At 32.8% G+C, this 245,685-nt stretch overlaps 42 protein-coding genes and 1 long non-coding RNA gene across 49 annotated transcripts; 20 read left to right on the top strand and 23 right to left on the bottom strand.

The window, feature by feature from the left end:
- Positions 1-4,666: 4,666 nt before the first annotated feature.
- On the bottom strand, positions 4,667-25,058 carry crc (bZIP transcription factor crc). Its single transcript, XM_085188672.1, has 5 exons — positions 24,899-25,058; positions 22,021-22,117; positions 21,473-21,603; positions 12,819-12,986; positions 4,667-5,850 (listed from the first exon to the last, which is right to left on the bottom strand). Exons 3-5 carry the CDS (start codon positions 21,576-21,578, stop codon positions 5,123-5,125), a joined length of 1,002 nt encoding a protein of 333 aa, XP_085044798.1. The 5' UTR covers positions 21,579-21,603; positions 22,021-22,117; positions 24,899-25,058; the 3' UTR covers positions 4,667-5,122.
- A 1,043-nt stretch (positions 25,059-26,101) lies between these two features.
- Positions 26,102-29,320, bottom strand: PolD2 (DNA polymerase delta subunit 2). The gene is made up of 8 exons (XM_085188670.1): positions 28,814-29,320; positions 28,619-28,740; positions 28,448-28,541; positions 27,603-27,754; positions 27,290-27,466; positions 26,895-26,966; positions 26,556-26,792; positions 26,102-26,329 (listed from the first exon to the last, which is right to left on the bottom strand). The coding sequence occupies exons 1-8, from the start codon at positions 29,170-29,172 to the stop codon at positions 26,217-26,219; spliced, it is 1,326 nt and encodes a 441-aa protein (XP_085044796.1). The 5' UTR covers positions 29,173-29,320; the 3' UTR covers positions 26,102-26,216.
- A 430-nt stretch (positions 29,321-29,750) lies between these two features.
- Positions 29,751-34,001, top strand: hdm (meiosis specific with OB domains hold'em). Its single transcript, XM_085188671.1, has 9 exons — positions 29,751-30,203; positions 30,291-30,352; positions 30,500-30,653; positions 30,946-31,026; positions 31,106-31,199; positions 31,681-31,853; positions 32,420-32,576; positions 32,959-33,061; positions 33,634-34,001. Exons 1-9 carry the CDS (start codon positions 29,957-29,959, stop codon positions 33,790-33,792), a joined length of 1,230 nt encoding a protein of 409 aa, XP_085044797.1. The 5' UTR covers positions 29,751-29,956; the 3' UTR covers positions 33,793-34,001.
- Positions 34,002-34,662: 661 nt separating this feature from the next.
- On the top strand, positions 34,663-39,665 carry Dnai2 (dynein, axonemal, intermediate chain 2). Its single transcript, XM_085188674.1, has 11 exons — positions 34,663-34,877; positions 34,979-35,126; positions 35,217-35,472; positions 35,695-35,804; positions 35,888-36,039; positions 36,492-36,626; positions 36,997-37,078; positions 37,455-37,633; positions 38,280-38,412; positions 38,871-38,975; positions 39,163-39,665. Exons 1-11 carry the CDS (start codon positions 34,663-34,665, stop codon positions 39,370-39,372), a joined length of 1,725 nt encoding a protein of 574 aa, XP_085044800.1. The 3' UTR covers positions 39,373-39,665.
- A 337-nt stretch (positions 39,666-40,002) lies between these two features.
- LOC146537783 (ecto-NOX disulfide-thiol exchanger 2-like) lies at positions 40,003-46,431 on the top strand. Of its 2 annotated transcripts, XM_085188374.1 has the most exons (11): positions 40,003-40,196; positions 40,384-40,429; positions 40,495-40,632; positions 40,740-41,350; positions 41,586-41,810; positions 42,295-42,478; positions 43,344-43,450; positions 44,024-44,146; positions 44,283-44,426; positions 44,503-44,649; positions 44,723-46,431. In XM_085188374.1, the coding sequence occupies exons 3-11, from the start codon at positions 40,521-40,523 to the stop codon at positions 44,912-44,914; spliced, it is 1,845 nt and encodes a 614-aa protein (XP_085044500.1). In that variant the 5' UTR covers positions 40,003-40,196; positions 40,384-40,429; positions 40,495-40,520; the 3' UTR covers positions 44,915-46,431. The 2 variants fall into 2 exon arrangements, with proteins under 2 accessions (XP_085044500.1, XP_085044499.1); XM_085188373.1 differs by lacking the exon at positions 40,384-40,429.
- Positions 46,432-46,732: 301 nt separating this feature from the next.
- On the top strand, positions 46,733-48,407 carry Polr3H (RNA polymerase III subunit H). The gene is made up of 4 exons (XM_085188375.1): positions 46,733-47,361; positions 47,587-47,770; positions 47,859-47,999; positions 48,184-48,407. Exons 1-4 carry the CDS (start codon positions 47,251-47,253, stop codon positions 48,387-48,389), a joined length of 642 nt encoding a protein of 213 aa, XP_085044501.1. The 5' UTR covers positions 46,733-47,250; the 3' UTR covers positions 48,390-48,407.
- A 594-nt stretch (positions 48,408-49,001) lies between these two features.
- On the bottom strand, positions 49,002-51,236 carry LOC146537781 (uncharacterized). The gene is made up of 2 exons (XR_014878138.1): positions 51,127-51,236; positions 49,002-51,058 (listed from the first exon to the last, which is right to left on the bottom strand). It is a non-coding gene; the product is annotated as an uncharacterized LOC146537781 (long non-coding RNA).
- On the bottom strand, positions 49,002-62,285 carry anchor (integral membrane protein GPR155 homolog anchor). Of its 3 annotated transcripts, XM_085188370.1 has the most exons (16): positions 62,089-62,285; positions 61,782-61,883; positions 61,409-61,698; positions 61,026-61,318; positions 60,374-60,495; positions 59,756-59,921; positions 58,000-58,227; positions 57,623-57,775; positions 56,888-57,056; positions 56,449-56,610; positions 55,877-55,891; positions 54,970-55,090; positions 54,226-54,412; positions 53,556-53,731; positions 53,130-53,255; positions 49,002-52,552 (listed from the first exon to the last, which is right to left on the bottom strand). In XM_085188370.1, the coding sequence occupies exons 2-16, from the start codon at positions 61,865-61,867 to the stop codon at positions 52,360-52,362; spliced, it is 2,487 nt and encodes an 828-aa protein (XP_085044496.1). In that variant the 5' UTR covers positions 61,868-61,883; positions 62,089-62,285; the 3' UTR covers positions 49,002-52,359. The 3 variants fall into 3 exon arrangements, with proteins under 3 accessions (XP_085044496.1, XP_085044497.1, XP_085044498.1); XM_085188371.1 differs by lacking the exon at positions 55,877-55,891; XM_085188372.1 differs by lacking the exon at positions 61,782-61,883 and having other exon boundaries at positions 62,089-62,284.
- Positions 62,286-63,236: 951 nt separating this feature from the next.
- On the top strand, positions 63,237-70,896 carry LOC146537779 (uncharacterized). 2 transcript variants are annotated; one of them, XM_085188369.1, is made up of 7 exons: positions 63,237-63,370; positions 63,459-63,559; positions 65,017-66,463; positions 66,544-66,772; positions 66,849-67,349; positions 67,437-67,592; positions 67,681-70,896. In XM_085188369.1, exons 2-7 carry the CDS (start codon positions 63,525-63,527, stop codon positions 67,797-67,799), a joined length of 2,487 nt encoding a protein of 828 aa, XP_085044495.1. In that variant the 5' UTR covers positions 63,237-63,370; positions 63,459-63,524; the 3' UTR covers positions 67,800-70,896. The 2 variants fall into 2 exon arrangements, with proteins under 2 accessions (XP_085044495.1, XP_085044494.1); XM_085188368.1 differs by having other exon boundaries at positions 66,849-67,355.
- A 1,574-nt stretch (positions 70,897-72,470) lies between these two features.
- Pdk1 (Phosphoinositide-dependent kinase 1) lies at positions 72,471-116,045 on the top strand. 2 transcript variants are annotated; one of them, XM_085187545.1, is made up of 6 exons: positions 72,471-72,693; positions 73,210-73,301; positions 111,945-112,203; positions 112,312-113,238; positions 113,959-114,236; positions 114,515-116,045. In XM_085187545.1, exons 3-6 carry the CDS (start codon positions 112,020-112,022, stop codon positions 114,617-114,619), a joined length of 1,494 nt encoding a protein of 497 aa, XP_085043671.1. In that variant the 5' UTR covers positions 72,471-72,693; positions 73,210-73,301; positions 111,945-112,019; the 3' UTR covers positions 114,620-116,045. The 2 variants fall into 2 exon arrangements, with proteins under 2 accessions (XP_085043671.1, XP_085043670.1); XM_085187544.1 differs by lacking the exons at positions 72,471-72,693; positions 73,210-73,301 and adding an exon at positions 108,855-109,368.
- Positions 116,046-119,589: 3,544 nt separating this feature from the next.
- Positions 119,590-121,292, top strand: mRpS34 (mitochondrial ribosomal protein S34). The gene is made up of 3 exons (XM_085187743.1): positions 119,590-119,931; positions 120,194-120,442; positions 121,054-121,292. The coding sequence occupies exons 1-3, from the start codon at positions 119,749-119,751 to the stop codon at positions 121,204-121,206; spliced, it is 585 nt and encodes a 194-aa protein (XP_085043869.1). The 5' UTR covers positions 119,590-119,748; the 3' UTR covers positions 121,207-121,292.
- On the bottom strand, positions 121,285-124,370 carry LOC146537776 (IQ domain-containing protein K-like). The gene is made up of 5 exons (XM_085187742.1): positions 123,928-124,370; positions 123,607-123,746; positions 123,079-123,173; positions 122,330-122,459; positions 121,285-121,405 (listed from the first exon to the last, which is right to left on the bottom strand). Exons 1-5 carry the CDS (start codon positions 124,181-124,183, stop codon positions 121,316-121,318), a joined length of 711 nt encoding a protein of 236 aa, XP_085043868.1. The 5' UTR covers positions 124,184-124,370; the 3' UTR covers positions 121,285-121,315.
- A 981-nt stretch (positions 124,371-125,351) lies between these two features.
- LOC146537775 (uncharacterized) lies at positions 125,352-130,804 on the bottom strand. Of its 2 annotated transcripts, XM_085187740.1 has the most exons (6): positions 130,670-130,804; positions 129,093-129,446; positions 127,837-128,994; positions 126,669-127,538; positions 126,268-126,563; positions 125,352-126,151 (listed from the first exon to the last, which is right to left on the bottom strand). In XM_085187740.1, the coding sequence occupies exons 1-6, from the start codon at positions 130,763-130,765 to the stop codon at positions 125,542-125,544; spliced, it is 3,384 nt and encodes a 1,127-aa protein (XP_085043866.1). In that variant the 5' UTR covers positions 130,766-130,804; the 3' UTR covers positions 125,352-125,541. The 2 variants fall into 2 exon arrangements, with proteins under 2 accessions (XP_085043866.1, XP_085043867.1); XM_085187741.1 differs by lacking the exon at positions 126,669-127,538 and having other exon boundaries at positions 130,670-130,803.
- A 7,300-nt stretch (positions 130,805-138,104) lies between these two features.
- LOC146537774 (uncharacterized) lies at positions 138,105-139,052 on the top strand. Its single transcript, XM_085188109.1, has one exon. The coding sequence runs from the start codon at positions 138,273-138,275 to the stop codon at positions 138,990-138,992; it is 720 nt and encodes a 239-aa protein (XP_085044235.1). The 5' UTR covers positions 138,105-138,272; the 3' UTR covers positions 138,993-139,052.
- A 2,373-nt stretch (positions 139,053-141,425) lies between these two features.
- Positions 141,426-142,364, bottom strand: LOC146537773 (uncharacterized). Its single transcript, XM_085187924.1, has one exon. It carries the CDS (start codon positions 142,311-142,313, stop codon positions 141,504-141,506), a length of 810 nt encoding a protein of 269 aa, XP_085044050.1. The 5' UTR covers positions 142,314-142,364; the 3' UTR covers positions 141,426-141,503.
- Positions 142,365-146,110: 3,746 nt separating this feature from the next.
- Positions 146,111-147,088, bottom strand: LOC146537772 (uncharacterized). Its single transcript, XM_085187923.1, has one exon. The coding sequence runs from the start codon at positions 147,005-147,007 to the stop codon at positions 146,198-146,200; it is 810 nt and encodes a 269-aa protein (XP_085044049.1). The 5' UTR covers positions 147,008-147,088; the 3' UTR covers positions 146,111-146,197.
- Positions 147,089-154,307: 7,219 nt separating this feature from the next.
- On the bottom strand, positions 154,308-155,444 carry LOC146537771 (uncharacterized). The gene is made up of 4 exons (XM_085187933.1): positions 155,361-155,444; positions 154,990-155,145; positions 154,699-154,854; positions 154,308-154,508 (listed from the first exon to the last, which is right to left on the bottom strand). The coding sequence occupies exons 1-4, from the start codon at positions 155,364-155,366 to the stop codon at positions 154,338-154,340; spliced, it is 489 nt and encodes a 162-aa protein (XP_085044059.1). The 5' UTR covers positions 155,367-155,444; the 3' UTR covers positions 154,308-154,337.
- Positions 155,445-169,472: 14,028 nt separating this feature from the next.
- On the top strand, positions 169,473-170,039 carry LOC146537770 (uncharacterized). Its single transcript, XM_085187931.1, has one exon. The coding sequence runs from the start codon at positions 169,480-169,482 to the stop codon at positions 169,975-169,977; it is 498 nt and encodes a 165-aa protein (XP_085044057.1). The 5' UTR covers positions 169,473-169,479; the 3' UTR covers positions 169,978-170,039.
- A 2,425-nt stretch (positions 170,040-172,464) lies between these two features.
- On the top strand, positions 172,465-173,060 carry LOC146537769 (uncharacterized). Its single transcript, XM_085187932.1, has one exon. It carries the CDS (start codon positions 172,507-172,509, stop codon positions 172,996-172,998), a length of 492 nt encoding a protein of 163 aa, XP_085044058.1. The 5' UTR covers positions 172,465-172,506; the 3' UTR covers positions 172,999-173,060.
- Positions 173,061-175,114: 2,054 nt separating this feature from the next.
- LOC146537768 (uncharacterized) lies at positions 175,115-175,660 on the bottom strand. The gene has a single exon (XM_085187935.1). It carries the CDS (start codon positions 175,612-175,614, stop codon positions 175,183-175,185), a length of 432 nt encoding a protein of 143 aa, XP_085044061.1. The 5' UTR covers positions 175,615-175,660; the 3' UTR covers positions 175,115-175,182.
- Positions 175,661-176,308: 648 nt separating this feature from the next.
- LOC146537767 (prefoldin subunit 1-like) lies at positions 176,309-176,887 on the top strand. Its single transcript, XM_085187936.1, has one exon. The coding sequence runs from the start codon at positions 176,444-176,446 to the stop codon at positions 176,822-176,824; it is 381 nt and encodes a 126-aa protein (XP_085044062.1). The 5' UTR covers positions 176,309-176,443; the 3' UTR covers positions 176,825-176,887.
- A 6,807-nt stretch (positions 176,888-183,694) lies between these two features.
- On the top strand, positions 183,695-184,334 carry LOC146537766 (uncharacterized). Its single transcript, XM_085187938.1, has one exon. It carries the CDS (start codon positions 183,741-183,743, stop codon positions 184,266-184,268), a length of 528 nt encoding a protein of 175 aa, XP_085044064.1. The 5' UTR covers positions 183,695-183,740; the 3' UTR covers positions 184,269-184,334.
- A 1,195-nt stretch (positions 184,335-185,529) lies between these two features.
- Positions 185,530-186,329, bottom strand: LOC146537765 (uncharacterized). Its single transcript, XM_085187926.1, has one exon. It carries the CDS (start codon positions 186,299-186,301, stop codon positions 185,588-185,590), a length of 714 nt encoding a protein of 237 aa, XP_085044052.1. The 5' UTR covers positions 186,302-186,329; the 3' UTR covers positions 185,530-185,587.
- Positions 186,330-188,811: 2,482 nt separating this feature from the next.
- LOC146537764 (uncharacterized) lies at positions 188,812-189,640 on the bottom strand. The gene has a single exon (XM_085187927.1). The coding sequence runs from the start codon at positions 189,611-189,613 to the stop codon at positions 188,900-188,902; it is 714 nt and encodes a 237-aa protein (XP_085044053.1). The 5' UTR covers positions 189,614-189,640; the 3' UTR covers positions 188,812-188,899.
- A 1,712-nt stretch (positions 189,641-191,352) lies between these two features.
- LOC146537763 (uncharacterized) lies at positions 191,353-191,949 on the bottom strand. The gene has a single exon (XM_085188227.1). It carries the CDS (start codon positions 191,947-191,949, stop codon positions 191,353-191,355), a length of 597 nt encoding a protein of 198 aa, XP_085044353.1.
- Positions 191,950-194,018: 2,069 nt separating this feature from the next.
- LOC146537762 (uncharacterized) lies at positions 194,019-194,759 on the top strand. Its single transcript, XM_085187928.1, has one exon. It carries the CDS (start codon positions 194,050-194,052, stop codon positions 194,737-194,739), a length of 690 nt encoding a protein of 229 aa, XP_085044054.1. The 5' UTR covers positions 194,019-194,049; the 3' UTR covers positions 194,740-194,759.
- Positions 194,760-197,191: 2,432 nt separating this feature from the next.
- Positions 197,192-197,979, top strand: LOC146537761 (uncharacterized). The gene has a single exon (XM_085187925.1). It carries the CDS (start codon positions 197,194-197,196, stop codon positions 197,935-197,937), a length of 744 nt encoding a protein of 247 aa, XP_085044051.1. The 5' UTR covers positions 197,192-197,193; the 3' UTR covers positions 197,938-197,979.
- A 2,080-nt stretch (positions 197,980-200,059) lies between these two features.
- Positions 200,060-200,623, top strand: LOC146537760 (uncharacterized). Its single transcript, XM_085187934.1, has one exon. The coding sequence runs from the start codon at positions 200,079-200,081 to the stop codon at positions 200,520-200,522; it is 444 nt and encodes a 147-aa protein (XP_085044060.1). The 5' UTR covers positions 200,060-200,078; the 3' UTR covers positions 200,523-200,623.
- Positions 200,624-201,025: 402 nt separating this feature from the next.
- Positions 201,026-201,682, bottom strand: LOC146537759 (uncharacterized). The gene has a single exon (XM_085187930.1). It carries the CDS (start codon positions 201,654-201,656, stop codon positions 201,078-201,080), a length of 579 nt encoding a protein of 192 aa, XP_085044056.1. The 5' UTR covers positions 201,657-201,682; the 3' UTR covers positions 201,026-201,077.
- Positions 201,683-204,488: 2,806 nt separating this feature from the next.
- Positions 204,489-205,480, bottom strand: LOC146537758 (uncharacterized). The gene has a single exon (XM_085187937.1). The coding sequence runs from the start codon at positions 205,463-205,465 to the stop codon at positions 204,575-204,577; it is 891 nt and encodes a 296-aa protein (XP_085044063.1). The 5' UTR covers positions 205,466-205,480; the 3' UTR covers positions 204,489-204,574.
- A 1,874-nt stretch (positions 205,481-207,354) lies between these two features.
- Positions 207,355-209,758, bottom strand: LOC146537757 (uncharacterized). Its single transcript, XM_085187966.1, has 3 exons — positions 209,640-209,758; positions 207,841-208,026; positions 207,355-207,591 (listed from the first exon to the last, which is right to left on the bottom strand). The coding sequence occupies exons 1-3, from the start codon at positions 209,649-209,651 to the stop codon at positions 207,490-207,492; spliced, it is 300 nt and encodes a 99-aa protein (XP_085044092.1). The 5' UTR covers positions 209,652-209,758; the 3' UTR covers positions 207,355-207,489.
- Positions 209,759-212,729: 2,971 nt separating this feature from the next.
- On the bottom strand, positions 212,730-213,407 carry LOC146537756 (uncharacterized). Its single transcript, XM_085188146.1, has 2 exons — positions 213,257-213,407; positions 212,730-213,168 (listed from the first exon to the last, which is right to left on the bottom strand). The coding sequence occupies exons 1-2, from the start codon at positions 213,272-213,274 to the stop codon at positions 212,845-212,847; spliced, it is 342 nt and encodes a 113-aa protein (XP_085044272.1). The 5' UTR covers positions 213,275-213,407; the 3' UTR covers positions 212,730-212,844.
- A 1,085-nt stretch (positions 213,408-214,492) lies between these two features.
- LOC146537755 (uncharacterized) lies at positions 214,493-215,274 on the top strand. Its single transcript, XM_085188102.1, has 2 exons — positions 214,493-214,576; positions 214,661-215,274. Exons 1-2 carry the CDS (start codon positions 214,559-214,561, stop codon positions 215,186-215,188), a joined length of 546 nt encoding a protein of 181 aa, XP_085044228.1. The 5' UTR covers positions 214,493-214,558; the 3' UTR covers positions 215,189-215,274.
- Positions 215,275-216,675: 1,401 nt separating this feature from the next.
- On the bottom strand, positions 216,676-217,619 carry LOC146537754 (uncharacterized). Its single transcript, XM_085188270.1, has 2 exons — positions 217,548-217,619; positions 216,676-217,456 (listed from the first exon to the last, which is right to left on the bottom strand). The coding sequence occupies exons 1-2, from the start codon at positions 217,563-217,565 to the stop codon at positions 216,797-216,799; spliced, it is 678 nt and encodes a 225-aa protein (XP_085044396.1). The 5' UTR covers positions 217,566-217,619; the 3' UTR covers positions 216,676-216,796.
- Positions 217,620-219,093: 1,474 nt separating this feature from the next.
- On the bottom strand, positions 219,094-219,690 carry LOC146537753 (uncharacterized). Its single transcript, XM_085188312.1, has 2 exons — positions 219,648-219,690; positions 219,094-219,558 (listed from the first exon to the last, which is right to left on the bottom strand). Exons 1-2 carry the CDS (start codon positions 219,657-219,659, stop codon positions 219,166-219,168), a joined length of 405 nt encoding a protein of 134 aa, XP_085044438.1. The 5' UTR covers positions 219,660-219,690; the 3' UTR covers positions 219,094-219,165.
- Positions 219,691-223,670: 3,980 nt separating this feature from the next.
- LOC146537752 (uncharacterized) lies at positions 223,671-224,131 on the bottom strand. The gene is made up of 2 exons (XM_085188226.1): positions 224,120-224,131; positions 223,671-224,046 (listed from the first exon to the last, which is right to left on the bottom strand). The coding sequence occupies exons 1-2, from the start codon at positions 224,129-224,131 to the stop codon at positions 223,696-223,698; spliced, it is 363 nt and encodes a 120-aa protein (XP_085044352.1). The 3' UTR covers positions 223,671-223,695.
- A 1,768-nt stretch (positions 224,132-225,899) lies between these two features.
- On the bottom strand, positions 225,900-229,068 carry LOC146537751 (uncharacterized). The gene is made up of 2 exons (XM_085188225.1): positions 229,009-229,068; positions 225,900-226,972 (listed from the first exon to the last, which is right to left on the bottom strand). The coding sequence occupies exons 1-2, from the start codon at positions 229,066-229,068 to the stop codon at positions 225,941-225,943; spliced, it is 1,092 nt and encodes a 363-aa protein (XP_085044351.1). The 3' UTR covers positions 225,900-225,940.
- Positions 229,069-230,248: 1,180 nt separating this feature from the next.
- On the bottom strand, positions 230,249-230,955 carry LOC146537750 (uncharacterized). The gene is made up of 2 exons (XM_085187941.1): positions 230,815-230,955; positions 230,249-230,641 (listed from the first exon to the last, which is right to left on the bottom strand). The coding sequence occupies exons 1-2, from the start codon at positions 230,824-230,826 to the stop codon at positions 230,285-230,287; spliced, it is 369 nt and encodes a 122-aa protein (XP_085044067.1). The 5' UTR covers positions 230,827-230,955; the 3' UTR covers positions 230,249-230,284.
- A 2,710-nt stretch (positions 230,956-233,665) lies between these two features.
- LOC146537749 (uncharacterized) lies at positions 233,666-234,343 on the bottom strand. Its single transcript, XM_085188918.1, has 2 exons — positions 234,263-234,343; positions 233,666-233,910 (listed from the first exon to the last, which is right to left on the bottom strand). The coding sequence occupies exons 1-2, from the start codon at positions 234,332-234,334 to the stop codon at positions 233,716-233,718; spliced, it is 267 nt and encodes an 88-aa protein (XP_085045044.1). The 5' UTR covers positions 234,335-234,343; the 3' UTR covers positions 233,666-233,715.
- Positions 234,344-235,565: 1,222 nt separating this feature from the next.
- Positions 235,566-236,035, top strand: LOC146537748 (uncharacterized). Its single transcript, XM_085188262.1, has 2 exons — positions 235,566-235,649; positions 235,759-236,035. Exons 1-2 carry the CDS (start codon positions 235,638-235,640, stop codon positions 235,966-235,968), a joined length of 222 nt encoding a protein of 73 aa, XP_085044388.1. The 5' UTR covers positions 235,566-235,637; the 3' UTR covers positions 235,969-236,035.
- A 2,265-nt stretch (positions 236,036-238,300) lies between these two features.
- Positions 238,301-238,910, top strand: LOC146537747 (uncharacterized). Its single transcript, XM_085188186.1, has 2 exons — positions 238,301-238,441; positions 238,608-238,910. The coding sequence occupies exons 1-2, from the start codon at positions 238,430-238,432 to the stop codon at positions 238,815-238,817; spliced, it is 222 nt and encodes a 73-aa protein (XP_085044312.1). The 5' UTR covers positions 238,301-238,429; the 3' UTR covers positions 238,818-238,910.
- A 2,340-nt stretch (positions 238,911-241,250) lies between these two features.
- Positions 241,251-241,744, top strand: LOC146537746 (uncharacterized). The gene is made up of 2 exons (XM_085188294.1): positions 241,251-241,316; positions 241,482-241,744. The coding sequence occupies exons 1-2, from the start codon at positions 241,305-241,307 to the stop codon at positions 241,671-241,673; spliced, it is 204 nt and encodes a 67-aa protein (XP_085044420.1). The 5' UTR covers positions 241,251-241,304; the 3' UTR covers positions 241,674-241,744.
- A 2,021-nt stretch (positions 241,745-243,765) lies between these two features.
- Positions 243,766-244,292, top strand: LOC146537745 (uncharacterized). Its single transcript, XM_085188183.1, has 2 exons — positions 243,766-243,844; positions 244,022-244,292. Exons 1-2 carry the CDS (start codon positions 243,833-243,835, stop codon positions 244,229-244,231), a joined length of 222 nt encoding a protein of 73 aa, XP_085044309.1. The 5' UTR covers positions 243,766-243,832; the 3' UTR covers positions 244,232-244,292.
- The last annotated feature ends 1,393 nt before the right edge of the window (positions 244,293-245,685 follow it).

Genomic DNA, 245,685 nt, shown 5'->3' with positions numbered 1-245,685 from the left:
TTCATGGATTTTATTTAATATTGAAATGAGGACAAATAAGGTAGATAACTTAACTTACATGAAAGTTTTTATATACACTTCTTTTTTAATACTACTACTACTTTTTTTTAATTTTTATATAGAATATCAACAAAACCTTAATTTAAGTTTACTTACTATATTATGTATTACTAAAGAATTTAATGGTAAATAAGTGTCCTTATGGGAATAGGTTGTGTTCCCTCTGCCTCTGCCTTTTATGTGCAGGATAGAGCGTGAAGCCAAAAAACTCTATTGGTATAAAGATAGCAGGTCCTACCCTGAAAGTTAAGCCCCAGTTAGACGTTGTTAACACGATGTAATTAGCATCTAAAAAAAATATTGAAATGATATTTGAAGTCAGAACCTTCCTTGTATATACTGAAGCACCACTGCGCTAATGTGGTAGCATGTTCTTACTAAGGTATAAACAATGCATATAATTTTGCGCATATTATGTTGACAAATAAGATATATAACAATATAAAGATTTCCCCTTTGAACAGTCAAACGAGTTATGTTAACTATAGACTGTTATTATTATTCATTTATTTTACCTTGACTAAAGCATAATTTAAGAAAAACAAATAGAGTCAATTATGTTTTGAATAGCGCGAGCAAAATTAAACAGAATAAGTTACTTCCTTTATGGTATGAACAACGCCCGTTTCATGGCTTTTGTACTGAAATCATATTTGCATTTCAACTTCAATATTGATTTAGTGACTTTTTTATTATGTGTAGCGAACTTTTTTTAGTTTTATTACCTTTTTTAAGCTTCACGCTGTATTCCGCATGTAACAGGGTAGTCAGAGGGAACATGGGAACCTAATGATAAGACACTCTGTTCCGATCAAGACACTTACGTTTCCCATTGTCCATCGAATTCTAGAGTAAACGATATAGTAATATTTTTATGTAAAATACACATTACAGTTAAGCATTTAACGTAGTATTAATTAAATCAACATACATATTTACGCATATATTAATATAGATAAATATGTTTTCATTAAATGTTATTTTCCTCAATCGTTGTAAGTACTTAGATGAAAATTTTAATTAAGCTTCTGACGTAAGCTTAAAATAACCAATAATACGTATATAAAACATTTTTTGTAGTTTCACGCTATGTCCCGCTCTTAGCAGGGTAAGCAGAGAGAATCTAGTGTTAGACACTACGTTCCCCATTTTATGCCAAACCCATTCCTTCCTCCGAACCCATTTCCTCAACACGCAATTCCCCCAGGGAATACGTTGTGGGTGAGGTGTTTTTCTGTGGAAAAATATTTTTATTATAAGACCTCCCCCTCCCCCTTATATTTAGAACTTTGGACTCATATCCCTATATATCATACTATCTGTCGCAAATAAGCGTATGTACTTTTGTCATTTATGATATTCTTATATAAGTAAAATTCATATTTGTTTAACGATATTTTTAGTAGATTAGATACAGGAGCTTGTGGAAAATTTTGTGTTTTCATTTTCTAGAATTATGAATAGTCAAGTCTGTGTGACATACAAATAATTAACAACCAAAACCTTAGAATTCCGAGGTAACGAGGTAACGAAGTTACGATGTACCATCAGCCAATAATTTAATTGCGAATATATATACACTAGTTATAATAGATTTTGTACGTCGTCCGTATCATCACAATCATATTTCCTTCAGGACACATAAAAATAAAATAATATTTTACTACTTCCTCGAAAATAGGGCAAATAGGGAAAAGGTGTACGAGACGATCGCGTTAAGGGAGAGTGCTTGTAGTTTACACGATATTGAAATTACAATGCATTTGAAAATGCTCAATTATAGCAAGCTTATTTCACCATCTGTTACCATATCTGAATGATTTTTTAGTTTAAAGATGTGATGTTATAATATTTTACTCGTATAAGAAAAGTGGAGAATGGAGTATAACAAATATCACTGGGTTCTCTTAACCCTCAGGGTAGATACCGAAAAAAACTCTTTTTTTTTTTTAATTTTATCTCAAATAATAAAAGAAAGTATACATTAAGCAAATACGAATATAATAAATATAATTTAGGGCGACATAGAAAAATATAAGTAGACTATTCCACATAATTAATTAACATTTAAATTCACCAGTAACCGCTCCACTAGCAGTTTACTCCATTGGAAAAATAAAATCTCAACATTTTCCGTGAACGCCGGAACCGCCGTAACGTAAGAGCGGCTTTATTAAATCCGAACAATACGGACGGCGAATTTATGTAGCTTGGTATCTACTATTTTTGAATTCCCTTGGAGAATAGGGTACCTACAGTATTAGTACTTTGTTTAGGTATTTCTGTATGTAGAAAATTTCATTTAAATCAAAATAATTTAATTAGCTTTTGCAATGTGTTCATTTTTTTCCAGCTTCACGAGGTATCCCCCATGAAACAGCTCGGGCAGAGGGAGTGTCTTGAGTAGTTGAATTCAAAGCCGCGCTTTGCTCTCTATACTAGAGTGAAGAAATGAAAATGTGAAATATTTCCTCGAGTGGTAATCGAATCCACAACCCTGCGCCACGACTGGCCTCAACAGAATTTACTAAGCTTTTATTAGTTTATTGAATTTAATTATATAAATGGTCGTGTAGCTATAGTTTGCACAGCATTGTAAACTACAAACAATTAAATATAAGCAGGTAGTCTGATAATATGAGTTGCTATGTACATAAATTATCGCGACAAACTCGGATCAACAATTCAGAGTCATACAGCCAACAAAGTTATCTTCTAAAGCGCAGGTGACCTTAACAAATGCAACAGATAAATATTAACATATTATATTTTAATTTAATTTATTACTTTATATTGATTATTAATAATAAATGTTATTTTTTAGTTTTATAATTTTTTTGTATATCTGATTTTGTTCATAAGACAACCTCAATATATATATTTTTTTTTAATTTAAAAAACAATGCGTATTAGGGAGTGCATGCAGACGCCCTACGTTGTATTCCAAAAATGAAAAGAATACGAAATTGTCTAGAGTGAAAATCGAACTCAGTCATCGTGATCGCTAATTACACATGAGTCACGATAATGTCAACATGCTTAATATACCTTCTAAAATTTTTATTTCTTATCTAAAGATCAGCCATCTGGTCTTTTAGGGTTTCGTACTTCAAAAGGAATACGGAAGCCTTCGGAAGGTGGATTTGTGTGTTATTTTTCCGGACATTTTTTCCAGAAATCGCTTTAAATGAAAATTTATAAATATATCACAGAAAAAAAATTAGTTCATTTCAAACCAATTTGGCGTATGCACTTACACTCTTAACGTAACTTTTACAAATTATACTTCCCGGCAATATACAAATATAAAATTGGTACAGAGCCCACAGTCGGCAAGATCGACTCGCACTTGACTGGTTGTTCTAGTAATTAAAATACATTAAATATTACGCAAACAATAAAATTTGCTGTTGGATTAACGTCAAAATTTAAATGTAAATAGGTGTATTTACAAAGAGCATGCTTAGACATTAACTAGTGATAAAATTATAGCTCTTTGCTTTATATCTTCATTTAAATAGTAGTATCAAACGTATTTTATTTGTCCTATTATAATTCAAAGGTACAGATTGCGGCATTTTTTTTAGCTTCACGCTTTCAAATATTTATTTAAATTTATATTTCCATTTCTTCGCTCTGGTATCCAGGCAAAGCGCGGCGTTCAGTTCCGCCACTCAACACGCAATGCCTCCAGAATTCGGCGGAAAAATAATCTTTTACAGAATATGCTTCTTAAGATACTTCTGAATGTATATGATGGTATTCAAATTAAATTCATTATTAAATTTGAAAATGAAAAAAATATTTTAAATAAAAGTATTATAAAAACATATGTATACTTTTCTTCAGTGTATTTAAAAAGCTGTTAATTATATTATATAATTTATTAAGATTATAAAAACTGTTATAACATTTATTTCTTTTTAGTTTCTTTATCATTTCAAAATTTTGAAATTTTTGTGTATATTTAAAGAATGAGCACAGATTTCATTAAAAAACCGTAGAATATGAACTGCCTAAACCATTTCAAGTATACGTGTATATGCTACTTAGTCCCAAAAAGAATTTGTTTATATTTAACTATAAATATTTATAATCCAAAATTTCAACATAAAATATAAATATTATACGGTTGAGAAAGCACTTTTATCGCATAAAGCAATCTGAACAGCACATTCTTGAGTAATAATAAAATAACTAATTATCTCAATTACAAGGGTAACAAGCAACTTTCGCTTTTGCTGCCATACTACAATCGAAATTAATATAAGTATAGCTGCATATACTATATCATAATAAACCTTACATTTTATTTGCTTTTATAAAGTTAAGTAAGTAGAATGCAGTTTCAATTGTTGTTTCTTATAAATCATGTCAACAGCAATATAAAATTACCATTGTTAATTAATGACGTTTCTCTACGTGATTGTATGCATATTTGAGCACGTTCTATAGTAATCTCTTTTATGCTGGATTGATAATAGATTATAGATATATTAAAATAGTTAAAACAATCAAAATTCAATACTTAAGTTGAATATTTTTGCTCTTCTATTTATGTGGTAAAAAGTCAGAATTAGGGAAAAATTAAAAATAAAACAAAAGGTTTTCCGCCGTCACATTCCATATATTGTATGAAAACAGAACAGTAAAATTTATGAAACATCAAATTTTAAAACTATAGTGTGCCAGATAATATAGTAAATCTTTGAAATATAATAAAATATAACGCTGCTGTAATTTTACATAAAATATACGTTCACGATTTCATAACAGCGAATGCAACCTATCCTCTAAATGTAAATAAAATGAATGGTGAAATTAGCGCCATCTATGATATTATTAAGAAGTTACATATTAAAATAGCCCTCGACAAATGGCATGAGTGACAATGCTGCTCGACATTAGACTTAATGCAAACGACTTATCTAGCTTAACTAGAAATTAAATGAATAATTATGTCATCAAAATTTAGTTAACTCCATTACGTCCCGCGAGGAACATTCGATAGACCGCGGCGAGTGCCGGTGCGTATTCTCTTGGTATTGGCGGTGTGAGGGAATTATTTTATGAGGCCTTTCGCCTTGAACAGGTCGCGCATGAGCCCCTTGATGTAGCGTATCTCGCGCTGTACGTCGGAGCACTTCTCGCCGAGGTCCGCGTGCCGCTTGCGCAGCTCCGCCTCCTCGTTGAGCAGCACCTCGACCTCCGCCTTCTTCTTCTGGCGGTAGCGCGTGGCGGCGTTCTTGTTCTGCTCCTTTTTGCGCGAGCGCCGGTCGTCACCACGCGCGTAGGGCTTGCCACGGGCGGGCGCGCCCCACTCCTCGTCGGTGCTGGAGCGCGGCGAGCACGACGGCGACGAGCGCGACGACGCGCACGGCGACGGCGAGCCCAGCTGCGCGGCGCCCTGCCGGATGAGCTCCTCGAGCGACGCCGCCGCCTCGTAGTCGTAGGGAGCGGCGGGCACGGGAGAGGACGCGGGGGCGGCGGCGAGGGGGGCGGGCCAGTGGTCGACGGGCGCACACTGCGCCTGCTGCGCGTAGGTGAGCAGCAACTGCGTAGCGGGGCCGGGCGGGCTTTGAGGCGGCGTGAGGTGCGTGAGCTCGACCGCGTCGTACACGTTCTCGAACTCCCGCAGGAGCTCCTCCTCGGTCGGCTGCGCCGTCTGCGGAGGGTAGGCCGCCGGCGGCAGGGGCACCAGTGGCACCTCTACGCGCTCGGGCACTTGGGGTATGTTCTCGAATATAGAAAGTTCCACTTTCTCTTCTAACCAGTTAGGAAATATGTTTTCTGTTAACAAGAAAAAATAAATCATTATATATATGTAATATCATATTCAAATGTCGGGTAAATTAAATTTAGAACTATAATTAATATGTTATAGTTGTTCATTGAATTTATTTTGATACAGATAACATGTACCAGTATAACATAATATATGTTTAAAGGGGAATATGTAGATGATAAACAACAATAAAAGGGAGTTTTGAGTTTCTTATCTAACTGTAAACTTACTTAATCTCAATCAATTAAATACGTAAACAAGAAACCTATATGAAACAAACAATACGCAACCAATCAATTTTATAAAATTTTTGGTCGAGTGATACTCCTTAACAATCGGGAATGCGTGGTTGTTATATTCTATATATTCATATGAATTAATTTAATATCAAAATCTGGTAGCTTTTGTTCCATTCTAATAACTATTCGAAAGCTTACATTATGAATTAATTATAATGTTTATAAAGAGTTTAAAGTATTTAGAAATGTAGCAAAACCATCTAGCCAAAGAAAAAGACAAACAGGTCTGATATGTGATTACGTTATGATAAACACATGAACCACAATAGACATAAAAATTTAATACCATATCTAAGAAAGACAAATATTAAGTACATAGAATACTGATAAACATTTATTTTATATTAAAATATTTCAAATATATGTTTTATTAATACGCGAAACGATATTGTCATTCTAAGTAGACAACAGTCCTATTTGACGTAAATGTAACTGTACATTTTGTATAACCACGTAACTCCAGACTGTAAACTCTAACAAATATCTTATTTAACTGAGATTTAAAAAAAGTAAAAACTAAGGGAATTAATCCTTGGTTTTTATATTTAGGAAAAAACCAAGACTAGGCCTATAAACTATTGAAGTATCCTATTTGCACAGAGAAATTTATTATTAACTTAAAGACAACAAAAGTATACACAAATAAATAATTGCTGACTAAGCACCTTCTCATATTACATGTACTGACTATAGCGACGACTATAGTTAATAAAATTGATTTCTTTAGAAACAGCTTTCATTGTCTGTCTTCTTATTATAATCCAATAAATAACAACAAGGCGAATTCAACAATTAAGATTAAAATCATTTATTAATTATTCTTTAAATAGAACACAATAATATTTAATAGGAAAATATTTTTTAATTTCATCGTTACAAATCAGTAAATTCCCTTAAGCTATTGTTTTCTTATAACTTGAACGGTAATGTCATGTTTTTCCTTATGACATTTCAAAAGCGTTAAATCAGATAAACTCTAGAAGTATGTTTATAATAACCGATAGGGTATTTTTATTAGCCACGTTGACGATCTCGTACACACTCGTACTATCAATTGATCGCAATTGACAATGTCTGGGTTCATGAATCTGATTTCTTTTTACGATGAACGACAGCATGCGTCCATTATACAGCTTGAAAGTTATTTGAAAAAGTATATTTTGGAAAATATTCGCGTATGTTTTCAAAGATCGTGGTACAGTTAGCGACAAAGATAACGAAGATGAGTGCGCCAACTGCTGACCCCTCGATAAACTTGCACAATCTCGTACAGTTCACCGTGGTGCCCTCGACTTGGAAACTCTAGATAAATAGGAATTTACGTCGCGAAACTGTTGCTTTGTGTTCAATTTTTTAAGGCTAATGTGTATAACGGTGTATGCTAGAAACTATCCTCGCTGATTCTAATAAATAATTCATTTTTTATAATGAGCTATTATTTAAAATATTGTATTTATCAGATAATAAATAACGCAAGAAATTTTAATGGCACAACAAAAGATACTTTAAATTAACATACAACAATGAAAGAAAAAGTGAATATTCATTACATTGCCTCTCATTGAAAGAAATTTCAATTGTATAAATTTGTTTAAAAAAAACTAATGGATTCTGTACATCATTTTAATTCACACAAAAAAAATATGATGAACAAAGTATGTCTGTTGTGACTATACGCCATACAATATACAGTAATCAATTCCTCACTGACCGACCAGAATCTATATCAATAATGCGTAGGAATGGAAACAAGTAGCCAATAAGTCGCTTTAATTATTGGGCGAGCAGCGAACGAGGTCGCCTTGGAAGCTAACTGGTTTATCAGTCGGTCGTGGCACAAGCGTGGAAAAATTTCGCTCAACGTATTAATTGCTTCTAGACATACTGTACGAACTGCAACTGAGCCTTGTAGAAAAATAGTATAATCTAAGAAATATAGAAACACAAACTCGCTCTATAGTGAACTTGTACCATACACGAGTTAAGCGCCACGTGAATAAACGAGGCAAATTACGCGTATCGATAAACAACCTTTATGCAATGCTAAGTAAGTTGAAGTTATGTGGGTGCATTAAATCTACATCATAATTTGTTTTTTTTTATTATTTATGTTGATCATTTATTCATGTTTTCTAATAACGTACAAATGACGAAAAAAAATATGTTGTCAACAGATCGAATGAACATAATAAATAAATGGCTTGTTGTATATTTGACAGGAAAACTGGTTTATATATATATATATATATCAGCATACTTCGTAGACAAAACGCAACAGCGCGCGCAAGTAGCGCTGCATAACCTTACAAAATATGCAGAAGGTAAAGCGTTTAATATTAAATGCCGTGATAAGCAATAATTTAGTTTTATTGAGAAATGACAACAAGAATTGGAGCGTGAAGACCTTGAGATCAGATCTCAGTCACCGACTCCGAAAGGACACGATCAAAACAAACAATCTAACATTGACACATTTCAATAAACAACGTACCAGCATACAGATCTGCAAGTGCCATCACGAATTCCAAAATATATTAACAATATAATTGTCCTCTATAAATGTTCTTACTGCTACAATACAGTTCTAACTATACTTCTAGACGTTAAAATAGGCAGTGGTATTGCAGAAACTGGAATCCTCGTGGTGCGAGCTATAGTCGTCGGTGAGAGTCAGGAATCGGGCACAGGAACCTAACGTCTCTTTACAAGTTTTTGTGAGTTGAACACTATCTCCTTATTCCAGATGCAGCGATAGTGGTACTTCATTCTAACGGCGTCCGAGAGGAGCATGGACGTTGGCAGGCATAGGTCGCGAGCCGAGCGCGAGCGCCCGTGGAGTGCTTCTCGAATTGAAATTATTGTCACGGGTTAAGACCAACAAGCGCGGCGCGAGACCCGGTACTACTGAGTGCGCGCGCGCATACGCCGACACCGGACCGTCGCGCCTTTCCCCTCCATACCTCAGCGCCACTCAAACCTACTGAATATTACTTTGTGCCACTAAGAAATGTTATATTAAACGACATTCTCCATTCAAAGAAATTATTTTTATGTATCTTAAGAATTTGAAGGAAATTTGTTAATTTTAATTATATATCATAAGTCTGAGAAAAATATATGTAATCACTTAGTTGTAAAAAAAGAAAAGAGTTTCGTATTTATTATTTTAAATTTTATATTATTCTTTGTAACATCTATGATTTTATTTTATATAAAAGCACTTGTACTTTTACTTCAGTTAATCGAAGCCAATAATTAATACTTCACATCTCTCATTAAAAAAACAAAGGCCATGATTTTTATTTTTTCTTTCTACTTTCAAGACTTTTTTATATTAATTATATATATAACAATATGTAAACATCATATTATAATATGAAAAAAACATAAAAAAAACTAACACCAACTAAACATTTCCTATAACATAAATAAATTGTCAACGATAAGACATTTTATATTCCACACAGTAAATTCTATTCTGAATGCCAATTAGCCTATAATATCATAATACAATAAATTCGTAAAACATTTAAAATATAAACAAACTACCAATATATCAGAAAATTATCATCGCAATATTTTAGTAACAAGTAATTAATTAGTAGAGAAACGATAAACTAAGCAAACCACGCGGAATGTTCGTGACATGACATAAGACAGATCAGGGGTGTGTCCTTTTAATCTGTTCACGTAAATAGGCACATGTTCAATAACGATTGTTTGTATTGTTTATTGAAATAATTTATAAATTTCATAATTTTTCGCAGCTATTAAATTAAAAATCCTCAATAATTTTCCTTAATGCTCAGCTCAGCTCAAACAATGTACTCAAAAATGCTTAGGAAAAACAGTTTTTCTTTATTGAGTGCAGGAATAGAGTGGGGAGGGGTCCGTGCCCACCTCTGAATAGTCTTGCACCCTTGGAATATTGGCATATATCTGTTCAATGCTAAAGTGACCCCCAGAAAATAGATGTTTCTGTTCTTTTTACTATTATTAGTTATATAATTATAGCAACCTTTCAAAATAAATTCACCGAGTATAGATTTAATATAATAAGATGACTAGTATATATTTGGAAGTTATAAATTGATGAAGGTATTAACGTCGCAAAATTCGAATTTCGATAGATTGAGTACGCATGAGTAAATTGTTATAAAAAAAACTTTACATGGCATGTTTCTCCGCAACGAAAATTTTAATTAAGCTTTTTTAATAATAATTTAATAAGTAAATGTTTGTTTAATATAAAATTTCAATGCATAAATCTGCCAAACTCCGAAAATGCGACATTTCACCATTATTCATATTTTCAATTATCCTACGCACACAATTAACCACATAATTTAAATATGAACACTGCCACTAAATCAAATTAGTTATAAATATTAAAAATAAATGGCATTTCTATCTTAAAGTTGCAACAGTGCAAACTGCAAATATAAACTGAGTCACACCTACATGTTTTCGCATTAGTGGTGAATAGAATCTACCCACATTTTACAAATTTCGAAACAATACAATTCTTTGCCTCTATATTGCACATATCTAAAATAATATGGAAGAAGATGTAAAAACACTTATAGAATGAAATACACATGGTTTTTTAAATTCTTGCCTGTTTTTGTCCCTTTCTAAACGCACGTCTTCTGATAAACTCGACGGATTGAAATTAAACTTTTTTATTGTATATATATGAGACCTACGCAGGATCTAGACTATTTTTGATTTTAAATAATAGCCGAACTAAACTACAAGAAACAATGAAATGCCTCCTGCAAAAGTTATTCAGCGTGATATACACTTTCACAAATAAAAATTATTGAAAAGTCAGACAGCTACGTCGAAGCGGCGGCAGCGTGCAAACGGGGATGGTTATAAGTTCGATTCTGCTCAATACCAACCTTTAAATTTCTGGATCAGAGATTATAAACAAATTATACAACGTTGTTTAATCGTGTCACTTTTTTGCTCATAATCTCGAAATTTATTATATGTTGATTAATTTTTTTCATCACGAAAACGATATTATAATATATTTTTTTTTATGTTTTTCCTTTTATTTTTTTACCTGAGCCACATCGCTCGGTTATTGTGTTAATGATGGATATAGTAATCAATATGGAATTTTAATATATTCATAATTAATACAACCAGTAATAATGTAGTATGGTTATATTTTAATATATTTCAGTTCAATCTGTATCACAACTTTAACAAGGAAATGGGTTAAAAATTATTATATTCTCCTACAAATGAAATTAGACAAAATAATTGCACACAAAAAATGCAAATTGCAAGTAGAACTATGAGACATAAATATGCAGCGTAGTTTAAGCAATGCATGATTTAAAATTTTTTTTTTGCGTCACGGTGTATCCGCATACAGCCGGGTGGGCAGAGGGAGCCCAGTGTCAAGACATTCCATTCCCTATTTTTAGCCGAATTCTGAAGGGATTACGTGTTGAGCGGCGGAACTGAAAGCCGCGCTTTGCCTCGAAACCAGAGCGAACATATTAAATATTTAATTTCTTCGAAAGGGAATCGAACTCACAACCTGTCGCTTTTACAGTCACACGCTTTTGCCCCTGCGCCACGACTGGCCTCAAATTTTAAAATTTGATATTTCAAAACCTACGTAGGACGAGTCATTTCTTTTTCTTTAAAAATTCTTGCTCTTATTATTACGAATTTAGGGAAAAAATTACAAATATATGTTTTATTATGTCCAAGACTTACTTTCTTAGTAAATTTTCACAGTACTACACAAATAAAATGTATAAACCTGTAAATGTACTTCATATATAATAATTATTTCTTACAAACTGAAACAAATAACATAATAATGACCTATTTGTTGGAATTGTCAGATTGTAAATTTATTAAAATTTAATCATCAAATTAGAGCACTATGTGTATATTCTATATAAGCTAAACTTAAATATAATTTAGATAAATATAATTATTGAAAAAATAGTTTAAAATAATAGCTTGAAAATAATTATTAAAAAATAGGAAAATTCCTTTTGTATTTGATACTCCATTGATCGAGGAAAGATTAAAGGAGCCAAGTTACAACGCAAAATGTTGCAAAAACGGAAGAACTTCAGAGCTCCCGAGGGTATGATGTCTCCGAGGCCTTTATAAATTGCTCTCAAGTCTCAGATCGATCTTGAGATGCCGTTTTCATTCATAGATATGTATTTTCAATGCAGGCCTTAGTTATTTTAGTCATTTGGATAAGCAGCCAAGGCCGCAGGTAAAAGCATTGGCATTACAATATGACAAAAAAATAGCAACAGAAGAAATTTCATCTAAACGTTTTACTTAGTTTAATACTTCACCCGCACATAGCCGCGCATGCAGACCATTTACAATACGATTTATCAAGTAAATGAAGAGCATATTATTATGTTAAGTAGTAGTACTAAATCTATAAGGATTGGTAATTAGATTTAAATATAGATGATATTTTTTAATTATCCTTAATTCTCTATAAGTCCTTTATACAAAAGCTATGTCTCATACCATCTCTAACTTCACTCAATTAATACATTGGGTGACCGATTTATTGAAACAATCCGCAAACGAGATGTGAACTACCAATGTTCAATAAAGTTTAAATGTACATATGTACATTTCAATATAACGTATATACGTTTCAATATAATTACCTCGTTTGCATTGCGTCTCCAGCTGCTGCAGAAGATCGTTGGCGAGCTCAGCTGGGCTGGGCTTGATCTCGGGCGGAGATGGTGGATATAGGGTGTTTGATATGTCATCTTGTAAAAATTTGCCCGATTCTATCTTCGGTGCAGCGCCGGAGAACGACTTGAATAGATCTGTTGACATAAAAATTTCATGATAAGCCTAAATATTTCACACACTTAAAAATGTAGGCTAATATTATAAAGTATTTTATGAAAGGAATAAAAATAAATTCATCATAATTATTTTGGATATTTTCTTTCAATCGTGCAGCAGTTATAATAACGTCTTTGTAATTAAATTTCCACAAAAAAATATTTATGATACAATCAATTCTTAATGTTTCACTTTCCTAGCTCACCATCATAAAAAATATTATGGAAAATATCTGACCAAAAATAACAATGCTTACTTTGTAAAAGAGAAAACTGGAATTCTCTACACAGATCACACATTCCGTTGTTTTTGTAACAACACATTTTTGAATTAAAATTATATATTTTATGATAAAAAAAAATTAAAGCACACGAGTGTCGTTACGCTGATACGAATTGTAATGAGAATAATGTCTGCAATTCGCGTTATTAAATTGAAGAAGCTTCAAGGTAAAGAGCTTAGATAAGTGATGTACAAAATACGAAGAGGGGCCGAAGACGTCAATATATATATGAGCGGTATCTTACAAGATATTACGTCAAAGAAACGCCCAGATGTCGTGATGCTTTAAATCTCATTTGATAATGTCCGGACAATAAGTTATGTTTTAAAAACATGTTAATAACACGATCACTTCCAACTGGAATGTAAACTAATTTATATATTTCCATTGTTTCTTATAAGCCTAGCTTAAAGTCAGGGAATGAAAATGTCATGTAAATATGTAATTACAAAAATTCTAAATATTTAGAATTTCGACACACGCGTGTCGACGCGGTGAGGGATAATATTTTTAGTAAAATGAGGAAAAAATAAAAGCAAGCAATAGCAAGATCTGCTATTAGCATAAATAAAAATCCCTCTTTTTAAGGCATGACGAACGAAAAAAATTTATTAATATATCATATTTTATAAAAGAAATCTATAGATTTCATATAAAGTTTGTATGAAAATTAACTTTTACTGTTCTCTTGATGGTATTTTGCCAAAATTACAAATATGATTATATACAACCGACTTTACAATAAATACGAAAGTTACAGATTATGTAGTATATACAGACACGCCTATCTATCTTTTAAGCACACTCTCTCTTTATCTCCATATATACCTACAGACTACTGTTTACCTACTGAGGCGACAAAGTTCTCTCTATTGATATTTCGACACACCTCCTTCACTATATATATATATATATATATATATATATATATATATATATATTTATGTGATTACCTTGTAAAAAAAATCAAGTTAATTTTCTTGCGAATTGTATTAATATTGTAAGGTATATCTTGTAAATTGTAAATAGATTTCTGCATTTCTATAACAAAACTGTAATGTACCCTATTATAATTTAGTACTAATATATATTATAACTGTTTCTTTTTATAAATCTGACTGTATATTTTTTATATAATGTCAAGTGCTAAGTCGGGTGTTTTACTAGTATTGAACGACAATTTTATCATCTATTTGGGTGATAAAATGTTTAATGCTTCATATAATATTAAAATTGCTCGTCATCTTTATTTCTACAACCAGTCATTGTTTGACTATATACAATAATTTTTTCCCCCAAAAGTTGAATAAAAGAGCTAAAATGTTGTCTTTTTGCCTTTTAAGGAGTAGTTCAGCTCTTGTTTGAAGCTCTTATTTATCTGGATTTTTTTTTACTTTCTTATTTGTTTAAGGGCATAACCTAAAATGAAGAGTAGAGTAAAATAAACGGATACACATAGTATATTATAGTATAAGCTATATTCAAAGCAATTGAATAGATTGTCAGTTTATATAGGGGGCCGCGGTGGTGAAGTTTTTGAATTATTTCCCACTAGGGAGCTGCTTATCCATATTTAATATTTTCATTTCCACCTCGAGCTGAGTTCCACAACTCAACGCCTCAAGAATTCTGCGGAAAGTGAGCAATTGCCAACAAGTGCCTTAATGGGAAACGGGAAGGGTTTTAGGTTCCTTCTGCCTACCTTGCTATATTCGGAATACGGTGTCACATTAAAAAATATAATAATATAAATGGTAAAACGTCGAACCATGTATTTTGTTTTAAGGCTTAGGAAATCTAATACAAACGTACTTTACAATGAAATCAATCGAGTGTAGCTAAATTATGAAATTAAAATACCAACCTGCGTTAAGTTAATCAAAGGAACATAATTTGTAAAATTTAAAAACAATTCTTACATCATAGTAAGTTCAATATGAGAATAACAGGTTATTTTTAATTAGAAACAAGTTAATATAATGGAAACAGTTTTCTCTAAGATATATAGATATACCGTTGAAAACATGCTAGAGAGACATTGCTCAAAACAAATATGTTTTTGAATACGTTGACGTCAGTCATTTCTTAAATGTAAACTATATTGGACCAATCACACTGTAAGCAAATGATTATCAAGACACACCCACGTTTTCAGCATGGCAACCAATAGAGAGCATTTAAGTTTAAATAAAGACTGGCGTGATAGTGATAGTGGAAGTTTATCATGTATGAACGGAATATTGTCATACAAATAGATTTCTGCTATGGAATATTTTAGGATCTTATTATAAAAAAAACAACGGTTCGAGTGAGCAAATAATATTATCATTTCTTCAATTATATATAACAGAAAGCCAATGTAAAGACATTCACGTTAAGTACGTGTACACTTCATCTTGCTTAAGATCATTGTTTTTCAGAATAAGGGCTTACGACATAATTAGATAGGAAAGGCTAATAAGATTTTAGAAACATTAAAAATAGAATATTTTTTTGTATAAGCTATAACAAGACAAAGAGAAAAATATTCATAAGTAAACACAGGCAGATAAGCAATATTTGCGAAGTGAAAATTAAATAAATTAATACCTTTCAAGGTAGTTATGTAGAATATAACAATTTCAGTTCAGTCTTAGTGATTTTATAATAATGTGATGAAAATAGTATCAAAAATGTATTAATTTGAACGTTGACCAGTGTTATGTGCTAATGAGTTTTAAAGGGATATAAATGGTTTATATAAATTATACTTCAAAGCAGGTACGTGTGTTATTTTCTAATAGGTACATATATGACAAAAATTACTAAGTCAAGAAACCAGAAGACCAGCCAGAACCAACACACAGAAGGCTGATATGATGTCGATACTCACAGATGTTATAGGACTTTTCTGAAATTCAACAAATATGTTCGATTTCCATGATGTCAACATTCATCTGAAAACAACTAACCGGCACCCACCAGTATGAGCCGCCTTAACTATGCATTAGGTAAGAACATCACAATAACAAATATAAGAACAACACAAATATAGAAATAGGGGTTTTTGCTGGATGCTCTTGTTGACAACTACTAAAATCATTTAATTTAAGCTGATTTTGTTTCATTTCCAAGCATCTCTGGAAAAACCTGGTGATACGTAAAATACCGCTGATTCCGTTCAAAATACCGCCCTTCACATCATATTATATCTCAAGTAAAAGAATCTAATATCTCATTGTGTGTAAATATACAATAATTAACATATATTTGGTGTTCACTTTCAATACAAATATTACTTAAAAAATTAAAATCTGTGACACTTTTCATTTTGTTTCGAAAATGCAGGATAATGTGATAAAAATAACTTAAGTTGTAGAAAATTATATCTTTATAATAATAATATACAAGTACCAGCACTGTTATACAACTCACAGAGATGGAAATATACATGATTTTGTAAGATAATATACAGATAGTTGACCCGGGCATCTTATCGCGTGCATGAGGTGAGTCTGTGGGGGGGCTACCGTCGCCACTGTCGATTGCCTAACGAATTATACAATAATAATGATAACACAATAATGATAAATTAAATGTTAATAAATATTTAGAACTAAATGAAAAGAATATTTTTACTATCCTTTCTTCGTCTACAAAGTTTTAAATGATAAAACTATATTTAGGAATTCTATAGTCATAACAAAAAGTTATAAAATAAGATAATATTGACAAATAGAATAAGCAAAATATGTTATAACGCCGAATGGAATTTTACTGATTTAATGATACAATTTATAATAAATGTAATAATAAAATAAATTAGGAACATAAAATGCGGAAAGACCTAGAAGCAAGGAATACGTGAAATGAAAAGTTTATCAATGCCAAGGTACATAATATGATCGTTTGATAACAGCGTCAAACAATTTAAAAATTAAATAAAAGAAAACTAAGTAAATTTTCCATGCCTTCATCAGACTTATGTAAAATTTATTTACTTTTGGCATAGACGTTCTAGTAGACTGTATGGCAAATGTACTAGTTTGTATATTAGTAATTATTTCGTAACATCCGCAATAACTACAAAACATGAATGTACAAGAAACTAGAGTACTAGTGTATTGCCATGACCTCCTTATTAAGCTTCAATATTATTTCAAGAGCTAGCCGTAACATTCGCTTCAAATTCCACTTAGCTACTTTCCAAATTTAAATAATACATTATTAGTGCCCTTGTCAAGGTTTTCTTAGTCTTGTTTTCTTATAAATGTTTCACCCTGCTTTATATTAATTTAATATATAGTATGCGTTTAATAAATAATTTAAATGTATAGATTGCAAATCTTCACATAATATAATAAAATTAATCTATTTCATATTATAATATAATAAGAAATAATACTAAATCAAAAAAAAAAAATTGTTGAATTTAATCTATCTATCTTAATCCAGATTTAAAATATAATTCATTCATCATTTATTAAAGAAAAATAAAACAAAAACAACTAGACAAAAAAAATATAGCAGTAGAGGACCACATGAAATATCTAGTAGATACTTGGTCTCATTAATGTAAACAAAATTACTGATGCAATAGTGTTTTTAAATTACAAAGTTTAAAAAAATAGTTTTCTTTATTTAAAATATGATACAAGTATTTGCATAAACAAATCTTTATGAACATAGATTCAGTCTTCCAAGTATTTACTACAATAAGTATAAGAGAAATATAAATAAAGCGCAAAATATCTAAATTGCTCTATAAAATACGCAGGAGCAGAACATTGAGGTTACTTTAAGACTAGAAAAAAAACTAAACTTGAACTTCTTCTACAAACTATAAAAAAGATTGTGAACACTAGTTTGTTCTTCGTAAAATTTATTTTTTGGAAATAGTTACAATTTTATTTTATAAAAAGAATAATAGAATATATTATATACATCAGAAACAGTTTTGGCAAATATCAATTTTATGCTTTCTTCTGTGCAATTACTTCTATGCAAATGGCTTTTTCGCATTTATTTTTTATAATGAGTATATTTTTTCGTTGCTAACCTCTACGGTTTTGTCTTGTGATGTACAACGCATTAGAAATCATCCCACTCATTGCACATATATGTCTTCAAAGTCGAACGTTTTTAAACGCTTGATCATAAATACTGATGACAGTTTCATGCTATGCATTTCCACAATTTTTTTGGAACTCTTTGGCTTTTTGCTTTAGCATAAAGTAATATAAAGACGGTAATCTATTAAGAAGATGCTTTAATAAGAAGGCGTTAAGCACGGCGGTACTCAACGCCGTCCCTTTAGAAGATGAACCCAGTCCTCGCATTTACAACAAGACGCTGCGCCAGGATACCATAAATATACTTAATCCTATTTAACATAATGTCTATACTGTTGAATCTATTTAACAGAGTACCTATTTATATCGTAATTTAACAATTGTTATTTTGTTGTAATTTAACATAGTAAAAATATTTTAGCACCATTGTTGCTCAGTTGAATATGCGTACCATAACAGCAGTTCGATTCCTTTTTCATTGATTCCTAATCTATCTATTTTATTCTTAAGATATGAGAGATAGGTGGAACCCATTAAAATTTTACAGGGCTGCTTGGGAACCTTTAATGGGTTAATAATAAGCCCCGCTGTTTATCATAATTATATTGGGTTTGTTGTTTCATTTTACATTTTACGCAGTAGTTTTTATTTATTTTTTATATCATATTTTTTTTGTTAATATTTATGAGTTTGGTTATTAGTATTATAAGACGAAAATCGCAATCTTATTATTTCATTGATAGAGGAAATAATTAAAAAATAAGCCACGATATTCCGTTTGATTCAAATAAATAGTGGGGAAATCAGAATTTAAGGATGAAATTGAAGGCAAAGCATTCCTTACTAAATTGCATTAATACACTTTAGCAAAATATTTGATAATTTTTCTAGCTGCATTCATATCCACATTTGTGTTGTTTATAAAATAATTTCTTTTACAATACTGTATTTACAATATTTGTATAATACACTTACATATTACGAAACACATATACGACATTATCAAGGAAGCATTGTATTAATAGTACGTAATAAACTTACTTAATATTATCTATAGCCTTTAACCCTTAAAAAACCAGGAAAACAAAGGAGATTGATAAAATACGTCGTGAGATGAAAAATATTAATAATTAAGATTAATAATGAAGATAAAACATAAAAAATATAATAGCTATATTTAAATATAGCATAGAACAAAATTTATTTATTATTTTATTAATTAAAGGACTCATTGGTCATTAAACAATTCTAATCATTTTATATAGCAATCCCCACTAGTTTATGCTCTGGTTTTTACGGCAAAAAGATATTGTGAATAAAGATTATTACAAAAAAAAAGAAAAGTACATTAATATAAATACTCAGGAATTTAGTTAATACAAAGGAATTTAGTAAAACATACAATTATGTAGAGAATTTGTATAATTTGTTATTTTTAAAGAATTGGGTTAAAAATATGAAGTTATAATTAAGTACATGTATTTTTTAGTTAGCGCATACGCATTTAACTAATATGGCGCCAGTAACTCCCCTTCACCTATATAGTGACATCACAGACGTCTGTGTATAGAATATTAAAATGCATATTATTTGGCCGTTTCTATGTGTTGTCATGATATACTTGCACAATCATCAAAATATATAATAAAATAATAAAAATATAATATAAATATTTAATTTCGTCAATCATTGAAAATTGAGAATTCTGTACACTAGAACAATTCAATTAAGCATAAAAATATCGCATTGTTATAGATAAATTATTCATTATCACACTTTAATTCTTCAAAATTGAAACGTAATATAAAACAATGGGTTATCTATTTAAACAAATATTTTTAATTAAATAAAGTTACATAAATATAGGCCTACTTAATTATAATGAGCTGTAATCTGTATAGCTCATTGATATTTAAAGATTTCGAGAAACATATTCGGAGAATCCTACTATCATAAATGTAAGTATGTCAGGATGGTTGTTTATTACACTTTAACGCAAAAACTCCTAAACTGAAAACGTCAGAATAACGCATAGACTACAATTTATGTAAAGATTTTGGTATAATTTAGCTATAATATACCAATAAGTTTAAGAGGGCAAAGCTGCGCGCGTGTCGCTAGTTTACCTAAAAATGTTAAGTATAAAGCAAATAGTGGATACAAACATTGTATTCGTTATTTAAATTGAACGAATCATAATTTAAAAAATATAGTTAACGAATACAGAACCTCCTCCTTTTAGAAAATAGAAGTCGGTTAAAAGCAACATTATTTTTAAGGTTTAATGTCAACTGAAAATCGAATGTGAAATAAAGCAGTTTTTGATGCCTTTCAAATGATATTCATCGCGTTATTAAAACCTATAAGGTAGATATTATATTATTATTGTAGATAGTATATTTCATATATAATGAGTGCAAACGCCAGCAAACATAAGTTTGTCAACTTAAATGAGACTGACTCGCGCTTGGCCGGCATTTTTACATAGTACATTAATATGTTTATTTGTTGAACAAGGAAAATTGTTCATAAAGTGTCTGATAAAAGCTTCAATCATAGAAAATATAGTTCACGGCCGTCTAGTAAGTCGCAAGCCAATTGACGTGATTGGGCTTAATTATCTATATAATTTCTCGTTATCGTTTAACTAACGGCTTATGTAAGCGTTCATTCAATTCAAATGGTAGTACTTTTCCAATATAGAGATCTGATATTATTATTATTTCTTTCTTTTTTCCTAATAATTTCGGCAGCAAAATGTCATATCTAAATGAAAATTTTATTATCTATATATATAAAAGGACAATATGTTCCTACCGGGGTAAGACGCACGCACAGCTGTAACCGCTGTGCGTAGAAACGTGAAATTTGGACATATATTTATTTTCGTAATCTGGACACCCACTAAGAACGGATTTTGAAAAATTATAGCCCTAAAGGGATAAAATAGGGCTTTGAAAGTTTGTATGGATTTATTTTTAAATCGGCACCGATTTTTAAAAGATTTGAAATTCAGACTGTTAAAAATTTATTTAATTGAACACGTTTCATGGTTTTTTAGAATTCACCAGTTTTATATAAAATGTATGTTAGTATATAAATCAGTAGATAGTTATAAAGTTAATATTACCTTCATCGGTGTTAAAGAAGTCGGCGTCGAGCAGCATAGAGCATTCTTTTTCAGTTAAGAGGCCCGCGGCCGAAGCCGGAGCCAAATTCCACTGGTTCGCGCTCATGTTTGATGTCAGTTATAATTTCACTCTGAAAAATTTTAATTTATTCAAAATCAATATTTAAAAGAAAAATATAAGTAAATTGTATAATTTACGACACTTTTTAAAATTTTGCAAGTTTTCCTATTTATAATACTGGCGACTCAAACGCGACTTCGCCCGTTTAGACTTCTTAATATATTTTAGCCAAATTTTACAAAATATTCGTATAAATTATAGCCATATAGGTATATTATTTTGAAGTATAAGCCATAAAGCCTGTAAAGTTTCACGTAAGCCTATTCAGTAGTTTTTGCGTAAATCTGGGGCAAAAATTCATCCTCACAAACTTTCACCTTCTACTAATATTAAATTAGTAAGTAAAAGTTATAAGATTAGAAGGATTAAATAAATAAATTCAATTCAACTTCAACTTTAACTTTATAAAATTAGAAATGTTACTTACCAAAGGAATAATTAGGAATCGGTATTGATCGAGATCCGTTAATGCTGATGATAGTGGTCGAGGGACGAAGGTATCCGTTGAAGGCGCCATGGTGGCACTGTAAATTGAAATATTTATTAAATATTAATTTTAAGTACTTACATATAATTATACAAAAATAGGATGACTGTAAACGCGATAGGTTGTGGGTTCGATTCTCAGTCGAGGAAATGAAATATTTAATACATAATTTCATTTCTTTAATCGGCGTTTAATTCCGTCATTTAAAATGTTCATGTTCACATGTTTTAATGTAAACAGAAAGACTTAACACTAGGTTCCTCTGCCTACCCTGCTATGTGCGTGCAATGCACTAGCTTAAGTACGTAACATATGGGACAGATGCAACATAATATATTGAATTCATCACAATCAATTAACACAAACAACAAAACCCCACAATGCTTAGAGACATTGTTGCAGTGGGTATGCCACAACAAAGCTTATCCTTCATTAAAATTTAAGTACATCATCATCATCATGTCTGTCTTTCGACGCCCACTGGTGGCTTTAGGCCTTCCTCAAGGATCTCCACAGGATCACTTACATATGTTTTTATTGAAAAAAATGCTTGAAATAATAAAAAATATATTTAAATTTTCTTAATTTAGTAAAACCATTTGTTTTGTTATTTTTGATTTATTGAAGTTTCAACTTATGGTGAAAAATTGGTGAATACTATTCAAAGTTCAATATGTTGACAGTAAACTATCTAAAATATTAAATAACTAGGCTATCTCTTTGTGCTAAATGTGAAAAATTCAAGATGGCAAAAAATACATAATCCTAAAATTGAAATAATAATGGGACATTGATTACAGGAATTGTAAATAATTAAACACAAAACAGAAATATAATATAGCAGTTATCAATTTCTATCAAAGGTCAGACTTAGGGTATCAAAAAAAGTTTACAGTCCTTAATTTAAAAAAATATTTTGATAAGTGGACATTTTAGAAGTTATGATTTTCTATTATATATTTATTAACAAAGGAGACTGGATTTTCTGGCCCTCAATTCAACTTGGTACATGTGGACATTTGATTAAAAGACAAATTTTGAAAAATCAGAACTAACATAACTAAATATTTAATACAAAATTTGAGACTCCTAGCATTTGTAGTAACAAAGTTCCATACAAACTTTCAACCCCAAAAACAACCCCTTAGAAGTTGAATATTGCAAATTCCCGTCTTAGCGAGCACCTACGTCCTATAACTCCTATGCAAAATTTCAGATTCCTAGCACTTGTAGCTTCCGAGATTTCGTGATGAGTGAATGACCTTTCGATTTTATATATATAGATGTATATGGACATAAATATTAACTATATTTAACCACATATATTTATTTAATGAGTTAAACCTAGCACTTTTACCAACTTGTTCTTACATATTCATATTCATTCTTATACATATTCATTCATTTTGAAAGTGTGCTTCAAGCACAACAATTAAACTTCCCAATATCTTCTTTTCTTCTTTTCCAATTTATTGTATTTAAAACCTAAACATTTTTATTATTGTCAATTCATGCATGTAATTTCAATTGAAATTTTAAATATATTAATTCAATTTAATATCTTCCCTTTATAGCCATAGAATGAGTCAAAATCAAAGTATGTTTCCCTTAGAAAAATTAAAACCCAAACATAGAATAAGCAGGAAAATAAACAATACAATAATTGCATGTAATTTTCCCTCTCAATAAGAGTTAGGACTAAGCTAAGCTAATGGTGATGGAATTGGTTTTTTATACAAAAATATTAGAGATGCTTTAATAACCAAAATGAAATTTTGATATCATTTTACAATAAATGCTTACTTTACAGGTAAGCTATGCAATTTATTCATGTACATGTGTTAAAGTTGCCATATGGTAATTTTTTTCTTGGTCTATCACTCCACTGCTATTATCGACCACAAAAGTTATTATTTACTAACATAAAATTATTTTCTGAGCTTTGATACTGTTATGATATTTGTTTTATAATTGTTTATAGCCTGTTAAAAATTTATTTAAATAAAAAGTATTGTGGAGTAGAGATATTTTTAAAACTAATTAAGTGTTCAGATTTAAGGCAGTTGTAATTTATTCTACTATCCACTCTGGATTATATTTAGAATTTTTAGTTATATTTTTCCAATCAAATTGTACAAATACACAAGTATTAGTTCAAGTAACTCAAGTAATCTGTAAGTGATGAAAATCCTATGTTAATCTATTAATTATAAAAATATCCCATCATTAAAATACAAAATTAGTGATATCAACATTCTAATGTTACATAGAGCCTTTTAAGCCTAAATGTGTTGAAATCTAAGTAACAAGTGCACATTACAAAACATTTCACAACATTGTAAAGGTTACAAAGTTGTAATAAACCAATACTCAATTTTAATAGCTTTCACTTTTATAACTATAACCCCTTATTTAGTGGCAAAATATTATCTATAACCATTTAACATTTCATTATATTATATTAAGAATTGAATATTATATTAAAATTAAATATATGTATTCCTTAAAACAAAAATCAAGTATGTTATGATTATTTTTAAATATATATTTATATATCAACTATAACTAAAGAGGAAATTTCTGAGTCAATAAATGTAAAACATAATAGGAATTCATCCATTTCATTAGAATAGTGAATAAATGCATTACAATTTGCTTTCCAAGTACCTGTAATATGAAGATCTAAGTGCGCACGAATATGACTCAAGCAGTTTGTGAAAGCTGCATTCATGGCGTAATAACATCCGACGCTATGGAATTACCACTAACAATTATATCATTTTATTTTAGAAAAAAAATAATAAATTTTAGTACTTACAGCATTTTTATTATTTTGTGAAGGCACACGCAGGTGTGCAAAACGTTTGAAAATCTAGAAACCCATCTTAACGCAATATATAGCACGAAAGGAAACAAATAACACGTCTTTCTACTTTTGAGCCATGATGAGTAATAGACATAGACAGAGTTCAGAGTTACCCTATACAAATTGACAAAGACAAGTGTCAAGTATGTCCAAAGTCAAGACATGTTCAGTTTGCTAGTTCAATTTAAATTTTATCGCTATTTTATCTTTATGATAATTACAATGAGTCGTACACAAAAATATTCACAGGCTTAACTATGTCTGTAACTTCTAAGTAACAATTACATTTATAAATACGGACTTATTATTCATTAATTTAACTTATAATAGTATACTAAATAATAAAATACATAAAATAAATAAATAAATTATTATTTGTTCAAAAAACATTCTATAGTAATGTTTTTCTTGTCTAATATGGAATATCACATTAAATAGTACGTCAAAAAAAATGTTACTTTTAATGCATTGCTTACACGTTTGCCGAAGCTTGCCAAGAGTCCACAAATACAAGTGTGTACACAGGGCTTTCAACGACTTGGGAGAACTTATCACCGATCCCAATCTCTGTCCGTTGATCAAATATGTTCTGTGCCATTGATGGTGTTCACGCCTTGGCATATTATTTTCTTGTTAATTCAAAATAAATAAATACTCATAGGGTTTATTTTTTCATTTCACGATTTATGTCCATACTGTATTACACGTGACATAGTTATAAATACATACCTACTACTATAAAAATACTACCAAAATTTAATTCTTAAATTACATACCAGAACGAGAAAGACATATCTCTCGTTCTATTTAACCAATTACTTATTTTCTATAATTAACCTAAACTACGTTCAACTTCACCGCCAATACTTATGACTCTATTTCGGCACTGACGAGGTGGAAAAAAAGTAAAAAGTTAAAACTGCTGTTCCATTTATAGTGTGCGTGTGTTTTTGTCAAAACACTCTGTATAATGTTCAGAAGAAAAGTTATTATCTATGGAAATTTTGAAAAGAAATCTCAATTCTTAGAAATGATATTTATTGTATAGAATAAATTAAATTTAATAAGCATGATGATTCAGGAATTATAGACGGATAACAGATTTATTTACATTGTTTTGAATACGTTCACGATAAATAAAATGAGATACCTATATTGTTGCTAAAAATTAGTTTATTTTTTATAATGACATTTTCCCAACTGTTTACTTAAATGATTTTTTTTTATTTTATCACCTTCAACAGCATAATTTATTGTATTTATTTATGATTCAATTAAATTTCATACTGTAACATTCCAAATTAACAAGATTTACTAAAGCTACTGTTTTACTGCTGAAAAAATCTGGAACACAAACTATTCTGACTGATTGACCATCTCCCCCTGCAAAACAAATGTTTTTTTATAATAACTGAAAAATATATTTCTTTATTAAAAACTGAACATATAGTTGTTAAATGGCAGAGTTAAAGTTAACATTTGCATCTTACTAAAACAAAAAAAATAAAATAATTTATTCCCTAGAGTGGGATTAAACCCACAAACATTGTATTTACAACCACTGCACCAGGATGTCCATGATAGAATTAACACAATAAACATAACATGCCTTTATACACATCTGTTGCATATTCATCACAATTCCCACAGAAATAAATTGCTGGACAAGTAAACATTGTAAAAGGATCTGTCTCTAAGCATGGAGTACAAGGCACATTGTCAGGGCAAGTAGGTGCGAGATGGCGCCATTGCAAAGTTTTTTTCATCACTTCTATGGGTTTGTCTATCTTGCTGTATTGCATTATATCTTTAACAGACTCCCCAGAAGTTCCTAGACATGTAAAACCTGAAAGCAATTTTTATTTTAGGAGGTTTTTTAAATAGAAGCTGTCCTTAAATTTTATTAATTTAAAATTAGTTGAAACTTTATGACATTAAATAACACTACCTCCAATATCACATTCATATGGATTTGAAACACGGTTAAATGATTTGTACTCTATAGCCTTTGGGAATAGACCTAAAAATAAAAATAATTAATCAATATTAGTAACAAAATAAGATATTTCTGTTGGAAGTGCCAGAGGCCAGACACACGACAAACCTCCAAAATTCGGCGAAAAATGGCAAATGGACTGTCTTAACACAAGATTCCCTCTTCTTTACCTACCGTACAAGGGATGCAGTGTGAAGCTAAAAAAATGTTTGAAGTGACACTGACACAGTGTTAATTGAAATTACTTTATTTAATTATTAAAACCCACATGCAGAATGACTCAAGGTAAATTTCAGCCCACTTCTAACACACACATGTGAACAAATGAAAAGTGATAAGTTACTTACAATAGTGGAAAGGTTTCTGCGGCAGCATTATACCAGTAGGATCTTTGCAGCCAGGCATAAGATCTAATGGAGCAACAGAACTAACTGCAGCAGAGAAGGAGTCCACAATTTCAGAAGCAGCTATCACATCAGATTCAGAAAGAACCTCATGAGCATTCTGATTTGCGTAAATACCACCTGTGTAATAGATATTTGGATAGCTTTTAAATTTAAGATAAATTAATAGTAAATCAAAATATGTTCTAAAACACAAACTTTTGATGAGAATAAATTATATTTCAATCCAAAGAGAATAAAATTAAAATTTTAATACCTGCTATTATGACTCTGACAACTTTAGACACTTCTTCTTGATATTGTGATGTACCACAAAATCCTGATAACCACTCTAAGAAAAGATTTAGTGAAAATAATTGGCTTCCAGATTTTGATGCTAAATTCAGTCCTGAGATTAAAACCACATACCTACAACATGGTGCTATTGTAAATTTCATTATACCTTTTCCACCACATATGGCTTTCTGTTTACCAGAGCAAGAAATAGAAAGTCATTTAATAAATTATTACTCAGTAAACCTTTTCAGGTAAGATCTTTGGATGTAATCTTTATGTAAATTGTAGCCTATGTGATATTCTGATGTATAAAGTGTATTACTGTAAGTGTAAGTTTAATCAAATTCCATTAGTTTCTGCATAAAAGTGAGACAAACATCCATCCTCATATACTTTCACTATTATAACATAAAGACAAAATAATAAATAAATTATTATATATCAATTAATGAATTAATGTAATATAAAATAGTGGGATAGGATTAAAATATATCTATATATATAAAATCGAAAGGTCACTCACTCATCACGAAATCTCAGAAACTACAAGTGCTAGGAATCTGAAATTTTGCATAGGAGTTACTTATAGGACATAGGTGCTCGCTAAGACGGGAATTTGCAATATTCGATTTCTAAGGGGTTGTTTTTGGGGTTGAAAGTTTGTATGAAACTTCGTTACTACAAATGCTAGGAGTCTCAAATTTTGCATAGACGTCACTAGGACGTAGTCATGGAGACAGAAATTAATAATAACATAGTTCACGCGGGTGAAACCGCGAGCGGGCCGCTAGTTCACTATATTTATCTATTATGTCTGAATTTTACCTATCACTATCTAATTTTGGCATTGGTTTTTGTATATTACAGCCAGCCCAACATGCATCTTTTACTGAAAATATTCCATCTTCATCTTCGCTTCCTGAAAAATTAACAAACATTTAAGAATGAAAATAAGTTTCATTACACTCATAATTTTTATAGTTACATTTACAGTACCAAGTAAAGCGACAACTACGCCAGTTACGACTTCGTTTACATTTAAACAGTCACCGGTCAACTTTATTCTTTGCAACTCATCTTCCAGGACCAAACTATCTGTATCATGAACAAAGTGAGTTCTGGAAATAAATATTAATATACAAAATATCATATAAGTATTTCTGGTTTAGACATTTATTATAATTTATTAACCTGGCTGGCTGAGGTAATATTTCCAGTTGATCAGATAGCTCTTTTAATACACTTGGTTTTAGTTCTTGTATTTTAAAAATAGTCCCAATAATAATACACATCGATCCTTTATCATGTAAATCGCATAATTTTAAAATTTTATATTTATTAGACCATCTTTTATGTATCACAGGCTTTAAAATATCTCTAAACGTATTCAATCTAGCTGAATAAATATGAGCATATTGCTTTGAAAAGTCTCGAGATACTTGATAGAAACGATTAGACGAATCTTTATAGCTTAAACTATGTCTATCTACGTCTAAGGACTTAAATTTTTTAATATTTTCAGTTTCTTCACACTCTTTTTTAAACAGCATCTTTAATGTTAACTTAAAGTCTAGTAATATTTTCAGTTCAGTTGAGTGATATAATAATATTTTCAACAACTAAGTTTATATAAAGCGGCAAAATGGTAATTGATAAATTCACCAACTCTGTTGTCACTGTCAAATCTTACTTAGTGGACTTGACACTTGACAGAGAAGTAAACTTCAGTTTCAAGCCTTGCGATACGAACAATAATCCATCAATATTATAAAAATACTTTAATATTAAGACATAACTTATAAAATAGAATATGACAATTTTCAATCTGATTTATTATCTACCCTTACAACATTGGCGTAATGAATTGTGCTCAACTGGCACACTCGAAACGCCATATATCAAGAATTCAATTTAATAACATTGATGTGACATTAAAAATAAATGCTTGAAGACATAATCACATAAATAAATAATAAAATGCGGTGATCTTAATTTATACATCTTTTAACGAAATTATTATTTGCTAATAAATTATAATGAAGAATGTTAAAAATAATGATTCCCATTTTGTGGATAATCAAATTGTTTAGGTAAAAAATAAGGATTGCCAGTAATTTTTGAGTGTATCGTAATAAGTAATTAATATTTAAAGCACATACAAAATACTGCCTTGAATGTTATAATATTGATAAATGTAATGATTTGTTAATATCGATATTTTATCGATCAATATTGACAGCACTAACATAATAACTATTAACAGTAAATAAAAAAATAACCTCACTTCACTTCAGAGTTCATATATTAAAAAAAGCGGGAAAAGAAAAAATAAAAATGTCTGGAGTCCAAAAGCTTTGTTTAAATAATTTAAATATTAATATTAAAAATGCTCTCATTATTGGAATTATAATAGCAAAAAGCAGCCCACGTACTTTTTACTCAAAAAAGAAGAGCGGTGAATCAAGGGGTGTTATGTCTTTTACATTACGTGATTCTCAAGTCGACACTATTAATTTAGATACTTGGGGATCAGAATATTTTATTTTAACATTTTATGAAAGATTTCTTGTTGGTGATGTCGGTAATAACATTTTTTGTTTTTCAATTACATGATTGACATTATTTTTTCCTTTTGTATATATATTTTAACATTTTCTTCATTTTATAGTTGAAATTTCATCACCGAAAATTTGTGTAAAAACTGCTGACAATGAAACTTTCCGGCCCCAGGTTATAATTTTGTAATGAAAAATTATTATACAAAATAAAGAAAGTCTTTTTTTCCTTTTTTTAGTATAGTTGGGAAGTTCTGGAATATCAAAGAAATCTTTAAATGAAATATCTATTAATATATTGATGCTTATAGCTAAATTTCAGGTGACTTCCCCTTTTTACTTATCACTTAATGAAGGTCAATCTGAAGTAAGTATATTGAAAGGAGACACTTACGGAATGTATTTACCTCTCCTTCATATTCCTACTAAGCCTTGTGCTGCTTACTGTGGATTATCGGAAGTTCTAAAATTCAAAGGTGAGTAGTTGAATAGACACGATCCATATTTAGTTATAGTATAGGTATTATATTTTTATATTTTCAGTAAGTTGAGGGGACCTAATGTTAAGTGTTGAGTGACCAAGACATTGTGTTTAGAGTGGCGGAACTCAACGTCATACTTTGTGTTTACGTACCAGAGTGTCGAAATGAAAATACCTCATTTCCCCGAAATAGAATCGAACTTACAACCATCGCACTTACATTCAGACTATTCCGCTGGGCCACAACAGTCATCATTATTACACTTACAAATAATTTTGTTTTCCAGAACAAAGTAGTAGCCTCTACGTAGACTTGCTGGTTGTCGTAAAATCAGTTAACCCCGCAAAATCTATAAAAACTAAAGCTGGTAATAGAAATAATAGTAATTTAAATGTTTTTTAAAAGGTGTTCATTTTTTTATAAAGAAAATGTCAAATGTAATGCAGGTGCAGATATGACGGTACGAGCAGTAGAAATTGTGGACAATACTACACCGGCGTCTATAACTCTGGATATTTTCGATATAGATACAATTCAAAGGTAAGATTAGGATTTGAGTACTTAAGACGGAATTTTAAAAACGGAAATAAATAAAAAGAACTGTTTTTATTTTTCTGATGACCATTTAGCGATAGCTAGGTGGTTAGTAGATTTTAATGTGTAAGTAATGTTAATGAAAGCTATGGTGATATTTTTATAATTAATACGTATTAAATGATGATTTTATCAGCATCTCACTTTGTTTAGCTTAGATTGATATCCATGAGTACCTGCCTCAAAATATTCCATTCGCGATTTAATTAAACCTACAGCCACTGCGCTTACAGTAAGACTCTCTCACTGCAGCACAACAGAAGACGAATTTTCTCGCTCTGGTAAGAGGACAAAGCGCGGCATTGTGTTTCGCCAATGAACATACATCCCTAAAATTGGGTAGTGCATGAGAAACGAAATACCCTTCCCTCTACCTATCCTGCTATATTCAGGATAAAGCGTGAAATTACAAAAAACTAAAAAATAGAGCAGAAGAATGGCGGCCCCTAGACAGCGTGGTGTTCGTGGCGGACGCTCGTGTGTCGTGGCGCGCGTTGACAGTGCACGTGCAAGTTTGCTCCCGGACTGTGATTACACACCAGCCGCATACACCCGAAGCTGAGGCCCTGAGATTGTATGTTAAGAACCAGGGGCATACATGTTAGTATTATTTTTATATACTTATATACTGACTAGCGGCCCGCCCGCGGCTTCGCCTGCGTGAACTACGTTATTATTAATTTCTGTCTCCATGAGTACCTATCCTATAAGTGACGTCCATGCAAAATTTGAGACTCCTAGCATTTGTAGTAACGAAGTTTCATACAAACTTTCAACCCCAAAAACAACCCTTAGAAGTCGAATATTGCAAATTCCCGTCTTAGCGAGCACCTACGTAAGTAACTCCTATAAGTAACTCCCATGCAAAGTTTCAGATTCTTAGCACATGTAGTTTCTGAGATTTCGCGATGAGTGAGTGACCTTTCGATTTTATATATATATATATATATAGATGTAAGAAAAGCAAGCGTAGGTACAAGAATTTCGTGGTTTGATCAGAACGTATGGCTATTGGCTTAGATGCGGCGCAGATTCAAATCCAGTTTTTATAGGTACATTTCTAAAAAGTATTTTTCATAAAGTCCAGCTCTTAAAGTGCTTACTCTATAAAGTATATACTGGTCAGTGCTCGTCATGCTCTATGAAGTACAAAGTTGGTTGTCCAGGCGGCGGCGAGGCGGCCGCGTGGACGGCGTGGAGCGGCGAGCGCGCGAGTGCGGCGTCGGTCTCGCAAATACAAGATAGAATCAAATCCGGTATGCCGTTCTGCGCGGCGTTACACGCTATGCTCACACATTTGGATCTGGATGAACTTTTTACTAAGTTAGTTTTTTAATTGTTTTTCTCTTTGGATGATGAGATCTGAGAGAGAAATGAGATTTTTTAATAAAATATTTTTTCTCATTTCCTCGCTCTGGTGACGATGGAAAGCGCGGCGTTAAGTTCCGACACTCAAAACCCAACACCTCCAGAATTCGGCGGAAAGTGAGGAACAGTGTCGTAACACTAGGTTCCCTCTGCCTACTCTGCTATGTGCAGGATACAGCGTGAAGCGAATCTTATGAAGCCATACTTTAGCTTTATACAATCCTAATAATAATATCTAATTTAAATTAAATAGTCATTGTCTATTAGTGTCTATTTGTTTTTTTTGTGTTAAAAATTTAGAAAAAGATATTTAAAAAACTTTAACATTATCTAATAGAGATGGAAATCCAGAAGATGTAAAAGTGCGATTCGCCGATCATACGGGCGAGCTAAGCGCAAGACTGCCTATTAACGTACTAGAAGAAGCATTTGGATATAAAGTAACAAATATTCTACTTTTTATTATATTTTATTCCATTAAACATTTTGTTTACTTTTAAATTTATTTATATGAACTTGGCATTAGCAGTGTACTTTTAAAAGTAAAAAAATGTTATATAATACTATTCATCTATTTTGAAATCAATGGTTACTTATTGGGTGAAATGTAATAAGTAGTCATTGTAAAATCTAAAACCACAGCCGTCGCATTTAAAACACTGACAATGACGAGTAAATATTATTTATTTAGATATTTCTTTTGAAGAAATAAATAACTACATTTAATGGTAATTTTATCCAAACTAAAAATAATATACCTACCTAATATGTAAGCAACTATTGTGAGTTCGATCATCATTCTTAGGAATGATTTATTTTTAATTTTCTTACGTTGAGTTTTGTCGCTCGACGCACAATGCCCTTGAACATTCGGAGGAAAGAAGAGAACGGATATTCCTTAGTTCACTCTGCCTAGGTTCGCTCTGCCTACCTTGTTATATGCGGCATACACCGTGAACAGAAAAAAACATTAAATTATGAATTTATTTATATCACTACATCCCTACACTAGATGCAGCAATTAAAGGCGGTGTCACCAGACGACAGAGGCGCGATACGCTGGAGTTTCTTACTGGAGCAGTGCAGTGTGAAGCTGGCCGTAAGCGGGCCTCGCCTCATCGTACTCACGCTGCGCCGCGCCTCGCCCGCTGACCCTATACCCTTGTATTGAAAAATAAATATTATTTATTCGATATTAAATTTGATTAATTCAATGTTTCTCCATTTTTAGAGTGCCGTCCGGCGTAGAGCCAGCACGAGTGTTGGCTGCTCGTGCTGGCTCTACGCCGCCCTCTGACTTATTCTTTAATTTAATGATTTTTTTTATGTTAAGAAAATTAATAGAAATAATAAATTAGTAACGATTTGATTAAATAAATATTTCACCTTTATTGTTTTTTATTTGTCCGCAATAAAAGATACATATTTCTATATACAGGGTGGAAGAGGCAGTGCTTCTTTTATTGAAACTGCACATAGGGTAATATATTTCAAACCCACACCTAAGAAATTAATCAAGGTACCTCAACAGTTTGGACGTAGGATTTTTTTTTCATTTCACGATTTTTATCCGTTCTGTATTTCGTGTGACGCACACATACGTGTGCGACGTTTCCGATTTGACAGCTGTGTGCGTGCCTATGTTATACTTTACATTTGTAAAGTTAAAGCGTTTTATTTTAAAACTATAATTTTATTATTTATTTTGTTTGAAAAAATAACTTTTTCATTTTTGGGAATTATTTGTTTTCCGAATTATATTAGGGTTTTATAGAGTAGTTAAAACTGTGGTTTCATTTAAAGTGGTGCTGACAATTCCACCCTGTATAGGTAAATATAGAATGTACCTAAGTTATGTGAGTAAATATACTCGTTTAAAAGTAAGTATTATATAAAATGTAATCATCAAAATTGTATGTATGTAATATACGTAAGTATATATAATGTACGTAAGTAACGTACCAAGTAGGGGACTCTGTTATCGATCAAACTAATATCAGAGTAACGTAAACAAGGCGAAAGGTTTCGCAAGAACGTGAAAATGGAAAAGCCGGATAGAACTGAATTGATTTATGAATATACTAAGAAACGGAAACAATTCGGTAGGCAGCCTCTTTTTGAAAATCATGGTCCAGAGTTAACTGTTAACATACCGCCCAACCCAGCTATGTATAAAAATTATATTCTAAGAAATCCCGTAAATGTTGGAATACAGAATTCAGGTACTATGTCCGAGCATTGGGTGAATTCTGTAAGGTAAGTCTTTTTTATTACAATATTGATAAATAAACTTGGTATAGTTTATGTATTGTTGTATTACTTAGTATAGTTTAGTAACAATTGTAATATTATTGTAGAGCTGAGTATACCTGTTCCGGAGTAAATCACGTAGAAGGTGGTTGGCCAAAGGACATAAATACAAATGATCCAGAAGCCACACAAAGATATCGACGAAAGATTGAAAAAGATGATGCTTATATACATGCAGTTATGCACTTGGGACATGTGAGAGACTCTTATTGTAAATAATATTTTATATTATACCCAATTGATATATCTATCATTTAATTACAATATCTTCATTAAAACATACAGGGTATGGAACATAATATTCTACAAAACAACGCAGTGGATATGTACCAAATTTATTATTCTGAATTGTCGTCAATCCCACCCGTAGAAAAAAGTAGTTGCCACACAGTCAATGTCTACAGAGAGCCCGGTTCAGGGAGACGTCCTATCCGTTCCCTGTCGTGGCAAGCAGATGGGGCGAGACTAGCTTGCGCTCACGCTGATGTAAATTATATGAGAAATACTAGAAGTATTCAGCCTTCATATATTTGGGATATTGGTAAAGTATTGTGTAAAGAATTATGGCATTGAGCCGCAGTAGAGATTTGACTGATCGATTCCAATTGCTATGAATTCTAATCCTTGTTAGCAAAACAAGTGTAGGTTCTCTCTGCCTATCTTTTAAGCCTAAACCCTCCCAAATGAAATAATTAGTACTAAACTATTGGCTATCTCTATAAAAATATTAAATTACTATAGAAACGCACTTTAAAAATTTCAGAAAATGCTAATGCACCAGAATTAACGATATCTCCTCCACAACCGTTACTTGACTTACAATATAATCCTAGAGATCAACATATTTTGGTTGGAGGTTTAATGAACGGACAAGTAAGATATAAATATGATCTTAGAGACTTAAAAACAATATAATTTTACATAAACATACGCAGTAAAAATATATTTATTTCAAGGTAGGATGTTGGGATATGCGCAAAGGTGGAGACGCGGTAGCATTGTCGCCTCCACACGTGGCGCACAGAGATCTCGTACGAAATGTTATGTTTATAAATTCAAAAACTGGCACTGAATTCTTTTCATCTTCACCTGATGGTGTTGTTAAATGGTACAAGTAGTCATATAAAGTACATACTTTGTCACTGATAAAATCTGATTATTTTTCTTACTTGCTATTTGCTAGGCAAAGGCCATTATAAATAAACTAGCGACCCGCTCGCGGTTGCACCCGCGTGAACTATGTTATTATTAATTTTTGTCTCCATGACTACGTCCTAGTGACGTCTATGCAAAATTTGAGACTTAGCATTTGTAGTAATGAAGTTTCATACAAACTTTCCTCCCCAAAAACAACCCCTTAGAAGTCGAATATTGCAAATTCCCGTCTTAGCGAGCACCTACGTCCTATAAGTAACTCCTATGCAAAATTTTAGATTCCTAGCACATGTAGTTTCAGAGATTTCGTGATGAGTGAGTGACCTTTCGATTTTATATATATAGATTAAAGGCATTTTGCCACTTTTAATGATAACAATAAAAATTAGTTATTAACTTTTATAGGTGGGATGTAAGAAATATGAACGAACCAAGTGACATGATGATAATAGATCCGGTAAAATCTAACAACGATACTCAAAGTGTTGAGAATGCTCTAGGTATATCTGCTCTTGAATATGAACCAACGATACCTACAAGGTAAATTGTGATAAATTGTTAAATATATGTGTAATATAGTTAAATTAAAAATGAAGGACAGGTTGTAGGTTCGATTCTCACTCGAGGAAATTAATTTATTAATATTTTCATCCTCGCTCTGCTAACGAGATGAAACGTGGCGTTGAGTTCCGCCGCGTGAATCTCCAAAATTATATGGGATTGGAAGTGTCTTAGTACTAGGATCCCAGATTCCCTCTGCCTACCCTGATATGTGAGGGTTACAGCGTGAAGCGTTACACTTAAACGAATTATTCGATTTTTAATTTAGTTCCTAATAATGCTAAAATATCGATTTAAAAATATATAGGTAGATATATCTAAATATCATACATACAATTTTGTCTTCTAGATTCATGGTTGGTACAGAGACAGGTTTAGTGATAGGAGGAAATCGAAAGGGCAAAACTCCTTTAGAAAAATTACCTTCAAGAGTGAGTACCTAAAGCAACTATTAATATTATATATTATGCATACATATCGACAAAAAATATTTTGACATTACCTTGTAATTTATTCACTTTGTATGTAGTTAATTAATTAGGACATTTATAGTAGGTTCTTGTATTTATAGTCTCAAAAGGAGTATTACGTAGAAGTGGTCATTGTGACCAAAATCGACCGGAATAATGTAAAAAATAATATTCAGGAAAACCCCTATTTAATCAATTTTATATTATGCTATATCTACTATGTAGATGTATATAACTTAATTAAGGGGTTTACACCAAATATGAAAAAAAAAATCAACTGTAACAAACAAATAAATACTAGATGCTTATTTTTTGGGATATTTTTCTTCTCTTTTAGTACGAAGCACATTTAGGTCCAGTGTACGCTTTGCAAAGGAATCCAACATTTCTGAAAAACTTCTTGACAGTCGGAGATTGGACAGCTCGAGTGTGGAGTGAAGATTGCCGAGAATCCTCCATACTTTGGACGTATCCACACCGAACTAAGCTTACTGACGGTGCCTGGAATCCTATTAGGTCTGTATATGTATCTATCTAATTATAATCTATCCTAGTAATGGTAATATTTTAAATGTGAAAGTTTGTGAGAATGAACGTTTCTTCCACTTTTATGCAAAAACTACTTAACAGATTTAGATGCTACTTTACAAGCCTTTTAACCTATAGCTTAAACATCAGAATGAAATAACTCTAATATAATCACAATAATCATATTATAATCTAGAATTGATGCAAAGCTTTTGTATAATTTGGCTACAACAAGTTTAAGCCGGCGAAGCCGCGTATGGGTTGCTAGTATCTAAAATTATAAAAATATATGTTATATATTTATAATTTACATAGATACTAGTACTCTATTTTATCCCAAAATTATCCTCTAATAATAAATACGTCGTTTATTGTACAAAATAGGTAAATTTAGAAATTGACGATAAATCAATTACATTGTTTATTGCAAGTTCTATAAACGTGACGCAATCAATTCTAACAATCAACACTCGTGACTTTTATTCTCGTACTTTATTAATAGAAGGAATCAGTAACAATTTTATCATTGATCGATCGCTTACTAATATTTCTACATACATTACCTACTTTATCATTTAATATAATAACTAATATAATCATATACTATTAACAATTTTTATCACCATGCAACCAGGTTCTCTCTTATGCTAGTAACTCAGTGGGACGGCTGTCTTTCTTGCTGGGACTTATTAAGAAGACGCAGCGCGCCCATAGTTACTGCTCAGCTATGCGACGAACCGCTACTACGATTACGACCACATGAAGCGGTATGATATTGCCATACGAATGAAAAAATAATAAATATTAGTAATACAAAAATTCCATATAAAAATTTTAACATAACAAGATTCGAATTCGGTCCTGCCGTCTTTTCGAAAGCTCTTATAAAAAATTATGCATAGCTCGATAAAAGTATATTTTCGAAGCGGATACCTTTAAATCTTTCCATTGTTAAAATATTTATCCAACATTATAAATTAATTATAATATAATGTAATTTAAAAAGTAAGAAGATCATTAAAATTACATCCATTTTTTATCTTCTCTCTCTACTAATTTCTCTACTTATTTCTGTCAGATATGCCACTTCATTCACTTATTCTAATATGTTTCGATTGCATCTTGCATTCTGTCGTTTCTTTGTTTCGTTTAAATACTATGCTTGAATTAATTATAAAAAATATAAATATCAAAGAGTAGTAAAGTTTAATCACTTTTTCGTAAGGGCCTGTTGGTGGCATGCGGAAGCAGCAAAGGCACTATATACTTGGCGGAGTTGTCGCAAAACCTTGGGACTGCAGATAAAAACGATAAGCAACTTTTGACTCATGTAAATACAAAAAAAATAATGATAATTATAAAATATATATAAGATTTTTTTTATTGTAGTTACTTGACATTTACTCTGGCTTCGGTACTGAATAAAGTTGAAAAGTAGCTAACAACTTTTTAAAATTTTATGTTTGATTGATGAATTTAAAATAGTAATATTATACTAAAGAATGTATATTGATTAGATACTAGAACGAGAGAACAAACGGGAACGCATTCTAGAAGCGCGAATGCGGGAACTCAGGCTGAAGATGCGACAAGACCGCGACGGAGGCACGCAACCCACTGAAGGAGAAGCGATACTCAGCGATAAAGACTTGGAAGAAGCCACTGCCGAGTATTTGCAAACAGTCCGAGATTTACAAGCGCTGCAGAAAAGCCAACAAACGCAATAAATATCTAAAGATGTTATTTGGACTATTATAGTATTTAAAAATTATAATTGTCCAAATAACATCAGTGATGCTACTTAATTTTTAAATATCAAATAATTTTATAATGCTAATAAAAATTTGATCTGACAATATATTATGAGAGCTACAGCGGTAGATTAAGACTATTAATAACAATAGTCATTAATCAGAGACGAATTTTCAATAAAAATAAATTGAAAAATCCTAATGATATGTACTGTACAAGACACCACGTTATGTTTATATTAAGCTAGATATACTTTAATAAAAAAACTACATGCTTTCATTTGCGTACTTCAATCTTGAATACTTTATAACCCAAGATCCCAGGGCTACTATCCGTCTCCGACCGTCCAGGGTCCTACGTCATTTTCGCAAAGCTGAAATTTCGAGGTAGCACCAACTAAAGGCGCAAACTACTTATATGTTAGACTATTAATCCCCAAAATTTCAGCTTTGTTACAATTATATAGGACTAGGTCTAGGACCCTGGGCTCTCACTCGATTACATCATATGTTAATATTCAATTGTAAGTAACGAATCAGTACTACCTTATCGACTTAGCAAATCGATTCTTGTAAACTCAAAAATCCATTCTTCGATTAATCGATTTCAAATCGGCATCCCTAGTACGAGCAATCTAAATATCTAAAACTACAATCATAATTTTACTTTTATAATAATTAAAGCGGTGTTTTTATTTTTAGATTGTTAACAAAATATGTTTTTGTACATGCTATAAATAAATTCAGTTCTTTGATTTTTCGTTGGTTTCTGACTGTGTTAGTTTATGAAAGCATGACAGGTATAAATTTCCACTTTTATATGTTTACATTTAATATAATTTCATTCTAAAATTATTCAATATTTATGCTTATGAATGTATAAGAAGTTTATATTTTTACATTAATAAAATTTTTAATTAGAATTAATGTGTAATTATACATCAGGGTTTAATTTTCAACAAAGGCTTGTCATTTTAAACTTTGTAGGAATGGCACTATTGCCTTGACTTTAGAAGCAAACGGAGCTGATATTGTATGTATAATGAAATACTTTTTATTATTGTTGGACAAATATATATATTTTTTGCAAATAACTAGGTAGAAAAGATAGATCCAGGTCACCCATGAGAGGAGATAATGGCCGTAGAAGAGATAGCAAAAATGTTGAACAAAAAACTCCTAGCAACATCCAAAATGTAATAAATCCTATGATGATGCCAAATATTTATCCTCAAGGTGCAGTATATACAGTGAAGCCCTTTTATAATGAATAATTAACCTGTTAGTAAATAACATCTATCATCTAAGTACTTGTTGTAGTTATCATAGTCATTATTTTATAGGAAACATGATGATGCCAGGAATGTTTAACATGATGATGCCAAATCATATAATGGGAGGAGGTATAATGCAACCAGCGGGAATAGATATGATGCCAGGCCCAGGAATGGAAATGATGCCTCAGCCACCCATGGATATGGCATCTATGGCTCAACCAATGGCACCTGCAGGCCCACCCATGGACATGGGAATGATGGGAGGTGTTATGATGGAGCCCATGATGGGAATCTTTCCAAATATTGGAAGTGAATCACAACAAGACAAAAAAGAAATCATATTGAAACACAGTAAACTTTTCCCACCACCACCAGGAACTCCTTCACCACCATGCAGAGCAAGGCCTCCAGGTTGCCGAACTATTTTTGTGGGAGGGTTACCAGATAAGATAAGAGAGAGTACAGTTAGGGAAATTTTTGAGCGATATGGAAGAATTCAAATTTTAAGACTCTCAAAGAAAAACTTCTGTCATATAAGATTTGACAGAGAAAGTTGTGTAGATGCTGCCATGTCCATTTCTGGATACAGGATCAAGATCACAGTTAAAGATAAAGAGGACAAAGACAATGAAGATGATGCTGAAACCAATGGCTGGCTTCATGTTGACTATGCATTGGTAATATTGATTTTATTTAACTTTGTTGTTACTTGCTAAAATGTTAAATACTTGCTTAAATGTTTCAAAATTCTATATAACTATTTATAAATTTCTGTATTCTACTATTAGCAATGCTTGATAAGTAATTGAGTCAGTTTACTAGAACACTTAATAAACTGACTTGTTCAGATTATGTTCTAACCGATATGCTAACATTGTTTCTTTCTACAGAGAGTTGTTTGGTTTTTTCCAGAGTCGCGATGATCAAAATGAGTATGAAAGACGGCAACGACAAGCATTACGAGTTCAACAGCAGCAAATGCAACAATTATCAGCGCAACAAGAGGCCATGGCAACCCATAATACAAACTTCCGCAGATCACCCTCACCTCTTCGTGTACAGCCGTTCTCCAACGCAGCTATAGTCCAACTAGCTGAGAAAATTAAAAGTGAAGAACATTTCCCGACCACACTTCCTGTATGTATTTTGTTTTCCATGTTTTAAACACTATTTTTTTTTTCGTTTATTTATGTAACACACAAGAAAGAAAGTATAGAAAACTAAAAAAACTTCCAAGCACTCCATGGAAATATTTGGAATACTCGATGAAACGGAGCTCCAATCTTGAAGTATCCAAAATTTATGCAAGTTAAGCAATTACATGGACTCTTAAATATATCTATGGTAACTACTGGAAATAACCACAAAAACACCTTTAAAATCATCCCAACAAGTTGCTTCAACAACATACTGTACCAATGATTATAAAGTGACTAAAAATGAAACCTATACCAGATGCGGTAAACTCAGTATCCTGATACACTTTTACTGTACAAGAAGACTTTCACAATGGGGAATGTATTGATAACCCCTTACTTAACTGATTGCACTATACTAATTACTATCTAATAACAAAATAATGTCTGTATCTAACAAAAAATGTACATATTTTTTCCTACAGACATTAATTTCGTGGCTAGAGAGAGGAGATTGCTCAAAAAAGAACTCCAATCAATTTTATTCAATGATACAAGCGACGAACTCACACATTCGTCGACTTTTTAATGAGAAGATGCAATCTGAGGAAGAATTGCAGGAATGCAAGGAGAAAGTCAAAACACACATCCAGAGCATAATTGAACAACGTAAGTACTAGAGTTAGTGTTTATAAATATTAAATTATATCCAACTTTCACAAAGAGTGAAAATTGGGCTGGTCAGTCAAGTTTCAGTCTAAATTGGAACAGCTATAATGACTTTGTGTTGTATTAATAAACTCCAAGGTAAGAAGTTATCTCAAACTGACTTTTGTCATATAATGGAAGTCGGGACGGTCTTTTATGGTTCTAACTTCCATTACTTCAAAATTTGTGTGTTATCAAAATTTGATACAAAACTTACAGAAAAAAATACAAGAGCGATAATATTGAATAAGACACTGTTAAAACAAATGTAAAATATTTTGGAGTAATTATTGTAACAGTGACAGAAAATTATACGCTTCCATTAACAACTATTTGTCTAATAAGTAACAGGCATTTGCTTATTTGTTGACACATATGTTCTCCAACATTTGCATTCTCTAATAGTAATCTACGTCTAGCAGTCTTCGTGTCTGGTTTAGTTCATGACGTCCCCATTTGGTAACACTGGGAGGAACTTGTAAGTTGTAATGCTCTGACAAGTATTTATTAGTGGCCTTCATATTGATTATTATTTAATTTATTTTCATTGTATATTGTACTTGTCGTTGCATTAAGGGACATCTCTGGGTGTGATGACACACTGGCATTCACTTTCGTAAACATTTCTTGTGTACAAATTGGTTCTTTCGTTTGATACATTAAGTGTGTCTTAATAAATGTTTACGAGAGCAATGCACCTCGACGTAGCTCGGATCGTGGCTCGGCAGTCCACAGTGTCGTACCCCCTAGAAGCTGGGCAGCCACGTTGTACGACGGTATGTCCGGGCTCGGCCTGACCTCTAAACGTAATCTTTGTGAACCTCAGTCGAACAGGTGGCGAAAGTGTTTAACGCGGCTACCCACCAGCGTGTGTGGGACCACTTTACTAAGCCGCAGCGCAAGAACATCGAGACCTGGCAGAAAATGACGCAGGTGACTAGCCTTGGCACTATAGGATCACGACCCGCGAGGATGCTGACTTGTTAACTGTGCACCGCGCTTGACTCGTACTCTATCTCTGACAGTAGTCAGAACCCATTCTTCCACTCTGGCAGGACCTACACTGAGCATTGTTAACAACTTATCATTCTCCATCTGTCTGACTGTAAAGAAACAAGGTGCTTTATGTCGTTTTTATTATTATTTCTGGCACGTAATTATTTTTTATGTGTTTTCTTTAATAATAAAAAAAAATACATATTAGGTAAATGAAGGTAAATAAATAGTTAACAAGCCACAACAGTTAAGTATATTTCAGAAATAGCTTAGAAGGCAGCCATTGCAGGTAAAAGTTGGTAATAGTTTTATATGGACATACATACTGTTTGTATATTTATATTTTAGTAAATTTAACTGATGCAAGTATTTTACTTACTATATCATAAAGATTAGAAAATTCATATAAGAATGAAATGATGTATGCCTAATAATTATTTCATTTTAATATTTACATTTAAGTCTGCATATTGTGTTAAAAAATATCCTATAATATTATTTCTTTTTTAGGAGTTTAACACTTTGAAAGAGGAATTTAATGAAAAATTCTTTGGAGATGACATGGACTTGAATGGTTTCAATAATCGCACTAGTACTGTTGACAATAATAATGAAGACATGCAAGAGTTGAAGGTTAGTTTCATAGTTACCTAAAAAGACCATTCTACAATTTCATTTCGTCTTCTTTATTTTTCTCTTTATTTATTTCCATTGACAATATTGTATTGTATAATAAATTAATTCATTCAATCGCTTTTAACATATTTAGAGAGAAAATGAAAGTCTGAGGTTCCAATTAGAGGCTTACAAGAACGAAGTGGACGTCATAAAGGCGGACGCCCAGAAGGACATGGACAAGTTCAAAGCTCAGTTCATAGCGCGGCAAGCCCTGCAGGGAGCTATGGAGAAGAACGTGAGTGTACTTGCATTGGGACAGGTAACAGGTGTTGGGACATAATTACTTTAATGAGTATCAATCGTTATTGCAGCCACCCCTCCCCTCGCCGCTGATGAAGCCGCCACCGCCGCCGCCTCTGCCCGACGACGTGGATTCCACGGCAGACCCCCTTCAGGAGCAGGTCGACGCCAAATGCGGGGAGGCCAAGCTCATCGGTGTCATGGCCGCGTTTCTGCAGGTACGCAGTGGCCCATTCCATGTCGATAGAGTCGCAATAGTACGTTATAGTAACGTTAACACGTTCCCCGCAGGTGCACCCGCAGGGCGCGAGCCTTGACTATGTGGTGTCGTACGTGCGAGCTCTGTTCCCCTCCACGTCGCAGGCCTCCATACACCACGTGCTCCAGAAGCACGAGGACGTGTTCCAGCGCTCCACCAGTGGTGTTGGTGCCAACATAGAAACGCGCTGGACATTCGCTGCCTTCCAGGGTTGCTCCAAATAAATTAGATTCAGAAGATAATATTCAAGAATTTGTATTATCATGAGAAGTTTACAGTGCAAGATGTTTGTGACTGTGTTGTTATTTAGATACAAAAGAAGTAAAAATAGCAAGGGCTATGTTTTGGCAAACTTCAAATCTGTAATGGCGTACTAATAGTAATGGGACAAACCATAATTTTACCGAATTTTTCAAATTTACTTTCTCACGCCGAGGAAGTCGCAAGCATAACTAACGTTATTAAAACAATTAAAAAATTACTTTGAGTTTTAACTCATAAGTAACATTGTCCACACTTATGTATATTAAATATAAAAGCTATTTATTTATAACTAGTATGTAATAAAAATAATTTAAACTTTAGTATATATTATATTTATACTCCATATTATGTTAACTTATGAGATTTTAATCGTTATAAACTTCGACATATAATATACTGTCACATAATATGTCTTACCAATTAATAATTTTTATATAATTGCATAAGTATTTAAGACACTAAGAGGTAGAGAGAGCCTAAAGTCACATAATATTATCGAATGAGCGGTATGCTGTTGGCCCTAATTTAAACTGCCGCGTCACCGGGCTTTGCTCTGACCTTGGCTTGGTTACCGTGGAAGGTACCAACAAAAGAGAACACGGTGTCGCAAGGGCGTCTCCTGTTAGACTCTGACCGCGGCATGCTTACACTGTTTGTAACGAAGGACTGCTTTGCTGGGTTCGGTCTAGGCCTATTGACTAGGGCTCTTGATGGCCCTTTCTATATACACAGCCCTTTGTCAAATATGGTAGGCGAAACATTAATACTAACGCACGTTTATCCAAATTTCAAATATGATCTGTTGAGTATACAGTCCAAGGGCTATGTACGATATAACCATGCAAATACTTATTTCTTTATTTAATATTTGTAAATTGCAGAGCTAAGTATATAGGTTATATTTTGTTGAGAAAGTAATTTAATAAGACCATTTTCATTAATATTGTCGATTCTAAGGAAACTTGATACACTATAGTATTAGGATAAGAAAAGCAATAATACATTTGGTGTTAATCTCATGTGGGGGTATGACCATTTTTGTTGTAGTCAATTAGAGATTAGCATATCCGAAATAGATTGTAAGATACTATCTATAAGTGAAATTATTGTAACAACTGACTATATCGTAGGGCTATAGATATTTATCTTAGTTTTTAGTTTTTTTTGTGTCTTTCGCCCTCACGGGTCTTGGTGCGAGACCCTCGGTGGGTGAATCCCACTTGCACTTGACCGTTTTAAGACACTCCGTTCTTTTTCGGAGCATTTTGTCTTTGTCATGAAACATAATTTATTACCTCAAGTCGGGATAGGATGTTTATCTTTATTTTATGTTAGAAAAGAATTTAATAACTGTAATAGGCAAGGGCATTAGTGAATTACAGGATATAAATACTTTTCTGATAATGTCGTTTACTAGAATATTCTACGGTATTATTGGCATACGTGATATGATAGAATAAATTATATGCAATAGACGTATCCCTTCATTTATGTCCTTTAGTCTTGGCAATGATGCTATTCCTACTCCAACGTAATAACGTAATATATAATAATATCCTACGTAATTGAAGTCTGATATATTAAAATAAAAAGTAGACATTCATAAGCATTAATATTAAATGATTTTAGATAAGAATAGTATCAAATGTAAACAATTAACATATAAAAGTAAAGTCGATATTTAATGTTTTATACCTGTCATGCCTACAAATAACACAAACAAAAGAAATATCTAATAAAATAATTTATTTGCAGCATGTATAATTTTTGTCAATATAAAACATCAGTAAATTAAAACTATTATTTTAGAATTTAAATTGTACTTTATAATTCGTTTAGATGCTTGTCAAACCTGAACAGAATACAGATATATCATGCCAGCCTACTGTCTAAATAGGAATTACATATATTTTTGCATTTTATAATATATAATGAGTATAAACTCACAACTGGCTATGTGCTTGTGTACAACCTCTATTAACTCATATTTTAAAATAGATAGTTTTAAATTTAACGTCGGGAGCATTGTAAAAATGCAACTTTAATCTTAAAACCATTTCTATCTACCCCATTTAATTTTACAGTACATTGCATCATACATTTTATGCATTAACTATTTGTCTTTGTCTGTCACGTTTGTCCATGTCAACTGTCAAATACTACCGAGTACGAATTGAATAGTGAAATTGACAATTGAATACTGATACAAGGGAAATGGAATCTTGAATGGAGAGTGATAACAAACGCGGCAATGTAGTTTTATTTTGAAAATTTACTATATTTGATTTTATTAAAAATGTTTGTATTATCAGAAATGAAAGATGTGATAAGAGTTACACCTGAATATTTCCACCAAAGTTTAACTGATTCTATTACAACATTATTAAATAGAAAACTTGCTAACAAGGTATTCAGTATAAAAATAACCTAATTTTAATACATAATATAAACAACATACTATGCCATACGTTGTTTACTAGTTTTATATTAGCGTTATATTTTAAATAATAATAGTTAACATTTGTATTCATTAAAAAATTGGTAATAATGAACAATAAATGTTGTTTTTTTTCTCCTTTAACTTTTGTAGTTGTGTTTTATATTATAATAATTTTAACTAACTCTGTTTTAGGTAGTCTTAAATGTAGGTTTATGTATAGCTCTATTTGACATTACTCACATAGGCCACTCATATATATTTCCTGGCGATGGCTCTTCACATACAGAAGTAAAATTTAGGTATATAGTTTTCAGACCACTAGTAGAAGAAATTCTCATAGGAAAAATTAGAAGTTGCAGTAGAGAAGGAGTGCATGGTAAGAATAATATATACTTTAAATATTATCTTGAACAACAAACTAGATTTGTTTTTGATGAGGTTTTTTTTCGATAAATTTATTTTAGTGACAATGGGTTTCTTTGATGATGTTTTGATACCAGTCAATGCACTACAGCATCCTTCTAGATTTGATGAAACAGATCAAGCTTGGGTTTGGGAGTATCCTAAAGAAGATGGAGAAAAGCATGACTTGTTTATGGACTCAGGTAATTAACTGTCACAGTGCCACAACATATAACTAAACAATTGTGTTGTTTACTTTCCTTCCTTCTGGTAAGAAGACATAGCTAGAAATTTTACTTTAATTTGGTTGTTTTTTTAGTTGTATTCTAGTATAATGGTGAAACAGTTTTTATTATTAGATTTTTGAATATGTTTTTGTATTTTAAGGTGAATCAATAAGATTTCGAGTTACAAGTGAAACATTTGAAGAAAGTTTACCTAGTGGGCCTCCTGGAACTGATTGCCCAGTACAAACTATTGCACCATACAGACTTATCGGCGGTATTAATGAACCTGGCCTTGGTCTTTTAACTTGGTGGGAAACTCCTGATCAAGAAGAGGATGGAGAAAATGATGAAGATAATAATGAATAAAATTTAAAACAACCAAAACACATTTTATTTGGCTTAATAATCTGTCAAAAGTATGCTAACTTCAGAAATAAGTTGTAAAAGTTTATCAGAAATTTCATGTACCATAATAAGGACATATAGCAGAATTGGCTAGAGCATTTGCATGTGTAAGGCACAGAACTAATGTTTCTAACTGTGAATTCATTGGCAGAGTATAGGCCACATTCATATCTACTAATTTCATTTGAATATGCCTGCTCTGTAATATTAAGAATTTAAATTAAATATAATAAATACAATGCCAGGCAAAGCTTATGAAAATAAGCGAGACTGGGAAACATTATTATACACACATAATAGAGTTCAAAATACATTCCAAGTGCACCACACTTGCACACTTAATTTAATGGTTTGTAACTTTTGTGTATTATATTTTTAAAAAATATTTACTATATGAAAAATATTTTCCTATTACTTTTATAAAATACAAAAGTAACGATATTCCTGTTAAATCTATAATGGTTCACAAACTCAATGATTCATTTAATAAATACTTATATATGGAATAATATGTACGATAAAGATTTTCATATAAGTAACATAAATAAAACAAAAGAGATAAATAACACCAAATTTTACTTTGCAACAATTATATATTATTTGATTGGTTATATGGTAACAATAATTTTGCCGATGCCAATACACATAGCAATCAAATTTTAAATAAAAAAAAAATACAAAAACAGCCATTTCATATCACATAGAATAACAAAAAGCAGTAACCCACGAAAAATATAATTTACAAATTTTAATTATTTATACTTTGAATCATATGATTCAGAAAATTAATTACCAATGTGTGTATATTGAATGCTTTAAGAGAAAGACAAGCACTTCTAAAAAAAAACAAAATTCATGGCCTTTTCAATATATATAATTTAAAATGCCATGAATCATGCTATTGTAATGCTGGTTGCGATAATATGTGTACTAGAAATAAATTGCTATTGCACAATGCACTGCAAAAGTATAACTGGACCTGCCTCCGGAAAATCCGATAGAAAATAACAAAGAAAATTAAATCAGCTTCACGCTGTATCCCGCACACAGCAGGCTAGGCAGAGGGAAATATTTCATTTCCCCGAGTGGGTACCCACTACCACTCACGTTCATAGTCAGACTTTGTGCCCCGGCACCACGACTTTCCTCCTAAACTTACGTAAAAATATTAAATAGAGACATTAGACACCACAAATGAGATCTTCGTTGATCACTAACAAAGCTAAGCTTTTAAGCTATTTAAAATGTCATTAATTCTCATTAAAAAGTATTTCATAAGCCTAAAATTTTATTTTACAAAGCACCTTAAACCGCTGTACCAGATGTCGCTATATACCTTTACTGTTTTAGCTTAACGTTGTATCCCGCACATAGAAGGGTCGGCATAGGAAACCTAGTAGCGAAAGTGTACTCTATTCTCATTAAGACACTTTCGTATCCCACTATCCGCCGAATTTCGGAGACATTGCGTTTGTGCTCGTTACCAGAGCGAGAAAATGAAAAATATTTGATTTCTGTGAAAGGGACTCGAACCCACACCTGTCGCATTTACAATCACACGCATGTACCACTGCGCCATGTATGATTATAATATAGGTATGATTTCATCGATACAGTTGGTCATTTCAGAAAGATATGTTTTGACAACTATATACTAATCAGTTCTAATAAACATTCTACACAGTATAAGTACATAATGATGACGGTGAATAATGATGTATAAAAAATATTTTTCCTCAGTGAGTAGAATTGTTTTTCTATATTTTTGTATCAATATTTAGAATTTCTTTGTGCAGTGACAAAAGCAATATCTTATGTGGCACATGATATTATAGTTCTTACAATGTTTTAGTTAAATTCAATGCATCTACCATTACCTATTTTGAATATTCATATAAAACAAACAAAACAATACAAACAAACAAAATATATTACTTCTACAATAATTAATAAAGGAGAGGGGCAACTTAAGTATAGGTACACAGCACTAAAAGTTACTATCAAAACATGAAAGTTAAAAGAGAAACAGCAGAAACAATCCACTCTAACTTAACCCATCGTTTTATACTTAAAGAAATTATAATACATTTTTTTCTCGATTTATTTCTACTGTCCAAGAGCCACAAGCGGCGGCCTACGATATAATCGAGATGCCTTCAATGGCGTGATAACTTAAGCCATAGCTATTTACGTAAATGCAGAACTAGTAAAGTAACTAGGGGGTCATCAATAGAGCGAGACGGTACTTCACGCCAAAACACCGATTGGCCCTATATAGGGCCCAGGTTCGGCCACACATGGAGTACTGTTCTCATCTCTGGGCTGGTGCACCCCAGTATCAGCTTGACCCATTTGATCGCATACAACGTAGAGCTGTTCGAATCATTAAGGACCCAGTAAGCTGTGAAAGGCTTGACACTTTGGCTCTGCGTAGAGACGTCTCCTCGCTGTGCGTTCTCTATCGCATTTATCATGGTGAGTGTTCTGAAGAACTGTTTGAACTGTTACCTGCCGCCGAATTTTCTAACCGCACAGCACGTCACAAACTTAAATATCATCCACACCATCTGGATACGTGGCACTCCACTACTGTGCGGTTTCGTAGAAATTTCCTTCCACGCGCCAACGAACTGTGGAATGTAAAAAAAAAAGCGTTTAAAAAGCGCGTCTATCTCCACCTCAAAGGCCGGCAACGCACCTGTAGCTCCTCTGGTGCTGCACGGGGTTGTGGGCGGCGGTGATCACCATCAGGTGACCCTAACGCTCGTTTGCCTTGTCCTTTTACCATAAAAAAAAAAATAGTAAATTGTAAACATTAACAGCCATCAAAGATGTAGGTAATTCTAAATGAAATTAATATTAATAAAACAATATATGCTATAAAATAATGAAAAAAGATTTTAGTAAGATATGTAATTGCGCACGACATTAATTATTATTAATAAAATTTGGTAAATAGATAAAATTGGTGCTATTATCTGTGCACGTACATTAAATTAATTATGGGACGATGATAACTTTCTAGTACTACTTACTTCATCTAATAAAGCTCGAGTATTATATAAGCACATATAATAATACATATAAGTAGTATGTACCTACATTTAAAACTTACGCTTAGCTTACGTAGGTTTTAATTAATAATGTAGATATAATAAAATATACTAACTTATTTTAGTTTTTGCTAATACAAAATATTGTTAAAATTTTTATATTAATCTAAAATAAATAAAATAATATACATGTTACCGGCAATCTGTGTAATTTCGTTATTTTATACATACCGAAATATTGCATTATAACATAACGCCTTTTCAAAAAGCAGAACTGTAAGTAATGTAACATGGAGGCACAATTTACAAATCTAAGTTTAACACATAGATAGGATGATTGTAGAATATTTTAGAATTACTTATAATACAATGATTAAACTAGTTAAATTAGATTTTTCAGGTAACTTGGATGTATATATAAGAAATATATAATATTAAAAGAAATATTTACCATATAACTAAAACGTCAAGTAGGTCAATTAAATTTGTTGATATAAAAAAAAACATGGTACGATGAAATCGACGTTAAGTATGATGCACTTTACGAACTAACAAGGTCAGCGAATCGTAAATAAATATTCGTGTAATTGCAACTACTTATATAATTGTTAAAAGAATTACTTACTTATTAATATGAGGAATAATACTTACGCCATTGTTTATACTAAAATGGCTTATTGTATGAAAATAGTTCGATCTACATAATGTATAATCAACAGATTTTTTTAAATATTTCATCGTGTAACATCACTATTATTATTTTTTTTTAAAAAATTAACTTGCATATTATCTTTACAAATTATACTCAAATAACCGTTGCCATTTCGATTCTAAATTCGAATTCAAAACAACAACCGTCTCCAGGTTTCAACTCCAGACTATTTAAAGGTATACAGTAGCGGAGAGTTGCTGAAGTGGTGGGCCTCGTTGACGTGCGCGATGAGGCGGCCGTCGAGGAGGTGTCGCGCGTACAGCACGGCGTGGTGGTCGTCAGCCGCGAGCCCCACCGCCACCAGCCAGCACACCAGCCGCGAGCCGCGGAACACGCCGCGGTACGTGCGCATGCGCCATCTTGTAGACACACATGTGTATGTATATTAATGATGTAACGCATTTAATGTTCCAAAATAGAGATTTTATTTTTTATACGCTGCGTTGAGTTCTGCCACTCAACACAATTCTATGAGAATTAGGCGAAGTGTTTTAATGGGAAAGGAGTGTCTTACTGTCTTAACACTAGGATTAAAGTTCAGCTTACCCTGTTACGTCTGGGATACAGCGTGAACTAAAATAAATTAAAAAAATATCTTACAACAACTTGGCACCTGTTCTCGTTCAGCAGCGTAGGTAGGGAGAACTTCTTACTAGGCGAAAATTCAATTTCCATCACAATATGAATTATTAAGTAGGGAAGTCTTTTGGGTTACCGCCACGTTTTGTCTAATTGGACCCCAGTCTCTTAAGTTATATCTCAGATAGTGAAAAAATAATGAAGATAATTACAATATTAAGCGAATAATTATTATCTCACAACCGAACTCATAACTATCGCTCTAAGACGTATATCACAACACAACTATGATTGTTTTATCATTGAAACTATACACTTAGAATTTTACAATATATACATTTTAAAAGGTAAAAATACCTGGTATCCTCAGCAATGGCCTCCTTGCATCGTTCAAGATGGTGCGTAATAAACTGTTCACACACGTGCTTAGTTTCAAAACTTAAATCTTCTATTGGCGGTAGAACTAATGTATCCGATCCATACCTAGAAAAAAGTATATTTGTAAATAAAGGTTATATATATTATTAAGTATTAAACGTAATTTTAGACTTGTACTTAACTGGTTTTATAAGTATTTTAATATTTCGTAATTATCTCTTAAATTTTAATTAAAAAATAAGAGCGTCAACACAAAAGCGAAGAAATGAAAATACACAATCAAATAAGTATTTCATTTCCTCTGGTGGGGATCCCTACCCAGAACCAGTCACGTTTACAGTCCACGACTGGCCTCAAATTAATTTTAAATTATAATGAGTAAGTAATATTGATAAGTGTCCATACCATTTCTTTTTAAAATATCGGATTAGAGGTATAATTATTTCCTCAGAGTCCAGTCCAAACAGAACAAACATTATCAAAGCCTGACCGTTACTGGCGGCCATGTTCAAAAATTCTATTTCTATAAACACTCCTGCTTGATCTTTGCGCAATATTTTCCAAGCTGTATAAGTGAGATCCTGTTTAAAAATATATTTAATTACTATAGTATACCTAATATTCCAGAGTACCACATATATTTTATATAAGAAACAGCAGACCATTTAGTACACCAAAAAGTAAATATAAAAATTAAATCTCGACTATTGAATAATCTTTTATACTCCAAATATATTTTTTTAGCTTCACACTGTATCTTGTACGTGTATGTAACAGGGTAGGCAGAAGGAGCATGGCTCAGGGCATGAGAACGGTAGGTACATATTATAATAAATGCTTGATCAGCATTACCAGAATGTTAAATCGAATGCCATGTTGCAAACATTCTTTATGTATTTTATTACTATTTTTTGTTTTTATAATTTAAATGCACTTGTGCTCACTCTTTCCATTAGTAATAATTTATTTTGAAATTATTAATGTAAAAATTAATGTAATCTTTTACACTAAAAAAAATAAAATAAATGAATATTCCCGTAAACTTGTCTAAAAACGAACTATTTACAAAACTCACCAAAAACATAGCAAGATTGTACCCTATAATCAACACAGTGTGCTTCAACATTTGTCCCCCTCTCCCTCGGCTCTGTTCCGGCGGCAACAAGCCCAGGTCACTTGCCGCTTGCTCCAAGTCGTTTAAATATGGGCATGTACCTTGCGGGTCGCATTTGATCTTTCTGGATGGTGGACATGCACAATCTCTGTTGATAATATCAAAAAGAAGATATGTACTAGGTATAAGCATAATTGTCGTCGTGGCATAGCGACGGTTGTAGAGCCAACTATGGCGGGGAAACTATCAAAATGTTTAATTAGTGACTTATTACGCCTTAGTTTATTAAAAAAAATTGCAACAGTACTTTTTGAAAACGCCAATGATAACATAAAGAAACTACTTTAGTCTACAGTACGGTCGCCGAGTGCGCGTTCTATAGTGGAGACCATGCCTCGGCTAGCGTAGTGCAGGACGTCCTCCAGCTAAATAGGGTTACGATATTCGCAAAGTGGCGGGCAACGACTGGATGCGAAGAGCTGAAGATCGAGCTCAGTACCGTGCCATTGGAGAGGCCTATGTCCAGCAGTGGACGAGGACAGGCTGATGATGATGATGACTGCCGCCGAGTCGGGGCTGCCCCGAAGTTTGCTATAGACGGTTGCGCAATTTTGATTTTAGGATATTTTTTTAACCCCAATGAGCAGTGCGGAGAGCCAACTACAGGGAGGCTACGACCGCCGACCCTACTGAACAAAGCAATACCTTTCGTTGCTGGCAATGTGGCCATTGTTGGCGGCGAGCCCGCAGTTATAGTTCATGTCACTGGAGGCGCCGTTACCATTTCTGTTAGGCGACGGCGACGCTGTTATAGCGCCGTAGCACCCTGTTCGTGGTCATGACTTCATAAAATTTCTATATAACACTAAATTTTTAATTGTGAAAATTGAAATTCCTTAATAAAATTTTTAACTAAGGGCCAGTTTCACCAATGGCCGATAAAGTCTCGGACCGCCTTATCTGCCAGATAAGCTATAATTTTTGGTTTCACAGGTCTAGAATAGAAGTATCTAGTAGACACACATTTGACACATGCATTTCATTTTTACATACTAATTTATAATTTAAAAATGTTACAAATCGTATGAATTATTACCTACAATTATCGTTATTTAATGAGAAAATTATTCTCGAAAATATAAGAAACAGCTATATTGTATTTTCATAGTATTAATTATTAGATTACTATCTGAAACTTTAGTAGTACCCGGTGAAACTGGTCCTAAGTATTTTAAAAGTAGCATGAAACATAAGTGTATGGACAATACAGCGATAAACAGATGAATAAAATACAACAGTTAAAGCTATTACTCGTATATAACTAATAGGTACACTAATGCATATGCGTACGAGATTCATAGTGATAGCTTTTATTTGGTTACTCGAGGTGATGGCAATTTTATGGACGGAGTGTTAAAACTAGGTTCCTTTTGCCTACCCTGCTCTGTGCAGGATACATCGTGAAGCTGATTAAAATTATTATGGTAATTTTATTCCTTGCAAAAATCTAGATTGATGATGATGTGTAGATTCACATTAATAATGTTATGAATATATGAATTCTAAGCCATTTCAGTGCACGTGACCATCTATTTATTTGATTTTAACTTACCTGGGTCTTCTAAACCTATGAGACAAAAAATCAATTTTAAATATATATATACGTAAATAAACATATAAATATACATATGAAAGGAATAATTTACATTTTTTTGAATGACCTAGACATTGGTATAATCTTCATTCTAGATTTGCAATTATGTAAAGGCTCTAACTAATCTAGTCATTGTTGTCACGTCGGCTTTATTTGAATTTATAATGATATAAAAAAAATACTATATTTTGACAACTATAATTTCAGATATATTTTATATGTATTTTCTCGAAACTTCAGTATAAAAATAGTAATGACTAATAAGTCAAGATGAGTCTTTACATTTACAAAACAAACGAGATATCTCGGTTTTGCATCCGTGCGTAATTTTTAGGCTTCCATAGGATCAAAACAAACGAAACCCTTATCACTTTGTCGTCCGTTCGTCCGTCTGTCCGTATTACTAATACATTATATAATAAAAAAAATGAATACAGAAAAAAAACAAACTTCTAATTCAAAGTACCGCTAACGCCTTTTGCGTTTGGGGTCTTATATTTGAGATTTATTACACTTAATATATAACTTACCAAAATTGGATAAGCTTTGTGTCTGTGAAGTAGGTTCAGGATTTTCTACGAGGCTGGACGACTCGTCTTGAGGAGACACGTTGGCCACTTCGTCAGAAAGTTGAGCGAATTGAGTCCTACGTCTTCTAAATCTTATGTACAGAATGAGACATCCTGTAGTCACTGTTGAGAAATAAATACCACTATATAGTTAATGTAAGAAAAAAATATATTTTTTCGTGAATAAAGTTTTAATCTTGATCTCTATAAAAATCTGTTGATAAGCATGTAAATGAAGAACTACCCACAAAGTAAGCAATAAATAGAGAATCTACGAAAATAATAATCAATATTTAGAAAGAAAACTTTTTCTGAAGATCTAAGCAACAAACAGTATTTTGTAATCTAAGCAACAAATAAAAAAATAAAAAACAACAATACAATAATAAAAAAAACTTACACGTAATACAGAAGAACAGCACGCTGAGTCGTATAGCATCGGAGGCGTCAGTGTTAATCTCTCCCGCCGTCCTAGTTGCAAGCAGCACGACCACCATGACAGCGGGGGCGCCCCACGCCACGAAACAAAGCACCGGGAACAACGTCGTCACGAAACATGGCCCACGAGTCTGTTATTAAATTAATTTTATTATTAATAACCACATGACAATTTATTATACAACTGTAGGTATGATCGATACGTTTGATCGCTTCTAGAGATTTTTTTTATTTAGTCATTATTTTTTAACATAACGCTGTATCTCGCATATGGTAGGTTAGGCAGAGTGTTTAGGCAATGTTAAATCATCACACTATTTCCTTCTTTCAACCCAATTTTCGGCACATTGTATGTCGAGTGAAAGAACTCAACGTCGGGCTAAAGCCCGTTATTTCCTTTCCTTACTTTGGTACGAATCTTCGTACCAAAGTAAGGAAATCAAAATACTGAATAGGAAAAGCTGTGCCTCCCTGAAGAAGGAATCGAATGCAGAATTAATTTTTGCAACTTGATATAAAAGCAACAAAATAAAAGTGGAGAACATAGTAACAAAGAAATAGATTTTCTTCATTGAAAAAAATACCAAACATCAAATCGTATGTCGAATACACTATTACTTAAATCCTGAGCACTTATTTATTTAAGTATATACAAAAAATATTCACAAAACTAATGTTAATTATTAAAGTAACTCACTTCCAACATTAGTAAGCCAACTGTCAACATGGAGGTCCAAAGCAAACAGGAGTAGGTGCTAAATATTTGAAAAGCTTGTTGGAGTGTTAATGCTAGCGACGCTGGATAGTTATTCATCGGCCCACCCCATATTACACTAGAAGCTAATAAAATCTGTAAAGATAATACATATATTATGCCTAGTGGAAAATAAACGCAAAACTAAACTTATGAATTCAAAAATAAGGACAGCATATTTTGTTTTCGTTGAGTATGTTGTCTTTTAATATAAAAAAAAAAAGAAAAATCTATATGAAAGCAACAATAAGACAATTATTGCATATTGTAAATTATACAGAATATTTTTTTTTTATAGTCTCTAAACTAATATTACATACCTGAGAAATGTTCAGGCATAAGGTTAACTTATGCGGTACTCTCTTATATTTTTTAGTTATTGTAAACACTAGGAGTACCCATAAAGCTGCCAGGATAGCAACTATCGAAAGATTGAAACCTAACTTTTTGATTTGATCCGCAAAATCCTGGTTTATGAAAATGACTTCAGCTGACAAGAATGTTATGGGTGCTGATAAGAAAGTGCATATTACCATCGATGAGGCCATCTAAAAAGAAATATTATCAAAATTTATAATACATTAGTCTGAAGTTGTCTTCCTGCTATAACATAGAGCATACTAAAATATAGCGTCAGTAGTGTGTAGATTATCGTTAAGAAATTAAATAAATCAGGCTTACGCTGTATGCCGCACACAGCAGGGTAGGCAGAGGGTGTTAAAACACTCCGTTCTTTCGCCTCGACTCCAGAGCGTAGAAATGAAAATATAAATGTGAGAGACCTCGAGGAGATTAAATATTTATTAAAACCCTCAACCAGTCGGTTTTTATTCACACTTTGTGTCCCTACGCCACGACTGGCCTCAATCAAAGATTATCGTTATAATTCAAAATAGGTTTTGTTTTTTTCATTGACTATGAAACATTGAAAGTAGTCCATCTCGCGAAAGTTACTAAAAGACTCGTTGCTACCGTTCCTAAAGTAAATTGCGAAATTTTTGCAATGAACGTCTGTGCGAATTTATAGATAATTGAAATTGCGGATTCAAAATCATTGTAGCTGTTGACTATCGATAAACATATATAATTACAAATTTGGACATAATACATATATGTATTATATCCATGTAAGTAATATAATATGTGGACAGTTAAATATTTATTAATAATCTAATATGTTTAGCAGCGTCGTCGTTAACCGAAATATAACATTTCAATAGCACTTGTTTTATATTTTGAAGCGAACAAATATTCAATAGATTATATTATATTATATAAGTATATAGAAGTATATAATGGAATTTGAATAATAAATAAATAACTCATTAACTTCTCCAAATTCTAGACATTTAAAATTGTTGTAATAAATTTACCAACAATGCAAAATGTAGAAGACCTGTTCCTTGGTAATAATATGTTTTTACTAACTGGTTTTGAGTTTCTTTTATTATTAAAAGGCTGGAAAGAAATATTATCTGCTTCGTATGAGTTAGGTTTAAAGTAAGGTTTCTTTTTTTATGAAACAAGCTCTAGTCAGCGACTTTTTATATTCTTATTATTTCTTAAGAATACGTCGAATAATAAGAGAAGTTTTACTGTATAGTATTTTGGTTTATTTAATCCTTGTAACATTATTATTAGACTTTGAAATATATATAATAATTAACGAAAAAGTATGAAAATATCTTGACTGGCTATCTTTTATTTAATAAATAATATAGGTACAGATTAATTTTTAAAGAATTTCAAGTATGTATGATTAATAATTATGTAACTTTTGCGCTTGTTTATTCATATTATTATACTATTTTTACACCAAGAAGCCAAAAACAATTTTTTATCTTCTGTTCTAGAAAACTAGATTCACAATAATACATGTTAGCCGAAAGAAAGAACAAACAAATACGTTAATGTTTCAATGGTAGCGATATAAATATCTAGTTGCGCCTAAAAAGTTATATATATTATAGGCTATATCTATATTTTTGTTGCAAATAAACGATGTGTGTTTTAAATTACAAAAAAAATAAGGTAATTTATTGCTTACGGAATTTCAATATATATTAGGACACTTACCAAATCTATCTCAAGGTTATAAAGATTAGAGAACACAAATACAGCAGGTGCAGTTGGTATGGTTCCATACAAAAATGCATATGTAGACAAAGACTGAGTTTCTGATAGATTGCCTCCAGAATCCAATGCGCTTACACATTCTCTCATCACAACTGGTAAAATAATTCTAAAAAAAATAAAAGATGTGAGTTAATAAAATATTTATATATTCAATTCAATTTATCAGTTAAAATTAAATCAATAACAGTTACATGAAACTTTTTCAGAAAAAGTTTAAAAAAGTGATGGGACAAGGGGAATGATGCATTTTCTCATTCTGATAAGGAGGCAAGCAGTTCTGTCACTCAACAAGCAATGACTAAAAATTCGGCGGAAAGTGGGGAACGGAAGTGTTTTAATGAAGACAGAGCTCTAAACACTAAAAAATAAGCTTCAGCTCCACTCCTAAGTGGCTTCTTCCCACTCACAAGTTCCCTCTGCCTACCCTGCTATGTGCGGTATATAGTGTGAAGAGATTTAAAAAAAAAAAGGAACAAACATGACAAAAACATTTTAGACTTGGGCTTTCAAAAAAAAGAATAAGATTATTTGTAATGACAATGAAAAAAATATACTTACAATTTGACCATAATTAATACACATGGAAGTAATAGTGCAGGACCTTTAAGCCTTGTGAATTGGCCAACCATATGGAGGCCTAACAAAAATAATGCTGCAGCTGAGAAAGATTGACCAAACACCTGAAATATTTTGTCTATTGTGATATACTAATATTTATGTATTATAGGTAAGTATAACTATAAGACACCGGAATTAATGTTTGGAATACTCTGACATCTATTTGTCATTAATGAGGCCACTACTTACTTCTGGCCATCATGAGTATAACCGTCATTATATAGTTAATTTACGGTGACTGACAATACTTCACTTTGCATGTTGAGTGATGAAACTCAATGCCGCCCTTTGCCTCATTACCTGAGTGAGCAACTGAAAATATTAAATATTTCATTCTCCCTAGTAGGAATCAAATCCACAACCATTGTGTTTACAATTGCATGCTTGTGCCTGTAATTCAAAAAACAAATCACAGACCTTATTAGGCCAGTAAATTTTTTATAGTATAAAAGTATGTGAAAAAAGTAAAAAAAATATGTAACGTAATCTCAAATTTTCAATCAGTGTGTTTTGACTTTAAGTCCTTTCTGTTTTCCCTGTTTTAGATATTTAGGATAAAGCCTGAAGAAAAAAGAAAAACTTAATCACTTACTTCCAATAGGCCTTCAATATAAATGGAGAGTTGATGTTTAAATATGATATTACCCAATATTCCCAAGACTGTCATGACTAATATTGGATTAAAGACAATGCCTTTAAATAATTGTAAAATCATCTTCAACTTTTGAAGATAAGGCAAGCTGATAACTGTTTGTGGATTTTCTCTTTGTTTATTGATTTCCATTAACACAAATGCAACTGGGTTAAGTATGGCAAGAGAAATAGGGGCCATTAAATAGAGATAAAGTGCATATTCTGGATGATTCTTTTCATATATAGCATTTACTAAAAAAAATATATATATTAAAAGCAAAATAGAAATTTAATTAAATATACAAAATGAAGAAGCTGAATTAAACTTAATTTATTACTTACTTATAGGAAATCCTAATGCAAAATCATTACTTTGTGTGCAAAATATGGCAAATATGCCTGCCTGACCAAGGTGCATTGGCCTGGAAACTATCAGTGTTACTATAATAACGGCAAAAAATACAATGCCTTTTGCTAATAATATTGCACACAAAAATGTCCAGTTGACCATGGTGAAGTCTAAGCGAGCCAATGATAAAAATATGAGAGATGGTAAGGCAAATGTACCAACAAATGTTGATATACCCTTTGACTCAGACTTGGAGACAACATTGAGACGTCCAGCTACATATCTAAAATAAATGTGAAATAATCTCATTATTCACTTTTCAAAAATCAATTTGTAAATTTAAATACATGTATGTGTTATACTTACCCACATAAAATAATAGTAAAGCATTGAAACAGTGCTGGATATAAATTATCGGATACAGTATCCTTAATAACAGTATTTGTATCCATTTTGATACAATTTATACTGGAAAAAATAATTATTTAATTATTTGCATACATCATTTATATAATTATTTCTCTACTTTTAATCTCGAAAATTGTATAAATCTCATGTGTGTATATTGTTTGAGTAATTGAAACACAATATTATTAATAATGTTCATTTTATATGTGATATTTCAAAATTATTCAAACTACCGGAATCTGTGTAGAATTTTGATTGTACTCACTTTAATTAGTACAATATAATGTAACTTTTGCTGTGTCACATATTATTGTTGGAATCAACACATAATACACATAGTTTTCAACGTTAAAGATAATTCGGTAAAAATCAATAAAACAATATTGTATATTATTATAGTGTATAACTACACCACAAAACAGACGACCTTAACTCCAGAAGTCAGGACTGTACTGACAGTGACAAGTGATAACTCTTTAGTCTTTACCTCGACTGACAAGTGATAAGTGACAAATGGCATGCACAGACCACATTTGCGCAAGACAGATTGACAATAATCTACAAATCGTAAATAGGCAAAGATAGTACAACATAAGGTACCGTACGATTATTATGATTACGACGTTTTCAAGATTTCGTTATAATATTTTTTCGTAACTATTATAAATACAACTGGTAAAGACTTACTTGATTTTTTTAAAACTTTTATTAATATAAAATTTTAAAAGTGCACTTTGATGCTTTATGCAGGTACTGCAGGTGCTACTATTATGTACCAACTTAGGTAGATAAAATATAGTGTTAAGATATTCCGATTTCTACTTTGTTCTTAGAGACTACCATAGTTCCACGGGCTACATGTTAACTGTTAATTAGTAGTGCAACAAATGACGTCACAGCGTCGAGTAGGAATCAAATTGCAAAGCAAAGGTTGCTTGTCAATAGTCAGATTTACACAAAAACGACCCGGCGTAACTTTTAATCCACGTCGGGTCGCTAGCATTAAAATCGTGTTTGAGGAACATGAAAGTGGACGGATATGAGAATTAATTTAGATATGTTTTATATAGGCAAGAGAAAATAAATATCCATCATGACTTTCAATCACTAGAAGAAGAGGCTCTATAAAAATAATAAGAATATTATGAACTTCGACACAAGATGACATTTTAGTTACCGCATAACCGTGCTTCTCATATGCAACAACGATGGTGTCGGACTATACTTGCGTGGTAAATTTTCCATTGATTAGTCGTATAAAAACGAATGATTTTTTAAAGAGTTGATCCCTTTAGGACGTAATTCGCAATTCATTGGATTAGCTTTCATATTTCATAGTCCACGCAAAAGGTTGCTTATGTTGGATCGACCGTTGAATTTCTAAGAATTTTTAGATATTTTCTAATGGCTACACTGTATATATATATTGGCTTCCGTTTCCGTCGGCCATAATACTTTCATTATCGAGTTGTTCGTTCGCCGGGTCTGAGAGGTCGATTCTAGTGGATGAAGAATTAGTAAAATTTTCAAATTCTCTCATAAGAGAGGTGAGTTAACAATATTTTTATTGAAGATACATAAAGATTTTTATTTTAAACTAGTATATGTTTACATTTGTGTAATTACGCGTTCCAGATACTTATTCAAGCGTTTACGACCACGTAGGTACTACCTACAAAGGAACGAACATAAAACAGCACTATGCAGTTTAACGCCTTTCAAAATCATCATCCAATGTAAGTTTTAGTCCTTTTCTACGTAATAATTCCACTTTGTAATAACATATTAAGAACCGCATGAGCAATAAATCTATAAGTTGGCGGCCATTTTGTGTAATGCATTTTGCACAGCTGATAATGGACGCGATTCCGCCATAGTTCCTTGGAGAAGAAAAATCGATAATGTCCTTAAGCTTTGTGTTTAAGATATAGTTAAAATTCAAAATTGATGCGATTTTTAATCTTATTTACAAAATATTTTAACATACTTTGTAACCAATAATGCAATCAGAGGCCTAAAAATAAAAAACATGAGAAACAAGAAATCCTAGCAGTAAAATATTTCTGTAACTACATTTAGTACCACTTGAATATTTCTAAGTACATACACGCCTTAATTGTCGAGGGTAATTGAATATAACTGATTTTTATAAACTTTAAATAATTTATGCTAACTAATCCTAGTTTATATATACATATCCATGCTTTAATACGAATAAAAAATAATAATACTATACTAACTTTATGAATAAAATGTTTTTAATGTTGTTTTCTTATGTATATTTTAGTACAATAAAAAATATTACTATATATACTATTCTGAAGTATTGATTTTTGGATAGTGTGAATATTTTGGTGATGGTACATGAAACAAACACTATGGTTCTTCTATTTTATCAGTAAACATAAAAAAATATTTTACCAATATAAATTTGGTTTTCTGTATTGAGAAATAACATTACTGTTAAAATAGAAAAGTGCATTGTTCATTCATTCTTGTATATAAAATATTATAATATAATTATGCAACATTTAAAGCTGAAATCATAATAATATATGTGAATGTAAACATCAACATTTATTTATTATCACTAACAAACAAACAATAAAATTACATTAGTCATTAGGCAATAGAAAGTTACAAGTTTATGGAGGTGCAAGTAGTTTAAATTAGAAATATTTTAATACATGTCAGAGAAATATTTACCTACATATATTTCCATCCATCCATCAGCCTTTTAACGTCCACTGCTGGACATAGGCCTCCCCTAATTCTCGCCACTCCGTCCAGTCCTGCGCCCTTTGAATCCAGTGGATTCCCGCTGTCTTTGTAGGGTTTTCGGTCCACCTGGTTGGAGGGCGGCCTGTGCATATATTTATTACATATAAAATAATAAACCTACTCTAGCATATTTTGTCCAAAAGTTTAATAAGTTTCCAAACTAGAAATATTTATTTTGTGAAAAATCCTTCCATAATCTTATCACATCCATTGATTTTGCTGTTGGAGGTATTTATATGAATGTCACTTTAATTGTGATATTATGCCAATTTTTTGGTTTAGCTCTAATGATATGGTAAGTATTAAACCTAAAAATATTATTGTATCAATTTCATAATTATTTGTTGCTGCTAATACATGTTAAATAAAATTCAAATAACAATAACATATCTAATTTCTATTTTGTCGACAGCTATAGACCTCGACTAGACCGGAATGAACAATTCGGTAAAATGCCTTTCATTAATAGTCTGCATGATTTCGGTGGGCCAAAAAACTTTCAGCCAAGAAATGGGATGGGTAACAAGAACTTTAGGCCTAGAAATGATTTTAATGGGATAAGAAATGATTTTAACAATATGAAAAATGAAAATGGAAACCCTAATGATTTTGGCGGACCGAAAGAATACAGACCCAGAAATAATTATAATAATCAAACTCAAAAAAAGAATGATTATGATGGTGAAAAAAATTCAGGAGGCAATATGCAGTTTTATAATGCAAAAGGTGATTTCGGTGGACCTAAACAAAACTTCCAAAAGGGTTTTGCACCTAAGAATTTCAACAATCAAAATGGTGGTAGCAATGGGCAACAATCATTTGTTCCTAAAAAAATATTTAACAACAGTTCATCCCAGCCATCTTCAGATTTCAATGATCGCAAATTACAAAGCCGAAAAGCAAAGTACCCTGGTGATGGATTGATAAAACCAGTATGGGACATGGCTAATCTGGGAACTATTCAAAAGAACTTCTACAAACCCCATGCCAATGTTGAAGGACGTTCTGACGATGAAGTGGAGATGTTCCGTGCAACTAAAGAGATAACAGTTAGTGGCAATGATGTTCCCCGGCCAAACCAAGTATTTGATGAAGGTAATTTCCCTGATCATATCATGAACACTATAAAAGAACAAGGTTGGGAAGAGCCTACTGGCATTCAGGCTCAAGGTTGGCCTATTGCCTTATCTGGCCGAGATATGGTTGGTATTGCATCCACAGGATCTGGCAAAACTTTGGCCTATATGTTACCTGCTGCAGTACACATTGTTCACCAGCAGAGGATTCAACGTGGTGATGGTCCCATTGCTCTAATTTTAGCTCCAACAAGAGAATTAGCTCAACAAATTCAATCTGTAGCTCAAGCATATAGTGCTCATGGTTGTATCAGAAATACTTGTCTCTTTGGTGGATCCCCTAAAGGCCCACAAGCGAGGGACTTAGAAAGAGGTGTAGAGATTGTTATTGCTACCCCTGGACGACTTATTGATTTCTTGGAGCGTGGTACCACTAATTTACGACGATGCACTTATTTAGTGTTGGATGAAGCTGATAGGATGTTAGATATGGGATTTGAACCACAAATAAGGAAAATAATTGAGCAAATCCGCCCTGATCGTCAAGTCCTTATGTGGTCTGCTACTTGGCCCAAAGAAATTCAAGCACTTGCAGAAGATTTCTTAACTGATTATGTAAAAGTAAACATTGGTTCTTTAAATCTTTCGGCTAACAATAATATAAAGCAAATCATTGAAGTCTGTGAAGAACATGAGAAGGAAGTTAAACTAACCAATCTATTGAAAGAAATTGCTTCAGAGAAAGACAACAAAGTTATTGTGTTTGTTGAAACCAAGAAAAAGGTAAACAATCTTTACTTTCTTTTTCACAAATTTATATTTTTTTATTATGGAATTACATAACCATGTAAATAAACTTTTAGGTGGACGACATAGCTCGTGCAGTGCGACGCAATGGACACAAAGCATTAGCTATCCATGGCGACAAGTCTCAACAGGAGCGTGATGCTGTTCTTACAGAGTTTCGTAATGGAGCAACTACCATACTGATAGCTACTGATGTTGCTGCTCGTGGCTTGGATGTTGAAGATGTTAAATTTGTTGTTAACTTTGACTATCCAAATACTTCAGAGGACTATATTCATAGAATTGGTTAGTAACTTAATTATTAGTAAACGAATTATTTGGTTATATTACAATATAATTTTAACATAATATTGTTTATTAGGTCGCACTGGTCGTTGTCAACAATCTGGCACAGCTTATACCTACTTTACTAGTGGAGATGCAAGACAGGCTCGTTCACTATTGGCTGTTCTGAGGGAGACTGGACAGAACCCTCCAGCAAAACTGAATGACATGGCACGAAGCAACAACAACAACAATTCTAGCCGCAATAGATGGCAACAAAGAAAAGAAAATAATAGCGGTGCAAGCTCCCCACGCCAAAAAAGTAATCAATGGAATAACAAAATGGCTAACATGACTAATGAAGAGAATCCTAACAATTATCAAAATCGGAACAACACACAGCAGCAAGCTCCTAGGTTCTCCAATCAGAACCAAAATGCAAACCAGGGCTATAGACAACAAAATACTTACCAAAAGACAGTACCTTTCCCCAGTCCCAATGTATTTGAATCTATGGGAAGTTACCAAGGGGGATACAATAATGGTTATCAAAATGCTTACAGTAACCAAAATGGCTATGGTCAGAGGACCTACAACAGTGAGTGTTAGTTTCATTTTTTACCCATTCTTATCCATATATTCATAGACATTTGCACATACTAATTTTCTTAAAAATTTTTTTTAGATACTCGCCCAAATGGCGGTCAGCAATATCACCGTAACACCAACTCTGTGGGCAACAAATCTGCGGGATCCGGTTCGTCTTATGGCTCGCCGCCTCCTCATTTCGCTACTCCACCTCATTATCCACAGATGCATCCTCACCATCAAGACATGCTTGGTTAGTCTGATTTTCCTAATAAACATTATTAAATATTTTTGTTGTAATCAAATTAGTTTATTTATATTACATTTTGATTTTAAATTAGGAGGCAAGTACTATGGCGGTGGCGGTCCTTGCGGCTATCAAGCGGCAGTAGGCGGTGGAGTGCCCTATCCACAACACCTGCCACCTGGCCCGTTGTTGTATGCGCCAGTCCAACAGTAAATTTAAAACATTTTATTCCACATTATTGTGCAACCGTTCAGTCTTTTTGCACGCTCAATATACTGACTAATATATATTTAAAAGCACAGAACGTCAGTATAATATTTAGATTAATATAATATTTTGGTTTATCATATGGCTTAGCAGTGTTAATTTCGACAGACTGAACTGTTTTCTAAATAATGTGGATTTATCTTTACGTGGCCCTCATAATATATGTTGATTAGGTTTTGATGCCTCTATTCCATATTACTATAATTTGCATATTAACCCATGAATAGAATAATATTGTACTTAGTTTTCCAATTATTGATTATATTTATACTGTTTTAACTGGATGGGGCAATCTTTTCTTTTAACGTTAATAAATATTAGAATATTTTTTTAGATCTGATTGAAAGGTTCAAATTCTATTAGAATATTATGTGCAGATACTCTTCATTTTATTAAAAACAGAACTATTTTATGGGGAAAAATAATTACTGTCCTTTTTACGAGTCTTAAATTATTAGTGATTTATCTTTCAGATCAATATGTATGTTTAAAATAAGTGTGTTAGGTTTAAATCTGGTTTGTTAACTGTTGACCATATTGGTATTTACAATGAACTAACACTACTCTTACGACATTGGCTTTCAAATACTTTGTCTTAAGCATTTATATGAAGCATTTACAATTTGTGGTAATGTTTTCAATAATGTTATTTATAAAGAGGTTTTTATTTGAGAGATATGTTATCACTTATAGTTTTATATAAATTGTTATAAGAATACATAGTATTTTACTTGAAGTAATAGACAAATTAAGTGCTGCATATAAAATATATATGGTCCTAACAGTCCTTTCAGTCTATAATTTTAAAAAATCTCATTATTATCAATCACATATTTACAATGTGGCATTGGTTTTTTGACGTATTTGTTTATAAATGAATACTGTAGAATATCTTTTATTATTACGAAAAATGATAAAATAGAGAAGTGTCAGTCAAATTATTGTAAGAAACTGTAAATACGGTCAACAGCGAATGATCCAACGCTGGTGGGATATTTAAATAACTTGTCATTTCCACCATTAGATTTTAATCACTATATTTGTTAGAGTAGTCGGTGTGGGTACCCCAATGTGTAATCCTGGGTGCCTTTCGTTTAAAATGTCTGTATGATGTACGAAATGCACGAAACATATAGAAGATGAGTTAAATTTTAAGGGGGTGGAATTCAAAGGGCAGATATAAAATGTAATATTTTATATAAATTATTTTTATTGTTAATGATGATCTTATCCAGTGAAAATGTGCGGGACAACTTAGTATAAGAAAATTGAAAATGCTTTTGATATACTTTAAAACAATCTGTATTGCCAGATAAAATTGTGAATATTTTTCTTATGTAATGTCAATGACATTTGGAGTCATGATTTCGAGGTTATATATTTTTATTAATGGTTATTAGATCTTGAGTATTACGCTTAGGGTTAGTCTTTAACAGTCGGACTAAATAGCTTAGATTTTGAATGCGGTTTACGGTTAAATTGAGTCTACTACCATTGTCAGAAACTATATTAAAAGAAATGTAAATAAATACATGCATTTAACATAGAAACACAATAAGTATTTTGGTCACTGCAGAGCGCCAAGGAATGGTTACTTTTCTTTTCTTAGCAACAATAAGTGTATGCTTTGTGATCGTTTTCGATTATTTTTATAATGTAAATTTCACATAATTCTAGTTAACTACTGGAATATCTTTGTACGTAAAGGGGTTCTAAGGGCTAAAGGTAGGAACGTCAATTGGTACAAAATATAATTATAAAAACAAACATTATGTATGTATTTGTGTTGTTTTAGAAGCCCATTACTGTCCAAAGAGTAAAAATCTGTGATATTTCATTACTATAACCTGTCGTTGCGTTGGTCAATTGTTAATACATAAGAACACTTCCTTTGGTCGGAGGAGTCGGAGTGTAAAACTAGACAAAAATATATTTTTTGACTATTTGAGCGAATTTCATGAATGTTTGTGACTACAAAGCTTGCAAGTCGTTCACAAAGTATATGATAGGTATAAGAATATTTTATTGTTATTCAATTTAGTTTTCAGTTAACCGTGAGGTGACGAAATGTACCAGTTCGAGGGACGTAAAAGTTATTATCTAGAATTCCCGTTATGCACGATGTTAGTGCACGGGTGTGATTCTCTGATAGATGAAGGGGTGAACAATGTCGTCTCTAAGATGCGGATGTGCGCGGATCGCAGGTAGCTCCTGTTCATGTACAAAGTACTGCACCCACCTCTACTAAACAACTGTGATAATAACACTAAGTAGCGTAGCAGGCGATTTATATACTAGTTACGTCCAAGAGAAGGAATGACATCATATCTGACATACTGTATTGTGATAATAAATATTATATCGAGACGTGTCGGCGCGTATTGATAAAACTTTTTCTCTAAATAAGACTGATTATAATTATTTCTAATTGAGTATTTTATACAAGTTTCACTTGACTGAATGAATTAAGATGTCTGTATTTATATCGGTAGTATTCTTGTGCTGTGTGTTTTCACCAAAATTTATTATTCACTATGTTGGATATGAGTCAAAGCGCCTTTCTTATGCGGTCACCTGATTGAAGATGATATTCAACTCTTCGTAAGTTGATTTCTACTTTATTGTGATGGTAAAATGTTGTTGACGAATTGTGGCAGCGACAGTATGAGAACTAACGTTATAAAATGTATGTTATTATTTGTTGTTAATTTGCTAAATTTTATTTATTCAACCAGATTATCTCATAGACGATCGTAGTTTCATGCTTTACTATATACTATTTAAGGATTTATTTTCTAAAATTGTAGGTTTGTGAAAAATATACATAGATTTTTAAGTATGTGGCAATGCAGATCTTCATAAATATTGATTCTATAACAAAGTACATAGTTCATATTTATTCAACTTGTAAGGTATTATAAATGGAGATGAAAACTCCATTTAAAACTGTCCCAAAGGGAAGTCTTCTGAATGTTTCTAAGAAGTGCATTTCTTCTATGTAATACAGTATTAAATTCCGATTAATAAATTGATGTATAAATAATATTCGTTTTCTTTACCAATTATTCTTTTATTATTGCAATTTACAAAATCAGCCTAAAAATTTCCTAAAACTCTTTGAAATTTCCTTATAAACCTCGACTTAGTAAAAACTAATAGAAGCATATATAAAGTTGTTTAGATTACAATACAATTTCGCAACCTTGTTTTCCGATTGCTATCTTATATTGATTTCACTGCTCGCAACGCCTAATGCGCATGTCATGAGAAGGCGAAATTGTGACCACTGGTCAATTATAGCTATTGCAGTCTAGCATGTGGCATTTTTGGACTTGTTATTATAGTGTCTTGAAATTGACATAGATAACCATCGGATAAGAGTATCTTAGAATTTTACATTATGTATAATAGAAAATTGTGAGATGCTTTCTTCGTAAAATTTATTAAGTTTTAATTTATTTCAATTTAGTACAAAATATCTACATATTGTTATTTTTTGAAACCGTTATTAGATAAAAATATATATTATACACATCTATATCTACAGTAACATTGTACCTGATCACTGTCTACCCTGTGCGTATCAGTGTAATCAGCTTCACGCTGTATTCCGCACACACACGCCTAAGCTGCAGGCGGAAGGAACCTAGTAATAAATGAAAATATTAATTAATAATCAAATATTTCCTCTAGTGGAGATCGAACTAACAACCGTCACCTTGCAGTCACACCTTTGTGCTCCTGCGCCGCGAGAGCCTCGATATAAAAAAATGTGTTTTTAATCATGCTATTCTTAGAAACGACTTTACCGATATAAATGCAATTTTCACAATTGTATTTTGCTTAGGTTTCTTTAAAATGTAGTGTTTATTTTATTTCAATCGGTTCATAAATAAAAGAGCTAGAGCTCGGAGTTAAGAGCCGTTATAAATAACTACTGGAAGCAGTTCTGGCGGGCGAAGCCGCGAGCGAGTACAAAATAAAAAGATAACAGAGCTTGCAGTTATTGTTAGATATTAAGTTATGGATGCTATTAATAAAATATGTTAAAATTATATTTACTGGAGCAGTTAATAAACCAATTTACAAAATTTGTGATAAAGATCGTATAATTAATTGGAGTATTAATTATTACATTATAATATATTTCAAGTCTCAACGCCACTTCAAAAAGGATATCGTTCTAGTGCAAGTGCAAGTACATCGATTAAATTTCTATATTTTTTATTATTCTATGTATTTCTCAAATGTCTAGTATATACGTTTTTTATATGTTGTTCTTTTTATATTTTTTACAAAACGAACTGGTATATAAGAATATATACTTGGTTATGCTTTGACACTAGATGGCTTTGTACGGATTATACAAATAAGAATTAAGAACGATGAATATATATGCGAAAATTATACCTGAAATGGAATTGAACAAATCTTACAGAGAAACATAACACAAAAACTAGAAAATATAATAATAGATTATTTATATTAATACTTGCCAAATAAAATGACATCTGTATTAACATGTATTCATTTCCACAATATTTACTGCCGGCGAAGAACGTCGAGTTTGCGCAAAATATATTTAGAGGGCGCTACTACCCTGCTTTGTCAAACATTATAAAATTTGACATTTCATGTCTACCACAGTCTGGTCAATGTTTTTTTGGAAAAATTATAAATAAGCGATCAATTGTTTCTCATTTTGTAAATTGTGATTTGATATTTTGAATAGAGTGATTGTATCATTTTGTTGTGTGTAAAACAGTAGTTTCAGTGACATATGCAATGTTTTTGTGACAAGTAATATATCAATTTATTTCGCTGTGTCGAAGCTGTAATGGTATGTTTCGGTTATAAGTTTCTCAATTTAATATTTCTTTATAAGATTTTATATTCTTAACTGTGTTTTCAATATTTTTTACAACATAAAACATTTAGCTACATAACCCTACTTTCACATTACAATATTGGTCTAGACGGCCTTGAATCTAATCTTGTCAAGTCAATGTCGTTTATTTATCAAAATAGATATTATATATAGCAATCACTAAACATTCTTATTTATCTTAAACAATAATGATGTTATTTTTCAGTATACTTTTCTAATTTTACAAAACTAACAGTTTTTCTTGTGATATATATTAACCAATTATAAATGACATCAAATCGGAACATCGAATTTTACTACAAAATAAAAATACAAATAAAACTTGCTCGTATTATATATCTTCAGTAACAGTTACTTCCCTACCGTAACAGTTAATAAATACTGTTAATATACAATAATATTATAATGTTATAATTTAAACTATGTTATCTACAAATGCTAAACGATGACGTGCTTTCTATTATCCAGGATTCGAAAGAACTCAGGCAGATGGCCACCAAGGGCGAACAACTAGGTTAAGGCGTCATACAACACGTAACCAGTTCGTGATAGTAAACGAGGTAAGATACACTACTCACCTCACTGTAGTAACTCGGTCATTCTAAACTGCAATGTAAACATTGCTTCTTGTTTACGCAGGTGACTTTCTTTTAATTGCGCATTCCATTCGACAACCTTAGTTTTGATTAAATTCCGTAGTCGTTATAGAAACTAACTCTGAAGATAGCATGTCGTCAAATAAGGAAAATTATTCTTGTTGAATACTGTTTGTGTCCTGCAAATATTGCTCGGGAAAATGTTTATATTTTAGTTACAAATTTACCCCGTTCCGGCCAAATGTAGCGCAATTTCGATGCACTATATTTTAGACGGACGAAAGTGAAAATTCCTTGAAAAGTTAACATATATTGTATAAGATTTTTAAAATATATATTGTAAAACATTACTAGATATCGTAATCTTTAAAAAATAAATGCGATTTACAACGTTATATACCAGTATGTACCTATATCCGATTTAAAAATGGTTCAGCCTTCACAAGTACGAATGGTGTGTTTACAAACAAACAACGTGTACACTCTAGCGTGAATGCCACATAGCCATAATTGCATTCGCTGCCTCTTTTATAAAGCTTCTTTATTATTAACGCACCGTTGGTAAAGTTAATACGTTTGTGTTTTATTTAATAGATTATAATATTTTATATTCTATTGTAAACTATGAATTTTGTTGTAATTTCTCTTCCAAAATATCCATTTATTTGATTTCGATGCAGTTTTCGCTGTCGCTACAATTTGGTTTATGTTGCAACTTCCGCATTTCACTATTGATGGTTCGAAAAGACGTTATTAACAGCCAGATTTTCTAGAGAATTACATATCTTAATTATGATAGTAATTAGAATTAAGTACGATACTTTTTTTTTCTCTTTTAAATATTGTAAACTAAATGGCCTAATATGGTGGAATTAATTCTAATTTTTTTTATAATAAAATGTGTATCCGTTTTTACGCACTATTTTATTCTTTCTCCTATATTAAAATTACGAATAAACTAAATCAATATACGTCAACAATTATTCTTGAAGTAAATTATTATATTTTAAGCAATTGTACAATTGAAGCCTTGTACAAAATCTAAATGTGTCTCCCGACAGTCAAATAGAACTATGTCTCAAGTCTTAACTTTCTACGTTACGCAATAGTTTTGCGTTTGTTTTTAAACGAACGGTTTCATAATCACTAAGAACTGAGCTTGTTTACATAGCACTTCGACGTTAACATTAAAGTTAATTTATAAATGTCGTTTCGATTTCTTTATTACAATATTGAACATGAAATAGGAAAAACATTCTAAATTGTTCATTTATATAAAAAAAATGTTTTTAAAATAAATACTATTTATTCTTAATTTATATGTTGTCTATGTTTCACGCAGCTATCGATCGATTTAGAACATAATAGTTCTTACGCAATATTTGTTATGATAGCTGAAAGTGATTGCCGATGCGAACACTTAAAATGTATTTTTAAATAGGTAATGTTATTTCTGTGAAAATGTTATTGCATAAAGATAACTCGTCCAATTAAATGTAACATTTATATAAATTCAAAAGTAAGAGGAGTGGAGTGACATGAAATGAAGCGACATTCCGCTCGCCCGAGTAGAATACGTTTGTGCGTTGCGTTGCGCAACGTGTTTTGACGGCGGACGGCGGAGGACCGTTGCTTCATGTAGTTCATGTGTACTACTGCCTATGCCCTGTACACTGTACTGTTCGTATGTATATATGTGGTTTTCTTGTATGTAACAAGTGAGCATGTGTGCTATCTGAAAACAAGGTGTCGGAGTTCTATAGGTAACCGAGCTATCAGGTTACAAGACCTTATTGTAGGGTTTCGCATAATGTAGCCACCTTGTCCAAGTACAAGCGTGCGGCTTTAACCGCGACGGTTGTTGCTTCAATTCCCACTCAAGGGAATAAAAATATTAATTTTCCTTGCTCTGGGAAAGGCGTTGAATTCCACCACTTAACACGCATTGTTTTGAAACTTCTGCGGAAGGTGGGAAACGAAATATTAATGGAAATGGAGTCTCTTAACACTAGCTTACCAGGCTCCCTCTGCCTATCCTGCTATGTGCGGAATACAGCGTGAGGCTAAAAAAAATATATATTTCACATTAATAATGTATAATTCGTCGTAAATATATCAAAAATATATTTTTTTATGTATTTAAGCTTTTAAAGCTTAAAAATAACTTTTAATATAATACTGATATAATTTTATCTGTACCTTAACCTTTCCCGAAATAGCTTCATATATGTTTACATGGGTGTTTTTCTGCGAAGATATATTTAAATATATTTTTGAGTTCATCATAAGCACTTACCTTGTAATCAATTCAGTTTAATACGTTTAACAAGGTTTATCTACTAACCATGAGTGCAGCTGGCGAAACATATCAGTGAATTTATTAGAAACTAAATTATTGCTTTTTTGTAGAATATTTTGAAATATCTGAAAATTAATATTTTGAATTTTCTAATTGTTGCCTTCGTCTTAATATTTCTTTTTTGAAATCTGATGGTTTACCTTGTAATCTTGCCTAAATTGGCTGATTTCAAGTAAATACAACTAACAACTGCAATGAAACCTTCTCCTTTACAATTTTATATTATGTCTATTAGTGCCGTCTAACATCTTTAAATTCTTTAATATTACATGTTTATTTGTAAGAAAAGACCTTTTTGCATCTCATAAAGATTTTTTTGTCAAAATATTGTTAACTTTGATATCTCGTATGTATCATTTGTTTGTTAAAACCCCTTGATATTAATTACTAACTATAATTATAATATACGGTATATTCCTATATTATATGTTATACAAGTAAGCTGTTTTTCACGGATGTACGTATATATTTAGTAAATATATATGTAGGTTCTTACTGATGGAAATGAGCAACATAAATGTACATTGAATTTGTTTACGTCTCAGAGGTTTTTAACCCACGAGCGACGAACAGGAAATAATTGAGGACCTTTTCTGTGTTATTTTTAAATTGTTTTTTTTTTTAAATTTGATTATAATATTTTATAAAATGTATTTACGAGTATATATTTTTAATAACTAATTCAAATGTGAATATCACCATTGCATCACTTAACCGCAATCTTCCTTTATATCAGCATTTCGAGAGATCGATTCTCAGTAAACATTGGAGCATCGCCAGTGCAATTGTACTTGCGAATTGCGGCCCGACAAGTGTTGTCCATGATGACACAGTTCGAACAAAAAAACAACACATTTTTACGAACTGAGCTGAGCCAGGTCAACACCGCTCGGTTGATTCCGTTACTTTATATTTATTTAAAACGTAGTTACTTGCCAAAATATTGTTGTTTACAGATAGGTTCATTTCGGTGGCCTCAATTACTTTCATTTTGTTTTGTAATTATTTTTTCATTTTTTTCCGTATGCAGCATTTATTTATAAATTAGATACAAATATTTCACATATAGGTAATTAATTATTTATTCATATTCAGTAACACTTTTCCCCCTATAATGTTATAAAAGGTAAATTGGTGATTAATTAATAAATTTAATAATGTAAAGAAATAATTTTCTATCTATTATTTGAATGCGTTGACGTAGTTTCCTGTTTGTGTTGGTGTTTTTATAGCACGATGTGATTGTTTGTTTCGATGCGTGCTTTGTTAACAAAGACGTCGGTTGCTCAATTTAAAAGGCCGTGGCAAGGTCGCCCCACAGTGCCAGTCGCCGCTGTCGCTCGCATTGCTGACTTGCTTTGAGCATGTGAAACGATAGGTATCGTATAACTATAAATAACAAATAAATATTAATTCTTTTTAAATTAATTTTCCCTATAGACTTTATAATTTTTTTTTTACTAAAATGGGATTTATATAGGACCAACTCGTAACACATTTTGAACTTCATCTACATGTTGATGTTCTGAAACTTAGCACCGTCAAAAGTTCCATCGAGCTATCTAATGTTCCCATATATGTGCAGAATTGTTTGGCAAACCGAAAACTGTCGCCAGTTCGTTCCATACATGCTATGGATATGGATATCGAACGTACCGTTAACCGAATACTGTTACTTATTTTTGTAATCGTTTTTTAGATTTTAATTGCATTCCACATATTATATATGTTTTATTGCGTTGCCCCGATACTCGCAAGTGGGCTAAGGTCGCGAACTTGCATTTTTCATAGCGGCCAATTCTCGTTGTAACTAGTAACTAAACTATTATAAATTCACTTCAGCAATTATTATTGCATTTACTCATTCATAGGGGTCAAGGAGACATACTTTCATTGTATAAACAGTAAATATTTATACAAAATTAGACTAAATATTAAAGTAAATGTAAGTAATTTATTATATTTCTTATTTTTTGTTGAATATTGCATTATGCTGATATTTAAATATTTTATTATTGTTTAAGTAATAGAAACGACTGCATAAGACCAAGCAATTTTTCCACCATTCTATGTATAATATGTTAAATGATTATTTCACACAGATTATTTATTTTATTAAATTCAATGCTCATTAATTGAAAGATTATTCCATATATCAATACGTATTAATTTCGTTAATTATTTATGCTTAGTTTTTTTTAATGACTTGTAATTATTTACGGATACTTAATTTATTGCTAATATTTCTAAGATGTAATTAGCAAGTTGCTTACTTGCTAATTGGACGTAGGTTGTAGATACTTAGTTATTACTTGTTATCGCTTTATTATTTAAAGTAAACGTTTATATGTGGCATAATAATTACTTTTACATACTATTTACTTATGCTTTTTTGAACCTAGTCGTAGGGCACGATACAATGAGCGTATGATTGCAAACGTGGCGGTGTTGAGTTCTACCACTTAACAAGCAATTTCTCCAGAATTATGACACAATTCTTGTGGAGGAGGTCTTAACCCTAGGCTCCCTCTGTCTACCCCGCTACATGCGGGATACGACGCGGACCTGAATAAAAAAGCCTATTTTTGTCTAATGACGTATACTTTTAAACTATATGTGTGATATGAGTACGTATAAATTGAATTGTGAAATGCGCTTTCGATGTAATGCGGCTACGTTTTAGAACTAGGTCAGTCGCAAAGTAAAGCGAGCTACGTTTAGTATGAATTTTACCTCGCAATAATTTATATTGTAACATATGCTGTGCTTTTCTGCAACATATACTACAAGATACAAGAATTATTCGTTTTTTTAAATAATTTTCTTAACACTGATATAATTTTTCGGCATAATATAATCTTACTACTAAAATATTTCAAATAAAATTTATTCAAATTGACTTATGAGAAATTATTTTTATTTTTTTACGTTATATTCAATAAACTTGAATGTTTATCTTAAGATATAAACATATAAAGTAGACATAGTAAGAGTACATATAAGTTTATTATGTAAAGCTTATATATACAGGTGTTGTAATATCTTTATTGTCATCGTCGGCCAGAATAGCTCAGCGGGCGGTGTCGAGGCGCTCCGCTTGCATGATTCACGCCGATATCTTTCGCCCGCCCTCAGACGCCGGAATGTAGGTCAATTCTCTTAATGTTTTGTTTGGGTCTACTTGATTTAGAAACTAACGAAATGAAAATCGATATTAATATATATGTATATATGTTTTTACGCTTATTTATTTTTAAGTGAACTATTTGTCATATCATTGGTTTGCTAAATTATAGGTGTTTTCTTTAAATACTTCAAGGACTACAAGTTTCGATATAAACGTTCGTTTATTAATCAAATGGATAAAAATGATTAAGAGTTCTCTGAAGACGGATTCTGTGTCACAAGCTGATTTACACATTGTTTTTATTTCAGTAGAAGTACTTACTGTACGTCTTAAATATAACACGCAATCATCAAAAGCAGATGTTATATTTAAATTTGTAATCATTATTATATTTTGTTATAATTAGTCTTTTTCTCTAAAATTATTTAATATAGTGCATATCTAAAGTAATTGCCACATTTGCATTAATTTGTTTTGTAAACTCATTTACACTTTCTGCAAACTTTACACCTGCAATATCTGACATAGCATAAGTAACAATCAGCATCACAGAACGTGATTGTGAAAGTAAAAATATTATTTAAAACTACTACTAAAATGCAGATAGATAATTTTCGATTATTTTATGATATAACTTGAAGTGATAGACGATACGACAAAGTACGTGTAAATAATACGTGTAAACCAGGCGTCGCTTCGTGCTCGTGGACCTAATTTCCTTTAAAGTCATGTATCAATATACTCGTAGCTGGGCAGGTTGAACTGGTAAATAGGTCACTTGCCCACGCTGCCCCAACTCCCAGTCTGTTTGGGTCTCTCGTATTGATTCCGATCAGAAGGATGTCACAGTGCGCACGCAGCACGCCTGACTGTGCCAATGCACCAGATGCATTTACTTTGCCATACGTACTCGGCAATAGTGAGATGGGAAAAATATTTGATATATTTTGCATCTTTTTCGTTGTTGTCGATATTAATTTCTTGATTTAGAAAAGAAATTCAGTTTTACTTATATTTTATTGTATTAAATAATATTGTTAGTAAAACATTCTTTAACGGCAACCTTTTGTAGTATCAACACACGCGCGGCTTCGCCCGCTTATAATTGTAGCTATATGAAAACCATATTATACAAAATGTTTATATAAATTGTCGCCTATGTGTTATTTTAATATATAAGCTATATTAATGTAAAGTCTCATCTAAATCTGTTCAGTAGTTTCGTTGTGAGAGTGCAGTCAACCGTCACAAACTTTATTTTCTTTTTATTTACATTTATAATATTAGTAGGATTAGTAGGTTTATTATTTCAAATGTCCTAAAAAAAGTCCTAACATAGAGTGACAAGTATCCTATAGCATATTAGACGTTTAACTTTTATTGTTTGTTATTATTTAAAATAACAAGATTTATTTAACAAAATTCGGCATAAAATATTTGAAATATTCAGCCAAAATATTAGAAATATGTAAATAGAAGATATCAAAGAATAATTTGTTGTTTTCAATTTATTGAAATATTTTTGTTAACTTTCATATTTTCATTTTCTTGGATAACATAGGTCGTATTCATACGAAATGTAAGTTTAAGGAAGTCACTGAAATAGATATTAAAAGCATACTGACAGGAGCGAAGGCGTCTAGCGTAGGTTTGCTCATGTCAGTGGGTTGGTTGGAGGTGCGGGAGCGGGCTGCGGGCTGCGGGCTGCGGCGTGCGACATACAAACAAGTAGGCCACGGCTACTAGCTAGTTGCCACTTTGAATAACCGTAGTAATTTAGCTGTAGCTTTTTTTTTATGAATTATTACTACATCTTTGGTTGATAATATAGGTTTATATTGTTTAGCCGGCGTCGTGGCGCAGCGGCACAAGGGTGTGACTGTAACGCGACAGTTGTTCGAGGGTCGAGGGTTCGATCCCCACTCGAGGAAGTCAAATATTTATTTACGTTTATATTTCCATTTCTTCGGTCTTGTGTCGAGACGCAGCAGCGGCGCAGCGTTGAGTTCAACACGAAATGCCTCCAGAATTCAGCAGAAAGTAGGGAGCGGAGTGTCTTAACTAGGTTCCCTTTGCCTACTCTGCTGTGTGCGGGATACAGCGTCAAGCTGATGTATATATTGTTTAAGGTTACGTAGTAATAATTTGAAAAAAACACTTAAAGTAGTTACTGAGTTATTACATGATTAAAAGTAAAAAAACTTTACCTTTACATTATTTTACTTGTTAAATAGGTAAATGGTGTTGAAGTAGCGAAGTATTTTTTATTATTGTATTTATTATTTAATACAATGTTACATGTAGAAAAGATAACAATTAAGAAGCAATTAAAATAATTACATTTATACCCTATGTCGGTATAAATATTATTCTCATCAAAATCAGTGAAATTAAAAGTAATTTATTATTTAATTTGTTTATATTTTTGTTTTATGCAATATTGTGCAATGAATGAACATTCTATGTGGGGCACGGCTCGGAGCGTCGCGCGTCGTCTGGTTAGATCGCTGTGCACGCATGCGCCGCCTAACCTGAATCCTGCAAACCTGGCGTTCGATCGCGTTACGTAGACGCTACGTGAAAATGTGAAACGTAATCGTAAGTAGGTCGGCGGGCGGTGCGCGCGCAACCTCCCGCACCTCCCCCCCCCCTTCCCCACCACCACCGCGCCGCACGACGACGTCACTATTGATCGCCCACGTGGCGCCGTAAATGACGTAGCGCTGTCGCGTCGATAGTACACCCTGCCCGTGCACCCCCGACGCCGCCAGCACCCCCAGCCGCCCCACGCCGTCCCGCGCCATCCCACTGACTCTTGCATTCTGCAGTTAAAAGCATTTCCTACCCTAACTACCTATCAGAGCGTAAGCCTCAATTTCCACTGACGCCATTAATGAACACGCTCATCGAATATGATAGGTGGTTTGAGGTGGATTTTTTGCATTTTGTTTTAGTATATTAATGAAACCAACAAGTAAAACTGTTAGCTGTATTCCTCCTAACGCACTTTGACCTTTTAAGACTGAGGCAAATGTTTGTTTAGTCGATACGACTATTTCGTCTCTTGTGGATACATGGGGGTTTATTTTTCGCTATTCTGAAAGTTTTTATTTATGCACTAAATAATGATATAAATTGACGTCATATTTTGTCCAGATAACATTACTATAATTTATTAGCACATTAACTATGAGTAATGTACAAATTATCTTATCAATTTGAATGAAAATGTTTTAAATCAAATATTTCTTTTTTTTTCATGTTCACGCATATAGCAGGATAGGCAGAGGGAACCTAGAGCTATCCCACTTTCAGCCGATTATTTTCAGGCATTGCGTGTTGAGACTCAAAAGGCGCTTTAATACAATACGCGCTGAAAATATTAATAAATAATAATTTATTCCCCCGAATGAGAATCGAACACACAGGCGCCACGATGGCCTCAATCCAATGTTTTAGTTACATATATTATGTACAAATGTTAACAGAGAATAAGTAAAGTTAGTATAGCATATTAACAAGATTATATTGCACGGTTGATGGCAAAAATGTTTATTTATAAACATAAAACTTAATCCTGAAACTGAATCCGTACATACGCCGTGCTCTCTTTATGTCACGCTCACGCCGAGCGGCTCGTGACGTACACGTACGAGTATGTACTGCGCAACAAGCAGTTTACTTATTTCGCCATGTTTATATTAGTGTCTCGTTTGATAATTACTTTGTGGCTTATTAGATAACGCTTATTTATAAATTTTTAGATGAATCCGTTTTTTAAAAATATGTTGCTCCTATATCTATAATATTATACATAAATTCAAATTCAAATTCAAAATATTCTTTATTCAAATAAACTTATTATAAGCACTTTTGAATCGTCGAGTGAACATATAAACAAAAAGCTACCACCGGTTCGGAAGGCAGTTCTGCTGAGAAGAGTCGGCATGTAACTCAACAGTTGCTCTTTTCAAAGTCAATGGTACAATTTACATAACTCTAGTTAAACTTTCTTTAATTATTTTAATGTTAAACTTTGAAAAATTTGCACAATCCTCAATGAACCTCAAGATGGCAAAGATAAAATGTTCTTGAAAATAATACCAATGATATAATGCGGAATTTAAAGAAATATAAGTAACTACTTTATGTACAGCAATTTTCGAAATCAGCGACATAATTTTTTTCAAAAAAAAATAAATAATTTAGATTTTTTTAATACAATGATCTTCGTTTTCAGCCACGATTACTTAAGATTACATCATTTAATTTAATACATAAAAAAGTCATTGAGTTATTATAATTATAATTGTTGAGATAAATATAGGTTTGATTTATTGTACCTGGTTTACTGAACTACTATTTCTTTACAATAAATGTTCATTTCATTCATTTCAAATTGACACCTCACTAATTCTAAAGTACGTACCTAAGTGTGAGACCATCACACTCCATATCTCAAGAGAAACAAGCACTCAAATTTTAATATAAAATTATCTAATCTTAAAATCTATTAAGTATCATATTTTATTAATACGTTACTCTTGTAGTATTATAATTAAATCCTATAAATTTCCTTCTATCTATAAAGAAATCATTTTAAATATATTTAACCTGGCAGGTAATAATACTAGTAGGCTGATATTTGTAGGTTTTATGGGTCGCGAAGGTGGAAAGGGCAGAGGTCGTGGTGCATTGCAACTGCAGTGAGCCAGGGGGGAGTGGGGGAGTGGGCAGGTGGGCGTCTTGCAGGCGGCCTCCAGTTACGTAAGTCTATCGCCGTAATTATATACCACCTAGTTCCGTTAAAGCCGAAGGTTGTTGAGCATAAGGTCGGCCGTCTGGGTCACTATATACCGCGAACGCGTCATTTGTTTTTATCGGTAAATTGTTTAGCGAATTTATCACGTTAATTACAACATTGTTCTTGTGCATCCTCTGTTGCTCACGTTTTTAGCTTCAATTATTCATCCTTGCTCATGCAATGCCTTTCTTGTCTTTGACGATTTTTGTTTACGTTTTTAACGAAGTAAATTGTAAATGATGATTACCTTTAATATTAAGTATTAACCATCGCTTTATTATGACTCGATATTAAGAATATTATGTTTAAATAAACATTTTATTATATAAATAAGAATCTTGATTGCTCACCGTAACAAAACATAAGTTTTGGTAGATCTTTCTTTGCCAGTGTAACAAATGTATTTTTTGTGTTCTTGAATTAAATTATTTTTGACACTACTGTAGTTATTATTATAGCAACTAAATACCTAACAATCTAAAAATCATATTAATCTCAAATTCATAGAATTTTTATAGGTACGTGCTTGTCTAGTCAATACTGCTTACAATCGCACTATCGATTCCGTTAAATCAGATAATATAGTTAAAAACAACGTTTTATCGGAAACTAATATTAACAGATAAGAGTGTATGTGAAATGTTGTTATTCATAGGGCGGGTTGCAGTAACACCGTGACGCACGCTCGGGACACGTGTATATGGAGGTGAATAAATGCGGTGGCGCCGCGGCTAGGGTTGCCATTATTTAGCAAAATATTTAAATGTCAAACTGACGCACATATTTCTGGCTTTAGAAACCAGACCAGAACCAGTCACCATTACTATTTGTTATATTTTACTACAAATATATGTATATAACCCCTATAAAATATTATGAATTGAACAGTCATTTTGTTAGTCTAATGTGTAAACAAATACAGTCCGCGAGGTGTAAGCTGAGCTTTGCATTTGTATGAGTGTATACAGATAGTGTAGATAGTGTAGGTGTGATGACGGCATCGATGGCGAGATGCCGTTTTCTTTCCTAGATACGGGCCTAAGTAAGCATACAAGCGTAAAAACACAAAAAAACCCATAGCCTTCTTGATAACATAAGTACTTACGAGTACATATACTATTTACGTCAAGTGACTTATCTAAAGTTCACAGAATTTTCTACTGTTGGTATAACTATTTACAAAAAATATGATTGCAAGCTTATCTGTGCCCTAACTATAAAATAGTTTTGTTTTTCTAGGTATCAACGAAAACATTTATCATGTGACTATTAAAGAATATGACAATTTAATGAACTTCGTCTTTTGTTTCCATATTATTAATTATTTTCATTACTCAACCTGGGTAAAATGTAAAATATCGCTCGCACGTGTCAAAGTACTCACTGTATTCCAGATTTATAAAGTGCATGTTCCTGTACATATTTTTAAAGTGTTATTCTACACTAAGGAAAGAAAAATATTTTTTCACAAAACATTACAATTATTCTACTAAAGCTCAATATTTTTTAAGACTAAATTACGATTTTATATATATAATATATATAGATTATACGACAAGCTAGCCCTACTTCTTACTAATATAATAATATTATAAATATAAAAAATTGTGAGGATGGATTTTTTGAGTTTGATTCACTTTAACGCAAAAACTACCAACCGAACTACCGGCTTTAGTTGAAACTTTAAAGTAATATACCTTATATTTCAGAATAACATATATTCTACAATTTACGTAAAGATTTTGTATAATTTGGATATAAAGTAAATTGCAAAGCCTGGGTTGCCAGTAATTTATAAATGTACTTACTATATGTCAAATGCCCTTATGGGTTTAATTATGAAAGTTACCTACCGTGGACTATAAATACATGATTAAGTAATCGTTCCAAGAAAAATACACAAACATCATATTGCTAATACCGCGAACTGCTCAACTAGAATAGATAATGCAAATATTCATGTGTCCGAGTAGTAGTATAGTCCTAATTGGAAATTGCAAAATAATATGTTCGACGTTTATCCTTATACTGTATTCTTTATAGTAGGTACTAATAATTATTAATAATTGATTCTTTCGTGATTAAATCTGTGTTTTTTTTTTTTTAAATATCTTAACATAAAATTTAAGGTATTTTTAAAAATATTAAAAATAAACAATTGGTATGAATTTAAATATTATTTATCTATATATATAAAATCGAAAGGTCACTCACTCATCACGAAATCTCAGAAACTACATGTCCTAGGAATCTCAAATTTTGCATAGGAGTTACTTATAGGACGTAGGTGCTCGCTAAGACGGGAATTTGCAATATTCGACTTCTAAGGGGTTGTTTTTGGGGTCGAAAGTTTGTATGAAACTTCGTTACTACAAATGCTAGGAGTCTCAAATTTTGCTTAACGTCACTAGGACGTAGTCATGGAGACAGAAATTAATAATAACATAGTTCACGCGGGTGAAACCGCGAGCGGGCCGCTAGTTATTCATATTTGTAAGGAGAACTATAATATTAATGTATCTTGTTAACAAAAACTAAATGTTTAAGAATATTTCGTTTTTATTTTGTTTTTATTTATACCTACTTAAAAAACGAATATGTAGTTTCCAGACGATTAGCGACGAATTTAATTATGGCTAACTATTTATTATTTATAAAAAATAATAAATAGGCATAGGGAAATAAATGTTGTGTTATCTTTTGAAATGTTTTTGCTCTTGGCTCACTCTCTTTAACTACAACAGCTTATTTATTTTACCATTTGATTACTATTTTATAACGAATAAAAAAAGTGGAAATTATAAACTTTACTTATATAATATGTTCATTGTATTACAATTTGTAGAATATTTGACCTTAAAAATTAAAATCATATATATTTTTTTATTTTTTTCTATTTAACCTTACTTTTTAGTTATTTCCATTGTTTTACTGTTTTTATACATTGATAATTCCCCAAGTTATTAAGTTTTTATTTACTACATGGTCCTACAAAATCGTGTAAATATTTTTTGTATTCTATATTATAAAGATGTAGATTTTGTATTGTGTAATCGCCAAACTAAAAAAAAAATAACTAGGTCGATTATAAGAATTCTTTTGTCAATATAAAAGCTACATTATATTGTTTCAAGAATTATAATAAATCGTAGCGCAGTAATTTCGCATTGCTTTTCGCCACATGACACACTGGCGGCTGGAACTCGTAAAATCTGAAGCAAATTTTTAAAATTCTCGCGAAAACTAAGTATTCCGCACACATGGCGAGGGAGGCGGTGGGAATTTTGGAACCTAGTATTAAAAAACAGTTGTCCATTTAGACACTTTCGTTCTCCACTTTCCGCCGAATTCTAGAGGCGTTGCGTGTTGAGTGACAGAACTGAACGCAGCGCTTTGCCTCGTTACCAGACCGAGGAAATGAAAATATTTTGTATTTCATTTGACCGAGTGCGAGTTTTGAACAAAAACAAAAAAAAATAAACTCAATTTACTCAATATTTAGAAAATGTTATTTATGCCTATTTTCCATAAGACCATATTGTATATACAAATACTTACAAATTTAAGAAATACACCAAAAATATACATAAGTTTCCACCAAAAACTATGTCAATATAAATAAATAATGTGTACAAAGCATTTTACTTTTATATACTTAGGTGACTAAGTACCGTCGCGTCGGCCATTACTTTATTTGTAAGTTCCGCATTGTAATAATATGGAGTTCCCCGTTAGTATCACAGCAGTAGGATTTGTAAATGATTGCTTGCTTATATTGAATGCTATTTATAAACGAGTGACTGTGTACGAGGTTTGTTTATAAACAACTGCAAGGAAAATGTAAAAATAACACGTATTGATTAACGATTTTGACCCTGAGCGTCTTGGGATTTTTCTAGAAAATTAAAAATATCAGCTTCACGCTGTATCCCGCACACAGCAAGGTTGGCAGAGGGAAGTGTTAAGACACTCCGTTTCCCACTTTCCTATTCATAAACTATTTTATATAAACTTATTTGATACTAGCGGCCCGCTCGCGGTTGCACCCGCGTGAACTATGTTATTATTAATTTCTGTCTCCATGACTACGTCCTAGTGACGTCTATGCAAAATTTGAGACTCATAGCATTTGTAGTAACGAAGTTTCATACAAACTTGCGACCCCAAAAACAACCCCTTAGAAGTCGAATATTGCAAATTAACGTCTTAGCGAGCACTTACGTCCTATAAATAACTCCTATGCAAAATTTGAGATTCCTAGCACATGTAGTTTCTGAGATTTCGTGATGAGTGAGTGACCTTTCGATTTTATATATATAAGATGATGTATTTTAATGTTTAATCATATTTAATGTAGAATCCATAACTTTTGTTGTCAATTGATATCGAATAACATCATGGCAGTTAATTTCATAGGGAAAATACGTCGGTTACTGGCTGATAACGTAGCTTTTTAAAAATGGAATAATTTAAAATAGTATTTAACAAATATAAAAATTGTTATTTATCATTTGAGCACTTAGTGGCTAATACAAAAAATATATCGGGGAAAAATTTTATTTTCATTTTATGGACGATAAATAAGAATAATAATAATATCCTCAAAGTAAAACTTCTTGTTTCACTGCTGTAACTCTTTCCTTGTCGTAATTAAAACTTGGAACTTGAAACAATAGGACCTAACAAATAAATATTATTCAAATTAGTTATGCTTCTTATCATCACATTTTAATGAATATGCTGAATATAGGAAACTGGGTAAAAGTATATTTATGCTTACCACAAAAATAACGTTTATCTGTGCAAAATGGAAATACCAACTGATTGTGAGTTATAACAAATATAAATTGGTATTATTTTTTTGTTAATTCGATATTAACGAATGTATTTCCCTTAGTTAATGCCTCTACGCCCCAGCTTAGAGGCGAGAGGCGTGAACTATCTGCATTATCCTGATAAGATTAAACAGTAGACAATATCTAATTTGTGGAATGCAATATGAATTGTGTTTAGTTGTTTAATTAATTATTGTTTTAATTTTAGTAACTAGTAAATAATTTACATAAAAAGCAGCAGTAACCTTTTAATATTGACTATATAATATTTTAATTTATAATTTAATTATAATAAACCTGTAAATGAATGAATTCGGCACATAGAATAGAAATATACGCGCATAGCAGGGTGAGCAGGCAGAACGAACCTGGTGCTAAGACACTCCGTTCCTCATTGAGGCACTCTACGCCTCTACGAAAGTAAATGGAAGGTTTAATAATATAGCTAGGGCAATTTTAATAAATAAAAATGTAAAAGAGAACTTAAACTCTACATCTTATTCCACTAAAGGCGGAAAATAAAAATGTTATGTTTTCCATTTTGTTTTTTGCAATCCAATCTGAATTCTTTTCAGATTGAGTTCTGCCACCCATGACGTTAAACGTGGAGTTCTCTGGCTATCTTGTAGAATGCTGTGGATGAATATAATATATAATTAATAGTTATTTTGAAAGGACATTCCATAAGGGCTCCACGTAAGGGTTAAAGTATTAAAGTATATTCACTCCAAAATAATACAGACGTCTAGACAAAGTTATATTTCAGTTTAGTCTAGACGGGCCACGACCCCTTTATCGCGTTACTTGAATCTGGTGCTGATATGAGCTACTTAAAAGTAGTTTATATTTACCTGAATGCTGGTCTGACGACGTCTACATTGACGACAATAAAAATATATGCTACGAGTATGTATATACTTTCTAGTTCTTTTTCGAAGATTCCAAATTCAAAAGTTATAGCTTTTTTATTTTTAATTGCAACAGTATTTATGGCCAGACTAAGTATATATAATAAAGATTGTTTTTTGATATAGATAATTTAATATGTAAGTATAACTTGAAGGGTGAGAGCTCGTTACTGTTGTTCAACGAGCCGTCCCTCAGCGCTCGCGGTGGTGATCGCGCGGTCAGACATTACCGATGCTTCGTTAGTTCCGCACTGTTGCAGCACGACAGTTATATTTCAGTTTTTCTCTTAAATATATATATATAAATAAAACATATATGGATATCCAGACTTTCTTTAATTAGGACTTAAATGGCAGACATTAATGTACACTTGCACGGATTTTTGTGTCTGTTTTTAATTTTTTTTTCATTGAACATTGATTATAATGTTGGGATGCTATCATTGTGGGCGGTGCTGTATTGAAAATGTCACTCCTGTTTGAAGACTGGTCGCCGTCTTTAGACATTTTGCACACAACATGTCCAGATAGCAGTATTTTGCATAATTTTTAAAAGAAATAATGCATGGAAATTACTATAATATAATCTATATAAACTCTCTTTCTCTATATAAACTCTGTGTCAAATTTCACGCTTCTCCGTCCGCACAATTATTATAGAAAAGGATACAAAGTTTTTGCTTATCAATTGTAATGTATATGTTACAGTGGACAATTTATAAGAAATCTATAGTCAATTATTCTTTTAGAAATCTACGCCTAAAAAATACGCAACATAATGTTTTAAATGACACTGTTTCGGCTGAATATTTCGATTGGACACTGCCTCCTTTTCTAACAATGGGAGTGTTGCGTGGGAAACGCGTAGGCATCAATCAGTTCCCACGGCCTTTGTCTACCAACCTACGGCCTAGCCTTCAGCAAGACTGGGTCAGTCAACAAATCTGGGAATAGTTAAAAAATAGCTGCTTATAATAATTATTACATGTATTATATAAATAAGATAGTAATTGACAGTATTGTTTTTTGTATTCCAGCGACTATCACGTAAAGAATTATAGGAAAAGGTAATTCTGAAAAATTGAAAATCCCAAAAATAGTAATAAAAACTAGTACCTGTTATTTAATAATGATTTTGTTTAATAATACCAAGACAATACGGTTTACGTCGACGCGACGGCTCCAAGGTCGATGTCATTGAACCTCCGTATACGTTTTTCGTCGCGCCAGTCGCTCTTTACCTGCTATGGAAATAAATAATCAGTAAATACGTATACAATATTGTTTTGTATGTATTTTTATAAACGAAACTTTTAGGATAAAAGGCATACCATGAAATAATTAAAAAATACAGTTGTAATCGTTTTTCAATGACAGTAAAACTAAATTTGTTGTGATTAATAAGAATAGCTTGACTGTACCTTGCACAGAGCAGGGTGGGCAGAGGGAACCTGGGAACCTAGTTTATGACACTTCTATTCCCCACTTTCCGCCGATAAAAATAAATTTTACGATTATATATTGTTGAGAGCGAAATTGACTTTAAGTACTTTTGTTATATTTACATTGAGTGTATAATAAAGTGTAGCATCGATCGGTTCCAAACAATAGCGGGGTCGGAACTTGTCAATATTTGATGTAAAGATGACGTCAACGGAGTTTACAGCGTATTTTTTAACATTACATAAGTTTCCCGGTTCATTTGTAGCCTTAAGAAGCACTAGGAGAGAAGAGAGTAGTGATTATATTTTATTATACTTTTGAATATATTACATGACAGTAATTAATACAATGTTTTATTTAACAAAGTAATTATTAACATCTTACAAAAACATACATCACTGAGTTGTTTTTATCAAATATAATAAACAAAATGTATAGGTACGTACGCCCCAATTTTATGTATACAATTACTATCATGTGACCAAAGCGTGTTCAATGTTCGTAGTGTTTAATTTGAAGAGTTTTTATATTTGTAAATATATACATATATGTCATATATGTCAAGATGTCTGGTACAACTGATGTAAGACTATGAGATTAGTTTCACTGTTAATTAGGTATTGTACATATCCCCCCCAGAAATATGTGAACTATTTCGATGAAATTTGAAACCCCTTAAGTTAGAATAGCAAATCAAAATGAATCACATCGATATCACATAGTGGACAAACATACATATAGCTACAAAATTTAGCACACTTGTATCATAGTCAAATATTAGCCAATTTGTTGTTTATAACAAACACATAGTATGTCAAATTGTTAACATCTTTTCTCTGAAGTGTTTCTGAATTTAGAAGAAAGGAAATAGGATTTTCAGAAATTATTATAATTAGCATTAATTTCCGTTGGAAGTTTGTGTTAAGCAAAATCTAAATTATTATTTTTATCCTCATGTAGTCGTTTTGTCACTGGGTCTTACTTAGAAAAAGTAACGTAATACAGAGTCAACTCATAACCATAATATAATTATAAATAAGTTTTTATTTAATTTAATCCTGGTTTTTATTTTAAGGAACGGAGTGTCTTAACACTAAGTTCCCTCTGCCTACCCTGCTGTGTGCGGGATACAGCGTGAAGGTGATTTAATTTGCTTTGACACTATATTAAATATATTTATTTTATTGTTTATAATTGAATACAAATATTTATGTATAATTATACTTAGTTACTTTTGGCAACAATTATACCTTACATTCAAATTTCCGTAAATATGTTGTTTGCGAATACTATAATAAGAATGCATACCGGTATTTCCGGCGTGCTGTTTTGTATGTAGCGTACAAGTAGGGCACAAGGCGGCAGAGTCCAGCGGAATATTCTCGGGCGAGAACGATGCCCCTTGTTTACGATTTAGAGTTGCTTCTATTGCTCATGCACGCGCCGCGCAAACAACTCATCAGTTGTGATGATTGTGACGCAGGTTGATACCAGATTTATATCTTAACAAATTTAAATAATATGAATTATTTTATATTTTTTGAACGATAACCCAATTAAACATAACATTTGTGTCCAATTTATTTGTCTCTTTTATTAAATCACTCAATTAATACAGAAATATTTGGATAAAATATAAGTGTTATATCTTAACTTTATGAAACTATACCGCCCTGGAACTAGCACCACGCAGAAACCCTTTGTTTGCTCTTGTTTCGAAAAAGTAAGCATTTCCTGAATTTTATAGTTCTATAAGATAATTTATTTACTTTCTTAATTTTCTAGTACGTTCTAAATGTTCACCCGGCTATAAGACCTAGTCAAATTAATAGCGTATTAGGTATGTGAAGATTCTTGGCAATCAAATTGTGAATTGTATACAGTAGCTCATTGATGTATTTCATATTATGTAATTTCAATCACAACACATGTATTATTACGAGCGACCTCCGACCGGTGTAAGTCATTTTAATATAAATAAATTCTTTATCCGTGTTTACAAACACAACCGTTCGATAAAAGGTTATCTATCTCTAACATTGCTGTTATGTTATAATCATCAAAATTTAAACCTAGAGACATGTTTATGGGGAACGGAATCCGAGGAATGAAACACTAGGCTCATGTTCTATTTCTGGCGGATGATGAGCGATGTGATGGATGGGTGACGCGGCCTCGCCGACGCCACCGCTGCAACGCCCCGGTTTGGCTCGGCGCCGGCGAGCGCCGCTGATCACGAGGGCAGCTCTACATGCATATGTATACAGTCTATATTTAACACAACTCCATTATAATGCTGCATACCAGAACTGACTACCTCACCAGATGACGCAGCCCGTCCGTCCGTCGCGCGCCTATGATGTAATTCTGTGCTTATAGCTGTGTACTCAATGCACTAATTGTATAGAAGAATTAATCATGCGAGACCTATGATTTCATTTTTTTATTGTTTATCTTGAATTCTTTTGTCGTTTTATTAATGCCCCAATAAAATAAACCCGGTCCGGTACAGTCCGTTAAAACATTGAAGATAAACAATGAAATATAGTAATTTGTAATTTTTCATGGCAATTGACGTCAGACGAACGTGTCAATGATAGTATATTAGGGTAGTTTAAAATAAGAACGAGTTAGTACGCCAAGACGGGATCAGTTTGGTCACCGGGCACCGACGCTGCACGTGATTCATGCTCTTGGCTGTGCCGCGGTAAATATTACCCTAATTATTACACAATACACTTCCTTCCATTTGGACTAGCTAAAACTAATGGGGGTAATAAGTAATCTTTCCGTTTCCGGATTTTGGGCTTTGCTCCGGAAGTGGCCTCGGAATGACCAATATATGAAAATATATTTTGCGTTATAATTTCATAAAAAAAAATATATAAATATTTCATATATTCTGTTTTCAACATGGAATATTATCTATAATTATATTTGTCTCGGATTTCAATTACGTTCCTCATATATTAATATTTAGTTACTTTAAAAACATAATGATTAATGAAGAATGGATTAAAATATGCACTGGGAATTTCTACTATAATACATTTTTAACCAGAAAAAATCAACGGCAGAGCAGTAGGGAGCAGTAGATATAAAAATAGCACTAATAAATTAATTTCAATTACTGAAAAATACGTAAGTAGACAACATTACGTTAAGTTGATCTTAGTTGTTATTAACAGGTATGTTTTTAATTTTGTTTTACAAGTCAAAGATATCTAATTAAAGTTTTATAATGTTAATAAAACATCGAAGTTTTTCTTTGTTATTTTATGGATGGATACATTTAGTTCAGGACGATCTTAAAGGACATGTGAATTTGATATATTTAAATATCTAGACGGTCGAGTTATACCCGTACGTGCCAAAGTCCAGACACATAAGCCACAACTAAATAAATTGAATTATATATTACTTTTACTTACTTTCTTTATAAGAATTAACTTATACTTGTTGAATTTAACTTATTAAATAAACTTTTTGAAATTTATTAAACATAAAAAGAGTAGAGAAGCGCATTCAATTTTATGCCATGACGTAAAAATTTTTTTTTCTTATATTAATGAATGAAATCCAAATTCATTCATTCCATATTAACATAATACGTTACAAATGCTATGCTATGCTTTTGCTATATATTAATTTCATTGAAAAACCACAAGGAAGAGAAGAAAATAATAATGTTAAAATTTGATGATTACTTTCCTTAATTTGGTAGGCCATCATCATCATCATCATTATGGACATAATCCGTAACCAGATGGCTGGCTGCGGGTTTAGTAAAAGATGGATTTATTAGTGCGTGCGTTGTTTGCGTTTATTTACGCGGGCGCCGCATCGTGTCCGCATTTAGCCGCAATACGATACCAGTGTGCACCGCGCACTGTCGAGCGCCGCCAACAATACACAGCCGGACGTTATTATTGTTGTCTTGTTTTATATACCGATGCACTTTTGAGACATTATAGATTTTTTAGTATATTTTTTTTTGTATATTTTCATATATGTAATGTTTAATCTCTATTTTCTAATATAATTAGTTCAATATTTAACTATAGAAACGCTGTTCAGTTTCAACTTCATTAATATTATAATGCTTAGTAAGTGACGTGGTTGTCTCGACCCTTCAGTAATGTAAACAATAGTGAGTGAGTAGGTACGTATTCGTAGGTATGCTATCTTATCAAAAGACGCAATTTTTTACACGTATGTGATAAGCTATCAGTGATACTGAGCCACTATAACCTGTTATTCAGAACATTATCAGATAAACACGAGTAACTAGATATTTATTAGGTTTTTAGCGTAACTATTTTGTTGTTTCTTATGTCTAGCACTATGCACTTATTTCTCCATAAGTTATTTTATAGTTAAATTTGCCAAAAATGTAATATGCACAAAAATATTCAATTTTTAATAAATATCTTTAATTAGAAGATGGTATATATAACATAGTATTAAGAATTTATCGATTTTTCTTTATTAGCATTTTTAATAGGCGGCTGGTGGTAGTACTAGGCGTGTCAAATTGCAGAGGTGCGGCGAAAGGGGGCGAAGGCGACTCAATGGAAATATAAATAAAGCTCGCAGACGCCGCGCCCTGCTGATCCGTTTTCCTTTCCACGAAGTGCCATCAGCGTCACCAGCACTTACGAATACTTTAGAAAAAATATTAGTTACACCATTCTCTTACTTTTAATTTTGGATATATACAATTTTATTGTATTTTTTAACAAATCTCTTTAAAAATATTAGTTACTTTTAACTCTGGATATATAAAATCTTAAACTAGCGTTTTTTTTAACTTTAATGTGTAAAACTTTAGCCTATATTTATATATGAAAAAGTTTTAATAAAAAATTTAACACTACAAAAAAATCCGTAGAAAGATATATTTACCGTTATCATTCAAGAAATCTATTAAAAGGATATGAGCATGTTTGTTATAAACATTGATTGAACAATTTAGGATGTCTCTATATATTTCATTTACACTAGTTTGGTTATTGCGCCGCAATCGAGGGGTCGAAGTCCGGCGTCGCGTCGCGCGTCGGTCTGTTTGTACAAGAGTATCGTTATGTCGAAACAATGGTATCGATTGTCTCGTGAAAGAGATCATCGACATACACTTCCTGTGACCCTACATGTAAAATGCGTTGTTATTTTATTCTACATTCATTGGAGTTCGGCTCTCGTGTTGTCTTTGAACGAAATCTATTATTTCATTAAATATATGGCTTATAGGCCATACATGGCTGGATGCGAAAAGCTAAAGATCGAACTCAGTGGCGTGCCATTGGAGAGGCCTATGTCCAGCATGGTGATGATGATGGCTTAAATAATATAATTATCTTCAACTTTGAGATACAAATATGATGTGAACCTTTAAAAAAGTTTTGTAATACTAGCGACCCAAGCGCGATGTAGGCGTAGAATTTCTTATCATAATTTATTTAAGCAGTTGTTGATGGTCGTTTGACACTTCCTGTAGTTTATGAAATTTACAAGAACTCTTTTGGTATGATTTTTTAGATCCTAAAAAGTATCATGACAATAATGTAAATAACCATTAAGTTCAACCGATTTTTGATGAAAGCGAGGGGTTGAACATTCTAAAATCTGTAGCAATATGTGCTGAATGCTGAATTCTACTAAATACGCTGATCTACGCAGGTTTGCCAATTATTTATTAAATCTGATTAGTGAAAAAATTGACTATAATTTTTCTGGTGTCGATTTGATGACTTGAGGGATCCCTTTTTCACTAAAACGAAACAAAAAACAGTACTATTAATATATTATAGCAGCCATTGTAAGCTTGGAAGTAACAGTAATCATTTGATAAATTTAGAAAGTCTCATTTCCTTACAAAGATAAGGAAATGTCGGGAAAGTAACCCCATTTACAGTCTCACTTTAATCATCAGTATATTTTTTTGGTCAAACTTTTTATTATTGTTTCAATTTTCATTAATACACTTCGATTAAATATGTGTATAAAATATATTTTTTTAATATTGAATTATTTTTTTATATTTTGACATATTCATATTTACGAAAAAATATAAAAAATATTTTTCTAACTACATAATATATAGGTAGATGCAGGCTTAAATAGCATTTCAAACGTTCCTTATTAGATGTAAATGAGCTCACTAAATAAGAATAAACATCTGTAGGCTTACACGTGCCGCCTTGCTAGTACGAGTACGAGTATATCGTGTTTGTTTTCATTCGAGTTTACGTCGATAATGGAAAATTTTATTACTTTTTCGTGCTTACCAATATTGTTTCTTGTGGACGATAAGAAATGCAGTGTAGCGTATACCACGTGTGGCGGGGCTACACGAGCCAACTTTTACAAGCCAATCTTCGTACGTACGTATGTACTGGTTATAGCTTCATCCGGTATAATGCACACTGCAGGGTAGACATAGGGAACCCAATAAAAAGAGATTGTTCCCCACTTTCCGCCGAATTCTAGAGGCATTGCGTGGTGATTGACGGAACTCAACGCCGCGCCTCGATTTAAATAAATATTTCATATCCTCGAGTGGGAATCGAACCTATGACTAGTCGCCTTTACAGTCACACTTTGAGCCGCTGCGCCATGACCGGCCTTAACTGGTTATATAGCGTTTCTACAAAATGACACTGAAGTATTGTTATGCAAGAACTATAACCGTACACGGGTATAGTAACTTTTCAAAAGTGTGTCTAATCGTTATGTGTTCATATAGTTGGTAGTTGTACTTGCTTTACCTTTTATTCTTATCGCGTTACACGTGCTACGAGCTTATGATGCACTTACACTTATTGTGCAGTATACGTATTTATAATGTATAGGTTTTTTTAAGCACGTAAGAGTTAGAGAGACAGAGAGAAGTGTATATTATACAAGAGACTGGGGAGAGAAATAAATATTTTAAACGAGATCATCGTACTGAAATGGGGCATAACCAGACTATGTAATGGTTGTAAATTCAATCTCCACTCGGAAATTAATTATTCATATTTTCTCTAGTAATACAAAGCGTAGCATTTGAATACCGCCATTGACCACAATATCTCGAATTCGTGCAAAAAGAGGATAACGGAGTGTCTTGTTACTAGGTTTTCTCTGCATTTTTTTCTATCATATAGCACGCCGTGCAGAGAAAACCTATTGCCAAGACTAATTAGAATTATTATTTAACAATACTCCCTTCATGCGGGTCTGTTATGGTTTTTAATACTGGTAGTTGACACCATAGGGGCTAAATGTTACATTTATATAACAAGAATAGAATGATCGGCCATTTATTTGATCGAGCCACTCAATCCCTATAACGATTTCGTATTTATATTCTCACGCTTGCGACTAGAAACCCGTTTCTGCCGCGTGTTTATGTGAATAGCGAGTGAAAGTAACGAAGTACGAATGGCGTATACGTTAGCCTACTTCACCGATGTTTCTGTGGATATAAACAAATGCATAGTATTTAAATGAGCAAAGATACAGCCGGATGTTCTGTGGATGAACAGCGGTGACCCAAGGTGAGCAGACGGCGGGGCGACGAGGTGCGCGCCGACCTCTACGCTCGACTTACTGGTTTTTTTTCTAAATATTAATAATTGCTTTAGAGTGCTATTAGAAATTTAATACCGTCTGCTCGGCTACAAAATATTATGTTAAAGATTTGAATGGGATATATTACTAATCTATAGTAAATATAAAAATTAAAAAATATATGTCTGTGAAAACACAAATTGAATATGAAGCCATCACTTTCAAACAGTTTTTACACGTATATTTGAACTACTGAAGCGATTTGAATGAAACTTTTATTTGGCTGTTATGCCTGGGCAGGATCTAGGTTACTGTATTACGTGACCTTAAGTAGGGTAAAAGAATTGAAGAACCTAGACTGTTTAAAATTAACCGACAAACAACCTTGTGTTTGCGCGTTAAAAAGTAACAATTTTTGTCTTTAAAGCTTTTACTATCAACTTATAATGTCCTTTCACAATTTATAGGGAAAGCTTATTTTTGAAAAAGTATTTTTTCTACTTTTAATGTTTTTTAATATTATTTATATATATGTATTTAGTGAATTTGTTTAGCAAAATTATATTAAAATTAAAGATAAATTGAGACGATGTAGAGCACAATATAAGATAATCTTTGAGGTTATATGCAATATTTTTTTTTTAAATTAAAATTACAAAGCAACAGGAAACTTGGTATAGAATTGAACTTCTCCTTTTTTGACATTGATCAAATATTCTTTAAATGATTCGCGGTAGGGGCAGGTGAGCCGCTTCACGTGGTCCGTTGGCATTATGTCTGTCTGGCGCACACAGACAAGGGCAAATTTAAATGTAAGAGGAAAGAGACAGACGCCATTTGGGTGGGGCTCGGCTTATTGCCTTTTGTGACCTATTATTTCTGAGAATTGACGAATCATATCGATACAGTCGTTCAAGTTTACTATATTTTAAATGACTCTTTTGTATTGTACTTTTTGTTAAATTGTACTTTTTTAAATCTATATATATATAAAATCGAAAGGTCACTCACTCATCACGAAATCTCAGAAACTACAAGTGCTAGGAATCTCAAATTTTGCAGAGGAGTTATTTATAGGACGTAGGTGCTCGCTAAGACGGGAATTTGCAATATTCGACTTCTAAGGGGTTGTTTTTGGGATCCAAAGTTTGTATGAAACTTGGTTACTAGAAATGCTAGGAGTCTCAAATTTTGCATAACGTCCCTAGAACGTAGTCATGGAGACAGAAATTAATAATAACATAGTTCACGCGGGTGAAACCGCGAGCGGGCCGCTAGTACTATTATAAATTCATATATGACATTTTTCATGTACTAGACAACTCCTAAAGTAATTCAAAGATAGCTGGTAAAAATTGTTAGGTAATTTGAGTTAGGTATTACTTCATTACGGTCATTAATTTATATTTAAGCTCGTTTATAATATAATTATTTAGATAAAACAATATCCTTGTAAACACATCACACCTAGAATATTTGTAAGAGTTAAAATTTATGTTTATCAAGCCAAGTTTGAATATGCGCCTGCGCAGCCTATGAGTTCGACAGTCCTTCCTCATTTGTGAATGGGTGTTAACAATGAGTCGCTAGCAGGCTGCAATGAATTGTGTTGAATGTTGAGTCAGAGACCACCCGCGCGTTGGTACTGCTTGCGATATATAATCTTTGTCGATAGAATGTGCAATTTTATACAAGTATTTTGATAACTATATAGTTATTGTTAGGCTATAACAAAAAGAAACATTTGTTAATAATAATTGTAAAAATACAAGGAAAGTATAATACAATTTTTATAATAATTAATAATAGCAAACGTTTTATTTGGTATAATACAAAATTAAAACTCTATGATCAATTCATAATAGTGGGTCAACGGCAAGTACAATCTATAAAAATTCACAAACTTAAGTTTAACTACAATTATATGAGTTAATATTTTGTTTCCTGTAATATACCTATAAATTTCTAAATTCTGTTTTTTCTTTATTTGTACTGTAAGTTTATATTTCTTGTCGTACTTAAACGCTAACGATATATAATTAATCATCAATTAGATTACAATTTCGGAGACCATAAAACAACTTGAATGTGGCGCACATGTGAATCGTTTGACTGAGTCTTAAGGCATGAAGCAGATTCCTTTTGCTTTGTTTGTACTTTTTTTATTTGTCCTTGGCTTATAAAATTACTTTTTAGTACAAGAGGTAAATGAATATTAATCATTAGCTAATATTAACTTATTTTAAAATTATATTTTATAATTCAAATTCTGAAAAATTCACCTGTTTAAATTATATAATGAACCAAGATAATAGTTAAAAATACAGCAACTGTTATATTTATTATATAAATATAAAAATGTTGTATAAAATTAATATACATAATAATAAGGCTTGTTAAACATGTTTTACAATGAAACATCTTCATAATATATATGGAAGATTATTTATTTAAACTGTACAAAAACAAAATTGAGGAAAAAGATAAGTTGTACGGTCAACGGGAAACCCGTGTCGTTCATGAGCGTGGTTCGCATTACGAACTCTACATAATACAAGTAAAAGGCAAAAGTCTGTTGTAGTCATGTTTGTTTGTTTTGTTCAGCTCAAATACTTTCTAAACGACTAACAGTTAGTTCCATGAATGTGAATGAAAGTTGAAGTCGGCAAAAAATGGTATTCTCATTATAAGTTTAAACATTTTTATAAATAGATATTCAACAAAGCTATTATCGTTAACAAAAAGTAAGCCATAAAAACATGAACAGACTGACTCTTTAACATTTTATACACTTCAAAACATTGCAGTATAAAAAGCTGATTTATTTGTATATTCAAAATTTATTGTATTAAGAATGTAAAATAAAATATTTTTAGTTTACTTGAAATTCTTTAAATTTAAAAATAATATCGTGACGAGATAGTAGTTAGTTTGTATTTAAAAGCACATTCATATCATAATCATTAAATAAATTTTGGACATAGTAATGTTTGAAGACTTAAAAGCATTTCTTAGGCGAGACAAAGAATGGCAGGAATGTAGCCGCTGGAAGGATGCGAACATGCAGCGGCGAACGACCGCGACGGCGCGCGCCGACAGCGCACATTCCCTTTGCTTGATTCACTCGTGTATTACTTGAAATGCCAACTTTGTTATTCACTTATTTTATTTATTCCTTCCGAGGTGGGAAAATTAATATAATTGATACTTATTAATTTATTATTACGACCTATTATTTATGTACATATGTATATTTACCTGCATAAATATCAATATCAAATAATTAAAAAATAACCAGTTCTATATTTTAGTTTTTAAAATTATTCTTATTTCTTTGTTCTTCATTAATTTATTGATTTCTTTCTAATTTGTTAAAAAAATATTTAAACTTTTAATATCAAATTACTGACTGATTTCCTTGATTACCTAAGGATATACGAGTATACCTATATAATTTCAATTAAAGATATTTAATTCATCTGCTGCCACAGAAATAGCATGCTACAAATATTTTAATATAGAAAATACGAGTATTATTAATATGTATTCAGTTTATTTGAATATTTTCCTTACTAACAAGAAACTTTATTCATTCAACTAAAATTTACATATTTCATGAAAAATTAAACATACGTACTTATATTCTACAGACTATTTTTATATTTTACTTTATCTTAAAATATAATTGAAAAAATAACTTACTTTTGGTTTATTTATATCATGGATATATTTTTGAGTTTACGTTGCGACTAGAATTAAAACATAAAAATATTCTTTAAAATAATACTTCCTAGTATTTAAGTCTAGTTTTAGGGTCACGAATCTTAACATTATATTCTTAGTTACTTTTTTGCAGGCAAAAGCGAGTTCACTGCCCAGACAACTTAGGCATTCGTTTTTTATGTGTTTTTGTCAGTTCCACTTAAAACGATCAAATATAAGCATGAAATAAGATATTGCTGCCATGCTTAAAAATATAAATTTGCAATAGACGAATTCTGTAAAAAAAAATACTATAAAAAGAATGGAATTTCTTATCATTATTACTTTAAAGTTTTAAAATTGTTCACATGTCAAATTTTAAATAAAACGGCCTCAGGTATGTACTCGTATAGCGGTCGATCCGGTCGAACAAAGTTGAACGCATTGGTGAATGCATCGCATCCTTCGAAGAATTTGCACTCACACATTAAGAGAGTTAGCATTAGAAGTAGCCGACAAATGCCCACAAAAACATTCCTTTAGTTATAGTTCGGAAAATTCTTAAAACTATTATTTTTGAACAACAAAGCCCCACCCCCCTAATAAAGCTCTTTCTAAGCTATAACTAAATATACTACTAGTAAATTCTTTGCATATTAACAAATTTTATATCCATAAATAAGATTTATTTGACAAATGTTATTATAATATAACATTGTATAAATAATAAAGTATTAACAAAGACGAATAAATATATAATTTACAATCTGGAAACCACGTGGTTGCCGCCATCTTGAAAATTACAGATTTTGGCGCGAATATTCTGACGCCACGCGGTTTGCTTAACTGTTTATTCTAATTTGAAAAATATCTAATAGAAAGCATTTGCAAGATAAAATATTATACATCGTTTTAAAATTAAAGTACGAAACGAAAGTATGACATTAATTTATTTAAATTTTTAATAAATTGTATTTTTATAGTATAACAATCTACTCTACGACATGATTTCAACAACTACAGACGTATATCAGGCACAGACAGCTAGCTATTCATCTTAAAATGTCTGCTTCACTAAACAAATTTGACTATGTTCTTTACGTATTTTGGAGTGTTTCCTATTCCCTACACGGTAGGCGCCAAAACGTGGTTATGGTACTTCCACGTTAATGGCCGCCGTTCATTGCGCCCGCCTGGGTGTATTGCCCGCAGTTCGCTACGCGCATCCTGCCTACTACGTCTTTGGTATCCTTCTCGCACCGTCACCACGCCTAGCTACACGAAAGGGATGCGCATATCACGTGCAGCAATTTTTGTACCATAGAAGGACGCGCCATGAGATCAATGCACTTTCCGAGGACAGCGAAGCCGTTTTTATACGGGTTAAACTCGGCAGCGCCGGCCGTAATACAAATCTTATGATCGGGACTTAAGATTGAGTTTGCATGGGAACCTCAAATGTTGGTGTCTAGACGCGCGGGAAGTGAATAAAAGTATGTGAGCAGAGGCATTCCACTCACCGGAATACCAGGCGCATTGTGCGTGCGGCATGCGTCTCCGAGCCCGCCACGAACTGCCGATCTCTTTTAAATCCCACTTCGTATTTTTAACCGCGACGCCTATAATAGATTTATGTTAATATAGGATATTTACATATCTAAATATAAAACACTCTTTCCTACGCTACGCTACTCTGTTGTTGAATGGAAGATTTATGTCTGTGTCCATATGTTATTTTGAATTCATTATTTGTTTTTTTTTTTCATCCAGTTGTTTCCTGTTTAAGGTTATTTTAAGATGTTGACAAAATACAGAAGTATGTAGAAAATTAATTTTTGGCATCAACAATACTTATTTTTTTTATTATATAGTAAAATAAACAGGATTTTTTTTGAAATATTTCCCTTTAGAGTTCAATATGCACCAAGTCGCTTAAGAAGCATTTAAAATTGCTGACTCTTTATATTTTGCAAGTCTTACGCAAAATCTACTTCTATATCGGTATTATCGTATTATCGTAGTATCTTCCACAACTGTGGAACTACACGCGTAACTTGGAATTCGTTATTAACAAACTTTGACGGTCATGATCTAATTGTCTATTTCCACATATTTTCCTCGTTACCTTTGTGTATTATATACCCACTAACAAAAACGGAAAGAAGCCTGTAAAGCTAAAGGAAGTGTTACTTAACTCGCGATAGATTAAGTTACTAGACAATTAGTATTAAATAATACCTACCCTTAAACTTTTTTGGTATCATATGCTTATTGAAGCCACTACATGATTATTTGTTAATTAATATGAATTCCAAGCCGCTTTTATATTTGTGCACAAACGCACAGAAGAAAATTTTAAAAATGTCTGTTTTCGGTTCTACTATATTTCTCAATTCTCCAAATAATAGTTTTTCTCTTCATCTCATCTTCTTTACATAATTTAAAATTAATCCGCAAATTTACTCTTAAATCTTACAATTACGCAAAGCTTTTTGATACAATTTTTACTATTAGACAAAGTAATACAAGATGGCGGGTAAATATGTTAAATACTTGCATATTTTAAAGCCTAAAATGTCAATGATTTATAATATGATATCAGTCTTGTGTAGTCCACGTGGGCAAAGCTGCGATCGCATCGCTAGTTAAGAAATAAAATAATTTTATTATTAATAATAAAAAATATATTTTTTAATTCACTTGTTTATAGATAAATAAACTCATGTATAAATACATTTAATACGTATGTACTTATAAGGTATAAAACATTTAGGTTTCAACGTGTTCATCTACCTTTCAGGACAACGACCGTCGCGCTCTGGCGCTTTTTATGGGAACGATACATATTATTATGTATTACCCAATTAACATTTAAAATAATCCAATTACCAGTTAGTTGTATACTACTTGTACATTAAAAACTTGTCTGGAATTTGCAAACTATGTATTATTTAAGTAGGTATATATGCCGTAAATCCTTGAGAAAATATAATATTTAATATTTTAATTGCTTTGTTCTGGTTCTTTCTTTCGGGAATTCGGCGGAGAGTGAAGAACTGTAGTGTCTTAACACAAGGTGACCCTCTGCCTACCCTGTTATGAGAGGGATACAGCGTTTAAAAAAATGTCTAATACTACAATTGTTTTAACAAAATAGCTAATAAAATAGTTTAAAGCTATTATAAACAATATAAAAATATGGTGTGTTGATACGTTTATACAATACGTACGTGCATATAAATAGTCAATATGTAAACATCCGCCGATGCATATCGACCGTTATAGGGATATGTATTTGAATTAACGCCATGTGATGCGTGGCGTCGCCTCGGGGGCACCCAGGCAGGTGGTTTGCGAAGTATCAACGAACACTAAACCAACGACGTTGTAGGGTCAAAGGACCGCCTCAAGGTCGTCGTCCAAGACGTTTGCGTCGATAACCTTGTTAGGCGCCTTCGTGTTGCCGGAATAAAGCTGACAATGTTATTCTGCGATTATATGTAAACTGATATTTAGTAGGCAAATTATTATATATTTAGGAATTTTGATGATCAAGAAAGAATAACAATGCTCGAAAAAATATTTTTGTTTTCATCGTCGTTTAAAATTTAAATATGTAACGTGATTACGAATAGGTAATATCCTGTATATATGTAGAATCTTTATTCATACGTACATACTGTACTAATATGATAAAGCTTAAGAGTTTGTTTGGTTGAACGCGCTAATCTCAGGAAGTATTTAGTTTAAATTGACAAAACTTTTTGTTTTGCATTGTCCATTTATCGAGGAAGGCTATATATAGGCTATACTATGACATCACGTTTATCGTTTCGATGTAATCTACTATACTTGCAAGTTGCAATCAGAGTAACCTCGAATACTTTTTATGACCACGCGGGCGAAGCCGCAGACAAAATCGAGTTTAATATATAGCTAAGCAAAATATTAATTACACGTGTATGTTTAAAAATATTATATAAACACGAAGCACTCCAAAGTATTTAATTTAACACATTATGCGTTAAAAGTAACTCAAAACAATGTTTACTTGCAGGGTTACACGTGTATTAGCAACACGTATGAAAATAAATAATATAGGTAACATTTGCTTATGCAAGTGCATTGATTGTTGTCGCTATGCAATAAATGTTTATGTATATTTTAATTGTAAAAGTATAAACAATAAATATTAATCGTTTTTATCGCATAGAATAACTTTACATTAATATTTACTATTTTTAGTAATAAATTTTTATTAATTATAACTTTTTTTTTAAACATTTTGCGAATAATAAAAATGTACTAAAAATGTTATGACGAGTACTATTTGTACTAAAACTTGTTTAAATATGACGATAATAAATAAAAAGCATATATTGTAATCAACTAAAACATTTTTTTTAAATATATTATGCATATTTAAAACTAGTACCGAAGTAAGCGACACGTGGTTGTAGGGCGTAAGTGCAAATGTACGCAACCACGTGGTGCACACGTGGCATTGTCTCCATAGATCTTTAGGTACACAAAGTCTACGTTTTCTTTAAATGACAAATTGCAAGTCAATAATAAATCCCTGTGTTCTCATCTCTCCGCCGTGTATAAAATTTTGGTGCCGATAGAGAATATGTATACGAGGACGTTAATAAAATTCCCACGAGTAGGATGAATCTACCACTATTGTGTTCAGTCAACAAGTACAAAAATTACAAATAATTATTTTTCTAAAAAAATCAAGCAATAACTATAAGTAGGCAAATACACTGGTTTATTTTAGATAATATACAAGATAACCAAAATATTTTTTTACATTTGCATACAGTTGTTGGTAACACAAAAATAAAGCAGCTTGTACTGTTTATGTCTTTTGATTAGTTTACCATATAAAGTAGAGCCAGGTGGGAAGTTCAATGCACGATGCAGCTTTTATTTTGTTTTTGAAAGAAACCTTCCAGACCAGCTTGGGCCCACTTCGTTGGCCGTCTTGGAAAGGCAAAAAATGTCGAACCACCTGGCTTTGTTGTATACCCCGAGCGACTAGGTTTTCCGATTCCCGAATAAAATATTATTTATTTGTACGTGCATGTTGTAAAAGAAAATATTTTTAAACATGAAAATTTTAATTTAATTTTTATGATAAAGTTTTCTTTTAAAAAAAATCTTAGAAGAGTAAACATAGCAAGCGTTCGAACAGAAGAAAACATATTGTTAATTTTGATCTCTTGTTTACATGCACCCACTTATTGATACGAGAATAATAGGGCAACGGAGAATCAGGAAAAAACAAATATATAGAAGTAAATATTGTAATCTTCTACATTAAAATTACCATTTATAGGAAGTGTAGACTGCAGATGTGAGCAACATGTGCAACGTTGCGCGTGCCGACAGCGGCAGCTGTGCAACACATTTTTTTTATTAACTTTACCTGAATATTATCTTGATGGTTTTTGTATTTGTATATAAATTATCTTGGCTTGTTTTTTTTTTATTAAAAATATCACGATGCAGTGATTATTAGTGCGTAGCCAAAAATAGCTCTTATCTCCGTATGATAAGTAAATACAAAACATTTATTTATGCTATACAAATAAACAACAATATGTTTAAGCTACGCAACTAACATGTACATAATGTGTATATTAAAAGAGCTTTAGATAAATCACAAAAATATGACACTAAATACATTCATAGAAAAATTGAGTCACAGAATATTTTCTTGTATTATCTGCTCTCACAGAAAGGCTGCGCTGCTTTAGCAATTAAGAATTGGTGACTAGACACTACGTCTGCAAGCTTAAATTAGTTTATTATATGTTCGTCTTCTATTTTGTTATTCTTAGAATGTGCAGGTACATTTAAAATTAGATTGAAAAACCTCAAGGTTGTGTTAATTATTTTGTTTTCTACCCAACATCATTTGTAATAATGACTATTTAATGTCGTATTTATGAAGTTGTTATAGGAACGTGCCATCTGTTATCTATCTACTATATGTGTAATTTATTTAATGTTAGAAGTGATTGGTTTACCCCGAATTGCCAATTAGCTAATAATGATAACAATAAGTTCTTAACATAACGAGTGAACACTGTTAATTTCTATATTATTTTTATTTTATTAATATTAATAATATTTAGTTTTTTGCCTTTAACACAACACAAAACAATACATGAAAAGTGAAGAGAGTATGCAAATAGTAATCTTACATTTTCATCGGAACGGAAGGCGTTACGCTCCCGCTGCACATCTTAATGTTATTGATTTTCAAATTCGACCCTCTCCCCCCCCTTGTCCCCTGTACTTCCCTCCATAGCCATAACACGCTGCGTCAGTACGACCCCACGCCCGCCCTCAAAGTTTCAAAACATAGTCACGTGGGCTGTATTTCTGTATAATATTATGTTTTACATATTTCGTATATATTTTACATTCATATTTATGCGTACTTGTAAATATTCACATTGAACAACGGCAAATCCCATATTTCAATAAACTCTTTGTAACGAAAACGATTAATTTCAAATAACAATCATTTTCTTAATTATTTATTTTTACTTTAAATAATATAAGAATGTATCCTGAAAGTTCAAACATTATTAATGTTAAAAGAAATCATAGGGCCAGTGTATACGCTATGCCTATAATGCAGCATGGTTAGCATCTACGACACGAGGCACGAGGCAGTTCCGAGGGGGTGGCTGACGGAGGCGGTGGCGGAAGCGCGCGGCGAGGGGGAGCTCCACTTTACACCAACAAACGGTGCGCCGTACCGCGTACGTACCGCGGTCCGCGACCGTGCGATTATTCCGTCTACTGAGCGGAGGACGTAGTCAATGCCTTGCCTGCATCAAGCGCCGTGTTTGCTACTACTTTAGTCTGCAACGCGCTGTCGAATCGTTCGGTCGTGTTCACGCGCGCTCTACTGAATAGTCTATTAATATTTATTATTATTATTAATTATAGTATAATTATTATACGTCTAGTTAAATTTTGTTGCATTCCTTAGTAAAATATATCGTATTTAATATCTCGTGTAAGTTAAGTGTTTGGAACGTGTAGGTTCAATTTTGAATATTAAGCTTCATGAACTGTGATCGTGATTTGGACAATTTTGAACAATTCTAAAGGAGTGAGATACAACGTATGCGAAGTATAGAAATGAGCGGATTGACCATCAGAGTTAAACGGGGATCGAGGGGCAGTGCAACACTTCTCGAGGCAGCTAACAGGATTCTCAAACTCCTTGGCGTCAGCTCCACGAAGCGCGGGAAACAGCCCTCATCAAAGTCAAAGGTACGGCCAATGGTCTCTCACTATTGCTGGTGATTATTTTATAAATACATTTAGTCTTGTCTGTAACTGTACCCACATGTATGACATTTAAGAAACCACAGTTTCTACAAGTACCTTATGTTTGTATAAATTTCATGTAATATGTCATATTAAAAGCATTTTTCAGCAAAAATACATGTTGTCCCATTTTAGTTGGTGTTGACTTTTGGGATATCAAAATTGTATGTTTTTTAGCTAAGAAATATGAGTTAAAAACTAAGACCTTTGTAGATGTAAACAAAACATAGCAAATATGTTACAACAACGTGGCATATTTGTAGCGAAAGATTGTTGATAAACTTTCGCTGCATCGAGTGCACTTTCGCTCGATATTTTTCCTACATGCAAGAGGTAGACGTAGACGGCAGACGCTGCCCGAGGCACCGTCCGACGCGAGGAGCGGGCCGCGTGTGACGGGCGGCGGCGGCGGCGGGCGCGGCGCTGACGCGACACTTGTTTGTTCACGCGTAGTCTGCGTGACCATCTTGTTTACCACTGACTGCAAAGTACAAACGATTCACGACTCGCATTCATCACTCCTTGTAACGGCCCACTGCGAAAGTTATGCTGATCATTTCGCAAGTTTCCACGTCGTCGTCTAACTCCTCATGTGATATTTACGACAGTAACTATTTAAAATTTATCTATACCTACTTTATGAAAATAGATGTTTTATTATCACATATTTTTAAATTTGCCAAAGGTTATCTTGTGTTAACATTTGGTTATGGCATCGATCTATGTTTATTTATAATTTAACTATATATTGTTTTTTTTTAAATTAAGCAATACAAAAAGTACTGACACACTTTTTGTGTCTAATGAGAACTGAATTCATTAGTTGGTTCCATAGTTTAAGAAAAATGAAAACATTGGCGGAAAATGGTTAACAGGAAGAAATTTTAAAGAATTTATATTATAAAATTTGTCAATAACAACAATTAATACGGAAAATTGCTATGTAAACATTTGTAACCAACATAGGAAATCATATAATGAGTATAATTAATTATGTGCCATTTACACTATTTTTTTAGAGAAAAATCTAATTAATTTATTATTAGTAACTGCAATTTAGATTAATTATGGGGATTACAAAAGCATTCTAAAAATATGCAATATACTGTCTTTTATTACAATACTTTTGGATATAAAAATCAGGTGACCTAAGTGGCATTCTTGTTATTATTTAAAATTCGCAATTCATAAACATCTCGCTCATATCTAATTATAATTAAGTTTACTGTTTATAAATGCTCATACATAGATAGCACTTTGTTTTTATACTATCATTCATTCAATGCGTGTTTACGATGTCTTGAATAAGTAATTTTAATTTTTGCCTCCACTGATAAACGTAGGATGTTAATAAGCAACAATATTTATTGCAATTCTTACTATTAAGCTTACTTTCAAAAGACAATCTTATTACCCACGCGTGAACCGCATGTGACATGTGAAAGAGAGAATTGTTTGATGAATGTGTTCGTAGGTGCGGTCATCGACGTAGAGGGTCTCATGTCTGAGTAGTATTGGTGGGTGGTGGGGATCGAGGTCGGGTACAGAGTAGTGTAGTGTGCGCGAGCCGCGGAATGCGTTGCGACTTGCGGTGGGAATGCGCTCGAAGTACCGTTGTGGCGGAATGCGAGACCCACTTGCGGTCTACATGGACCAACTTCACTTATTTTAGTGACTCATGCGCTACATACACTTAAATCGTTGTTAAACTCATAGACGCCGTCTAAACTTCTTATTTAGACTAGGAAAAAGATTCTTCAATTCAGGAATTTTAGGAAATCGATTTTTTATACTCCACATTTAGGAATATCAACATAGGTATACCGTTATAAGTAGGGTTTTCAGTTGTAACTGATTAATAACTTTAAAAACATTAAATGATGGCAAAACAAGATGACTCGACACTATCTTTTGATATGACATTTGTTTGTCGACAGCTTGCGTAAGCCGTCGATCCCTAATTGTATTTGTAAAAAAATTGCAATATGATTTGTCTATTCTGGTGATCTAAATAGATACGGTGTTTTTATTACGCCTCCGTAAGCAAATGAACAAAAAACTTGGGCCGCAAACTTTAGAAATTGGATCATCGAACTGTTGGTGAGGCCAATGAACGTGGCGGCGTTTCGAATACATCAGACGTTTAGTTGTAAACTCAACTCTTAACGTGGTGGTGTGTCTTTTTGCACAAATTTCAGAATCGCAAAATTGTTATTATCGGATTAATTTAAGATTAAGGGAAAATGTATAGTGATATCGTGGCAATAGGTGTGTTAGTTCAATGTTAAACGTGAAATAAAAACTTCTTGTCACTTTGTTTTTCATCGCTCGCTGTCAGTCATTATATAACAATAATTTTTCTCATTATCAAACACTGAGAACTTACCATGAAAACAAAAAAGTATTTACGTGTTTGAAATCCTATTTTATTTGAAATTTTGTAATGTGTCAAATTGCCGTCAAGAATTCATCTGTTGTTAGCTTTTATGGTAATAATAATTTTCCTTTCGTTGTTACAGCCAAACGGCAAGGCCACAACTGAAGTACGGGCACCAATAGCGACATCAGAGTCTACAGCCGAATCACCAGTAAAAATGCAAGCATCTCAAGCAGCAGCCGCTCCAGTTCCTACACCGACATCGACGCATTCGTCAAGTCAATCTTACAGACACACAAAGCGCACTGCTAAAGATTATATATTTGGAAAGCTGATCGGTGACGGCTGCTATAGCACAGTATTTTTGGCGAAAGATATTCACACTGGCAAAGAATATGCAAGTAAGTATCTATTATATTCCATTTAGCTTCGAGATAAACCACAAGTTTGTGTTTGTTAACGATTCTTGTCTTAATACATACAATAATAAAATGTTCTTTTTTTTTCAGTTAAAGTATGTGAAAAGAGTCATATCGTGCGCCATCAAAAAGTACAGTATATTAAACGTGAAAAAGATGCTCTTAACATGCTTTTTAATGTCCCGCATGGGTTTGTGAAACTTTACTGCACATTTCAAGATGAAGAGCGACTGTATTTCGTGTTGTCTTATGCTAAGAATGGAGAATTATTACATTATATAAACAAAGTAGGCTCCTTTGAACTAAATGTAGCGAAATATTATGCTGCTGAGTTATTACTAGCTTTAGAAAAAATGCACGCTAAAGGAATAATCCACCGTGACCTTAAACCGGAAAATATTTTACTAGATGAAAATATGCATTTACAAATTGCCGATTTCGGAACAGTTAAAATTCTAGAGCCAGAAAAAATTAGATCCTCTACACCACCCGTGACCGAAGAACAAGATTCATCATCAAACGTAAGATCTAGAAAGATTAGTTTTGTTGGAACGGCACAATACGTCAGCCCGGATCTATTGCAAAATCGTGTAGACACACGTGCTTCAGATTTGTGGGCTTTGGGCTGCATTATCTATCAAATGATATCTGGTCTACCCCCTTTTCGGGCGTCAACAGAATTTCTCACCTTTCAAAAAATTCTCAAAATGGAATATGAATTTCCGGAAGGCTTCCCTGCTGATGCTAAGGATTTAGTTGAGAAGCTTCTTGTTTTAGACCACACTAAGAGGCTCGGATCAAATGACAAGGGTGATACATATGAAAGTATCCGTCAACATCCTTTCTTTGAAGGTATCGATTGGGAAAATATTTGGGAACAAACTCCACCTAAAATAAGCCCTTATTTACCCGGAGGATCCTTTGAAGAAGAATACACAGTACCTGATCACTTAGAACCAGGACTAGGCGGTAGACAAATACTACGCTTATGGGAATTCGATCTATCTACATCGAGAGGTAAGGAATTTTGTCTTTTACATAATTTTAAGTTAAGACAGTAAATGTCCTATATTATTAACTTTTATTATATATTCAAGGTAAAATAATGTTTTAAAAAGTAAATTAATTTAATATAGATATGATGTTTAAATACTGACCAATACTTACAGCTCATTGAAGCGACGAGTAAGAGGATCGTTCATGACCTAAATTCTTTGCAAAATGCTCATGTTTCTAAATGAATCGGGTCTGATAATAGCAATATGGTTTTCCGTTTCCACTTAATGATCAAATTTACGCCCACATTGATTTCATTGATAGATTAGTAACTGCAACAGAAATAAACATTGTTCTTACATCTACGTTTTAATAAATTATAAGATATCATAATACAATCTGTGTAGATTGTATACAGATTGACGCGTCATCGCCAGCCAGCATTGTTAGGTCGAAACGGACATCCTTATGTTCTCGATTTACGTTTGTACTGTGTAGGCATGACGTCATTTCCCGCATAAGAGCCCTGCATTCTCAGTTGCGACATTATTGAATGACTCGTCACGGCCCGCTTTATTAATGATCTTAATAAACAGCTGAGCTCGCGTTTCGTTACATGTGTAGACAATGAGTAAATGGGAAAATATTTTTGCACTCCTTTAATAATTCATCTTTCTCGTGCATAGTGTTTGTAAGAATAAATTTAAACACTATTAATGGATGATTCACTTTTAATTACAGGAATTCTAAATATCAGTCCCGAAGAGAAGCGGCGTCGTCTGGAAGTTCAGGCCCGTGAAAACAGATGGCATCAATTCGTGGACGGAGAACTCATATTGAAACAAGGACTTGTAGAAAAACGAAAGGGATTGTTTGCGAGACGCCGCATGTTATTGTTGACGACAGGCCCGCGACTCTTCTACGTGGACCCCGTCAACATGGTGCTCAAGGGAGAGATACCTTGGTCGCCAGAGTTGCGTGTCGAAGCAAAGAACTTTAGAATATTTTTAGTGTACACGGTAAGAATTAGTGCAATTTATTTATATTCTGTTATTTGTCGTTTCCTCTTTTTTCTGTGATGTTATTCATTTTCAAACAATACAAAAAGGTCTGACTGTCACGCGACGATTTCAATTCACCTCTAATAATTATTTTAATTTATTCTTTGAATTTCGCCATTTATCGCGCAATGTCTCGAAAATTGTGCGGAAAGTGTGAAACTGAAAAAGTGTGAACTTAAACCTAAAAATAGTTTTGAATATAACGTAAGATGTTAATGATATAATTTTTATTGCAGCCAAATCGTACATACTACCTGGAGGACCCGCAGTCGTACGCGCTGGAGTGGACGCGCGTGATCGACGAGGTGCGCATCGGCACCTACGGGCGGGACACGACCTAGGCGGTCCGCGCCCCGCTCGCTCGGGCAGAGCGAGCACTCTTCTAGGATATAACTAGGCTTCATTTCAAGCACGAAACACGAAATCATCCGGAGATGCCTCTCACGACGAAGACTCGTGTCCTCAGTTACGAACAATCCTTTAAGTTTGCGACCACGTTTAGGCCGCGCGGCGCGCCCCGGCGGGTTCACAGGTCGGTGCGCCGAATGACTGATTCCTACTAGTATGTCCCGACCTTCTTAAATTATTGCTCTAATTTAAGTTTATTTAATTGTGGATATCCGCGGTAATATGTAAATATTTGTCGTAATTTATTATCGAAATCATTAGGTGTAATGTGACTTGTATATTTGGGCCGTCAACTTAACGCCGGCCTCGTAAGAATGGATTTGTTATTCGCCACCCGCGTGTTCACGAAGCCCATTCCGGTTGGTAACTAGGCAATTTGTAGCTAAATTAATAATTATTTATTTTATTTTAATTATTTGCCAACGGAATGCGACTATTGTACAGATATTAAAAAAACAGTAGACAAATATAGAAAGAATTGTTTCCGCCCTTGTCACATGTGTCGATGAGTGAGCGAGTTTAAAGAACTGTAAAATTGTTAGTTTGCAAGTCAGTGTAGATAAAGGGGAAACATTCTTTGTATAAGAAGGATAGCTTCTTAATTTAGGAAAGGATGTACGCGGACTAATGCGATGTCCGCTCGTCCTGCTCCACCTCATCGATGTGAAGTCGTTGAGTTAGTGCTTTCAATACACGTGCAGTACACGCACGCTGCACTATAATCCTAACTTAGTTAAAGTATACGGATAATATCGCCGAAGGTGATAGCGACAATGTTGAAATGATCGGGCTATCGTCCCGACATTTCTTAACAACTGATTTCCTAAATTCGGTTTATTTTCAGAAAAAAATTTTTTTTTTTAATACAAGTTTGAGTTTTGTTGTTTGTGTTTGTTATTATAAATAAAAATAGTGATGAAACTGCTAGAAAATTCAATGTCATGGCTTTTTTTGATACTTTTGTTATTTTGTTGTTTTGTTTTTATGAAATCAGTTAAATGTTGTAACCTTTTAGCTTAATAGTTTTAAATGCCTAAAACTTGCCTGGAAGTATTTGTTTCAGATGGGCTTAATGTAATGGGGATTTAATCCAAGTCACTTAGAAAAATATAAAAATCTAGGAAAATGAGTTTCCATCTATTAAATTCTGTTATTTTAAATGATTTAATTGATTAGCATTGGGCTGTATTCAACATAAATTGGAACTACTCCATGACATTGTTACTAATAAACTGTCTGCATTTAAAATTAAATAACTGTTAACTATACTAGTTATATTTAAAAAAAAACATTTGTATTGCGTAAATTCCATAAAGTAAATAAGAAATTGAAAATAAATTGAAGTTGATTTTTTAAGAATTTTGCTTTTTTTATATATTCCTCCTTCCTTAATCCTTGTCATTATGGATCTAAGAATATTTTAAGAATTCCAATGTTTATATATTTTTTTAACTTACCATAAGGTAAATGTACGGGAGTTCGGCAGTTTAAGGCTCTCATAACTTTAAACTATTGTAAATACATTATTAAAGGTTATATGAATTTGCAAATTTTAGTGTGATCAAAGTGGGTCTTTTGGCAGTAATTTAATGTGTGAATTATGCGGTTTAACTTAATTTTTATATTAATTTATTTGTGGACCTCTAATTTGAACCCTACTTCGTGATAAAATTTAGCTCTGTTTCTAACTTCGTGAGTTTGTGTCCCCTATTTCGGGTCACAAGTTTTTACCTCGCGAGTGAGGTTTTATAATAAAAAAAATTAACACCTTTATTGGTTTGGATTGTAAAGAATTTGTAAATAAAAAAAAAAAGGTAGATCAGCTTAACGACATTAAAACTTTCATAAAAAAAATCAAATCAAATTAAATCATCTTCACGCTGTATCCCGCACACAGCAGGATAGGCCTAGGTAGGTAGGTAGGTATATAGGTAGGTAGGTAGATAGGTAGGTAGATAGGTAGGTATGTAGATAGGTAGGAACCTAGTGTTTTTAAAACACTCCGTTCCCCACTTTCTGCGGAATTCCGGAGTCAAAGCATGTTAAGTGGCACAACTCAACGCCGTGCTTTGCCTGAAATATAAATTTAAATAAATATTTTCTATTTTCTATACTATTCCTATTTTCATCTCCTGGAGTGGGGATCGAACCCACAACCAGTCGGTTTTACAGTCACACTTTGTACTTCTGCGCCACGAGTAGCCCCAACTTTTATAATTTACAAATTATATAAGCTCAGTTTTAAAAAAACTACATTTTTGAACGTTTATATATTTTTTTTATAAAAAATATATAAAAAAACTCAAAATTCAACTTAATTTTTTTGAAGCTAGGTATGCCAGTTTATAGAACTATATATTTTCGCAACCAGTTTGTACGGCGTTTTGTGTTTAGTAGGTATATATTATATTCCTGAAAAATTCTTGAAAAAATAAAAAGATCTTTATTTAGACTTATAACAAGACTAAGATAAACACTATTAACAAAGACAAAGAAGTCAATGTGCTGATTTTACGTAGATTTATTTGTCACGAAGTTAGAGAAAATAATGAAATGTAGGGGATCTTATTTCGTGTTACTGATTTTAGTAACTTCCGCAGTTCTGTTTATTCAGTATTTTTTACATTATGTAAAGTAATCATTAACAACTACGTATATTCGATAAAATACACAAAAATAAATTATAAAGGTTGATTAAAAAATAAAATTACATTGGCAGTACCTATACGAATTTAGCTTAAAATTACCAATTCAGGTTACCTTTAAAATAGTAATATAGAAATTTAAGTGGACAAAACATATACCGAATTTCGATCACGAGAAACTTTAATAAATACAGTAACTGATTTTAAGCTTTAAATTTAAATTATCTTAGTTATAACATAAATATAAATTTATTAAAAAGTATCTAAGATTTCCCTAATTCGGTAGTAACACGAAATAGCGGACACTTGATAAATAAAATGTCTGCTATTTCGTGAATCGATTTATTGCAATTTTAAAAGAATTTTATGCTTCCATCTATTTTTTTTTTCAATAAAATGTTTAATTATAGAATACAAAAAAGCATATATTCAATGTTTTATTCGAATAACTTACTTTTGTCTTTCTACAACCTTAAGAAATTCTTACCCTAGTCTTACGGTCGCAAGCATCGCAGACACGTTACAATGCAGTTTGTAGCCAACTCTGCGTTTAAAATGTCGCTATACGCTCAATTTTATCATTAAAATATTGTTACTTAGTTTTTAGACAGTTGAAAGTATAAAGATTATATACCAATATATAGTTTCCGTAAATAATACTTAAATTGCTTATTATTTTTGCCAGAAGCAAAACTCACGAAACCACGTACTATCACGAAGTTACCGTCACTTACCTTATTTGATATTTCACAAATGGTATTAATATTTTATAAATACTAACTTTAAAAAGTAAAACTTGAAGTGTCTTTCTTACAAACTTGGAATGTTTGTAAAAAAATATTTCATTGCATTCATTGATGCATTATGGTCCCTTTTTCGGTACACTAAAAAATCTTTGTATGTGGAAGAGAAAAACTGAAAACATAACACAATTTTTTTTCTTAACGTAGAAAGATAAGATAGTAAAATGTAGTTGTAAAATAATAATCGTAATAAAATTATAGTATTGATGACCCATATATTGTAGTTAATGTTAAGATATATTTCGTTTTTTTATTTATTGTATAAATTAACTAAGCCTATAAACTGTAACTTGTAAGAGATAAATGTACCTTAAAATATGTTACATACCAACTTGAAACTTAAAATTATCTTTAACACAGTTTGTTAACAACGCAGTTGTTACAAACGCACGAAAATCTGCGTTAGGTTAGTAAAGATATTTGTTTTTTATTTATTGAGTTGTCAGGCGCCAAAGACTTGTCGTCCATGCATTTTGTTCTTGATTGGTTATTAAAGTTTTGGTTTATTTCTAAAAATGTGAAGTCACGAAACCAGACAAATGCAGAATTTTCTGCGCTCCTTTTAAAATTTTTCGTTCTGTTCAGAAATTAATAGTCATATTTTCTTAGTAGTATGAATTTTTCTCGATTATTTATTACCAGCGTTTTAAGAATAAATTGATATAGTTATATTCAGCCTTTTTATGGCCTCTTTTTGCGATGATAGAATGCCAAAAACTATTGAAGTGACCGGAATAAACAATAATATGAAGGCGTCAAATCTGGAAATTGTGCTGGGTGTCGCAGTGTATCCCATATATTCAGAAGCGAATCATTCTTTTAGCGATTGACCAAACTTTTCACATTATGTTTAACTACTAAATATAAAAAATAAAAATATATATATTTTAAATCAATATTAAATATGTTTGATAAAATCGATTTATTATTTTATTTTCGACCATACTACTCATAGTCAATACTCGATTTAGTAAACAAGACTGGAGTCGATTAGAGTTTTTCTATAGTCTATATTTTATGTCTGTTGTCTAGGGATGCTAGATGTTAGAAAAATATCGATATTCATATCGATGCTATGATTGAAAGGAAAAATCAATGTTCGAAAAGTTCGATGTTTTAAAAGTTTCTATATGAATCCTTCATTATTTAATATTCGTCATTTTTATTTTTACGTCAACAAAGATCGTAATTTCTTTAATTAACATACTACAATAATAACGTTTTAATTTCATTTTTGTTTTAATTTCATTTATATGGTATATAAATGAAATTAAAACAAAAGAGGCAAGAGTAAATTCAATTATAACTGTAAGTGAAATCGATTAGGTGTTCTCAATTGACGCACAAGATGTTTCGATATTTTGTTATATTATGGAGGACAAGTCAAAACATCGATGTTTTCTTACTGAGCTTCGATCGATGTCATAATTTTCAAATATCGATGAATATCGGTCTCGTGCATCTCTAGTCTAGTCTACTGTCTAAACTCTAACCTCTATCGCTAATATTTATGATTCTATATAATTACATTTTTTGTTCATAGTTGAACTTATTAGCAACTGTTTGTTATTTATATAAAAAATAAATAAATTTTACTTTGATATATTTGCTAATATGACTACGAAAGTAATAAAATATGTGGGAAGAACGACTAATTTTAAAGGCAAAACACTATGGGAAATTGTCGGAAGTCTTAAAAATTATGGTGTGGGAAGGATCATTGCTCGATCTGTATTTGAGCGCTATCCAGAACCTAGTTTTATGAAGATTGTGAAAGTGGAAACTTGTCCTGATGAGGTGAGTTACATTTTAGCCAGGTAAGATACCAGGCCCCCCCAGATCTGCGTAATTTTAGCAAAGGTAAAATTTTGAGGATTATTATCTAATATGTAGTTAAAACGGTATGCGTACTGACTAACTTCAAAGTAGGGCCCTTTCAGAGATAGACACACTCCATTTCATTCCATTTCCCAGGTTTCCTCTCCCAACCCTGTATGCTGTGTTTGAGACTGTATGAGGCCTAAAGAAATAACTTGTCTTGTCATCTCTTTATTTTCAGGAACGACGAAGAGTAAGAGTTTTGGTTGAGAAAACATTTAGAGGCAAGAAGTTACCTAATTTAACCGAGATTTACAGAACATCCTATAAACCTGATTATAAACTTATTCCTAAAGATGAAGAAGCCAAATTATTTGAAGCAGTAAAAGCATTAGAAAATAAACCTGAGGAAATTCTACCAAGGACTATTGAAATGCCACCATTAATGCAACGATTTATTGCAAAGGATTACAAGAAAAAAGGAATTGAGGTAATTTACTAAAATAAATTATATTAAAAGTGAATAGGAAAGTCACTTGTCCATTTGAATGAATTATTTTCATTCTTTTGCTCTGATAACAAGTTGAAATGTAGGATCGAGTTCCACCATATATATTAACATGCAGTATCACAGATTTGGGCAGAAAGTGAGCAATGTGCTCAGTTAGCTTATTAACAGTAGGTTCCCTGTGTCAATTTTTTTTTCATTATTTTGTATTATTATTCTGTTTCTTGTGTTCAAAAGACATTAGTGTTTTGGAAGGCTTGTGTTGGGACACAGGTCCAACATGCAGAGGCCCCTTAGAAAATATAAAACTGGTTTACTGTGTCGCATTAGCTGGGATCTATCTCGGAGTAATCACAAACAATAGCTCATAGATTGGTCACTGTATAATGTGTAGGAACTAATGAAAATATGTAAAATTTTTATTAGGACTTTAGAATGGGATTTATATGGACTAGTTACTCGGCTATAAAATGAGACTATCGAATATTGTTTGCCATATGTTTGACATCATTGAGGATCCACACTAAACCACAACATAATAGTAAACTCACTTTATAATATCTATTATTACCATATAATACATTACTTTTCAGGATGTAAAGGAATTTGTTCTGCCGATTACCTACCACCACACACCTAATAGATCAAAAAGAATTGCTCAAGATGGTGAAAAACCTACAATTCAATTTACAATGGGTCTCGGAAAACCAATAAGTCCTTCACTCTATGAAGGAGTTGAGTTATAATAAACAACACTCATTTATAATATAGATATATGGATTATGTTAGAAACAAGTAATTAGTTATATTTAAATAAAACACTGTTAAGTTATATGTTAGTTTATTTTATAAATATCATTTGTGCATACCATGTTGTGAAGCAAATTTTTTTGCTAGCAGAGGATTGGAATCCATTTCTGGATGTGATTTTTCTATGTCAAGTTTCTGCAAACAGAAGTTTATAGTATACTAGCGGCCCGCCTGCGGCTTCGCCTGCGTGGACTACTTTATTATTAATTTCTGTCTCCATGAGTACCTACGTCCTATAAGTGACGTCCATGCAAAATTTGAGACTCCTAGCATTTGTCGTAACGAAGTTTCATACAAACTTTCAACCCCTAAAACAACCCCTTAGAAGTCGAATATTACAAATTCCCGTCTTAGCGAGCACCTACGTCCTATAAATAACTCCTATGCAAAATTTGAGATTCCTAGCACATGTAGTTTCTGAGATTTCATGATGAGTGAGTGACCTTTCGATTTTATATATATAGATTTGTTTTAAATATCTTATATAAAAGAAAAGCAGCTGAAAAATTAAAGAATAATATATTATATATGTATATTGTTACCTAATTTGAACCCATTTAGAAATTTTTAGTTATATTTTAATCAAAAGGCTATAATATAATTTGAATATAAATATTTCCTTAAATTAGACACCAGTGCAACTTATTTTAAGTAATTCATTGACTAATTTTAGATGTTGGTACTTTATGTTGGTAGACACTATAACATAAATATAAATGATAAATAGATTATAAATAAAAAAGAAAGAATATGACAATATGTGCAAAAGTTAAAAAAATCACAATCAAAGTTCACGATGATCTCATTCACGGCTTTCTATCTTTCAATACTGAAGTTTTTTTGGTGGAGTGGAGATAGCGAAAACGAAATTACAATTCTTACAAAGATGTTGATGATAGATTATATTTTTTAGGTTCACAGTGTATCCCACATACATTTCGAGACATTTGTAGACATTTAATGCAGGCCCATGAAAGACAATCATTGTTTATACCTTTAACATGATTTATAAAATGACTTTTGTATATGAATATGCATTTTAGGATAATAAAAGATTACCTTCCAAAATTCTCGCATTTCTTGCACATCTTCTTCACGTTGCACGAAATACTGTCTTACAGATTTTTGTATCAATGTAGCTGCATACTCCTCAGGCCATAACCAAGATTTAGGGTAATAGGGGCGAGGACTGAAATGTTGTGTTAATTAAAAAATAATGTAAAATTAATTTGCCATCATAATATGTTATTCAAAGATATTAAGCATTAAGATAGGCAAAGCGATCATTGGGACGGTTAATAATAATTTTCATTTAGCTTAGCTGTATCCCGCATAAAGCTGTGTGGGAAGATGGAATGGATTAGTGGCGGAACACATGGCCGCGTTTTCCTTGTTACCAGAGCGAGTAAACGAAAAAAGGAACAAATATCAGCCACGCGCAGTTTAATGCAACAGAGTTTGCTGCTATTTTTTTAATAGATAGAGTTTATTATATAGTAGATTTATAGTAGAGAAATACTTTTATTTTTGAGGTTTCGAATGTGATGTCGTAAATAATTACAATTTTGTGTTGTATAATTGTATGTTTTTTTATAATCTTAAATCTTTTTACTTGTTGATTTAATATAGATAAATAGAGCCCTTTACAGCATGTAAATGAAATTAATATTTTTGAACATATCACAAATTTAAAATGCAGATACATAGCGGTTGGGGCGTAATTCAGTGTATTAAGTAAATAATTCAATAGCTCAAGCTTAATAAATTATTATTATAAGAAATAAGTGAATATTCAATATTTTTCTTACTATTTCTTAAGACGCTCTCGCACCCAGGGCATATTAAATAAATGTACATTGTTCAATTTTCGATCTGGATGCCGTGGATTATTGTTCCATAGGAGCTGCAATTAATTATTTCGGATAAGTTTATAAACAAGGGTGAATAGATGAAATATTTTCGTTCTGCTAGGGAAACAAAGTGCGGCGTTGGCCGTCGTGGCATGGCGTGTTTTCATTCCTATTTCCATTTCCTCGTTCTGGTAACGACGAAAAAGCGGCGATGTGTTCCGCCACTAAACCAGTGATGCCTCGAAAATTGGATGGAAAGTAAGGGTAAGGAGTATCTTAACACTATGCTCTCTCTATCTACCCTGCTTGATACAGCGTGAAGTAAAAAAAGTATAAAATACTACAGGTAAACAATATGCATAATGTTTACAATACAAAAAAAATATTAATATTTTTATTAAGTAAATAAATATGCTTCTAGGTATTTCTAAAACAATTTAAATAATTAAACCAATCAAATCATTAAAAGAAAAAAACAATGTTAACCTCTGCCATATAATCAATGCCGTTGAAAAAACATTTCTGAATTTTAAATACATCCCATATTTCAGCCTTAGTTAAAGTTTCTTCCAAAGCAGGTATCAGATACGGGAAGATGATGTTTTTCACGTAGTCACATTCAGTCTCTGTAAGTCAATGTATAATAATTGTTGTTTTTTTATGTTATATCATACATACATATTGAGACAACTAATATGGATACACAGATACAACATAATAGATAATAGCAACTAGTACTATATTTTTAATTTTATTGTATTTTATTTTACATCTAGTAATTTGAATGTCAAATATAATAATACTAACTGAGGAATGGTGGTCTATCCACAGGCTCCTTTTTATCTTCAGAATACTGTTCAATCTCTCTCAATTTATTTTCACTCTCTTCAACAATTTGCGACCAATTCGCTTTGTTTCGTTTGTTAAGTAATATAGGGAATTCTACCTCGGAGCAGGTAAGACTTTCTGGCAGCGTGAAAGTAGTCAACGTATCGCTTATATCAGTCAAGGCCGTTTTGGTTTCTTTAGACTTTCCTTTACGATCGGTTCCTTTTCCAGCCATCCTTTTAATTTAACTGTTAACTGTAGTTTATTTGATTTATAATCAAATATAGATTTTCAATTCATTAGGTTTAATTATCATTAAATGTATTTAATCGCATATCGCATTGAGAATCACAGAAAAATAAGACGGCAAATGTCAAGATATTTTTTTTAAAGTATAAAAAAGCCACGTCTTTTACACTATGAAAAAGTTAATTGTACTTAATTATAAATCCTTTAATTTGTAAGATAATATAATTAAGTTGTTGTCGTACACATAGCTCACTTAAAAATTATATAAAATTGATCTATATATAATTTTGGTGTTGGTGAAGTTAACTAGATAAGTATAGCTTGTAGTTTGAATTTAAATTCTGAAGTTGATAATTCAAACAGAGTATTAGTAGGTACTAAAGGTAGGTGGTACTAACTAGTTTAACTGGAGTTTGTTTAAGAGATGTTCCAATTCATAATTTTAATTTAATTGGAAAATACTTACAATGTGTGATAAATGTGCAACTGGCACATTTATGACCTTTTCTTAAAAATAAATAAATCAGCTTTACGCTGTACCCCGCGCACAGCAGGGTAAGCTGAAGTTAAGGTTAACCCAATGTTAAGACACCCCGTTCATCATTTTTAGCTGAATTCAGAAGGCATTGCGTGTTAATTGGCGGAACACAACGCCGCGTTTTGCTAAAATTGAGGCTGTAAGTGATATTATGCTAGATGGTATGGAAGTAAGCGTATAGTGTCGGTAACTTAAGTATTTCATAACAGTTATATATACTTAAAATAAATGTGTGTCATTGGTGCTTGTTTGTTACGGATACCAGTATGAATGGATTTTTGTATTATTTGTTAAGCAATTACTTTGCCAATTAAGATCATATAAGTATATATATAAATTTAAAATTTATCTCCTGAAATAATAGATTTCAAATAATAAATAATTATAATAACATATGTGTAAATATCAATTATTTTTTTTTTTGTTAAACACCTCCCTATAAAGTAACTAAAATATTGTTTTCTAGCTTTTAGTTTATGTATATATACCCGTTTTAAAATTATTTTGAAAAGAACATTTTTTTGTAAATTAGTTGACAATTGACATACTGTCAAGGGCTTTAATATGTTTTTATTCAGGAGTTTGTTCTTAATACTTAGTAGTAAAAAAATAGAAATACAATGTATTAAAAAATATTTATTTTACAATAAACTGCACAAGCAATTACTTACAATCTCTGGCCTTTACCGACCAAAGAAAAATAATAAATTAAAGAATTAAATAAACATTCACAATCTAAGCATTCTTAAAACTTTTACCATAATATATGATATTGTAACCACAAAATTTTAATAATGGGAGAATCCCTAATAATTGGAGAATTTTCCAGTAATTTGTGAAATCCAGTCTAGATAGTGAGCAACCTTGACGTAGACTCCGGGAACGCCAGGTTGTCCACAGCCAATGCCCCATGATACAACACCAACTAGCTGCCATGTGCCGCTGCGCTCACAAACTAGGGGGCCACCTCCATCACCCTTGCAAGCATCTTTGCCCTCTTCTCCTCCAGCGCAAACGAAACCAGGGTTTAACTCATAGTTATAGCCTAATCTCGTATGTCTTAGTTGCTGTTGGCATTGACCGTGACCTAATATTGGTACATCGACTTCCTTCAAGATGTTTTGATATTTTCCGTTTGATCCAAATGCGTCCTTACCCCAACCAGTTGTCCAGCATCTCTGTCCAGCGTAGTCAGTATATTTGTCTGGGAGACAAGCAGGACTAATGTGAGGATATTTGGTCCATTCTACAGGATGATCCAATTTTAAAATTGCGAGGTCGTTGTCCAATGTTCCAGCGTAATATTGTGGATGCACATGTACTGAGATAACGTCTCTTTCGATATAAGGATAAAATTCAACATCATGATTGACATCCCATTCGCCCAATCTTACTCTTAGCTCGAAGCCTTTGTATCTGCAAAGAAGAAAAAAAATATAGGTAATTTTATTCTGTTCAAATATTTTGCTTAATATATTTATAAGAAGTGTGTATTTTAATTTCAATATCGTTTTTGATAAATGGGTCCTTACGACTTAATGCAATGAGCTGCAGTCATGATGTGAAGGCCGTCGATCAGTGTTCCTCCGCATGCGTATATCGACTCTTTAGGATCTTTCTTCAATATCGCCGCCTGCCATGGATATTCACCGAATTCACTATCACCGTCTATATATGAAGGAGTCTTGATCCTGCCATTGATACCTTGTGAGTGCCTTATTCCACATTGACCACGATTAGATGCTTGGGGTTGAAGAGGTCGTCGGCAACACACTTGATTTTGTTGGCACTGAGGAATTTGTTGTTGAGGTCCGAAGTAACCTTGACGCTAAGAGACAACAAATTGACAATTTATAAATTAATAATGAGACATATTATTTGTAAATAAACAAAAGGTGTTAGTTGAGTTCAGTCTGAAATATCTATTTATTACCTCTTGACTTTCACTTTTTGATATTTCAACGGGAATTTCCCTTTTTTTTCTGTTTTCAGGAAATCGTATTGCTTGATTTTCCCGGTTTACCCCAGAATTAGAAGGAACGTTAAGGGATCGTGAATATGCGTATCGGGTGGCATAGGCGTGGCCATTATTATTAACACTATCATTAAGAGATCTTTCAAAACCAAAATTATTGTATGGATTGTATTGTAGAGTATCATCGTAATTACTGTCATCTTCGTCATAATAGTCTTCGCTACCTATTGTTGCCCCTTGTGCATTGTATTGATTATGATGGGTATACGGGTAATGTGGTGAGTATGTGGGTGGTGTGGGTGGTCTGTGTATTCCATACCCCTGATGATAATCTACAGGAGCATGACTAATAGGTAAATGGCCAATGGTGGGATAGGGTGAAGGAGGATGACCCTGATGAGGAGCGATGGGACGATAAGGATATGGTCTATGCGGATAATTGTTATATGAATGTGGATTATAGTGATGGTGGTGTTCATGTTTGTTTAAAAGGTATTGCTTTTTTTCATGAAATAGGTGACCTAATTTATTGACGACATGTTCGTTAGGGGTCACATGTAAATTAACAAATGGCTTGACAATTTTTTCACCATAATCGTTTTTGGTAACTTGCACGGCTAGTAATGGATTTACAGAAACAAGACCTAAGTTAAGACCACCTCCATTTAAAGCAGGGCCGTAAGGATTGTGTAAAGGGTTGGTATTATAAGGATTTATAGGATAACCAGAGGAAGGCTGGGGCAACCCAAAAGAGACACCAAACGTGGGCTGCACTTGTTTGTTGTTATTACCGCCATTGCCGCCGTATCCATTCAACCCAAGGAGGCGCTGCAGTAATATACAATTTTTTATAAAAATGTATTTTTAAAATGATTTTTTTCATTTAGTGTTAGAATGAAGTCCAGTGCCCATTGTTTAGTTTTTCTTTTGGTAATAGGTAATAGGTATGTATATTCAATGTTATATAATATACAACACATGATTTATTAGATCATTTAAAAAAATACCTCTGTCGTATTTTAGGTAAATTAATGTAAGAATAGGAAACGTTTATATGCATGTTATGAATATTGTGAAGTATGATTTGTTGAGTTAGTTTCTTAATTGCATAATAATTTTAACTTACCGGTTCAATTTCTTTAGCACTGTCTTTATCTTTAACTTCATTGACATCCCTTTTACTGATGTTTTTCGTATCTGTAGTATTTTCATTATTGGCTGTTTTATTCAGACCATCTAATTGTTCTTCTGTTAGAGCTAAAATTTCTCCGCCTTTGTTACGAGGGTCTATTGGTAAATATAAATCGTCTCTACGCCCAATAATTTCTTGACTTGGACATTGATCGTAGTTGACACAGACACATTCAAATCCTTGAGCTTTAGCATCATGATAATTCTGTTGATATTTATTATTATTTTGTCCAAATGATGCTGGGCCTTGATTGTACAAATTGCTGCCAGATCCCACATGCAGTTCTTTCTTATAAAACTCTCCGTTCTGAGAAGCATATGCGCCCAATGAATTTCCGTACCGTTGATCTTCAAATGCGTTATTTGAAAATTGGTTTGGTAGCCCTTGATTTAGTAGATTAGTACTGCCTTTGTTAAAAGCACTGTGTCCGTATTGAGATCCATATACAGTATCTGTTTCATAGACAGGCTTGCTACTAGGTGAGAATGCGCCAGTCATAGGCTTGAAACCTCCGTTAAATTCGCCTCCTGATGAAGTTATAATATCTGACGATTCTTGTGTATGTAATTGAGATGATAAATGCCCTACAGATCCGACCGGAATAGCAACGGGCTTGATTATAACTTTAGGTTCTTTATCAGCATCACTATGCACATAATGGTGATGAACATGTTGTTGTACAATGGATTCCGTTTTAGTGTTGACAGTAGCAGGAACTTTATTATAAGTTGGTTTTAAATTTTCAAAGTTATAAGGTTCTTTAATTGCGTAACTAGGAGGCTTAGTCACATAGTTAGCTTCAAATCCATTATATAAACCACTACTTTGAGAAAACTGATAATTATTTCCGGCTACACCATATTTGTCTGAAAATCCAGGTCTTGGGTTTCCATATCCTGGTCTTTTTGGGGGTAGTTTTTGCGGGCGGGGAGGGTATAGCATTGGTTTAGGTGGTCCGTAAGCTCTAGGTGGTCCGCGCACTGGAATTGAAGCTACTGGTTTACCAATAGGCTTTATGTCAACGGGTTGGGCATAAATTAATTCATCTGGTGAAAGATAAGTTCTTTTTTCTTGTGAATCTTCATCATCACACTGAAAAAATGTAATATAAAGTTTAATATAGCAATTGATAAAATAATAATTGTTAAATCAAACATTCATGTATTTAGATGTCAGTATTATATTATTACCTGGATTAGTCCTAATGTACAAAGACGTCCTTTAATCAAATTTCGTGCTTCCAAGTCGTCTCCGGAATCGAGTGCTTCTTTGATGGTGGGGTCACTATACACATCATCAAATCCGCTTAAGCTTCTACCTTGCTTACTGCTAACTAATTCGTCTACAATATCATCTAGAACAGTTGCGTTAGCATTGAAACTCTTTCCTTGTGCTTCACTAATTTCTTCCCCTTGTAATAGTTCAGTAGATTTTCCGTCAGCATTTTCTGTTTTTTTATCATCTCCTCCCCAAGACCAGTCAGCTGATATGCTTGCTATAGTTAGCGATAGCAAAATACAACTATATGTAAAGATTCGCATGATCTGAAAAAAATAAAAACAAGAGTTTAATCTTATTTGTTGGAACATATACATAAATAAGTGATGTCGAAATATGAGCAGGTAGGCGGGAAACACTTTTACTTTCGCGAACAATTGTTATATAAGCTCCAGTAATGTCGGGGCATCGTTGCGACTGTTCAAGCAAGAGTGCCTCTGCGAAAGCGCTCTCTCGAGTTTCATTAGCATGCAATTTATGCAAAATATTATTTATAAAAACCTTCTTAGTAATATTGTAATACTAAGTTCAATTTTTTTTTCTCTCTCTTGTCAGAGAATTAAGAGTCATATATTAATGATGCTCTATTATATAACGGAGCCATACTCTTTGTTTTTATTATGAAAGTGGTAATGGTGTCAGTGTCACCAAAAACCGGCACAGCGGACTATCGACAAGCTCAGCACGTTTCGATCGGTGCGTCATAATTTCTCGTAACCGCTGTGATGTAACGTCCTAGATGTCTTCTTTATGCAATACGTTTTAAACTTCTTTAAAAAAAATCAATTTAAAATAATTTACATAGGTTGTTTGTTATAGTCAAATTTCTGTACACTAACGATAAAATGTATATTTTACGTCGCGAATTTATAATTAGCGTATTTTAAGCTCTACTTTATTCGGAGAAATTATGATTAAGTTATTTTAGTTTTTACTTCGCGTGAGATCTAGGTAAGGTTATTATTTTTTATAAATTAAGCATTTGCTCTCAGATTTGAACCCAAATTCATCATATTAAGATAGGCACGTCTCAATTGCGTTACGCTGGAGTTTTTATTATGATACAAATTACATTCGATAAACAGAACACGATATTTACTTGGACTACTTTAGTTTATTAACATATAATGCGTCGTTTCCTAGTTTTCTTAGGCTTGCTTCTTACGAATAGAAAGTGAAAGCGAAGCTCTACGTCTCGATTGAAGATATACGTAATATTATTATAGTCATGTTTATATTATTTAAATATTTGAAAAAAAAAATCCTTTTTAGGAACTTTATAATTTTCTATTAAATATTATAAAAACGGAAAATCAATGTGAAAAGAAAAGCCTTGTTTCCATTCAAACACCTAAACAATAATTGAAAGCTATTGTTTATTCACACACGTTTTTGTTGCACTATTCACTTAACGTTCTCTTTAAAGCACGTTATAATTTTAACCGCTATCTTAATTTTGCGTTTAATATTTTTAATCACAGCAACTTACTTTTATTAACACTTTCTTGAATATCACCAAAAAAAAATTAAAATAGTTTTGCACCACTTCACTGGTGCTCTGTTTGCGTTGGAATGACTGCCACATCCACCACCGCCACGCTTTATACTTCGACCAAAGTAAAAATACACGCACTCAGATTTGGTAAGATGATCGACTCAGGCTTGTACCAATGCACGATTTGGAGGACGCTGTCGCTCGTTTATCGCCAAATTTCTATGGACAGCGTAGTTAGTTTGTTCAAATTGGAATATCGTGGTAGAGGGTGTGACGTCTGCAGTGTCATTGATCAACCCTATCCTCATTCATGCTTAGGTTCCAAGTATATTAGGCAATGAAGACCGAATTGAGGTCGACTTGGCGGATCTCATTTTCTTTATTGTTTTTGGAGAAAATATTTTTAAGGAAAAATATATATCTGTGTACTTAATATTACCATTAAATTTAAATGCCTGGTAAACCTTTAAGTGTAGCGTATAAATTTTTCATATTTTTATGAAAATAATTTATTATTAAATTTTTTCTCATTTGAACTATATATATATTACATACATTTTTTTTCAACTTCACGCTGTATCCCACATATAGCAGATAAGATAGAGAAAACAGATTAGTGTTAACACACTCCGTTTCTAAATTTCCACGGAACTCGAGCCTTGCCGTGTGGGGTGGCGAAACTCAACGCATCGCTTTTGTTTTGGTATAATAATAATTCATTGCCCCGAGTGGGAATCGAACCCACAACCGTCACATTACAGTCACACGCTTGTGGTCCTCTATTTTTATATATATTAGATGAAATTTTAAATACAAAGGTAAATTTAAACGTAAAATTCTTAATTATATCGACTTTATAAGTATCTTATATAGATACAATATATTATGATGATATCGATTAAAATTATTTACATAATAAGAGTAAAATCGAATACAATGTATCTATTGTGACATAATGTTATTCAATGAGTACGTCTGTGATTCCTAGCACGATATAATGTAGGCTGTATCCCATCTTAAAAGGATATAACGGCTGCGACTCACTTTCTCTCTCGTTTCGTGCCTAAGGAGACAAATAATAATCTTTTTAAGGAATTCTTTAATATCTTGCTAATATTTATGTAAAATTTTATATATATTTTGTGTTTTTAGATTTTTATGTAACTATTTTAGAATTTCGAAAAACTTTAAGTACAACAAATTGTTGGCTAGAAAATGTTATTTGATATGAATCTTTGAATATTATTTTCATTCACTTTGTTTATGTTATAGCTTCGCGTTTTATAAAAACGGGAGTAAAAGTTACTAAGAAAAAATATTTATGACAACGATAAATATTTTTTCTAGCGTCACTCTGTATTCCGTACACAGGGTGGGCAGAGGGAACCTTGTATTAAGATATTACGTTCCCAATTTAGACAGTAGAGCAAAGAAAATGGAAATATTAAATATATTATTTCCTCGAGTGGGCATCAAACTCACAAGCTGTCACCACGACTGGTTTCTAGTAAACATTAATAAATTGTAATATTAAATAATTTTTAGTTGTTATAAAATTAGCATTCATACTTAAAATTATTTATATATATAATATGTTTTAATTATTTATATATATTACATGTTAATACTATTAATTTAAAATAAAACTATTACGTGAGAATGTTACTTTAATAATATTTGTTACATATCTATCTATTCGGGTCATTTATATATTGAGGTAAAAGAATTCAACGCGCTCAGCGCTACGAGCGCCTACACGTAAACAAATATGATATACGTATAGCTTAATATTGTATAATTTACTTATTTCCGTAATTTATTTGCATATTTCATATATATATTTTTTTAACTATGGTGTTCTCCACTATTAAGAGGATATAATAGGTTTTTATGCAGAAAATGAGAAAACAAATCGCTGTGGTAAAGTAAACGAAAGGAAAAAAAATCTATATTAATATGTACCTAATGCTGAAAAAATCAGAAAAAGGCGAGATGAAAATTTAATTATTTTATCTTTTTAAATTTATTAGTCGATTAAAATAAGTACTCTGACTACGATTTTGTGAGTTCCTTTTGTGGCCTAAATATTTGGATATAATATTTGGAATACTGACACATTTCTCCAAGGTTCCCACCAGGATTTATTTTGGGCATTGACACGTTTGCACAAGACGTGCTTTCCAGTGCAACGCAAACCGGACCTGCGCGGGCGCAACTACTGACGCTAACTGCTTGCGCAAGAGTTCGCTGAACCACTTCTATGACTCGCCGTATTGTTTATACTCGGGTTACTGGTGGAAGTCTCTTGCGATGTATACTTTATTTTCTACGAAAGTTCTTTTTATGAATCAAAATATAATTTTATATCACCGTAGATATTTATTATGTTTTTGTAATTTTAATATAGACATCTTATTAGATGAAAAAAGGATTTTTTTACCGCTATAGTTAAAAAAAACAAAATTATGTATTGGTGCTAATGTATTTTTAAATATTTTTGTATTAGTACTTTATTATAGGTCTAACAAGAGAACAATACCTCGTATTTCACATAATGCTATAATACTCGTATATAGCAATCTCAAATGATACGCTTTCTGCTTCACATAGAAAATACTGTAATAAAATAAAACAGCACAGTTATAAGGAAACGTAAATATTAAATATTGTGGCACACACTACCAATATATGTATATAAATTGCAACATATTAGTGTTTGGTCCTTTCTTTAAAAAAAATTACATAGCATACATATATGTATATACGAGGAGAAAGCCCTTGGTATAATTTACCAATAACTTAAAAGTACTTAACGTAAAGCGACATATAGATACTAAGTTTATATACTCTCTGTAGATTATGATAGTAAGGATCACAAAACGATTTTAACATTTTTAAACTGATAATTTTTGTGCGTTATAGTTTCGTGTTTAATTTAAAGTTATCTACAATACTAGAAATTTGTCCAAAATATAAGTTACAATTTAAGAAGGTAAAAAAACCCAATATAATTATAAATGCAAATTTACTGCTCACTGAAAATTAATAAACTTCTAGTATTGTATCTTGGTAAAATATTTCATCCTTCATTTACTAAATTCTGGTGTCGAGACCAAGCGCGGCGTTGAGTTCCGCAATTCAACACGCAATGCCCCAAGCATTCGGCAGAGAATTAGGAACGGAGTGTCTTAGCACTAGGTTCTCTCTGCCTACAAAAATAACTATGAATATAGATCTTGCTCTACGTCAAAGTTGAGATCATCGCCTTCGATTATGTAACCGACTTGCAACTGCGTAGTGCGAGTAGCCGTTACCCACATTACAATGTTATTTCGTTTTTTTCTTTCCACTTGAAATAGATCAATGACGCGTAGGGTTAATAAACTTATGCTTCTTGATTTTGTTTTAGTTTATTTTTCTCTTAGTGAAGTTTTTTAAACTATGTTCAATTAAAACATTTCATTCTCTAATTACACATACATCCATTAGACAGGAAGACTTTATATTAATATTTTACTGGATGGTAAGTTTCAATGTGGTCTTCGGACTATTTACAGCAGATCCATCCTCCTTATCCTGCGTTAAAAATATAAGCAAGATTTGGATCTACTACGAGCGTATATTAGTAGGAAGTAAGGAAGTGGTCCTTAATACAGATGGCATAAAATCACATTTCTTTCTTTAATTGTTCTATTTAATTGAAATACCAAAAAAATGTTTTTTAAAGGATTTTTATACGTTTTTAAAAAAAAGTATTCGGCTTTCCTAAGTGTGGAATAATACTTTAAATAAGTAAAAAAATAACTATTATTAATATTCTGTCTATCATTCATAAATTCAAGTTTTTGTGCAAATTACTAGTGAAGTAATGTTGCAAGTTGGACGCGGGTTTTCCGAACGCTTATTGCAACTCGCAGTGGAGGCCATGCAAGCCTGCGTGGAACAAAAGGTAGTAGAGTCGGTGTTTGTGGTATTTTTACATAAAAAATATTTATACAAAAATATAACTTACCTTGTGACGCAATTCGATAGTGCATCGAAAAAACATAAATTTATTAATATTATCTACTTATTTCAATGAGTTATAAATTTTTGATTCCACATTTTTTTAATTTTTACATCAAACCAAATATAATTTTGAAAAATGTCTATGTAGTTAACAAGAAAAAAAAAATAGAGTTCTATTCCAATTCGTATTATTCTAAGGGCTAGTTGTAATTTACGGGCGTATGTACTAATTCTGTATGAAACAAAACTTCTATGCAAATAAAAATTTGAAATGTTTTCTTTGTATCTATAAATTTACAATTTTTAGATGTCTTCTTTTATTTGTGCTATAATTTATCACTTGCCTAATTTTATATTTTTTAAATCCTACTTTATATATTTTATACCCTATAGGTCTTCAGAGACAGACAGACACACAAAAGCACAACAAAGCTATATTATAATGATTAAGTTTATTTTTCTTTAAGAAATCAAGAGGTACTTTAAAAAAATAATGGAAATAAAGTTTTTAGTCGTACGGCAACTCTACAACAGTGGAACGTCAATTTGTTCGATGACCTACTTTAGTCCGATCGAATAGCTCGCCACGTAACTCTGGGCTTCCCTGCTCCTGTCAAGGTCCATTTGGTATTGTCTGGACAGGGACGCTAGTTTGGTTTTTACGTCTATTAAATGTTAATTTAACTTTATTACCCTTTAAAATATTTAATTTTTTTATCTTGTTATATTGTCATATTTATTTATCTAAGACAAAGAAATAATAATATAATTTGTTTATACAGAGAGTAAGAGAGTTCGAATCCTATACAGTGTAATATAAGCTCCTCTGGTTGGTAAGGTGTTGAGTTTCTCCAAATAGGCCATACACGATATGTTTCTAAAGTAAGCTTCTCTTTTGGAATGATGATGGAAATGTGTCCTTAGCAACTATATTTAAAGTTGTGGTTTAATCTTTTGTTAACATAAATCGCAATATATGTAAGTTATTATGTTACTTTAATTACATAAACATTTTGTAATAAAATTGTATAACTACTCCCATTCTGCTTCCTATATTTATGAGCAAAAGTTCGATCTTACGTACACGGCACATTTATATATTTTTCGTTGTTGTATGTTTATAAATATTTTTTCTCAATTGTGAGTTTTGCTGTAATTTTTATTGCTATAGAATATTCGTATATGCTATAAAAACTTATTTTAAAAAATCAGTTAAAAAATACTGACATCTGTTGTCCACAACTATGCAACTATAATATCAAATTCACGATTATTAGCCGCACCTTTGTAGCAATGGAATTCTTCACAATCATTCCACGTAGTAGGATTTAGTTTCTTCTTTATTTCACAGATGGCGTAACTAAAATAAGTACTTATGAGTTAATAATTTTATACATTCGTTCGTTTTGTTTTTAAATTTTCTAATATCCATTAATCATTAAATTAACAACTACTAGATGGTCAGAATCAGAATTAAATTATATTCAAATAAAATAAGTAATTTCTTTATAAAATTAATATGATTAAATTAAGACAGGTTGATTATTGGTAGGGTGTTGTATAGATGACCTCAAGGTAGCTTAAAAGCTGCGCTATCTTGCCGCGATTGGGACATGGTCCAACCGTAAGCACGATAGCTATGAGTTCAATCCTCAGAGAATTACTATATTAAAATTTTTTCATCGTAAGCTTCTACGCAACATCTCAAATTCAAGCGGAGAGTTTGGTCAATAAAATGCCTTGACTCTTGACACACAGAGTAAAAAAACAATATTTTTCTATCTGTTCTATGCGCTAAAGACCTTATCCTGTAAAAGTAAAAAAAAAAAAATAAAAAAAATTAAGTATATTTTAATATATTATGTTATTTTGAGTAGGAATTGAATCTTAGACCACCGGGAGTCAGCCTTCGTAATTGCTATTTGTACTAGGACTGGCGTGGACCATTTGTTGAGAATTGAGATAAGAGTTGCTAAATAAAACATTTGAATAATTAATAACAGCAATAATAATATTAATTGCGTCACCTGTACAATATTTCAAAGAATGTGGTGATATAATTGATTTATAGTTTTATACTAATGCCAACTATTTACTTAAAGGCTTTATACATAGATATAGCAAATATTTATTAGCAAAATTTTCTAAGCTGAAAGTAGTAATGTAAAATGATGAATCATTTGATTTTGGAGTACTGAGGCCAGACGTGGTGCTGGGGCACGAACATGTGACTGTACGCGACAGGTTGTGGGTTCGATTCCCATTCGAGGCAATCAAATATTTAATATTTTCATTTCTTAGGTGTAGTAACGAGGCCAAGTGCGGGGTTGAGTTCCGCCAATCAACACGCAATGTCTCCAGAATTCGGCGGAAAGTTGAGAACTATAGTGTCTTAATAGGAACTGAGTCTCTTAATACTAGGTTTTCACCTCTAATAAAAGTAATAATTTAAACAATATTATGAATACCATATTTGTTTGTAATGTATATTTTTAAAATATTTGTATTATTATATATTATTAAAATAAATATTATTTTCTATCTTAACTGTATTACTGGACACACAGAATTGATGTTAGTTTTTGATAAATATTATGTGAACGTAGAATATGAATTTTATTTCTATGACAGAATCTTTGGACTGTAGGAATCTAATTGAGGAAGCCATATTGTGTATTACTATATTTATAGCGGTTTTTACTCATAAAACCCTACTAAGGACCTTCTTAGCTTACATACAATATATACATATTTACAATTTTAAGTTCAAGACCGGTAATTTACTACAATTTGAATAAATAATTTAGGCAATTAAAAAGATATATATATAAATTGGACAACTTGTATTTTTTATTTTAAGGAAATATTTATATGTAGCTTATAAATATATTAATTAACGTCCTCATTGGATTTAGAAATCTGTTCGATTGAAATGTCATCTGATATTTAATAGAATTTTAACCGACTTAATGAAATAAGATATTTTGTTTTTTATTTTAATTCTATCGTGACATAGATGGGAAGTAGTTTTTTTCTTAATTAAGGAAATGCTTATAATTAAGAAATAATATTGATTATTAAATTTTGTTAGATAAAGCCAACAGCACGAAATGTCATCCACATTGATGGAGTCTTGAAACGAGTATCTCAAATTCCCAATATAACGTAATTAAAAGAGATACTTACTTGTTTAATATTTAACTCTGTTAATTTTAAATTATGACAATAATAAAACTCACCAGCATATTTTTTAGTAGTCAAAAAAGAAGTTTACGAGATATCTCATCGATATATTGTATGTAATTTAAAATATAATACTAAATATTGACAGACGGATTTATCTATTTTATTCATATGTATAAAATACATAAAGCATGTACCAGCGACCTTTATAGTTACAGATTTTGGCGACATACAAGGACATCACATTTATGTTCCTATACGCCCAATAATGGGTGATCAAAACAAATTTATGCAAACATTACGGATACTTGTATAAATAGTGAGACGAGTAAGAATTAGGCATCAGTCAACCAAGACGGTTTGAAGTGATCTACATTGAAGAATCCCAGCACAGACCTCGTTCACAATGCGTTCGTTGGTGGTGTTTTGCGTCGTAGTAGCTGTTGCCGTCGCTGCTCCAAAGCCTTCTGAGGAGCACGTAGCTGACAAGAGATCCATTGGACATGTAGCGTACGCTGTACCTTCTGTCCGTGCCGGTCTTATTGAATCCTACCTCCAGCCAAGTGTGGACTACGTAGTTCCTTCTGCAGCATACCTAGTTCCATCAGCCCACATACAATCTTCTCCTGCAGTGGTAGTTGCCCAACCTGAAGTGGTAGTCGCTCAACCTGAAGTGGTAGCCGCCAGGGCTGTTCTTGAACCAGTGAGCTCTGTCCAGAGTGTGGTGCCAGCAGCAGTGTCTCACCAATCCCGTGTAGATGTACATTCTTCCCCGGCCGTAGTAGCTAAGGCTGTATATCAACCTGCCAGCGCTGTAGTAGCATCCGTACCTGCGGTATACTCTGGAGCTTCAGCTGTTTCTCATCAATCGAGAGTAGACATCAAGAGCTCTCCTGCTGTTATTAGCGAGCAATACATCCAACCTGCGTACGTTGCCTCTTCACCTGCTGTAATTGACGCCGCACCAGTCGTCAACCTCCGTTCCGCGTACGTCGCCCCTGTCTCTGCTGTTTACTCTCCGGGTGCTGCTGTATCTCACCAATCCAGAGTCGACGTGAAATCTTCTCCAGCTTTGGTGGCAGAGAAACTAGTGTACGCTCCATCTGTTTACTCTGTCAACTGGTAAATGTTACAAATCTCATCATAAAATTAGTAAAACGAGCTAATGCAATAAAGAACGTTTGATAAGTAATTCGTTTTTATATTTTTATGTTCTAATAGAAAATAAAAAATTAAAATATACATTTTACTACAACAACCCCTATATACATAAAGAGTTGAACATTTTTTATATGGCTTAAGTAGCTTTGAGCATAGTATGTACGTTACTGTAGAAGCGATAGGAATTTCCATATATTTTTTAATTACGTGTGTATTTTAAAAAAATATGGTATAATCATGGTTACTTAGTTAAAAAAAATCAATATGAATACATTCAATTATGATCACAATTAAATTATTTAATTAAATAAACGTTAATTGAAAAATTAAACTGCATTGTTTGAAGTAGGGTCAATAAAATATTACGTCAACAAAGATAAATCGTATACTGAATAAATTAATTTTTAACAAAAAGAAAAACCGACTTCTAACAACGTAACGAAACGAAACTAAAAAGTGAAAAATAATTATATAAAGATTTTGTAATTTTGTAGTCGGTGCCAAGTAAAACAAACAGGCTTAGTAATTAGATATTGTAGTAAAGGTGTTGTAGCATTAGTTTGACACCGACTTCAAAATTACAAAATCTTTATATAATTATTTCTCACTTTTTAGTTCGTTGTTAGAAGTCGGTTTTTCTTTTTGTTAAAAAATAATTTATTTTACGATTTTTAGTGATGGGTAGATCTTAAAATGATGCTTCTTGAACGAGTGGTGATGGTGGTGGTAGTGGTTGTGATTGTTCTTTGTAAAACTTCATTTAATTAGCTATTATTTTTGTGCAAAGTTACATTTTGGTGTATTGACAAGAACATACATAAAAAGTATTCGGGTGAATTCGGAATCTCCCTTTTGATGAAGTTGGTTGAAAATGAGAACATTCTCTTTTTTGAGATTGGTTGTAAAGAAATGCAACGATCAGGAATCTCACCTCTGACATCAATTAAAAAGTTTTTGCTTGTAACTATTACAGTATAATCAATTTTTACCAAAAAAAACAAACTTTCTCAATTTTCACCGGATTCCATAATTGGAACCTAACCAAACTTTCACCAAATTATCCTTGAAGTGTATCCTTTCAAATAAAAAAAGAATCATCAAAATCGGTCAGCGTGACATTGAGTTATTCGTCTATTTGTCGCGCACATACCTAATGCAAATTTAAGACTTATGTGATTTTCTCATAGATATCATTGTCAGACATGGACCAAAAAAAATGGGACCATTCGGGAAGCTTCACCTTTCAAATAAAAAAAAAATTCAAAATCGGCTCACCCAGTCAAAAGTTATGAGGTAACAAACATAAAAAAAAAAAAAAAAAATACAGTCGAATTGATAACCTCCTTTTCTTACAGAGGTCGGTTAAAAAAATATTACGTTTAACTATTACTACTACTACATTGTCCTTTCTCTATAATAAAACTAAAAAATAGTTCCTTATTTTTGCATTATCAGATATAAACTTTCGATATTTGCGGGGGTAGGAATTTCCCGCACACTGCAGGGTAGGCAGAGGGAATCTAGTGTTGAGACACTCCGTTCCCCGTTAGGATCAGTTTTGCGATTACGATCAGTCGATTAAGTATAATAAAATACCTCGCGTTAATCCTACATGAAAATTTCACATGGACTGAATATATAATATTGCTGATGGATCCGAACGCGGCTACGCCCGCTTCAACTATACGAATATTTATTAAATATATTTATGAAATTATTTTCAGTTTTCAATAGAGAGATGCGTTAAGCAAGCTCATTTTGGGTGACGTTTTCTAACAACCAACTTTGTAAATCGTTGCTTAGCAACGATCGCATAGTTACGGTGGTTATTAACATGGCGGAATAAATTGCAAGTATTTTAATATATTGGTGTATATCGAAAATATTACAAAAATGAGAAAAAAAAGTATCCTATGTCCATCCTAAGACCCTCAAGTATCTGTATATGAATATTTTATCACAATTAAATTAGCGATTTGGCCCTGATTGCGTAAAAGACAGACAGACAGACAGAGTTACTTTCGAATTTATAATATAGGTATTGTTAATAAATTTAAAAGATGGTTACTTAAGGTTTACTTTTCTCTGGTGCCCTTCAATTTCTGCATACCAGCATGGGGTAGAACATCGAAATATATGATGCTTCGATTCGAATTCAAAAATGTGTTTTAAAAGACACTCAAACCTAGATCCTAACATATTTAAATAGCGGCGACGCGTTCTTACACTAATGTCGTTATTTTCGTACGAATTGTTTTTTTTGTATTACTCTGCTAAATATTATTAATAAATAAATGTAAGTATTCTATGGCTAAAGTCTAAATATGCATATTTTTTATACATACATATATGCATATACACATATGTATTACTGTAAGTAAATAAAACTATATTTTATTTGATTATTTTTATTATAAATATTTTTTGTTTATTTTAAATATTGCAATAATTATCAACAGTTCGTCAGAGGGGCTCTTCACCAGCCATGGACTAAATGACCAGCACCATGCGCCAAGGGAGAGGCGTGGAGAAGGGCGGCGGAGTGAGCCAGAGGAGCAGCGTGGACGAGGGGAGCGGCAGCGACTACGCTGTGGGCGATGACAGCGGGGCTGCTGCGTACGTCAACGCGGGACTGGTGGGACACTGCGGAGGGCGCGATGGCGTGCGCGAGCACGGGGGCCGCCACGGCGTGAGAGACGATGGGGGCCACTGCGTGAGAGACGACAGCGGGGCTGGACACTACATCCACACGGGACTGGTGGGAGACGGCGGCGGGGGCGACGGCGAGCGGTGCGCTGTACGCCCAGTGGCCGAGGGAGCGCTTCTTGAGGAGATGTCCGTGTCCAGCGAGACCGAGTCCAGCGAGTCCGTGTCCGACGAGTCCGTGTCCAGCGAGTCCGTGTCCGGCGAGTCCGTGGGCGGAGTAGCTCAATAGGGGAGCGGCGAGGCCGTGGGCGACGACGGCGGGGCTGGAGTGTACATCCACGCGGGACTGATGGGATACGGCGGCGGGGGCGGCGACCACAGCTGGGGCGACTATGGCGGAGTGAGCGACGGGGGCGGCTACGACAGCGGAGTGTACGAGGGGAGCGATGGCGGCGTGGCCGATGGGCTCCAGGGCCTTAGCTTGTAGGTGCAGGGCGCGTGCGTTGATGACCTCAGCTGTGTCGAGGGGACGGCCATGGGGGTCCAGCACGAGGGCCGGGTGGTGCGCGGGCTGCGCCAAGGGGATGATAGAGCCGCAAGCCACAGCGGCGAGAGCGAAGAACACCACCAGCGATTGCATTGCGAACGTGGTCTGTGTTTGTCTGACGAACTAGGTCACTTCAAAACCGTGCACAGTCGACTGATAAATTCGACTCGCACTCGACCATATTTATACTTAACGGAAATAAATCGAAAGAACGGCGAATTTAGTGCGTAACAGTGCGGTAAAGCTAGAACAATGTCAAATGTTAATTAAATGTCTGACCTCGAAACTTGTACATTTGGTGGATTAAAAATATTATAGGTCATATGGCAGTAAGTATTCCTTCGAGCATAATTGTATTGCTGTTTAAATTCTTTTTCTTTTCCAATACAAGTCAGCTTCACGCTGTATCCCCGCACAGAGCAGAGTAGGCAGAGGAAACCTCCGTTCCTTCTTTCTGCCGAATTCTGGAGGCATTGCGTGTTGAGTGGAAGAACTTAACGCCGCGTTATACCTCGACACCAGAGCGAAGAAAACGGAAATATAAATTTAAATAAATATATCACTTCCTCGAGTGGGGATTGAACCCACAACCGTCACGTTACAGTCACACCTTTGTGCCGCTGAGCCACGACGGCCGCATATACTTACTTCAAAAAAACAAAATTTATAATAGATAAAAATACATAAATATTTGTTCTTTTACTTCAAAATGTTATACTTCAGGAGAGTAAGTGGTTAATATATTTTTAATGAGATAATGTTTGAGGTGAATAGTAATAAATGAAAGTATTGTTTCAGGTTTTCAATTCTAAATATTAACCAAATGTTTGGGCATTTCAAAAAGATATAGAGGATTAACTTTGGCATATAAAATATGTTTTATGGATATTATAAAACTAATGGAGATATGAAATAATTTTAAAATTAAGATATATCTATTAAAATGTATTTTTTTTTAAAAACACATAATAATCTCAACATAATAGGATTTGAACCCACACCCAAACCGTCCAAAACTGTCTGTCCTTTCAAATTCAAATTCAAAATATTCTTTATTCAAATAAACTTATAATAAGCACTTTTGAATCGTCGAATGAACATATGAACAAAAAGCTACCACCGGTTCGGAAGGCAGTTCTGCTGAGAAGAGCCGGCAAGAAACTCAACAGTTGCTCTTTTCAAAATCAATGGTACAATCTATTACATTAGTTGGCAACTATCCTGCATTAGATTCAATAGACATTAATTCCATACATGTTTGTCCTCTAAGTATTCTTGAACAGTGTAATAAGCTTTACTTGTTAGAATTTTTTTTACTGATATTTTAAATTTTGGAAGTGGCAAATCTAGAATACACTGTGGAATTTTATTATATACACGTATGCTCAGACCCATAAAAGATTTATTAACTTTTTGGAGGCGAAAACTTGGAGTAACAATCTTATCTTTATTTCTCGTTTCTATCGTATGATTGTCACTATGTTTACTATGCCAGTGTATATTTTGTCGGACAAAGAGAATATTATAGTATATAAATTGGGAAACAACTGTAAGAATACCTGCATCTTTGAAAACATCTCGCAGAGAATCTCGCGCTCTTAGTTTATAAATATATCTCACGGCTCTTTTTTGGAGGATAAATATTGAATTGATATCTGAAGCACTGCTCCATAGCAGCATTCCATAAGATAAAATACTATGGAAATAGCTATAGTAGACTAGTCGGGCAGTGTTAACGTCCGTCATTTGTCTTACTTTTTTAATTGCAAACGCGGCAGAGCTGAGTTTATCCGCAAGTGCTTCCAGATGAGTATTCCACTAATATATTCCACTAATATATTAGAATTTCACTAATATATTCTCAAGCATAATTGAGAGCTCTAACTCTCATCATTTGCAAGCAGTTGACCGTTTTTTAAATACTATCTTCAATAGATTGACGTCATTATTTTATTTCTACATTAGAGAGCTTCACAATAGCTATAAGTAAACTATTTTGAAATATTACTTCTTAGTAATATTTAAAAAACAAAGGCACAGTTTTCACATGAACCTACATTAAAATACTAGCGGCCCGCTCGCGGCATGGCCTGCGTGAACTACGTTATTATGAATTTCTGTCTCCTGACAGAAGAGACTCCTAGCATATGTAGTAACGAAGTTTCATACAAACTTTCAACCCCAAAAGCAACCCATTAGAAGTCGAATATTGCAAATTCCCGTCTAAGCGAGCACCTACGTCCTATAAATAACTCCTATGCAAAATTTGAGATTCCTAGCACATGTAGTTTCTGAGATTTCGTGATTGAGTGAGTGACCTTTCGATTTTATATATATCGATAGAGATTGAAATAAAACTGATAGCGTGAAAACAGACTGAGTGAGCGCCTTAAAATTAGTGAAATATTTCATTTGTATTTACCTTAAAATATAACCAAATCATTAAACCACGCATTCAATTCACGCATTCAACCATATTTATATTGAACGGAAATAAATCATACGAAGAATTAAGTGCGTAACTGGTTTGTGGAGCTAGGACAATGTCAAATGTTAATAAATACATATACAATACACTTTGACCTCGATTTACTAATTAAATTTATTTAAAAGTACAAAGTTTTTGAAAGTTTAAAGTTAAGGACACTGACTTTTTTACTCCAATCGGCATATAGAATACGTAGTGCTTGTAGCAGGGTATGCAGAGGAAATATAGGCTTAAAACATTCCATTTTCAAAGTATTTAAAATATTTAAAGTATTAAAAATTTTGCAAAATACATAAATATATATGTATAATCAGCTTCACGCGGTACTTTCAAACTTCACACAAATACGCAAATCGCTGGGAAACGACTTTGTTTCATATAATGTTATAAAATACAATAAATATAATAAAGATATATGTTGAATTTCTCCCCTATTTCTTAATTATAACAACGGTTCAATGTTGCGTTAGGTTCCGTCAAGACTTAATGCGGCTGGTTGTGGGTTCAATCCCCGCTCGAGAAATTGAAATATTTTTTTAAATTTATATTATCATTTTCAGTTGAGTTCCGCCACTCAACACGCAATGCCTCCAGAATTCGGCGGAAAATCGGAAACGAGGCGTCTTAACACTAGGTTCCCTCTGCCTACCTTACTGTGTGCGGGATGTGAAGCTGATTTTATAGAAAAAATCATTACAAACTTATTGTGTAAAATTAGTTCGTTCATACAAAATGAGAGCATACGTCCGAAAATTTAAGTTTGAAAACTTTATTTGCCGCGTATTTAATACCTATAGGGTAGTTACCGTAGATCTACATTGAGGAAATTTCGCATTGTAAAAGTAAAAATCAAATTATATTTATAGAAATTTATATTTATATACACTTACTGCACTACACTCGCACTTGCTCTGATTTTTTCCTTTTTTGTGTAAGTCCAATATATTAAAAAAAAAACAGAAAAATGCTTCTAAAAGTAAGAATTTGTTGGCCCTGTGCAGGGTGAATAGAGAAAATTGGTAGATAAGTCCTTTCCCTCTCTATTTTCGGCTTAAAGACTTTGGAGGTTCGCCCTTAACGTGATTAAAATTCAAAATCATATACCACGTACTTAAGAATATTCTATTCGCCCTGTAACAGAAATTTTATCCTAATTTTAGTAGGCACTTACTATTTCTGTCAATCAACTGTCAAAAACAATTTAACATTATTCCGCCAAATCACGATCGTCCAGTTTGTAAGTGTTACTGTACAACACCCCAAAAACTAATGTAAAATAATTTTACAATAAAATAATTGTTTTTGTATAATTGGTATTTATAGTTAAAATTATTTGAAATAAATTTTAATTACTTTAATTAAGATTAAAGGTGGATTAATTTAATAATATGAAAAAACAGTATATATTTATTATTTTGTTTATTTATAAATATTTTTTTGTTTATTTTAAATATTGCAATAATTATCAACAGTTCGTCAGAGGGGCTCTTCACCAGCCATGGACTAAATGACCAGCACCATGCGCCAAGGGAGAGGCGTGGAGAAGGGCGGCGGAGTGAGCCAGAGGAGCAGCGTGGACGAGGGGAGCGGCAGCGACTACGCTGTGGGCGATGACAGCGGGGCTGCTGCGTACGTCAACGCGGGACTGGTGGGACACCGCGGCGGGCGCGATGGCATGCGCGAGTACGGGGGCAGCCACGGCGTGAGAGACGATGGGGGCCACTGCGTGAGAGACGACAGCGGGGCTGGACACTACATCCACACGGGACTGGTGGGAGACGGCGGCGGGAGCGACGGCGAGAGGTGCGCTGTACGCCCAGTGGCCGAGGGAGCGCTTCTTGAGGAGATGTCCGTGTCCAGCGAGACCGAGTCCAGCGAGTCCGTGTCCGACGAGTCCGTGTCCGGCGAGTCCGTGTCCGGCGAGTCCGTGGGCGGAGTAGCTCAACAGGGGAGCGGCGAGGCCGTGGGCGACGACGGCGGGGCTGGAGTGTACATCCACGCGGGATTGGTGAGACACGGTGGCGGGAGCGGCGATCACAGCGGGAGCGACGACGGCAGCGTGAGCGACGGGGGCGGCTACGACGGCGGAGTGTACGAGGGGAGCGATGGCGGCATGGCCGAGGGGCTCCAGAGCCTTAGCTTGCAGGTGGATGGCGCGAGCGTTGATGACCTCAGCGGTGTCCAGGGGACGGCCATGGGGGTCCAGCACGAGGGCTGGATGGTGCGCGGGCTGCGCCAAGGGGATGATAGAGCCGCAAGCCACAGCGGCGAGAGCGAAGAACACCACCAGCGATTGCATTGCGAACGTGGTCTGTGTTTGTCTGACGAACTAGATCACTTCAAAACCGTGCACGGTCGACTGATAAATTCGACCCGCATTCAAGCATATTTATACTGAACGGATATAATTAAAAAGTAAGGCGATTTCAGTGGGTAAATGGTCAGTAATGCTAGAACAATGTCAGGTGTCAATAAAATGCTTGACCTCGGAGTGCGTGGCGGTCATAACGTAAGAACTTCGTGGTCACAGCGTGTAGTGCGCAACATATGTGAGTCTAACATACGAGTGTACTCGCTAGTGATAGCATCAGTTACCTAACCGACGACGTTGAAGTATTCTTAAAATAATACATTTTAAAGATATGAACGTGATTTGGGTTTTATAAGTTAATGTTTTATAAGGACATTAAATAGGATATATTTAATGTGAAATTTGCAATAGCGACAAATGCAAAGCGTTTCAAAATGCTTAGTTGTTCAAAAATCAGGTTTGCCTTTAGAACCTATAACTAAATTAATGGAGCATTTGTATAGAATGTGAATAGAAAGGTAGCCTTGTTTGTGCAAGCGCCAACGGGTGTACCCGTACACAAAGAAAGGTATCGGCCGACCTCTCGAGCTGGTCAAAATACGAAACGTTGTTCTTTATGCGTTACACCCATTTAGTTCCGTGTTTATAACGTTCTAATATCGTTTCATATTAAAGGAAGTAAAAAACGGAGTAAAGTTTTTTACATCAGTTAATTCTAAGTGTTATATTATAGGTTAACTAAATTGAAAAATTAATAAGATACTACATTTCTCGAAATGTTAAAATATACTTAAAATATATTTTAAAGGTTTATTATTTTATTTTGATGTTTATTTCTGTGAATGTAGAAGCCAAGTTGTAGTCATCAAATCAAAGGGGTGCGACTGTAACATGATGGTTGTGAGTTCTTTACCCACACGGAGGTCTGTAAATATTTAATAGTGCGTGACGTTGAGTTCCGCCACTCAACGCCGCGCAATGCCTCCAGAATTTGGCGCAAAGTTTGGAACGGAGTGACTTAACACTAGGTTCCTCTGCTTACTCTGCTGTGTGCAGCATACAGTGTGAAGATGAAAAAAAAACTATGTAGATATTTTATTATAGATGCACAGCATAACGCGAGTAACTTCAATCGCAATGCTTTAATGATGAGTTTCCGGAAGTCTCTAATTCTAAATCAAAATTATATTTGAGCTTCATATGATTAATTTCTTTCTTCTTATAAAATTTTGTTCTTATATTGTTGTTCTAAGTGTTATTGTTTAAGTTGTTAATCTGTTTCTTATTATATTATTTATGTCAGAGAAAACTACTCAATTCCAATTGCACAATTCTATATGTGTTATGTACTTCTAAAATTTGATTTTAAAAAAAATTGCTCAAAGTGACTAATGACTCATATATATATAGCACATAATATATGTATGTAAATTATATGACAATAAGTTGCGGATATGAAAGGGTGGGTGTCGTGAGATAAAGGATCTCGATAAGCTCGCAAGCTCATAGAACTGGTTTATTATCAGCTTCGTCAGCGTGCATTCATGTTTATTGCACAACCTACACATTCATTATTTCTGTACACTCTTAGTTATGAACGGCGCCTATTAAAGGTCTCTAATGCTAAGCTTATAGTTTTAACGTAAAACTCTTAAGTCTAATTAAAATATTCTCTGCTGTATTCTGCTTCGTAGTGGCGCAGCGGCACAAGGGTGTGACTGTAACGCGACGGGTGTGGGTTCGATCCCCATTCGAGGTAGTGAAATATTTATTTACGTTTATATTTCCATTTCTTTGGTCTGGTGTCGAGGCAAAAGCGCGGCGTTGAGTTCTGCCACTCATCACGCAATCAAAAAAACGCAAAACGTCTTAACACTAGGTTCCCTCTGCCTACCCTGGTTTGTGCAGGATACAAGCGTGAAGCTGGTTTTTTTTAAATAAAATATCCGTGTTATATCTTATACAAATGTTTGTTTTGCTCAAATTATATGTTACAAATAATAATTCAATTAAAACCTGTCCAAGATTGATATAAAAACCAACTACTAATTTGTTTGTACTACTATCAAATTAATACGGGTTTTCAATATTTGTAAAGGCGTGTGCAGACTGAACACGAAAATAATAACGAATGTTATATAAAGATTAAAGAAAATTGAATAATTTATTTATTTTTAAATTAACGAGCATGTCTGTTTTACTAAATAAAGCCTTTGTAAAAAGTTAAAGTCTTTATATTTAAAGATTCAAATAAAGTTTTTAATATTTATGTATATGACGAAAAATACTTCGATGTACTTTTATGGAACCAAATAGATGGTAATGGAAAATTTATGTGTGCATATAGCCTTAACTTTGATCGACCAGCTGACGTGAATTGACGTGATCTTGAAAGTGTCATTTATTTAACTTGTTTGATAGTAAACAACTATTATAATTGTATATGTTTTACCATTAACATATTTTTGTGGGGGTTTCTAGGCTTTTTTTCGTGGTCCGTTTCGTTTTCGTTATGATGACAAAAGAATAAGTCTGCTTAAAATCCTGTATTATATTAAAAAAAACTCTTAGATGAGATTCAGATATAAAGCTATTTAGTTTAAGCAAACCATACCTTTATCAGGTTAAAATGGTGTCAAAATATAAAGAATAAATGTTGTTTAGAGATAAGCTTTTATATAGGGAATGTGTGCCGTACATATAGTTTATCATTTGTAGTATATTAAAGGAGTATTTTTAGTGTTTGCAAACATGTAGTTTTTGTTTAGGATTATTATATTTTATTAAGAAAGTAAATAATTTTCATTTTTTAAACTACGATAATTTTTTTAGCTTAATTTTCTCAAATCAGGAAACAAATATTTCTTAACTTATACGCAGCAGCTGTATAAAGATTATTATAATAATAATTGTTTGGCTTAAAGCATGTTTAATACATGAGTATCTTTTTTATTAACCCTCTTCTAACGCATTCTTCTCCACCTACAACCTAGTGTCTGGGCAGTATAACAATCTGGTTTTTCATATAAATATACCTATTTACGTATCCACTAGTACTGGATATCGTCGTGATTTTTTTTTTATATTGTAAATTAACTTTCTATTTTAAAACCCTCGTGCCTTAGAGTTGTTATAGCATTGGTTTCTGTGTAATTAAATTGAGAATAATTTATTACATGAGCGTAGGTAACTTTAATACGATGAATGTTTGTTTATAAGCAGGCATAATATTGTGAACTTAGAAGTTCATAGACCTCGCGACTATATAGTATATATATTTCATTACATCGACAATATTAATATTATATGAACGTAAGACTGTTTGGAATTTGAAATTCCGCTACCGTAATAAGATCCGTGTCGTTGCCCTGCTGAGCTGCTTAATCTTTGCAAACTTTGCGATTGTTCTTTCCCCTTTGAATATTTTTGGACTTGGATAAACTTCGATTGTTTTTATTGTTTCATACTTTTTAAGGAAAAAAGGAACCCTTATAAGATGAGACTTTGAGTCTGTCTGTCAAGAATCTTTATCTCAGAAACGCGTTGAAATTCCAATCATATACTCAGATCTACGGCCCCATGATCTCCCTAAGATAAAATGTATTTCTACATTTTCTTAAAATATATGCCCGTAATAATAAAAGATATGCGCGTTTATATAGCAAAAAACGCGTATTTCGACATTGTAAAGGAATCAAAATTAATGGTGTACTTCCTGTAGAATTACAATTATGAAATTCGTCAGCTACCATCTATAGGTAGTACTAGTTCAGGAAAAAACTATATATTTGTGGTTTAATCCTAAAAAATAACAGAGTTAAATTGGGGGCAAATTGGTATTAAAGGCGCTCTAGCTTTTTTATGGTATATTAGGGCACTGAGGTACCCCAAAAGATCCCTTAGGATCACTTTGTAGACCGTCTGTTCGTCTTTCACGTCCATTCATGTCGAGATAGTGTCAAGCTGAAATTAATATTAAATATTCAAGTTTATAGTCCATAAAAGAACAGAAAAAATCGAGCTTCCAAATCGTAATGATACGATACGATACGAGCTTTTACTGGCTTAAGCTTAGGCTTAATAAAAAATTGGGGATTTATTTTTCATCTTTCGAGAGACTCAGAGTAAGCAGAGAGTAGTGAGCTTAGTGTCAAGACATTAAGTTCTTTATTTTCCAGCAAAACCGTAATCACTCAAAACAAAAAGAGGACATAGAAAATAATAAATAATCTTTATATATAAATAAATCCGATATAAAACTGGGACATGTTGTTTTGCAATAGTGTCCTTTGTATGCGCAATACGGCTTCGTGAGAAAAGTAGTCCTTGCTCTCATTACAAAATTGTATAAACGAATACCCAACGAAGAATTGAAAATAAACCATAAAAATAAATCGACAATAAAGAATTCTTTGACTATTATCGATAATATTTGGTTTATCGTAATTGTAAAGAAATTATGTAAAAGTGTAATTTTTACATATAGTATAATATTGTAAAATGTTATATATAAATATAGTTTTCGGTCAGTTTCTTTTAATGTTATCTCTGACATGGTAATGTCTTAAGTCATGTTAAAAGTCACGTCATTGTCATGTTGCGCCTGGGCCGACCTGGCGAGCGAGAGCTCTTAACTAACGAAAGAAAGCCACAACTGGCATAAAAGTTCGATTTGTAACGCATTTACCCATTCAATATTATTTATATTTTTCTATAAAAGCGTTTTTTACTAAAAAAATTTAGAATTGTCAACTTTTCTGGCAAAAGCAAAATTTAAAAAATATATACATAATTTGATTTATAGGTTGATTCATTTAAAAGTTTCAGGTGTTATCTATTTTGAGGATTTTTCGAGGATTGGTTGGTTGACTATTTAGTTACACAGAGTGACATGTCACTTCACAAGAACGTTAGCGGGAAAGTTCTCGTACGTAAAGATAAAACGATTTTGCCAAATTGTGGCTTTAGTCATAATTTTTTTTATGATATTAAGAAATTATAATTTTTTACATGTCAAAAAAGCCTTGTAAATCTTTTAAACTCTCTAACTTATATATAATTTGTAAAGGAAAATTCAACGGATACGACGGGGTAATGACCTTGAGGTAAGTTCTCTGTCTTGAATTACGAATCATTAATATTGATATAATAACAAATAGATTAGAGTAAGAAGAATTTACTTAATCTCGTCACGTTCATTTATATTTATAATGACCTTTGAGAGATGGCTTTTGTGTATTTTTGTACATTGTGGGTGCCAAAATGTCGCTATTCAGCTCATAAAAATGCTAATTCGATTTAAAAATATATTTGAAAGAGCATAATACAATATTCTTTATATGTACGTATATACATATCTAGATGTTTAAAAGGTTCCCAGGTTCCCTCTGCCTACCCAGCTGCGTTCAGGATAGAGCGTGAAGCTAAAAAACGACATTCTTCGCTATAAATACCCCATGTGCAAATATATATTATGTTCACGCAGATTATTTCCCTTGTGCCAGCCAGCTTTTGAATAATTATGTGCCTACAAATATTGCGGTATTTGCGAAACTTCAACCAATTTAGAACTTCCTACGTCAAATGGTTTGTCCATGTCGAAATACTGTATACAATTTGAGTAAAACATTGACCATAATAACCTATCAATCTCAACATGACTATAAATACATCCTATATTTAAAAATATAAAAAGATATTGTAATTTATTTTATTTTTAAAATTATAATAAGTAATTATTTGCACTGTTTTACAAAGTAATATCTGGAACCTGATGAATAACAAAAGAAATGAAAGTCGGATTCACCCACCGAGGCTTCCGTATCAATTTCAGGATTGTATGTCAAAGGGGACAGAAACTAAACTAAACTTAAGTCTCAATCATTTTGATAGATAAAATGAACAAATATAAGCTTGTAAAGTTTTTTTTTGGAAATAGCCAAGGCAAACGAACGTACGGGTCACCTGATACCGACCAGCCACCACCAGCCAGCACCAGCCCACGATACCGTGTAAGACCAGAGGAGCTACAGGTGCGTCGTTTCTACGAAATACCTATAAATTTTCATATGTTTATTTTTTTTGTAATACCTACTTCTTGTCAAGGGACGATGCAAGTAAATATTCACGCTATCTCGAGACAAATGGTCTTCTCTAGACAGACAGATAAACGGACAAAACAGTGATCCTATAGAGGTTCCGTTTTACCGTTTGGGGTACGGAACCCTAAAAAAACATTATTACATTGTGCGAATTGATAATCTAAGTCAAGGCAAATGAAATTCACACATATATGAATGTTGTAAATATTTTGCTATTGTTATTCTTGCAAAAAAAATATTTTTTTTAAGCTTGCAAAATGTGAATCTCGTGTGTAACATGACATTGTAGTCATACAATGCTTAATTGCCGTTATTTTTATTGTATATATTATATACGATGTGCTTAGTACGTAATTACTATACTGTGTAATTAATATTGTGAGTTTGAAATATTTATTTAGATTTCTGGTTCTGGTTTAATATTTTTTAATTGTTATTTATTGTTTCACCAGTTGGTTGGTCCTATATCAATTAATTATATCATTTTTTAATATGAAATAATCTTTTTTTGCTAGGCAATTATATGTTTAATTTCATCAAAGATTATATAGACCTTTATTCAAAGTTCATATTATATTAAATATACATCTCGTGTGGGAATCGAATTTACAACCTGTCGTGTTTACAGTCGTACGCTTTCTACGTCTCTAAATATAAATTCTTGTATGTTGAGAAGATAATTTTTTAACATAGTAAAAAAAGTTAAAATAAGACTGTTCATATGCATGGGTAATTTAGTATCATTATCTCATTCAACTTAATATCAGAGAATGTATAAATCATTAATAATTTTAACCTTGAAATTTTCCCTTCACAACCTTTAAACTTATTACGTTTATTACATCTATGAAAATACATATATAAAATGAAAGATTATTTAAAAACAAAATTGAGGCCAGACGTGGCGACTGTAAACGCGTCAGGTTGTAGGTTTGATTCCCACTTGAGAAAAATATTTAATATTATTATTTCTTCGCTTTGGTGTAAAGGCAAAGTGCGGCGTTTAGTTTCGCCACTACAACCATCGCGTAAACAATGGTACGCTTTCCCACTGTATCATATAAATATTTATCTTTTTTGATTATTAGCTAAACGTAGATATTGCTAGCCAGATAAAAAAAGCTAAAAAGAATAGTTTTATGTTTATTCTAATTAGATACTTTTATAAAGTAAAAAAATATTAGATATTTCACGAACTAACTGAAACTATTATTAAATCACTTGTCATAAATGTCAGATTTTGGAACAAGTTGATAGTAACAATTGAAGCATCGTATCAAGTCATCGTCGTTTTTCCATATGAAAAATTCCATTTTATATTCTCCATACACTTTGGGTACTGTAAAGCTTGGATTGTCTAAGAAGAAGCTATCAACTTGATATGTACCCTGGAAAGAACATTTTTTGTGTCTTAAGTAAAAACTTCAATATAAACTTCGAAGAAGAAGAAGAAATGTTATATGTTTTTTTTGTTTATAACATAAACACTTAAAGTAAGAAGTTGTAAGTTAAGAATCTTCATTATATTTTATTTATTTTTATAAAAAGATTCATATATTATGTATAGTATATACTTACGGCTAGAATAGGACAATCCTTGTGCCCAGTTGCATTCAAAAACTGGTTGAAAACTTCACCAAGTGTTAGATGAAATGCCTCACACAAGGGTTTTTTAATTAATGTGGAACCTTGCTTGTACCCTCCTTCTTTTTTTAAAGAACCTTTGAATTCTATCTGTATAAAATATACTATACATATATAATTATGAAACTAAAATAGTATGTAAAAGACTGAAAATATCCAATTTTTACAGTTACACGAATATAAGAGATTATTAATATAAATACAAATTATAATTTTACAACTTACAGTTAGAGAGTTGTCGATGTCATATTCTGTTTCTAAAAGCATATCAAATACGTGAGTTGTTCTATTAAATTTTCTTTTAGTGATAGCCAAATCTATACCTTTACTTTGTTCTGCATCACAGTATTCTAAGTATTGGAAAACAAGGTCAGCTGGACCCTAATATAAAAAATAAATAATAAAAAAATATTGTTTCATTATTGCTATTTTTTTAAATTAACGGTAAATGTAATATTTATTAATCCTTATCGAAACATTTTTACATAGCAAAAGTTGTAAATTAAAAGAGATTTCTTTTCCAATTGGATTAGAGCCATTAGAAATATGTAAACACTTGAAAAAAAAGGAATAATAAGAAAATAATCAACACCTACCAGCATAGGACCAACTAAATTACATTTACTATTCGGAATAAATGAATATACTAAAAATATTGAATAATATTGGTAAAAGCAACACATTGTGAGTATAACTAGAGTAAGTACAGTTTAATAATGGTTTTTATAACATACTATTAATTTGCGTGTCCATTGTTCCCGCGATATCATCGTTTCCCATTGATTGAAACGTTGAGATAAGTGTAGGTGTTTATTGTGTTTGTATAATATTTTATTATTATTACAATATAATTAATACTTTATTATTATTTTAACTACTGACAGGTTAAAATTATGACGCGTAAAACATAAATCAATTTTAAAGTAATAAAAGCTAAATATATTTAAAACGTGGTTAAAAGTGGTACTCTTCCTTAACGAAACGAAAAAGCGACAGGTCCTTTCGGAAGTGTTGTTAGCGACAGTGTGATGCAGTTAAATAAAATAAAGAATCTTCTAAAACGAGTGCACCTTTCCACAGTGAAATTGTTTCAGTAAATAATAATAATTGAATACTACTATTATAATTTATATTTTTCAAATTGAATATAAGATTTACCTTGAAAAATTAGTTATCAAATAGGCAATCAGTAACTAACTACCGCCTAAACTACCGCCTAGAACAAACACGCTCCATATATTTAAAAGATAAAAATAGTATTAACATATCCAACAAATGTAACCTAGAAAAATACATTTAAAATATACATTTTACATACGTAACACATATTTATAAATACAGCATTGTGAAGGCCAGTCGGATAACTCTGTGATTCATCTAAAGTTCAATTTATTGTTGATTTATTAGACTACCAAACAAACTGGTCGCTGCTATTGTAACCAGCATATTCATGCACACCTTGTTATAATGACATAGAAATGAGTCACTACTTCTATTTCTTACCCTAAAATTTTAATTTATGCATTTTTGTTGATGCACACAGCACGGTAGGCAGAGGAGACCTAGTGCTAAGACACTCCGTTCCCAATCCTGGAGGCATTGCGTGTTGAGTGGCGTTACACAACGCCGTGCTTTTCCTTGACACTAGAGCGAAGAAATGAAAATATAAATTTAAATAAATATATAATTTCCTCGAGTGGGAAGCGAACCCTAACCCTGTCGTGTTTACAGCCACTCGCTTGTGAGCCGCCGCGACGACTGGCCTGGTATTTTAATATGATCAAAATATAAAGCAAAACAATATTATACTTTAATCTTATTGACCAATTTTGTTTACTTTCAGTTAAAACCTTATCATTGCATAAAATATATTAAACGTAACAGATATCAACTATACTCGTTATAGTCCAATTCCTGTTTAAACACATTTAATATTTATTAAGTATATTTTAGTAAAAATGTATATATAATTAGAATATTTTAATAAAAATAAAATAAAAATAATTAAATACAGTATTTCTAGATAACTTTTGATACCGCCGTACACCAATACCTACATAGCCAACATGCCGTGAAAATAAATTGCGAGGTAACACACATACACCTAATAAGGAATTGCTTTATAGTCAATTAATACGCTTTATATTGTGTTGATTGTATCTAATTAAATCAAATCAAAAGTCAAATCAGCTTCACGCTGTATCCCGCACAGCAGGGTAGACAGGATCCTAGGGTTAAGCTACTCCGTTCCCCACTTTCTGCTGAATTCTGGAGACGAATATTCTTCAGATAGACGAAATGGATATAGAAATGTAAATAAATAGTTCACTTCCTCGAGTAAGGAACTAATTATTTGGTATAGGTTTGGTTTTTTTTGTTTATAACAGCTGTTCTTTGGCAAATCCCTTTAAATTTAGAGAGACAATAAATTTAAATATAAATAGAGCAAATAGAATTTATAGACCATCGGTATTATATTATCTATATATATAAAATCGAAAGGTCACTCACTCATCACGAAATCTCAGAAACTACAAGTGCCAGGAATCTCAAATTTTGCATAGGAGTTACTTATACGACGTAGGTGCTCGCTAAGACGGGAATTTGCAATATTCGACTTCTAAGGGGTTGTTTTTGGGGTCGAAAGTTTGTATGAAACTTCATTACTACAAATGCTAGGAGTCTCAAATTTTGCATAGACATCACTAGGACGTAGGCATGGAGGAAGAAATTAATAATAACATAGTTCACGCGGGTGAAACCGCGAGCGGGCCGCTAGTAACTTATATACGATGAAAAAATACTGAGGGAAGCTTAAATCAATTATTAAAGAAATATCATTTAAATGTACAATTGAGATGAAAGCTGTACTTGAGACAAACCTACGTGATTTTTTGTAGTGCCTTATTATTGAAAAAATAATATTTGTATAGATATTATTGATAGCAATAAATAAAAGAATAAGGAAAAATTATATATCCCATGTTAAAATTTACTAATTGCAAAATCCAAATCAGCTTCATGCCGTATCCCGCTCACAGCAGGGTAGAAAGGGAACCTGGTGTTAAAACACTCCGTTCCCCACTTTCTGCCGAAGTCTGGCGGCATTGCCTGTTGAGTGGCAGAACTCAACGCCGCGCTTTGCCTTGACACCAGAGCGAAGAAATGAAAATGTAAACGTAAATAAATAGTTCACTTCCTCGAGTGGGTATCGAACCCACAACCGTCGCGTTACAGTCACACCCTTGTGCCGCTACACCACGACCGCCTCAAATAATTATTTTACTAATTGCAATCAAGACTAAAGTTACAATAACTTGAAAACAGGCTTGGAGGCGACGTTCGACCTAAACCTTACATTCTTAAACTGGTGTGCGAGTGAGGCAGTACTAGTAAATATATATTTTTCAGAACTCAATACCTCCAGAATTCGGCAGAAAGTGGGATACGGAGTGTATTAACACTAGGTTCCCTCTGCCTACCCTGCTGTGTGCGGGATAAAGCGTGAAGCTGATTTGATTTATATGTTTTTCAAAATGAAATTTCATCTTGTATAAACTTTAATATAGTTATTAGATTATCTCAAATGTCAGGAAATGGTCTTTGGTCAGCCAAGATATCGCGCTTGACCTGATTTTGAATCTGTGAATTACACAATGGCTTAGTAAAAGGCTTAGTACATACTTTCAGCGATTTTATTTATTTTATATATAACTAGCGGACGCGCGCAGCTTCGCTTACGTATTTAGGGGTGAATTCTAATAAACCATGAAACATGTGTTCAATGAAATATTTTTAAGAGTCTAAATTTCAAATTTTATAAAAATCGGTGGCGATTTAAGATTTTTTCATACAAACTTTCAACCCCTTATTTGCACCCTTATGGAAAGAATTCTAGAAAACCATGAAACACGTGTTCAATTAAATATTTTAAGAGTCTGAATTTAAAATTTTATAAGAATCGGTGCTGATTTAATTTTTTGCCCATACTAACTTTCAACCCCTATTTCGCCCCTTTAGGGTTAAAATTTTCCAAAATCCCTTGTTAGTGGATGTCCAGATTACGAAAGTAAACATTTGTCCAAATTTCACGTTTCTACCATGAGCGGTTACGGCTGTGCGTACGTCTTACCTCAGTCAGTGAGGACAAGTCCTTTTATATATATAGATTATATATATATATATATATATATATATATATATATATATATATATATATATATATAGATATAGTTTTTTATATAGTTATTAATCTAGTTGTCTTTAAGGTAAGATATATAGGAATCAATGAACTGTTCACCATTTTAATTTTATATTTATTTATTTTTATTTTATTTAATTATTTTAATGTTAAAAAGCCATTGAAAACTTGATTAAAATGTTAACTCTTCTTATTCAAAATATCAGCTTCACGCTGTATCCCGCACACAGCAGGGTTGGCAGAGTGATCCTAGTGTTAAGACACTTCATTCCCCACTTTCTACCGAATTCTGGAGGCAAACCGTAATCCTTAATTGAGACACATAAGGGTAAAAAAAATATTAAGAAAACCCCTTATTCCTACGCCCATGTGTGTGCCCTAGCCTAACACTACTTTATCACTAAAGAACGCAATCACGCATAAAAGAACTTAAGTTTGCAAATTATCTTAAATGTATGAAAGTTGCAACATAACTAAACCACGTGCTATTGTTTGCAAAGTTTATCTGAGAGTGATCTAAAACTGTTTGCCATATTGAGAAACTGTTATATATCTTAGTTGCCACATTTCATTTTATTATTATATTTAATTAAATTTCTCTAACTTCAGAGATTATCGTTACAATTTTATTTCAGTTATCTGGATTCAAAGTTATGTGGACAGTGGATAATAGTGTTTTAGCACTAGGTTCAATATAGAATATTTTTGATCAATTAAGCTTGTTAAGAATAGGAATCGGCTTTGGAAGGCAAAATACATATATGTATATGTCTTATTGTTAAATAAGTAACTTTCGGTTTTTTTTAGAATTCACGCTCTATCCCGAGCAAAGCAGGGCAGAGAGAACTTGGAAAACCTAGTGTTAAGACACTCCATCCCCATTAAGACACTTCCGTTCCCCATTTTCCGCCGAATTCTCGAGGCATTGCGTGTTGAGTGGCGGAAATAAACGCAGCAAAACGAAAATATTAACCAACAACCTGTCGTACGCAATTGCCTCTGTGCGACGACGGCCTCGTTTCTTTAATATTTAAACTATAACCACTTCCCATAAAGTATTTATAAACATATACTTAAGTAGATATGAAAAATGCAATTGCGTTTCGTTTGGTAATAAATTGTATAATTGTTCTATTATTGATTTGATTTACTGGATATAAATGCATAAGGAACAACCTTACCTAGATACATTGTAGGTCACGTTCATTGTTCATATATGAAGTTGTATTAAAAAAAAACAATTGTTAATAATTGTAAAGGTAGTTTAAAATTGTTAACAATTGTTTTATATTTTCTTAAATTATATTTGTATTAAATCTATGAATTATAATGTTGAGGCCGTCATGGTGATGGGGCACAAGTGTGCGTAAACACGACAGTACTGGGTTCTATTCCGGCTTAAAGAAATGAAATATTTAATATTTTCACTTCTTCTCTCTGGTAACAAGGCAAAGCGCGGCGTTAAGTTCCGCAACTCCCCAAGAATTCTGCAGAAAATGGGAAACGGAAATGTCTCAATTGAATTCTGTGTGTCTAAACACTATGTACCCAGGTCCCGCTATCTACCCGAAGCTAAAAAAAAAGAAAAAGGTTCTATATAGTATCGGCACGGCTTACTCGTAGTGTTGTAATAATATAACTTTCAAAAAGTTTTCCTATAAATACTAATATTCTACCATTATGTAGTTCAAGTAAAAGTTGAATGTCAATGATGCAAGTCATAGGGTCATTTCGTCAGCCAGTATTGCGCTATACCTAACATTAAATATATTAAAGGAATGCCAATAACAAACTGTAAATAATATTAAAAGTATTTTTATATTTTTATTACAGAAGTTAAACCAACCTGTACTTACTTTTCAGATTTCACTTCAGTGAAAAAGTAACCTATACAGGAGGAAGAAGCAAGGTAGTTCATTGCGAAGAAAGTTGTTAAACGTAAGGTAATCCCTACTGTAGTATTATTAATATGTAATCTAAGTGAAGCTAAATCAAAATAGTTTTAAAAATGTAATTACTTATTTAAAAAAATACAAAGAGAGAAAAGCCAGTTCAAATTTATTTTGTAGCATATATTCGTTTCCATGTATTTCCGTAAAAATAAATATCCGTGTAAATAGAGAAGTCAAAGATTTTGCTGCTTTACCATTAAAAAATTTATAAATATATACGAGTATAAGTAAAGACAAATATATAGTTTAATAGAAAGCCTACAAAAAAGAAATATTCTTAATATTGAATCTAATGAAATTCGTTACCAACTTTTATATTAATCTAATGAACTTACATAAAGTACAGAATTACGTTAATAAACACATATTGTCTCTTGCATATAGCTTTCAAAGCTCAATGAGAACCGACAATGGGTTTCCTAGAAATGTGGAACAATCTACTGTATCTGTCAGACAAGTGACAACTGCTATGGTATTTCTCACAATACAAGTTATGAAGTATGAAGGTTTTCTTTCTGTTTGTAGAATTGTATATCTGTATTATTGTTATACATGAGGCCGTCATAGCGCAGGGGTTCAAGGTTCGAAACGAAATATTTACTTAAATTTATATTTCTTCGCAAAAGCGTGGCGTTGAGTTCCACCACTCAACACGCAATGCCTCCAGAATTCGGCGGAAAGCGGGGAACGGAGTATCTTAACACTAAGTTCCCTCTGCCTATCCTGCTGTGTGCGGGATACAGCGTGAAGCTGATTTGATTGTTATACATATGTTTATGCTTTTTAAAGTATACCTCTTAAGTAAATATATAATTTATCGATAAATTAATAAAAATATTGCATTACTAGGAACGTTATCTCTGTATGTCAACTTTTTTAAAACAAAACTGCTACTTAAAATGGAAATGCACAAACATACCAAAAGAAAAAAGAATATATTTGCTATAATAAAAAATGTCCTGCTTTGATTTTTTTTATGATTTAACAGTTAATTATTAGTATTATATTAACATTGAAAACAAAATCTGCTAACTTCTCTGTTTCTATTACATTTGTTTTCGTTTCAAATAAATATGTATATACCTTCGTATGTTTATAATGATCATACCTATAGACAGGCCTTACGCAAAGCGGATGTTGAATACATTTGATTACGAAGTACACTATGGAAATTATAAATAAATTTACATGAAATCATTAAAGAAATGAATAAACAAAATAACATAGTACATTGTATTTATCCTTTTTTTTATTAATTTCTTTGGTTTCCTTTTAGTGTTTTAGTAACTTTTCCTTGGAGCACTTTAAAAGAAATTCTTAAAACATACACATATTTAAACAAATTTCATGTATAGGTCTTTAGTTCCTTACCATTGTTAATACTAGGAGAAAGTAATTATATTAAAATATATCTATATTGTTATTTAAAAAATATTTTTTTTTACTCTCGTATATTCTAGATGGTGTTATGCTCATACTAATAAATATTAATGTTATATTTATTTTTATGGTTGTATTTCATAGTAGAGCAACACAGAGTCCAGTTCGCGTTACTGTGTACTGTGTTGATGTATTTTTTTTTAAATAAATCTCTTAATTAATATTTTAAAAATATATTTTTCACTTGACATTGACTTAAATTTGTAATGCCTGTATAGTTGGTGAAAAGGGAACAACGATGCATTTATAGTGTCCTCTTTTCCTACATGGCAAATAATTAGTGAAGTTTACAAGAGAATATATAGAAAATATTAAGAACTCCACTCAACACGCCTCCAGAATTCGGCAGAAAGTGGGGAATGGACTGTCTTAACACTTGGATCCCTCTGCCTACCCTGCTATGTGCGGGATACAGCGTGAAGCTGATTTATTTAGGACAATAATTTTAAATGTATATATGTACATACATATATTTTTTCTTCATATTGACAAATAAAACAATACGACATAATTTATTTCTTTTTTTTATATATTTAATTATTATGGACAGACAAGAAGACACTAAATATTTTATTATTATACGAATTTTATTTACTTTTATTGATTCCTTTTATATAAATAATTATATTAAGCTGTACAATACTTTACTGGTCTTAGCTTTAATGGATCAAGGTGAACTGCGCGGCTGACCACTCGCCGTAAGATCGTTCGAATTCGCAACCTTTGAACAGTGAGATGTATAGAAATGGTATTTATTAAAAATATATATATATTTAATAATATTTATTAGTTTTTAAATATACGAAATTATTTTAAATATACTTGTGTCTCCTAATCAATATCATCATCTTCATCAGCCTGTCTGCTATCCTGCCTATATTCTGTTGTGGACTAACCACGGCAGGATATAGGGACGTAACTGCTACGATCCTTAGCTTTTCGTATCTAGCCGTTTCAAGGGGAATGGGAATGGGGAATAAAATTCAAATTCAAAAATAATAAATAACATATAGTTATACACTCCACCAAGTTCTTAATTATAAACATCTTTATTGTCTCCATTGTTAAGTAAATTCATTAAGATTATTGTTGTTCACATCTCAAAATCGATTGGACTCAATAAATAGTTTTATATAGAAAAATGCTTATACTTTTTAAGAAAATTAAATCTTAATTAGAAGGTTTAACTATATTGATACTGTTCAGTTCAGTTCTTAATTTATGGCGCTACGAGCGTGCCAGTTGAGCACTAATCACTTCGCCAATATCACGTTGTAAGAATATAGGGTAAATAAAATGTCAATTTGTAAATTTAGGATAATAATAATAATAATAAATAAATGAACAAAGTATATATTGTGCCATTTGTGCTTTCCAGCACAGGAGTTATACCAAAAAGTCTTTTACACTATTTAGAGCAGATAAAATTACCTATAAACATATACATAACTATGCAACAAGCCGCAATCCTTAATACTTGTCGCATTGTCAGGAAGTTTTTACAGGAAGACGTTACTTCCTGACCAATTCCAGGAAATGGACCACACTTGGCATGAAGCTCGCGGGGTTCATATTAACCGAAATTATATTTCGAGAAAAAAATATATATAAATAATAATAATAATAATAATAATTTGTTGAATGAAAATGTAAAAACAACAAAAAAATATAAAATATATCTACTTATTCCTTAAATATTAAAACAAAAGAAAAAACCTTTTAATAATCATTCTACATTAAGTTAACTAATCTGTGTCATTAATTCAATTGTCGTTAATAACTATTTATTAGATTTATTCTCCTTATAAGTAACTAAAGGTCTTTGGTGCACTGGTTCCTATACTTTTCATTGTACTCGTGTATCACTAAGTACATTAATAAGAATGATACCTATATATTTTTATTGCTTATACAAACCAGTACTTGTGTGAGAGCACATCTCTTTAGGTTTCATTATATTTACGATCATGGCTGATCAGAAGATTCCATTGAATGGAAATAATATATGCAGTTCAATTTTTTTTGTTAAAGAATGTCAACAACTTTTCCTATATATTTAAATAGTACAAAAAGAGACAGCATAATAGTATAATAATTAATGACTTGTGGAAATGCCTTCAATATATAATATCTACAATTATTTCTCAGACTATAATAAAATTCAATTTTGTCTCATAAATTTTTATAACTTACGATTAAGCAAAAGCCTACTTTACACGCAACGAGATTTAAGACAGGCATATAAGGTCGAGAAGGAAGTGGGCTGGTCAATAGTTGTCGAGTTTTTTCCAAGTTTTTTTACGTACTGGTTGTGGTATCCTTGAAATGCTGTCCGGTTTCGTTCGATAGCGGAAATTGTTACATATTAAATTGTACATGTTATTTAGGTTCTATTGTATATTGTATTGAAATTGAATTTTCTTTTTTTTTTTTAATACTTTGATGACTATTGTATTCTGGTCAGGCTATGTCATTATATAGTTTATATATTAATATTAAATAATGTATATACTAAACGATATATGGAGTTTTAATTATTTCTTAAAGAAAACATTTTATAATTAAATTGTTTCATATTAAAATACACATAAATGATATTTTTTTAATTTTTAGGTTTGCTTGGAAAACTTTAGATTTTCTTGGTTCTCTAACTTACAAATCTTATATTTAAGTCTATTGTCAATTTCTAGTTCTGGACCTTAGCTTTGCTCACTTGAAAAAATCACGGTTTTTTGTAATTACAGACAGATATTTCAATTTTATTTTTATCTATAAATAACACTTAACAAGGTAATTTTTTTTAATGTCAAATATAATTTACCACTGGCCCATTAAAGATACTGCCTACAGACATGAGAAGAAAAAACGAGTATTTTTAAATCGATTATTTACAGAAAGAATCTCACTTGTTTATTTGTGACAGTGATACCTTTGAAACAGAGAGAGCTATCAGTTCATTCCTAAGGCATTTTTATATTTATAAAATAGGTACCTTTAATGAATAACTAAAAAATTTTTATAAAATAAAAAAAAATTGGACGTTTTCTGAAATCCTATCATAGAAGCGTAGACATTGTCCCATAAAAGCTAAAAATAATTCAAAAATATTTACTGCTGCCATACAACATACACGTTGTGCTTACACGAAGTCTTATTCGCTTTTGAACTTGTGTATTGTGTTTGCTGTGGCCTTTAAAAGTCGTATTCGTAACGCTGTCTGCTGTAGGTGGCCGCACTGGTTCAAATTCAAATATTTCTATATAACGTATTTTCATTTCCCTAGCTTGGATTTTGAAAACATTTCAAAGTAATTGAAAAAATTTTCATTTATTAGGTATTCTTTTTTTTCCGCTTCACGCTGTATCTGACAGTCTGTCGGTCTGTCTGACTGTCAAGATCCCTTATGTCTTGGAGATATCGGGTTGAAATTCAGCCCATATACTTAAATCTACGACCCCATGATTTCCTGATAAAAACATATTTCTATATTCACTTAAAAAAAGATATGGCCGTTCATATAGCAAAAAATGCGTATTTCGACACTATTTATAGGATAATTCCATCTGACCTAGAATTATGAAATTTAACAACTAGCATCTGTAGATAGTACTAGTTCAGGAAAAAATTAGAAAACTATACTTTTGTGGAAATTCTAAATGTAATAACTATAAAAGTGGGGCAGAGTTTAGTATTAAAGCAGCTTATTCAAGTGAGGTATCAGATGAAAGGGCTCTGGCTCAGCTAAGCCTGAATTTTAGAAAAAGCTCGAGACCCCCAATTATTGTACGGAACCCTCGGTAGGCGAGCCTGACTTGCGCTTGTCCGGTTTTTTTACTATAGTAAAACAAGTCTTTGAATAACACTTTTAAGAGTTTCGGTATACTTGCACTCAGAGATGTTAATTATAGCTTACGTAATTGACGTTAAATTTGTATTTTGTAAGGAAGAGAGACCAACTAATAAAGGGCATCCCTGTTGTTCCACTTCCAGGACACTGAACCGTGTGGCCAAGCTAATTACGGGCTGAGTATACATTCTATATATAAATCGTGTACTGTAGTACACGTGATGTTTTTTTTTTGAATGATAGTTTGCGATGTTTTTTTTTTTCAATGATATAAATTTCCATTTTTCTTACTTTTTACTATATTTGTGGGTTCTTGAAGTTCTCACTTCTTGCCAAATTATATAATTTATTAACGAGAAGGCTACTATAGGTACCGTATAGCCTATAGGTATATAGATTTTGGTTGCGCGGTAAATAAAGTTTTAATTTTGCAGTTCAAATTAAGTTTTTCATTTTTTTTTCTATGACATACTTTTTTAGTGGCAAATTTCGTACAAAATGCAGAAAAAACCATTTATAAACGCTTGTTTTAGACAACGCTACAACTTCAAAACTTTCCTGTACTTCTTTATATTTGATATTTATTTCAGTTTGATACCTCCACGCGACCATGAAATCACGTGATCACGAGGTCATGACAGACGGACAGACGGACCTGGACAACAAAGCTTATATTACTTTGTTGTCCATCTATCTATAACGGAACCCTTACGAAACGGAACCCTTTATAGAAATAAAATTAAAATTTACTTTTCAAAGATCAAAAACTTGAACCCCATTGTAATTGTTTACATTCCTTTGTTTTAATGCGCTATAACACCTAATTAATAGGCTGTCACTAACATGACAGCAACCAGGCAAAATATAATCGGATCTTTATACGAACTCGGCTTATTGATATTGCGAGAATATTATATATTGTCACTGTAATAACGAAATTCCTGCATAGTTTCTGCATTGTATGCAAAATTTTAGGTCGATCTTTGCGCGTCGACGTCCAGTGGTTTTAATCGCTATTTGATAGATCCGACGTTCTATGTCTTCATATATGTACATAATACCAATAAAAGTAACTTGTTTCAGCTTTACGCTATATCCTGCATATAGTAGGGTAGGCAGAAGGAATTTAGTGTTAAGACACTCCTTTCACCAGTTTCCGCCGAACTTTTGAGCTTGCTTGCTTTATGTGTTGAGTGGTAGAACTCGACGTCACGCTTTCTGTTAATACCAGAGCGAATAAAATAAAATACTAATAAATAATAATTCCCCTTGAGTCTGAATCGAACTCACAACTTGTCGCGTTTGGCAGTCACATTGGGGCACAATGCACCACAGCCTGCCTGCCCTTTACAATTATTAATTACTAGCGGACGCGCGCAGCTTCGCTTGCGTATTTAGGGGTAATAAACCAAGAAACATGTGCTTAATGAAATATTTTTAAGAGTCTAAAAGAGTCAATGGTTTAAGAGTCGGTGGCGATTTAAAGATATTTCCATACAAACTTTCAACCCCTTATTTGCACCCTTAGGGGGTGAATTCTAGAAAACCATGAAACACATATTCAATTAAATATTTTTAAGAGTCTAAATTTCAAATTTTATAATAATCGGTGGCGTTTTAAAGATGTTTCCATGCAAATTTTCAACCCCTATTTCCCCCCTTTAGGGTAAAAATTTTTCAAAATCCCTTCTTAGTGGATGTCCAGATTACGAAAGTAAATATCTGTCCAAATTTTCTACCATTAGCGGTGACGGCTGTGCGTGCGTTTTACCTCAGTCAGTGAGGACAAGTCCTTTTATATATATAGATAAATATAATCAATTTTATTTGTTTCTCCAATTTATTTTCTGAACCAAGTAATATACGATGAGATATGAAAGAAATCTTATTTTGTTTGCAGGTTCGTCGACCGCCCTAATTGCTGCCTGATATTTTTACCTTATTTTTTTAGAGTTATGCATTTGGCCTGTTTTAGTTTTTTTATTATTATATTCTCGATTTTATTATATTTGATCTCCACATAGAGGAATGAATTATTATTTATTAAATTTTCATTTCTTCGCTCTGGAACCAAGGTAAAAGCTCTGAGTTGAGTTGAGCGCCTCGAAAAATTCGGCGAAAAATGGGGAATGGAGTGTCTTAACACTAGGTTACCTCTGCCTCTACCCTACTATATTTGAGATATAGTGTAAAGCTGATTAAATTTTAGTTTTAGTTTAACGTAGAAAAAATGTAACCGGTATGACTTGCAAATATTACCATTCCAACAATAAAATAATCGGTTTCTAATAAATAAATATATTATAATATTATACTATCGTGTCAAGAACAACTAGTATTATTGATGATTAAAGATAAAATTTAAATAGTTCAATATAAATATATAATTATGTATATAAGTTTATCTTTTAAAAGAAAGTTTTCCTTTAACATGTCGGTCATATGAGATATTTGTACTTTTAAAATATTAGAGGAAAATCAATAAAAAAAATGTTATAAACTATACATGTGTAGTGGAAAAAGAGAAAAGTCTACATACATATATATATATATATATATATATATATATATATATATATATATATATATATCGTACGTAAGTACCTACCTCAATAATTTTTTTAATGGAAGAACCACTGTAATTGGTATAAACTTGGACTTAACTCTTTCAAATGAACCCATTCAGTGATAAAAACCAGATACGTTTTTCTAATAAAGGGTTATTGCGAATTTTTCCAGAAAAACATACAAAAACACTTTGTAAGGCATTTGGGGTTGTTGATCTTGGAGGTCCATTTTAAATGGTTTCTTAGAAACACCGCCCACCATTTTGGTTCTATTTTGTATTCAAATTTATTTATAGTAAAATAAAAATTAGGTCACGCAATGTTGACAAGTTTGTAAAATGTTTTTATACAATATAGTCGTGAAAATGAAATTTTGTACAAAAATAATAATTATTTATAACTCATGACGTACTAGTAAATGTATATATTAGTAATAAATTATTTTAATTATATATAAATAAAGTGAATGGTCCTTTGTGATGCGGAAAGATTGTGATGTCTGTTTATGTTGTACAGGACTAATTTCTAACACTATAAGGTCTATTATGGTAATTATTTTGACTGATGGCTGATATAAGTACTTGTCCTATCCTTGGTACAATATGATTAGCAACAAACGCCTTATTGCATAATACGGAACGTCACAAAGATATTGGAATAATTTCTACGTTTTAATCTAGTATAAAAGGTGTAGTTACGAAGATCGTTATGCAGTTGGATCTTGAAGTAATAGTGAAACAGATCAATATGTTCAAGTTAGTGGTGTTATCGGTCGTGGTGGCTTTGGCTGCAGCTAAGCCCAGCCTTGTGGCTCCTCTGTGGGGAGGAGGAATCGTATCTCCATTGGTAGCTGGTGCATGGGGTGCCGTAGCCCCAGTACCTGTTGATATTGGCAACTACCGTGGACCGTTGTCTCTTGCACCTGGACAGCCCGCTAACATCATTGCTGCTGACGGCAGGCCTCTAGATACTCTTGATGTCAACGTTGACCGCGCTGTCCACCTCACTGCGAAGGCTCTGGACCCTGCTGGAATTCATCTTCTGAAGAAAAGGTCCATTGTTGCACCTTTGGCCCCAATCGGTGTACCTCTCGCTGGTACCGTCATTGCTCCCGGTCACATCGCCGTGGCCGCCCATGCTCCTGTTGTAGCTGCAGCACCAGTAGTTGGTTTGGGTCACGGTATCGGTTGGGGACACCTCTGGTGAAAACACTAGTATTTAAGCTTCAATCTAAAAAATCTAATGAAATAAAGAGAGTTACCATAATATTTAGTATTTTTTTTTAATTAATAATTATAACAATTTTGCGCTGTAAGAATAAAAGCTTCTATGCACCATAAAAATGAAAAATACAGAAATGCTTACTTAATAAGAATTTATATTTACGAATTTTCAATTTTGAAATAAATCTTATATTGGATTTTTTGTTTATATTATGAAAATTATTATTATCAAAATTTAATTAAGAAAGAAGAATATTAGATAGAAGAATTATTATTATCAAAATTATTAATATTATTTTGCCAGTTAAGAAATAAAAAAAAATGCATAAAAATAACTGTTAAAGATTGGAGTAATATTCAACATACATTCAAAACAGATTTTTTTATTAGCTCCCATCCTTTTCCCGCATATAGCGAGGTATGCAGAGAAAACCCAATGTTGAGACACCATTCTTTATCCTTTACCATTCTTGAAGACACTATTGGGATTTAATACTGTATGGGAAAATTAAATTATTTTAAATATTATCAATCCTCTATGTCGAAGTGATCCTATTACCATGCCGTATTTAGTCAGTGTTCCATTGCACAATGGAATACCATGATGTCAGGAATATTCAGTTTATATTATTATTTTAGTTACATAAATATAGTGATATAAAAAATTAACAGAGGCCGTTGTGGTGCAGGGTTAAAAGCGTGCGACTGGGAACGCGTCGGTTGTAAATTCGATTCCCACTTGGGGGAATGAATTATTATTTATTAATATTTTCATTTCGTCGCTCAGACACCAAGGCAAAAGCTCGGTGTTGAGTTCGCCACTCAACGCAATTCCTCGAAAAATCCGGTGGAAAGTAGAAGTGGAAAGAAGAACAGAGTGTCTTCACACTAGGGCCCTCCTACTCAATTTATACGGGACTTTATTCTGTTCTTCTGTAAATGTTATATTTTGACATGTCCGTTTATACATACGGACCATCGATATAATTATCCAAAGTTTAACTTGAAATTTGCTATAATTGCGAAGCCTTCTTTAATACTTAGGATATATCCGTAGCAATAAGAAACTTGAATACTTTCTTTAGGTATTCAAGTTTCTTATTGCTACGGTTATATCTGTAAGAATTATAAATAATAATTTACAAATATAGGTATTTTGGACATTTTATACATAAAGTGCGCCTAATATGTGTTTAATTTTTAAATTTATCATTTTATTTTATTTTTTAAGAGCAAGTCGTACATTTATACTGTTTTCCAATTAACCGTCTCTTTTGACAAGTCCGTTTATACATAGGGACCATCAATATAAACAAAGTATAGTAATGTTGTAGCAATATGCACCTGTATAGGTTGGGCAGAGAGAGAGAGAGAAAGAGAGAGAGAGAGAGAGAGAGAGATTAGGAAGAGAAATGAGTTTCACTATATACGCATCACTCAACAAAAACGATCTGCTGCGTTATAATCATCGTTGTGAGAATGCTGTAGATTTATATTCATTGCGTATGTGACGTTCATTTTTTTTTTCACAACTTCATTACTTAAATAAAAAAATACAGTCGAATTGATAACCTCCTCCTTTTACAGAAGTCGGTTTAAAATAATATAAGTTACATATTGTAAGAGAAGTAATGTTCGAGGCCAGTCGTGGTACAGGGGAACAAGCACATGGCCATAAACGCGACAGGTTATGGGTTCGATCCCCACTCGGGGGAATGTATTGTTATTTATTCATATTTTCATTTCTTTGCTCGTGCACCAAGGCAAAAGCTCGACGTTGAGTTCTGCCACTCAACACGAAATGCCTCAAAAAAATAACTGGAAAGTGGGGAACGGAATGTCTTAAATTAGGTTCCCACTGCCTACTCTGCTATATGCGAAACTGTGTGAAGCCTGAAAAAGAAAGAAATACGCAATTATCAGCTTTTATCAAAGATTTTATAAAATCAGAAGTTAATATTTTCATAATCGATTTTTTTGGCTTTAACATTGTATCCTGTCTATAACAAAGGAGGCAGAGAGAAATTAGTGTTAAGACACTCCGTTCTCCATTTTCCGCCGAATGAGGCATTGCGTATTGAGTTAATAGTACTGATAACAATACAAACAATATTTTGAGAAATCAATTTTTCGCGACCACGTACCAGCTTAATTTGTAGATATACAAATTCTAAACGCTAAAATTATGAGAATATAAATTAATAAAAACTAAGGACATTCATAATTATTTTTAGTTATTTAATTCAATATTTTATTTAAGGTGATTTTTAGATTTTTTCTAAATTCTGTTGTTCATTTCCTAATATTTTAATTTTTAATCGACATTACCGCCGCTTCTACCCTTGGCTAGAATGGCTTTCCGAGTATGATCCGCTACCAACGCTTTATTGCATAATATGGTACGTCACAAAGGTGTCAGGAATAACTTCTACGACTTTAACTAGTATAAAAGCTGAAGCAACGAGGAACATTGATACAGTTAGTTTTTGAACTGATAGTAAAACAGATCAATATGCTGAAGCTGGTGGTTTTATCTGTCGTGGTCGCGTTGGTGGCTGCCGAGCCCATAGCTCCTCTTTGGGGCGGTCACCTCGCTGCTCCACTTGTTGCGGGCCCATTGGCAGCCGTCGCAGCACCCTTAGCTGCTGCTGCTGTCGCTCCAGTACCCATCGGTCTTGGAAACTACCGAGGACCACTGTCTCTCGCACCTGGCCAGCCCGCTAATGTCTTAGCTGTAGACGGCAGACCTCTCGACACTCTCGATGTTAACTTAGACCGTGCTGCTCACTACACTGCGAAGGCTTGGAACCCTGCTGGTCTTCATTTGTTGAAGAAAAGATCATTGATAGCACCTTGGGCCGCCCCTGTAGGCTTGCCCCTGGCTGCTCGTGTGATCGCCCCCGCACCTATCGCTGTAGCCGCTGCCCACGGTCCTGTTGTAGCTGCTGGTCCAGTGGCCGCCTGGGGCTTGGGACACGGTGCCCGATTGGGACACCTTTGGTGAACACTATGTACATATATTACGTAAGGCTATAATAATACAAAATAAAGAGAGTTACAAAAATATTTTATGTTTTAATTTGTAATTTTTCCCAAATTTAATTTTGACTATGACTGTATGTAGAAAAAACTGAGATAAAGAAAATTCAAAGACAATATGTTTTAAAACTACACGTATAAATTGTTTTCTCTTGATAATAATGTTATATTTTTTCTTTTTATTTTTTTTGTCTCGGCTGACGTTATCTTAATATTATAGAAAAAAAAACAAGAATGTCGTCCCCCCTTGATTAATAAGATACAAAAGTTTCTACATCGAAATTCATTGCTTTATTTATTTATTTATAACAAAGTACATTAAAATTAATTATTCTTCGCGGTCTTAAGCCCGATTTGGCTTGTGTGACCACTGCACATTCCTAAGTACATTAAGTTATAGAAAACATAAAAACTATACAAAGATACAAATATTTTCAACAAATACAAACATAAACAAAATTACTAACAAAAAAAAAATGTGATTGTGAGGTAGGTTGAAAAAAGATGCGTATTTATAACTACGCGTACGTTTTAAATGTCAAGCTACAGTCTGTTACTTTTATTACAAGAAAAAATATATATTATATATATATTTTTTTCTTTTATTTTCTTAAATATTTATTTTATATTGTTTAACTTTAATAATTTGATAAGAAAAAATCTTTTATTTTGTATTTTATATTATGTATAGTAATTTTATCTTTGAGGGTTTTCGGTATTTCATTAATCAGTCTTGGGATTATATAGTTTGTTGTCCTTTTACCATAAAAATTGTTTGCTCCAGTTGTTTCTATTGTATTATTTGAAATCGATCTCGTTAATATTTTGTGTTCTTTGAAGTTTCTGTTGTGATAAAAGAAATTTTCTTTAAGTAAAATATGTTTTACTTTATCTTGTACTGATAATACTTTGCAATACTCGAAAAGTTTATGTTCATTGTGGTAGAACTTTTGTCTCACTGACGATGGTGCAATCATTTTAAGTGTTTTTAATTGAATATTGTAAATTTTGTTGAGATGAGTTCTGAATGTTCGACCGTAGCTACTAAGCCCATATGAAATTATACTATCCATTAGAGCTGAATATAATTGTAATTTATTTTTGAAGTGAAGTTTGTTTTTCACTAAATAGAGTTTTGCTGTAATAAGCCGTAGTTTATTGCATATATATTCAATGTGTTTATCCCAATTAAATCTATTGTCTATAATAAGCCCTAGATATAAATGCTCTTCAACCTGATCAATGGCCTTACAGTTACAGGTCATACTATTACGATGCATACAATCGTGGTCGTGAGATATAATTTCGTACTTGCCCAAAAATCTGTTGTGACTTGAGCATATATGCAGCAGTTTTGCAATCCATAGAGTACATTCCGTGAAAGATATGAATTTTGGCATGTAATGAGAACTTACAGAAAAATCCAAAAAATGGGAATTAGGTATAATAATATTTTCAGATTTATATTTTTGGTTCATTTCATACAAAATGTGTGCATACGCCCAAAATTGTATTTTTTTGACTTTTTATAGGTCACGTTCACGATGAAATAAATAAGTCTACCTACAATCATGAAACAGCACGAGAGCACATCTTGACCGATTGTTCAATATTGCTTGTTAAAAAACAATTTTGTGTAATTTTTTATCTTATTTAGAAAACGCATAAAAATCTGAACCTAGCCGGATTTGAACCCACACCTCTTGGAAACCATTCAAGCGCTCTGACCACTAAGCCATCTAGCGTAGGTGTAAGTTCTCATCTCAAATTCATATACGTTTGTTACAACTTATTTTTATGTTGTTAGCATATTTTTCTTTCCTTAGTGTGGAATAAAACTTTAAAAAATGTCCATATTTTTTATCTTATTGTTAAATAAGCAATTCGCTGACTATGTATTCAATGTGTTTATTGGTTGCTTGATTCAAAGGGCGCAGGACCGGTCGGAGTGGCGAGCTTTGGGGGAGGCCTATGTCCAGCAGTGGACCTTAAAAGGCTGATGGATGATTGATTAATATATGAATAATTATATGTGTATAATATTTTTTTTATTGAGAATAGTTAAAGATAAAAACAGTAAATATTTTTGTAACCCTCTTTATTTTGTATTATTTTAGTTTTACGTAATACTAGTATATGGATATAGTGTTCACCAAAGGTGTCCTAATTCGGCACCATGTCCCAATCCCCAGGCGGCCACTGGCCCAGCAGCTACAACACCGTGGGCAGCGGCTACAGCGATAGGTGCGGGTGCGATCACACGAGCAGCCAGGGGCAAGCCTACAGGGGTGGCCCAAGGCGCTACCAATGACCTTTTCTTCAACAAATGAAGACCAGCAGGGTTCCAAGCCTTCGCAGTGAAGTGAGCAGCGCGGTCTAAGTTAACATCGAGAGTGTCCAGAGGCCTGCCGTCCACAGCTAAGACATTAGCGGGCTGGCCAGGTGCGAGAGACAGTGGGCCTCGGTAGTTGCCAAGACCAATGGGTACTGGAGCGACTGCAGCGAGACCGCCCCAAAGAGGAGCGATAGGCTCGGCGGCCACCAACGCGACCGTGACAAATAAAACTACCAGATTCAGCATATTGATCTGTGTTTTACTATAAGTTCAAAAAGTAACTGCATCAAAATCCGCTATACTTCAGCTTTTATATGAGTTACAGTTGTAGGAATTGTTATTTGCCATGTTTGTGACGTGTTATGCTTATTATGCAATAATGCGTCGATAGTTGATCATACTGGGAAAGACAGTACGGCCAAGGGTTAGGCATGGGCGTTATCATTTTTTTCCGCTAATAGTTATAAAATCGATATATGATTTTCGTATCCATATCAAAAACAGTTTTCAGATATCGATTTTTTTTCGAATTGTCAATAAACGCAAAGTCATAAGTATAACATTTTATAATAATAAATATATGTAAATAGTATAACATATAAATAAAAAAATGCTTTATAGACTATTGTAATAAGTTAAAAGAAAATAATATTTAGTAATTAAATTGAAATAATGTTAAATTAAAATACATATTAATATTTTAAATCCTAATTTCAACCTTATTCCTTTATTAAGAAGTTCGTTTTCGTAACGTAAGAAATAATAACTCGCAGATGGAAGAAAACCGCCGAAACATGAATTTGCTAGCTGTTCATATCTTTTACACCCGTAAATATACACTTAGAAAGAGAGGTAGCAAATATCAATTACGCTATTTACACCGGTTCGTAATATATTGCTTAGAAAGAGAGGAAGTTACTTCCGACATAAGACTGTTTGACGTTTGTGAAGTTTTGTGTTACTTATTACGTTTTTGTTCACGTCACTGCTATCTTGAGTATCAATCAGTTTCTGTAAAAACGTTTTTCTAAAATCAATTATTAACATTTAAATTAATATATAAGTATATAAAAAGATGACTAAATCGGTGGATTTGAATCTGAAAAAAGCCACTGTGGATCTGCAAGTAAAAATGGTTGAAACGTGTGAAAAACTTCAAGTGATAGACAGCAACATTGGCGAAATGAAAAGAGGTTTAGAACTCGCCGAAATGATTCAGCGAGCAATCAGGACCCTACTACTTGGAACAAAGGCGTATGAATCTCTCGGAATAATATCCTTATTTACAATTTTTGAAGAAATTAAGGGTCTTCTTCAAAATATAATGTATTTTTTAATCAAATGTACTTCAGAATTTAAAAATAATATACAGTATTTGGAGAAAGACCTCAAAGAGATTGAAGACAATATAATAGAAATTATCCAGCAACTAAACGAACAAACTGATGCCAAATAACTAATAACTATCACATAATATTAATTTATCTTCAATAAATGCTTATTTCTTTAATTAACAAAATTGTTTTTGATTTAGTCTCACCTCTACTATTATCTTAATATTATTTTGTATATTTTTAAAAAAAAAAATGTTTTTGTTTGATGATATTTATTAATCTTTCAAATTTAACAACATTGCCTACTTATTGTTAAATATTTATATTTATTAAATTTTATGATTGTATAATTTATCCTCTTAAATTCCAATGAAACATTTTTATATAAAAGTATCAATTTACAATCCAAACATTTTAATTATCAAGATTTTAAATTTGGTAATCTAAACACTTTACAAGTATTTAAAATGTAACATAATTTAATTACTTAATTTTATTCACATTTTATTTTCTTCAGAAAATATCTTCATTTACGAATATCTTTGTCCTAGATAGAATAATAATAACCTATACCTGGGATGGTGAACAAATGCCATAAGTGGCATGTTTGAAAATCTTGATGACACATACAAAAACAATTGGAAATTATTTTAAAAGTTATTAATCTACACCTAACCTTTACCTGACTGAGACCAGGTCAAAATTGACCCAATATTTACTTTTTTCTTTATAACTTTTAAAACATATATATTTTATTTTTTTCCTTTTGAGAAATCTACTAAAATACTAAACATAAGCAATAATAACCAAAACTAAAATTATTAGAGTTTAAGAATAATTTATATTTACATTTAGTTGTTCTGGGTTCTGAGCTAGAAATGGAATTAGTTGAGTTGCAGTAAGTTCCATATGGGACAAAAATGTTTAAAAAATAAAAATAGAAAAATCCAACTTCAAAAGTTAATAAGAAAATTTAACAAATATGTGGATATTTCCATGTTTTCATATTTAATAAATGCTAAACCCAACGCCATAGTAAAGTTCAATAAATTCTAAAATTTGTCATTTTTGCTCTGTTGGTTGGTTTTTGGTTAGTAATTAGAGATTTTAAATTTTATATGAAACAGTTTTTATATTTGTTTGTAATTAGTTATATAAGACTTTAATATAAAATTGAATCTACTGAAACGGAAATATAAATGTTTTTATATATATGAGTCATCCTCACTCTTGTGCATAAAATAAAATAGTTGAATAAATTTTGCAGTAAGTAAATTTAAGTGATGAATAAATAGTCATAGCATATTTTTGTTTAATTTTTTTTGTGTTAATTGACAGTATTATTAAATATTACTAAAACTTTTTTTCTATAACAATTCATAGAATATATAAAAATACTACAGACCATAATAAAACATTAAGCATCAACTTTTTTGTTAAAGTACCCTCTTATCAAATTGAAATATATGAAACATATATTAAGTTCTAAGAGACCAGCTCCTATAGTATAACATAGCGTACGAAATAAAAGAACAGCTAATCTACGACTGACAAGGAGTTAGAAAAAAAAGTTAGTTTGCGTATTTTCGTATTTATTATATGTCATAAGCTAGGAGTCTAGCATTTGGTCAAGTCTAGGAATTGAAAATGGAATAATTAAATTTAATAAAATTAATAATTTTAATAATGAGGAATGGTAATAGGTATGAAATACTGCTTCAAAGTTCGTTACAGTAAAGTTTTTACGTATATAAATACACTAGTTTTTGTTTCATTAAAAATAACCAAGTAGTTATGATTTTACAGGCATTTGAAGTTTGCAAAAATTTCAAATGCCGCTAACAGTCCCGCCGCCGGCGGTGACGTCACAGGTCTGGCAGAACTCACTAGTCGCCAACGGTGATAGGAGATCTCGTGTAGTACTTTGTTTGTTTGTTACTCGCTTGTGTTTAGTGTTAATACAATTAATTAAAATGGATGAAGGATTCGAAAAATGTCAATCGGATAACCTACCTGTAATAGATGGATTTATGGTTGCCGATTATTTATCGGAAAATAGTGATTTCGTCGCCGCAGAAATGCGAGGAGTAAAAATGCGAAGGTAAGTTTTGTTATCTAACTAGTAATATTATGTCAATTTGGGGTATAGATAATAACTAGATTACGTTATTTTATTTGAAATTATATATTTAAAACTGTAATGTAACCTTACCTAACTAGTTTCATATTGTAGGTAACGCTGTTTGCGTTAAAAGTACCAAACTTTTTATTCAAATTCAAAGTAGTAAGATTGTTTTATAAGTGAAAATAATATAATAATAATATAACTAAATTCATGCAGTAAGTTGAGCATGCACAATGCACATTTTTTTTAATGTAGATTTTTAATATTTTTATATATGTATATCTGAATATTATTTTTATTGTGATTATTGAAGATCGGCAAGAGAGAGTTATGGTCATGATGCGTACTATTGCGTGCTATTGCGTACGTATAAGTTAAAAGAGTAGGTTATGTATGTATTGCCAAATGTAGATTACAGCAGAACACCGTCCACCTATTAAACTATATTATTGCAGCTTAGAATGCAATGAAAAGAAGCAATAAGTTTATACGTAATCTGCGAAGATTGTGCCGCCAGCAGAGGTGATTGTAAACATACCATAGCATTTATAATGGGCTACATCGTCGAAGCGACGAGTCTTCAACAACTGCAACCAAGTCTTCTTTTTTTTTGGCATTAATCCCGGCGTATGTTGCCAGGGTCTGCCTTCCTGCTTAACCTACTCGACTTTACACGATCTATAACGTCCTGAGTGGTTCGATTTTGGCATGGCCATTGGCACTCATGTCCTGCATCACGACATCCAAACACCGCATTCTTGGGCGTTCGGAGGTCTAGCTCCAGGGACAGGACAGACATAGCAAGGAACTTGCATCCGACATAGTTCCTACGCCGGCGCGCAACGTTGCCATACCATCTTAGGCCACGCTCTTGGAGCTTATCCGCTACGTCATGGACCCCAAGACTACCTCGAATGCGTCAGACCGCAGCATCTTCATTTCCGTGACGTGAAGCTCCTCAGCGTGCCGAGATAGTGCTGGCCAACATTCGCTGCCGTATAATAGAACCAGTCAGATGATGCTCTTATATATCAGCCCGTTGAGCTTGGGTGGTATTCTGCGGTTGCAGACCACACCAATAATCTCCCACCATTTGGCCCAGGCAGCGTTTATCCAGCCATGGAGATCGTGATCGATGCCTCCAGACTCATGCATAACGGATCCAAGGTACTTGAAACTTTTCCAACTTAACGGCTGGCTCAGGACCTATAAGGACAGTGCTCGAGTCCGGGCTCCCTCAGGCTATGTATTCGGTCTTCGACACATTTTGTTTAAGACCGCCGTTCTCAAGCGCACCCTTCCAGAGGTTCACTTTACGCTCCAGCATTAGTTGCTTCTCTTCAATGAGTATAATGTCATCGGCATACATCATCAGCCATGTGACAGTACACTACAATAAATAAGAACGAACTAAAAGCCGAGCCTTGGTGAACCCCTTGGTGGTACTGTGATCTAAAGGGTTTGGTGTCGCCAACAGCAGTCCTAACCATCGCGAATCGCAAAGCGGGATCGTGGTACATATCTCTGATAATCTCAATATAGGCCTCAGGGATCCCTTTGGATCGCAATGCCTTCCAAATACATTGACGAGGCACACAGTTAAAGGCCTTCTGCAAATCTAAAAAGGCCGCAAATCTAATGCGGGGTCTTCTTTTTTTTCCTGTATGCCTCCATCAAAGTTCTGAGTAGTCTCTCTATTAAAGTACTGATTAAGTTTGTGGTAACGCCCAAGCCAAGCCAAGTGTTGTTGGAAAAAATTCAAGCTTTCTAGTAATACGATACTACAATAAAAATAATCAAAGCTAAAGATTTTGGTACAACACGCCATGAAACCGAGCAGGATAGAACTGTTTTTTTGACAAAGTACTATCAAAACTTCAATATCTTAAAATACAATGCTCGCTTTTACATTATGTATGTGAAAAAAAAGATTTTAAAAATATATCTATATACTATTTATTAAACGAAACTAAATTTGGGGTGCAACGCCAGCTAAAGAAGAGCGCGAACTGCGAGTGAACGAAGACGAACTGAGCGAGCGAGTTTTGCAAGACCTGTGACGTCACGCGAGTCGGTTACGGCCCGACGGAATCTCGCGTCGCGCGCTTACTTTAAAGGACAATATCTCAAAAACTAATAGACGTATCAAAATAATTCTTTCACAAGTATTTTTTGTTTTTAAAAGACAATACGATGAGCTAGAATTTAAAATTAGTGATTATTCTCCATTTTAATATTGTCATTATAATTTTTTTAAATCTTGAAGCTGCTACCAAATCACTCCCTCTGGTGGGGATCCCACAACTCACCACGCCTCACTCGCCGCACCAAACGACAATTCTAATAAATTCATACTCGCTTATATTTTAGTACGCAATTATGCTGTCCATGTATTTAAATCTGTCCAACAATTAAAGAGTAAATTATACCTGTAAATATATTATTAATCTTTAGTAATTTTTGTAATAACTATTTATGAAACAATAAAAACCGTTTAATAATAAATAACGATATGAAACTAATTAAATTATTTAGTTGTAAGGAATTTTGTTGTAAGGAAGTCAAGAATGCTATCGGGCATAGCAAAAATTTAAATTTAATATTTAAACTGCATTCTTGTGCATCCAGTCGATACTCAGCACTAAGCGGTCGAACCCACTCGAGGAAATTAAATATTTATTTAAATTTATATTTCCATTTCTTCGCTCTGGTGTCGGCGTTGAGTTACGTTACTCAATACACGTAATACCTCCAGAATTCGGGGCGAAATGGGGAACGAAGTGTCTTACCACTAGATTCCCCCTTCCTAGCCTGCAGTGTGCGGGATACAACGAGAATCTAAAAAAATTTTTTTCTAAGACAAATCATAAAATAGAAATCAAATGAATAACATAATAAACAAAGCAAATCTGCTGTTTATGTTAGAAATGCGTAGGCTCACCAAAAATAATGATGTAATAATTATAGGTACTCTGTTAAAATACTGAATAAGAAATAAATAACAAATCTAATTGTATCATTATAATTAATACAGTATTTATTCTAACAAAATTTGTTATTTTATGCTATAATTTAATATCTCTTAGACAATAGGTAAACAAGTTACTACAGCATATACTTTTATTAAATTAGTGAATCAATTTTACATTTTTAAATATAAATTACTAGCGGCCCGCCTGCGGCTTCGCCTGAACTATGAACTATGTTATTATTAATATTTGTCTCCATGAGTACCTACGTCCTATAAGTGACGTCGATGCAAAATTTGAGACTCCTAGCATTTGTAGTAACGAAGTTTCATACAAACTTTCAACCCCAAAAACAACCCCTTAGGAGTCGAATATTACAAATTCCCGTCTTAGCGAGCGCCTACGTCCTATAAGTGACTCCTATGCAAAATTTTAGATTCCTAGCACATGTAGTTTCTGAGATTTCGTGATGAGTGAGTGACCTTTCGATTTTATATATATAGAAGATTATAAAAAAAAGAAAATTACTTATTATTAAGGCTGTCGTGGCGCAGGGGACTGAAAACACGACAGGTTGTGGGTTTAAAAAATAAATTAAAATAAAAAAAATTATTAACAAATTGCTGTTTACATATAAAAAGAGATATAGGTGACGTGACACTGTGCAAACCAAAGTGACATTAATTAATTGATGGAGACGATTGGATGAATGATCTATAAAGAATAATATGTTACTAGTTTAAGGCTGTCGTGCCGCAGGGCTATAAGCATCGGCTGTGGGTTCGATTCCCACTCGGAAAAATGAGTTATTATTTATTAACATTTTTAATTCTTCGCTTTGGACTCAATCCACCAAGTCTAAGAGCACCGCATTGAGTTTCGCTACTCAACTCACCTCAAAAATTCGTCGGAAAGTTAGAAGCGGAGTGTCTTAACACTGCGTTCGCTCGGATAAAACAATATACTAGTACAATATAACATAATATTAGATTTGTGTTGTAGGGCAGTTTAGAAGTTTTAAAAGTTTTAAATTGTAAACTTGAAGATAATACTTTTTGTTATTCCTAGTGCGTCTGGAACCTGTTAAAATTAACAAGACAGCCAAAAACCATGTAATTTTTCTATTGTTCTCTTATCTCTGCTATTTCAAAGATTTTAGATGGATTGACGGACGGACGGCAATAGATTCCCTTTGGATTCTTCTTAAACAAAAAAGCAAGAAATATAAATACAGAACAGGTTTCCAGAAATACGTTAAGAGTATCAACAAAAATATTTTTTTTGTGTTGGAGGAAGTGTAAAATTTCACTACTAGCCTGCTTACTTATTAATATATTTAGATTTTTTTATTAAAATTTAATTGGAACAAGGTGATGTACCCTTGTACATCATCTTTTTCCAATATTTTTTGATAAGATAAATCCAAAAAAATTTTTACTTTTATAACAAAAACTCATGTAACAAGAAATTATTTTTAAATTACAAATTGAAATTGCATTTACAAGGAATAGAAATTAATTTAGCGTTTATTCTATTGAACAACTTTGCACATTTGCACTTTTTTTCAATGTTAAAAACAATCAATGGTATTTTCCGTATCTAAGTAAACAATATATGTATTTTAAAGTTAGTAAAGTGAATGGACCTTTATCGTCCAGCCCAAGGTAACGTAGAACTATTATTATATTAAATATTGGAACCGTACTGGAACTAATTTTGATCGCTATAAGGTATATAATGTAGTTTTGGTTGCCGCAAATTGTTATGCGTGCGTTACCCTTGCAGTGGTTTTCTTTCCTAGCGCAGTTACCAACCAACGCCCTAAAGACTGACGTCACAAAGGTATTTAGGAATAGCACCTACAAGTTCAACTAGTATATAAGCTAAACCTAATAAAGGGTAAAGTATCACTTAGTATTGGAACTCATAGCAACACAGACCACAATGTACAAGCTGGTGGTGTTGTCCGCGGTCCTCGCTTCGGCTGTTTGCAAGCCCAGTGGCATTGCTCCATTATGGGGTGGACACTTGGCAGCTCCTTGGGCGGCAGCAGTCGCAGCTCCTTTGGCAGCAGCTCATGTTGCCGCACCCGTTGCTGTGGCTTCTCTTGCTCCTGTCGGTGCTTACAACTACAGGGGGCCTCTTTCCCTCGCCCCTGGTCAGCCCGCCAATATTTTGGCTCACGACGGTCGCCCCCTGGATACCCTTAGTGTTAACGTAGATCGCGCCGTTCACTATACTGCAAGAGCTTTGGACCCTGCTGCTCATGGTATACATGGTTTACATGGGGCGCATTTATTAGGTAAAAGATCAATTGTTGCACCCTGGGCCGCAGCTCCCTTGGCTGTTGCTCCTGCCGCTGCCTGGTCTCATTCCGCCCACGTGGTCGCACCTGCTGCTGTAGCCGTAGCCGCACCTCTTGGTCATTTGGGATGGGGACACGGTGCTGCTTTAGGACATGGACATTGGTGAAGACTACACGAGCTAGGCTAGGATCCTCAAATAATATGATAATATACAGAGAGTTACAAACATAAATATATGTTTTTTTATATTCCCTTACTATTTATTCATACTTTCTCCTAATTTTAATATGTAACTGAGTGTCAGTAAAATAATAAAAAAGAAAAATATGAAAAAAATGTCACAAAGTAGGTATTTACAATGTAAAATTTAACTGTTTAAAAAATATTGAATATATTTAACATTTATTATCTTTATATCACAATCACAAAGCTGTGATTAAAATTAAACAATCCCAAAAAAGACGCAGGCGCACAATACAATCTTAAGAATCTTATTTAGTCTTTTTGATATAAGCTTTTATATTAACTATTTAATAAAATCCGACAAAATAATGGAAAAGCATAAAGTAATAAATCTTTAAAATATTAATAACTAAGTTCATAAAGTTATATATTATACGTAAACTACTATTTGGTGGGTCACTTCCATCAAGAGCATCTCAACAAGTTTTAATTTAAAAACAATAACCTTTGTTCGTACAAAAAAGGGCAATTCAAAGCCTTAATTAGAATTTAGAATTACACTACGGTTACAAGTCGTGACTACTCTGAAACTAACCGCCGCCACTTGTGGTCGCTCTAACTTCAAAGTGGCCAAGATTCGTCCACCGTACCGTACCTGTGTGTAATATCGATGTTATCGTAACGTCATTCAAAATTACTAACTAAATTAATAATAACGTTCTTGAATATTTCTTTAAAATTAATTTTCCGTATCTTTAGCACTTTTAAGGAGTAAGTAGTATTGGCCGTAAAAAACATTTGTAAATATTGCAGGTGAATTCCAATGAAGAATAGGTGTCAAAAAATATATATTATAACGATATTTAACTATTACATAAGTGGCCATGTTTTCCTTTACCTTTAATCTAGTTTTTATTTGTAATCTATTAAGATTATTAATCATTTATTTATATCTTAGTCATATTTTGCCTACTTAAACATACTACTTTACAAGCTAAGCTGGCTAGGCTGAGATGAGCCTCAGGCTCCAATGCTGCGCTTACTGATACCAGATCAGAAATTTCCCAGAAAATAATTTGAATTTGAATATTTTCCCAAGCCCATAAACATAGCCTGTAACATTCGACCACAATGAATCGAATCACGACGACGTCTTTGGCGATACATAAAAAATTGTATCTCAAATTATTCTATTATAAATTATTATTTCAAAAATGAAATAAAAACAGGTTAAGAAGTAAACGTTTATAATCAAACACATTTATTTACAACTTACATCGTCTTAGATATTTTGACGTCAATTTAGTATACGTGTGCGATGCGGGCAACAGGGTGGGTGTAGGCGAATGGGCTGAGACGTGCAGCTGCGAGGGGAGCAGCAAATGTGTAGGATGGGGCGATCAGTGGCGACCTGGCGACGGCAATGGTGCTTACGGGGGCGATGAAGGCGGCAGAACGTTTCTTAATGAAGTGAGAGCCAGCAGCAACTTTAGCGGCGATGTGGGCAGAGCGGTCCAAGTTTACGTCCAAAGTGTCAAGGGGCCTTCCATCAGCACCAAGAATGTTGGCGGGTTGTCCAGGGGCTAGGGACAGAGGTCCGCGGTAGTTGTATGGCTGCAAGAGAGAAGCAGAGTATGCCAAAGGCGCAGCGTAAGACGCAGCGTAGGGAGCAACATATGATGCGGCGTAAGGTGCTACGTAAGGTGCAGCATAAGGAGCGATGAAAGGAGAGACGACTGAACGCTTCTTGAGAATGTGGAATCCATTGTCGAGAGCTTTGGCTGTGAAGTGAGCGGAGCGGTCCAAGTTTACATCCAAAGTGTCGAGAGGCCTGCCATCAGCTCCCAAAATGTTAGCAGGTTGACCAGGAGCCAATGAGAGGGGTCCACGGTAGTTGGAAGGTTCCCACAAAGGTGCAGCGTATGCCAATGGGGTGAAGGGTGCCACATATCCTCCATAAAGGCTGGACGCGGACGTCGCCGCCAGGACGCAAGACAACACCACCAGCTTGAACATTTTGTAAGTGGTCTGTGTTGCTTTCTGTATTCAGAAACACTGATACTGTCTCCGAATTACAAGTGCCTTTTATACTTACATCACGATTAAGTAGATGGGTGTTTACGAGCGTCGGCCATGAGGAGACAACTTTTGACAACACATGAAAGTTCACTTGAAAGGGCATTTTTTTCGCTTATTTGAGCTTATATGTATATCATTATTTCTAAGCGAGATTAAATCATTTATTTCTTATAAAGTAGTATCTAAATGTAATATATTACGTACATAACAATCAATTACAAATTAAACTGTTTCGTAAATCTATATATATAAAATCGAAAGGTCACTCACTCATCACGAAATCTCAGAAACTACCAGAGCTAGAAATCTCAAATTGAATAGGAGTTACTTATAGGACGTAGGTGCTTGCTAAGACGGGAATTTGCAGTATTCGACTTCTAAGAGGTTGTTTTTGGGGTTGAAAGTTTGTATGAAACTTCGTTACCACAAATGCTAGAAGTCTCAAATTTTGCATGGACGTCACTTATAGGACGTAGGTACTCATGGAGACAGAAATTAATAATAACGTAGTTCACGCAGGCCAAGCCGCGGGCGGGCCGCTAGTATTTAGATAAAAGAATGAAATTATGAAAATACATGCAAAATAAATAATTGCAAATTGTTCATTGTTTTAATTTTGCTTACAAGAGTTGCTAGGAAATTAATATAAAAAATATTTTTTATAAATGACTCCAGAATTCAGCGGCAAATGGGGAACGGAAGTTAATAGAAGCGGAGTGTCTTAACATTACATTTCGAGGTTCCCTCTGTTTAACCTGTTATGTGCGGGATACAGTTTCAAGCGAAAAAAAATTAATGATAAATTGTTATTATACATATTAAACTTGTTGTGAGAACTAGTTTTTGTATCATTCTTTGGCTCACAATAAAAAGGTAACAGACATGGACCCCCTTCAAGTTTAAACAAGATTTCGGTTTTTATTAACTGAAAAACGTTTAAAACTACTCTAGATATGCCAGATTTTTATGTTTTAAAATCTTAATTAACTTATAAGAACCGTAATGGGGAAGTAATTCCGCAATTTGTCGCCTTGTACGCTTACATATTTTATAATAGAACATATTATGTTATTATTGTATTTTGTCAATATTAATCTTGTTGATTGTATGTTATCTATTTAATTGTTAAAAGCGCAGCTAGTGGTGAAATTTTTATGAAATTGACTGGCCTGTGTCTAATTCTGATAGGATTCGATAGGCAGAGGGAATGATTGACAAATCCTTTTTTTTTTTAATATTTTAAAGTGTTATTCCACACTAAGGAAAGAAAAATATTTATTAAGAAAACGTATAAAAAAATTGACGTAGCGGGATTTTAGCCTGCGCCGTCTCTGAAAATCGTCCAAGCGCTCTGACCAACTAAGTCATACGTTCTCATTGAACTACGTCGAAATTCTTATATGCATTGCGCGTTGACTAGCGGAATATAACGCCGCCCCTCGCCTCGACACCACAGCGAAGAAATAAAACGTTTACACTCACACTTTTATGACCCTGCTCCTTGACTGGTCACGAAATAGAAAACTATCGAATCAAGAATATCGTCTAAGAGGAAGCCCTATCATACGTCCCATAATACTTTTAGTCACCCGTCATCCTTCGATTTGTTGATACACTATCACGATTTATTGATTCACTATCATTATCAGTTGATTGTGATAGGAGAGCCCAAGTGGGAATTTCAGGACTTACTAAAGCGCGACATATTAGTATACTGGAGGATTCCTTATACTGGGTTAAGTACTTCCACCAAATATGGGCCCCATATATATGGCCTCTCGTCTAAGATAAAGGAACAGATTAGTAAAAAAATAATCATTTGAAATTATCGAACGCGTCAGATGAGGGTAGAGTAAGTAACTCGTAGTTACATGCTAAATCATGTATATTCCATTAATCTGACAATTTCGGAGTGACGTAAAGAAGAAGAAAGAATGCTACGAATGAGATGAATTTGTAAAAAAAAAGTTATCTTGACATTCTCGACCTTTACCAATTTTTTTATTTTGAAAGTATTTTTTTTTATTTCAAGGATTACGAAGAATAATAATCTAACGAATTCCCCAAGTCGAATATATTGCTCACTATGTGTTTCTATTCCTCTCTTATTCTTTCTCTATTTATTACTCTGCCTAAAAATAATGCATTCTGTCCATTAGGAATCCAAGAAAGAAAATAATTTTTTTAAACGTTTACCTTATGTTCACATACAACATTCAAAAAGAGGCAACAAGTATAATTTGTATTGAATAGTAATTTCTCTTTAGTCATAAAATAAACTAGAAGATAATTGTAATGTCTACAGAAACAAAAGTATTAAATATTTTGTCCCGACTTGAATTGAATATTTTTTAAATAGGTAAAAGATTTACCCGATTTTAATTTATTTAACTAATACCTATAGTACTAGAAAAATATATTTTGAAGCATTAGAAACATAAAAACAATTACAGGTACTTTATAAAATTTTATTAATTTCAAAATTATATACTTTTATTTACAATCTCAATCATGTTATGTAATTTTAACTTCAATTTAGTATACGTGTGCGATGCGGGCAACAGGGTGGGTGTAGGCGAATGGGCTGAGACGTGCAGCTGCGAGGGGAGCAGCTAGTGTGTAGGATGGGGCGATCAGTGGCGACCTGGCGACGGCAACGGTGCTTATGGGGGCGATGAAGGCGGCAGAACGTTTCTTAATGAAGTGAGAGCCAGCAGCAACTTTAGCGGCGATGTGGGCAGAGCGGTCCAAGTTTACGTCCAAAGTGTCAAGGGGCCTTCCATCAGCACCAAGAATATTGGCGGGTTGTCCAGGGGCTAGGGACAGAGGTCCGCGGTAGTTGTATGGCTGCAAGAGAGAAGCAGAATATGCCAAAGGCGCAGCGTAAGACGCAGCATAAGGGGCAACGTATGATGCGGCGTAAGGGGCTACGTAAGGTGCGGCATAAGGAGCGATGAAAGGAGAGACGACTGAACGCTTCTTGAGAATGTGGAATCCATTGTCGAGAGCTTTGGCTGTGAAGTGAGCGGAGCGGTCCAAGTTTACATCCAAAGTGTCGAGAGGCCTGCCATCAGCGCCCAAAATGTTGGCAGGTTGCCCAGGAGCCAACGAGAGGGGTCCACGGTAGTTGGAAGGTTCCCATAAAGGTGCAGCGTATGCCAATGGGGTGAAGGGTGCCACATATCCTCCATAAAGGCTGGACGCGGACGTCGCCGCCAGGACGCAAGACAACACCACCAGCTTGAACATTTTGTAAGTGGTCTGTGTTGCTTTCTGAATTCAGAAACACTGATACTGTCTCCGAATTGCAACTGTCTTTTATACTTGCATCATCGCTCAACAAGACGTTTGTAATCGATCGTCGACCATGAGACGACAACTTTTGATAACATATGAAAGTTCACTTGAAAGGGACAATTTTTCATATACATTCGCAAAACTTATTACGTTTTACGAATATAAAGCACTAGCGCGACTAGTGATGGGCTCGATTTTCACCCGGGGAAATCTAATATTTAATATTTTAACGAGACAAAGCGGTGTTGAGTTCCACCATTCAACAAGCAATGTCTCCAGAATTCGCCTACAGTGGGAAACAGAAGTATAATAATGGAAACGGAGTATGTTAAATATCATAAATATGCGGGATACAGCTTGGATAATTGAAAAGGGGCCTTTAATCGGGATTCACATTGCATGCATTGCATGCACGTATATTAAACATTTTCCAACTGCGCTACAATGGCATATTAAAGTTTTTACTAATGTAGGTCATCATCATCTATATAACAAAATTAAAAATAGAGTTTGTATGAAAATTGTGCGGAAGGAGAAGTAGGAAAGGCACAGTTACAGTTTATGTGAAAAATTTATGCATATTTTTTTTTTTTTTAAATATAAAAATACGAGAAATTAATAAAATTAAACATAGCACACACTATTATTTATATGCTTCACAATACATCATTTTGCATAAAATAACGTTGCTATGGCAACGCGTATTTCACGCGTGAAAGCGGTTTTTTATTCGTTATTGGTTCGTTTTATTATAATTCACAATAACAAACAACACTCAATCTCAATGTATAAACTAGAATTCTTCCTTATTTTTCACTGTTCTGGCAGTTTTAATTTTTCGAACGTTCTTGATCTTTATATTTGTATTTTTTTATTTTTGTGCAATTATTTACGTAGGTACGTACACTACTGTGTGAAAATAAAAAATAAAAACAGGTATAACATAATCAGTTATGAAAATATAATATTTACTTTTTATGCTGTTTTTTTTTTTTTTTTTACTTTAGTGATGATTGTTCAAGTGATTTTACTAGAAATAATCTGTGTATACTTTTTATATACACAGATAAATTTGGGTAGCAAAGAAAATGATAAATCTCCCTATAAAGATGCTAACAACATAAATAAATTACAAATAAACGTATTAAAATTTCAGCGTAGCTTCATAAGAACCTATGGCGAAGTAGTAGGAGCGCTTGGACGGTTACCAAGAAGCGCAGGTTCAATTCTCGCTATGTTTTACTTTTATACATTGTCCTAAAAAGTACATATATTATATCAACTAATTTTATCTTACGAAGAATGAGGCCATTATGTGGCATAACCGAGTGACTATCAACGCGACAGGTGAGTGTTGGATTCCCACTTAGGGAAACGAATTATTGTTTTTAATATTTTTGTTCCTTTACTTTGGTAACAAGGCAAAAGGGAGGTGCTGATTTCCACCATTCAACACTTAATGCCGATTGCTGTTAACAGCAATCAGTTATACATTGACGCCATAGAGTTGAGTAGCTGATATTAATATAAACATTCTTTTTCTCAGCCCGTTGTCTTCCAATGCTGAAGGTAGACCCTCCCTCTATTCCGTTCTAGGGCAGCTTATAAGACTTGAATAAAATTAAATACACAAATATATCATGAATTATTTATTTATTACATTTCCACAGTTTCAGGTTTTCTATTAGGTATTAGGTATTGTAAGTTATCGGATTCAGATGAGCAGCAGCGACTGGTGTAATATAAGAATAGGCAGGAGTGATCAGTGGCGTCCTAGCAATGGTGATAGCATTGATGGGAGCGGACCGTTTCTTCAAGAAATGTACGCCATTGAGAGCTTTGTTCGCGTAATGATAAGCACGGTCCAAGTTGACGTCCAGTGTATCAAGAGGCCTGCTGTCAGCGCCGAGGATGTTGGCTGGTTGTCCAGGAGCGAGAGACAGGGGACCGCGGTAGTTGTAGGGTTGGATAAGGGAAGTCGCATATTTCAAAGATATAGTCAATGGAGCAGAGCGTTTCTTGAGTACATGTATTTCATTGTTGAGTAATTTGGTGGCAAAGTGAGCTGATTTATCTAAGTTCACTTCTAAAGTGTCCAAAGGTCTGCCATCAGCGCCTAAAATGTTAGCAGGTTGTCCAGGGGCTAACGACAATGGTCCACGGTAGTTAGAAGGCTGCCATAGAGGAGTAGGATATGCCAATGTGGTGATGGGTGCCAAATATTCTCCAAGAATGCTGGAAGCAGACGTACCCGCCAGGATGCAGGACAACACCATCAACTTGAACATTTTGTCACTTACAAACTCCGTGTTGGCTTCTGAACTCAGAAGCACTGATGTTGTTATAATGTTTCTAGTAACTTTTATAGTTGCATATTATACCATGAACTTGATGGGCGTCGCCGGAAGACATCACTGACCATGAAAGGGCAGATGCTGCTATAAGATAAATGCTACTTTAATTATGGTAATATTTTTGTATCACCATTAAAATATATACTGAATGCTTCTGTTATTTTTATAACTGGATATTAGTTTCACGCTGTATCTCGCATATATCAGGGTAGAAAGAGGGAACCTAGTGTTAAATCACTCCGGTTAGACACTTCGCTATTCACAGCGCTTTGCCTTATGACCAGAGGGAAGAAATGTAAATATTAAATATTTAATTCCACGAGTGGGAAGCGAACCAAAAAAAAAATGGTGCCTACAGTCACACCCTTGTGCTACTACGCAACCACGGCTGCCATTTTGACTACTCTTACGTCAATCGACCATAACTTTGTCGTCTTAACTTTGTAAGTATCACTGAAGACATGATTATAATAAAATGAAAAAAAAAAATCGAACTCAACAAAAATATTTGCATTTGTATCCATAAATATAAACGTTCAAGAAATTGCATTCGTATCTATGAATTATCGAAAATTGGCCGTCGTAGCATCGCTTTCTCTGGTCAGGTAAAGCTTTCGCTTAGTTCCAAATATCTATAACAATGTTGAAACTGTTTTAAGTTATTTTCTTACTGACGCATACCAGCTTTAAAAGAAAAACAAATAGAGTATTTTGTAACTCGTCAACTATCTTATTTAAATAAATACATTATTCAATAGCCGCATCGATATACTTCATCATTTAGATGTGTGAATCTTGGCTGACCTAAATCTGTGATAAGAGCACGTGCTTCTGTCTTACTCGTGTAGTGCTTTCAGAAAGCTATTACGACTAGGTATTTTTAGATTAGTAGCCGTACTTTACTTCAATTCATTTAACTTTTTTCCTTATTAAAGTCAAAAAATATATTATTTTTCAACATTAAAGTTTTTTCGCTTAGCACGCTTCACGACGCCGACTCAAAATTTCTTAAGTTTAATATAAACTAAAGAATTTTGAGTTGGTGTTCTGTCGTCGTTAGTTTAATTTAAGAAGTTATTAAAGTTTATTTATTAACATTTTTACTTTTTTACTTAGTTCTTAAAGTTAGTTAATATTTTTAAAGCCAAGCCAAGCCATTTTTTCAACATAAACGTAAATAAATATTTCACTCCCTTGAGTGGGAATCGAATCCAAAACTGTCGCGTTACAGATACACCTTTATGCCGCTGCACCAGGACGGCCTCTAAAAATGTTATCGTATTCTAAATATTATATAACTAATACCAAAAAAACGTGTAGCTTAAGACTAATAGCATAAAATTATATTAGCTTAGGAAAATCAAAATCCAGTTCGTTAAACGAATTAATTTATCAAAGAATTTTTCCATTTCTATGTATTTATTAATGGAATAATTTAAATTAACAACAATATACGAGTATAATGTTCTTAAAAATATGTAATAATGCAACTAAACGATATGATTATATCAACTATATCATTTATATTTAGTCTACACATTATTTCATAAGCAACGTTTGTTGCTCGCGACTCACGAAATAACCCAAAAATGACAAAGATCACGTCCCATGTTGTCTTAGATCTTAAGCGTATAGTAGTAAGCTAGTGTTATACTTAACACGTCTTAGATGGATGAGATTACAATTTATTCATTTTAACAATAAACTTATGTATACATACATGGACGTCGGTCAAAGTTAACGCAGTAGAAATTTAAATAAAAATTTTCAGTTACTTATTGCGATATAAATAATTTATTCTAATATTTTCCTCTTGTTATCGTCAATTTTATAGAAGAAATTATGTAGATGTAAACAAATATAACCTGTCTAGTGTAAAATTCTGGATGGCCTTGCTCTCTTAAATACCAGCTTCCTGAACCACACCGGTTTAAAAAACAACAGAGCCCTTAATATTGTTGAATACTTTCTATAAATACAATGCAAAACATTGCAGGGCATCAGTTGATCCTCGTCCGAACAACACAGACCAAGATGTTCAAGTTGGTGGTGTTGTGCGCTTTCCTCGCCGCGGCTGCTGCTGAGCCCGGAACCTTCATCACGCCATTGGCATACTCCAGCAGCGTTGTCGCGCCGGCTGCAACAACTATCACCCACCAGGCCAGCAGTGTCATCCATCCTTCACCCCTGCTCTACCCACGATTCTACGACCTATCTTACTCACCGGTTGCCCATCTTATCAAGAAGCGATCCCCTGGAATTTACAATCCCTTCTTTGCACCATCAACTTACATTACTTCTGCACCTCTGGCCACGACTTATGCTGCAGCTCCTCTTGCTACTACCTACACTGGAGCGCACTTGGCTACAACTTATGCTGCACCAATCTACCCTGCTGCTGCGCATTTAATCAAAAAGAGGTCTGCTCCACTTGTGCCCACAACCTACGTTGCTCCATACTACTCTTCTCCTTTGTTGACGCCGACGTACACAGCCGCTGCACCCATCTACTCAACACCTTACATCACGAGTGCTCCTCTTACTTACACACATTTGATCAAGAAGCGTTCCGCCCCTTTGTTCTACGCAGGTTACACCGCTCCCGCTTCATTCTCTCATCAGTCTCGACTAGACATTAAGAGCTCCCCTGCCACTATTACGTCCTACTCCTACCCTGCTGCTGTATCTTATGCTAGTCCAGTCGCAATTTCACATGTCTTCTAGATATTTTACAATTGTAAATAAATAAACTGAATTGATATCATTTCAAATTATTTTATTAATTTATTATGACTTTTTTTTAATTTATAAGAAAATATGGTATAAATCGTATGAAATAAAAATCATGAATCCTCAATTAAGTATTCACCGTTACAAGACGTAAATTTAAATTATTAAGAGAAAAAATAAATAGATTAAATGTGCTTCAATTTGATTTAATCACAAAACATTTCTAATCTAAATGTTATCAAAATATTATTGAGAAATTATATTATACTAGTGGACCCGAACGCGGCTACGCCCGCTTGAGCTATACGAATATTTATTAAATATATTTATGAAATTATTTTCAGTCTTCAATAGACAGATGCGTTAAGCAAGCTCATTTTGGGTGACGTTTTATGACAACAAACTTTGCAAATCGTTGCTTAGCAACGACAGTTGTTATTAACATGGCGGAATAAATTGCATGTCAAATTAATAAGTATTTTAATATATTGGTATATATCGAAAATATTACAAATATGCCATTACCAACACCCCTATTATATTATTGACAAAATTATATTTATTGCCATTTGGCTACGGAATCCTAACATCTTATTTCCTCTCGTTCTAGAGAAGACGTAAAATACTTACACCATTAATATCTACATTGTGCCCATGCTGGATGGATATACTATATTCCATCTGTACAAGACGAAAATATGTCCCTTAGAGATAATTCTCCAAACGGCGACGGGAATCTTTGATATCTTCTAAAATTAAAAATTAAATTAAATTCAGTAAATCAGCTCAGCGGTGTATCCCGCGCACACCAGGGTTGGCAGAGTGACCATAGTGATAATACACTCCGTTCTCCACTTTCCAGACATTGCATGAGAGACATTGCATGATCAGTCGCGGAACTTAACAGAGAGCTTTTGCGTTGGTGCCAGAGCGAAGAAATGAAAATATTAATAAACAATAATTCATTCAATCGGATCAGGACGCTACGACGCGACGGTCTCTTCTAAGATAATTAATTATTTAAATTATTTGTTATATGAGTATAGAGCGAGTGCTTTTAATGAAAATATCTTTTTCTTATTTCATAAGCTAAGAAAAGTCAGCTATTTGAATTTAAGCTTATTTTATAATTTTATATTAATTAATTCTGTTTAACTAATTTCGTTATTATACAATTTAAAGTTTGACTGACTCCTTTAATTAAGCTGCTTTCGATAGAGAAGTATGAATTACAATAATTTTATCAATATAAACTTTTCTCTTATTAGTTCAAAACAGCCTCAAGATATTAAGAAAAGGTTGCGACAGCAGGAAAAAAAAAATTGAATTCCTCGAATAACGCTATGACAAATTCACAGCTTACTCACACAAGGACTTCTAATATAATATTGATTAAAAAAAATACAGTCGAATTGATAACCTCTTTTTCTTACAGAATTCGGTTAAAAACCAAATTTTTATTTTATTTTAATTCAGCCATAATTTTTTTTCTTTTTTATATTAGACCAAGATAACTTTTATTCGGCGCCGATAGCTGTACATTTTGTCCGAGTCGATTATTAGATATCGATTATTGGTTTCGATGTCGATTAGTATTCAGTTTCAAAGTCGATGCAAGCCAAGAATTTTTTTTTTTTATTTTAATTCAGCCATATTTTTTTTTCTTTTTTATATTAGACCAAGATAACTATTATTGGTTTCGATGTCGATTAGTATTCGGTTTCAAAGCCGATGCAAGCCAAGAAATAAATTACATTAACAAAAAATAATAAAAAAATAACAATGTTGGCACCGACTTTAAAAATAATGGTTTTTAAATAGTAAATAGATAAAGTATCAAGAATTTCACTTTATATATTTTTTTTTGTTTTTAAGAATTGAAATTATTATTTTCTATTATTTCTGATTTTTCGCGATTAATAATAACCGCGACAAAATAAATTAATGACTAATAATTGGTACAAATGTGAAATAAAATAAAAAAAAAGCTAACGTTCAATACTTTAAATTCGGCTTAACGGGTCAAAATCATTATGTTTCATATTTTATTTTTCCCGGCTTTTTTTTTACTTACGGAATTTTTTATTTTTATTTATTTAAAGGATTTTTTTTCTCTCTACATCGTTCCACATCGGCACTGGGCTCTAAATAAAGTGCATATATGGTTCTACTGCACTAATATATTGATATAAACATTTATAATAAATACATTTCATGTGAAAATAAAAATAGCGCACTTTTTTAAGGTAAAATAGTTTAACAATATCGTGTCTTACTGGATGCTTTTATTTTTCTTCTTAATAGGGTACCATGACAGTGATGTACTGACTAGTGTTAATTTCTGGATGTCCTTGCTCTGCGTAAATATCAGCTTCCTGAACGGCCTTCTTGCACCGGTTTTCAAAACGAGATCGCTTTTAGTATTGTTGATTACTTTCTATAAATACAATGCAAAATATTGCAGGGCATCAGTTGATCCTCGTCCGAACAACACAGACCAAGATGTTCAAGTTGGTGGTGTTGTGCGCTTTCCTCGCCGCGACTGCAGCGGAGCCCGGAACTTTCATCACGCCATTGGCATACTCCAGCAGCGTTGTCGCGCCGGCTGCAACAACTATCACCCACCAGGCCAGCAGTGTCATCCATCCTTCACCCCTGCTCTACCCACGATTCTACGATCTATCTTACTCACCGATTGCCCATCTTATCAAGAAGCGATCCCCTGGAATTTACAATCCCTTCTTTGCACCATCCACTTACATTACTTCTGCACCTCTGGCCACTACTTATGCTGCAGCTCCTCTTGCTACTACCTACACTGGAGCTCACTTGGCTACAACTTATGCTGCACCAATCTACCCTGCTGCTGCGCATTTAATCAAGAAGAGGTCTGCTCCACTTCTGCCCACAACCTACGTTGCTCCATACTACTCTTCTCCTTTGTTGACGCCGACGTATACAGCCGCTGCACCCATCTACTCAACACCTTACATCACGAGTGCTCCTCTTACTTACACGCATTTGATCAAGAAGCGTTCCGCCCCATTGTTCTACGCAGGTTACACCGCCCCCGCTGCGGTTTCTCATCAGTCCCGAGTAGACATTAAGAGCTCCCCTGCCACTATTACGTCCTACTCCTACCCTGCTGCTGTTTCTTATGCTAGCCCAGTTGCAATTTCACATGTCTTCTAGATGATAGAATGGATTTTTAAATAAAATGAATCGAAATTACAATTTTTTTTTATTATATCATCCCTTCTATATTTTTTTTTTTTCTTAAAAATAAATTACACTAAATAATAGGTATAACACACAAAGTACTTAATTTAGAACTTTGCAAGAATATTATGTTGTCAATATTTCTGATAATTTCCGCAACAAAATGTACATTTACAAGTAAATATAAATAAAAATATTAATTATAGTATTAAAATTACTGCATAAAATATATAGGTATATTTAGATTGAAATTAAATTAAAAAATCAATCAGCTTCACGCTGTATCCCGCACACAGCAGGGTAGGCAGAGGGAACCCAGTGATAAGACACTCCGTTCCCCACTTTCTGCCGAATTCTAGAGGCTGTAAGCGCGAAAGGTTGTGTATTCGATTCCCACTCGGTGAAATGAAATATTTAATATATTTTTCTTCGCTGTGGTCTCGAGGCAAAGCGTGGCGTTGGATTCCGCCACTCAACACGCAATGCCTTTGCCACTTCGGTCTTAACACGAGGTTCCCTCTGACTACTCAAAGTAAAGCTATAAAAAGAACATTAATTTAAGACTACATGTTAAACTTAAATACTCGGGCAATGTTTTCATTCAAAATACTAGTCTGTTTTTAGCTGTTAACTTTCATTTAATTTTAGATAACTTAAAAAGAATTATGAAATTGTCACCTATATATTATTAAACTTTCTTTAGTCTTTCTACAATCAGTTAGAAGAAAATTTGTGATAAACAACAATATACGCAGAAATATAACCATATTACCATTAACTAAATAAACCTACGACTAATTAAGCAGTGTTTTATTTCTATTTATTATTAGTATCTACATAGTTTTTACTAACATTTGCTACTTCCTTTTCAACTTCATTTGAATCTTGACTTTCAATAACAATGGGGTGCTCCAGTGCTCTTGCTAGTGGAAGATTATGAAAGAAAGTTAAGGCTATCGGCACTTTATCACTTAACACAGATGTCAACACAATATTATTATTCTTCTCTTCAGCTGGATATGTAGCATAGATAGTTGGACTGTACACCAGAGGAGCTGCTATAATTTGAGGAGTATGCTTCACGTCTATCCGCGACTGATGAGATACAGAACTAGGCGCTGCATAAATCACTGGTAATATTTGACTATTTACTTTGTAAAATAAGCACAAAATTAATATATGACCCAACATTTTGAGTTCTAATGTAGTATTAATAGAGCAAAATCGTGAATGATGTTTATATAGACAAATAACGGTAGTGTCGACTGCATCCAAAACAAATTCAAGTTCGTGGCCGATGCTCAAACGGGTTATTGCATCACTGCAAGGCAACGGCCGTATTGAGAAGCTGGTAGTTGTTTTGATTATCGTAATATTTATATGCGGTTACGTAAACGTGAATATGAATAAATTAATTTAGCATTTATAACTGTCGACTTAGATATGTAGATACGAATATGTATGTGTATGTTGTATATATAGTATTTTTCCCGACTAGAATTTAAAGTCACAAACAATGTACATTTCTTGCTCTCTTCAATTGAGCTTCGCAGGTGTGTAAGCTTAAAATTTGATTTTATTATACTTTCACATGTATATGTCATAAGTTCAAATTTGATATAAAGTAACATTATATACATAATTTTATGGATATGAGTGCAATATGCACTCATTTTAATTAAAATACTTAAGTTTGTCAAACTTTTATAAATTGTACTTCCCGTTGACAACCTTGAAATTGGTATGGAGCGAGGATGCGAGTCGGACTGGCACTTAAGCAATATTTTTTACTTAAAGTAACGACTTAAAAAATGTAAAAAGATATAAATTTGCTTACACATATTCTTGCTGTTTTAAGGGTTCCGTACCTGTTAAAGAAAATAGGAACCTTTATGATATCACTTTGTTGTATATTAGAAAGAATATAAAAATATATTTAACAAGTAAATGAATGACAATGCTGTATTTTTTGTTATCCTGTTACTCAGCCGTATGACAAATCTATTGTTAAAATAAAATCCTATCACTTCTAAACAGAGTGTTTAGTATAAAAATGACTATTGAGGCTAATCTTAACCACTTGCTGCAGAGCTAAGCTAAGGAATTAAGTCAAAATGTTTCGCGTACTCTGCCTCATTGCTTGCGTAGCCTTCTGCAAGGGAACAGCAGTGCTGCCAGTAATAGTAACCGCGACCCATATAGTGCCAGCGCCAATTCTAGGTCCTTATGGGCATGGTCACTCTGGTATCGGATTTGGACACGGATTAATCGGAAAACATTTAGGACACCATATTCTCAAGAGGTCCCCGCATTTGGTTCCAGTTGATGGTCATGTGGGTTCTATTGGACATGTTGGAGCAATTGGACACGAGGGACACGGAAGTCATGTAGCACCTGTGGCTTTCTCCCATCAAGCCCGAGTCGATATACATTCGTCACCAGTGGTGGCCCCAGTTTTGCCAATTGTTAAAGCTTTTGGACCAATATTTGCTCCAGTTCACGCCAAACCTCATCCTGCCGTAGCATATTATGGATCAGGACATGTTGATCATTATTAAAAATAAGCGTGTATGTAACAAGTTTGTGTTAAAAATATCGAAAGGTGATGGTATTTTTTATAATACATATAATGAGAAATCGAAAATATTTTATTTTCTTGCGTACGATCTATATATAAAATAATAAATAAATTTATAATTTTCAATTAAATATGGAGTTTATAATATATATTACACTTGTTAGATTTATACTAGAAAATACTATTTAGTTTTTGAATTGTCAATATTTACAATTAATAAATCCTTATATTTTATTATTATTTAATAAATGTTTTAGAATGTTCAAACTACAAAAAAACTTTATAAATATTTTAATTTTAGAAAGATATAAATATTTTTGTTATAAAATTTATAAAAGTAAACTATATTTTCATATAAAATGAAATGATAATTTTATATAATTTTATATGAAAAAATACATAAAAAAATAAACAAAATGAAAAACAGGGGTGAAAAAAACGATTATTTCATTAATTCATTTATAAATTTATTGGCACATTATATACAATATACTAAGTGTACATCGATCGGATAATTAATCGTTTAAAGAACTATTTACCAGGCGTTCACAGAGTAAACTTTGGGGACTACGGATGGGTATCCGTAACCGTAAGCGTGTTCCAAACCACTGACAGCTGAGACGTATTGGGATGGGTAGACGACTGGAGACACAACGTTACGTACCAAGGGGGAGAAAGGAGAGATAGGGTTGACCACTGAGCTGTAGGCGACTGGGGCAACGGAGCGTTTAGCAAGGTGGTGCACACCAGAGAGAGCTTTAGCTTGGTAATGGGCAACACGAGCGGCTACAACCTCAGGAGTGTTCAAGGGTACTCCGTTGACGGCGTCGAGCACCACAGCAGGAGAGTTGGGAGCTTGAGCCAAGGCGACGCTGGGTACAATTGGAGAGTAAGCAGGTACAAGTGGTGAGTAAGCAGCGTTGTAGAGAGAAGGCACGACGTGGGCTCCGTGAAGAACGCTGTTGCTGTATTGTGATACCGAGCTGACCGCGGGCAATCCGTTGTAAGCTAATGAGCTCACGACAGGCACTCCACTGTAAGCTACTGGGCTCACTACGCTGGGCTTGGCAGCAGCCACAGCGACGAAGGCGAGGAGGCACACAAACTTGAACATTGTTGCTTGTTGAGGTTGATCGATGAATTAAGATCGACTGATGCTCCACACACTGTTCCTAATCTTTATATAGTAAGATCCAAAACTCATAACCCACAAAAAATGATACCAAACCACCTTCAAATGAATTTAGTCGTTGTCAACTACTTTTTAGGTTTGGTAGATACGCAGCTTTTTTTGGCGGAAGTCTGTGATCATTTGCAAATATCAAGGCACAAATGAAATGTTAATCCATGAATATCTAATTCGTAGTTAGGTAATACTTTCGTTACAGTGTATAAAATGTTACAGGCTATATTTAGAAATATACATACTTATTTATCTTATCATATTTTTTTATCCCGCACACATCAGGATAGGCAAAGGAATAGTAGGGGTATTTAGTCACTCCATTCTCCGTTTTCCGCCCAATTCTGAAGGCATTGCGTGTTGAATGGCGGAACTCAACGCTGCGCTTTGCCTCGACACCAGAGCGAAGAAATGAAAATATTATATTTTTACTTTCTTCGAGTCGAGAGAATCGAACCCACACACTGTCGCACTTACAGTCACACGCTTGTACCTCTGAACCACAATTGGTCTCAAATGTTGATATTTGACATAAAAGAAATAAGAGTAAATAGGTAATATATTTACTTTTAAAAATATATTAATATATAAATATGTGGTTATAATATGATAGATAAAGTTAAGAAGCATTAGTTAATATAAATATTAACCATGAGTTAGTTAAATATGAGGCTATCGTGGCGCAGTGGCAGAAACGTGTAGCCATAAACGCGACGGTTGTGGGTAATAAATAATAATTCACTTGGGGGAATGAATTAATGTTTATTAATTTTTCCATTCATCGCTGTGATAACAAGGCGAAGCGTGGCGTTAAGTTCCGCCACTCAACGCGCAATGCCTCGAAACTTTTGCGTAAAGTGAGGAACAGCGTATCTTAACACTAGATTCCCTCTGTCTACCCTGCTATACGCGGGATAAAGCGTGAATGTGAAATAAAAAACGTTAATGTAAAACTATTTTACATAAACAATATTTTTAAAGTAATTATATTGTTATTTTATAACTAAAAAATATTAGAATTTTAATTTAATATACTTTGATAAAGTTGAATCGAAAAGTTTTCATCTAGTCTCGTTTATCATCTAGTCTAGGTCACACGTGCTGCTCTAAACAATACTTATGAGGACACCGGCGCGTGTACGATGAGTACACACTGACATTGAAACAAAGCTTATACATTTATGCATTTTATAAACTGTCCTTCTACTTTATTATATATATTTTTTGTTTTTTATTTAAGTAAAATTTTATTTATTAGATTTATCAAACTGCACAAAAAGGCATAAAGTGTGACTTTAAATGCGACTAGTTGTGAGTTCAATCCCCACTTGAGGAAATGAAATATTTATTTTAATTTATATTTCCATTTCTTCGCTCTGGTGTCGAGGTAAAGCGCGGTGTTGAGATCCGCCACTCAACACGCAATGCCTCCAGAATTCGGCGGAAATTGGGGAACGGACTGTCTTACTTAATACTAGGTTCCCCACTCTGCTTCATGCGAAGTTAAAAAACATATACATATATATTATACTACTAAATAGTGGAGTTATTTGGTAGAAGTTACTAAATATCCATTTATTTTTTACAAAAGACCAAACCAATGAGTTGACATATTTTTTGTACCAATCAAATTTGTGCAAAAAAAGGTTACGTGTTACTGCAAAAAGCTACGGACTTCCTGGATGATAATATTAATAATCTTAGAATAGAATATACTTTTATTAAATTAGTGAATCAATTTTACATTTTTAAATATAAATTAATATTAAAAAAAAATACATTTAAAAATATAAAAAAAACACTCTTCCGAGGCGGGACTAGGGTCCAAGCCATCGGTTAATATATATTTATTATCAAGAAATTGGATGAATAAAATAAAATGCATTTATTTTCCCGCCAATTCTTGATGGGAGAAACTGCGGTGTTGAGTTTCATTCTGGTAAACCAGACCATGAAAAAGTAAATAATTTAAATAGCTCCCGAGTGAAATCATACTTAAGTATCTGTTCACATTTTCTTTTAATGATGTCAATGGAAAATGCCTATCATGCTAAATAACTTGTTCTAAGGCGGTTTTTCATTATTACTTTTAGAGTAGGTGAATTATTATGGTTCTTCATCAGATATTCCAAATTTAGATATTTTATATGTCAAGTTCACACAAACAGACAATCAGTAAACGCATAGACAAAATACTGAAAATCATAAATTCATCATCATCAACCTATCACCGTCCACTGCTGAACATAGGCCTCCGTCATCAAATGCCAACCATCCCGGTCTTGGGCTTCTCGCATCCAGTGCCAGCTGGTTTAATATTCTTTTCTTATATATTCATATCATTAATGTTTTACTAATCATTGATCGCAAAATATATCTTTACACATACATGCATAATTATGCATATGCGTAATTTCATAATAATGAAATTATTATTATCGAATAATGGATGATAATAGATTTTTTTTCCAGTTAAACTTCTAATTTAATTAATAATCTTTAAGTTATTTCAAAAGTTGAACCCAGTAAGTCTACTCTATTTTCCATTTTTCTTCTAACCATGTCTTGTCTTTCCGTGTTAATGCTGTCTCACAAGTTGAACGAACCGGACTATCACAATTAGATCGCGCTATTAAATGTAAATAATATAACTATGCCACTCAAAAACTTCAAATGTATCCAAATTCAAAATATGTATTCCTAATTTTTTTTCTGTATTTACTAGTGATTGTTTACTTAAAGAAAAAAAAACAAAAGTATTTTTTTTTTTTATTTTCATATAATTACATTAGTGTAAATCATTTTATTACATCTGAACCGGGAAATTATTTTCTCGCTTCCATGATAGCTCAGTATGGATGAATGCTGACAGCATTGGAGTAGATTGGTCCAGCTTTAGAAATGGCGGCCACATGGGCTAGTGAAGGATACACTATTGAAGGTGCAGCGTAGCTAGCAACTGGGGATGCCACGTATAGCGATGCCTGGGGTGCAGCTGATACAAAAGCAACAGATCGTTTCTCAATTTTGTGTGATTCTTCAAGTGCTTTTGCTTCAAGATGGGCGGCACGTGCGGCAGCAACTTCAGGTGTTTCGGAAGGGGCGACTGGCAATTCAGCGACTTCAGGTTTGGCGACCGCAGAATCAGCAGAGATGGCAGGTGAGATGATGGATGAGAAACCAGGCAAAGGAGCACTGTACGCTACAGGCGATACAACTGATGCACTATATGCTACGGGTGCAGCGATAGGCGCACCGTATGGTACGGGCGCAGCGATAGATGCTCCGTACACTACAGGAGCACCAATGGATGCACCGTACGCGACAGGAGCAGCAATGGATGCACCGTATGCTACAGGTGCAGCAATTGATGCACCGTATGCTACTGGGGCAACAGAAACACTACTAACTACAGCAGGAGAAGATTTGATATCAACACGAGACTGTGATGAAACTGCAGCAGGGGCAATGATTGGAGCTGCGTATACGGCAGGTGACGCGTAGGCTGCAGGAGCAGCTACTACAGCTTGTTCGGCCACGATTGCACGGCTTACAGGAGCTACAACTTCAGCGGCGACTATGGCTGGAGATGATTTAATGTCAACCCGTGATTGATGAGATACTGCAGCTGGAGCCACTGCGATAGCTGGGGCAGAATAGCTGATGACGCCAGCTTCGAAGCCACTGGGCTTAGCTGCGGCAAGCGCCATCACGGAAAGCAACACCACCAGCGAGTTCATCGTGGTCTGTGTTAGTTCAGATGGGAACGACAAAGAAATGTACACTGATGCACTCTTCCCGGCGACTTATGTATTTATAGCCAAGCTTCAAATATATCAAAAGTCAAGTTCAACGTGTGTGTTACTCATTGTATAAAGTTTTTTCATAGCCTCAAGATATATTTTAGAGACATGTCTATAACTAACAAATGCTGGAATACTAAGGCCTTTCCTTAATTTTTTATAATTAATACATTATGAATTACAATTCTACACGATTTATTTTATTTTCTTATATGTAAAATGTAATATTAAAAATGTTACAATATAAAAAACCGGTCAAGTGCGAGTCGGAATGTAGGCCCACGATAGGACTGTAAACTCTATATATAGGTTTTGATTATGCGGAAAATTGCTTACAAAATACAGCAAAAATTATACTCGTATCTGTTGATTGCGTTGACTTCGCACCAATCTTCGAAGTACCGTAAATCTGAATATTTGAATTTCGGCACGAAGTGTTGAAAAAACTCCAAAAATAGAAAGTTTACAGTCATTTCGTAGAAAAAAAGTTACGTCTTATATTTTTATGAAATGCACTACAAATTATATATTATTTATATAATAGTTCATTTCATATAAATTGAGTTTTTTTACAAATTTTAATTTATCAATTTTTAAGAGTTGTACTTCCTGTTCACAATGCTGAAATTGGTATGGAACCCTCGGTGTGCGAGTGACTTGCACTTGATCGTTTTAGGGTTCCTTACTCAGGAACCCATGGAGGTATCACATTGTGCACCTTACCCACTTAACCGTTTTTTTTCCTTACCAAGACTTTACTCAACTAATATTATTAAAACTATAGCTCAGTTGACTAATTTTCCTATTATCTATTTTAGAGATATTTACAATTAATATAAACAAAAGCCTTGTTTAGATATTGACAAAGTATCTAATATTTGAAGAAAGTATACGTAGGTATACGTTTTTTTAATTACTATTATGTATCAAAATAACCTAAAGACTTCATATTCCAAAATGATTAATCATCTGTTAAGTATTTTCTTATATGAATATTTTACCTTCACTTTTAAAACGAAGTTTTAAAGGATCTTAATAAATATAAAAGAAAATGTCGAACAGACTGAGTTAGTAATTAAGGTTTCGCCCATTCTCGCTTGTCGCACATACATATATTTAAACAAGATTATTATTTCTTTTTGTAGTGCTCTATAAAGCGAAATGTTAAGGCTTGAGTTATGCAGCCTTGAACGAGCTTTCGTTCCTTGCCACCGGATAACTTGTCGAGTTTCTGTTTCAACTTTACATGCACAAATACATGCATTGAGCAGATACAACAATTCTTAGATTCTGTTTTTTTTTTAATATTAATATTATATCAAGGAATTATGAGAAGTAGGGATGATATCTAAATGGATGTGAAAATGTAAAAATAAAGAAGAATATGATGGTTTGGGCACGTTGGGATAATAAATGAATTAAGAATGATGAAAGAGGAAGATTTTACGGGAAGATTACGAAAACATAGTGTAGGTGGTGCTGATGAGGGCCCTCATGAGGATATGTATGTAGAGGTTTATGTTAAAGGATGAGGCAAACCCAGCTTACTAGCTTACTTATTTGCTTCACTTGAGACAAAGCGTGAAGCTAAAGACGTCATTACTACATTTGTATATCTTTTCGTTTTGCTACAGCTCTTAATATATACGTAGCACCTACAGACAATGGACCACCATTATGTCTTATGGTATGAGGAATACACGAGTTTTGTATGAATATAGCTTTATCCATTGCTTACTATGTCATCATAACCTTTTATTATGTTTTATTTTCATATATATCGACGTATAATATATATACTTAGAAAAAGGTAAAATAAAATAATATTTATATATATAAATTAAATTTTTAATAATAAGGACCAAATAGAATTTCATTAATAGCTTATCAGACTATAATTTAAATAAAATTGACTGTTGCGTATCTTGACTGAAACCAAGGCTCTGTCTTCGGTAAGCGGATTACCAGCCGTGTCCGAGACCGTGGCCTAAAGATGCACCGAGGACGGGACCATGAGCAGCAATGATAGGAGCATGGGCTGCGACAAGAGCTGGAGAGGAAATCTGAAAAAGGTGTTACAATTTCGTTTTATATATAAGTTTAATTTCTAAAAGATATTATTACACTACACTAACAGTGTATATAGAGGCAATCTACACAGTCAAATCGAGAAGCTTAACTCAAAGCCAATACATAAAAACATAATTTAATTAAGTAATTAATATTATCCCTACATGTGTTTTAACTTAACTTTATTTATTTTTTGTATTTAATTTTAAATATATAAATTGGCTAATTATTAAAATATTTACCCTGACAGCGTTAACATTGGCATAGGAAGTAGCTACGGGGACGGCTTGTTTTATGATGGGAGCACTGACGAGGGGTGCGCTGACCACAGCTGGTCCACCAACGAGTGCGCCATGACCCCATGAGGATACAAGAGGTGCCAAACCGGGAGCTGCGGCAGCAACAGCCAAGAGGGTGGCGAATACAATCTGTGAGAAGAAAATTGTTTTTATTACACTTATTTCTAAGGAAAAATCGTTGTATTGTACGTTAGGTATATAGAAGTTTAAAAAATATGATGTATTTTTTAAATCGCAATATGAATTTTAAAATATATTAAACCCTAGAACTATTTTTTATTATTAAAAATAGTACTCCTATAAGTCGGTATTAATTTTAAATATTCTATTTACACGCTTTAAATATATATTTGAAAGTAACTTGAGATTAATAAAATAAATGAAGTATAGCGTTTAATATAACTTATCATTGTCTGTCCTTTGAAGTGAATGCATTTAAATTATAATAGGTAACTAGATCGACTCGACATTTATTTAATTTAATTTAATTATATTCACATTTATAATATTAGTAAGATAAAATTAGAAAAAAATATTTTCGATTTTGGGATTATTACTGAATGTTTATATTTTTTTTATATTTTAATAATACGCTTTATATACATATATCTATAAATATAATTATAATTACACGCTTACATAGTATATATATTACATACTTCAAAGAATAATAATTATTACAAAAAATATATATAAAAGATATTCTATAACGATACTAGTTGACCTAAATTGGTAGCGTTATTATTATAAGTAATTCCAAGGAAATTAAACATTGTTTTTGTACCTTCTTGTGCGAAGGTAGGCGGTAGGTAGGTTTAACGATCTAAATATAACAGATATTATTTCCTTTCTAACAAGGCCGTCTCGGACAATCACGACGCTGGCGCGTGTGCCATTTATTATTAAAAAAAGCTTCACTTTACTTGAGCTTTGAATAAAAACTTCCAAATAATATATAATTTTGAGGCCAGGCACAAAGTGAAAACTGGAAACGTGACTGGTTGTGGGTTCGATTCTCCACTCGGAGAAATTAAATACTTAATATTTCCATTTTCTTCGCTCTCGCGTCGAGGCGAACCGCGGCAGTGAGTTACTCCACGAAATGCCTCCAGAACTCGGCGATAAATGAGGAACGGAGTGTCTGAACACTAGGTTTCCTCTGCCTGCCCTGCCGTGTGCGACAACGTGACGATAAAAGAAATATGTTTTTTAAGAGCCACAGTTAATTTCCATTAGTATATTATAAAGAAAAAGGCAATAAGTTTTATTAAGGTAAACAAGTACTTAAAATTGTAAGTCACAGCTTTCGTTTAAGTTTATTTATAGTTGGTTATATAGTTAAATAACATGTAATATATTTATCAAGACCGACATCAAACAACGAACTAAAAAGTTTAAAATAATTTTACAAAGGTTTTATAAATTTTAAGTCGACAATTCCCCTTCCAAATATTTCAATTTAGGTATCTATAATAATTGAACAACAAATTAATCAGTTTTTGTAAAGCGCGAGGCGGCCTCGGTAGGTCGTTGCCGCACTAAGAATGTCAAGTTCACGTCGATAAAAAGTCGGACCTAGTATATAAAAACACAATTGATGACTTTCACCAAGGAATCAGAAGATTAAATACACCTTGGTTTTTTCCATACATTTAAAATGAACATTTCTTGTCAAAAATAAGAATATTATTAAAAAAAAAGTTTTTACTTAATTATACAATAAATATATACATAACACTTACCAGCTTATGCATTTTGTTAGAGGGTTGATCGTAGGATTGTGAGAAACGAGAAAGATACGAATGTGCTTAGGGACAAGCCCTACGGAGCTTTTATAGTATTTTAAGACATAGCTTGGCCAAATCGGTCCAATCCTAACGCAGGCTGAGTTTAGGTCATCTATATGAAATACAATCTGTTGTAAGTACAGTTAGTGACAAATATTTTGTATCATTTTTTTCTTAATTTCATGCACATAGCACGTTAGGCAGAGGGAACCTGGGAACCTAGTGTTAAGACACTCTATTCCCATTAACACATTTCCATTTCCCACTTTCCGTAAAATTCTGGAGGCATTACGTGTTGAGTGACAGAACTTAACGCCGCGCTTTGCCTCGACACCAAAGGAAAGAAATGGAAATATTAAATATTTCATTTCTTTAAGTTATAGTTTGTTTTACGAAATAATTCTTTTTTGTATGCAAGACATTTCTTTGTTCTGAAAATAAACTTGGACAATTTGAAAGTTCGCTTTGTGACATATCAAAGAATCACATAAGCTGAATACTAATCTACTAGCAGAGAAAAAATAATCCTAATATAAGTTGATATTTATCTTCATGTGATGCTTAAAATAACATAATTATTATGAAATTTTCAGTTCAATTTACATTTTGTATTGTTTTAAATGTAAATTATCTATAAACTATTACGAAACTAGTAAATATTGGCACAGGCTTAGTTTCGTAATGTTCAGTATTTAACCACGCCTTTCAAAATTACAATTTAGACAGTACATTAAAACAGTTGTTGGTTTCCGAACGTAAACAAAATTTACGATAAAATATATATGTAATATTATAACCGATTTCATCATTGTCATTCGAATGTCTTTATTATATAATTTTTCAAGGTAGTAAAATAATTGATAAATATTTATTTTATAACAATTTTTCAAAATCTATCTATATTAAAATAATCCTCTTGGTGTTATTTGAAGAGCACTTTAAAAGATGAAGATCTAATGATCAAGGCACACGGTAGAATGTCCAAGTTAAAAAAAAAGTGACAAAGCGTCGTTTGCTATGTGAACCATTTCATCAGCATATAGCAAACTTTTAACGCTATTACAAATCGTCAATTATTTAATGTAAAAATATATATACCAATAGTAAAGTAATAGTAGTAATAAAAAAAAATGTCAATTTAAGTTAGGAGCCTGGATTGTCACACAGTATGACACAATTAGACACCCATAGGTTTGACATTCGTATGTCAGTAAAATCGAAAACGACGTATTATTCAATATTGAACTTGACTCTTACTTCACATTTACGTTTTTAATTATGTTTGCATTACTTGATGATGCTATGAAATATGTTTGGTTTTGTTCATTAACTAAAACGTAAAGGTCTATATTTTTAATACCTAAAAAAAGAAGGTTTAAGATTTTGTAAATTATGACTACTTTATGAAAATAAAAAATTATAACCTTTTGAAAGTCTTTGTAATTACTATTAAATAACGTGCGGTAATTTAAAAAAATCGATCGCACTAAGTTTTTAAAAAGTGTTATTTGTTTTTAAAAATATAGTTCGTTTCGTCGCCAACAGTACTTGGAACACTTGGTTGTTAGTTGAACTTATTTTTAATTCCAGTCATTCTCTGTTCATACTATTACGACTGAAAAATTTTGATAATATATTTTATTATCAAAATTAATCTTTTAATTTGTTTATTTTCTTGTACTATTTTCATGCATGTAGCACGGAAGGCAGAGGGAACCTGGGAGAGTACTGTAAAGACACTCCGTTCCCATTAAGACACTTCCATTCCCCACTTTCCCCAAATTCGCAGGCAATTATTTATTTCCTCGAGTGGGAATCGAACCCACAGCCTATTGCATTTAATAATGTGTTTTCGAAGATCCTTTGAAGAAAACTATTTAGTATCCTTCAATGTGAATGCGTATTCCGAATATTATTTTATACAATTATACAATTATATAAATATCAAACGCTCAAAAACGCTCGGTCCAAGTACGTAATATCTTAGGTGTATGAGTGAACGAATTAACATTTAATTCTATTTACCGTCATGGAAATTGCTCACTTATAATGTATGATACTTTTAGATCAATATTAAATGAACACTATAGTACACTTTTGTGCAGAGCTAAACTTAAGACACCGCCTTTTTTATTTTTATTTTTACCTTCACAGTTTCCCGGATAGGTAGAGGTCCTAGTGTTGAGACACTATGTTCCCCTTCGAGACTCCACGTACGTTAATTCCACAACCGTCTCGTTTACAGTAAGTGTAACCTCACAAATGTCGGCGACCATAGATTGTACAGGTTTAACACTGTTTTTTATTGACGGATTTCAATATTTTTTTTTAATTTTAACTTTTTTTAGCTTCACGCTGTTTCCCACACACAGCAGGGTAGACAGGGGAAAGGGGAAACCTAGTGTTAAAGACACTACGTTTCCCACTTTTCACTGAATTTTAGAGGCATGGCGTGTTGAGTAGCGGAAGTCAACGCCGCGTTTTTACCTGGACACCAGAGCGAAGAAAGTCAAATACTAATTTAAATAAATATTTAATTTCCTCGAGTCAGGATCGAATCCACAACCAGCCTGTGCCAGCCGTGGCACAAAGTGTGATTGTAATCGCAGCTATTAAGTTTATTGAATATCCAAAAAAATATTCGATCATATTAAACGGACAAGATATAATTATTTTCAAGTATTGCTATAAATTTATATAAATATAAAAATAAATAATCTATAATGTTTTTAGTAACGTAATTGCAATTGTAGACTGTAACAGAAAATAAGCATGTGTTAAACGAGGGCAGGGCGTTTCAATGACACTAATCTACGGTCAGCTGACTTGGTATATTTTCTTATCACGACATAGGCATGAATTAATGAACTTACTTGATAAATAAAATGGTTTTATATAAAATTGTATACAAATACTGGAAGCATACTATCATAATCCATTTTTTTAAATATGTTCCCTCTATCTATCCTGCTATATACTTTCTATTACTATACTTACTTAATTTTTTTTTTTAATATTAAGAATTTTAAAAATAATAACAGAATATATGGAACAAAACGTATTTATTCTCTATTTATAAAGATATTACATATACATATACATATTACTATAACACAGCATTTTTGAGCAAGTCACCAGGCAATGATATCGCCGAAAATTCTTATAGGAGGTAAGGAGAGGAAATGTATTTAGCAGCTAAGTAAGGAGAAGCAGCGGCAACGTGGGGGGATGGTGCTGCAACGTATGGTGAGGCAGCGGCAACATAAGGAGATGGTGCAACGTAGGAAGCAGCAGCTACAACTGGGGCAGAGGCTACGACGGGTGCAGCTACTGCATGGTTGACAGCGTGTGCGGAATAGGAGCTAGCGTAAGGAGCCACAGCGTAGGCTGCAGGAACTACAGCAGGAGCCACCAGAGCAGCAGGCGCTGCAGCTAAGGGTACTGCGCCACAGTGGACAGCAGCGATGGTGAGAGCAAAGATGATCTGTAAAAAAATATTGCAAATTTACTATATCGTATTTGTGTTTTTTTTTTGTTTTATTTTTTTGCTATATTAAGTTTGATTTACTTACGGTGAATTTGGCGATCATTTTGCTTGATTCGGTGACTTCTCACAAGTGATTATACGAAAGAATTCGATAGAGTGTACTGTCTGTTGGTGACCATCCCGTTATATACCAAGTGCTCATTTCGTTGGGCAATGGCACGTCCACAGCATACGCAGTCAGTTAATGCGTAGGACATCGCAGTCGGCCACGATTTTTGACCCAGACTCGGTTGACAAGCAATGCATTCTAATTTCAACTCTGTGCACATCAATTTCACCGTATGTTATATAACAGCTGAAGAGGAAAAGTGTTTTTATAGACAAGCAAGCCTAAATATTTTATTTTGTAATATATAGATATTTTTAATTATTTTGGGAAATTTAAAGATACAAATCTATAATTTTTTGATTCAGTAATTATTGTTTAATATAAAATGTTAACAAATAAATCAAAAGATATAGTTTTTGTTTTGGAAAAATGAAAATGTGTTCTACATTTCTATAGACAGATAGATCTATATCTTGTAATAGAATAATAGATATTAACACGCTTCAATTAATTTCACCTGTTTTTTATCTAAAATCTTTCAAAGCTATTTTAACCCTCTTCTTAACATTTGAATTACTTGTAAATTTAAGCGGATATCCTTCCCAGAAAGACCTAGATAACGAATTGTATACTTTTTACTTTGAATTGCGGTTAAAGCACTTTTAATAAGGGGTACTTAATTGTGTTTTAAATATAAGATTAAAAGAAATACAATTTTTAAGTTATTATTATATGTGACTGGATATAAAAAGAAAATACATCAGCTTCACGCTGTATCCCGCATACGGCAGGGTAAGCAGAGAGAACCTAGTGTTAAGACACTCCTTTCCCCACTTTCTGCCGAACTCTGGAGGCATTGCATGTTGGGGGGCAGAACTCAACGTCGCGCTTTGCCTCGACACCAGAGCGAAGAAATGGAAATATAAACGTCAATAAATATTTCACTTTCTCGAGTGGGAATCGAACCTACAACCGCCACGATGGCCACATACAAAAAGATAAAATAAAATATTCAAGAAACATAAATATGCTTGCCCCATTGCAAATAAAAAATGCATTCACGCAAAATTGACAGTGAAAAAAGTTTCCTAATGTGATCCATTTCTCTACGCGAGCCACTACGAATCCCAATTGACCGACCGCAATCCACCAAATGTTTATTTAGCCATACGTATTCTGAATTACAATAAACAACGTATAAAAGGCTTTAACTTTTGGTTGACAGGCACAGTTCGCATCTTTTTTTCAATAAGGAAGGTCTTATTTAAAATAAACAATATGTTTGCCTTTAAATCTGTAAGGATCTATTTTTTTCTTCGTTAATTACTGAGATTTTAAAACAATATAAATTTTTATTTATTTTTCTTTTTCTATTTGCAGATCGTCCTAATTGCTGCAGCTTTTACTGTTGGAGCAGAATGCAGTGTGCAGGCAGCTGCACTGGTTGCGCCAGCGCAAGTTGGTTACGCCCATGCTGTACCACAAAACATTCCACCATATGCATCTCAAGTGAATATTGAAAGTCGAAGTGCTCTTGTTGCTGCACCTGCTGTAGCTGCTTATGCTGCCCCTGTATCTGCACCGTTGGCTGCCCCATTTGCCGCACCGTTTGCCGCACCATTGGCAGCACCACTAGCTGCTCCATTGGCTGCACCTTTAGCCGCACCATTGGCTGCACCACTAGCGGCTAGATACGCATCACCCGCTTTTGCAGCTCCTATTGGTGCAGCGCCATACCTTGCTGCACCTGCAGTGCGAGCAGCATATGCAGCATCACCTATAGTTCCAGCACCTTACGCTGCAGCTTCTTACGCACTTCCTGCACCTATTTCTGCGGCTTATCCTTATGCTGCAGCGTCTCCCTTCTTCCGTGCTCCCATCGGCGTTGCTCCAGCTTTTGTTCGATAGACTTAAAGATAAACTAGTCGACCTTCCTTTATAAAAGACTTACTATTTTTTAATTACGAAGAAATAAATATTTTTTATATAAATAATATGATTGTTTGATTTATAAACTAAGGTACAGCATAGTATAGTTGTACTTAAAAAATAGTTGCAAAGTTTTTTACCTGACTCGGCAATTAATTTTTCCTTTCTCCTTAAAAAGGCCAATTACTAATAAGTTTCAATTTAGAGGTAATGAGGCAAGATCCAACTCACAATTTCTATATAATATTTTAAGCACTATATGCAATATGTGATAGTTTATTATACTGTACTATTTTTATTTAATATCTTGGAAATTGTCTGAAAATAAAAATTACCACGTGAAAAATTAAACGTCAACCAATATAAAAAAAGAAGAACGCCAATTAAACCAATGTTGTCGTTTAAAATAATATCTGTGCAAGACTAAAAAAAAAATATTTAATTTTCTTCTTTTAAATAGTGGTTAAGTAAAGAAGAGATATTGTAAATGATTTATTCGAGTTCATTAATCCATTTCTGTTCAGTAGTTTTTGACAACATAATTTTAAGTGGTTTTTTAGCTTCTAATAATCAATCATTCATCATAGATTAACCAATTTATTTTTTATATACCTTTCATATACAGAATAGACTTTTATTCGACAAATTCTGGAGGCATTGCGTGTCCTCAAGTGGGAATCGAATCCATAACCTGAAACATTTACAGTCTCACGCTTGCGCCCCTTCGCCAGGATTGGTCTCTTTATAAAGAGACCATGTAATATATATATATATATACTAGCGAGTCACTCACGGCTTCGCCCGCATACCACCTATAATACTTTTATTATGCATTTGCCAACAGATTCAATTTTCGATCAATTATACACAATTGATCGAAATATTCAATCATGAACACTACGTGCCTATATGGATAGTACGTCATTTAATGTCGCTTAAAGCAATACGATGGCGTTCCTTATTATTGTTATTTCGTAATTTAAGAATAACTAAGACTTACACCGTAATGTTATACGAGTATAGCCTATGGCACTTCTGGAAAATGCAGCTTTCATACAAAACAAAAGGAAAGTAAATCGGATCCAGAGATTATAGCGTTTAAACAAACTCTTTCGCTTTGTTATATTAATATAGAATTATATTAATATGAATAAAGAGGTAATGATAATTGTCGTAAATTAAAATTTTACTAATATTTGAAAATAAAATTTATACATATAAAACAAAATCGAATATATATGTATAATATATGTATTTTAAAATATATTTTTTTATTAAAAATCGTGAAGCTGCCTCGAAGAATCACAATTATCATGAAAGCATATTACATAGCATATTACAGATTTCATTTCTTTAGCTTTTGCTATGCAACTAATGGTATTCGTATATTACCTAAAATATTGTCTCCTGGTATTTTTGTATATTTGTTTAAAAAAAATAAAATAAGGATAAACACTAAAACAAAATTTAACAAATATTTAACAGTTTAATTGTTTTTATATTTCACGTATAAAAATGGCTTTACAAACTATAATAATTATAACACATTTCTACATAACAACATATTAACCTAATTCAAGACTAGAATCATTTCCACGCCGCATGTTTTATAACTGGAGCCGGTAACAACGGAGCTGGGAATGAGTAGGCTTTAGCAAAAACTGGGGTTGGAGCAGGTAAAAATGCTGGGGCAACTGGTCTCACAATAGGTGAGAAAGGTGCGTGTAGGGCTCTAGTGTACACTGGTGCTGATGGGAGTACCGCAGGAAGAGGCGCTACTCTAGGTACAAATGCTGCCTGAGGGTATACAGGAGCTGGTAGTACTGATGCGGGGACAGGAGCTGGCAAAGCTCTAAATATTGGTGCCGGGGCCACTGGGTAAACTGGGGCAGGCGCTGGGGCTGGGAATACTGGGGCTGGAAACACTGGAACTGGTGCGGGGAACACAGGCGCTGGTGCGGGAAACACAGGCGCTGGTGCAGAGAAAACAGAAGCTTGAGCTGGCAATATGGGAGGAGCAGGTAATACTGGAGCTGGAGCAGGGAAAACGGGCGCTGGAGCAGGAAACACTGGCGCTGGTACTGCAGCAGCATGAACTGTAGGTGCTATAGCGTGAATGGAACGTACTCCATTAGGGAAACTGTAGAAAGGCGCATATCTAACCACAGATAGTGAGTTTATTGCCGGTGCAATATGACCAATTCCACTTGTATGGCCGCTGGCTATGAGGGCGGCGATAGAAATGACCTGAAAAGAAATTATTAATTAATAATATTCTTCAAAATATATATATATATATTTATAAATACGCCTCAATCCCAAGGTCATTAACACTTACTAATCTTATTAAAGACATATTTCTTGAGTCGCGACTTGGTTAGTCGAATGAAAACGAAGAAGTATATTAATTCATATGTCACAGGACGTTATATACTTCATACTGTTGCAAGCATTACGTCTATATTGGTCATCATTGTTTTCACTTTCCATCGCCAGGACATGCGCATGCTCAATTAGGTGTCGACGCGGACGTTATGGGTTACCGAATGTGCCGCACACTTGACCATCAAAGGACGATTTATGTAACTCATGCAGGTCTACAATTCATATTTTGTAATTTTGCGTGGTCAATTCCGATACTCAAACGTTTAATGGGACTTAGGTTCCTCTACCTACCTTTGTATGCTGGGTACATCAGAAAGTACCCAAAAAATACTATAAATTATAATTGTTAAAAAATACTACGGGCTAAATTCCAAAAGTTTCCAAAAAAATGCTGCTTAAAATTTCCTTATATGTTCAATATTTATTTTATTTATATAAATAAGATAGGATAAGATCCTTAAAAGTTGAATACATTCACACGTTAAATGAAGATATTTTTGGAACTTATTATTTTTTTAAGGAAAGTAACATTAACTTTTGTGCATACAAATATATAGTTATCTTCAAAATGCGAACCTGGTCATATATCACTCCGTGGCTTCTATTCTGCTAACTGCGTTATTTTACCGTCGTAAAGAAAAATCTCTTACATTAGCACTAACTCCTGATGGTTTACCAAATAAACCACGACGTATTCTATGACGAATTTAATATAAATTATGTGTAAATAAATATTTAGTATTCTTAATGAATTTATGAAAAAAGTACTATAGGTATGTTTTCTATATTTATGCGAAATTAAATGTGGGAGTAAGACGTTCTAAACAGTGTGGCTGTTAGACTCTCCAAATATACATTTACTTAGGTACTTTTTCGCTGCTAGGCATAAAGCTTAATGAGAATCTAGATTTTTCTTAAGCTTTATTATTAGCAAAACAAGTACTTACTGAAATATTTCAGTACATTACAAGAAAAAAGTAAAAACATATTTGATAAGAAAACTCTGTTTCATAATATTAAAAAAAAAATGTTTTATCATCCTACTTAAGTAGTTCACGAACATAGACTGTAAATCGAGCAACGTTCGCAGAATTACCATGTTCGTACTGAATTCATAATGAAGCACCGTGTGAGTAGGTTAATAATTTGTATTCAAAAGGTATATGCTATAAGCAATTCTAAGAACGCTAACGAGTGGATAAACTATTTTATCTACATACATCGATGAAATTGCCTTTTTTTAAAAGATAAGATAGAAAAAAAATAATGATTTTTCAGAGAGAATTTAAAAAATGAGAAAGATATGCTTTTACATTTTCCATTTTCAAATTAGTGAAATTGTACTAAAATACTGATTTAGTACATCTATTTTAATACTTAAATATAATTTATTTAAATATTATAAATATAATTTTATAATATTTTTCACTGAAATGATGTTATATATATATATGCAACGTATAATTTTCAAAATCTTTTCTCGTTTTTAGTCTTATGTCAAGCTTGTAAAAATAACAAATGTCTTAATATATCAATTCATTTATTTTGTTCAGATACTATAAACAGTCTTTTCACTTAAGGGCAACAATGGGGGCAGAGGCATAGTAAGGAGCCGCAACATATGGGGAGGCAGCCGCAACATATGGGGAGGCAGCTGCAACATATGGGGACGCGGCTGCAACGTATGGGGAAGCAGCAGCCACATATGGTGAAGCGGCCACGTAAGGCGCAGCAGCGGCTACATATGGAGCAGCAGGTGCTACAATTTTAGCCGCTGGAGCATAGACGGGTGCCGCCACTAGAGGTGCAGATACTACTCCATTGTAATTCCTTGAGATGTATTGAGAGCTGGATGCTGTAACAATGGGAGCTGGAGCCACCACAGGGGCAGCGGCTACCAATGGTGCCGCTACAGGTATGCCAGGCTTAGCGACGGCTACGGCGATAGCGGCAAAGAAGATGATCTGCAAAAGGAAATATATAAATAATAATATTATTTATTTCACAATTCACGATTTAAATAATGTCTAAATTTATAAGTTAATTTTGGCACCTTTCCGAACATGTTGATTGTTTTAAATTTGTTGTTTTGATCTAAAGATCTCCAAGTGCTATATAAAATTTGATGACAATTCGTACCTTTTATACAAACGGAGTAAGATTCACCTTGTAGGTTTCGTCACTGCTACACGGGCAATACTCATTATTAGTGAACGCATTCAGGACGCGTAGGAGAGATGGTATGAGCAATATAAAAATAACTAAATTACCCCACCTATTCTTATAATGGATTAATTATTTGAAATTATGTGTATGACTCAATTATGTCTATATGTATAATATATATAAATATATAATTAAAAAGTATAATTAAATTCATCCTTTTAATTATGTAATTTTAATTATTATATGAATTTTAAATGCTCGATGAACATTTGTACTCTCATATGTACATTCGCAGTATATTTACTTATCGGTTGATATAGGTTTGTCTTATATTATATTTTGTATAATAATAAAGCCTTTTATTTACCGTTGCCACAGTTACAACCTTAATGCTAATTTAATATAGTTTACTTTCTAATTTATTTATTTTATCTACACTATACTATTATTTATTTTATCTACAATATTACTAATAATATTTAAGTATATGTTATAAGGAGATATATATATTATATTTTTACATATTCTAATTTTTACATTAGCGTTGATTAATTGTTTCTGTTACTAATTACTTTATAATACACACTTTACTACACTAATTACTTGTTACTATTCATTTACTTTTTTTTTTTTTTTTTCTTTTTAGTTAACTTTTATTCTAATTTTATTTATAAAATATTTTATTTTCTTATTTAAATTTTTCTAAATTATTTATTAAATATAACTAATTTAGTAGTATAATATCAGGCAAGGTCCCCAGACTGGGTATAGGCCTCCTCCAAAGGTATACACTTTTTTTCCATGCAGTGCCGTTTGCTTTCAGTTGGTAACATTATTATGTTGCTATATCTAATGTAAGTCTTATATAATAATCTAATCTAATGATCAAAGTCTTTTTATTTTTATTATTATTTTTTCTTTTCATAGCTTTTTATCCTTTGGAGGGTTTTGGTCGTACTCTTCCGCGGTGACCAGCCGAATTGGAAGATCGAAGATATTTTGTATAAGAAAAATATATTAAAATTGTTATTCAATATCTAGGATTATTAAATTACAAGATAGTTAACTGTGCGTTTGCAATGACTTTATGATTATCTATGAAGTTTTACGTAAAATGCAATACATAATAGTGTAAAATAAATTAACATAGGTAGCTGTAAAAAGATTATTAGAGACATTACAATAATAATAAAGAGAGTTTGTATGCCTTTAAAAAAAAATCCCTAAAAGTTTCGACTGCGCTTTCTGTTGGTCTAGTTGACCAGGACCTATAAAATAAAGATAATATTTTTTTACAATCAATATCTATACAATTTTTAAATAAAATTGTGCGAAAATTGTATCTTTCTCTATTTTATGTTGTCTAAATATTTTCACAAACAATAGTATTTTTTTCATACGTATACTTGTCTAGTTTAATACACTAACATATGCCATAGAACTTAAAAGGTACACAGGTACATACAACATAAAAAGAAAATTAAATACCACATTACATATATCAAAGGCGCAAATATTTAGAAACCCATTCATAATAATACCGAAGGCATAAATAAATTGAATTGTTCTCTTTGTTTAATGGCTTCTATACGTAACAAAGTACAAAGCCGCACTTAGTTTTGCCAAGGATTTGTTGATTTCCTTGAAACTCTAGACTGGAGAAATAATGGGAGCTATTGTAAACAAGTTTACGTAACTCCAAACGTATTACCATATAGGACCATATTAAAAAAATATCATAAAGAATTATTACAAATTATATTATATATTTACTTTTGTTGGCGATACCTTTGTCGTTTGTTTTGTCTGTTTTTTTTTTTAACATTTATATTGCCTATAGTACCATAATATTTTATATAATTTTTATGAACATATAATATCTAAATAATTATATAATTAACAAACCCAGAAGCAAAATAAGAAACAAAATTTCTATGGAGTTATTCAAGTGTTTAGGCCAATGTCTCTTTATGATATGCCGGTCCCCTTGAGCATATGTGCATTTGAAGTTCAGTTGGAAAGAGAAACAAATTATTTTGAGACACCGTAACCTTACATTATGTAATTTACGTAGCACTATACATGCAAAAATTTTGTGTATCGTTAATACTAAAATATATTCATCATTTAGTAACAGATGTTTGGTTACGGGATTCAATTGATGGTAGAATATGATAGAAGCATATACGCTTCAGGGATCCTCTTAGATCGCAGTGCCCCCCAGACATAGGCGAGGCACACAGTTCCAAGTCTTCTGCGGATCTACGAAAGCCTCATTCAGAGCTCTCATTTTTTTTCTGTATGCCGCTAAGAAAATTCTAAGTATAGAAATGTAGTGCTCTATCCTGGCTGAAATTCATATTGAAACTCAGTAATAGTACAATCTCAGTGAAGCCTGTGGTCGATCACGTACTAAATAACTAACACAATCCTAAACACTATCTTTCCATTGTAAATGGAGGGTAATGAAATTATGCCGCCAATGGTGTGGCATCTTTCTAAAGTTAAAAAGGTAAAGCTTCATAATAGAAAGATAATAAGATAGAAAGATTATTGTTTTATACAAAAGTTTAGTGCCAATGAATTTTACAATTTGATTTGAAAAAATATAGAGTATGAAAAAGTACTATTTAAGACAAGTGCTAAAAGAAATTTACATCCGAGTTCTTCAAATTTTTTGTTTTTACCATTACAGCGCCGTGCCGTTGCTGTGCATGCATGATGAGCGGACATTGGCAAGTAAAACGAGCAACTAGTTTCCAGTATAATGATCTTAAATCAACTTCATGAAATAACGAACTAACAAAAGTAATATTTTGCCGGTATAATCCATACCTATATTATAAATTCGAAACTAACTAACTTCGAAACTAACTCTGTCTGTCTGTCTGTCTTTTACGCAATCAGGGCCAAACCGCTAATTTAATTGTGATAAAATACTCATACTTGAGGGTCTCGGGATGAACACAGGATACTTTTTTTTCTCATATTTGTAATATTTTCGATATATACCAATATATTAAAATACTTACTAATTTGACATGTAATTTATTCCGCCATGTTAATAATAACCGTCGCTATGCGACCGTTACTAAGCAACGATTTGCAAAGTTTGTTATTAGAAAACGTCACCCAAAATGAGCTTGGTTAACGCATCTCTCTATTGAAAACTGAAAATAATTTCATAAATATTCGTATAGTTCAAGCGGGCATAGCCGGGTTCGGGTCCACTAGTAATTATATAAATTTGCCTCTTATTTATCTTCCTTTAACGATTGTTCGTCCAATATTGTCATTGCCATAATTACCTAATCTATATATATAAAAATGCTTCAGATATGACTGTAAAAGTCAGTAGACAAGTAATATGAGCATTGCATTTGTGTGAGTGCACACAAAAAGAGTTGTTGTGACGATGGCTTAATTAAACCCTTGCTTGGCTTATATCCATTAATATTGCTTTAATTATTCTTTCTTCTTCTTTAATTTTATTGATTCTTTTGTTCAGGAATATAAAAGAATCAATAAAAAAAGATAAATCTCAATATATATTTTTGTTTGGTTTATTACAAGTGAAAGAAGTTGGCACGACTACTTTTCAAGAATAAAAAAAACGATATGACATGTGTTACAACGCCCACACAACAGACGAGAGTGGAAATGATGAGGATGCAAGTCCGACATAGAAGAATAGTTTTTTTTTTTTAAGTTTAAGTTTTGTTATTAGTGACTATCTTGCGGACTGTACGTCCTTTTATAAAAGGATCACGTAATTCACGTTACAATGTTAATTAGAATTATTTAGAAAAATGTGTAATATTAAGTAGAAGCTCATCAAATTATAGTAAGAATTTACAAATAAATTTAAGTAAATTAAAATAAAACAAGATAATATAGGTATAATTTTGATTATTCGTTAGGAAGTAGCAGTCTTATCATTTAAGGGCAACAAAAGGGGCAGAAGCGTAGTAAGGAGCTGCTACATATGGAGAAGCGGCAGCAACGTATGGGGAAGCAGCAGCCACATATGGTGAAGCGGCCACGTAAGGAGCAGGAGCAGCCACATACGAAGCAGCGGGTGCTACAATCTTAGCTGCTGGAGCATAGACGGGAGCCGCTACTAGAGGTGCAGATACCACTCCATTATAGTTCCTTGAGATATATTGAGAACTGGATGCAGCAACAATGGGAGCTGGAGCAACCACAGGGGCAGCGGCAACAAATGGAGCCGCTACAGGTATACCGGGCTTAGCGACGGCTACGGCGATGGCGGCTAGGAATACGATCTGTAAACAAAATATATATTATTAGATTTTACTAGCAAAACGTATATGAATATTACGAATTAAATTTCTATACCTTTCCAAACATTTTGAAGTGTTAAGATTGTTGTGTTGATCTACAGATGTCAATGTAATGTATAAATGTTGGCGACAATACGTACCTTTTTATACAGAAGCAGTAAGATTCACCTTGTAAGTTTCATCATTATGTTGCGAGCTCGACTACGCTACTAGCTACGATCGCATTCGGGACGCGTGCTCGACGTCGTCGATTACGACAGCAAGCCCAATCTAACTGAAAACGCATAATTGGACAACATAATTTGAATGTCAGGGCACTTGTATGATATATATAGCAAATACATTTTAGAGAGTTAAAAAAAAAGTTTAAAAAATATCTCCAATAGAGATAGAGAAATAATTCCAAAATATTTATTTATAAGATGATGATTTATGCTATCTATTATAAGTGTCATTTTTGTCATTGAAATATTTAAATCATTCATATGTCACTAATTTTAATAGGTGGATAGTGGAAACTTAGTGTTAAGGCACTCAGTTTTGCGCTTTTCGCCCGAATAGAGACATTGTGTGTTTTATGGCAGAACTTTAACCAACTACATCGAGCACAGAAAAATATACCTAATTCGTTGTCCCGATTGGGATTTGAACCTACGTGGTAAGAGTTCTATATATCTATATTTTTTGCTTACTGATTGTATATAGTGTACCTGTTACCCACTTGCAAAATCATAGTAATAAATATGTTTTTGTAGATGTATTTAATTAACAAATTAAAGTACCTAAAAAAATGTACAATTACACAATCAATAAATAGAAAAGACGTATTTCATATTAAGTAATGTATGTACTTGATGAAATGTATGAAGTATTTTTTTTCTTAATGTGCTTACTCTTGCTTACACGCGGGAAACTTTCAAAAAATATGTATAAACTACATGAAAAAAATATTTTAAAAATTTAAATAATCAGCTTAACCTTGTATCCCGCTTACAGCAGGGTAGGCAGAGGGAACGTAGTGTTGAGACACTCTGTTCTCTACTTTGCACAGAATTTTCCTAGGCATTGCGTAATGAGTGGCGAAACTCAACGGCGGGTTGCCTTTGTGCCAGAGCGAAGAAATGAAAATATTAATAAATAATAATTTATTCCCTCGACTGCGGAACGAACCGCAACGACGACGGCCTCATAAAAAGAATCTATTTCTATTTTTAAAAAAGAGACAAATAAAATGTGTTGTGCATGCTTATTAATTACTATTTATGTGACTAGGTTTTGAACCGACTTAAAAAGGAGGAGGTTTCCAATTTGGTTGGTATGTATGTATTATTTTATTTAAAAGCTTTACGGTTTTTTCTGCATAGCGGGATAGGGAGCATTCGTTCCGTTGGACCTTCATCCCGTTCACAGTCAAACGATGCCATTGCGCCATGAGAGTTTTTGTAAATAACGCATATACTTTGCTTCTAGAGCCGTCGTTGTTTATTTCCTCGTTGTGATACAATTAAGAAGCAATATCCCGCATATAGCAGAGTAGGTAAAGGGAACCTGGGAACCTAGTGTTAAGACACTTTGATCTCGTTTCTATTTTATGTAAATGTTAATAATATAATATAATAATATTTTATAACGGAATTTTTAAAATGAGGTAATTGAATTGAAGAAATGTTATGTAAGATTGATATCGACATATTTTATTCCTTTTCAGAATTTGTAATTGAATGATCAATAAAAATAAAATAAAATACTCAATTGAAATAAAAAAAAGAAGTATTAAAAAAATATAAATATAATATTTATTTACAATACATTCAACCTTAAATAAAAGTGTAACATTTAACAAGTGTTTTTGACTATAAATTCACCTTATACTATCTTATGCCTTAGGTACCCCCCTTAGGTATCTATTTATAGGGTGATATGTAGTAGGTTCGATATCACGAGATTTCAATTGAATCTTTTGAGGATATCTTTTCACAATTTTTTTTATATTGGGTGGGCCGTACTTTGTAAAACCCGCAGGGCTTTTAACGGTTTTTATTCTATAAGAAGTCACTGGTCTTATGAATATTCTTGTTTTTGGTATAAATGTATGGATGTGAGGAACGACTTTTAACGCTTGATGCTGATGATGATGATGGTGGTGATGTTGATGGTGATGGTGATGAAGCGCACTAAGAGGAGGTGGTGCGATATATGCTAATGGTACAGGTACTACTTCTACACTCGTCTTAACTTTTTGGGGTCGTGTAACAGAAGGTAGAGGTTGTGGTCTAGTTGGTGCAGGCGGTGCCAAATACTGTCTGAAATTCACATTTTGGTTTGACGGCAATGGTTGTGCGAAACTGTTATCAATATTTGAAGGTAATGGTGTTGATAAATCTTGTGGTTCACGTTCTGTTGTGGTTTTTAACTGAATTGTTGTTCTGGAGGTTGTTGATTCCTTATTATTATTGGAATTTTCCGATGTTGTTGGTAACGGTTGTTGTGTTTGGGGTACAAACCCAAATGTCGGTGGCAAACCAAATGGATAAGGCGGAAGAAGTATTGTAGCCACTGGAGCTGCTGCATGAGCTGTTGCAATTGCAATGGCGATATTAGGATTAACAGCAGAATTCTGTGGTTGTATTGTGGGAGTCACAGGAATAATTGTTGTTCTTTTTGCGTCTACTACTACTGGCGGCGGAGGAACTACTGGTATATTCTGAACAACTGGTGGAGCTGGTATGACGGGAAAGGCTGGGGCTACAGGAATCATTGGATTCAACGGAGCTGCAACTAAACGATTGAATGTTCTCTCGAAGTATTGTGAGCTTGCAGCAGTTACCACAGGAGCTGTTCCAGGTACAGCCACTGGGTGAAATCCAGAACCTCGGACGTATCCACATGTTAGTGATAATAATATGACCTGCAAAGAATAAAACTACTTTATTCACGTTATTTTGTAATAAATCAAGTATCGGAAGTTTATAGAATATTTTTCCAATAATTAAAATCATACCGTCGGAAGCATGGCTGAACGTCCCCCACGACAGTGCCTTTGAAGTGAAATGCGAACCATAGGATATGGGGTGCACGCTTTTATATAGGTGTAACAAATTTTGCATTGTAGTGAGGCAATGTGGCCCGCGTATCGGAATACCTAATGGTCCAATGGGCAACGACATGAACCTTGATACAAAATTCGTATGGAAATTACGACGTAGGAATAATAATAACTAGACGTGGGCATTGGAAAAGTGTCTGTGGCAATAAATATTTGTCATTTTTATTAAATTATTTTTTTCAATAATATCTATAAATTAGAAAGCAATCACCAATCTGTTGTTTACTGTATGACTATTTGTAGCTAAATGAGCAAAACTCCCGCGAATTTCATTCAACTGTTTTCCTTCCTTGTAAACGCGTCGTGAATAGAAATTAGCATTTAGTATTTTTAGATGCACCATCTTCACTAACGAACTACAAAAAAATGTTAAAAATGTAGAAAAAAGTTTTTTTTTTACATAAAATGTTAATTTTTTTTTTCCTAAATTAATGTACATTTACTTCTTTAACAGTGGTAAAAAGTGTTGAGGTTATTAGGGTTAGCCCTTGTATTAAATATACATATTATATACTATTAATATATTTAGTATTTCATTTCTTCACTCTGATGTCGAGGCAAAGCGCGGCGTTCAGTTCCGTCACTCAACACGCAATTCCTCCAGAATTCGGCGGAAAGTAAGGAGCAGAGTTTCTTAATATTAGGCAGTAGGCTCTGCTAGGCCCTCTGCACCTCTCCTGCCTACCCTGCATCTCGTGCTAAATACAGCGTAAAGCTGAAAAAAAATCTATATATTAGTAGAACAGTCATTTAAAATTAATATTATTTGTAGCTTCAAATAAAAATAACAGATACTAATTAATTAAACTTACATCTAACTTAAAGCTATTTCTGACAAAGTTGTAATATCTATTTAGATATTTACATTAATTAATATAAATTTCTTGACAGTATAAAACTAGAAAGTCGATAAAAGAGTGTGATAACATCTCGTTTTCATCACGAGGCACGTGGCAAGAGAATAAACGCCTTGAACTTTTAATTACGTTTCTTCTACAACGTGGAGCCTGCCATTCAAATGTAACAGGCGTTGCCATAATACTTTTCTAGTGATTTTTATTTAAAACAAAAACCACTTTGAGAATTGAATATTTGATTAATATGTTTATAAATTACGTAATAAGTGAAGTGATAAATGCACTAATATGGCATTGTTTACAATTTTAAATAAATATTCTAGAAAAGGAATAGAATTAGACAATTATTTAAGTAACATGTCACGTAACTTCGATCAGGTACCAATGCAAAAGCCCGGCGTTGAGATCCACCACTCAACACGCAATGCCTCGAAAAATTTGGCAGAATGCTGTGAACGGAGTGTCTTAACACTACCCTGCTTGTGTGGAATACAGCGTAAAGCTGATTTAATTTTGAGTTAATTAAATAATATCGTATAAGTGTTTGTCGTATTTATTTATTGCTATTTATTAAAATGAACAAGTACATGTTATAATAAATTGATTCTTACTAAGTAATTTAATGGTGGGAAACTATTTAATTGTCATTATTATAAACTTAGTGGATATAAAAAAATATATAACGTGACTATTAGCGACTTTGCTGCTTGATAACTGCAAGGTGTCTTTTCATATTAAAAAAATAGTTTTATCTTATTCTTATTTATATTAATACTATTACGCTTTATTTTACAAGCAGTAGGTAGTCCTAGAAACAACTGGTTGGGATTTAAAAATCTTTTTGTGTTGGATAGTCCAAGAAGGCTTAAGTTGTCTCTAGTATTTAAAGTTGTTTTTGTTTGAATTAACTTAACTTCACGCTTTATCCATAGCGGGGTAGTCATTGAGCACGGAGCGCCAAACGCTACGGTCTCTACATACCTCTTTTGCCTCGTCCTCTGCCATCAACCTCTTCATACATGCCCTTCTGGGGGTCCTCATGCTTTTGTTTGAATTAAAGTTCAAACTATTTGAAAATAGACGACGGCAAGCAAAGATAATTGTTACGATGACAAATACCTGCTGGCATCTGTAAATTACAGCGATGGGAGTTTGATGGTTTGGAAATGTTGTTGTTGGCACGGCGTGGGCAGACTTCAGCGCACACACAGAATAGACCTGCTATTGTAATATTCTCAGTGATAATTTAAATTAATCTGCTGAGATATGGGGTTAGATCGGTTTCAAGTTCATTTTCAAGTTCCTACAAGACAACGATCCGAAGCATACGGCAAAACAATATTTTGAAGATAACGAAGTGGACTTACTGGAATGGCCTTTAATGCCACGCTTTATTAAGCCTATGTAATCCCATAGTCATTAAAATAATATAGTAGTTATCTCATTAATAAAAAAATTCTAAATTGATTATATTTTAATAAATTGTTCTTGAAGCTGTGATTTTATTTAGTTTTATTACAATTCCCATACATTTACAATAATATTGATCGTTTCAAATTCGTATTGAAGCTTCATTTGGAGGGCACTTTACGTGTATAGATTTACATATCTAGGCAATAGAGTTATAATTAATGTCAACTGCCAACAATTTATCTGTTAGATTTATATTTTAAACGTAACATTTTGCTGACAAATAAAAATTAATTCCAGAAAAAAAACATGATTTTGATAAAACCAATGTATAATTTTTACCCATTTAAAGTAGAAAATTATTTTATTATGTAAAGCGATATTTTTTAATCATTAAACAGCACTAATATAAGAGGAAACAATACCAGCAAGAGAATACTCTACCTTTAACAAATATCACACTTATGCCCATTGAATGTTTCGCTTACGAAAGTCATCATAGGAATTCAAAAATACATCTCGTTATTTTTTACTGTCACGCAACCTCCGCAACAAAATAATCAAGTAAAACCTAGTACTACATTAGTGTTTTTTTTTTATTTTTCTGCTATTTAAGATCTTCAATGAGCAATGAGTGGAGAAAAGCTATGTCCCATATTGTATAATGAAAGCGAAAAATTAAAAGAAATAACTTTTAAGTCTTTAGTCTTATGTTAATATAGTTATTATTTGTTAAATACTCTTTAAAGGGTGTTAATTAAAATTTCAATAATAAAAGTCATATTAATGCAATAAAACATTTACTTCATAATATCACATATTGAGTAAGTCGCATAATTAGGAATATTTAAACGGCAACAACAGAAGGGGCAGATACATAAGGCGCAGCAGCAGCTACGTAGGGGTTGGCTACGTAAGAAGCTGCTGGGGCTACGTAAGATGCTGCTGGGGCTACGTAAGATGCTGCAGGGGCTACGTAAGATGCTGCAGGGGCTACGTAAGATGCTGCTGGGGCTACGTAAGATGCTGCAGGGGCTACGTAAGATGCTGCAGGGGCAACATAAGCAGCGTAGCCGTTGTTAATACGGTGGTAGTACTGAGAACTGCTAGCGGTAACAACGGGTGCTGGGGCGGCGATAAGTGGAGCACTGACTACGTAAGGCTTGGCAGCGCTGATGGCGACCAGAGCGGATATAACAAGGATCTGTAAAAATAAATAATATTTTAAATATATAATTATAATAAATATGATAAAATTATAAGTTAAAAAATATTTTAGACAATGTCATTTTTGACTGATTTCCCCACATTTTACATAATAGTACTAACTTTTAAATATATGATTTTTTTAAATATATAAATATACACTAAACTTACGATTTTCATCATTTTGATTGATTGGTTGGTTTGTATGTTAGTGATACTACTGCAAGTCTATGAGTGATGTGTCTTATCGACTGATGTATACATTTTATAGTACGCAGGGGTATAGTGTCGTAACACTCGCCGTACGAGGAGACGTCTCTGGCATTGAAGTACGCGTGCTTTGAATTGAGTTAAATCTTATTTCACCACTTTCAAGATTAATTTTGTGCATTTTTCCTTATCGTTCTTTTCAATAATTTAGAATAAACACTATAAAGACTAATTATATTTTAATTTGAAAGTAATAAAACAGTGAAGTGTATTTAAATAAATAATCATACAAATTAGAGCAAGTGAGGCCAGTCATGGCGCAGGGGCACAAAATGTGACTGTAAAGTGGCTGGTGGGGGTTCGATCCCCACTCGAGTAAATTTAATATTTACGAATATTTAAATTTATTATTTATTCTCCGCTCTGGTGTCGAGGCAAAAAGCGCGATATTGAGTTCTGCCACTCAGCACGGAATGCCTCCAGAATTCGGTGGAAAGTGGGGATCGAAGTGTAACACTAGGTTCCCTCTGCCTTCCCGGCTGTGTGCGGGATACAGCGTGAAGCTTAGACACATTATCGTGATAGTTATAGTACATTACCGTTAGTCCTAGCATTTAATAATAATATCTTCATTCATAAATTTTTCTCCTTGATCCATATATTTATGAAAATGTAACCAGACTAGACTTTCCAAATATTTAAAAACGAAATCACAAATCATTATAATCTGTAAATACTTCTATCACTAGCAGGTGTTTACGTAATAAGGGCAGTCATGTCGTCAACATCTGCACCGGACAACATACATGTCACCTGCGACTGTAACGCCCAAATTCTATTACATAATACTCTCAAATATTCTCTTTAAATTAAAATTACATTATTTTTTACTTTCATTCATTCAATTTTGTTCTGTACTTTTCACATTCCCACATTATTAAATGCAATGCATTTAATAAAGTGCAGTATTGGGTTCTGTCAACACCGAATGTGTTTAAAATATCCGAAAATTTTAGAATAAGTTTAAAAGGGTTTCTAATAAGAAAAACGATTTTTTTTTCGACGATTTTTTTTAATATTTTAAAACAGCTTCACGCTATATCCCGCACACAGCAAGATAGACAGCGTGATCCTAGTGTTAAGACACTCTGTTCTCCGACATGAAATATCTAATAATAAAAAAAATCTTGTAATTTTTATAATGTTTGTATACATTATAGGGTAGTTTTCGTAATTAATCACATAATCAAAAGCTTATGTTTAAGTTGCATATATAACTAACGCGTATTTCACATCTTTTGTATGTAAATCGAGACAAAGAAATTGTTTCAAGGCTAATCTTTTGTATAGGAAATGGACTCTACAGTCTACACGTGGTTTGACGACTTGTTTTTACCAAACAGTATGTGCGTAATTTGACTTGACTTTGTTTAGGATTTACTTGTTTTGACCAATTTACATTCATGAATATTTTGTATAGTATTATATAATATTTAAAAAACATATCTAAAATCTAATTTCGACTGACATAATTTCACATTTAGTCCTGTCTTTTGCTGAAATGTTTTGAAATTCACATTACATTATTATTTTCGATGTAAGCAATATCTGTATTAACAAAAATATTATTTCTGTTTAATTAGGATTCCGTACCTCAAAAGAAAAAAAGACAAAATCCTTATAGGATCACTATGTCTACCGACTGTTCGTCTGTCAAAACCATTTATCTCGAGATCGCGTCTAGAATCAAGCAATTAATATCAAATATCTACATTCTGCTGGAACATAAAAGAATCATGCTTGTAAGTCAATGCAATCAAAAGATACTAGTAACAGAAAACAAAGACTTGACTTCGTTTTGATGTATTATACATATGTATATGTAATTCGCCGCGTAAGTCTAAGCCTATAGGGTATTTTCCATGGACCCATGGTCATGAAATTTAGGTCGGAGAGAGAATTTACAATATAAATAAAGGAAAAAATCCAAAAAATTAAATTGTATAAAAATAAATCACTATAGGTTACAAAATAGTTTAGTCCATTTCATACAAACGAGTTATTACAGAATGTAAATAAATAAATGAAAGTTTTTTAACGTTTTAGTTGCCTTTTTTTTATTTTAATATTATTTATTTGCGAAGTTTTTATATATTTCTAGCAGCTAGTTGTACTGTTAAAATAAATCAGCTTTACGCTGTATCCCCCGCACAGCAGGGTAGACAGAGGGAACCTAGTGTTAGGACACTCTGTTTCCCATTTACTGACATTATTACATACATTATGGTTCATTTAATACAAAATTTGTGTATACGCCCGCACGCTTAAGTTTATTTTTTTTTATAATTTATACTTCCTGTTGAAATATCTTGAAATTGGAACGCATCCTGTACCATCAATATCGATAGACGAGTCCAAGTCGCACTTGACCAGCTTTTATACTTTATATAAGCTTTTCTCTGTATATAATTATGTACAATATGTTTCTTTAGTCAAAACAAAGCACAAACCATAACACTGACGCAACAAGTTTGAAAGGGACGCGTATTAAATTTCCATGAGAGTATTTCGCAATATTAACTTTACTAGTTCTTCAAGAATTGTGAAAATTGAATTGAATTTCCATTGAAACATTTTTATCTTTTCCTTTGTATAGTTTCCTTCTCATTAATTATTTAAAGTCCAAATTTAAAAAAAATGTAATAGTTTAAAGAAAAGAAATATGGAAATATTGTAACATATCTACTTATATATCCAATCTATACGTAAATAATTATTCGATATTAATGAAAAACAAGCATTAAAAGTCAAGGCATAGGTGGGAATAAATATATTTGGTATCAATTATACATTACAAAAATCTTAACGCACAAAGTAGCTGTAGGGGTAAGAGTACGCAGCGTAATCGTAGGCGGTAGCGTAACCGGGGTAATAGTATGGTGATGCGTAGTCTAGAGCCACGGGAGACGAGTAGGCCACCGATGCTATCGATGATACTGGGTATTCCACTACTAAAGGCTTAGCTGCAGCAAAAGCCAAAAGAGCGACGAATAATACCTGAAAAAAATATTTACAGTTAGACAAATACCAAATAACAGTTATTAGATTATTTTTTGCTGTGGAGGACATGGTGAAGCAATGGCACAAGCCTGTAACTATAAACGTGTTGTGGGTACGATTCCTGTTCGGGGGAATGAATTATTATTATTATTTTCTTTTCCTTGTTCTGGTAACAAGGCAAGCGCTGTGTTGAGTTTTGCACTTTAACACGCAATGCCTCGAAAATTTGGCGGAAAGTGGAGAAGTTTAGGTTCCCTCTGACTTCCCTGATATGCGGGACACATTGTAAAACTTATTAGATAACAATTTTCCAAAATCAAATTATTATAAGATTATCAACAATACTCACGTATTTGAACATTTTAGTGATGGTGTAATAAGGAAGGTAGGCGTTAAAGAATTCAAAACACAATGATAACATCGATTGATTTTTTTCACTATTTATATTGAAACTATGATGTATGACTTACCGGATAAATAGATGGGTATCCTTATGGAACCTAATTTGTAAATATTGTCACGCACAGCCTCGCTGGACCACAGTGAGAACAATATAAGGTCAAGGCTAAGTAAAACCCAAATAAGGAATATGTACGAGATTTTTGTCACTTGAAAATATAATAGTCACTTTGCTACTATACTATATCTAAATCTGGTTTTTGTATGACAAGGCTAGAAAAGCGTTTGCGAAACTATATTCTTTTAAATGCGTTTTTGTTATAAGATTGTAAAGTAAATACTTAATTATTGTAATTACGTATATTATATGTATTTATGTAAAATAAATGTTAAAGGAAATTTTTCAAATAAATTAATTTTCTTTTTAACCGACTTCTTCATCATCATTCATTTCATGGATTTTCATTTTGTGGATCATAAGTATATTAAGGGATACATTCACCAGTGGACAAAATAAGGCTGATGATTATAATACCTATTCTTAAAGTAGTCTTTCTAACAGCAACAAACAATCATTTTAATTTAAAAAAGAAAACATAATAGAACTGACTTCAAAACAACACTTATATGCACAAATTTAAACAACAACTAAGATATAGAAAATAATATTTTAATTTCAAAATTTAAAAAATCCAAAAATAATAAGTGAAATGATTAATACTTATATACCTATTTACTATTTAAAATTCGTTATTTTTGAAATCGTTGTCAGCCAATTTTTGACATTTTAAATATTCCTAAGTAGCTAAGAAAAATAAATTTTTAGAAAATGTATAAAAAATGTAACGTAACGGGATTTAAACCTGCGCCTCTTGAAAACCGTCCAAGCCCATTGACCGCAAACAATGCGTTTTCATCAAGCTATGTTGAAAATCTTGTGCACTTATTACAACTTATTGTTGTTAGCATCTGAATAAAAAAATATATTTTTTTATTCAATTTATTATACGTTTTGTAAAACCGTATTTTTCTTTCCTAAGCGTAGAATAACATTTAAAAAAAATAAAAATTAATAAAATATAGAAAAAAAATACTTCAAAATAAAGAAAATTGTAACATAATAAGAGTAGTACGTATACGTTTTAAATACGCTTTTTTATAGTCTACTACAATTTAAAAATTCTACACACGCGTCGCAAGGCTGTTTCTTAACAGAAGGTAAATCAAAGCGAACTATAAAACCACTTGAAGCCCAACATTGAGCATCAAACGCATTTCTTGTGCTCACTTGTTAACAACCAATTAATAAAAAACAAATCAACAATATGTTCAAGCTGGTAAGTAATTATAATATTAAAATCTTTTTTATATAGCAACATAAAATACATTTTAACTATAAGTATTTAATTTTACTTCATTATTATAATAATAAATATATTTTTACAGATGATCCTCGCCTGCTTCCTGGCTTTCGCCGCTGCCAAGCCCCAAGTGCTAGTGTCAGCTCCTGTAGCCGCAGCGTACTCTGCGCCTATTGCTGCAGCGTACTCAGCACCTGTAGCGTACTCAGCATACTCAGCTTACAGCGCTCCCTACGCCGCCTACTCCGCGTACCCTTACGCGTCTGCTTATCCCGCGTACTACCTTCGTCGTTGATTTAATTAAGAAACCGAAAAGCTTGACAACTGACTGAAAATTGTACTTATATATATTTTAAACTGAAAAAAAAAATAAATGATTGATAAAATATAATTATTCTTTCTTTTGACCCAATTCCACCAGTATCTATACTTATATAATAAAGCAAAAGAGTTTTTTTTTTCGTTTAAACGCTAAGAACTCTAGATCTACTAGTCGGCTTTACTTTTTTTTGTTGTGTATGAAAACTACATTCCTCAGGAATGTTATAATATATATTATGTAACACTACGGTGTAAGTTGCTAAATTAGCTTTAAATAACGAAATAACAATAAAAGTGAACGCCATCGAATTGCTTTAAGCGCGTGCGCTGCAAAAAAAAGCTAAATATATGTCAGTACTTGTATGATAAAAATATTCTATTTCATTAGTTCTAAAGAAAAGTCCTATATCTATCTCTTATAAATAAGTTGCAATAATAAATATTTGGACAAAAAATAATGGAAAACTGCATGGTGATATTTCACCAATCGAAAGCTATTCCATTATCAAGGAAATTTTATAAAGACTACTACTACTGCAGTTTTTATAGTATGTAATTTGGACTTTTCGAGAAAATGTAAAATAGAAATAATTCAACGCTCTCTTTAAGGCCGAATCTGTTCATGATTGAATGTATCATTCTGTTGGAAAATGCTTTATAATAAAAGTAGGTGGTTTACGGGCGAAACTACGAGTGGGCCGTTACTCTATATCTTTATCTATATCTATACTTATAATTAAATCGTAAGAGGGTCGGTGTCTGTACTTGGAAGATATTTAAAAAAAATGTTATTGGGAACCTTTATTAACGTAATCGAACCCAAAACAATGATTTTTAAATTTTTTTCTGTTTGTCTGTGCGTTTGTTATCGCTAATCTCAGAAGCGGCTGAACGGATTTAGATGCGGTTTTCACTATTGAATAAATCTTTAGTTTTCAATTTCTTTATAATATTTCTATTTCAATCTCTAATGTAATACAAATAGTCACTTGATAGCTATCAGCGGAAAACCAGTTGTCCTATCGCCATTTTTTCTGTCGGCAATTTGTCCTGTTCGTGTAGGCTGATCTATGATGTCAATTTGACTTTCAACATTACGAGTATCTTCACAAAAAACATATACTTTATAGAGGTAGTAGAATATGTATGTTAGGTTTCTTGTCTTCCGAATTTGTTTTATTGAGCAAAAATTTTTTGTAGTTTTTAGTTTTAATTACAGTTAGACCAGGAATTTGTCTACCTCATTTTGGAGTAACACAGTTAACAAATAATAATTGGAGTTACATATTTGTGACGTTATAAGGACTTTCTTTTATTTTGACTCATCGAGTCAAGGAGGTCCATCCAAAAGGACTTAATGACGACGAATGACATATTCAGAGTAATACACGTCTCAATACAGACGTGTATTACTCGAAATATGAACTGAGTAAAGGCGAATCCATTATATTAAGGCTGGCTACGTAAAGATACAAAAACCATTCTTTAACAAATTCTGAAATCATTCCTTGTTCGTTAATGACAAAAACGGAACCCTTATAGTTTCGTCACATCCGTTTATCTGAAGACCCAGAGGCACAAAGAGATGTGACTGTAACACGATAGTTGTGGGTGTGATCGCCACTCGAAGGAATAAAATATTTATTTAAATTTTTATTTCCATTTCTTCCCTCTAGTTTCGAGTCAAATTCCGCCACTCCACACACAATGCCTCCAGAATTCGTTGGAAAGTGGGGAAGGGAGTCTGTTAAAACTACACTTCCCTCTGCCTACCCTGTTGTATGTGGGATACACCGTAAAGCTGATTTGATTTTTTTTATATTAATATACAGGATGGAATTGTCAGCACCATTTTAAATGAAATCACCGTTTTAACTTCTCTATAAAACTCAATATAATTCAGAAAAAAATAATTCCAAAAATGAAAAAGTTAGTTATTCAAACTAAATAAATAATAAAATTATAGTTTTAAAACAAAAAGCCATTTGTAAAGTATAACACACGCACACACTTACCTGTCAAAGCAGCAACGTCGCATACATATGTGTGCGTCACACAAAATAAACTGTTGAGGTACCATTATTAATTTCTTTAGCTGTGGGTTTGAAATATTTAACCCTATATGCAGTTTCAGTAAAAGGACCGCTGCCTTGTCCACCTGTATAATCAGATACATTTTTTCTGATAAGCGACGGTAATATAAATACTACTAATCTAAGCTACGTTTATAACAACTTCACCAACGCTTATAATATTTTTGTTAATGATAGTTTCAACTACGTGGCTTAAATATTCCGCACACGTCCCGCAAGGCTGTTTCTTAACAGAAGGTAAACCAAAGCAACTATAAAACGACTTGAAGCCCAACAATGAACATCAAACGCATTTGTTGTGCTGACTTGCTTACAACAATTTCTTAAAAACAATCCAACAATATGTTTAAACTGGTAAGTTATTATAGTATTAAAGTGTCTCTTATATAAATCTTATAAATTATACGTGACAAATAATTAAATCAATTAAAAATTTACAAAAATTAATAATAATTAAAATTTTAATATATTCAATTATTTTAATACTAAAACATTATAATATAAAATATATTTTTTACAGTTGTTCCTCGCCTGTTTCCTGGCTTTCGCCGCAGCGAAGCCCCAAGTGCTGGTGTCAGCCCCTGTAGCCGCTGCATATTCGGCACCTATAGCTGCAGCGTACTCAGCACCTGTAGCGTACTCCGCCTACTCAGCCTACAGCGCTCCCTATGCCGCCTACTCCGCGTACCCTTACGCGTCTGCTTATCCCGCGTACTACCTTCGTCGTTGATTTAACTAAGAAACCGAAAAGCTTGACCACTGACTGAAAATGATATTAATATATATTTTAAACTGAAAAAAATAAATGATTGATACAATATAATTATTCTTTCTTTCGACCCAATTCCACCAGTCCATCTATACTATATAACAAAGCGAAAGAGTTTGTTTGTTTCTTTAAACGCTCTACGCTCTGGATGTACCGGCCCGATTTTTTTGTATGAAAACTACATTCTTCAGGAATGCTATAGTATATGTATAACATTACGATTTAGGTTTTAGTTAGTTTGAAATAACGAAGTAACAATAATAGTGAACGCCATCGAATTTCTTTAAGCGCGTGCACTGTAAAAATAGCTAAATATAATATATGTCAGTATTTGTATGATAAAAATAATCTATTTTATTAGTTCTAAAATAAATCTAGGACATCCTATATCTATCTCTTATAAATAAGTTGCAATAAGGCTTATTTTGACAAAAAATATTGGAAAATAGCATGGTGATATTTCACCGTTTTTTATTTGGATATTGAAACTTACGATCGAAAGCTACTCCATTATCAAGGAAATTTTATAAAGAATACTACTACTCTAGTTTTTATAATATGTAATTTGGACTTATACTTTTCGAGAAAATTTTAAATAGAAATAATTCAATGCTCTCTTTAAGGCCAAATCTGTTCATGATTGAATGTATCATTCTGTTGAAAAATGCTTCATAATAAAAAAGTAAAAAAAATTTTTAAGTTAAACGGTTTTATATTGCAGATAAATGTACTAAAAGCTAAAAAATAATTTCATGGATACAGTCATGGGTACCAATATGTATACATTGTTATATATTCAAAATAAAGTAACTCGTAACCTACTCACTTTCTGGAAATATCTATGGTCACATAAATTCCTAAAAATGCAATATACATTTATGTAAACACCTATGACAAAATATGTCATTTTTGAAATATACAAATTTTAAACATATGCACTGATTAAACTAAAATAAAATCGTGGGGCACGTCCACTTTAAATGAATTTTGGACGTCATTTTTTCTGTCGGCAATTTGTCCTGTTCGTGTACGCTGATCTATGATGTCAATTTGACTTTCAACATTACGAGTATCTTCACAAAAAACATATACTTTATAGAGGTAGTAGAATATGTATGTTAGGTTTCTTGTCTTCCGAATTTGTTTTATTGAGCAAAAATTTTTTGTAGTTTTTAGTTTTAATTACAGTTAGACCAGGAATTTGTCTACCTCATTTTGGAGTAACACAGTTAACAAATAATAATTGGAGTTACATATTTGTGACGTTATAAGGACTTTCTTTTATTTTGACTCATCGAGTCAAGGAGGTCCATCCAAAAGGACTTAATGACGACGAATGACATATTCAGAGTAATACACGTCTCAATACAGACGTGTATTACTCGAAATATGAACTGAGTAAAGGCGAATCCATTATATTAAGGCTGGCTACGTAAAGATACAAAAACCATTCTTTAACAAATTCTGAAATCATTCCTTGTTCGTTAATGACAAAAACGGAACCCTTATAGTTTCGTCACATCCGTTTATCTGTAGGCCCAGAGGCAAAGATGTGATTGTAACACGACGGTTGTGGGTTCGATCCCTACTCGAAGGAATAAAATATTTATTAAAATTTATATTTCCATTTCTTCCCTCTAGTTTCGAGGCAAACTCCGCCACTCCACACACAATGCCTCCAGAATTCGGTGGAAAGTGGGGAATGTGGTCTCTTAAAACTACATTCCCTCTGCCTACCCTGTTGTATGTGGGATACACCGTGAAGCTGATTTGATTTTTTTTTTATGTTAATATACAGGATGGAATTGTCAGCACCACTTTAAATGAAATCCCCGTTTTAACTACTGTATAAAAGCCTAATATAATTCAAACAAAAATAATTCCCAAAAATTAAAAAGTTATTTATTCAAATTTATTAAATAAATAATAAAATTATCGTTTTAAAATAAAACGCCATTTGTAAAATATAACACACGCACACACTGTCAAAGCGGCAACGTCGTACACTAATGTGTGCGTCACACAAAATTCAGGTATGAATATCAATCATGAAATGAAAAAAAAATACTACGTTCAAACTGTTGAGGTACCATTATTAATTTCTTTAGCTGTGGGTTTGAAATATTTAACCCTATATGCAGTTTCAGTAAAAGGACCGCTGCCTTGTCCACCTGTATAATCAGATACATTTTTTCTGATAAGCGACGGTAATATAAATACTACTAATCTAAGCTACGTTTATAACAACTTCACCAACGCTTATAATATTTTTGTTAATGATAGTTTCAACTACGTGGCTTAAATATTCCGCACACGTCCCGCAAGGCTGTTTCTTAACAGAAGGTAAACCAAAGCAACTATAAAACGACTTGAAGCCCAACAATGAACATCAAACGCATTTGTTGTGCTGACTTGCTTACAACAATTTCTTAAAAACAATCCAACAATATGTTTAAACTGGTAAGTTACTATAGTATTAAAGTGTCTCTTATATAAATCTTATAAATTATACCTGAAAAATAATTAAATCAATTAAAATTTTAAAAAAATAATAATTATTAAAATTTTAGTATATTTAATTATTTTAATACTAAAACATTACAATATAAAATATATTTTTTACAGTTGTTCCTCGCCTGTTTCCTGGCTTTCGCCGCAGCGAAGCCCCAAGTGCTGGTGTCAGCCCCTGTAGCCGCTGCATATTCGGCACCTATAGCTGCAGCGTACTCTGCCTACTCAGCTTACAGCGCTCCCTACGCCGCCTACTCCGCCTATCCTTACGCGTCTGCTTATCCCGCATACTACCTTCGCCGTTGATATATTGAATTTAAATGCACTACAGGAATCAAAATTGAAATCAGAAATGTTATACAACTATGAATAAAGGAATTGAATAAAATATTTACTTTTTATTACACCTGTATTATATTAATAATATTATAGTGAAATTTAAACAATGCTGGGCATGCAGGACTTTTTTAAATGCACTCAGTAATGATTAACACATCATAATAAATTTAGCTAACTAAAATTAAATTACATTAAATCAGCTTCACGCTGTATCCCGCACACAGCAGGGTAAGCAGAGGGAAAATACTGGTAAGACTCTATTCCCCACTTTCCGCCAAATTCTGGATACATTGCGTGTTGAGTGGCGGAACTTAACGCTGCTGCTCAGCCTTAACACAAGTCTTAACACTAAATTCTCTCTGCCTACCGAAGATACGATTATAAGATACGATAAGATTTTATGTTTATTTTTTTATTTTTTAGTTTCACTCCGTAACCTGCATACAGTAGTGAACAGTGGACCTTCCGTACTTTGTCTTGTTACCAAAACGAAGAAATAAAAATATATATTTACCCCGAGAGGAAATCGAACCCACAAACCCAGTATTTACAGTGAGATGCTATGCCGCTTCGATTATTTAAAAATATTAATACTTTTATTTAAATATCAATTTCAAATCCTAAATTAGCAATAAAAGGCCAAGTAATTTATAAATGTCCTTTATCTTACTAATATCAACATATTAGGTTTTCTCTCATCGAAAGTTCCAGCACAAGGTGAATTTAAATTGAAAATCGTCAGTACAAAGAACTTTAGAAATAATTTAATTTGAAAATATAGGCAATACTATTTGACTTTACTATGTAATAAGGTCAACTCTTAGTAAAGTTAGTGAAAATTCAACTTTCTGCAGTACTTTGACTTATTTTGTCATTGAATTGAATAAACAACAAACATAATATGAAATACATATTATACTAATTTTCTTTTTAAATTAAAGAGACAAAAGTTCCAAATTATTTAGTTACTTGATATGTGGAATTAAGAAACCATTTAATAAATTATATAATAAAATAAATATGTCAGTTTTTTTTATAAATATAATAGAAAATTTAAATAAAAAACGTTGTATATATCATAATATAATCATTATAAGCTCTTAAGATAAGCTTTAGTGGAAACAGCGTTATCTAGTTCATTCGATTAGCGAGTTTGCTCTCCATTCTCAAATTTCTGCCTCCTTTGGAAAGTGGACGTTTATAGCGCCAGGCTGTCGACACGGATTTTGTGTTATCGTCGGCTTAGAGTAACTATTAAATCCAGTTTTTGTTTTTTCCTCATATACATTTTTATACCATGGAAAAGTAAAAAAAAATACAAAATCGGCTTTTATTTTATTTCATACAGTTGAGAATCAATTTTTGAAATTGTTAAAACCTTCTGATAATAAATATATAAATACTTGTTTTTAACAAGTAATTTTTCTCTCCTGATAATTTGTTTAATTGGCTGTTAGCAGGTTTACAATATCAAATTGTTTTATTAGTATAGCAATCTTTTTAAGGCTATTCTATATTCTTAAATTGCATGTGTAAGTAACTATTACTTGTTCAAATTTCAGAAATTCAACAGGTACCTGAAGCTAAACAAAAACATCGAATTAATTTATTTCATCTAATATTTACATAAAATTTTCAAAATACAACAAATGTGTAAAACTTATTGCTTTGAAATTTTTTTCTACATGTATACCTATATAAAAGAAAAAAGCAGTTCTGCAAATAAAAGATTTTAAAAATATATTCATTTGGTTCATATGTCGATAAAAGCTAAAATGGCCACAGGTTTTTTTGTGTCCGTTTGTTAGTTACAAAACGGTGATCAAAATACTCGTCGTATTTTCTTATAGCAAACATATGATCGATCTATCTAAGGTTTGGTTTGAAAGTGAACTTATCACTGGTTCCTCCTTGTCCACGCACTACGCATCATGACAAATGCGTGAAGATAAAAAATTCAATTAGCCAAGTGCGATTTAAGTATTCTGGTCATGACGCGCAAGGTCGTTTTGTGAAGGAGGTAAAGGATATACAAGTATAAATTGACTTGACTCCAGTACTGGCTATCATACGCATTTCTTGTGCTCACTTGTTATCTTTAAACCATATTAAAACCAACCACCAAAATGTTCAAATTGGTAAGCTTATAGATAAATTATATTTACATTTTATTCTCTGAATTAATATCTGATAGTTTTTAATAGATATATAAATAATAATTCATTCCTCCGAGTGGGACCCACAACCCTTGTGCACCACGACAGCTTTAATAATATTATTGTTAATAAAAATATTACATATTTGCTATTCAACAGTTCTTCCTCATCTGCTTCCTGGCCATCGCCGCCGCCAAGCCGCAGGTGCTAGTATCAGCACCAGTCGCGGCGGCGTACTCTGCACCAATTGCTGCAGCATACTCCGCACCTGTAGCATATTCTGCATACTCCGCCTACAGCGCTCCTCTGGCTGCCTATTCTGCGTACCCTTATGCGTCCGCTTACCCCGCGTACTATCTTCGTCGTTGAACAAATCCAAAGAAATATCCGTGTCTAGTCCAAATATTAAAATGAATATAAATTATATTTATTTGCCATAACCGAATAAATAAATACAAAGTATTAAATTGTTTTATTATACTAATGCATATAAACCATACAACTACTTAATTACATCTATTTAGGTTGACAATAAAATTGGTATCAAAAATAATCTATACAGTGAAAAAAATATTTAAAACTCCATGTACTCGTATTCAAGGAGTTTCATTAGCGTTACCGTGCAGTTCCTGGGAGTTATTTGGAGGTTTGAGGGTATCCTTAATATGTTCGAGCTCCTCTAGCTCTTATATAAATTATGTATAATAAAAAGTAAATATTAATGAAAAATCTCAGTGTAAAAATTAAAGATTTTTTAAATCACGTTATTTGGTCTGTAACGAAATCTCTACAAGTCTTCTTGCTGCAAGTTCTTAAAATCTTTCAGCCCGATGACAATATAACATTCTAACATAAACTTCTATTCTTTGCTACAATATTTATGTATAAGCATAAATTTCCTTGCTTAGGCAATTATTGGCAAAGTTTAATAAAATCCGATGAGATTATTTGTCAATATTACTAACACATTATCTGACGATATCTAGATGCAACGATAATGTTTGAACTAGGTAAATAATCATTTAAAATCATTAGATTAATTTTTGGCAACATTTTGAACTTTTGAAGTGAAACTTCTTTGAAATCTTTGTGATTTGAAATTCAATGAAATGAAAAGACAACACTAAAAAGAGGTACACACAAAAATACGTTTATAATGAAGACACCTGACATTATGACGCTGTCGTCAATTCGGGGGAACTGTTATATTTAAATCGTGTTCATATTGATAAAAAAACAACAATATAAAAATTTTTGCACACATTTAAGGCACATCTATGGTTCTACTAACTCCAGCATAATTTTTACTTTAAAAGACATCGATTAATTAGAAAGAGAAAAAGACTATGAAAGACATTGATTAGTTCTTTTAGCATTACATTACCTCCTCATACTTGCGCGTCATTATTAATCTAGCAATGCCCTATAAATTATAAAATTTAATTGAAATCATTAAAATTAGTTCAAAATCAAAAAAAATATTAAATGGAATAACAATTACGAACCTTATCTTTTCATCCATCCTTCACAACTCATTCGTCATCCCCTAATTCTCTGTATTTTTTTTAATTGTATTTTTATGAATAGTTACTACAATTCAAGTTTGATTTAAGGTTCTGGGACTTTACATCATGTATTCTAGACCTTTAATTTTATGATGTCATTAGAAACTTTTCTTGAGGCGTCATATTCACATCTTAAGGTTCAGCTGGGCTGCTGCGTTCTACATTACGTCTTCGGTTTTACGCCAACAAAATAATCCCGTCAAAAACATAAATGTAAAATGAAAGCCAAGTTCAGTAATAAAACATATGCTTTCAGCG

The sequence above is a fragment of the Heliconius melpomene genome, chromosome 7 (genome assembly GCF_056956725.1).
Source record: "Heliconius melpomene rosina isolate 202511_hmr_F chromosome 7, ASM5695672v1, whole genome shotgun sequence".
NCBI classification, from domain to species: domain Eukaryota; kingdom Metazoa; phylum Arthropoda; class Insecta; order Lepidoptera; family Nymphalidae; genus Heliconius; species Heliconius melpomene.
This window is presented reverse-complemented; position numbering and strand designations above follow the sequence as displayed.

Excerpts from the sequence above, each read along its gene's own strand:
- crc (XM_085188672.1), bottom strand. The coding sequence starts at position 21,578 with ATGAGCGCGAACCAGTGGAATTTGGCTCCGGCTTCGGCCGCGGGCCTC. Across the intron at positions 12,987-21,472 it reads CTTCTTTAACACCGATGAAG|ATCTATTCAAGTCGTTCTCC; the intron begins GTAATATTAACT and ends TTATGTCAACAG. Across the intron at positions 5,851-12,818 it reads GGAGACGCAATGCAAACGAG|AAAACATATTTCCTAACTGG; the intron begins GTAATTATATTG and ends TCTTGTTAACAG.
- PolD2 (XM_085188670.1), bottom strand. The coding sequence starts at position 29,172 with ATGCTGTTTAAAAAAGAGTGTGAAGAAACTGAAAATATTAAAAAATTT. Across the intron at positions 26,793-26,894 it reads ATATGAATGTGATATTGGAG|GTTTTACATGTCTAGGAACT; the intron begins GTAGTGTTATTT and ends AATTGCTTTCAG. Across the intron at positions 26,330-26,555 it reads TGCAACAGATGTGTATAAAG|GGGGAGATGGTCAATCAGTC; the intron begins GCATGTTATGTT and ends TTTGTTTTGCAG.
- hdm (XM_085188671.1), top strand. The coding sequence starts at position 29,957 with ATGTCTGGAGTCCAAAAGCTTTGTTTAAATAATTTAAATATTAATATT. Across the intron at positions 31,027-31,105 it reads ATCTATAAAAACTAAAGCTG|GTGCAGATATGACGGTACGA; the intron begins GTAATAGAAATA and ends AATGTAATGCAG. Across the intron at positions 32,577-32,958 it reads CTGGATGAACTTTTTACTAA|AGATGGAAATCCAGAAGATG; the intron begins GTTAGTTTTTTA and ends ATTATCTAATAG.
- Dnai2 (XM_085188674.1), top strand. The coding sequence starts at position 34,663 with ATGGAAAAGCCGGATAGAACTGAATTGATTTATGAATATACTAAGAAA. Across the intron at positions 36,627-36,996 it reads GAACCAACGATACCTACAAG|ATTCATGGTTGGTACAGAGA; the intron begins GTAAATTGTGAT and ends TTTGTCTTCTAG. Across the intron at positions 37,634-38,279 it reads GGTGCCTGGAATCCTATTAG|GTTCTCTCTTATGCTAGTAA; the intron begins GTCTGTATATGT and ends CCATGCAACCAG.
- LOC146537783 (XM_085188373.1), top strand. Across the intron at positions 41,351-41,585 it reads TTCATGTTGACTATGCATTG|AGTCGCGATGATCAAAATGA; the intron begins GTAATATTGATT and ends GGTTTTTTCCAG. Across the intron at positions 42,479-43,343 it reads CCAGAGCATAATTGAACAAC|TCGAACAGGTGGCGAAAGTG; the intron begins GTAAGTACTAGA and ends TGTGAACCTCAG.
- Polr3H (XM_085188375.1), top strand. The coding sequence starts at position 47,251 with ATGTTTGTATTATCAGAAATGAAAGATGTGATAAGAGTTACACCTGAA. Across the intron at positions 47,771-47,858 it reads CAGTAGAGAAGGAGTGCATG|TGACAATGGGTTTCTTTGAT; the intron begins GTAAGAATAATA and ends AATTTATTTTAG. Across the intron at positions 48,000-48,183 it reads TGACTTGTTTATGGACTCAG|GTGAATCAATAAGATTTCGA; the intron begins GTAATTAACTGT and ends TTGTATTTTAAG.
- anchor (XM_085188370.1), bottom strand. The coding sequence starts at position 61,867 with ATGGATACAAATACTGTTATTAAGGATACTGTATCCGATAATTTATAT. Across the intron at positions 53,732-54,225 it reads ACAATCTTGCTATGTTTTTG|GATCTCACTTATACAGCTTG; the intron begins GTGAGTTTTGTA and ends ATTTTTAAACAG. Across the intron at positions 52,553-53,129 it reads GCCATTGCTGAGGATACCAG|ATGGCGCATGCGCACGTACC; the intron begins GTATTTTTACCT and ends TGTGTCTACAAG.
- LOC146537779 (XM_085188368.1), top strand. The coding sequence starts at position 63,525 with ATGCAGTTTAACGCCTTTCAAAATCATCATCCAAT. Across the intron at positions 66,464-66,543 it reads TTGTTGAAACCAAGAAAAAG|GTGGACGACATAGCTCGTGC; the intron begins GTAAACAATCTT and ends ATAAACTTTTAG. Across the intron at positions 67,593-67,680 it reads TCACCATCAAGACATGCTTG|GAGGCAAGTACTATGGCGGT; the intron begins GTTAGTCTGATT and ends ATTTTAAATTAG.
- Pdk1 (XM_085187544.1), top strand. The coding sequence starts at position 109,219 with ATGCGAAGTATAGAAATGAGCGGATTGACCATCAGAGTTAAACGGGGA. Across the intron at positions 109,369-111,944 it reads AGCCCTCATCAAAGTCAAAG|CCAAACGGCAAGGCCACAAC; the intron begins GTACGGCCAATG and ends TCGTTGTTACAG. Across the intron at positions 113,239-113,958 it reads CGATCTATCTACATCGAGAG|GAATTCTAAATATCAGTCCC; the intron begins GTAAGGAATTTT and ends TTTTAATTACAG.
- mRpS34 (XM_085187743.1), top strand. The coding sequence starts at position 119,749 with ATGACTACGAAAGTAATAAAATATGTGGGAAGAACGACTAATTTTAAA. Across the intron at positions 119,932-120,193 it reads TGGAAACTTGTCCTGATGAG|GAACGACGAAGAGTAAGAGT; the intron begins GTGAGTTACATT and ends CTTTATTTTCAG. Across the intron at positions 120,443-121,053 it reads ACAAGAAAAAAGGAATTGAG|GATGTAAAGGAATTTGTTCT; the intron begins GTAATTTACTAA and ends ATTACTTTTCAG.
- LOC146537776 (XM_085187742.1), bottom strand. The coding sequence starts at position 124,183 with ATGGCTGGAAAAGGAACCGATCGTAAAGGAAAGTCTAAAGAAACCAAA. Across the intron at positions 122,460-123,078 it reads CGAGAGCGTCTTAAGAAATA|TCCTCGCCCCTATTACCCTA; the intron begins GTAAGAAAAATA and ends ACAACATTTCAG. Across the intron at positions 121,406-122,329 it reads AAATGCGAGAATTTTGGAAG|AAACTTGACATAGAAAAATC; the intron begins GTAATCTTTTAT and ends TTCTGTTTGCAG.
- LOC146537775 (XM_085187740.1), bottom strand. The coding sequence starts at position 130,765 with ATGTGGCAGTCATTCCAACGCAAACAGAGCACCAGTGAAGTGGTGCAA. Across the intron at positions 129,447-130,669 it reads TCAAGAAAGTGTTAATAAAA|ATCATGCGAATCTTTACATA; the intron begins GTAAGTTGCTGT and ends TATTTTTTTCAG. Across the intron at positions 127,539-127,836 it reads GTGCTAAAGAAATTGAACCG|CGCCTCCTTGGGTTGAATGG; the intron begins GTAAGTTAAAAT and ends ATATTACTGCAG.
- LOC146537774 (XM_085188109.1), top strand. The coding sequence starts at position 138,273 with ATGCGTTCGTTGGTGGTGTTTTGCGTCGTAGTAGCTGTTGCCGTCGCT.
- LOC146537773 (XM_085187924.1), bottom strand. The coding sequence starts at position 142,313 with ATGCAATCGCTGGTGGTGTTCTTCGCTCTCGCCGCTGTGGCTTGCGGC.
- LOC146537772 (XM_085187923.1), bottom strand. The coding sequence starts at position 147,007 with ATGCAATCGCTGGTGGTGTTCTTCGCTCTCGCCGCTGTGGCTTGCGGC.
- LOC146537771 (XM_085187933.1), bottom strand. Across the intron at positions 154,855-154,989 it reads ACATCGACAACTCTCTAACT|ATAGAATTCAAAGGTTCTTT; the intron begins GTAAGTTGTAAA and ends TATTTTATACAG. Across the intron at positions 154,509-154,698 it reads AGGATTGTCCTATTCTAGCC|GGTACATATCAAGTTGATAG; the intron begins GTAAGTATATAC and ends TGTTCTTTCCAG.
- LOC146537770 (XM_085187931.1), top strand. The coding sequence starts at position 169,480 with ATGCAGTTGGATCTTGAAGTAATAGTGAAACAGATCAATATGTTCAAG.
- LOC146537769 (XM_085187932.1), top strand. The coding sequence starts at position 172,507 with ATGCTGAAGCTGGTGGTTTTATCTGTCGTGGTCGCGTTGGTGGCTGCC.
- LOC146537768 (XM_085187935.1), bottom strand. The coding sequence starts at position 175,614 with ATGCTGAATCTGGTAGTTTTATTTGTCACGGTCGCGTTGGTGGCCGCC.
- LOC146537767 (XM_085187936.1), top strand. The coding sequence starts at position 176,444 with ATGACTAAATCGGTGGATTTGAATCTGAAAAAAGCCACTGTGGATCTG.
- LOC146537766 (XM_085187938.1), top strand. The coding sequence starts at position 183,741 with ATGTACAAGCTGGTGGTGTTGTCCGCGGTCCTCGCTTCGGCTGTTTGC.
- LOC146537765 (XM_085187926.1), bottom strand. The coding sequence starts at position 186,301 with ATGTTCAAGCTGGTGGTGTTGTCTTGCGTCCTGGCGGCGACGTCCGCG.
- LOC146537764 (XM_085187927.1), bottom strand. The coding sequence starts at position 189,613 with ATGTTCAAGCTGGTGGTGTTGTCTTGCGTCCTGGCGGCGACGTCCGCG.
- LOC146537763 (XM_085188227.1), bottom strand. The coding sequence starts at position 191,949 with ATGTTCAAGTTGATGGTGTTGTCCTGCATCCTGGCGGGTACGTCTGCT.
- LOC146537762 (XM_085187928.1), top strand. The coding sequence starts at position 194,050 with ATGTTCAAGTTGGTGGTGTTGTGCGCTTTCCTCGCCGCGGCTGCTGCT.
- LOC146537761 (XM_085187925.1), top strand. The coding sequence starts at position 197,194 with ATGCAAAATATTGCAGGGCATCAGTTGATCCTCGTCCGAACAACACAG.
- LOC146537760 (XM_085187934.1), top strand. The coding sequence starts at position 200,079 with ATGTTTCGCGTACTCTGCCTCATTGCTTGCGTAGCCTTCTGCAAGGGA.
- LOC146537759 (XM_085187930.1), bottom strand. The coding sequence starts at position 201,656 with ATGTTCAAGTTTGTGTGCCTCCTCGCCTTCGTCGCTGTGGCTGCTGCC.
- LOC146537758 (XM_085187937.1), bottom strand. The coding sequence starts at position 205,465 with ATGAACTCGCTGGTGGTGTTGCTTTCCGTGATGGCGCTTGCCGCAGCT.
- LOC146537757 (XM_085187966.1), bottom strand. Across the intron at positions 207,592-207,840 it reads CCAATGTTAACGCTGTCAGG|ATTTCCTCTCCAGCTCTTGT; the intron begins GTAAATATTTTA and ends CACCTTTTTCAG.
- LOC146537751 (XM_085188225.1), bottom strand. The coding sequence starts at position 229,068 with ATGAGGACCCCCAGAAGGGCATGTATGAAGAGGTTGATGGCAGAGGAC. Across the intron at positions 226,973-229,008 it reads CAGAGGACGAGGCAAAAGAG|GTCATATTATTATCACTAAC; the intron begins GTATGTAGAGAC and ends TATTCTTTGCAG.
- LOC146537749 (XM_085188918.1), bottom strand. The coding sequence starts at position 234,334 with ATGTTATCATTGTGTTTTGAATTCTTTAACGCCTACCTTCCTTATTAC. Across the intron at positions 233,911-234,262 it reads TCACTAAAATGTTCAAATAC|GTATTATTCGTCGCTCTTTT; the intron begins GTGAGTATTGTT and ends TATTTTTTTCAG.